The sequence below is a fragment of the Agelaius phoeniceus genome, chromosome 8, assembly GCF_051311805.1.
Source record: "Agelaius phoeniceus isolate bAgePho1 chromosome 8, bAgePho1.hap1, whole genome shotgun sequence".
Classification (NCBI taxonomy): Eukaryota; Metazoa; Chordata; class Aves; order Passeriformes; family Icteridae; genus Agelaius; species Agelaius phoeniceus.
The window spans coordinates 24,019,373-24,307,730 of NC_135272.1; the positions used below are offsets into that span (position 1 = coordinate 24,019,373).

The window sequence follows — 288,358 nt, forward strand, 5'->3', positions numbered from 1 at the left end:
CTAGTCCAAGCCCTGCAGAGAGCAGAGACACCTCCCACTTGGCCAGGTTGTCCAGACCCCCAAGTCCAATCTGACCTTGAATGTTTCCAGGGGTGGGGCATCTCCCACCTCTCTGGTTAATCTGTTCCAGGCTTTTACCACCTTTAGTGTAAAAAACTTCTTCCTTTCATCTCTAATCAACCCTCTCTTAGTTTAAGCTCATTCCCCTGGTCCTATTGCAACAGGCTCTGCTAAAATGCTGGTTTCCATCTTCCTCTTTTTGTTAGGAGTTTCCTTGGTGTTCTCGCTTTGAAGGCTCTTCCAGCCCCTCTGAGGTTACAAACCTCCTCTGGATTTTCACCTGCTGAACTCAGGTGCTGTTCTCCTGCTCTCAACAGGAGATCTCTCCACTCCTCCTGCCTCTACCCCAGCTACTTCTAATTCACCTGCTCTCGAGCACCAGTGACCGGACCTTCCAAGTCTCACTCTGGCGCTGTGGAATTAAGATTTCCTCATGTCAGTGGGAAATACCTGCCTAGCAGGGCCTGCAACAGTGTCTTTACCTGCAAGCTCCCGCAAAGGGCTCAGGTGTGACACCCATCAGTGCCCCGGTCATTGCCCGCCACAGGCAGGCACAGCACGGGCTCTGCCATTGCTCCCGCCGACAGGGAAGATGCTGTACCTGATGTCACCCCGTGCCCCACTTCACTGCTGCTCCCGGGCACTTCCTGCATGAACTCGGAGTAGAAAACTGATCCTCCAGGCTAAAGTCAACACTCAAACTGCTACTACGAACTAAGTAAGGAACATCATTCACTGCATCTCAAAATGACCCCCAAACTGGAAGCCAGTGGGTATTACCACCAAGACTCGCCACCTGGGTGTGAGAGCAGCCTCCAGCCTCCCCCGGCAGTCCGCACGATGAAAGTGCGAGGGCGGGGTTATTCCCGTGCCCGCGGGCGGGCCCGTCCCGGCACACGGAGCGGCCCCGGCTGCGCAGGCGCCGCGCTCCGGGCAGTTGTGGCCGCGCCGGAAAGTTGAGCTGGGAGTGCCGCGAGTGCCGAGCCGAGCCCGCCGCCGACCCCGCCATGTCGGGCTCCTCCAACGTGGCGGCCATGAAGAAGGTGGTGCAGCAGCTGCGCCTGGAGGCCAGTGTGACCCGCGTGAAGGTGAGCGCGGAGCCGCGACGGGACGGGACGGCGCGGACGCGCCGCCATTTCACCGCCCCGGGGCCGCGCCCGCCGCGCCGGGGCCGGGCCGGGGCCGCCGGCTCCCACCTGCCCTGCCCCGCCCCGCGGACCCGGCTGGGCGGCGGCCACCGGGCTTCTCCCGGGGCTCCGTCGGGGTTCCCCGGCCGAGGCGAGCCCGGATCGGCAGCGTAGTCGCGTCCGCTCCGCCGCCACCCCTGCCCGGGGCACGGCCGCTCGCTCCCCGCCGCCCCTCGGGGCCGCTCCCCAGCCGAAGCGCTCCCCGGGGCGAGGTACGCGGCCCGCCCTGCCCGTCCGTGCTCTCGGAGCGAGGAGCGCCCTTCCCTCGGGCTCTGCGGGGAGCCCGCCCGGGCGGGGCGCACAACAAGCTGGGCTGGCCCGGCACGGCAAGATGGAGATGTCGCTGCCAGGCACACCGAGTGCATTGAACTTGTGCCGCGCCGGGGCGAGACCGCGCCTGGCACGGCAGAGAAACCGGGCAAACTGCAGATACCGAGCGTCAGCGGAAGATGCAACTTTTTGAAACTTCGATCGCTTTATTGTATGAGTTCAGAGTTACGGCAAAGAAAAGCAAGACAAAGAATTTTTCACTGATCAGTTTTTAGCAAGGCACAGCATGCCAAAAACCCCTTATAAGGGTGCTCAGAACCCCATTATCTCATCATAAGGATGACTTTCCAAGGGAGCCTGAAATGCAAGTTCAGTGTTGTAGAACATGTTAAACCACAGACAGTATTTTTGAATTGTTTATGCCAGAACAAGGATCTTCATATATTTAATAAAGTAATCTCCAAGATCTTGCTCATCTGTCACCCTTCATACTTAAAAGTTTACTATGGTAATTAAAACTTCCAAATCAGTTCTCATTCTTACATTGTTCATCTTCTTGTCTTTAAGAAACAAAGAAGCTACAATGAAATTATTACATAAAATCTACATAAACTGTATTGTAGAATAATTTAGTAATATTCTTTGTACTTTTCAACATAAAAACCACATCCTCGGTAAAGCACATTCAGTGAATTCTAATGCCAGCTTTTATTATAACTAGGTTTCTCAAGCTGCAGCTGACTTGAAGCAATTCTGCCTGCAGAATGCCCAACATGATCCCCTACTGACGGGAGTATCATCAAGTACAAATCCATTCAGACCCCAGAAAGTTTGTTCCTTTTTGTAATTATGTGAACTACTTCAGTATCTTTCAGTGGTAAGTTCTTGAATTACAATTCATAAACTCTTTTGTCATTTAAATGAGACAGGCTCTATGAAAGGCACTCAGAAACATCTGACTTGTGCAGCTGGTGTTAGTCTCGATCCCCATTTTTGGTCCTTTCTCCCTTTTTCTGGTCACAGTTCTGTAGTGGACATGTGCTGGCCATTGGTATTATGAGCAGCACTTTGCTGGTGCAGAGCTTCCACCAGTTTGTGTAGCAGAATGGTGGGACCAGCTACTTACTGAGCTGCTCTTTGGACCAACAGTAATTGTACTGTATCTTCCTCTCTATAAGGGTATTATTTCCCTTTTCTCACTTAGAATTGATGTAGTGAATCCTAATTGTGGCAGATAAAACAGACTTTGGTTCTTAAATTTCTAATGAACAGTTCCAAAAACAGATTAGTGGTGGTGGTCCCCAAGAAGAGCATGGACCACTGGGGGGGGGAGATGCCCTCTCTGCCAAAAGAAAAAAGTATGATCTTTTTAAGAAGTAGTTACTTTTAAAAGCCCATATGCCACTCAAGTAAGCTACTACAGGGGTAGCAGTTTAAATAACTAGAAACAGTGGAATACTCATTTGGATTTTCATTCCAGAGCTTTCATAGGCTCATTAGCACTACTGCTATCACCAGGAAGACTACTCACTCATCTGCCATTTTGGTGACTAGATTTTAGGCTAACCTCTTTAGAAAGGTGAGTTTTAGATCCACGATAATTTTGCCAAAATTCAGAGAGTCACAATAACTCGGTTATTTTGACCACATTAAATGCATGATGATTTTACCGTGTTCTCTTTTACCATGTTCTCTTTTCCTGTTGCCCCTTGACGTGGATCTGTTGGAGATGAGAGCTCAGATGTGATTTCAAAGCACCTGATACACAGTTAACCATAGTTCACAATCCTTACAAATCTCATAGTGAGTCGTAACCTTGAAAAATTCTGGTTGTGTAGCTGACCTCTATCATCCAAAGAACTGTAGTTTGCTAGATTTAAATTGTGCTGTTAGTCAGCTTTATAGAAGGGTGACCGCAGTCAGATTGGATTGATAAAATTGTTCTCCCCACAAGCAGACTGTAGAAAAGTTGCAGATGTGTGTACTAGCAGAATAACCACGTTTAAAGGCTACAATAGTAACAACACAGAAGTTGATCTGTAACTATTTAACAAGCAAAACTACATCCCACATTGTTTTGAGCAGTGAATTACAACAGTATAACTGAAATGTGCTTTAGAGTTCTTGTAGCTTTTAAAGTTACTTCTGTTGTGAATTTTTGCCTATTACTGTTATTTTTAAAAAACCCTCAGATGTTACACTAGTGTAGCTTCAGCTGTAAGCATTAATCCAAGGAAGAAATCAAATCATCTGTAAGCATTATAGACTGAAAATTTACACAAAGCCAAATAAACTGTACTTAATCTGTGACATGTACAATTGCCCACCGAGGTTTGCCAAGGTTAAGAAATTCCTGGATTCCTGGGTGTGGATGTAGGAAGACAGTGTTTCCTCTGTCTCACACCACACCTGCATACACAGGGCTTAATATCTTCTTTCTCTGCTACAGCCTTTGGAATGGAACTAATTTCTGGTTTAGTTACACTACCTCTAGGTGAAATTATTTCACTTTGCAGTATCTGTTGCAGGCACTTCCTGAAAAGAGGTGATTCTTTGTGTTTTCTTGATGAGCCAGTAGCGTTTGTGTTTGCACAGTCAGCACCACCTCACCGAGGAGGAAGTGTAATTTGTTAGTTACACAACAAATTCCCTGCTTTTCAAAGGCAAAGTAGAAACCTGGTGTTTTGGTGAGCAGAAAGTGACTGGGAACAGCTCCTTCTTTCACTTTGCAGTTTGGTTTCAAGTAGACACTAAGCTTCAGTTCTTTTGTAAGAGCTTTGATTATCTTATTGTATCTTTGGGCATGACTTCATTTCAAGTTTATTTCTTAAACTACTAAAACAGCTGTGGAAAAAGAGGATCTTTTTTCCTTAACAGTTGTCCATGGCATAATCTGAAATATGTACTCTTTGATTTGCTGATACCTTTCTAACTAGATTTTGGTTTTGTTTTTCAGATCTTTTAGCATCTTTTCCTACCTGCAGATGTGTGTATGGGCAGAGTGCCTGAAGGAGCGGCCTGGTTAGAAGTCTGTAAAAAAGCTTAGCTTTAATGTGCCAAATCTAACTCTAAAAGTGCTACTGTCGTCAAACTTCTTACCATCTACCTCTCCAGATGAACTGTATGTTAGTTATGGATTTCTGTTTCATACGGGAATCAGTTTTATACGCCAAGCAAAAAATAAAAGTGTCTTGACTTAGTCTGGTCTTGAAATTACTGTAAGAATTAGATTAACTTCTGGGCATGGTGGCACCTCACAGACAGTGCATCACTCTGTAGCAGCTGGAGAGCAGAGAGAGGAGTGTAAATGTTCTCTGCTGCTGCAAGTCTGCCTGGGGTTAACAGTCCTTCAGAACAATGAGGCTCCAGCAGTACCATACTTAGAAGCATAACAGAAATAGAACAGAAAAAAAAATGGGACTGTTTATAATTCAGCTATACAGCTGGGCCATATCATAGACATCACATTAGGACAGAGTAAATTATTCTTAATCTTAATGAGGAATTCTGCCCTAGGAGATAACTTACTCTATGTGCCTTCTTATTCATTAGGTAAATATGAAAAAGCACTTACAGCTGTACATGAAAAGAAAGTAGCTCAAAGAAAACTTGACCTTTTAGCTGCCAGTGAATGTGCCAACTTCAGGCAAAACAGTAGTTTATGTGCAGATAATACAAACTTGAGTGTTGCTGTGAGGCTGAAGAAGCATTTTTAAAATTTTAATGGGGAAAACCCTGCTCAGAGACCTCACAGTCACTGAGCAGCATTTTTAAATGATAGCTTTATGAATGTCCTGTAAGGGGGTTTTACAAGTTTTTTCCCATCCTTTCAACTGCTTTGGGTATACAGACCTCTTGTCAATGTGATACTTACAGAAGAGATGCCTGTAGGAGTTATGCATATTGTTTTTGTAACTTCAGCAACATGCCTATTTTATGCAAAATGCTAATGAAATAAAATACCATGGATTTCATGGATTGCATACTGCCTTCTCTGTGTTCTCTGGATAGGAGAACCTTTTTGGAAAAACTCTACCCATACTGTCAGGAACAGCATTCTGTAAGTTAGAAATAAGTTTCAAATATTTATCTCTTACCTGAAGATGTCTGGGTTAACTGAAAAAATAAAACAGAACTGTAAAACTAGAAATATTTTATTTTGAAAATTTCTTTAACCAACATGTTTGCTGTCTTTGATGTTGTGAAGCATAATCTGTTTCTACAGCACAGCAGCACTTCTGGCAAATCCTTAGTGATGGCTAAATGACAAGTTGCTCAAATACAGCCATAGTTTTTCCTGCTAAACTGGAAAAAGTTGCTGTCCTTGTCATGTTGGCTACAAAAAGGAAGAGAGGCACATCCTGTTTGATCTGCTGCTGTAGAAAGTTTTAATGTTCAGTATCATTATCATTCATTAGTAGTCTAAGATCATCCATAGTTCAAAGCAGCTGCTGTATTCCTGGTCACCAGCAACTGGCAGATTTCACTTACAAATGGAATTTTCTTCTACTTGTGTCCATTTCTCGACGCTGAAATTTAAAAGAAAAGTTGTTTACCAGCAAGTTCATGCAACAGGATGAAACAAACAAGGATGGCCACTCCACTTTATAGCAGGGCAGAAAGTGAAATGTAGTTATTGTACAGTAGAGTTGCAAATAAGTAGTTATGGTATATTAACATTCATTGTCCTTGCTATTTTTATTTTTTATTTGAAATACAGCAGGATGCTTCTGCTTTGCATGACTTTTAAAATACACCTCTAAATAGTTAAGTTAAATACTTTGACACTGAGAACTGCATTTATACCACTTTTCTAGGGTAAGATTTTTAGTTACATTTCATGTCAGATTTAGTCTCCCCAAGCAGAACTATTATCATTACTAAGACATACCTTATGAATCCACTCATACTCTCCAAATTTGGAATCAAAGGTTCCTTTTTGAAGTGACCTCAGCTTCAATGTAAAACGTGGCCCAAGTTCTTGAATTCCCACTTTCTTTTCACTCTTGAAGATATATCTTGGGGAAGAAAAGAATTAAAATTAGGAATTAAGTTACAAGATTATTCTCTCTCACTTGTAAATGAGTATTGTGGAAAATGTCACCTGTGGAATCTGAAAAAGATGTAGTCTCTCTGGTTGTGAAATGTAGCTACTTGTCTCCCAATGAACTGAGGATCGTGTGGGAAGAGCGCAGCAAACATGCGGCCGATGGAATGGCCGAGGCGCGTTGTGAAATTATTCAGGATCACTTCAGGGACGTGTTCCGTGGGCTCCTTCCCTTTCCGCTGAAATCAGAGTAACAAGAATGCAAAGAACAGACTGAATGCAAAAGGATTTTAATGTATTACCAAAGAGGTGTTTGAAATAGAAGGACAGGGCCAAAACCACGCCCTAATCATTCTTTCAAACACAATCTAAGTTCATAAACATGTAAAGGAGCGGCTGGTAACATAAGGATCTTTGGTTCAACAATATAAATTCAATGAAAAAGCACAAATAATTTTACATTTTCTCCTGCACCATTTTTTACTCTTAGCAGAACCTGTTATAGTAGACAATGCACTCTACCCATCATAGAAGTATTCCCCCCATACCAACTAGGGATATATGGGACTGAGAGTATATGGGCTTCTTTATTAAAAACTAAGTAGAGATTACTTATTTCAAAGAAGAAAACCCATTTTACTGCAAATTACTTAGGGCTAAGTAAGCAATAGTAAGAAGAGGTGACAGGGCTATAGGAACAAGATGATCTCGGTTTTATTCAAGACAAACTACATCTAATGAAACCTTTACACTGCTGATTTCATATACCCTATTGTGTGTATGCTAGACATGTGGTATTTCCTACTGATGTAGGTTATCATCTGCTGTTTAATGATATGATTTTAAAAATACTTGTCAGATTATAAAATACTTGGCAGTTAAAGAAATACAGCAAATAAGCTTGAAAATGGAAATATGCTGCTTATGAAGTAGAATACACTAGTCCTTAGTCTCCTGTTAGCTTGCCAAAAAACACATTTACAAGATCAAGCTGAATCATATCAAAATGCAGTTTTGACAGTTGAAGTAGACTGGATATATTTATAATTAACAAAGAGATAACCCATTTTTCAAATTTTTTGAGTCTCACCTTTATTTCTTTACGCAAACGCACACTACTCATTCTAAAATGAGCAGTTGGACCATCAGGCAAGTGACTTAAAACAAGACCATCTGTGCACCAAGTTAAAGGCTGGTAAAATCAAGCATGTAATTTACAGAGGAATATTCAATGCAAAATGCAGTATTATGTTAAGAGGTTTAGATCCATAATCTATTCCCAAGGTTTTGTTGTATGTTCAAACATACATTCCCAAACTAGTTAAGTAGCTTTCTGAAGGATGTCCATTACATGCTAACAAGGGTTCTCCTTTACTGCTTTCTCATTTAACAAATTCGTAAATTTTCTGGCATGTTTTATCTAGCCAGAAAAAAAAAGATGGATCGTCCTGGTCAGAAAAACTTGTTAATTAATCAAACTGTTATATTTACTGAAATAATAACTGCTTAACCATGCATTACAAACAAGAAAAAAGTGCCAACACTTTCTTTAATCAATCCAAGTTCCATTAGCCATCAGACACTCAAGTTGGCACAGTGATTTTTAGCTCTGTAATTTGCACTGAAGAGAAAGAAAACAGAATAAAGTAGATCTCTGATGTGCATGACAGAATTGTTTCCTTTCCCTGATAAATACACAAAAGGATACTTGGTATTTTGCGATCTTCATTAATGACAATTAAATCTGTGAAGTCCCTTGCAATGCACTGTGGAATGATTCTTTTCAAAGCCAGCCCTCTTCGGTAGAAGACGTGTGAGTTGGGTATAACAGTAGCCAGCTGCTCACAGAATCTCACTGTTCTCTGCAAAACAGGGGAGTTAAATTGCAGGGTGCAGGATTCAGCTGTTAGGAGAACAGAAGGTTGGTCATTCCAACTACACTCCTTGAGCATTTATTACTTCCAGTATCTCTTTAAAGATAAGCTATTAAATTACTTCATTCAATTAGTGCAAAAAATTTGCAGTAAAGAATGCAGTACACCAGAGATTTTTTTAAGGACTTTTTTCCTCTTCCTCCATCACAGAAAAGCAGGAAAATGTAAAAAGCATACTCTCCACATTCATTATTTATAAAGGACACTACTTTATAAAAAGTTCACAGAATCTCAAAATACAATATAACTACTTCTTCATGAACTCATGTCTGAGTTTTCAGACCAACTGTTTGAGGTGTATTTTTTATTATTTTTAAACCAATTTCTTTTATGGCTTTCAAAAATGTCAGTAATCTCTTCAATCAGGCAATACTGATCATTTCAATACAAGAACACATGCACAAGTTTGGGTTTTTTTTTATGTAGGAAACAAACAGTGCTGGAGAAACCAATGGATTACATACACATACAAGGTTATTGTTGGGCACTAAATAAAATGACAGAAAAAATCCATGTGTATGCTATTATCTTCAGTTTTAATGTAACAATCACAGGATGAAAACCCTGGTATCTTATAACCATTTGGTTTCCAAGTAAAACATACGTACCCCACGAGGTCGGTCTGATGTTGTAATAAGAATTTTGGGAACAGTCTGTCTATTAAAGTATGGTGCAAATTCATCAGTTGCTTCATCAAAGGCAACCTGGAAGAACAGAAGTTTTGTTAAATCCACCATGTACAAAATACCTGAGGAACAATTGTTCAATGGGATCTAAATTTTAATTCACAAGATCTAGTCTGTAATTAATCACCTGAAGGTACATGGTTTTCACATTTTTAAGAATCTAATGTGATGAACATGGGCAGCTTTTACTACCAATATCAGTATGGCAATTATTAAATACAGATAGTGAAAGAATGACATCACCTCTTAGTAAACCCATCATGTGTAAAAAGTAATTAATCAACAGATTAACAGGAAAGTGGGGATTATTCAGTTTCATCAGTCAGTTTATGTCCCTTGTCAGAAAAACAATGATTAACTTATTAGCACATGCAGTTACCTCTTCATCATTGGGATCTACAGTGGTTTCATCATACACTCGTTGATTTTCAATAGTCTTTGGTACAGGTTTTGGAGGTGCCTAAAATACAGAAAATTGATTAACATAACATATTAATGTCATTAAATGCATTGCAAAATGCCACATTCTATCACACACTATGATAATACAGTCTGTATTTCTATAGAGAACTGTAAGTATTATTTATTTGATGCCACTTTTAAAAAGAAGTTACATAACTTTAATTAAAATATGCACAGCTATTGGGACACCAGAGAGCATCAGATGCAGAGAAGCACCACTGGAACAATGTCACTTTTCAAAACAAAACAAAACAAAAAAACAGGGGAACTTTCTTTCCATTTGTATTTCTTCTGTAGAAGAAAAGAATTCTGCTTTCAACTGCAACACATTTTAACCTTGATATCTAGAATTTAATGACTAATAGCCCTTAATGTTTACCCTGTTAACTTACACTACTCTAGTGAGACTATTTTAATACAGGAACTCACATCTGACTATATTCAATCAGTCCAGGAAGGAAGCAAAACCTTTCCTCACAGCTAGGCTTGGAATCCAGCAGATAACTGGTCTGGGGATGGTTTGGATAGCTCTGATTGTTTTAATCTACCCAGAAATTAAAATTGGAGTAGAATTCCTAATAATATCAACACAAGTGCCACAGCAATCACATCAGAGACAACTTTTCAGGAGTGGTGTTACGTCATTAAGTTTAAAACTCATCCTGCCTGTTTATAGCATCATTAAACACAGGAGCAACAAGGTTTCTGAAGTCAGCTGTTTGATATCTCTGCTAGACAGCAGTGTCTCTGAAGGCTACCACAGCCAGCGAGCACAGAGCGCATACAATCATAGAATGGTTTGGCTGGAAGGGACCTCTAAAGGCCATCTATTCCAGTGCAGTGAGCAGGGACATCTTGGACCAGACCAGGCTGCTCTGGGCCGCTCAAACTGCCTTGAGCGTTTCCAGGGATGGGGCGTCCACTCTGGGCATCCTGTTGCAGTGTTTTATCACCTTCACTGTATTCACTGCTTCACTTCCCTGAATTCTGTGGAGAAACCCCTTGGCTCAGGAAGCTGAGGAGCCCCAGCTCCGGGCAGAGCTGCAGGACCCTCACCCTGGCGAGCATCGCCCCGTTCGCGGCGGGGAAGGAGCGGCCTCGCCGCCACACCGGCTCCTGCGGCCGGAACCCTTACTTTGTCTCCGAGAGCCTCTCGCTCTTTCCTCCTCTTCTTCTTAAGGGCCAACTTCTCCTGCGGGCAGAGGAACAGCGCTCCGTTAGCCAGACTCGCCAGGCCCGGGCCTCCCCCGCCCCGCGGCAGCAGCCCACCCCACCTTCCTCTGCTGCTGCTTCCAGCGAAGGAACATGAAGTGCCGACGCTGCTTGTTCTTGATCTCGGACACGCTGAAGGTGGGCGGGAAGAGCACCCGCTCCGGGGCGGGCGGGCCGGCGCCATCCCCCGGCCCGGGCCCGCTGCCCTCACCCGCCATGGCGCTGCTGCCGCTACGGGGCGGGGCCGGCCCCTCACCCTTGGCCTCTGCCCCGCCGGGCGGTGCCGCGCATGCGCTGCACGGGGTTCGCGCGGCGGGCTCAGGGCGGGTTCGCTCAGGGCAGGGCGGGGCGGGGCGGAGCGGAGCGCGGGCATGGCGCGCACACCGTCACTGGGTGTTCCCAGGTGGAAGGGACCCAGGAGCGTCATCATTCCTGCTCTTGGCCCTGCACCGGACCCCAGGAGTCACACCATGTGCACATACCATGTGCCAAACGCTTCTTGACCTCTCAGGCTGGTGTGGTCACCACTGCCCTGGGGAGCTGTTCCAGTGCCCAAACACCCTCTGGGTGGAGAAACTTCTCCTGACATCCAACCTAAACCTGCCCTGACTCAGCTTCAGGCCGTTCCCTCGGGTCCTGTCAGTGTCACTGAGCAGAGATCAGTGCCTGCTGCTCCTCTTCCCCTCCCGAGGAAGCTGTGACTGCAGTGAGCTCTGCCCTCAGTCTCCTCCAGGCTGAACAGACCCAGTGCCCTCAGCTGCTCCTCACAGCTTACATCGTGGTGCCCAAAACTGTACACAATACTCGAGGCTGAGTGCAGAGCGCAGTCACCTCTCTCGACCCACGACATGTCAGGGCTCATTGCTCAGCAGACAGCGAACCTGGAGATAAAATCGGTGTATTTCATAGGGGTTATTGCTGCAGTGTTTTTTATAAACCAAGTTAGCTGCCAAAGTGGGAAGCTCTGAGCAAACGTGACACATTGATGGGCTTACATTACTGCAGGTAACATCATGGCCCAGCAGTGCCTGCACATGTGCACACTTTCAGACCTTTGCTCAAAGTGACTTAAGTTTTGGGGAGCACCTGTTTATTAGGAACCATAGGCGTTTTGATGATAATGTTCCCAAAAATTATTTTTATTCCATTAAAGTCTGTAAAAACTTGATGTTAAAATGAAACAAGAACTCCTACAGCAAATTAGAGATTCAATTTACATAAAGTCATTTCTATTCCTGAGCTGATTTTCATGCTTAGAGATGTGCAAATGCTTCTGCACAGCAAAGACTACACAGTGGTTTATAGAAATTGAGTACTCAGGGATTTGGGGGGACCTGTTCTAAATTGGAGACATTTTTAATTTTAGACTGCAAAATTCTGAGCCTCAATGGGACTGCTTAGTTCCATTTGTCCCAAGCATTTTTTCAAAGCTTGATGTCTACTAATTTTATATACAAGTACATTTTGTCTTTACTATGTCTTTCTCTCACTAGTAAAGGGAAAAAGAAATCTGTTAACATAAATGTAGGAAGATAATGAAAAAAACCCTAGAAATAACCAGAATAATAGAGAATGTCCTAAGCCTTGTTCTGTCCTATAAACAAATTTTGTTCTGCAACTCAACTTGCTTCACTGAGATTACTTCTGCTTAACACAGAAATGAAAGATCAAAGGCCTCATTATGCACAATCCCATATATTTCTGGCCTCGCTCTCATTTTTTGTCAAGAGAAAATATTTCAGCTATCCTTACTGCCTTAAGGATAAGTAGTTTCCATGGTAATTGAGGTTGAGAGGATTTTGTTGAGAATATGTTAACCAAGGACTGCCGTAACTTTATCTCTCTAGCTGATGCAGATGTCAGAGATTGCAAGGTTATTTCTCAAAGTCATTAGCAGAGATTTTCATCACTGCTATTAGCAGAGCATACAGGGAGTTCTATGTTGTTTGTAGTTCCAGTTTGCAATGCTGTTTTTGTTGGGATCACTGAGTGCATACAAGAGGAAAAAACATATTATCTTTCTCCCTCCTAGCAAGAGGGATGACAACCTCCTTCCTCTGAGTCCTTGGAAGAAAGGTATTATTCAAATACCTTTCTTCCAAGGACTCAGAGGAACAAAATAATGATACACAATGATACAAGAACTTCCTAGGGCAGGGGAGGGACAACGACAAGACACCAGAAACACACTCAGGATTTGGTAGAGATCACTGACAAGGTACAATTATAACTTCAATAGAAGGCCCAACAAATAAATGCATGCATAGTATTACTTTAATTTCTTCATAGAAGTTCCGAGGTCTTTCTCAGCTATGAACTCAGTTCTGTGCAAATAACATTTTTACCAGGATATTCTTATTTTACAACTTAGGTAGCATTGTAAAAAAACCTTTTGGAAGGTAAAAAATCTTTTGGAAGAAGCTGCTTGGTTAAAAACAAAACAACTGGGAAAAACCCACCAAAACTCAAACAATCCCCCACCCACCCACACAAAACCCCTTAACAAGCAAGTTCTCTATAGAAAAGTGATGAATGAAGACATTGCTTCCATGTCAGCACTTAGAAATTTTGGAGGAAAACTTCTGTAAATTAACCCAGCTCAATAGTGAAGCATCATTTTAAGTTGTATCAATGGAGCACTGTTTTGGTTTTTTCTGTTCTGTCATTTCAAAAAATTGAAAAAACACTTTGAGATTAAGTCAAAATGACAAAAAATTCATCTGGGGAAATTAAGTAAGAAAATGTAGAAAGAGGTGAGAAAAGAGGGTAAGGTACCTTTGGATTCAATAATTAAGAGAACTGTTTTAGAGGTGTGGGGTTTTCTTATTTGTCCTTTTTATTGTTTTGTTTGTTTGTTTTGGTTGGTTGGGTTGGGTTTTGTTTGTTTGTTTTTATGTAATAACCACTATTTTGCTATTTTCCTGTTTTGTTTTGTTTGGTTTTTTTAAATTTGTTTTCCTGAAGGTTGAGAGCACATACTACTTGTCTCTTTCCCTTCACAGTGCTGTGTAGATAAACACCTCAGCCTTGAGACTGCAGAGCAGCTTTGATCACATCTGAACCCTCAGCAGGCCCCTCATGCTCACAGCTTCTCTCTGGGAGGTGTTCCAGGGGCTGCTGGACACCATGGAATGTGTAGCAGAGTCAGTGATAGTGGCTTTGCTTAACTGGTAGTTGAAGAGTTGAAGAAGGATACAGAAGACAGGACTTTCCAGCCTCTGGAGATTATCATCTTACTTGTCAATGGAACACTGAAACCACAAGTCTGCAGGTTTTTCTGAGGTGAGAAGTATCTTCATTCTTCCAGCTGAAGGTACTGTGTGTCAAATAAGATCTAGAAAATGCTGAATCAAATAGCCAGGCTGGGCACTCTCCTTCTGAAGGGAAACAAGATTTGACTACTGGCCAGATCTCAGTATTCTCCCTGTAGTTTACTTTAAAAGTTACACAACAAAAAACAAGTTATAGAGAATGGGTTGTAACCAGCCTCAGTTTCTCTGTGTATGCTCTCATCTCTGAGCTGAACAATCTGGTTCCTCCTACGCTCCTGGCCTGGTGCTCTGCTGGGCTTTTAGCACAGTGAAGGATGGACAACGTGGCCTCACCAGGGTGGAACAGTCAGAGTGGTAGGAGATGCTCCTGTGGCAGGAGAACCTGTCTTTGAGCCCACTTCTCTTCTGCTGAGGAAAGAGTTGGGCATGGGCCCACCACGATATGCTGTCCCATGACAGGGGGACATCCACACCATCATTTTCTAGAGAAAGCCTGCAATTGTGTTTTGTTGAGAGCCTAAGCCGCTGGTGCTTGGTAAGTATTATTGTACCAAGCCATCTGGGGCCTCCACTGTAGAACAGTCTCTTGTTTACCCAGCTAGGCATAAGCACAAAATAAATGCTGAACTGCTTAGCTCTTTCCACATTGTTCCCAGACTCAGGCATACCCAGGGCTGTTTCTCCAGGAGTGAACTTCACTAAATTGCCAGGTGACTATGCAGGAAGTGTGTGGGTAGTTTTTCAGGATCATCTGTTTGAGACTTACAGGCTTGCATTCCTTAGTGGATCTTGTCTACCTACAATCTTTTTTAATTTCAGTGTTTTCAGTCACCCAGGGCAATCTCTCTAATGGATAAAATGGGTATCATGCACAATAAAGTTGGGTATTGTTTAATATTTCAGGATGAACACTAGATCTTACTATATGCTCTCAACGCCCTGTCCTCATCCCATAACACAACACCAAAAAAATTATTTTCGTATGCTTTTCTGGGTTGCTCTTCTTTACAGTACCTGAGCTGAGTACAAACATTAAGATGTTTATTGGAAAGAAGGCATGATGTCCATTATACAGATGGGAAAATTAAACTAGTCTGTCAAAACAAAATTTATCAAACACACTTAGAATGCCCAGTGTAAGACACCTAAAAGTTATTTTGCTAATATTTAGCATGACACATTCAAACCACAACTATATTCAATTAGATTCACAATTAATGTCTGCATGCTCAGGATCATTCTAGATACCAGATTTCAGGTACATCACTGAGCAAATGAGGAATGCAGACTGAGTGTTTAAAAAAGTTTGGTGTACTATGGGTCAATAAGGAGACCAAATGAATTTTTAAAATTTTCATTCTGTAGTGCTCTTGCTTTTTAAAGCTTCTTTACAATCTTCACACTTTTGTGTAAAAAGTCCTAGGTTTAAGAAAGAAAACAAAGGTAAAAAAGAACAAAGACCCCTCTGAATAGCAGCTTTATCTTCCTGAGTATTGACACCCCTGCTCACAAAAAGTATCAATCACATCTGAACATGCTGATAATGCCATTTAAAAGGACACTAAGAGTTTTAGCCCCTGTATGGGTCCCCGAGGAACACCATTAGTAACCAGCCTCCTTTTATGTGGAGTTAGCACTGCTGATCAACACCTGTTTCACTGCACAGCCCAGCTGATCATCCATCCACCTTGCACATTTTTCCACTCCCTATTTCACCCATTTGACTGCAGGGACACTGTGGGAGTCCATGCTGAAGGCTCCCTGAAGTCAGGGTAAACAGCACGCACTGCTCTTCCTCTTGAGCCAGTCTTCCCATCCAAGGTCTGCCCTTGGCAAGGCCACATTGCACCATCTGTTCTCAGCCACCTTTGTGTCCCTCAGGTGCTAGGAAATGTGTCCCAGCAGTGTTTGCTCCACACTCAGGCTGGGGACAGAGCTGAGGCTGACAGAGCTGTAGCTCCCTGGCTCTCCCCTCCTGCTCTTCTTGCAGCTGCAGCAGCTCCTGGTGCAACGTTCTGCTGAAACACTGTGCAAAGAGTAGGGATGTGTCCAAGTGCTCTGTGTCAAACGTCTCAGAGCGTGCCTGTGGTTATGTGCGTGTGAGAAAGCAAAAGAAGCAAAGCTTTTGGAAGCCTGACTGAGCAAGATTTGCACAATCTAAGGAAGAATTAAGCAAAGGAGAGGACTTTAAAAAGAAGGCATTTTATAAGGAATTAGTCCAAAAAACCCTTGCAAATGTATTATTTTAAAATTATGGGATTCCATATTCTGCTGCATATGAGTGTCCAGTTTTCAACTCACATGAGTTTAAAAAAAAAGACTTTATGTATGGATGTCAACACAGTAGTAAACATGTGGTTATAACCAACATAATAATTTTTTCCCACAAGACTTATCAAGATGGCATAGCTGGTCATTATCTTAATCTGGACAGATTGGCCTGGCTAGTACTGGGTGTTTGATTTACTACAAGTGTGTCAGCACTTCTGGTTAGTAGATTATAAATATTAGATAATGCATTAATTGTATATAAGCTGGAAAAAAAAAGATAATGGCGGTTGCTAGAGTTTCAAGTGTCCACTGTAGAAAACTGGAATACTTCCCCAAATAGAAATTCTATGGACAATAAAGTTGTGTTTTGACACAATTAGACTTTTGAGAAGTTTATCTAATAGTTACCTATGGCAAAGTACTGAAGAAGCATCTACTGTTTTCAACCTGGTATTTTGCTGAATTTATTGTACTGCTTCTGGAGATCCCTACCCTTTGCTAAAGAATTATCCTGTAAAAGAGAAGATAGCAATGGCAACATTTCATCAGCCTTGTGGGTATGTAGAAAAACTTGTGTTTCTTGGGAGGTGTGGTTCTCTTTGCAGAAAGTGATGCTTGTATCTTTCTGCTGGTGCAATTACACATAGCTTGGGCTGCCTTAATAAAACACTCCTTTATGTATGGAAAAAGAAGGAGTTAATCCAAGATTAGAGTATGACTTATTTCTAGGCAGGTATTTCTCAGAATATGCTACCTTGTGTTTTCATTTTATTTATTAAATTTCTGTTATTTTATATTAAGGCATATTTGTGCAGTAGTGGAATAATTTTGCTGAAAAAAAAAGAGTTGGTATAACCAATAATTTTGCTTCTTTTTCTGCATGCAGTTTGCCCACAGATAGAGAAGGATTTTCTCCTTGTTCAAAATTATTGCATCATAATTTGTAGGTGCTACTACAGAAATAAGGTGATTATTTTATTACAAAGTAAAAGGTGTCAACTGAAACCGTCATTCCCTTTCCCTTGCAGACTGCTCTTAACTCCATGGTATCAACACACATTTTATCGAGAATAAGCAAAATACTACGTAAATATTCCTCTGTTTCAATACATTTCAGTGTCTGGCTATATTACACTAGGCTCTTGGTATATACTTTGCATTTTAAATTGAGAAAAATAGTCAGGATCATTTTTTTACTTGGCATTATTAATAAGTGAGAAGTATTTATAAATAGCTAGTGACAGATACTAGTTATTTTACAAATTTTAAAATAATCTTTTGTAAGAAACAGAAGCTGTAAAGAGATACATGATAAGAAATTAATCCACATTGCTCCCAGAATCTAGGTGAGTTAACTTGAACAATGTGCATTTTAGGATAGTTAAGTGCAGGCTAATATTGCTAGAAAAGAAAAATGTAATTTATTTACCTGAGGGAGGGCTGCATCATGAAAAGCAGTGATGTAGAAATGCAGTTAGGGACACACAGAAATGCCATCCTTGTGAATAAATGTGGGGAGCACTGCAGCAATGGGGATTTTGTTGGTGGAACAGTAGGTCTTGCCCTGATACTGAGACAAAAACTGAGAAACTGGTTAAGCAGAACTATGTGGTTCCTTTGGGATCTAGAAACCCTTTTTACAAAAGAGACTTAAAAAGCTTCATCTCTTTGGCCCATCAATGAATCAAGGAAGAACTAGCTCACCTGAAATTACATAAATAAAGAGAATAATCATAGAAATCTTCAGTTTAACAGACAAATCTTTTAGAAGATGCAACGTTTAAAAACTGAGTCAAGAGATCTTTTTTGATTAAAACTAAAATCAAAACAAACAGAAAACCCCTTGGATTAACTAAACCCTGGGAAACAAATTGATACATAGGCCTGTGAAGTATTCTTTTTCACATGAAATCTATAAACCAAGGTGGTGGATTTTTTCCCAAAGGACACATCCCTCAATCTAATTATCACCTGTACCATGCAAAAGGTCAGGCTGGAGACTTGTGGTGCTTTCTTCTGGCCTGAAAACCCATGATGCTTGAAAACTCAAAATGAAGTAGAAAAAGACCTTTCAAATGTTTTATAAGAATTGTAGAATATCTTCCATAATATTCATATGGTAGGGGGTTAGACACTGCAATGAATGGACTTTAAAATAATTTAACAGGCTACATTTTAGCTACATTAAAGTCGGGCTTTTTTTCCTGTTTGTATTGCTATATTTTGATTAATAGTCATTAGAATTGCAGTATTTCTTTTATTTAAGCTACCAAGCCCCTTTCCCCTGATAAGATTTTCTTTCTTTATTGGTTTATCAAATCCTTTAAGACTGATATTTCAGTGTTGTGTGTTCACCTCAGTATAATTTTCTGGAAAGCATATTCTGTATTTGGCAGCGATCATAAAAAACATCAAAAGCAAAATTATTGAAGCTAATAAAAACAAATGCTAGTGCATATAGTAGTTCCAAAATATGAAGACAGACTGGTGGGCTAATATGAAGATTTACAAGATTTCTTTCTCTTTTATGTTACAAACTCTCAGTAACTGTATTTTTTATTTATGTGTTGATAAACTATGTGCATTCTTTTGGACATTTAAAAGTGCTAATCACAAAATAACAAAGATAAAAGCAATGTAAGACATTTATCTTGGAACGTATAATCCCAGTGTAAGATAAACTCTTTTTTTCCAGCATGCATATGTAGCTCTTATTACTGAAACTCAAGCTGCACATAATTATTGGTAACAGAAAAACACTGGCATTTACCTCCCACACACAAAGCCACACCTTGCCCTCCAGGAAATCCAGAGAGCTTCCTAAGAATTATTTCTAGCTGTGGCCTAGATTTCAGCCTCATTTGTATAATTTTACAGTGGAAGCTTGTGAGAGCCAATCCTGACTGGTGCACAGGGTTTGACTGAACAAAGAAATGAAACTCATAATGAGATTTGGTCTTACATTGGCCTTTTTATCACAGGATTTCTTCTGCTTGGTCTGCATGGTTCAACAAGTTTGATGCTTTACGCAGCACAGACTGATGCTGGAAACAATCTCTGTTCTCTGCAGTAAGAGACAGAGGACAGAATTAAAAGCACATTTCAGTAAAAGTTACATACAAATTGACAAGGAAGGATTAACTAAAATAATATTTCCTTTGTCTGTATTTCCAAATTAATAATTTTTTTCTCCTGTTTGGAAAAATACTTTATTTCCTAAGCTTGCATGGAATTATTTATGAAAGAGAAGGCATGGCAGGAGAGAGTTAAACTCAGTGGTTCAAACCCTGTTTTTTTATTTCATCAGGTGACTTTTAGATACATCTGGAAAGAAATGGCAGCATTCAATCTGATCCCAGGATTGTATCCATCAGCTGACAATGCATCTGGCCATGCTCTGTCCTTCAGCCTCACATGGAAATGTGCAGTACTGTAGTGCCAGTAAGAGATTCAGGAGATCTGTCCTGTCCTCAGAGTCTTTCTTCACAAATACTTTGTGGTAATCTCTGATATGTCCCTTTGAACCTTATTCTTCTACAAAATCACTGAGAGAGCATTTTTGCCCTATACAAATAAAGAAGCAGAATATATATTTCAGAAAGAACAAGGGCCCAGCAAATCTCCTAGGAAGTCCTCTGCTGGGAAGCAAAGTCACTGAAAAGGAATTTTATCAGATCACAATTGCTACTTTTCTGCCATGGTGATCAGAATATGGAAAGTAATTCTTGATTGCCCAAGAAAGTAAATATTGAGAAAGGATAAAGAGATTTATACTTCATCTTTATCTGGTACCAATGCAAGGAAAGGTGGAATGTTGTTCAGGATCTGGGTCCTAAATTCAAAAGAGTGATGAAAAATTAGAAGAATTTCATAGAGTAGAGATAAGACATGATTAAAAGATACTCTCCTTCGAATGTGGGGTTCAAGAAGTTCCACCTAGTTAGTTTATCAAAGAGAAAGTTAATGGGGGCACTTTATGTACCATTCTATCATGTAAATGTTCATTTAAAAATCCATGCCTTAGCTCAGGCAGACAAAGATCCAAGACCTGCAATCTTAATTTTTAGGTACCCATAATTAACCATTGAGAGGGTTACCAAGAATTATAGTAAATTTCCTGTTGATATTTATATCAAGATATACGTGCCCCCCTTAAGATGATACAATCTAGTTAGAACAGGATGAGTTCAGGAAAATCTGCTCTCCATTATGCCAGAAGTCAGACTAGAAGATCACTAGAAGGTCATATCAGGTTTTCTAATCTGTTAATTAGATAGTTTATATAAATTCAGTTTAGTTGGGTCTGTGTTTTTAATAAGCAGTGTCTTTAATGGTTCGTTTTTGATTGCAGCCTCACGTAATCTCAGTCGGTTCTTACTGTACGTGTGTGGTGGGGCTCTGTCATTCTACCAGCACCTCCACCTTCATCCTCAAGTGTTGCATCATTAGCTTGTTACACAGCCTGCAGGGCTGATACTGCTGATATGACACCAGCCTCAAAATCATTGAGAGATAGAGTGATGGCATTGCTGGAGATCCCAACAAAACTGCTCTAGATCTTGCACACAAGTTATTTATCGAGACCGAATTCTGTTGTACATTTTTTAAATCTTAAGTAGAATATACTGCTCCCATGATTGTAGTCTCTTTACAGGTCTTTGATGAGGATTTTTAGCATGTCATTCCAGATTTTTTTTTTAACAACTAAGTGTGTAATTTTTCAAGTTTTTATCCAGGCTGAAGCTAATATTTAATAAAAAGTTTTGTTCTCACTTGTTCTTTCAGCCATATTTTGCTCGGTAGTCCTGGGAAGAGCCTGCTTCCCTGACAAGGATTAAGCACACCTGTTTGACATGCTGTTGTTTCTCTGGGCACCCCTTCAGCTTTGCATGGAGAGCAGCACATCCTTAGGACCTTCTCATCAGGAAGCAGTCCATCCTTTATGGGACACTACAATTTCCTTTCCTTTGGGCTCAAGAGCTTTCATTCCTTCAAGTGTGTTGGCAGAAATTAAAAGGGACTTCTGTGAGATGTCAGTGCAATGCCCTCACCCACTGGGTGAGTTTCTAGGTATTATTCTGCCTTGGGAAGAAGCAGGCACTCTACAGCTCTGCAGTTCAAAACTCTTTGAAAAGTGCTGTTCCCTTCCTGTTTACATTAATAAATTGTTTCCATTTTTCTCATTTCAAAAAGCAAGCTGCAGAAGATAACCCTCTTCACTCTTTTTGTTGGGCCATGTTTTGAAGCCAGTTAAGCTCCTGCTAACTTCCTGAACCCTCTGACCTTTAAGTACTTCTTGCTTTTCCAAGAACTTTTAACAGCCACTACTTAAAATGTCAATGCTACTGGATGTTCCAGTGTAGTCTCAAAGCAGGCTTCCACCTGCTGTGATTTGGAAAAGACATTGCATTTGTCCATTACATATCCACTAGCAGAACACTGTGTGCAGAAACCAAGCTATGTACTGAGGGTGAAAAGCATTTCACCAGATTTTGAGAAAACCCTTGTAACTAAGCCTAGGTAAAAGATTAGCATGAAGATGGGATAATCTTGTGACTAATAACAGGTCAAACCCAGAAAAAATTGTTTAGCAGCAGAACTGCTGTAGTGTATTGGAAGGGCACCCGCAGAAGGAAGGAAATGAGCCATTTCAGTCTGTTAATATAAAATACTCTTTATCCCTCCACCCGTGGGCACACATCTTATCTGTACCACTCCTGCATATCCTAGATCAAATGGGAGAGCCACCATACTTCAGGGAGCTCAGCACTTTTGAATGCTGTATTTCACAATACCAGAGCTCTGCAGGTATAAATTTCTTTTTATATATAGTGTGTTCATACATCCATGTACAAGACTTACTGGAACCTTTTTCAGTATTAAGCTGTCTGGGACAGGGTGCTATAGGAATCTGAAGTACTCCTTCTGGGAGTATCCAAATCAGGAAATTCAAAGCACTAACAGATACAAACCTGTATCAGCAGGGAAAGAAATAGCAGGGGTGGTTTTCTTTAAGAACAAAAGCATGTATTCTAATTGAGAATATTGGCTAACTGTCTATGTGTGAAATACTTTAAAGGCTTGTGCCTTTGAATGTATTAGGTCCAATTTCCAAGGCTGTTGAGAATTTGCCAACTGCTTAATTTTCATCTGTAATTATGAAAGATTACTGTCAGAAAAGCTGACTTTCATTTTTGAAGGCAATTCCTGAGAAGATACTGAAAACACCAGACTCACCCTCAGTGATGAACCTTTCACAGATTCTTCTGACAAAGTAATGCTGGTAAGATAATAGCTTTGCTAGAGAGCTTTTGAAAACTGGTCTCTCAAGCTTAGAAAATCTGTGTGAAGAAAGTAATAGTTATCATTCAAACCTGACGCCAGACTCTAATTAATACTTCAAACACAACACAACAACAGGATTTTTTTTAATCTCCTTGGTACACTGCAGTAGCCACACCTACATCCTTTTAGAGGAAACATATTTTTCTTCTCCTGGCTACTTTGCACAAATATGTATTAATTTGTACATTGCACTCATAAATTTGTTTAGAGTTTGGCTCTTCTAATTTTTCCTCTGTTCATCTTATTGTAATACTTTATGCAGTACTACATTTAAATTAAACTGAACTTCAAATGCTGTGGGCCCTTGCAACTTCCCCTGCTTAGGAAAGACACTGACACCTTGTTTATGGTAGAAGTGGTAAGGGCCACAAAGCTGCTCAGTTTCACTTTGCCTTTACCACACTGGTCTAACTAAGCCAATCAGACCAGTGTGCTCAGCAGTGTTATGTTCAGGAGTGTCACTCGATCCCACAAAGCACTGGCCTCATATTCCCAGAGGAGACAGGGACCAGGAAATACAGACGAGTTTCTTATCTGAAATACAGTGTTTCACCTTTCCTGTACTATCTGTCTCACTGACAGTCATTTCAGTTGGACTACCAAGCTAAACCCACAGACTCAAATAGCATTGTTCTATGATTTTCAAAGCAGCCAAACCACATGCTCTGCTCCTCCTTTCTTAGACTGATTATATACGTGCTGGTAATGAACAATAAGGGCACTGAAAACCAGAGGAATTTAGCATTAAACAAATACTACATTTTAATATAAAAAGTATTGAAATCCCAAGTTCTCTGTACATACCCAGAGGAGGATATCCATATCTCTGTACATACCTGGAGGATCCTGAGGAGTGCTTGCTCTTTCAAAAAACCCCAGCTGTATATTTTGACATACAATATGGGTCTGACTTGTAAAAAGCACAGGTTTTGAAATATTATAGTTTTCTTATAGTTTTCCAAGATAGGCTTCAGATTCCTTAAGAAATTTAATGTATGGAAAACATGCATAAACGTGTATTTTGTAGTCATATTTGTGGCTTTAATAAAGGTTGTCCACAGAACTCTTTACACTCAGAAACACAAAATCACTGCTGTATAGAACACAGACAAGCAAACAAACTAAACACACCTCTTGTAGAGGGGCTTTTCTGAAAGTGCTTTCCATTGCTTTCCTGATATGGCTGCAGTGGTCTGGGGGTGCAGACACCATACAAAACATGAAATATAATTAGAAATCGATGGAGAGGCCTTAGTTAGGGGATACACTCCCATGGAACATTTTCCTACTGTTCTTTGGAATCTGGTTTATTTGGAAGAGTCTATATTGTCAGACTTACTTTGGTGACCAGTAAACAGTGAAGGACAGAGGGGGACTTTTTCTCACAGAGCTAAAATAGGACTATGAGGAGCAAATAAACTCATCAAGAGTGTAGCAACCTCCGCACGTTGTACATTATACACATTTTCATCCAGCAACTTGATACCATGTTATATTATGCATTCCCAGAAATGGAAGAAGCACTAGGAGTCATTCAAAGGAAGGACAGGAAAACTAGTTTTGTTTTTAGTACATCTGTTCTTTGAATTTTTACTTGCTATATGTTGTGAGTACCAAAACAAGACCTGCAGAGATGCCCAGGAAGGAGTTCCCTCATCCTGGCTTTCCCCCATTCCCAGCATTTAGCAGGCCATGTGCACTTAAATATGTTCTTAGTCTTCAGGGAAGATCTTAAATCTTCCTAGAGAAGAAACTATTCTTTATATCCACACCACTCATCTTCCTCAGTTCAAGCAACACAAATCAGGACTGAGGAGATAGAGCTTTCATTCTGCCAGAGACAGGCTTGATGATGTAAAAAAATGTACCAATAAAGGTGGGGATAACACTTCTTCCTGATTTGGGCACTGAAAGTACAGCCATGAGCAAAGAGAGAGAGGAGCTTCACCTGTGCCCAGCTCATGGGCCTCAGGGAGGTTCTTCTGTCAAGGAATGAGGCTCTCTGAGGTCTCTTACACCACCTGCCAGTGCCAGGAACAAGGTCACAGTCAGGCCAAGGTCATGCAACTTCTGCTGGGGGCATTTTCATGGTGTCAGGACTACCCCACCACCCTCAAACACAGCTTGTGTCAGAGACTATGGAACGTTCAGATTTTACCCTTCAGGTTGTATGGGTGATTCCCATGTCTTTGAAGTTCTGTTCCCACTGAAGATGAAGGCAAATTCCTGCTGATATTAATGGGGCTAGGATGTGTCCTTGTCTCTGTTTCTTGCTGTTGTTTCCTTTGTTGCAGTAGACCTATTCCTTTATTAAAGTTTTTGCCTGGGGGAAAAAGCAAAGCCACGTTGCTAAATAAATTATGAAATATTTACATTTGTGTAGCCAACCCCTTATGCCTAGCTCCTCCTCTGATATTAAGATGACACTTTTTATAGAGCTTCAGCTTCTATGCTGCCATTATTCCTCTGTGGGATCCGAGACCAGGAGGTGACAAAACAGCCACCATGAGCCAAGTGACAGTAAGTAATACCCAGGAATGATTGCTGATTTTGACTCAGTAGACCAGTGATGGTTTGTTTAGTGCAGGAGAGCAAAGTAGGATCAGAGATGAAACTGAAAAAAACATAAAACTGGGGGAGGTTTCTAAACAAAGCTTGATTTTTAACCTGGCAATAAAAGGTCATATTTTGTACAAAATACCCATAATAATACTGATCCCAGGAGCAAAGTCTTAAAGGCATCATTTTGCTACTCACTATGTATGTTCTTTTTACTTTCTTTTGTATTTGTATTTACCTCTTTTTGCCTGTGGTACTCTCAATGCTGCAAGAATGAATGCAGCTCACGTTAGTGTCATCAGCTGTAATGAAATGATCTGCAGTTACTCTTGTGAATGTTTTGCATCTCTTCTTTTTATTGTATTTGTACATTGGCTTTATACCTTAATAGTAGCTTCCTTCTTTTAAAAAAATGCTTTAGCATGTTGTTCAAATATGTATGGTTCAAACAGGTTAGCCTAGCTTACAAATTTCTCCCTCCTACTTTTACCTGTTTAACGCATTTGACTTTACCTTACCCCACCTCTTGCAGGTTTGGAAACAGAGAGGTAAAGACTTTCTCGGGTGTTGGTTTGCACTGTGGTTTTTCACCACTTGGCTAAGTCACTTCAGTTTATGCCTTTTGCTTTTATCTCTGTGGGGTAGCCTGCGGAGAGTGAATCTGTAAAGTGCTTAAATGTTAGGTAACTACCATAGCAAATGAAACATCCTGTTAACTGGATTTTTGCACAGCTAACTCCAAAAGTTTCTCTGTCCCAACACACAAGGTCTCTGACTGCCTTGGTGTTGACCATTATAATGTTCCTTCTGCTCTTCCCTTGCTTCCCTTTCTTGCTTGCCTCCAGTTGTTTTGTTCTCTCTTCTTCCTTTGTCCTGCAAACAATTTTTGCTGCCATTTCTCTCTGCCATCTTTTGGCAGGTTGGTGAGCAGCTGGGAATACAACTGCACAAATTGTCCCTATCTGCTCTGAAGTGTTTCTTTCTTTGCAAAATGTTCTGTGCAAAATTTTCAGTTCCTTCATTCTTACCTTGACCTTCCTGAAAAAAATATTTGGAGTAGTTAGAAAGCAAGAGATTAAAAGATGAGCTTTCCCTTGCACAGTGCCTAGGATTTACAAGGTCAGGATGTGAAATGGAGCAGCTTTCAGAGCAGGGAAGAGTTTCTGAAATTGTACTGAAGTAGAGGACAGTGGTGCTTACCTTGTTCCTATTAGTGAAAAGACACATTTTTAAACTGTTATAGCAAGAGAAATATTGATATTTGGCTGACAGAACATTAGCCCAACAAAGAACCCTGGAAAATGGCAGACACAAAAGTGCCCTGGAGCTAAATACTCTCACTCTTTAGAAAGTCATAAGCAAGCAACAAGAAGAAAACACTTTGTGACACAGCTTTTAGTGCTTTTGGCATGTTTTGGAGTGTAATGGAGAAACCATGCAGTGCTATAATGTGATAAATTTGTGGGCATTAATACATGTGAAGACAGATTTTTGGATTACTGTATTATGATGCACAACTCTCTGGCTAATTTGCATGCAACATTTCTATGATTAATAAATGAGGCAATGCTGGAAACTACTCAACTACAGTGAACACTTGTAGCAATTGCCAGCACTCCAGCATGCAACATTAAATACTATGCTCTGCTTCTGTAAGCTTTGAATATTTGAACATCAGTTTGCAGTTCCCAGGCTGCAAAGTGATCAAAGAAGGGGAAGAATGTTCCTTACTTTTATCCCTCTTACAGAGAACCAGAATAGTCAGCAGATACCTCGTGTAGAAATGTCAAGCAAACACAAATGGAAAAAAATAAAAGGACTTAGTAAAATAACTTGAGTAAAAGTGTAACACAGCTCTTTATAAAAAGCAATATATATTTTTCAAGTCCTAATGTTTTGTAGTTAACAGTTTTAGTAAAATGAACATGTCATATTTGCATAGAATAGCATACTCTCAATACTGGGATAAATCATTTAAAGACCATGAAGATAAGCATACAATGGGTCTGCATTAAAAATTTTAATTATGCTGTCTTAATCCAAGATCTGAAAGTGCTACAACTGATTTCTTGGTTCAAACACCACTTCTTTTACAGCATTCATGCCAAATTTGTGAGGATTATGTGAAAATTCAGAAGATTAGATCTAAAATCTGGTATCTTCAGTCTAAATAAAAAAGTGTCAGATATGTGACACATATGGCTAGCAACTCAGGGTGTCAGGATATCAAGAATACACCGATATTGCTATCCGAGCTTGGAATTTCAGATCAGGCTCTCTGCCTTTTTTCTATGAAGAATTTTTTCCCTGCTACAAAGGGTTTTTTCTGACACTAACAGAAATTTTTCTCAGCCTAACACAAATTTGTTCATCTCCATTCTCATTTTTTAGTTCCTGTATTTTTAAGAAACCTCTTGTGAAATTAAAGAGGTGCATCATATTCTTGCATCACTCCCTGAGCACAGTTAGGCTTTGGCTTCCTGAGCTTTCAGATGACGCTGCCAGCACCACTCTGTCTCCTGAACATTTTACTGCAGGCATGGGCAGCTTACATCTTCTGAAGCAATGACTATATTAAGTACTCAGTGATGTATCCTTCCCAGAAACTGAAAATAAAGGTATAAAAGAAATCTGCACAATAATTTATGGGCGTTAACATATGGGTGTAAGTTTCTCTGTGGGTAATTATGTGGCTATGCTAATAATGCCAAGGATGCTTTGATACATTAAAAAAAGTTCTCACAATGATGTTATTGAGCATTTCATTAGTCAGAAGTACGCCTGCAGACCCCTATGACAGGACAAAGTACCAGGCTACATTAGCATGCCTTGAAGAAGGTTCCCAGCTCACAGAAATTGCTCCCAAAGCTTCCTTTGACTTGCTGGCAGGCAGCTGGCATGAAGCCCCAGAGTCCTTGAGAAATTCTCCAATACATTGCTCATCACTCCCATCATGAGAGCTCAGGGTATGTTCAGTTGCTGTGGAGACACCAGAAGCAATTCCACCACAAAGGCTGCCCTGTGAAGTGGGCTCAAGCTGCCATGCCTCTGCCTGTTTTCCAGTATTGTCATTGCTCAGCTGGAATTAAACTTCACACAGTTTAAATTTTTAAGCCTTCAGGTTTTTTTTCTATTTTTAGCTTCTCTTCAATGTGTAATCCTTTGATCTCTTGCATTAACTTTGTGTAAAATTGCACTGTTCTAGCACAGCAAACCACTGCCCTACTGACACACAATTACCAGCATTGGGGAAGGATCCTCAGGGATGCAGGGGTTCATAGAAGAACCAGCCAGGTTTTTTGAGCAGTGTCAGGGAGGCAGAGTCCTGCCCTTGCTCTGGCTGTGGGGAGGGCAGGAGATGCCCTGGTGGGGGGGTTGGATCTGGGGAAGCTGTGTCTGCATTTCCTGCGCCCCGCCAGCGTGTCAGGCATGCTGGGACCGAGCCTCAGCTTGTGGAAATGATTGCAGGGCAATTTATAGCAAACAACCACCCCTACTGCTGTGTTTGTTACAAACTTGGCTGCAGTACAGTAATGTTTAGTGGATTAATAATGTTTGCTTTTGGCCTCTCCTACTCCCTCGGCAAACAATTTTCATGTATAATAAATGTTCTTATTTAGTCTAACTAGAACAGAGCCCAAGGGTCAGAATAGCCAAACCGGCACGCTGAGAAGAGACTCCAGGTTTCCACACCAGGCAGCAGCTTTCTCCTCTCTCCAAGCCAGGGTCCAGTGTTTGGGCACTTCTGCAGAGTCAGTTTTGCTGAGCAGGTCTCCCTGAAACTGCGGAGGGGCCATGCCACGTGTCCCCTTTGGCAGGAACCAGTCTGTCCAGTCAAAAGGGTTGCAGTGGGCAGCAGAGGCAGCTGGAACCAGCACAGAATCACTGGAACAGGCAGATATTTCTTGAGTGTTTGGCATCTTAAAATAGAACAGAATATTTTAAATTTAAAAACCTTATTAATATATATATATATATATAATAGGCAAAAAGTAAACACCTCACATAGGGCATGCTGTGAGGGTGAGTAAGTGGCTTATGGTCTTGCATTTTCGAAGAAAGCCCTAAGGCTTTTAGAGTTACAAACACTTTTAAAATCTATACTGTTTATTTTGTTGACTATTAGTGTCTTTTGGGAAACAAGGAGTCTGCCCATGTTTCATAACATGTAGCAGAAATACGCAGATATGCAAATACAGAAGTTACACAACGAAAGCAAAAGTGAACTAAAGCTGTTTACAGTCAAAAAATGAGAACCAGATCTGCAGCCTTTTTATTGCTACACCACTGAAATGAGTGTGTGCACAGCCAGGCTGCTGAGGCGCTTATAGTGCTGAATGGTACAGCTGCTTCTCTGCATCTTCCCACTGCTCTTTATGCCTCCTCAGTCACAGCTGAAATGAAGGCAACCAGTCTTGGGTATAATGAAAGATGAATGTTTAAGTAGTCCTGTAAAACTTTATGACAGCTATTAATTGACCAAGTAATTAAGAACAGCAATCAGCACTTATTTCAAGTGATGCACTGGTGACTTCCGGCCTGGGGAGCAGAAGGCTGGCAACACTGCTGTGACAACCAGTGGGACAGAGACTCTTGGCTATTGAACCCTGTGACCCAAGTGCTGTGGCTGAGTATTTGAAAATACTACAAGAAATACAGGTTGTTACACAGATCCAGGAGCTCTCTGACACACACATGGTGAGCTTGCCAGCACTGTCTCCAGCAGAGGATTCCTTGCCAGTCCTGTGCACTGAAGTTGTGCTTACACAAAGCTGTGGGTAAGATACAAGAGCTCAGACAGGCAGGTTAGGTCAGTGTCTGCCATGAAAAGATTGGCAAGATAAATTGATTTTGTCTTGGCTTATCTGAGCAATGCCCTACCATGCCACGGCGCAGTGTTCCGTGTCACTGGCAATTTTTGCTGCCACAAAAGGTGTTGCTTGACCACAGCTAGCAAAACAAGAAGTAATTATGTAAAATAATTTGACAGACATCAGAGAAAGAACATTATCAAACAAATTATTTATCTAATGTTGTTAGGTCATATGCAGGGAAAATAAAATAAAAAATTTCTTGCAGGATATCTAAGCAACAAAACTATTTTCACTGAGCCATGAGACTCAAGCTACGAGCTACCTTTGATCCAGACTGGCTAATTAGGAAACCTATTCCTGTACAGTTCCCTTCATTATACAGGCCACATAGATTATTTCTATCTCTTCAAGAAATATGCACAAGTGTTTTCTGAAATTAATTAGTTTGACACTTTTTACACTTCGTTGTTTGGCTGATTGTTCAGGGTGAAAAGGGAAAGAAATTTTGGCAATCTCTTGTGGTTGTGGGACATTTCTTTATACCTACTTCTGTGGAGGATCAGTAGTGGGGACTACAAACACAGCAAAACAGAAATATCAGTGGGACAGCCAGATCTTCAGAGTGGAGTTTATATTAGCAATTCAGGAAAAAAAAGATAGAAACATAGAAATATATGTAGGAACATATTAAACATGGATACACTTCTGAAATCTGAACACAAGAGTGTACTGGGAGTTTGCAAATCAGCTTTGTCTTTATAGCAAGACCATGCAAACTTCAGGTCCTAAGCCTGAGAGTGGAGATATTAAAAATTACAGCCATCTTTGTTGTAATGCAAAAATGTAGGTTAAATAACATCCTTCTTCAAACATATTTTTCTCTTTATATTTTTTTCCTAATTGTCTCCATGTTTCCTTTGGCAGCTATAAAAATTTTAACCAACCACAAATAACTATACAGATGAGAGAGGGAGAATGTAAACAGACCATTGTTACTCCTTGTTTTGCTTATTCATATTTTGAACATGTTTATTTGCTTATAAAATTGCTGTACAAGAATAGAAGCACTAGAAATATTTCCAAGCTATTGGTTACAGATAATTTAAAGATGATTTAAAGTTCATTAATTCTCTAAAAATGAATCATGTAAAAATGAGGCCTTCCTGTCCTCAGATCTACTCATCTCCCTGTCTGGATCTAATTTTCTCAGCTCTTTTAGAGATTCAGCCCAAGCTGAGCAGAAATGCTGTGATTTATCTCAACAGTGCCAGAAATCCAGGGCAGCTCTGAAGTACTTGGGGGTACTTATCCCTTGCTACCTGCCAGTGCTGACAGCCCAGTTCAAGGGAGAGGTTTCTGCTGTCCCTCCCATCCCAGGTGCCCAGGGATGCCCGTGCAGGGTGTGCACAGAGATGCGCTTTGGTGCAGCCTCGTGCAGCAGTGTCCCTGCCGTGCCATGCCATGCCATGGGGGATGGTGACAGGAGCCAGGGAGCAGAGCAGGGCCCAGCACACACCCCCTGAGGGCCCCACAGCACAGGAAAGCAGCTGCCCTTCACCTGCTCCTACAGCTAACAAGGGGATGGCCTAGCACATCTGGAAACTCACAGGGCTGCTTTTCAGAGTGAAAACACAGTTCAGAGAGAGAGAGAGGTTTCCTACACTTCCCATGTAACAAGGGCTGTGCTGGTTGGGAGGAATGTTTGTTACAGCTCTCTGGGAGCAGAAGTGCAGCTTTCATAGTGGATTATCAAATGCCTGAAGGCTTTGTAGATCTGTTCATTCTGGGTACAGATGAACCCACCACTTCTCCAAGCTTGCTCAGCAGCACGGTTCAAGTCCCCAATGCATGTCCACTGATCTTTGTATTTCCTTGAAACAGCCCATTTGGAATGATCATTAATGGAATGGAAGGTGGAGTTCAATGGCATCCCTATGATGTTTATGTTGTAGACGTGGTAGTCAAGAGAGCAATTCGAGTAAAGCTTTTCGCCAGAACGCTGCCAGGATTCAGCCAACAAATCAGTCTGCAGCTCCTGAGCCATCCAGGCCACATAGATATCTGTGGAATAACAGAGGGTGGGGGCAATCAGTGTTTCAGGTTCCTTCATTTAAGAACAGATTGAAAAGCATAATCTAAATTGTGCTAGTTTCATTGTAAAGCATGAAGCTGGCCAGAGTGAATTTTGCCCCCTCCCCTTATTTTGAGCTTTTTAGAAGTTCATTTCTACTTTTTCTCCTTCTAGAAAACCTGTTACAAACAAACAGCACGAAAAAAGGGAACAGACAGAAAAATTGCAAGTCTTCTTCATAACAAAATCTCCCAGATGATTCAATCCCTCTATTTCTTCTTCTTTATTACTGTTGAATAATGAAACATAATTTTCCTGAAAATCTGATTGTTCAATACTTTAGGATGGACCAGACAGTTTGTTGCTTTGTGAGGCTCTGAGAACATTAGGATAGGACAGCACACCTTGCCCTCTGTTACATTTATTGCTGAAGCTGAACTTCCTTTTTCCCCCTCAGAGAGAATATGAATTTTCAAATAATTTATTAATTCATATTTTAAGAATTAATTGAGAATGTATTATATAGAGAGCAAAAGGTTCTCTTACCATCTATGAACAAGTGTGACTTTGCAAAGTGGAGAAAGGTTTCCCCCTGAGCTGACTGGAGCTTGGAGAGGTGGTGCAAGGGGGGTGAGGGCAGCCTGGACTTTGCACAGAGTTTCTGGAGATTTGGGAGATCAGCTTGGAAGATGTCAGGGATGGAACAGCTGTAGATTCCTGGATTATAACTCAGCATCTGTTGGTCTGAGAAAAACCCACAAAAATGAACACATGCAGAATTAAAATGGGTTAAAGAAAAGCAATCAAGAGAGAAAAGTTCTGTCTTGGACAGAAAACCTAAATCCTTCTTAATCTTCACATCTTATCTCCTGGATGAATTAAGTGTCAAAGTATCTTATTTTAGCAACCAAGAACTTGTGTATTGCTTTGTATTCTGACTGGCCCTGCAGCACAAAGACTGGCTGGGAGAGCACACTCAGGCTTTCCACTTGCAGCCCATTATTTCTAGCAGAGCTGTTCACTGGTGGTTTTGGTCCCTGCCACTTCCACCCATGCCCATCTTCGAGCCTCTCTGCAGTCAGGGAGCACTCAGACATCACATGTAAATCCAAACCTGGCTGTATTTACAGGACTAGTCTCCAGCCAGTTACAGCTGCCAAGCCAAATGCAAACAGAGGAGCTGCCAAAGGGTCTACTTTGGTTTTAGGGAGAACAGAACTTGATTTTCAGCATCTGGATTGAATTTTCAGGAGAAATCTCCTCTTCTGAACAGTGCTCAACTGTAGAAGTCCTTGCCATGGATAGCATAAACAGCTAGGGAACAAATGGGCACATTAGGTGAGTTCATGGAAGACCAGTCCATCAGAAACAGTCCAGTCTTTCTGGCTCAGGAAATCCCTGAACCACAGATTAGCAGAAGCTGGGAGGATGAGCATTAGCATATGCATCTCATTTTTTGTCCTCTTGTGCTAAACACATGCATAGATGTGTTTCCACAAACAGGAACCTGGGTTAGAGAGCTCTGACGTGTGGCCAGCCTGGCAATTTGCACAGCATGTGCCGTTCATTAACTTGACTTGAGCTTTGTAAGTGAGAGAAGAGGGGAAAAACAGTGTGAAAAGAGTTGAGGAACATGCCAATATGACTTCTTGTGGTGTCTTTCACTAGTCCCTCTTCAGGATTCCAGTACCAGTTATCACTGCCAGATAGTTCTGAATCTTGCAGCTGTATTTTGTTGGGTTTTGGGGTTTTTATATATTTAGTATTGGCAATTTTTGTGGCAAAGAAATACCTGGGAAAATTCTAGGTGATATTTATTCCATACTTCATATTTCTGATGAGTCAAGGCTACCACTCCAACTCAAGGAGTGGTGGCCTTACATTTTTAGAACTGCAGATGACTATTGCTGACTGAGCTATTACTGTTAAAAGTGATTAATCATCCTACTTTGTATTTCCAAAGCATTTGTTTGCATGGACTGAGTTTACTCTTGAGATGCACTTGTGACTATTATTATTCTGATAGTCCCCACAGGGAGATGAAAACAGAGCAGAAGAGTGAATTTCCCACATTCACACAGGAAATCATTGGATAAACACAACTGAAGCCAAGAATGCTTTTTCCAGGCCCCACTTGGTTTCCCAATGTCACAAAAAAAAAGGTCAAGAACAAGGAATTTTTGAGGGGAAACCTCAAAGAAAGCAATCAGAGAGGTGTGGTGGGACTTTCTTAGGGAGAAGCTTTTCATACCTATTTCTGTGAACTGATCATATTTGAAGGTTATACAGATGGCTGTCTGTCCAAAGGACTCCCCACTAGATGGATATCCATAACCATCCTCAGGGCTGGGAGGGAACAGGGGCACACTGTGAATCACCCAGAAGCCTTGTGATTTATCCAAGAGCAGAAATCCTGTCAAAATAAAAGTTACTGCAAATGAATAAAGGAGGAAAAAACCCTGAGATGATAGAGCTGTGCCCTACTTTGGTTTTGCTGCTGCAGATCCCACATTTCAATGTGTTAATGTCTACAGTAAGCTGTTCTAGAGTAGATTATTAGGCCACAGGAGAAACTAATATTGTTTTAAAATTGCATCAATTTTTTTCCTGCATAGCTCAAACTGTCATCATGTTTTATTTGAATAAAATCCTTTCACACCCCCATCCTCTGCTCAAATTTTGCCTTCAAGAGTTCTGACAATTGAAGGTCACAGGTTGTGACCCTCTCTCCATTGCTCATCTTTCCTCACTTGAAATATTCACTGGACAAAGGGAAGCAGGTTCTGTGAACACCATGGCTTCTTTCCCAGACCAAACTGTCTCCCATGGGGAAGCAGCAGAGAGACAGGCTATGCTCCTCCCCTCCAGGGTGGATCATGCTCCTGAGCTGTGCCCATTGCTGCAGCCTGAAAATACAGCCCTGCAAAATGTGCTCATTTCCACCTAAGGCTGGGCAAACCCATCTGCTTCCTCAGGGGAGCATTTAAACTCCACTGAAGTTTACACTCATTTAAAGTCTTGATTTTCTGTAACTACATCCTACAGTGCTTCCATGATCTTGGCAGCAGTTTCTTGTCCCAGAAAGTTTGCAGAGGTTTCTGCTGAGGGAATATTTCCCTTCACATCTTGTACTGCTTTGCCATCAGGCACGGGATGGTGCTCAAAGGATTTGTATGAGTTTCAACTCTTGAAACAAAGAGTCCATAAGCCCCAGGATCCTTCACACAGCACAGGCATAGCAAAACCAACACAAGCTGCAGCATAGGTAACTATACAAAAACCACACACCATGCAAATCACTCTTCAGTTTTGCTTTAGGCAGGAATTTTAGATATGCAGATAGACAAACAGACAGACAAGTAGATGCTATCTGCAACTTTAGAAAGAAGAAAATAGTAGTTTGGGACTCTCCCTGTACCTTTGGTGTGTCCACATTTCGACCCTTTGGAGTCTGATTCAGGGATCTCATCGTTGTATATTGCATATGCAGTGGTGTTCCTCTGCAGGGAAACACACACATTTCTGAAACATGACATTTAGTAAGAGGAAAGCATTTAGCAAACATCTGCTGGGAACTGAAGAAAGAATTCAGGATTCCTCTGTGTGAACATCATGAGCCTAATCCTGCTCCCAGTTCAGCTGACACAGTCTCCACAGAGCTCACAGTACAATAAACCTGAAGACTCAGCATTAGGGCCTCAGCTGACATGAAGCTCTCTCAATCACTGCAGTTGCCTTTCCCAAGGGTTGAATATGCTTGCTAAGCCAGTTTACATGGGTTTAGCGGCCACTTGCTTGCAAAGAACTTCCACTGTCTGTTTTTTCGGCCTCTCACTGATTTAGCAAACAGATCTGGTAAAAATATTTGCTGAGTAAAACTAGACATGACAACTGTTGTTATTAAGGGCAAGCAATTAAAGTTTTTTTGCAAAAAATTTGCATACAGCCGTACCTTATTTCCCCTGAATAGAGAACTTCAAAGGAGTTGGGACATGCCTCCCCTCCTAGTGTACTATGAGTTTGTAAACAGTTTATTACAGCTGCAGCAAGACCTGGGATTTGACAGTTTTCTGGACTGACAATATTTGAGTGGCTTTTGGGAGTCTCTTCTAAATACAAACTAATTGTACCCTACCACAAACCCACAGGAGAAATGTGAGGGCACACCCAGACTCCCAACAATACTACACAGATGGGAAAAAAATAATAATAGGGAAATCTTGTGACATTTTACAATCACTTCACAGAAATGTACATGAGGTGTCTGAGGGTGGGAGCAAAAACAAAGGCCAACAAACAGCACACCAGTGCTGGAGCAGTCACAGTCATTTCAGGGGGATGATGAAAACCAAGGTTTGATTTGAGTCAGAGTATGAAACACATGCACATAGCAGGGCTTAGGACAAGTGTCCGTAACAATTGTACCACTGTACTACTGACCTTGGTCAGATATTGCTTCAGATATTGCTCAACATGAATTGCAGAAAAGAAGCCAAAGGGAGAATGTATGAACACTCTTTTTTTGATAGACAATACTCTAACTATATGAAAAGCTTGACTAGAAATTAGAAGTTTGAGGATTATACCTAATTGTAGCCAAAATTGCAAATAATCTGCCCAGCTGTCAAGGTGCTCCTCCCCTATGTGTTCTAGCAGATCCATTGGTCAGGCCTGGCCTTATATGCTTATTTTGGCTGCTTTCATGTCATCTGCACAAAATATCAAGTAACCACACTAACAAAACCAAAACGTCACTTGCCTTGGATTCATAGGTCTCATAGAGCTGCTGCAGTGTTTGTCCCAGAGCACCCTGGCTCATGTTGATGAGGTATTTACCAAGCTGCCACTGTGGAGTCAGAGCATCCATGTACAGGTATTCCAGTCCCAGCAGGGGAATCTGTCCTTTGGCATGCTTTGGCAGCTTGTAAAGAGCAAACCTGCAACAGTGAAGAGCAATTGGTTTTTCACCACCACCCTGTTTGAATGTGTAAATGAGCATCTCCTTCCCTGAGGAAAAGGAGAGTGAATCCAGGGATGCCTGGGCTGGAGGGGGAGCAGTGTGGCCATCTCAGCCTCAAAGCAATGACCCAGCCCGGGGACCAGCTGCAGTTTGGCAGCACAGTCCCTGCTGCAGACAAATTTGTGCTGCTTCTTAGCAAGCAAGGGAGGCTGACTCAGCACCAAACTCCTGTTGCTGCGGCCAGACTGCTGTTGGTACCCCTGAAGAATTTGAGGTAGCCTTGGTTGAGTCCATGAAATCCCTATTGCTCCTGGTTCTGGTAAAGAACCTCAGGTCCCAAACCCAGTCTAACATTCCCCCATGTCAAACAATTTCTATATTATATAAATACAGCTTTATGTTAAATAGATAAAAGGTATTGAAATAAAAAGTGCATTATATTATGTTTATATGTATCACAATCACAAAATAGGTATAAAGCAAAGTGATAAAGTGTAGTTCCAATCATACTTCCCATAATAGACTTGCACTCTGATGAACTGTTGCAGACTGGAAATTTTCAAACCATTAGCCAGGAATACAAATCTCTTCAAAATTGTAAAGTACTCAATATTGTCAGTAAACAGAGTAAATGGCTCAGTTCATGCAAAGGTTTCCTGATAAAGTAAACAAGTTTTCCCAGTGCACAAGTCCATGGGATTAATCACAATGTAATTAACTCAGCCACTTTCTCTGAGGGCTGTAATTGAGTAAATTGCTATTAATGTCAACAGTAAGGACTGAGTGGCATTATTTTCACTCTGTACTATTTAACAAAAATGCAGCCTGTGCGTAATCCCTCAAGTATATGAGGAGAAAACCTTGCCCAGTTGATTTAGAGGCTCAAGTTGGTCACAAAAGACATCTCCAAACACAGGTAAAAAGTGGCTGGAAAACATTTTACTAGAGAAGAACATTTAATCCATGGGAAATATACATGTACAGGCAGAAGAAAAACACACACCAGTGGTGGTCCTGGTAATCCACCTGATTTGCCACTGACTGAATGATCTCCTCAAAGTATCTCAGGAGAAATAATTTCTGATGACAGATCACAGAGAAGAAAGTGATTTATATAACTAGGCTGGGGAGAGTGGTCTGTGCCTATACATGCATCAGGAGTCACAACAATCCCTTTATTTGAAATAAAGATTTGAAATGAAGATTTGGAAAGGAGAGGAATAGCAGTAGTTACAGTAGTAAGAGCTGATCTAGGGATTAGTAGATGAAGCCTTTCCAAACTACTTTGAAACCTACTGAAAAGCTTATGCTCTGGAAGTGTTTACAGCCTTGCATCTGGCAAACCCACCTTAGCAGACATGCTTGTGAAATACTAGTCATTGAGCTATCAGGAAATTGCCTGCCAGTTCCCAGTGGATAAATGTTTTGGATCTTTTCAGGAAGCCAGCTGAGTATATTACCAATTAAAGTTGTATAAAATCTTTAGTGCTATTCGTGCACAGGAAATTTCTCAAGAACTTAGGCATTGGTGGGAGCAGAGTAAAAATTATTTCCTGAGAACCAAGAAAGAGCAAATCTGCTTAGACCAGATTAGCATTGTCACATTGTTTTCTTGTGACTGAACACAACTTACAAGCAAGAATCACATCTTTACTTCTTCCCTTCCTCCCCACCTCCTCAAAAGAAGCCCAAACAAACAATGTGCATGGCGGCTTCAGTCCTTGACTCAGCACTTCTCAGAAAGCATAGTTCTGGCTTTTATTTGCAGGGAAGGCTTCCCACAGAGAGCAGGGAGTTTAGATGAATAAAGGGAAGTCTCTGCCCTGCTCACACAGCCGGTCCTGCGGCCATGGGCTCTGGCAGCCCCTGCGGGAGCTGCAGCGAGGATTGTGGGATGAGAGCCCGAGTGAAGGGAAAACACAGGAGCGATTTCTGCCCGCCCAGGTACTGCGTGCGGGGAGGAGCTGCCAGCCCAGCTGGGGAGCACAGATGGGATCAGGTCAGATAAAGCAAGTGATCCCTCTGGTGCAGCGGCAAATGAAAGGGTGTGTGAGTACTGAGGAGTTACGGAATACTGCAGGATGAAACCACTGCATAGCAGGAACTCACACAAACCTGCTGCTAACTGAAAATAACGCAGTGTTGTTTGTTTAAAAGGACATTGACATATTTTAAGAGGAGGCTTTTCTCAGCAGTTTCAGTTCTGCTTCTCCTGTCAGCTTCATAGCAACCAAATCCAGAATCCAAAGGCTGACTCTTCTCAGTAAACTAGAATGACCCCAGCAGACAGGCAAGTTTCTCTTCTTTTGATCAGGGCATATTGAAAAGGTACCCCCCCTGTCCTAGCTGCTAAATTTGTGAAAGGGAACATGGATTTGCCCCTGCAGACCCCCAGGTTCCCTCCTGGAATAGGCCCCACGTCACTGGCATTGACATTGAGGCACAGGTGAATTACTCTTAATCCCAGCCTTCAAAGAATTTCTTAGAAAATTTTAATACAAAAACTGTCTTCATATAAGAAATTGAAATTTTGTATATATATTGGTCTGTGGTTTTATTTGTTTATTTTTGTTTGTTTGGGATTTTGTGTTCATTTGTTTTTCATGAAAAACCTCATTCTAACAAGGAAGAAATCCAGTTTAGGGAGAAATAAAATACTTCATACCTTTAAATTCCTGGGTAGCTGCACCAACTAAGAGTCTGATTCCTGAAAAAATTACAATATCCAGAAGTGCCTTGGCAAAGGTGACAAGTCATAGGGATGGATCAGACCCTCAGACATTTGATGCTATGCCAACAGAGAGCAAAGCCAGCTTTGTGCTCCTGCCTGTGGTGCAGGACCGCCTGCCTTCCCTGCAGTTAGCTCTGTGTGCAAGGAAAGGGATGGGCCTACTTCTTTAGCACTGGTATCCAAACTAATTGTTGTTCACAAGAAAAACAATTTTCTTTTGAAACTGGTTGATATTTATCTTCAGGAAGCTCTTTATAAAGAGCCCTCATTTCACTGTTAAAATCTGGGCTGGATATGATGCAATTTTACTTTGCATCTTTTCATCTTGAAAGCTCATTAATCCAATTAATCATTCAAGGCCCGAAGTTGGGCTCGCAGCTGGCACTGGGAGGGCATCGGCGGTGCCGTGACGGCAGCTCCGGGCAGGGAGCGACTCCTGCTCCAGTGAAGGGGCACAGGAGCCCCGCCAGCCCGGGGCGGCTCAGCCTCCGCTGCCCCTCAGTGCCCTCAGCAGGGGCCGAGAGCGCCGGGGCTGCTCAGGGCCAGCCGAGGGACACACGGGCGCCTTCCCCGCCCGGCGCTCCCGGGCCCGGCCGTGCCCCCGGAGCTGCCGCTGGCGGGCGCAGCCCTGGCACCGCAACACAGGTTATGCTCCCTTTGATCATGAGACATGAACGCTGTGTAAAACCGTGGTTATTGGATTGTTCTGCAGTTAGTCATGATGCTGCACGGTGGGTGGTTCAGGGAAATGAAATCCGATTTCAGTGACTTATCCCAGGTTTTTCAAACGCAGCACTCCGCCACTACTCTCGTGCCAACAGCGCTGAACCAGCGCTTGCCTTTGCATTGCTCCTCGGTGACCCAGCCACTTCCCGCGGTTTAATCTCAGTGTATTTATTTACTCTCCCAGCCTTTCTCCCCAGCACGGTATTCACTCACCAGTCCACCGTCTCCCCATCTTCATTCCTGCAGGAAATCTCAGCGGCCCACAGGGGCACGCAGGAGAGGAGTAAGAGCAGAGCAGGCTGGCACCAAGCAGATCCCGCCGGCATTTTGGTTTCCCGGCTGCGCAGGGCGAGCCCCGAGTGGCTCTGAAAGGAGAAGTTGCGCTGCCAGAGCTGTCAGCTCCTGCCCACGGAGCAGGGAGCGCACCCGGCACGGCGCAGCCCGCCTGGGAAACCGGGCTCCAGAGCAGGGCCGGCCATGGACAGCGGGACAGGGGCTCCTGGGAGCCGCCGGAAACTGCTCACGGTTTCTTTGGGCAACAAAATGACAGTGGACAAGTTAAGTTTTTGACAACAGAAAAAAAATTATTTTGACTATTTAGAATATTCATGGTATTCTGCTTTTAAAAAAGCTCCAGCCTGCAGATACCGAAACCCTTTTTGTTTTCCTTTCGGTTCTCCATGACTGACGTACAAATTTTTCACAACTATCTGAAAAAACCCCTGGTGTTCAGACAAGCAAAACAACACCACTCCAGCTCACTACTTCTCCACCCAGCCCTCTCTCTCCCCGTGCCTGCAGAACAGGTTCCCAGTGAGCGCCCGATGCCGGCTCCGGCGCTGGGCACCTCCAGTCACCCCTGGGGACTGAGCCCTTAGGGACTGAGCCGGAGAAACGCTCTGATCTCTGAACCAAATGAATTTACTTACAATTAGCTAATGCCTTTTTCAACTATTTTTTAAGTGCATTTAAGAACAAACATGTCTGAATGGAGCGATTTCACATCTGATAATCTTTTAGCAACTCACACATAAAAAGCTTCAATTTATATTTTGGTGTGGAAAGTGTTCTTTCTCCATTCTCATTATGCCTACATGAAAAGGGGCTGATTTACATCAAAAGTTGTTGATATGGAGTATGGGATATTTCAGCCTCATGGAAAGTCTAGTGCAATGAGCTCTGGGTATTTTAGCACAACAGAAACCCTCACAGCCATTGCAGAATTTTGTCACCTTGCTAGTACAGCCTCTCCAACACTGTAAGAGATGTGTAAATGGGGTGTGTTTGACAGAAGCAGGGTAAAACTTAATATAGAGCTTAATGCAAACAAAAACCAATGATCCCAGAGAAGAGACTCAGTGAAGGTCTATATAGGCAGGACTAATTACAGACAACAAATGAGAGATTAGTTCACTGTGACTCCTGTTCTATAATCTGTTCCCCAGAAAATTTTAAAATTTTATCACAGCTGTTACTAATACAATAATAGTCTCCTAAAGCATTTTTTCCTCCTGTCAGGACTCTGCAATTTATAATGAAAATATTCTCATTATCATGGGTAATTACAAAAACAAAGGCCATGAGCACTGTTTATGTTTTGCTGACATTGTTTCATGACAGCATAACTCAGGCTTCCACTGCATTTCTTTACTACTGCCATGTGTTTTCTTTACAGATCAAGGACCTTGAAGTCCTCAACTGTGAATATGGCAAGAATACAATTAAGTTCCTTCGCCTTCACAAAGAAGGAAAGAAGCAGTTTGTTAAAGAAGTGGAAGTGTGTGCGCATCTCCGGCTGACTTCTCCTCAGGAGTACCTGGAAGGAAACAATTCTCTTGTGATACCTACTGACACCATAAAGAATATTGTCCTTGTGCTGGCCAAAAAAAATGGGGTATTTTTTTTATTTTTTAACTAGCCTTGCTGTTTCTCACAACTTCATTTGGAAGTATTTGTTATACAAACTTTTTATTTTCAATTTGCATATCAGACCAGTACCAAAGTAATTTTCAGTGATTTTAGTTTTCCTCCTCCACTGCTTGTCCTGTGGATTCTTTCTTAGTTTTCCAATGCCTTTCTTCTCAAGATATAACACTGTTTTTTGTGGATTTATCATATAAAAGCCATCTTTTTTTTTTTATTTAATAGCCCAAAATACCACATTATTCCTATACAGTATTTTTAAACAGAAGTTCTCAAAGTATGAGACGCCTTCTGTGCTCTATGAGAAGTCTTCTGTGCTCTTACTGCCATCAATTGCATGTATCATAATGACAATCTGTGGCACTATATTTCTCCATAATGGACTCCCATCTTTACCCTGTAAAACTTAATTAGAGTATCACCATATCAATCAGAATAATTGTGATAAATTATTATTTCAAGATTATATCCACAAAGCATAACACTCCTGCAGCAGTTTCTCTTAGTCCAAGAACTGCAGCTCACTGTACCACAGAATGGAAGATTTTTAACACAACTATAGTTGCTATTTGCAGCATACACTGCAAGCTGGTCAAATGACTGGGAACAGTGAGCCAAGCTAGAAATAAGAGAAATGTGTTTTTAACCACACTGATTCTTACATACAACAACCAGAAAAATCTACTTTTGTACATGAAGTTATTGCTTCTTTCTAATAATACTGTTTGCTGCCTTAGATCTCAAGTTTAGAACAATTTGCTATAGATATCTGCAATCACTTCATGACAACATTTTGCCAAGTGGCGTACGTCAAAGCCTACGTTCAAGAAGTACCATGGCAACGTCTGCATGAGGTATCTAAAATACTAATACATTCCATTTGTTTATGCTGTAGTCATTCCTCACTCTCTTAGCTCCTGTTTTCAAATTAACATAATAATATTTATGGCACTTTTACTTACATGTCTGCTCTAAATTGCAGGATGGCGTTCCCCACATCCACTCATTCATATGTGTTCCTGATGGGATCCGCTTTTGTGAAGCTGAGCAGTGCCGGAATGGTGAGAAAAGAATTGGCAGCATCCCCTACTTCTCTGTAAATATTTCTGCCAATGAGAGATGAAGATGGCTTTAGAGATAGCTATGGGTGTTACAGGGCTTAGGGCACAGCCAAACTGCCCCAGAGGTCCAAACCAAAGAAGATTTTTATAGTGCAATTTTGACGTTCTTGATCTCTGAGACATGGCTGAGGAACTGACATAGCTCACATTTGTATGTATATCCCAAACATGGAATTGTTACAACAGCATATCCAGCAGAACTGTTACATCCTGCCACAGGATTTAACTGCCTTCTGAGAACAGGCTGCTTCCTTTTCTACCTTATACTACAACCTGTGGTCTCCTATGATCCTTACCTGATACCACACTGCTGCAGGCCAATTGCCTGCTTTGCAGTAATTTTCAAACTCCTGTCAGCATGCCCTGATTTTATTTCTAAGAAAGCAATTTCACTGCTGCAAGCCAGACTAGCTTGAACATTGTGAGCACTCTGGTCTACATGTGAACCATTTTTCACATGAAAATACTTCAGAGCGTGCTTACTATTTTTGCACACCATGCATAAACAAAGCAGTATTTGGCTTGACCAAGAGTTTTGTGATACTTAAAAGACAGGTTTTCAAGCTCAGCTGTCTGTCCATGAATTGGCATTCCAAAGAGAGTGTAAAAATTATCTCTACTTGCTGTAGCTTGCATCAAAAGCCCAAGTTCAGTCTGACTGTGATGGTGTTTTGTTTAATGCATCTCCTGGATTACTGGGAACCGAGCTGAGGCCACTCTATCATTTCACATCATGGCTTTAGAGGGCTTAGGCATTAGTTCAGTACCTTTCTATACTACATTAATGTAACTTAGAACTATTTCCCATCCTATCCAGAACCAGTGGCAAGACCAGTTTCACTTGCAGAAAGGACACAAATTTTGAAAGGTCCATCTGAGCATTTTTCCTGTGTTCCTGCTGAAAGAACACAGAAAGTCTCCAGTGCCTCTTGGCCTCATCTTTTTTAATGTCTCTAGTATTAACTACTGCTGTACTTTTGGCAGCCTCAACAGTATTGACTGTATTTTCTGGAAAATGTTAAAAAAGACACCTGAATTTAAAAAAAAAAAAGAAACAAACAAAAAGAGTCTATACATATTTGAAAAGCTGTTGCTCTTAATATAGACTGTATTAAATTTTTCATCATCATGAAAATTTAACAAGCAATTCTGCAACTTCAGATTCTACACAAATAGAAAGCTTTTACGGCTTACTGAAGAAACCACCTTTTCTTCTTAGACTTCCCTTCATGTAGCCCTTTAGTTATTTCTTTAGAATTCCCTGCTTAGGTGAACAATAACCAAAGTGATGATTTTCAAATCACTTTTATTTTTCTTCCAAGAGAATGTTCTCTATATTTAGCATCCTCCTATGCACCTATCAGCCAGACACGGGAGTTCATTTCTCAGTTAATCCTATTGTTTAATAATTATCTTATCATGAAAAAGAAAACCCTAGTGAGGTTTAATAGAATTATGTTTTGCCATTGTATCAGCTGATAAAAGGCTCAGAGTTTTTTGGAAACTCAAAACATTGTAAGTAACTTAAACGAATCAAAATTTGTCAACTGAAGACAGGATGAGCACAAAGCCTCCTGAAAGCACAGCATGAGCTGTTCACCTTGGAAACTCTCCCTGGGTGCTGTCCCCTTTGGAGCTAGTTTCAGGCTGATTGCTGTACAGTCAGCCAGCCTTTCAGTCAATCTTTTGTTGCAAGGAGCTCTTTCAAATAAGTCTAAGTATTTGAATAAAAGATAAATATTTCTCCAGGTTCACTGATAGTACCTGCACTACATTAATACCTGTGTGTCACAGTCTTATACCCAAGTGCTGAATTATTCAAGATCTGTACAAACCCCAAAATATCCTGTCCAAGGTCAGTCTCTTCTTTAGATTTTTTTACAGTTTTAGTAAATAACAGGGGGACATAGGCAAAATGATAGATACACCTCCTTAGACTAATTCAAAAACAATACTGCATGTAAACAAGAAAAGAAATATAGATAAGATACAGTGTCAGTAATATCCAGTCACAGAGCGGTTTAAAAACACCCAAACCTCTAAACAACCATGCAATATAGAAATGCCTACCACGGTGGAATTATTTCCAGTATAAATTCCTTCAAAGACATCATTTAAAGACAAAATTTGTGAGTCCTCCAAATCCAAGGCAGGATTACTATGCACTTGACACATTCAAGGATGAATTTTGAACTAGCTAGTGTGAGCACCAAGAGCAGCACAAAACCAGCAGCTTGGACTTCAGGCCCTGACTATCTGCACAGGCCCTGAATGAGCCTGCATGCCATGAAGTTTCTCTTTTCTGAATAAGCTCTTAGGCAGCTCTGGTCAGTGAAATTTTCAGTTACCATCTTGGTGTGCTCTAAATAACTGACTGCTTGAAATTGAAATAGCTGCCGTTCAAAAGGTGTCAGCAGAAAAAGTTCACAACTGCTCGGTGTTTAGAAGACAATGATCCACCCATGCAGCAGTGATCCTCGACAGCTCTTTTTATAAATAGTGGCTAAGAGCAAAGCCACTGTCAGTTTGAACCTGTGGGTGGCATCTGTATCAGTGCCAGTTCCTGCTCATTAGCTAAACTGCAGGGATTTGCATTGGCTCCTGGCTCTCATTCTCAGAGATGCAAAACTCCCAACAGGATGGGTATCTAAAGCAAATTACTGACTGAGGCTCTGTGTTTATACAGAGAATTTTTACATTGGTCTGTGTTCTTGGAAAAGGCACCATCACAGCACTGGTAGCCTATTTCATTTCCCTTTAGAGCCATTCCTAAATTGACATCAGCACAAGACAACCCAACATGTCTCAATTCCAAGCGAGATAAAAAAGTCTATCCTCAATTCTCCTTAACTGCATATCACTTGATGGGATTCTTCATTTTCTAGATTGAGCCTGACTTCAGTAGTTTCTGTCTTGTTTCTTACCTTTCTGCCAATATCAGTATGCAGAAAGTTATTGTCTGCTTTCTGGCTCTGGAGCTGTCAATGCAAGTATGCAGCCAAAAGATTTCTTTCTTTGTGTGAAAGGAAGCTCATATTTTCTTGTAATTTTCAATCACAGGTCCTCTGATTGTCTTTGCTGGAATTAAGGACCTGAAACTTATGAAGACAACACAGTCTGGATTTGAAGGCTTCTATAAGAATGAACACACCACACTTCCTGAAAGACATGACAGGATTCTATGTGGAGAGTTCTTCTGCAAATGGTCATACGGCGAATGCAAGGATTTTGACTTTAACTGCATATGGTATATGTTATATCAAGTAATAGTAATTTCCCAGTCTATACTCACAAAGTCCCTCTGTACAATACAGAAGGTGTAAGGGCCAGATCCACAGCTGCTGTGCACCAGCCACTCACAGCAATAAGCTCTTGTTATGAGGGGTGAGAGGCATATCTTAGGGGTACTTCCCTCTCTAAGGGTACATCATTGGACAGGATTCAAATGAACAGTTCAGTGTTCAGTACAGAAGACTTTAGGAAAATAAAATAACTACTTTGGTAAATAGTTTTAACAAAACCTTTTTGTGAATTATATATCTGGCGGGAGTGGGGGAGGAAACAGAATTTGGGTGAAAGTACAACTTGTTCTTCCATAAAATCCTATGGGCTATATATTTGTCAGAAAAGACATGCAAAATATAAACAAAAAACACCCCACAGCAGAGCATTACAGATCTAAGCAGAGACAGCTGATACAAGGTTTTGTAAGAACCTGTGTTACCTCTAGGAAAAAAATCCGTGAATGTATCCTTGAAGCCTTTGCTGGACCACCTGACTGTGGGGAATATTCACCCTCTTACCAGAAAACTGTCAACTGTATCCAGATGCTTGTCCTTTCCAGAGTGCCACAGGTATCTTCTTTCCTCCTAATGGTGTTTTACTTCAACAATAGTGAATGTTAATTGCACCACTGAGAAGACCAACATGAGACTGTTATTTTCTCTGTCAGTTCTAAGACTGGAAACTCACCAGCTGGAAACACAATGGGGGAGAACATCACTCAGTTCTTGGCAGCACTTGAATAAAAGTGAAAGGTGTGCCACACATGTTCACTAGATTGCATTTGATCAACTGTACTGAGGGGGTGGCATTGTTCTCATTGTTCTTTTTTACACAGAGTGAAAAGCCTGCCAGGCTGTTGACTGAAAAGGTGCCCTAATTCATTGTCTCATCCATTTTCATGGTTTCAGGTACAGGTCATAGAAGTCGTCTTGAACAACACCTTTTATAATGTTGTAGATATGAAGAACCTAGGCTTGACCAATGACAAAGAAGTAAGTAAATGCTTCAAATACAACTTGACTGCCCTCTTTAGAAATACTCAGCCTCAAAGCATAGCAGCAGTTCTACATAAAACAGAGTTAAAGTGAGCAAACTTTCTCCCAGTCCCAGTAAAAGCTCCACATTACCTCTAAAAGAGACTTAAACTGATTACAAAAGGAGGATAAATAATTGTCTTTTTGTGGTATTGATAAAACTTAAATGGCAAGTGGAATACTCTGGACATCAAAAGGATCTGTAACAGAGACTATCTCTGAAAAATGATTCCTGCTTTCTCCACTGAATTTGACTCTCAATTATAATGCCAACCTGTGCATTTTACCCAAGCAGAATGCACTGTGGCATCCCAGATTGGTCAAATAGTGGATAAGATACAAGCCTGGGATCAGGCAGAGAACAAGAGGTAGGGGGTGAGATGTATTTGCTCCTCCCTTCACAGCTGGTGTAGCTGCCAGCTAGGTCAGCTGAAAGTCTGTTACGTTACCCTCACATGAAAGAGAAAAATTGAACTATTCCATTGACATCAATGGTCTACAGTCTGTTTATGCTCTAGTCTCCCTCTAAAGTCTTGTGATTCTGCTACTGTGCTCTCCTATCCTTCCCCTCCTTCAGGTGGACATTATAGATCCACTCTTACTTGTGATAATGTCAGCATCCACCACTGATGTTCCGAAGAGGGAGAAAAGGTCTGGGCATGATTTTCTGCTGGTCTATCCCTGTCTCAAACATAACCTTGGTGTTTGTGCTCATCCCCCTCAGGTTTTGGTTCCAGTGGAAACTCCTTATGGCTCCTGCGCTTGCACACTTGGCCGGAAGACGTTTTTTGAAGCACAAAGCCAAATGCTGAGAGATGAGAGGAGATGTCAGTTTGGACTGGCAGCTGCCCAGGGAAACTAAACCTCTTGGCTCTACTCAAGCTTCCTGATAAACTTAACAGCATGGCTTTCCTATCAATGTTTACTCCTTACTGGCCTCTTCCATTGCTGACTACTTTTCCCTCTATGAACTCCTGAACATGGGATTTATGAAGGACCCTCAGGAAATTGGAAATCAAAGTCTGTCCCTGACTTCCAGTGTGATTTGCAGACTGAAGTGCCCTAAGCTCTTTGGAAAATCCCAGCTGGAAACATTAGGTAATTTAATTTTTAAACTAGCTATTCCTAGACCTTTTAATGAAACAAATAATTTGATGTCTGTAATATGTTTTTGACATGTAAAATCAGGAAATCTCTATATTCTCTTTATTAATATTTCTTCAGTAAGATGAATATACAGGCATAAGACCTGCTGTTTCATTGACATAACCTGTCATGACCCCTTGATACCACACTGATCTACAGAGCTGAGGTTCTGACCGAGTGACTGAACAGGGAATCAGTCAGAATCAGGATTTCTTTAAGCAGAAAATGAGAAAGAAAAAACCAAACATCTCTCATATCTCCTTTGTGTTGTAATAGTTACAGCTGTTGACTACTTTCTCTGCATGTAATCTGACTGCATGACCGCTGCTGCTACTCATCAGACTGTAGTTACTATAGTACTTTTACATTAATCACTGAGGTGATTTGAGGGTTTGGGCTATCTCTGTAGGTTTAGTTAAATAGTTTTCTTTATTCTAATAATCTTATCATGACTTCTGAGCAGGTAGGAGTCAACCTACGTAGCCCTATTACATTTGGGAGGGGTAGGGAGAAAACTAGACAGACAGATAATGCATATTTTACTTTAGTTACCCCAGGTGAAAGCTTTAAACATTAAGATAAAACAATACAGTCAATGATTCTCATCTCACAAACTGTGGCTATCACATTTGCAACAGGAATCATCCTGAGCTTCCAGCAGCTTCAAACCCTTTCTCTCGTTTTCTCCGAGAGTCATTTTCACAGACTCCATGTGACTGAGTACAAAACAAGTGGGAATTGCCCAAAGTAAAAAACTGCAGTTAAGTTGCCTTTGTGCCTCCTGAGTTTGCAGACATGCAGCACTGCTCTGGGTGCAATCATGAAATTCATAGGCACCAAAAATGGGGGAGATGTCCTGCTCTGTGTGATATTTTGAGGTGCTTTGAAAGATAGAAACTTGCCTTGATGAGCAGGGCATAACAGATGCAAGAGGAGAACACTCCACCAGCCTGAGCTATGCCCTGAACAGCAGGAAAAATGACACCACAGAGTGAGGCTGTCCCAGCTGTGATGTTCTCTGGTCACCAGCCAGTTCTGAAAGCTTTATTCACAACACTTCTAGCTTTTCCTGGGGATGTTCTTGCTTACCTTCTTAGACTGTGTTGTACTATACTTGCGGGCTTATGTCTTGCTACTTCTGTCATTTCTAGGTGCTTTTAATTTATTAATGTATCTTTTAAAGGCAAATAAAGAGCAACATCAAAAAACAAAGTAGCTTTTGACTATTTACTACCTACATATAAATGTGAACATTTTAAGTAAAAGAACTATTTTCATTCATCCAATTTCACCTCAAAAAGTGACCAATCTTCTTCCAAATGACACTTCACTACCAATAGATGAAAAAGAATCTTACTGAACATTTCAGCATTTGCTTCTCTCTGAAACAAGGCAGATCTGCACAACCAACTTCCCTTCTCCCTTATAAGAAATTTATTGCATTAGGCACAAGGTTTCTTTCATTACTTTTTGTGCTTCATTTGTGGCCCTGCAAGGTAGTGGTGGACTAACCTCTGTGGTAGAATGAGGACCCAAAGCAGTGAGCAGTTGTTTACTGAGCCAACAAACACACACATCACTCATTCAGTGTAGTTTGTATAAACCTCCACAGACAGGCAGACATTGACTGTCTTTGGAGCATCTCAGTGCAGCTCCATCCAGCACTGCAAACCTGAGTCACTTACGTGGGCAGATTGCTTTTCTAAAGAAAGTACTCAGGCAATCGGAAGCAGCCCCAGTTTCCCATATGGCAACAAGATTAGGGTAACAGTGGCATAAATCATTCTTGAAAATGTGAGTTAGCCAGACTCACTTGGGCCTGAAATCTGACCAAATTCCCACTGGCTTCATTAGATTCAGTCTCCACGATGGACTTGCATTAATTTCATTCAGACAGATGTTTTTTCAGTTCCTGTCCTAAGGAGCTGTTCAAGTTGCTTACTGTGTTTTACTCAGAAGCAGCTGTGATGCTTTGCTGATGCCATCACACTTGATGAAAATGAGCAGCAGCTAGCAGGTTGTAAAATTGCTGTTTAAAATACAACTTCTTGCTGATAACATGAACCTTGCTGGTCCTGGGCTACATCCCAGTAGTTCATAGGGGATGGAGTCTCCTACCAACAAACAGAGTATTGCAAGTGCACAAACATATTATCTCTTTAGTCTTTGATTCTTTCCCATCCTGCTTCTGTTCAATTCTGATAAATGCCCAGGACAGTCCAACACAGCCTGCCTCAGCTGCTCATCATGCTCCACACACAACCAATGTCACCCAGATAAAATGTACCAGCTAAACTCATCAGCCAGTACCTAAAACAGAGAACAGATGTCACTGTCAGGGTCAGGACAAGTCATCTGTCTTCCCTGACTGTATTATTCTATATATATTGTTATCTGCTTTCCAGTATACATTTAAACTATTACAGCTACTATTTTTTTTCCTTCCTTAGAGTTGTCTTCTTCCTTTCTTAATTTAACCTTGCTTTTATCAAGAGTACATAATCCTGACTCTAAGTTAAGCTGAGCTACTTAAAGTGACCAAAAAACTGTTTCTGGCTAAAAATCTCAAAATAAATACTTCTGAATTTAGAATTACACTATTTTTATATATACAGCAGCCAACTAGATCCCTCCTGGAAAGTGCACAGCTGTATCTAGAAAGGAAACATATGAAATATTTCCAGTTACTGGATCAAAAATATCAGCTCACATGTCAGGTACAATATAAAATGTTTTTTGAGAGCTTCACCATTCATAGCAGCCTGAGAAAGATACACACAAGTACCTGAGTGCATGCACACACACATGTATGTGTATAAAACATGAGTATAAATGACACTTACTGTGTCATTTATACAGATCAGCTGATGTATGTAGGACTAATCTATGTCAATCACATCAGAAAAAAATGATGATCTGGGGTTAGTTGTTGCTAAAACAAAAAAACAATCCAAACAGTACTGGAGGGATTCAAAATTAGATAAATGAGGGGGTAGAGCAACCTTTGATTCAGAGGGAAATACAACAGAAATTCAGAGTGCCTGAGTACAGTGGAGGGCTTCTGCCATTCTCAAGTGTGGCATTAGGAATGAATTTCTACATTACATCTGACTGAAAAAGACAAGAGTTCAAGTTTTAATGACCTTACACTCCTGCAATGTTTTCAAATCCTCTAGACACACATATTTCCAGGCAGGAAGGCCCAGGCAAACTGGGGTGTGTTATTTATGCAGAAGGGAGGAGGGAATTTGAAGAGCGTCCTTGTGAAACAGGGTTGCTGCATCCAGGCACACACCCATTTCCACATTTCTCTCCCCACAGTTTGGCCACCAGCTTGTGAACAAACTCACCCTTACTTTGACTTCCTTCTTACAAGTTCCTTACTTTGACTTCCTTCCTCCTTCCACAATCCACTAAGACAAGACAAAGCAATGTTACTCTTGAATCCAAAAGATCAGTGCAAATGATGAGCCTTCCCTCCCTTTTCTGATAAAATTTAGCTGCTAAAATCAGAGGCATCCTCAATATAGTAAGTACCAAAGAGTGTACTCTATAGAGGGGCAGCTGGATTATAGCAATCATCCAAAAAAGGGAAGAGAACATCCTGAGATGAATGCAAGTCTGCCAATGCCAAGACGTGTGCTGCTGCCTTATCAGCAGATCAGCTGATAGTAGAGCAGTTGTAACTGCTGACTGCTCCTTCAGCAAGGATGCTCACGAGAGCAGCATATAAATACAACACTGGTCTCCAGCACTCACCAGCAGCCCTCAGCAACAATGAAACCCTCACATGGAGACCAACAACCACTTACAGTCTTCAAGGGGCTCCCCTTAGCCTCTCCAGGTGCCTGAGGTTGCATTTCCCAAATTTATAGCAACTACAGACCAATGTTATTCTGGGAATTGAACACACACTGAAGATCCAACTGAACATCACTAAATCAACTCCCTAATTACAGGGGCTAAGCAAAAAGTAATTTGATGACCTTGTTACACTATTAAAAAGAAGACAGACTTTCCCAATAGGAATGAAAGTTACTTATTAAATCTACCCATTCTTCCAATGGAGACTGCCCCTGCCAATGGGCTAATGACAGCCACTGTCCTCAGCACTTCCCTTGGGGAAACTGCTGTCCAAACTGAGCAACACAGAGGTGATGGAATGGGACATGGCTGAGATCTCTTGGATCACATCTCCACGCACCAAGTCCTCTCATTTGATGAAGAAGCCAATCCATTGCCTGTGTAAATTGCCTGAGGTGAAGGAGAGAGTAAAGCAGACCCTCCTCTGCAGTGCTCCACTCACCCTGCTGCTTATGAGCCAGTGATTGTTACACCCTCCAACATGCACATTTACAGTCATTTCATTTCCCACATGACTTTTGGGCCAAAAGCCATTCCTAGAAGAGAAGGAACTGCTGTTCTGACTTGGAAGTAAAAAACCAGAATGAAGACAAAGTAAGGTAATATTTTTCTGGTCCCACTCAGACTCAGCGTTTGTACAATATTGCCATTTAAAAAATGAGAAATAAATGTGCAGCTGCTGTCAGACTCACAAAAAATAAGACCCTCTGATTTTAAAACAACTGCCACTGTAACTTAAGTGTGCCACTGGAAAGAGGATTGCTGAAGACAAAAGATCAATTAAATGCTGATTTTTTAAAAGAGGAAGAGGGAAAGGATTTGGCAGAATTTGAACACGCTGGAAAAGGCAGGGAGAAGAAGGAAGAGTTCATTTAGCAATTAATGCCTGACATTGACAGCCTAATGAGACATTTTGCCGGGGTCATTTCTAACCAGGAGTGATGCATGGGAGCCTCCCCCCCTTGTTATAGTTGTTGAATCTTGTCTTATTATTATATGGGCAAAGAATCTTCTGCAACCTGAACAAGTGCAGCACATTAGAACAAACTGGGACCAATAACATGTAGGCATGGGAGACAGCAGCAAGCAGTCAGAACCATTTTTTCTGGGCTGAGAAAGTGGTCCTGGTGGACAGGTACTGGCACAGATCCCATACTTTGCTGACAGGTGCCTTACACATGCTTTATTGTGTGGTACTTGGCTCTGTTTGGATGCAAAGAGAATGTGCCATGTTGTGTATTGACAGCTTTAGAGGAAAGTGACCAGAGCTGATGAATAATTCCTATACATTTCACACCCATTATACCAGAACAGACATATTGTAATGCTTTGAAATCATTTTAAAAGCATATAAAAGATTCTGATAGATTTGCACTTCTGATATTTGGAGAGAGGAAAGACAGGGAAGACCTTGGCTGCAGCATGACACTTCTTGTGCTGACTGACAGCAGGGCAGGGGAGCTCAGTGCTGCTTTATTCCTTAAAGCTGCCTCCAGGAGAAGGGCACTTTCTAAATTGTGATTCAGTGTGAAAGCCAAGACCTTCATCACACTCACCCCCTGGATCAGCTGAGCAGTCAGAGGCTGGCAGCTTAACCATCACCCAGGGCACAGGCAGGGCTTTTAAGGGAGAGGGACTCTCCCAGCTGCAGGCACATATAAGGGCATGATTTAAATTGGATTCCTGCATAGCTCTGCAACTCAGAGCTGCAGTACTGACATGGTATCCAGTAATGCCTATCAGTTGCTTCCTCATCTCAACAGCAGCTGTGTTTTCTGCAAGAGGAATGGTAGCTAAAAATAATCTGGCTTTGACTTCCTCTTTTAAACCCTTCAGTCTCTTTGAAAGATTTTTTGTTCTCCCAGAAACGGCAAAGAGAATATAAGAGACAAAACCAGAACAGTCAACTGCACAAAGACAAGAGCAGCATTAGAAAGCTCAGAGAACAGTAGGAAACTACAATAAAAATCAGAGACAGTAAAAAATTGTCACAGTTTTGACCAATATTTTCCAAATTCCTTTTTGCACTTGCAATGAGATTCCTGTTATGCTTTTACTTGTATGACTCAGTGGTGCTGAGGAAAGGGGAAATAAAATCTGGATGTTTCTGAATGCAATTCATTTGCTCATTAAACATATTAAAAGAAAGAACTTTGTTCAGTAGTCATCAAATGCACTCTCATGTCTGCACAGTGGAGATTTTTACTCCCGCTTGAAATAAGTACATTTTACTTCAAATTCTGTCTTCCATAGGACCACAAAATGTAAATCCCATACCAAACATGCAAATGGAGAAAAAAAAGAATATTCAATTAATCTGTCCATAACACAGCACTATGTATTCTCATCCAAAATAATTCTACACATACAGTGCAGGTTAGCATGTCCAGGCTACTTTCATGATCCTTTTCATAAACACACCTAATTCTATATTAAAATATTTAGGAGTTTCATGTATAATTTTTAAATTGCAATCCAAAATTTGCCAGATACAGACTATAGCTCAAAATTCCCCATGGCAGGGTTGATGATCTCTATTTGAATCTAGTCTTCCAGCAGAGCTCTACTCCCAGCAGGTATCTGTGGACATGACCAAACTATAAATAAAATCATAAACAGAATTCAGACCATGACTTACAAACCTGCTGCTAACAGACCAATGCCTGAAGTAAGGTCAGTACAATGGACAGTCAAAGAAATGATGAATACATCTCTGTCCTATTGTCTCAAATTCCAAATAAATACACTGTGCCATGTAAAGGTTAGGAAGAATCCAAGAAAGCATGCTGCTGTATATATTTATGTAATACAGCATATACCATGAGCTTCACCTATGGCATAGGTATTAGCATGGCTTTGCCCCTTCTCTCCCCTCTCTCCCTTTAACCACAAGCATGAACAGCCACCTCACACTTGGCCAAGTCAAAGTGAAGACAGGGCCACTATCCAGGCAGGAGATTGCAGGAGTTTCTCCTTCCTCTCCCTGAATCCTGTTCCCACTTCCACCACACTCTCATGCTTAATTCCTCCTTCCTTGTTCCTCTGCTCAGCATCACTGATGCAAGCCCATATTCCCCATTTCAGGGCTCATGGCAAAGCTCTCTGGGCCAGAGATGATGGTGAGCCCAGACAGGGTTTAGCAGCATCCTTGAGCTGTCTCCAGACATTCTGGGATAAATGGACCCACCCTGTGTACCAGGGCCAGCACAGCAGCTCCGCAGCACTGACAGCTCCATGCACGGGTAAGGGAAACACAGATGTTACTGGTGAACTGTGGCCAGGGCTTCTCCTTCAGCAGTAAGTAACACCAGAGAAGAAAGAACAAAAATAATTAAATCTTTAAATATTATGGTAGGTAATGTTACAAGTAATCACAAGAACATAGAATAGTAAGTAGATTTTGATACCTTTTTAATAGGAAAATGGAGGAAAGGAGCTCCAGTATACCACAACAGAGAAAGTAAAAGATCTGTAAAGTAAACTGAATCCAAACATAAGCAATGTTTTATTGGGATATAGCAAGCAACCTATCAAATAGGGAACCAGTACAAACAGATTGAACATGACTCTCTTTTAACAGAGATGTATGGTGACAAGACAGCTTCTTTCAGTTCTTAAAACAAGTATTCAAAGTGTTAAGTAAAGCATTAAAAAAAAATCAATCATTACAACACCAAAGACAGACAATATTAAAAATGTGCAGAATTTTACTTTTTACAAATTTCTGCATAATGTTAGAAAACAATCATAAATTAAAAAAGGAATAAAATGAAGCTTTTTTTGTTTGCAAAGCAACACAAACCCTTAAAAACCAACTATATTTTACATAGGACTACTATTAAAAACAGGTGAAAAGCTGAAAATTTAAAGGACAGCAAAAAATACACAACTCAGTTTCACCTGTCAGCAACACCTTCTGCTATCGAAGGAGTTATGTTAGTTCTATGTACAGCTTTAAACATTGCAGCATACCACAAGTAAACCTTAATAAGGTCAAAATAGGACCCTCTGCAAAAAAGGGTGACTTGGCAAGTGTCAGTCCCATCCTGAAATTATAAGTAGCAATTATTTTAGTAGGTCTTTAGTGTAAACCAAAACCTACTTTAATTGGTTCCTCTCTCTAAAGATGCATGTAAACTTCGGGGTTGTTTTTGTTTAATTTTTTGGTATCTTAATTAATGAAATCAAGAACATGTCTGGCTCAAAAATGAGAATGACATACCTCCCTTTTGTTCTGGATACAGTGATGTAGCTATCTCAACATGCTCATTGACACTTCCTAAAAGAGAAAATCATTATGTACTATGTAAAAAATACACACCACCTCTCTCAGTTCAGACTCAGCATACAGTATATTGCCAGCTCTATCCAATAGGATATATATTCTAATTTGGTTTAAACTCTTAATAGATATATTCTCTCTTTACAAAGTTCCATCACATGAAACCAAATTGCTTATTTTTCCCTTGAGGCACAGCATGACCCCAATTAGACAATTAGCTATAAAGAGTTGTTCTTTAGATGTTGTGTCTGTAGAGGTTTTACGTGATATTCATAGATTTTCAGCGCAGGCCCCAGTTTTAATGAAAGTCCAGTCAGTACATCATTTCTTGTCATCAACAGTAATGATTTCCCATCAATTTCCTATAAGAAGAATTAAAGAATTGATAAAGACAAATATACAAATCTAACAGAGGAGAACAGTCATGCAACAAATGGAATACTACTATAGAGGATCACTGAGGAAAATAGTAGCCTTGATTTTCCTGAAACCATCTTCACAGCTGCTAAATTCTGCTTGCTGTCTGTTTTTCAAGTGCTCACCTGTGCTGACTAAGGCATAAATACTATTTAGTCAAGCACAAAATCCAAATGAGCCTAATTTCAAAATTCTCTCCTTGTAAACCCTTTTCTAATTAATAGGTACAAGTGAAGAATGCCTAATTATCAGCCATTTAGGGAAGGATACTCCTAAGAATGCAGCTTATGAAGTGCATTTCAGAAGAATTACTATTGACAGCAATATGCAAGTTTAAACTAGTGAATATCTGCTAATAACTTCAGGTGCCTTCTTTAAAAGGCCAACCTTCCCATGCATCCTGTGGGGGGAAAAAAAGGAAAAGACTCTTGCAATCAGAAATATTGGAAGGGCCTAACTAGAGCTTGACACACTGAGAGAACTTCTCTTCCTCTACTTTTAAGGGAAAACGAGAAAAGCAGCAACTTGTCAGCTTAAGTTTCAATAGCCCCGACACTTTTCTGCTTAAAATACCTCTTGTAAATCACAGATATGGTGGGATTCTTTTTCCTCTCAGACCTTGACCTTCTGACCTGTTTAGGTTAGAAATCCTGAAGGCTTTGGATTTCTGTTTTCCATCTCAAAACCTTGACATATGCTTGAAAACTTCCTCCAAATAATTTTTAAACTCGAAATGGAAGAGAAAGAATCCACATCTCTCCACTCCCTTCAATTATCTTGGAAATATCAGAGATCCAATCCTTGATTACAATGCAACATGAAAAGAAGACTTCTATTAGAGCTCAGCAGGAATTTGTCAAGATGGATCTCTCTTAAAATTTGATAAATTTTATAAATGCAAAATACATGGACAAACCACAACATAGTCAAAGATCAGCTGAAAGTGGCATTTTAAAAAAATATCCCCAAGATGTATACAACTACTAATCCCTCAGGGGAGCATAAAGTAACAGTAATTCTAAAAGAAAAAAAAGTTTCCAATAACTTTTTACCCAATTATAGCAGGTGCCTCTTTCCAATTACTGTTGAGAATGTTAATGGAAAAAACCAGTTTCTATCCTCTCTTTTCCATTCGTCACAATTCTTTCTGTGGGAATTTTGACACCAGTGAGTGTTTTGCTCATTGCTATGACCGATCTGAAGTTGCCTTTTCTGCTGCTGTTCAACGATGCTATGGAGGAAGAACAGCCTCCAGCTTGGTAGGATCCAAATGGAGTAAATCCAGTACCTGGAATAGGAGAAACTCCAAGAATAGGAAAAAAGCATCTATTCCTTTCCCTTCTTCTTCCACAGGGTTCCCTGTGTTTTCTAGAAATGCTGGTAACTACTAAGACTTCCACTGAATAGAAAACTGATTCTTTAAACACATCTGTGTAGGAAGGAGTGATTACATATTCAGAGTTCAAGCGTTTTATATCTTTGTGTGAATTGTAAGCTTTACCTCTTTCACTTTCTGTAAGTTTTCCACATTTACCTGATCCTGCAGAATAGTCACACCTTTTTTTGCACCAGGTAAGATTTTGTATGCTCTGGTGACTTCTCTGATCTCTTCTCCGCTACTTCTCTATTTTCTGGATTTTTTCAGGGTGCAATTTCAATGCTAGCTCTCAGTATGTCTTTTAAATGTTAATTGCAGAGAAACTTCTCTACACAAGTCAAGCTAACAGTAATTCCCCAGGATGACCTCAGGTGCCAGGATGACCTCAACACCAATATGACACTGTCTTCAGCAAATAACCAAAGGACTGGTTAAGCTTCAAGTCCCCCCACGATCCCTTCTGCTCTAAATGACTGAGAAATGCAAAGCTTTACAGTAAGCCAGCACACTCACGTGCTCCTCCCTACTGTGGCTCTGCCAGAAAGCAGCAGAGGACACCAGCTGATGTCAAACCCCAGTTTCCCTTCTGGTAAGGCATTGCAGTGAGGGCAGCAAACCAGCACTGGGTCACCTGGGCATATCTGGCTATCACAACACAATGCTCAAGAAGCCACCTGGGCCATAACAAAGGTCAGAGCACAAGCACATCTTGAGACCTTATAAACAGCTTCAGTCTTGGACTGAGCCAGAGTGCCTTGTGCTTCCAGGGCTCCTACAGAAAGCTCAACCACAAAGTGGCAGGCTGTATTTTTCTGAAAGTGTCCACACCCTCATCCTGCAACTGCTACTCCTCCCTCTTCAGGTATCCTGTGTCCTCAACTTCTTGGCTTGTCTGATTTGCTTGCTGATGTTACGGATTTTTGTTATTAGGCAACATCCTTCAGCTGAATCTGTTTTCATCAGTGAGCTCTTTTGATTTGCTGACATCAGTGGAACTCCAAGAAGGAATAACAGATAATCATCATACAAGCATCACTTTTTACCAGCACTTACAATAGAGGTTAATAAAACATTCTGCAGCCCTTAAAATGTCTCCTAATTATCCTTAAAGTATTGTACAAAAAATTCAGGTCTTAAAGATCTTTTGAGCCATTTGTTTCAGGTGAGTCCAGATGTATTCAGATTCATCAAAGGAAAGTGTGGACCCAGTTATTGCTGTGTAAAAGCTCAGTGTAATAAAAGATGTCATGATTACATTCTGGGCTAAGGATATTTTGTAAGGAAACCATTGTGCTACCCCTACTGAAGCAGTTCAGTGGAAAACAATTTCCCAGTATTGTAGGTGAAACTGAATACTTTCCTTTACTGCTTACAATCTCATTCCTCTTCCAGTACATATTCAGGGCAGTAGATCAATGAAACTGGGTTTCTGGGGCCCAGGCAACTGCAAATGACAGAGGAAAATAGAGATGGCCAGAATTGCAGCTGCATGCCTGGTGCTCTACAGACAGAGGATGGCTAAGGGTTCAAAATGAACCTGTCTGCACTGCCATACCTGGGAGATCCTGACAAAAATACTGCAAGAACACAGGTAAAGTTAGTGGTAGCAGACAGTGTAGAAGAAACTGAACAGCACCACTGATAAGAAGTTAGGGAGAGGATTGTTTATGGGGCTGTTCTTGATGCAGACAGGGAATAGGCTGGCAAACCTGGCACGTAGAACCAGGTACTTGCTACTCCTCATGCTGCTAATGGAGAGGAAGAAGGAAGTGGCAATGACTTCTGCTGCAATTATCCATCCCTCAGCTCCTGGCCACATCCTGGTGGCAGCTGTCAGCCTCTCTTTCCAAGGTTTTAGCATTAGGTGAAGTTGGCAGTGGAATCACAGCCACACTTCTGCACATGGCTGTCCCAGCAGCGTCCTCAGTTACCCCACTGAAACCACTTATCTTCACTGCAAAATACTAATAAAGCCTATAAGGCTGCTGTTGCAGACTGATTTGCCAAAACTCAGAAATCAGCCTCACCTTTCTGCTGCAAAATCAGTAGTAATTATTTCAATATTATTGACAATAATTGTCAGCTGTGAGGCAAAGAGGTCAAAATATTTGATGGAAGCCAGAGGTATCTGTCAGTATAAGGAAAAGACTCACAGAGTCCACAATTACTTTGCCTGTATAGTTTTTAAGCCACATTTCCAGGGCTTTTGTGACATGGATGCTGGTATTAAGGAATGGACACACAAACATTTTCCTTTTTAGCCTGTTCACTCATCTTCAAATTCTGAAAAATTAGCAGCAGCTGCAGAAAGAACCTTCTCTGCAACCTACTAGAGAATCACCCAACACCAGGCTTTTCACCCTCAAGAAAAAAGAATTAAATTTAGATACTTTGTTATATGCATCAGTTACAATCAGATTGGATTCACAGACGTGGTGCTGAAGGTCAGCAACATTACCCTGACCAAGCACGATGTTGTTTCATGGGCAATGGACAGTCTCCCTGCCAAGCTGCCAGTAACTTGCACCAGCTCAGAACCTTGGAAGGTCGAGCCATCTATTTGGATAACTAATTACAAGTGGGGGTGACTAATTTCCTGGTAGTCACACACAAGCCTACAGACTTATCTGGGGAGGTGCTGAACAGCCAGTCTGATGTAAGTTACTTCTCTATGGAACAGGTGGGCTGCAGGCCAAGCAAGCTGACTTCCCAAGTCTGCCCCACTAACACACAGCCCCAGCTGCTGGCAGGTGAGTTACAACTGTTGAAGCTCTTTGCTGACCTAATCTACCAAAAGAAGCCTTCCATCAGTATCAGCAGTTACAAGGCCCAGAAACAAAGACCCAACCTTTTCTCAGACTGAGTCCTACAAACATGCTGTTCCTCTGCCAACTTAGTGCCAATCTGTCCTTTCCATATTCACTTGTACTGCCAAGTTCAGTGCAACAAAGCAGCCCCTTTGTCACCCTATGCCTTCACACTCACATTGTTGCTTAGAAGCCCCAGGTTTTATAAATACTCATGAGTGTAATTACACAATACACTAAGAAAAAAGGGAATTCACATTTTAAACACCATTCACATTTTAAATAACAAGACAGTGAAACGGAGTGAGTTGTATAGGGAGACTGAGTTCAAGCCAGAAAATTTATTTAGATTTCTCACTTTTCTGAATCCTATCTTAAACAAACTCCAACTCATTATCCACAGCTTGCAGAACAAGAGAGATTATTACATTACTCAGAGATCACAGTCCCATGCATTGTCACCCAATAACAGACTCAAATCCCACCATTAATGTGGGATTTTCTCTCTCATTTTACAGTATATAACCAGGCTCACAGCAAAAATTTGCAATGTGAGAAACTGGTGGCAGTCAAAAGGTGTTTGCTAACAGATTTACCTGTTCCTGAAAAGCATTGGCTTGTTCTTCAAATCCAGCTGTTCTGAAATAATTCACAACATCAGTAACAGCCCAGTCAGCAGGATCCAGAGGTCTCCCATTCTCTAGTGAACTGCAAAGTGCAAATGCAGACAAGTAATCACTAAAGGTGTGCAGAACATCTGCTGCTGCTTTGTGCACACCTCATGTATGTCCCCCTCCTTCCTTGTTTCTGCAGGAAAAGTGTTCTTTGATACATCTCCCCCACTCCAATACAGAACAGTGTCTCCTGTTCTTTCACATTCCACCTGATGCTGGGGAAAACTGAGACCCCTCTCCTTTCAGAAAAGAAGAAAGTATATGAATCTTCACATCAGCCAAAGTAATCAGTTAGGATCTTCATACAAGTGTGCTGTCTTTGCTGTTGGAGAATGAGAACTGCCATACCTGGGGTACCAAACTCCTGCCTTTCAAGCCTGCAGCGTGCTTTCAGCTACACCAAGTACTTAAAGAATTATATGTGGATTATTCTTTACACAGATGAGACTGTCCTTGTAATGTGGGTAGAAATTACTGGTAGGCATCTTTACCTTGCAAAACAATAACAAATCAATTACAAACAAACAGAACTTCTCAACCAAAACAGAGGCACCAAATGATTGAACTAATTCTCAATATAGAAAATTTCCCAAAACTGTTGTTAGACTCATCTTTGGACAAATCTATGGACTTTTTAAATAGCTGTGCATCTGAGAAAACATCTGTTAAACACAATCACAATTAATTCCTTCTGTGATTAACCTCAGGAATTGTTTTCCACAAAATATTCATATTATTATCATCCTTATCCTGCATTTCTTTTCCTCAAACTACAATCACCCTGTCACAAAGATAAGGTTGGTGTATCTGAAAATTTTTAGTAAAAAAAAACAACACAGTGAGCTTGACTGCCTTTTCTACTGCAATTTATGAGGATGAAGAGCAAGATATCAAAGAAAGAGCTTCTTTAACATGTTTCCTCAACCAGAAGTCCTGAAGTTCATGCCAAATATTTCCCATCATTATACTTGCTTAACCATAATGCTAATGAAGCAATATTGAAAATGTACAGATTAGGGCAGGTGTCAGAATCCTGTCCATTTTTTGGTCTGAAGCTTAGAGGCAGGACATTGATTTCAACAGCACCAGCTAGAAAAGAAACACAGATTATACTCTCCTGACAATATTTTGGTTCTGTCCTTCAATTTTTTCTTTTCCAACTATCAGCATCTCTGCCTTGCCTAGACTTGTATGTTTTTCAGCAAAATAACTGGGTGAAGCAAGGGCACACCATTTTTCAAAGCAGCCAAATGCAATCTATACATAGAGTGCTTCCCATCGCCATTTCTATAACATCCTTATTTCTACAACTATCTGAGTCCTGGGAAGGAGGACTCATGGAAAAAATGATTTTTGCATGTCCCCAAACTCTTGAAATGTGTCTGTCAATATGGCAACAAAATCTGACCACAAGGACCATCTGCAGCCTGTGTTACACTCGGCCTTCTAAAAGCGATTTCTTTCATTTATCACAGATCTCTGAGGAATGAGGAACAGTTTCTTACTTTTGCTCATCAGATGGTGACTTACTTCATGAATTGCTTCACTGATTGTGATTACACAGAAAGCAACACTCAGCAAAATTGAAAATGAGACTACATGGCCTTATCAGAACTGCACTTTTTTCTTGTGTTTTTTTTTTTAATCAAAGAATGCCTTTCAAATAAGATATTTTGGTGTTGTGCACATTCTGAGGCTTAAGAAGTAAAATGTGAAAACTGCCACACAAAATCTGCACGTATTTATAAAAGCAGCATTAGAGGAATTATATTTAAATCTTTGCATTTTCCTTAAGACACAGACTGTCACTTTCAATTACTCATTTTTACTAAAAAAAATAAACAAAATGCCAACCACTCAGTTAAAAAAAACAAACAAATTGAACTTAACCCTTCTTAAACAGCAAATAAAAGGTTCAGTGTGTAAAAATATCACCTAACTGTAATTTGCTTACTTCTCCAAACACTTTAATTTCAAATTAAATATGGCCCCAAACCCTCCTTCACAATTTTTTATCTCAGCTCAAGTGCTTTAGTTTTTCTTGTAGCTCCTCTTTTATCACTAGGGAGCTGCAGCTTGGTCCAGGTCCAGCCCCATCCAGGGCTCAACTGCAGCGACTTCAGGGGCTCTACCTCAGTCATTAATTAATCACAGGAATTAATTGCAAGTTCCTGCCTCAAGGAATAGCATCATGCTGGACCTCAAGTGGAGCCAATTTCCACAGCTACACTACAGCTGCAGAAGACTGGAAGGCATGTGGCAGACTGCTGGAGGCTGGCTGGATTTTAACCCATCTACCCACACAGATGTTCATTCTGCTTGTGGACTTTGTTAGTCTCCTCCTCACACTGCTGCTGACATGGCTCTATTCTTTAGTCAAGACAAGGGAATATATAATATCCATGGCTTAGCCATACACTGGCTTATGCCTCACATCCTGGATGCTTTCAAATCTTACGAGGACTGGCATTTTAGGCTTTGAAACTGGATACTAGATGCACTAACAATGAATAAAAATTAGGCTTGTCTGTTTTTCACCACTGTCCCTGAGCTTTTATTGCCATCATGTGGCAGAAGCAGCAAGGTCTGAAAGGATATAGCTGAGAACAAACAGATTTTATCCAGCTTATTTATAGGCACTTCAAGAAAGTGTCAAATACTTCCTTTGTAGATATGACCACATACATACAATATACATCCATCTAGAAACCACAGCCCCACAGTTTAAATACGATTTCCATCCACTCTAAAAGGCCACCTTAGCAATCAGTGGTTGAGTCTTTATCAGCCAAGCCTTGGGGAAAATGATTAAACATAAACTGTCCCTGCTTTGACTGTCTCCTTTCTCCTCCCACCCCAGAGTGCTCATTGTAGAAACCAGCCTGCCAAAGGGAAAGTGGTTTCTAAGGGACACACAATAATTATTCATAGTCACTGAATAGGAAAATGCTCTTTATGTTGGTGTGGTGTAGCCAGCATCTCAAGTGAAGGGGGAGGATGCTGATTTTAATGGCTGCCATCAGATCTTTTGATGCTTTTGATAATCAGGTGTTTTATCAGTAGCCTGAAGTGACCATTATTATTTACCTTACTCTAGTGCCTGGTAGCCTATGCATTGTCACGTTTTCTTGGACAGCTTATGTAAGAGAGATCTGAAAGAGAATAATGAGGTGCAGCTGCACAAAGTGTTGCAGCTTGACAGAACAGACTAAGAGCTTACTGTAGTATCTTTCCTTATGGTATTTTTTTTCCTTTAATATATACACATATGTGTACATCTCTCTCACCATGGCTTCTGTAATCCTAAAGCAGCAAGGCCAGATTTTTCCACACAGAATTTCACTTCTCAGACCATAATGTCATTCAGAATTGCTAGTCCTAATTAAAGAATTTCTGACCTTAAATAAACGCTTACAAAAAACTTCTATGCCTTAGCCTGTAGTTTACCACACAAAAGAAAGCGGTAGAGCAGTACACACCATGTCTGTGCCTTATTCCTCCTCTAGGTCTGAAATAACACCCCAGCAACTTCAGGCTTCTCCAATAAACAGCTTAAAGTATCTGTTTCAGAAGGGAACTGACACCTAAGTGATGTCCTGCTACTACTCAGCCCCAGAGAGGTGGGCTGTCAGCAGAGAAGGGCACAGAGAGGTAACTTCCACACAGGACACTTCTCCCATTAGGCACTGGTTCTGCAAAAGCTACTGACAGACAGGTGAGCAGAGACACAGTATTGGCTACAGTGCTACCACTTGCTTTAGTGTCTGGTTGAGAGGAAAAGAAAAAACGTACTCCTAACTTAAGTTACTATCCTCTACATCTCTTCATTGCTGTACAGTCCTACCACATATCACTTTTAATCAGCTCAGTGCCCTGGACTCTTCTATTTCAAAGCTGAAATACAACAGAAGTCATTAAGAATAGGGAGGATTTGAAATGCGCAAAGATGGAGATGGGCACTGTTGCCAACCACATTAGTTCAAAGGAAAACTACATTCAAAATCCATGTGCTGTTTATGTAAAAGAAACACTTACTTTTTGACATCCAGAGAGCCATTTTCCTTGTTTTCCATGTCAACAGTTAGCATGGGGAGGATAGAAGTTTTACTTCAGCAACTGATTGATAGGGAGGAAAAAAAAAGCTGTGTTTAATAACTGGTAGTATGACCAGTGCAGCGTAACGTAACGAAACAAGCATTCTACAGGGACACATGCATATTTCCACTTGAGAGCAACAGTGCTGTCAAAGACTGATTTCCCTGGAAGCCTGGCAAAGCTGATAGTAGCTAATGAACTAGAAAAGAAAGTTGATCTGTGCTTCAAACACAAGAAATAATTCTTGCCTGAAAATCAAGGAAAGTAATACTACATTTAATCCTTTTCACAAGTGTTAAAATTTTGATCAAACTGTATGTATTCAAATTCATGGAGATTGATGTGCATATATAGCTGTGTATCAAGAGCTTGATGGGTCTTCAGTCATCCTGTGATACAGAGGATCCAAACAGATGGAAGATCTTTAGAAAGATTTGGAAATCCATAGCCTTATTTTACAAATGTGGACTTGAATACAGATGAGCATGTCACTTATGCCCATTGTACAAATAAAGCTGGTAAGCAGAGCTACTAATTGAGCCCCAAACTCCTGAGGCCTAAATCAAGACCTCCCTTCCTGCACTAGAGCAGCTTCTCTATAGGTATGCTACACTGAACTCCAAAAGGAAAGGAGCACATGAAGGGCACAGGAGAAAATCCAATTTGTTTCCTTCCTTGCAGCACGCTGGAGTACTTTTCCATCACTCCACGGAACATGCAGAAATAACCCAAGCCTTTCCTTTCTGTCCTCAAGTAAGCCATTTCTATTTCAGAAAGCACCAGAGAACGGACCAAGGACTCAGGATGTTCTTGCTGTAGCATTAATGGATGCCAGTGAAATGTCTCAAAGCTCTGGGATACAGAATAGGGAAATCGTGCTCTTCAGCTAAAACTTTGCAAAAATACAGAAAAGCAATTAATATTGCTGTGGGGGAAAAAAAGGAAAAAAAGGAAAAAAAGAAGACGACCCTTTATTATACACGTAGAAGCGCGTAAAGCACCAAGAACACAGTAACAAACTAATCGAAAAGATGCTTCTTCCTGCACCGCTGACCAAACAACTCCACGAATTCCCTGAAATCACTTCTCGGTTCACCTGAGATGACTGCAGACGACACCCGCACCAGCCTACCTGCGGAACGCCCCGCGCCGCGGCCGCGCACGGCCCGCAGCCCCCGGGCTCAGGGCGGGCACTCCCGCGGAGCCCGCGGGCCCGGGCGGCGGGGGCTCCCGGGGCTCCGCTTCCCGCGGCTGCGCCGGGGCTGGCACACGCGTTCAGCATCTCTCGGGCACCCGCTCGCACTGCACCACATTGTCAGTCCTGGCTGGGGGCGAGGGAAGCAAGGCAGAAAAACCTACCTACGAGCAACTAAACCGGCGCATGACTACCGGCTGCTGCGGAGCGGCGGAGCCCGCGGCCCCCGCCCCCCGGCGGCAGCGGGCGCTCCGCGGCGGCTCCGAGTGACACCGGGAGCGGCCCCGCCCGGCCCCGTGACGCGCCCGCCACACACGGACCGCCCGCGTCATGGCCGCCGCGTTAAAGGCGCCGCGCCGCGGGACCCCCGCCCGGCGGGGAGGGCACCCGGGGCCCGTCGGGCTGGGGAGGGCAGCGGGGCGGGCACGGAGCGGCGCCTCCGCCGAGCGGCTGACCCCGACAGCGCTTACCTGCTGGGGAGCCGCGGGCAGCGCCGGGGCCGGTATGGGCGCGCACGGACCTGCCGGCGGCACACGGCCGGAGAGCAACGATCGGAGCTCGGTTCTTGACTTGAGGTTCTTGGGGCCTCCTTGTGGACATTTCTGCTCCTCCTAACAAGCGGGGTGTTACAGGTAACGGGAACAAATCCCTAGTTGTTGAAGGATGCAGTACCAAGCCGAAGAAATTTTATACAAGGTACGAAGTAGGAGTCGCCAGATGTTGGCAGATTGATAAAGTTACAAAAATTCATTCCTAGAATGAGTTCGTCAACACGTATGTGAGTAGCAAACACTTGGTTTTCTGTGGAACTCCTGCAGCTGCAGGCTCGGGGTGATGAGAAAGAGGAGTGACCAAGGGCAGCACAACCGAGTCACCCCCACCGTGCCACCGCCGGCACTGGGGAAAGAGAGGAGATGGAGGCACTGAGTCTGCAGACCTCACTCGTCTAAGCTCCAGACTTTATTTCACAAGGAGACCATACCCACGGGATTTATTGTACAGAAAGAATCAACTCAAAGAGCTTCCAAATTACTAAGTGTCCCACTGGCAATAAAATCTCACCCACAGAGTTTAATACAAAAGTTGTCAAGTTTTTCTGGCAACAACACTTCTTTTTTTTCTTTTTACACTATTTTTTTATCTCTTCAGTATTTCTTGATTGCTGATGTTTTCTAATGGCATATAGGCATTACCTAGATGCACTGTCAGTGCAAGGGAAATCAAGCAAGGACTATCAACACACCCTGTTTCCCCACACACGGGCTTTGTAGCCAGGGCTGCATCCCAGCCACTAATCAGGTGCCGTGACCTTTTGATTATCCATAACAGGCTGGGTTACTTCAAATTTATGGGATGTTTTACTTGAAAAATTTCCTTCTGAGTCAAGCCACTCGAATTACACGCCTGCTCTTTGCTGCAAGGCAAGGGGGGCATTACAAATTACCTGGGGATTTGCACAGAACCTACTGGTGACTTTGGCCTGATTTCTGCAGGGCTCTGACACGAGTGCCCAGCTGGCACAGACAGAGCTTGCTCAGCCACCAGAGTGGGCACCTGGGGCTGTCCCAGGCATTTTGCATCCATCTCACTCCCAGACAAAGCTTATTGCACCCTGACTGCGTGGAGACCCAGGTCACCTAACTGCTAACTGGGCACACTTACAAGCACTAAAATTACCAGCAAAGTGGGCTTTTGGGCAAAGGACTGTGGACACAACTTCCCAAACCACTTCATTTTGTCTTACTTATGTGCTGTCAGATAAATAACCAGAGCTTGCAGGAGCTTTGCAAGTAATGGCACTCAAATATCGACAGAAGCATTGAGAACAGAGGGCAGTAACAGTCCTCACAGCTTTGGGATTTAAATAAATGCAGATAAACAAAATAAATAGAGGATTAAGCGTACAGTGCCCTAAACAAAACCCTCTTTACTTCCCATCCCAAAGTGTACTGTAAAACATGGCATATTTGTGTTGGACAAGTTAGCCAAGCAAGGCAATTCTTTTCTGTCGCTAAAGAAATCAACATTCTAAATGAAGCCATAATGAGTTTTCTGCATCAGCTGGTTTCTAACTTTGGTAATGAACTGACATTTGAGGATACAAATATAAACGAGCTATTTTACTCACACTCTCCCTTTCATCATGTTCTTCAGTTAATCCTTTGAGTATTTGAAGTGAGGCTCACACGATTCATGCATTCCTTCTAGAGGACCTTGAACAGCAAAGAGAGGAATTTTAAGGAAATGAGTTATGGAAAAATTCAGCGTGGAATATGATCTGTGGCTTGTATTTTCATTCATTGGGGTAAGGTAATTTAATTATAATGAAATTATGTCTGGAGGGAGATAAAGCAGAGAAGTGAATTAGCCTTTTGTTTGACTATTTGCATCCCACTTATGGCCAAAAAGAAAAAGTATCCAAGCCATGCAGGGAACCAAGTGAGACCAGGGTTGGTAGATCCAGGTCAAGGGGTCAGTCCTGTGTGTGTGTCTGAACTTCTGCTATCACATGAGGGGAAACATGCAAAGGTCAGTGCAGGTATTGGACACCAGTGGACCCTGTTTTCGGGGTATTGAAAAATGTCAGTTTCCTACTGCAAATCCTTCCTATCCTTTTGTTTTGTCCCTGGCAATTAAAGAGTAGAAGACAAAATGCTCGGCACATGTGGCAAAAGGAGAGCGTAGCACCCTGCGAGCTGTGCAGAGGGTAATGAATTTCAGCTCCCTAGGGCTAAATAAAGCCCTCGGAACCTTCTTTTCAGTGCCCTGGGTAAAAAAACCATTGGGGAAGCTGAGTGAGAAAGTAACACAGGAAATCGAGGGGAAACCCCTCTCAATAAGGTGGCATTATGCAGAGTAGAATGGATCTAGCCCCGTGTAAAACACGTATTTCTTTGCCAACAACGACCGAATGATTCAGCGCCCTCGGGGCTCTCGGGGAGCCCTGCGCCCTCAGCAGCAGACGCCATGCAGGCCGCGAGCCGCCGGCGCCGCGGGGGCTGCTGGGAGTTGTAGTCCCGCGGGGGCCGCGCCTTCCCCTCACGGCCCCGGCTCTGGGAGCTGCTGCTGCCGCCGGGACCTGAACCGCAGCGTGGAACAAGCGCTGGAAGGTGCTTGCTTCTCCTCTGGGTTTTCAGGGAGACATTTCTGTGCTGGCCGCGATCATTTGTGGTTCCTGCTGCTCATTGTGAGCAGCAAGAGATTTCATCCATATAATGCCCAGCACTGGCAGCATGGGAATCCAATGGGGGCACAGACTGTTTCTAAGTAACTTTTGTCATTACTATGGAAGTGACATGGGTGTAATACGCCAGTTTGCTCAGCAAACTGAATAAATGTATAGCTATGTCCCGTCAATTACTAACAACAGTCTAAAAATCCCTTTTGCATAATTTCCCTCCTAGAAATACAAGACTGGAAAGGAACCATCCAGGGGCTTGATCTCCTGGCATCACAGCCAAGCCTTCACACAAGCACACCCAGCACTGCCTTGGGGCCCATGGGGAATCTCACCCCACTCTGCCCTGCAGAAAGGCTCTGTCCAGCTCCTCTTTGCAGAGGATTAAGAAATTTCAATCTACAATTTAAAAAATATAGAAACAGTTTATACCTGTTTGTTCCTGTAGTAATAATCTTTAGTTTAATATTGTTTAGTGTAATATTTGACTTCTCTGTTTCTCTGGTATTTACATTCTTATATAGACTCAAACATCTGAATGACCACAACCCTTTTGTGGTCTGCATTTTCTGATCTTGTTTCCATTTCTCCTTTCTGTACATTCACCTTCCAGGAGAGGACATTTGGAGCTGCACCCTGGGCTTGCAGTAGGGTCTTGGCAGTACCTTCTCCCGTTCCAGTGTGCTCTGAATGGCCCCTTACCCCACACTACGTTTTTACCACACCTAGATGGTACTGATGATTTGAGACATCCTTGCACTGTAAAGTAACTAAGGGTCTTCTCACAGTTTCTCCCAGCTCCTACCTATCTATCCAGAAAGAGGAAAAATCCCCATTACTGGTCCAGTTGCACCTTTTCAGCACTTTACTTTCAGAAAACTGTCATTCCTCACTGAAGGTCTTTTCCATCCCTGCCCTTAGTATTTCTAGTTTGCTTGAATGGAATTTTGCCACCTACCTTTCTCCACAGTATCAACAACTTAATACCTGTTGTCCTGCTGTCCCTTCCCTACTTCAGCACTCCACAGAGGAATGAGAGACAGTTCCCAGCCCATGGAGTCCAGCAATGAAGTGCTTCTCTTCAATTCCTGTCTTGGCCAGGAAGGTCCTCCAAAAACCATGCTGTGTCTTCTTCACAGTCCCCTTCTGGCCTGCAAGGTGTTCTGCATGGCTGGGTATTGTCATGTTGCTCTGAAGTTCTGCATAAAGCCTAGACAAAAGCATAAAGATCACAATGGTGTTAAGCAAGTGAAGAGGGAAGGGAGGCAGAAAACCCACGGCCAGAATGCAGCAGTGACTTGGTACCAGCCTGGCATTCATTTTGGAGGCAGTTGTGTTACAGTATGCATTAAACACAAAATCAGAGCACAGCAGGCAGGGGGCCTGAATTTACCTTCCCTGCAGTTCCCAGGGTGCTCTCCCACAAGGTAAAGAACAGGGTCTGTAGATGTGCACAACCTCCTGTGAAAGCTCTGGCTGCCAGGCTGGGGCTCTGCAGGTGCCCAGCGCTGGATCAGTGACAGCTCCTGGCTGCCAGTCTGAGGGAAGCAGCACTGCTCAGACTCACTGACCAGGCAGGGGCAAAGATCTGGCTTCTGTCCTGCTGGGGAGCCCCCGAAACCTTTGCTTTAGTATCCTAAGGTAATTTGGATACAATATGCATTACCTGACCTTTTTCTCATAATCATATGAATCTCCAGTAAGATGACTAAAGTTGCACTCTCTTCATACAGCCTAAAAATGAATGTGTACAGTAGCTAACTAGAATGCAAGGCCAGTGACACCTTTATGCTTTTGCTTCCTCTTTTTTTCCAAGACTGAATTGCTTAAATAAATCTTCCTGCACCTGAATTATATCCACTTCACTGAGAATTTCCTGCCCTACTTATTTTGTTATGCAACTCCTTATTGTAGTAGTTGCTCGTATTTAATAAAGCTTCTGTCTAGACTTAAACCTTTGTTATTTTAAAGCTTATACTTCATTTAAAAAAATCGCTGTATAAAACACAGCTCATTGTGCTCATACTAGTGGTAATACCTGCCACATATTTGCCCAGCTTGTAATAATGTAGCAAGAAGCTTATAAAAAGCATTAATATGAAATACCAACACTGTTAAAGGGAATCCAGCATGATAAAAACACTTTGTATAAACATGGCTCAGACATCTCAGTGAAATAGCTACTACTTCTCTGGGAAATCTAAAATGTAGCACTTGGTTGCAGGAAGTGAGGCAAATGAAAAAGCAGAACATGGTGATGCACTCAGAAAAACAGTTACAGACAGAAATGTGTCAACAAAACACAAGCAGAAATCTCAGCTATATTTCAAACAATACATTGAAAAATTAGTGCTAGTTTTTTTCCCCCACTTTGCTGGGAAGCTCTTCTCCTGGGAGTGAAGAACTGACTGTCAGAAATATCCAGATTTTTAAGATTTGTAAAGCGACCATGTCTCAGCAAATACTGGCATCTTCTCTCCACGTTGTTATTTTGGTGTAGCTGCCAGAAATGATGCCAGGTGTGGAAGGCCAGAGTCTGGCATTTCATCCTTTGCTCAGCCCTGCAGGATGCTGCTCCTCAGCCCTCTGAAAGCACCCCAGACCCAGGGAAGGGTCTCACTCACTGGCTCTGCTGGGGGGACTTACAGGTGCTCTGTCTGCTCTTAGGCACTGAACTGTGAGCAGACCAGAAGGAATGGCATCCCTATGATTTGTGCATCAATGTGCAAGCTCAAAGCATGCACACTTTGCTTTGGTAGGACAGTGGTTGCCAGAACAGACTGCAAGAAAGGAAGCTCTGCCACAGGGGGGCAAATGTTCCAGTCACACATTGGATGACCCTGTTTTCCCCTCTACTCTCTCCTTTGATATAAACCAAACCCAGATGCATCTGAACATGAGCAGACATGACATTCAACAGTTCTGGGTTAAGATTGTAACAGTTAAACTGATAATTTAAAAACTTACTCAGCTCTTAAATTGGTTGATGAGGCTCTGATCATGGGTGCTCTCAAGAGCACATTTGTTGTAACTTGTTCTCCAACTGCTCTGGTGATCACATAATTCAGAAAAATATAAACATTGTTCTTTTGCCTGTAAACATAATTAGTAGAGATATGTCTAAATTTGATTACCATCCAACTCAAAAGTTTATATCCACTCTACTATAAATACTATTTACTTAACAAATCAGCATAGGAATACTTTTCAATTTTTATTGGTGACCATCTTTGGTTAAGAACTGTCTATTTCTGAAATTTCAATTGCACATAAAATAGAAATGTGATTGTGGACTATTAGTACAGACACTCACCTCTGGTTCTAGCTTCAAATGGAAATAGGAACTATCAATTAGGGATTTTTAGTGAAATTTTTACATAGTTCATGCAATAATAAATATTACGAAAAAATAGTTTTGTTCAAATTAGTGTCAAAATCTCCTTTTTTGCTCAAGCAGATCTGAAAACCAGTAAAAAATATTGCAACTATTAACTCAAAAAGGATTTAAAGGCAAAATCTACTAATACACAAAGAACAAATAGTCATGGTTGGTATTGCATGTATTATTCCCTGACATATTATGTGACTGGTACAATCTAAATATTTCATTCCCTATTGCTCTTAAATACTTTCCAAGTCTCTTGCTCTTACTGTGCTCTGCAGCTGACATTTCTTACACAGCATTCCACACCATGTAAATGTGACATCTACTGGCAAATAAATGTAACTAGAGCAGCTGGTTATGGAAAACTGAAGATGCAATCATAGAATACTTTGGGTTGGAAGGGACCTTAAAGATCATCTCCTTTCATGGTTTGAGTTGACAGGATTTTGCAGTAACCTGAAACATTAAAAAAAACTTCAAGAAAAGTCAGAGTTGAGTTCTGTTAGTCAATATGTAGTAGCAGAATGAAGACGAGTTTAATAACTTCAGACACAATACTAGGTATGCCCTAAAGCAGAGGTTTGAGTTGTACAAATCCTAAGTGAGAAAGAATTTGTGCTGATATTTCAAGTTTCCTTGAGTGGCTTTAAGAAAGACTAAATAAGTTTATGAGACTTTAGGGAGTTATTTTCCTCCCAGCATTCCCTGCAATACTTATCTTGGCAGGAAACATCCCTTACAGCAAACTCAGTCCTGCTCGAAATTCCTTTCCAGAATCCATGAGCTGTGGGTGCTGTGGCCTTGGGAGGTGGCTCTCTGCAGTGGTTCTGTGGAAGCAGAACCACTCTGGAGATGAATTCATGTGCCTGCACTAACAAACTGTATCACCACATGCACGTTACATCACATGTTCTGCCACTGTAATCCTCTTTCTGCCCCAATGGGATTTTTTTACTAAGGCTGCCTGCTCAGTTCCTCTCTTAGTTTTTCCACTGGTAAGCAAGCCTGCCAGATGCACACTTCCCAATGCCAGAGAACGCCACTTCCCAATATGGCCAGAGAAAAAGGGAAATAAAGACAATGTATTAACTGAGGACACACAGTGCCTTTTTTTAGGGGGGCAGTTGAAAACAGATACTTGATAAACACTGGGCATTCATAAAAGGATTACATATTGGTTGCTTAACCTGAATTAACATGCCTAGAGATGGGTGAATCATGTTTTACTTATCCAGGGTGTTACCTCTCACTAACAGAGTCCTGACACTCAGATCCCCAGTTCATGCAAGCATCAAGTAGAAGGATGGCAAAGACAGGAGAAAGTGAAAGGACATCCCAATCAAGCATTCATTTTGTTGAACTGTAATTTAGATAACTACACACACATTCAAAGTAGCAATGTAGATACAAATTAAAGAGCAATACTTTTGTGATATTGCTGTGTAGACCGAGGCATAACTACACCACTAAACCAAAGAGAGGTCTTGGATATATTTTTTTTTTCTTCAATTGAATCAAATTACCTTGGTGGGGGAAGAATTTCAGTTAACCAAGCCTTTCCAGCACTCCAATTTTCTCTTTTTTGCCCTAGTCAGCAGTAATTTTTCCTGGAACTTACTGAACACACTCAGAATGTACCACACTGCTTGCCAGGCTGCTGAGACCTTGCTCCGTTTGTGTCAACATAGCTACAGCTGTGTCCTCTCTGATCATCCACAGCACCTTGGAAGCAAAGGCAAAGGAAGAAGTCTCTGATAACAACCTCCCAGCAAAGGAAAACACCTGTTACTGTCATTGCATACAGATGGAACAGATCACTGACCTCCTTCCTCAAACTCCAACCTTTCATCCTGAAGAGTTTTTGTGCTGCAGCCTTGCCATCAGACAACTGTGTTGCCACTGTGTTCCATCACAGGCCAGACCTGTGAGCTTAGCAGCAGTAAGAAATGTGGAAGTTTGTCTCTTGCTCTTCCATTCATGTTTCACTGACAGCAGCTCATATCAATGAACACCACAACTATGTTTCTTTAAAGCTTCAAAGCAAAGAGCCATACACACACAATTCTTAGGAATATGTTTTTGCAAAGACAGTGGTACTTGACCCTCCAAGGGAGAGAACAGCACAATGAAGCTGTAAGGATTCTAAAGAATTTTTACTGGCTTTGAAACACTGGTGGGAACTGATCCTAATGATGTCATAGAAACCTCAAGCTGCTTTTATCCCTCTGAGGGACTACACTCTTTGTACTAGTCAATTATAAAAATAAAATACATTTTCAGTATATGCAAAGTTCCTTCAGGCATCCCTTTTTGTCATACGATACCCCTTCCCAAATCCAAACAATAAAAAGAGGTAAAAATGTGACTAGATCTCAGATTTAATTCATACTTTTATTCATCATCAAATTCAGAAGTTAGAAAGGGAAAATATCATGAGATCCTGTCTTGCCTCTAGGTACCCATCTTACACTTCTAAAAAAATCCAAAACTTCATATAATCCCTATGTAAGATGACAAACATTTACTATCTATAAGGCATTTAGACATCCTTGTGAAGTTCTAACCCTTTTACTGCCCAGCTTGAAGCTAGGGGCTCATATTTTACCTTTCTGTTAAAGGACTTAAATCAGTCAATACCTCATGAAAATACCTTTCCATGAAAAACATTTTTAAAATGAATGCAAGACCCACACTTGTAAAACTGTGGTGGTCAAACTCTCTCTTTTTTTTTTTTAATATCATCAAATAGATCCAGATCAGCTATATGCACCTCAGCTAGAGAATGGAATTGGTTTTTTACCCATTTCTTATGGAATGGTTCTTCAATTCTGATCTGGGATAAGTCCTCCTTATGTAGGAAATCAGAACAGATTTGAATGACACCTTCAAATCTGTGGCTCAGCATGCTGTGCTTGTTAAGGAGCTGTAGTAAAAGCAGAAGACAGTATTTTCACAGGTTTTTTAGCTGAGCTTTAGAAAAAGTACAAAGGTCTTTAAAATGTAATGTAGCAGTGGTACCAGGAAACCAAGAACACAAGAGCGCAGGCGCACAGCAGCAGAAGCACAGAGGCCACAGCTCGGCTCAGACAGTGGGAAGGGGAGGAGCTGCATTACAGAGCAGGCACCAAAGCCTCTCCAAACACCACTTGCAGAAAAAGCCTTAAGACAGACAATGCCAAGACCATGAACAGTCTTTACTTCTATCAGTTGTTTCACAGCACAATGAGACACAGCACAAAGTTTTTACAGCGGGATCTGCAGACAGTTTAAAAACAGGCAATTATCTTTAATAAAAAGCATTGAGTCTGAATGAAAATAAAATGAAGACAAACAATACTGAAGCTAATGATCACCTTGCTTGCTTTTGATTGTCTAAGAAGTCCAAGACTTCTCATAGTGCCTTTAATGTTCTACACATCACCTTCTCCAGACACCCTAGTTAGTGTAAAGCTTACTGTGCCCCAACTCATATGTGAAGTAGGTTTCACAACCTTTTCCTCTTGCTCTCAAACCCTGCTCACATGCGGGGAGGTGCAACAACTGTCATCATACAACATTCTGATTCACAAAGAAGCAGCACAAGTGTTGTACATAATTTAATTTGCACTTCTGTATATAAATGTTTACTATTGCACACTATTGCAGCACTTAAAAACATCTAATTATTTGCAAAAATTAGTAAAATACTTTAAAGGATTTAAAAATAAGGGTTTTAATGCAACTGACAAGATAATAAAAAAAGCAATTTACTTAATGAGATACAATCCTTTATGTTGGAAATGAAAGTTACATACAACTAGAGTACAATTAAAATATACCATATAGTTCAACACTTAATTCCTCAAATGTGTAAAATTAACAAGCTTCTACTGTCATAGATATACAATTTTTCCATATTGTGAAAAGGATTTTTCAAATTAAATACAGGTAACATAATATTCTGTAGTTATATTTCATGACTGTGTTTAAATGAGAGGGTTGTATAATACTCACATTGTCAAATGTACTCACTAATGCCTTGGAAATTGCACACTTCCCCTCCTTTTCCAAAATAGAATCTCATTTCCATACTGAAGTCTATTATGCCATATTGGAAAAGTGTTTTACTTTCTAACAGGATTTTCATAAAATTAAAAAATAGCATAATATCATGGCATTATGATGACTTTTCCACTTATGCCCGTGTAGAATTTAATCTGGATATCAGACAGACACGTCAGAACCAATTTCCTAGACTTTTGTCTTATTGTACACGCAAGATGAATGATTACAGTATTTTACAGAACAGAAAAATCTTTGAACCTTCCTAGAACTACAAATGTAATGATTAAAAATTAAAATCATAACAGAATCAAATTGTGATCTTCAACATTTATTAAAATCTTTTAAAGTTCATAAACGACAACAAAGTTACTGTAGAATTTATCGCATACAGCTAGCATACAGCAGCATGTCCTTGGTCTAAATGAAATACAAAAGATTTTAACATTTTCATACAAAGGATTTCTTTAAATTTATTAATGTGACGATATATCTTTGTTACATAAAATTTGCTACAGCAAAGTATCTTATACTTTTCTTGCATGTATGTAAATATGGGTGGACAAAGACTGCATTCAGTGTCAGCCTCCTAATGACGTTGTGCAAAAATGCTCAACAACCTAAACAGACAGAACATTGGGTGGTATGTTTCATACTCTTTTGTAAAATGTCTACAAAGGCCTTTCTTTTAGGAGTGTCGTACAGATTAAAAGGAAGGAACGCCAGCTGTTTATTTGCACTGGCATTCAAACAAATCCAATGGCTATGTATCAATATAGCTCATTTTTTTAAAAAAAACAATTCATCCTTGTATGCATGTAAATTTATCATAAAACATGAGTCTAGTTTAAACTTTTAGATGTGCTGTTTTAAGACAGGTCACTGAGACAGCCAGAACCAAGTGTTCAAATAAAACTACTATGAATAAGTTTAAAAGCAACCCCGAAAAAAGTGCTGAGCCGCTGATTATTAACATTGAAATAAATGTGTAAAAGTGCCCAAAGCTAGCACATGGTAGCAATACCTTTTAAGTCAGTTGGTGAGAGTATACAAAACATAATTAAACCCAAATACTTGTATCTGTGTGACCATACATTCTGATTGATTGAAAGAAAGTAGGTTAGAAATGAAGACACAACGCAACTAAAATAAACTCAGCTGTTGCAGTTTTTATACTTGATCTCTTTTTCTTCATGAATGAAGTGCTGTAATTAAAAAGAAAATGATTGTAGCAGTACTCCATCCTCAGTTTACTAATATAGTATACCAGAATAAAAACTTGGCAATAACCTCTTATTCTTAACAGCTAACAAAAAATAACCGTGTTCATCCAGCGATGCATCTAGAACATTATTTTGCATTTGCTAAACCATTTGTTTTTTCATAGCTAATGGCAGAGCGCATTTTGCTTTCTGTGGCATGATGGTTTTTATTCTAATGGATGCCTTTTTTAATCAAAAAAGGCTTGAAGCAAGGAATACTTTGGGAGCCGAAATCTTGGCTACTTTAAAAAAAATAAGAAAAAAACAGAAGAAGAAAAAGTGAATCAAAATGAATTCTCTACAGTACTGACCAAAACTTCCTTTAAGAGTTTAGGGTTCTTGATCTTAAACAAGCCATTTCACACCTGCCAACTGAAATGCTGGTAAGTTGACTTGGTTTAATATGGTCCAAAGTCCAGACCAGATGGAATTACTCCCTCTAATGAGACTGCAAGCTTTCCATGGTACAGTCTGGTTATGGCAACTTGCCTACTGCCTAGGTGGGAAATACAAAGGAAGGAGGCAGTGACGAAAACTGCAGGGATGTAGAAAACCAAGGCACGGGGTCTAGCTACTGTCCCCTACTTAAGCCATCCAATTGATTCTACTGAATTTTGGTCAGCCTCCAGGAAGAAATGTTTTTAAGTTAATTTAGCAGACATTTATATGGCGATAAATACTACCTTCAAAAATGCTAAAAATGTTGGCTAGGTTTAGTCTGAGCTACTAAAAAATTATTATAAATTGTAGCATCAGACACAAGACAGACATGAATTATTGGCTGGCACAGACTAGAAGCAACATTTATCTTTCACTTCAGTCTAAATCACACTAGCCGCAACACCTTCCATTTCACTCACACAAATAATACATTATTCAAAATAAAATGGAGCATTCTTGGGTAAAAAACTACTTCATTTCAAAGGGGGAAAATGAACAATACACAGAAACAAAGAACGACAGAAACCAAAGTTAAGTAGGAAAGTGGTCTATTATTCTGTGTTACTGCACAAACAGTGCTTGCTTAATTGTGCCTAGTTAGAAGGGTTGGTGCAAACTGCACACATGGAAGATGGCAATAAAGACCTCAGTCAGCTTTGTGGAATGAAGTAACTAGGTAACTGTTTTGACATATGATGGTCTCAGCTCCACCTCATCTGTTAACAGAGTGCAAAGATCCCAATGTGAGCCCTGATGTCATCTTGTCCTCTTACTCCTACTAAAAATCAGCAAATTCTTTTGCACATTTTTCTGTTAGAGAAGCACGAATATCTTCTTCTTCATAGTCATCAAAGTTGCTGGTATCTCCAGGACCTCTGCACTTTGGTATGAATGGAGCTTCTACCTGTATTGGGAGGAAATAGAAAAAGGCAAATGAAATGTTACTGGCCGAATACCAATAGATTTAACATTGTAATAATGAGCACAGCAATACTCCCATTACTTCTCACATCCTGCCAAGAAATCAGGTACTACAGATTTAAGTCACGGCACAAACAAAACCAACCTGGGAAGGTAGAGGCCTAGATGTGTGAATCTAAATTGGAAAAGATTAATCTCTTGCTGACAGACTCAAAACAAAGATTAGTCCCCTCCTTGCAGAGGTGATCCTGCTCCTTCCAGCTCATTAGCACAGGACATGGAGTACGTTGATTGCCACCACCACTACACAAAAATCTTAGAAAAGTTTGGAATGCCTCTCCCTCCTACTTGAAAACAATCTTCTATTTCCAAATAAAAACTAACCTAATTCAAGTGGAAAAGAATTTGTTCTGCATATTTTATGAAGTTTCTCCTAGGAGCTAAGTGAGAAGTGAAAGCCTTCTAAAAACTAGGCCACAATGAGACACAAGCAATGACTTGAAGGAGTCACTCAAAGACTGCACCATAAGGTAAGCAAAATACAAAGTTATGCACGTGATGCAAATTTAAACCTGGAGAAACAAAGTAATCAGTATCTTTCTCCCAAACATCTCAAGGAGTAGGTGTGCCAGAGGCAGAATGGTGGGGACACAATGAAACGGGGCAGGCACATCTCCAGCTGAGGCAGAGGATCACACCACACTGTGCCCCCAGGTAGATTGCTGATGGTGGGGATGTGTTGCATGTGTAGATCAGTAAATTAAAGAGGTACAGCACAGACTAACAAAATTAAACTCCAGACTGTGGGCAATACCACTATACACTGCCAAGAAATAACAGTAACTTGTTCATTTCTGCGTGCAATTGTCACCTGTATATCCTCTTATTCTTAAAACAAGATCCATGTTTCAGTGATTTAGCCTGAGTGAACACACAGTCTGTGTACATACCTAGCCTACAAAGGCACACATTACCAGTATCTGAATTCTGTCTGTCTTCTTAAACTGATTTTCAGTTACTTTATTACAGCAAAACTCAGAGCACAGAAAATATCTCATTTACTGCTTGAACTTTAGAACACTTTCAAATGAGACACAGCATCACCAGCTGGGCAAGGGAGGGGATTGTCCCTCTCTGCTCTGCACTGGGGCGGCCTCACCTCGAGCGCTGGGGGTAGTTTTGGGTGCCTCAATGTAAGGAAGACACTGAACTATCAGAGAGTGCCCAGAGGAGGGCAACAAAGGTGGTGAAGGGCCTCGAGGGGAAGCTGTGAGGAGCAGCTGAGGGCACTGGGTCTGTTCAGCCTGGAGGAGACTGAGGGCAGAGCTCACTGCAGTCACAGCTTCCTCGGGACGGGAAGAGGAGCAGCAGGCACTGATCTCTGCTCAGTGACACTGACAGGACCCGAGGGAATGGCCTGAAGCTGAGTCAGGGCAGGTTTAGGTTGGATGTCAGGAGAAGTTTCTCCACCCAAAGGGTGTTTGGGCACTGGAACAGCTCCCCAGGGCAGTGGTGACCACACCAGCCTGAGAGGTTCAACAAATGTTTGGACAGTGCTCTCTGGTACATGGTGCGACTTCTGGGGTCCTGTGCAGGACCAGGAGTTGGACTTGATGATCTTTGTGGGTCCCTTCCAAATCAGCAAATTTTGTGATTCTGTATTCAAAATATTAAGTAATTGACTGGTTTACTTATGACCATAGCATTAAACAACACCTCAAAACAAAAAAAAAAAACCAAAAAACCCCCAAAACAAAAAAAAAAAAAAAAAAACAAAACCAAAACCCAAAAAACCCCAAAACCATTCACATGACATTAGATGCCAAGGAACACTAAGTTTATTCAGGAGAATACATGCTGTGGTAACAGCCACTGTGAAAAACTAGTATAAGTCTAAGGTTTATTGCTGTATTTCTGTGACTACTTGAATGACATTACAATCCATGCTGTTGATTCAGACCCTATTACAATATTTATTCTTTATAATTGGAAGCTTCAAACTTACTCGGTATCAGTTTTCACAACCTTTAAATTTAGTAATAGTTATTCTGACTCTACTACTTCTTAACATTTAAAAATATTTCTTATTTATGTGAAAGTAATTCACTATAGCAGTACACTAGCAATGCTAAGAGTATTTAGCACAGTATTAAAACACTGTTAATATTATGGGGCCTGGGTGTTCCCAAACAGCCTACTGGCAAATGAATCTTGGTGCATATAATGCCTCCTTGCAAAGAGCCATTAAGAAAGTGAAGAACAGATAATTAGAATTCCACAATGGGGAATATTTTCTTAAAAATATCTATACTTAATGCAAGGAATACAGGATGCATTAATTGTACCCTGTCTTCTAGTAATTAATACATTAGTGAATAATTCAACAACTGTACTGTCAGTTTGTGTAGCCAAACAACCAGTTTCTTTTTATAAACTATTGTTAATATTCAGGTTTGGCCCTTAAAATACTGCTGTTACAGCAGCAAGTTCATGCCTCTATAGCCAAGACTGTTAGCATTTCAAATCCAAACCAATTTCTTTAAATATTATCACTTATCGCTAGCTTTTTTTACAGAAGGAGCAGGTTGCTTTAGGAGGAAAAAAAAAAGCTCTAGCTTTGGCATGAGCTTCTCCACACTAAAGTACAGTCTGAGTGCTGGCTGGAAAGGAAAACAAATTCATTTCTGCTGTGGAGGAGTATTTATAGATGCCACTAAAGCAGGGGTTAAATAAAAAGTGAGAGAGGCAGGAGATGCCTTGTCCTGAGATAATCCAGAAATAGACTAACGCACAACATGTGTGTTAAAGAGAACGTGAATGTACACAGAGGTCCAGGCTAGAATACCCAGAAGAAACAAACATAATTCAATCTATACATATCCTTTGGAACCTTAAAAGATTAAACTACTTTCACCCTTTCTCAATTAAGAAGTCACAGATCTAGGGAATGGAAATTAAACACAACAATTAGAAATTTTACTTCAATCCTTTAAAGACCTGTAATACTTTTGATCAGGAAGGGTCTTACCTTTCTCTGATAAATGGCAATCCAATCTGTAGTTGCAAACCACTTGTGATTCTTTATGTCATTTACACCATTCTTGAGATTTCCATATCGTTTGGTCAAATCTACCTGGAGTAAATTTCTTAGAAGATCCTTTAGGTCTGAACTGAAGTGTGATGGGAACCTCACCTAAAATTATACACCCATAACATTAAAAAACATGATACAAATTTGATTCTTTCCCCTGTGAAGGGAAACAACACAAAGGGAAACAGTAGGGCAATTTTTTATCTTTCTTCTAAAACCAAATCAAGCAGGAATGCATGAAGAGAGAGATGATTATTGTTGCACATGCATTTCGGTTTCACAAAGCCTTCATCAGCAGCATTACATTGCCCATCTACAATTTCTTGAACTGGAAGTTTCTAGGGGGCAAGATATTAATTTAATGTAAGAGTGATCTAAAAGCTAAGTTGAACTTGGCGTTTTAACAACACATCATCTCAAGACAGTCTCAGCTATTTTCTAGGTATACATTTATAGATTTTATATATATATATATATATATGTATATATATATACACATACAGAGGAGACACAGTATATAGCATATATACAGCATATAAATACATAGATATGCTTTGAAATAACTGTACATTCAGCAATCATATATGAAAAGTCAATCTGGAACTTCATGCTGTACTGCAATCTGTTTCTCATAACTAAATGCACCAACATCAGAAGCCTTACATAACAGCACTATTTGAAGACAGCACACTAGTGACTTGCAATTCATTCAAACCTGGCTAAAGGATATTTGAAGATGATTCGTGGGATGTAATTACAAAGGGTTTTTCTAACAAATGATCTACTGACACCATTTGAGTTGGCAGAGAGAAGGAAGGGGAAAAGAACAGGCAGAAAGCTGTATTTATCATCCTCATAGTCTCAGTGTTTGACACTCCCGATATTGAGCTGATCAGTTATGATGTAAATATAGATCATGGAATTACTTAACATAAAAACATTTTAAAAAATCAAGAAGTCCAGTTATTAAGAACCCTGCTTCAGTTTACCTACCAATATAGTTCTATTGTAGATTACGAGAAATTCACAGGTTTAATGACTATAATATCTAGACCACTGAGAAGTAAGGAAATATTAACTCAAATTTTTATGTAGAGAACTATGCAAATGAGGTAGAATAAATGAAAGACCCCAGGTTGCAAACAACTGATAGCTGAGGACTGAATTACAGTCTCCAGAGCTGATGTCCAGTACTATTTCTGCTGTAGTCCATCCATAGACTCAGTAAAAAAGGTAGATAACCTTTTAAAGATGTCAAGCCAATTAGATAAGACTACAAAAACTGCCTAACATTTTGTTTTTAGTTTAGAAGAAAAAGATTTCTTTAAAAATATGTCCTTGTAAATTAATTCCCATATATTCACGGACACAGCTGAAGGTTCACAACATCAAACCTTTCAAAGAGCAACCACCAATCACCTTCTTTATTAAACAAGATCAGTGCAGGGCACCACAGGCCTACTGAGGTACTGCCCTTGATTGGAATTACAGAGGCACCTGAGATGCAGCACAGCATGTGTCTGTGTAGGGGCAAGGAAGAGAACAACTGTAACAAATCAAGTGAGCACAAAGAATCAACACTGGCTGGCAGGGGAAACAACAGAATGACTACATTCTGCTGCTATCCAGCACACTAAGAGATATTAATGAAAAATAAATGTGAAACATTGGATACACTTTTCAAAACTTTTATATAACAATGAAAGCCAAACAACATTAGACATGTCTACCTATAAGACTGTGGAAGTAAAGAGACCTAGGAGTGATGGAAACTATTCAGGGCTTCTCAAAAATTGCAAAAAAAAAAATTATAGAAAATAGCTAGGCAAATTAGGCACACAGCTAAGTAGTTGTTAACAGTCATTGGATCATTTTAATCCAAGCATAAAAGGATATAATACCACAGTGTCTGTAAATTTAGTAACTTGCATTTTAAATTTGAAGGCAGGGAACAGATTTTTATAACTTTGGTTTTCCAGTAACAATGTCTGTACTTATGAAACGTACATTACAAACTTCTCCTAGGTCCTTTTCAAACTGCTCACTGTTTGGAGACCAGTGAATTCTGTATCTCCTCCACCAAACCCCAGGTTCTATAAAAACAACTGTGTTTGTGGAAACACCCAGAGCCTTAACTCACCTTGCCAGACACAATCTTCTCGTAAATTTGAATGGGCTGATCTGCAAAGAATGGGGGATATCCAGCTGCCATTTCATAGATTAACACTCCTAGTGCCCACCAATCCACTGCCTTGTTGTAACCCTGAATGAAATGAAACATGCCACTGTTAGTACAGGTTCTAACACAGGTTAGGATTTTCAGTATAGATCTATGTACTTATGCAATACAAAGAAAGCAAATACATTATTGTTCATTTAATGCAGAACTTACAACCTGACACCAACCAAACTGGCATTCACAGATTCCAACAGCAATACACTTAAAACCTAATACAGCAATGACAGTGAAATAGTGATGGAAATAAAGCATTTTGCACACATTCCTCTGATGAGTGTCAGTGATTTCTTTACACTCCTGGGTAAATGGGCACAACTTATTTATTTAAAATCAAAACAATTTTTTTACAGACTGATAATTCTTCAAAGCTTAAGGAAATTTCATTACAACAACATACATAACAACATTTCTTATATTGTACACTGACACCATTTTTCTTGATTATCCACAGTTTGGAACATTCCGTTTCATATGCAGTTAACCAGCTACAAGAGCTTAAAAGTTTAGTTAATTAGCTGTTAGAGTAATTTATGATCTGATCTTAAAAGCCTGAGCCTTAAACCATTAGTAGGTCCAATTCAATGTTAAGAGAGACAAAGAAACCACCAAACCCATCCACTTCATATATGTTCTCTGAGATTTTTTACAAAGCTCAGGGCTCAGACTCAGTCTTTAAGGAAAATCTATTGTGAAGACATTGTAGTAGATGCACTGTAATTTTTTCTGCTGTTTTAGCTGCACAGGGGGAAAACATGCAAACAACAAACATTTTCCTCCAAACAAAGTATTTTTTTTCACTTTTGATGATCTGTAAAGGGTATTTAATTAAAGCACATGTTAAATATGTACTTTAACATTATGCACTATGACTGTTTTATAGCATAAGCAGTTCTATATTTTCCATTTGCAAAACATACAGTGCTGCAGTTAAACAGCTATAGGATAAATAATTTTTTTTAAATGTTGGAAAACTTAATGCAAGTAATGGACACACAGATCTACAGTCAGCTAAGACTGCATGTGCTTTACATGTAAAACCAGTGGATTGTCATGTTTGATTTGATGTCAAATGCCTTAAACCTGAAACTCTGCAACTAGTTATGTAATGACAACTGATTCATCCCATACACAGTTCTTGTTCTAGTGTGTTAACACTCCAGAATGTAATCACTCAGATCTGCTCTTCTGATAAGGATGTTAGTTAAATAACCTAATCACAGGTTCTTTAAATCTCTTTGCTCCTCACAAGTTACATGGCAAGCAGATGTAGGAAGTTTGGTACAGTTATGTGAAAATTCCTTATCTCGCATAAGTTTTGGCATACTAGACAAGTATTTACAATGCAATGACTGCATTTTGTGTCATTTGTCAATCGACTAATCAAGATTTAATTTTTGGAAGTATCAGCAACTGTTTATCCCTCAGAGCTTGAAAACTGGGTGAGAAGCTTTAACTGCATCAAATGCATGGCTGAGTAACAAGATAAAGTACCTTGCTGAGAATTATTTCAGGTGCCAGGTATTCTGGAGTCCCACATAACGTCCAAGTTCTGCCTTTTACTCTTTTTGCAAAGCCGAAGTCCGTGACCTGTCACCAGAAGAAATAAATTGATTGTAAGTGCATTGCTACAAACAAATTTAAAATGAAGTACTTTAGAAATATTTTGAAAAGCCATTTTTTTACAGGGGAAAAATTTATTTCTCAAAGCACATAGTAGCATATAGTCAGATGTATCTTTATTAGTCAGTCTTCCTGGTACTTCTAAGTCAGATAAATAAGGCTCATGATAAAATTAATAAAGAACACAAAATATGTATTATCACCCTGACATCAGCTTCTATTTATAATTTAAAAGATAAGTAAACTATGGTTTACTAATCTTCCACATGTACTGCAATTACATTATTATTTTTTGTTACATTTTAACATCAGACTGTTTGTAATGCTGAAAATTTGAAGAATATAAATATTTATCTTTTCCTTTAGTTAAGAAATAAATGAATCACAAAAAGGATCAATATATCCCCCAGTCTTGTAAATTTTGAATTTTATTGCATAAGTGTATAAAGTTCATATGTAAAATTAGTGTGGGAATAAGACAACATAGAAGAGGTCTTCCAGTAACTTCTGATTCTGAGTATCTTTGAAAGCATCATCTGAGTCAAGTTTGTTTATTTGAGGCCTGAGGGGGGGAAATGTAGCAATAACTGTATTCACAAATGGCAAGTACTTGGACATTATACATTCCTCATTTCACTTGTCATGTTTTCTACAGTAAGTTTTCAGAACTCTGTATGCAATATCACACTGTCTGTGGTTTTGCCTGGACCATATTGTGGAATACATACAGAACCTAGGTAATGACATGTGGAATTCTGGGATCAGTTTCAAGCTATTAAGTCTGTGCTTGTTTCTTTTGTTTCCTCCTTCTTGGTTTCAATGTCAACCCATTCCTTGAGAAAACATACTGTACCAAATGAGAATCACTGCTAATTATACAATAACCTGTGCTGATGTTGCTGTACATTAATGTCACAACTGAAGAAGCCAAACTATCAAGGCAGCTTTTTTTCATTTTTGGTAGAAACAACAGCATCAGCAGCTGGAACTGAATGGAGTGGGTGACATGCTGACTGGAGAGACCTGCTTCAGTCAGCAAAGAATAATTTCTGTGTTTGGGAATGCACATCAGTCTATGTATGAAGAATACACTGCAGACATGGGACAAACAGTAATGGCTTTAAAATACAAAAAGAAAATTTGGAACTGCAGCATCAACATATGAACACAAGCCTCCCTCTGCCACCATCACAGAAACATGCTGCTGCACAGAGAGAGCTGCCAGTGCTGGAGTAAAGCAGTCACAGTAAATGGAGTAAACCAGTCATACATTAATGGTGCTCCCCAGCTACATTAAACTTGTATTCATCTTCTCCCTACAGTATTATCTTAGACTCCATGCAAAATTATCTTGCAGTTATAAACAACATAAGATATGAATCCTTTACACTTCTCTCAAACATTTTTATTATGTATTTTCTTGTTTAGATACTGCTGTGGCAAAAGGTGACACAATGAAGGAAGAAGAACTTCGTTTTAAGTTTAAGGACTGCACAGCATTGCAGAGTGCTTGTTGCTGCACTCTGCCTTCCCATTTGCCATTTAGCTAAAAACATAAGAGATAAGAGGAAGATGAGAAGGTGCCATGAGAGGCTGTTGTAAAACAAAAGCTGTTATTTGAGCACTGCAGTGCAGACCTCAACTCAGCTCCCACCCCAGCTGTGCTGGGAAGGCTCAGACTCTCCAAGGGTGGGATTCATCTGATGGACATTAAGTACTATCATGCCAGGGCTAATATCTAAGGTGGTTTTCCTACACTCCTTATACAGACAGTGCAGAGAAACAGACATTTTAGGGCATCTTTCATCTTGTTCTAGGGCAGACGTATAAAATAGGTCAGATGAACAGAGCCATGTAATCACCTACTTCTCACCACAGACCCCAAGGGAAATCCTGACAACTGGCTCAACTGCAGACAGCTCTACTGTGCATACTTAATTTTAGTCAGAGGAAGTACAACCCAAGGGTTTTAACCATTACTAGACTGTATGGCATTTGAATGCTCCACACAAACATGCTAACAGACCATTTATTCTAAACACATTTTCTCAAATTACCTAAATCTACACTGCAAGACAAAACTTCATCCCTAAATATACAAAGAGTATCATACCTGGATGTATCCTTGCTGATCAATTAAAAGATTTTCAGGCTTTAGATCTCTGTAGATGAGGTCTAATGAATGGAGGTACTCAAATGTTAGCACTATCTGAGCTGCATAAAACCGTGCATGTGGTTCACTGTGAAGAATTAAAAGAATATTAAGTATCCCAATGCTATGCTAAGGTACCAAAACAACCACCTAACTGTCAGGGATAGACAAAGTAAGTATCTTTTAACTGGTTCTTTTACTGTGCAACAAGAAAGAGCAAAACCAAACATTTTCAGAATTGATACATACATTCCCTAAATTAAAGTCTTGCAGCTAAAATACACATGCAAATCAAGATAAACGTATCCCACAGTGCAGAGCTTTGACTTCAAATTTTACTTTCAGAAACTACCATGAATTTCAGTGACAATATGCATAGGAATTCCAAGATTCTATCATGCCCAGATCACAAATGCCTGTATTAACTAAATGAAAAATAAACAGGAGTTCTTCACGGCCTAATTTAAGTCCACTGAACAAGGGGTAAACGCACTTAACCCTTCAGAATTTTTTCCTCAATGCTAACAAATTTTACAAACCCCTCTTCCCAAATCAGTAAATTAGGATTTTTAAAAGGAATAGTGTCATTAATACTCTTACCTGAACCTTCCGATTCTTCTTAGATGTGAAAACATTTCTCCACCAGGAACATACTCCATTACCATGTATAAATTAGAATTGTCCTAAGGAAATTAGGGGGACAAGTAAACACACACAAATGCACATTAGGTATGCTAGAGTCTCTACAAGTCCCATGTGGAGCACATTTTATTAATGAATGAAAATGAAAAATTGTAGCCATCCAATGACATTGACAAATGTAATGCAACATAGGTAGAAATTCTTCAAAAACTGCAAAAGAAGCATCATGTATCTCAAGAAATATATTTTAAAGCAAATCTGATAAAGATAATTAGCGAGGTCCAGACGCAGACTGGTGTGTAAGAGACCTGACGGAAGAGAGGGTAAGATGCCCACTGCAAGACAAGACCTTGAACTCTTCAGTACTTATAACTGACAACCTGAGGTATTCTTGTCTCCACAGCTCCTGCCCCAAACCTCAAACCTCTACAGATTAAGGTAGAACATGTGTGCTCATTTAAAATTAAAAAAAAGAAAAAATAAAAAAAGAAGGCACACATCACTCCATAAACTAGAAAGCTTCTCAATTTCTTTACAGGCTGACTAGTATGTACTGTCATTAAATTAGAAGCTTCATGTTAAAACTGTCCTTCATGGTTAAAACTGTCATTAAGACCTGCCTCAGGTATAAATCTCAAGCAAAAAGATCTGCAGAACAATTACAAATTTACCATTCTATATAGTGGTACAGAAGACATGCTTTGATATCTCTCAAAGGTAAAATGATGCCTTAAAGCTCCTTTGCTGTACAATCCAGCTGCCCTCCAAGAGAAGAGAAAACTCTGAGGAGTTGAACTTAATTTAATTTTTATTTTTTTATTTGGAGATATCCTTTCAAACATTACCTGATGAACGGGAGTATATGAAGTGTACACGAGTGCACTCCACTCCTACTCAAGCCCTGGCAACAGTGCCAAAAGAAGCATCTTTGAAAACAGAAATACTTGAACTATTGTACAGTAAAAGTTATATATTTTAATATCTAAAGTGTAAGCATGCACTTCCCTGAAACCCAACAATTACTTTGAAAGTAATGAATACCTTAAAAGAATACTCCAGTTTAACAAGGAAAGGAAAGTTCACCGCTTGTAATATCCTCTTCTCATTCAGTGTGTGTTCTATCTGCTTCAGTTTGACGACCTAGGAGAGAAAAAACAATCTTCAGCTTAAGTGTGATATTTTATAGCTCTTGATAAACTTTTCAACGTTAAACAATTAGTTGAAAGCAAATTTGTAACTTTACAGAAAATGAAAAACCTTATGGATTCCTAGTACAGTAACAGCACCAAGACAGGATAATTACTTTTTAAAGAGTAACACTTGTGTAATATGGTTGGCAGACAACTCTACAAATAGTGTTTCTTCCTATTTGCTGAGTGTAAGAGTCAGTAAGGAAAACCTGTCTGTATTTTCTATGAAAGGTTTAAGTTTATTATGGCCATACTTTCTCAGCACTTCACTAAAATCCACTTGATCTTTGGACCCTTTGCTTTGAAAGGCAGGAAACTGTAGGACACACTTAATTATGAATTTTGTTACCTGTGAACAGAAGTAAACAGGCTTATGTTATACAGCTCACACATTAGTGACAAAACTAGGGAGAATACAAATTCAAAATCTCCATTTTTATGAACAAGTTACTTCTTATAATCCATTAAAATATTAGGGTGCTAACAAGGCAGCAAGTGGCAGGTTTCTGATCATTCCTTCTCAGCAATTAATAATCAGTTTTCTTGTGTTAGACCCCCACAGTGCATAATGAATTACATCCATTTTATTTAATACCAATTGCACAATTTATCTATAACCCATTTTCAGAATGGCATGATTTCCAAGTAAAGTTAAGGTTTTTTTCCTCACTCCACAGGAAAAGAGAAGAAAATGTACATGAGTGATCAAAACAAGTCTTCGTTTATGTTTGGAAATCAAATCTAACTGCTATAAATAAAAGATAATCAAGATACTCCAACCCTGAATGAAATAATATTTAAATTTAATTTTAGAAGCAAAAAGTAGTACATATAAAAAACTCACTACTGTTTTGAAATAAACATCATACAAAGGAAATAATGATTTAAGGAAATGAAACCTATTTTGAATTCCAGATCTTCAGGGTACAAATAAAGTTTTGCTCAAATAAACTCATTTGTAGGAAATATCTCCTTCATCCCTAAAAAGCTACAGTGCTGGAAAGATCTTGTCCATCCAAGCAAGAAAGCCAAGGCTCTTGTCTGTGAGGTATTCAGCTGCAACGCCAGGCCAGACTTCAGTCCTGCTCCTGCATCTCCTCCCAGTGAGGGACTGCAGGGGGGTGGAGCAACACCACAGGCTGAGGCTGCTGTTTAACACTTCAGAAGGTCCAGCTGGGGCTTCAGACCCAGCTTGTTCACACTTCAGCACAGGGCAAGGCCAGTGTCAGCTTCCCATATACCAAATGGTATAATGGCAGATTCTCCAACAGCTTGTTTGTGCCCAGGCTCTTGTTCAGGATTTTTTTCTTTCCAAAAACAATTACCTAATTAAACTAGCCAAGCAGTGGCATGTTACAGCCTTCCTAACTCAAGGCAGACAAAGGAAGAAAATCCTTACACAGAAAACTCCAGGCTGCATCAACATCCATTACATTTTTTTCATGTTCTATGAATCAAGCATGAGATTGGATAACAAAGACATACACTTGATGCTTTCCCTTTTTTTCAAGCAAAATGGAAATGAAAAATTATAAGCAGCCTGCCCATTGCCTAAGTTCAGACATCTGTATGTTTTCTGTCATAAACAAAGAGACAGAAACATATCCTCTATTTTTCTAACAATTAATGGAAGCTACTAATATATTTCTAATAGAATACATAAAAAAATAATTATGCTAAGTTAAGCTGAAAAACCAGGTATTTCATAAAGGAACACATCAAGATTTCTTATTATATACAAAATCATCTAATTTATGAAAGAAGACTGATGTCTGGATGCAAACATCTTTATAATCCTGGGAATCATTTACTGCAATCATTCCACTGCAGTTGTTAAAAATGTGACCTTTTTGCTTTTTCCAGATAACTTTCCAATTTTGAGAGGTAGTAATGAATTTAATTAACTTTAAAAAAAACCCCAAAACTCTAAGTATTTTTATGGCAGCTTTCTGAAGTAAGATGTTATTTCCTAAACTCCTCCAGTAATCACAAGTCAGCCATTCACAAAAAAAGGGTTCAAAGTAAAAAAACAGCTGAGACTCTGAAGTTTGGTGGTGGACTCTTTGTGCAGCACTGGGATTCTCTGCTGCAGGATGCCACCAGCCATGCTGAGTAATGCTGAGGCACATTTCCACACAGGTGGAAATGGCTGGGCTGCCTTTACTTGTACTATGCTGGAACATCATTTTAACTTCATTAGATTTTTTAAAAATACAAGTTAGACACCATTATAACGGGAGAATACTTTAGATGCAAAAGTGGGGTTTTCTATGCAAAAAAAAAAAAAAAAAAATCACTCTTCTGTAGCACAAAACCCCCAATGAATTATACCAACCTTCTGTTTGTCCAGTATCTTCATAGCATAATACTGTTCTGTGGATTTATGTTTCACCATCATTACTCTCCCAAATGATCCTGTTCCGAGGGTTTTTTGCCGCTCAAAATCATCTAGGCCAGCAGTATTCTATATGTAGGATATAATCACATTGTTTACAATAATACCAAAGAGAATTTTAACTGTATGAATTCAGTTATGGAAAAGAGTTGGGAAATACTACATTTAACAAAGATAACTATAGCCAACTACACTGTTATAATTTGATATCGGTCAGATTTTAAAAAAGAGATTTTACATGCCACTCATTAAAACAGAAGAATCAACATTTCTGTAATTTGTCCATACAGCTGTCCATACATGCTTAGTAAGGAACATCTAGCAGTAAACAGATCATGAATATAACATGCAGATAAATAATCCCTTCATGCTTCATGATCAAGAATATTAGAACATGCAAAAGACCCCAACATCAAGAGGCAGTTCTACATGAGAGTTGTCTGAAGAGCACATCCCCAACTACATTTTCTCAGACATTCATTTCCATAGCATCTCAAATATTGCATTAGAACAAGAATCTTACCCAAAATCCCAAATTTTACAAGACTTCACTCTAACAAGCTCCTTAACCAGCTCCCAAGCACTATGCAGTAGTCTTAATACACTTAATTCCACTTACTAGCATGGCAGAAATTATTAACATGGTAAATTACAGATGTGCCAATGCTTCTGGTATGAAAAAAAAGGAAACTAAAAACATGCCAATAGGCCTTGAGTCTTGTCATGTTCATTGTGAACATCATTTTCATAAGAGAAAATGTTGTTCAGTGGGAGCATTTTATCAGCTCAAATCTGGAGAAGACTTGAGAATCTTTGTTGATAAACTTTGATGAAAGTGACAAAGCTGGCATTAAAACAACCTGAAACTCCTTTACAAATTGCACTAAAATTATTTCTGCACTACTCATTACAGACTGATAACATATTGATAACATTATCCAAAAAATGCAATACAGAAAATTACTGAATGCTTAAATGACTGATACCTGAGGGGGGCTTTCCCATTTTCTTAAAAAGTCTTCTTTGGCTTTGGCTAGGAACTCTTTCACTGAAAACACACAAAAAAGGTACATTTCAATTAATATAATTCATCATGAGTGCAATGGAGATGGTTTGTTAATAAAATATATAAACTTCATTATCAACTTCTTTCTTCAACTGATAATATGCTATTTTCACCATGGATGAAAGCAAGCATCAATGCCTCTAGAATTTCTACTGTATCTCCAGGTGATATCTAAGCTTTCTGTAGTAACTACATCATTCTACACAAATTACTTAAACTTTACCAGCTCTAATAGCTCAAATACTCTATAGGCAAGCAGGCTTTAAGGTGATGTCAGACATTCTTAATTCAGCTGGGAAAAAACCAAACACCTGACATTTATAAATAGCCATTCCACAAAGATTGACTTCTTATCTCTTTAAATGTTGCATTTTCTTTCAGCTGCCTGAGTGTAATGTCAATCTCATTGCTTTTTCCCCTCATCACCTTTATTTAAAGGCTGTTTGCAAGCTCAAGGACCAAATGGACAGCATTACTGCAAGCAAAGACAAAGCACAGGGCTACAACAACACTGCACATTAGGCATGCCCACAGTCAGAGAATATGCAGTTTTAATATTGATTTTCCATTGAAATTGAAGGAATGTACAATGGCAAAATTCTGGATGACTGTTTAAAATGTGCACCAAAATATTTTGTTCAGATCATCTCTCATCTGTTCTCTTTTTTTTGAATATCAATGCTCAGCCAGATCAATGAGGATTACTTCATGCACAGTCACTAATGGAGGTGTTTCAGACATTGCTGTGGTTCTGAAAGAGTCACAGAATCAAGAAAATATCATACTGGTTGTGTGTTCTCTGAATCATTTCACATAACACAACTTTAATAACAGTGTTTTTTCTGTACTGTGACGTTCTGCCACAAGCAATTGCTAAAAATACACCGCAATATGCCAAGATTATTCTGGTCAATATCTAGCACTCTGTGTTTTAGCAACTGTATTTTACATTCTGACAGTCAAAAAATTAGGTTTATAACAGGTTGTAAACAAATCACTTGATGAATCAGAACTTCCTTGTACTTTTCAGTGAATACTAATGTTGACAAAGAAAACTTCAAAAATACTCTTCTTATACTGGTACATTTCCAGCAACAGTAAAAACAGCAGCAGCCCTGGAGAAGGCTGGTTGTAAATTATTTTTTTTCCTTTTTCCCCCCCTTCTTGGGTGTGCTATGGGACTTGATTATCACAAAACACTCTAAGGAGGTTTATAGCTCCCACTACCACTGGCTCTGATGGAGCACTAAATAAAATGGTAATTTCATAGAAGTTGTCAACAGTTCTGGCTGACCTCAACATTAAAAAAGTGTTTAAAGCATGATATCCACTCAGCAATGTTATTTGAAGACAAACAAGCAACATCATAGAGGAGGAACATATTCAGTACTCTAAACTTATGGTTAAGAAGAGCAATAAAAACACAGTTTGTATCAAAGAAACTGGTAAAACAGTATTAAAACTAACTGAGAGTTAAAAATATTTTAGTGGCTAATCAGCAAAAAATGTTAACCTGTGTGTCGAAAATATTTCCTTTGTTTATAAGTTATAGAGGTTATTCATGTAATGACTTTTAATTATCCTAATCTGAAGATAGGACAGGATTTCCTGTGGCATGAAATAATTTTCAACACAAAAACCGGAAACTAGCAATGTCCAAATTGATGTTTGATGATCCTTTTTCCATTAGGAGAACAGAGATGACTTGATCAAGTGAGGAATACTGATACAGTTATTCAAACATCAATTTATGTCAAAGTAGCACAAATATTTTCTCTTAATGACAAGAGAAAAACCCCAAGAGAATCATTAAGATTACCAAAAAGCTGAGCCTTCAAACTTTAGCGGCTGTAGCTTAGAAGTGAACATTAACACTACATAGCATAACCACAACACAAAGTAATTGCCTTTTTTTTTAAATGTCATTACAGTACATATGTTTAAATATCCCTCATGCCATCTCTGTTCATATAAATAAATATTTTAAGTTGCCAGTTATTTCACATTGAAGTATGACTATTCAGTATTTATAAAAATATACAATGACATTTACAGTCATTTTTATCTCTGTTCTACTTATGGAATAAAGAATGCTGTTTATGAACTAAATGTGATCCAGCTGGAAATATTCAAATTGTGGATTCATGAGAAAAATCTCTCATTTCTAGAATACCATTAAGCCACAAGCTCTCCTGCAACAAAACTCCTACATTGTTCTACTTTACTTTGGCCCTCTTTTCATAGAAAGCAGCATTGAATATAAATTTTCAAAATAAAGCTACCCAAGGGTAATAACTTATCTGAAAATCACTGTCTTTTAAAAACAGTTTAATGTTTTGTGCTCAGTTTTATTAAAATCAGTTTCTTCCTAATGACAGAGTACATTGAATTATGCCTGGTTCTCACTTTCAGAGGTCACCTGGGCTCCTACACCTCAACACAATTCCGCAGGTGCTTTCAAATAGAACTTAGGCAATTTAAGCGCATGCACTTCAGTCACTTCTCAAAACACGACTTGGAATTTGAACTTTTGAAAATTATCTCTCAAGCACAAAACAGCAGCTCTTGCTAGAGGAGAACACATTTAATTTCTACTTTCAAGTGCAGAATTAAAATTTACGCCAACTGGGTAGCAGTGGCTATTGGTATTACTGTGATGATGCAAACAAATAGGTGTAATAGATGATGACTTAGAGGTTTTCCTCAAGTGCACATTTTTAGCCACCTTACATTGTGATGATGTGGCTCTTGTTTGCTTTTCTAGTCTAAACTGTACCTAGCATCTGTGACTTTGGGCACTAATGAAGGAATGAGCATACCAAACGTCTCTATAGGTTCCCCAAGGGTTTGCAGGAACATTCACCCACACAGATGAGATGATGAAGAGAGGAAAGAAAGAGAAGAAGAAAAAAAAGTTTTATGCATTTCCACAACAAACACATAGAAAACACAAATACATTCCACCCTTTCCCCTCCCCACTCAAGAACAGACCCTGTAATAAACCAGCCCTTTCCCACACAGACAGAATGACTCATGTTAAATCACAGAATGTTTGAGCAAAGAAAGAAAAAAAATCACCAAAGGCAGCTAAAATCAGTATGAAAAAAAGATGATGCATCACAGAAATAAGCACAGCTTAGAAAACTTCAGGAGATCAAGTTGGCATCTTTAATTATTAAGCTATTCCAAGACATACACATCCACGGAACTGTTGCTAACAATAGTGTATCTATCTTCATCACAGCATGCTGGATCACAATAAAACCTGTAATCGGGTGATCTTCCCACTACTTAGCACTTTGTTCCAGAAGACAGCATGTGTGAATTGCATGGCATGTGGTAGATAGCAAAGAAATGGCAAGCAGTCTCAAAAAAAAAAAGAAATCTCCATCAGATTTTAGTCCTATTACCCAATAACAGCAATTTGAGAAGTCTAATCTGCACAGCTGAAGTTACTGTATGCAAAGTGGAATGTACACAGGGATCTGGTATGGACACCATATGAGCATGATTTAATTTGGTAAGGCTGTTGGAAAAAAGGAGCTAAGGATGTGGATATAGAGGTTCCCATAAACACTGAAGAGCAAGGATCACTTGTCTGTGGCTGAGCAAAGTGAAGATGAGAGTGGGGCAAGGAGTGTATGCACAGACCAGCAACAAACACTGCTCAGACTGGGTTTGCTGGTACGGCGGAAGCTGGAGCGCAGGAGGCTGAAAGCAAAGCAGGAGAGCTGCTGCTCAAGAAAGGAAGGTACTAGAAGGAGACAGCAAAGCACAGGTAACAGCACCAGCACAACAAGGACCACAGCAGAAACAACTGAACATGGCAGGAAGAACACCAGCTGGAAGCAGAGAGGATGCATCACCAGCTGTCCAGGGATCAGGCAAGCACAAACACACAGCACAAACCCAGCCCTTTGTGACCAGCACGAGCAAGCCTTGGCACTAGAGGCAGGTTCTCTGCAGTGCAAACACCCAAAGCAGGACATTTGGTGAGATTCAGAAGAAGGTGGGAAGAAATGCAATAATGGCCAAGGACCACAAATGAATGGCTTGAAGCAGTCTGACAACTTCTGCCTGCTCTGGTTCACCTTGGTCAGAAGCAGTGCTACAACCACTACAACACAAGGCCTCAGCTACTCCCTTGCATATCACAGGGGGCTTGTGGAGAGCTGTACTTGGAACCAAGGCAACAGGAGGATAAGCAGGAAAGTCTGCTGGAACAGTGTTCTAAGGCAAGAGGAACCCAACATCCAGAGGTTCCTAGATAATGCCAGCATAGGAGGAATTAAAGAAAACCCCAAGCATACAAACCAACAACACCCGGACAAATGAAAAAACTCTGCTACATGCAAAACAGAAACACTTCTGAGCCCACCCCCAAACAAGAGGAGATTGGTCCCTTTTCGTATATTCACACAGTTCACAATATGTTTGCTTGTTTTATTGATCAACTTTTCTATGAAAAGTTAACATGCTTATAAAAAAACTGTTAACTAAGGGTATGAGTACTGTAATGAGTACTTTGACCTAAAACACAGTTTAAGGGCAAGTGAATCAGAAGCAAGTTCCTGAAAAAAAATCAAGAGGGCGAGGACCTCTTGGTTGCAGGATTGCAATGACAGCAGAGGGAAAGGGGTCACAGATGGAGCAGTCCTGAGAGTTACCATGAGTTACTCTGCCTTTCTCCCACCTCCCACATGCACAGTATTTGTTATTCTCAATCACATCTCCCACAAGAGCCAGCAAGCCAGGATTTTTTTTTTTTTTGTAAGGGGAAAAAAAAGTATTTGGCTAGGATTCACGGCAAGAAAGCAAGAACTAAACTGATTAAGACTAAACACTGGGCACCACTACAAACCCCCATCTGCTGTGCTAAATGCCAATCTCTGTCTGGTATTTAAAATGCCCTTTATCAAAATACAATTCAAATTTTCTTCCAAAACTGTAATATAATCATTTGAAGTCTGGAGTTAAATGGGCTATTTAATTAAATCATTTAATGGAAAAATGAATATGTATGAAGAAATTCTGGTAAATGTATATGTATATTTCATTTTTATAAAAAGTGTATTTATAGCCTTAAACTTTATCAAGATGTATATAGATATCTCAGTGAATCCTGTGGTTATGGTACCATATTTCAGATGCAAGTGAGAAGCTTCTGATTCCGGTTCTAAGTCCCATTCTTACACTATTAACCTGTTGTCTAAATTTTTAAATATTTCTCTTTTGATTAGCAGGAGTAATAAAAAAGGCTCAACACAAGGTTTCTCTGCCCTGGCAAGTGTTTCAAAATGAACACAGCTAAGCGTTAAGTATTATTATACACTCAGATGAAGCAGTGTGAGCACCAGTTAACAATTTAATATCTGGAAAACACTTCAAAGCACAAACTAAAATGGTATCATTGATACAGACTGTCAACAAAACCAAAACACTTTGCTTCTCACAATATGAAAACGGTGGGTGAAAAAAGTCCAGGTGATACAAGCCTGGTTGAGGGCAAGTTCCCCTTGTTTGAACACTGCAGAGAGCACAGCCACCAGCCCTCTTGTGAAGAGCTGACCAGCAAGGGGTCTGCCTTGTTTCTGCCAAGGCTAGATCAATGAAGTGCATCAACTGAATATCTCATTTATCAAGGTTTTGACTTCAAGAGCAAGGTTTCGACTTCATATTTCTCTATAAACACTAATTATGGTAAACACAGGTGTCCAGAGCAAACCAACTTACCAGCTGAAATGGGTAAGACCCTTTCTTCAATTAAAAAAACAAACTAAACCAAATCACTCCAATTCAAACCAAACCAAACAACCAAAATCCAACAATCCCAGGAAACAAAGAGCCAAACACACAGAGCAGTTCTGAAAGAGCCCAATTGCAGAAATACAAAACCAGAAAGTTCTTAGTAGCTACATGATCATGTAAGAATTATGTATCTACTAATTAGTAAATTAACTGAATTAAGCTTGCTGTTCACTGAATATAAGCTTACTATTAAAATGGAAGCATTAATTATCAACTGTACACTGTAAACTTTTCTATAGAATAGTGGAAAGAAAGGGGAAGAAATGGGAAAAGAGAGAGGCGTGGAAAAAAGGGAGACAAACAGGAAGAAACAGTAAATTAAGACCAATTACAGCTGTTGTGCCTAAAAACTAGAAGAAGGCACTAGAATCTGATCTTCGTAGGAGCACATTCAGGAGTTAATTTAAAGTGTGCAGAAATTGTAAAATACAATTGATCTTATCCTTTACAACTCAATTTTCAAACACAGGCAAAAATCTTACTTTAATCCTGTGCATGATTTTCATATTTTGAGCTCAACAGTATTTTGTGAATTTCAGAAAAGCAAAGTTAAAAGAGTTAAGAGCTCTGTAAAGAACCCAGTTCACCACTTTACTTGGCTGGCTACACAGCAACAGCCTGTACAAGAGATGTGACAGATTAAGACACATCAGAACAGGAGCCAGGTTTTCAGCCATCAGAGATAACAATGATCTTTGTTGAATTCTGAGCAGTAGATACTCCACTGCACACAACTGCCACAGTCAGACTGACTTAATTCTATTTTTATTATAGACAATATAATTAATTTCATTTTCAAATCCAATGCTCAGTCTTTCTCCCTTGATCTTTTCTTAAATACCAAAGTACTGCTTCAGAGGTGGCAAACCCTGCTAATGGCAAAACATATAATATAATGGGGGCACTCTGGGGAGACAGAATCAAACCCAAATAACAGAGTCACTTAGGACATAAATCCCTGAAATTTTGTTTAACTCCCCCCCAAAATGTATAATGTAAATCAGTAAAGTCAAATGTATAATGCAAAGCAGTAGTTTTTCAGTCACAAACACAATCAAATCTTGTACTAGCACTGCTCAGCAGAATTGTACATGCATCCATGCCCCAGTTGAACCATTTTCCACAAAAAAATATACATATGAGATAAAGCTCTACTTTCTTAATCTATAAGATGAAGCTCCTCCAGACCCAATGTTCATCAACATTTACAAACATGAACTTTAATAAGCGACTTCTCCCTCAACAGAAGATAAATGCCAAAAGCACCATAGCAGTTAACTTTATGATCCAACCTAGGATCTATTATTCAAATCCTAAAGTAATAATGACATGCAAGACTTCCTCAATGCTGACAAGTAGAATATTTTCATCTGAGCATCCACGTATAGGATGTAACAAAGCCTCCTGCAGATTCCTGGTGGCTGAGAGCTGTTCAACCCCACCTTTAGGTATTTTGGTCCTTCAGGCTGCCACCCCTCTTTATTACCCAAGCTTCCCTTTCAAATTAAAGGGCTATTAGCAGCTTTTGCTGATGGATTAGAGTTGAGGTTTTTGTTTCAATTCTCTAAATGGATCAGTTAGAACTAGCATTCAATTAGTTCTGGAATATATTAAAACTAGGCTTTGGCTTAATGAAAGGAGTCTCACTCATACCTTCTTCCTGCCCTTGAAGCATAAATTGAAGGAGATGACACATTTGTAAATCTGCTTCTTCTCTTGCAACAATCCATGTGATTTGAGGCTTTAAAGTGCAAGAAATAGCAGTTTGGTTTGTTAGGCTACAGTTCAGTGTTCAGTATGGGCTGAAAAAGCCCCCACATCAGTGTCAGTCCTGTCCTCCCACAGTCATTCACTCCTGCATTTCTCTAATGACCTTCCTTGAAAGAGCAAAAGCATTCTCGTGTCTGACTGCAGGCCAGGTCAGGGAACCAGCCCAGACTAAAAAGGAATGGGCAGAAGACTGGGAATGAGCAGAGAAGCAGCTCCCTCTTCTCTTCTCTTCTCATGAATGCTCCTCCTGAGGTGAGTGGGCAAATATGGGGGACAGAACTGCTCCTTTTCTGGAAGTTATCAGCTTGGGCTACCATGACAGAACCATGAACACATCACCCTGGACTCTGAAAAGGCTTCTGAGAAATAATTCTAAATTCAAGTTGTTGGTTTTCAATTATTGTATTGAATAATTCCATTATCTTAAAATTTAAAATTAATGAATTATGTGTTTAACACAATTACTTTCAAATGCAGTACATAACACTCCCCATTTAAAAAATTTGCTCATACAGAAAAAAATCTATGTGAAGAATCTTAACGTGTAACTGAAGAATCTTAAGATGTAATATACTCAATTGTCATACACTGAGGTACTTAGTAGGCAATTAGAAATTGCCTAAATAATCTAAAATGTTACAACTATCACAGGACCTGTAGTGTAAAAGACCACATTCCTGTGTGAAATATAACAGGTATTAACAATACAACAAAGAAAGCTGAAAACTATGTGACAATTGTCAAAATTCAAACATCTTTTGTTCCTGCAGTGCATATATTTCCATGGTTACCATGTGGGGAGGAAAAAAAAGAATACAGTTTAAGAATGAGTTCCAAGAACAACATCTTCTAGGGCACTACTATAAAGTTATTTTGTAAATGTATCACATTTTTGAGTAAAGGTTTTTAACAAATTCTAGTAGTTGATACAAATACATAAATTAATCAGATTTTCCTATTACAGTCAAAACCACTTACCAAGAAAAATGGTTTCAGCACCTGCTGCAGATTCCCTCTAGTTAAGTTCTCTGCACCACTGAGATTCTGGCCAATTGGTCAGCACCCACCTCTCTCTCCATATCACTGCCCCACATTTCCTCTCTGCAGCAGTGCAGGGACTAGCAAGGATAACATGCAGCTATCCCTAAGACCAGGCTTTATGGCTAGATTATTAGCAGCAGTAAATATAAGTCATAACAGTAAGCAGGTAGTTGATCATATCTGCATATTGACTAAAGAACTCCCTGCAAGCAGGGAATAATACCACACACACTCATGCACATAACCCCTTCCTTTTAGAAGAAACCTCTGGAAGTTTTACTAAACTAACTTCTTCCTTATACTCCAAACTAAACAACTGCAGGGGCTGTTCACTGTATGGATGCATTTAAAAAGTTACTTGAGAAGAGAAACTATTTTGTTGCTTTTTCTTTTTTTCAAATATTTAGTACAAGGCATAAAAATAAAGTCAATGCAACAATCTTGGTCTGTGGGCACTCATGTCTAAGCCCACTTCACATAAGCTATCTTGTTCCAGCCCTTGCATTATTAAAACTCCACAAAAATTCTCATATAGATACTTTGGGATCAGCAAGACATCTTCACAGCTGTCAGGGTAAATCAGCAAAATAGTTTTTCATCTCCTCAAAAAATCTGAGCTTCTGACACATTGCTGCACTGACATGTCTCCTGCAGAACATGCTTTCAATATTTACAGGAAAGGGTTGCCTGCAGTAACCAGCCAAGCAGGAGAAGTTCATTTATACCCTTAAATAGCAGAGACTGGCTTCCTGAATAAGGAAGTCTTATGTAAATAAACACATTTCACAATTCAACACACTGGGTGAACAGCAAGTTTTTGTTTGTCTCAGGATTAAGGCAAGCAAAAAGTAGGTAAGAATGTTTATTATCCATTCTGATAAAGAATGAGATTTTAGAGAGAAACTGGGTAAATTCAGCACTTATTTGGCATAGAGGCATGCATAAAACCTGCATAGAACTGAACTGCAAACCTTGAAAAAAAAAAGCTGAAGAAATTAAACCTATTAAACCTAAGAAATTAATTCTTAATGGGCTGGGGTATCTGTCAGCAGCTAAAGATGAATAAAGAAAAACAGCAAAACCTTGGGCAAGTTACAAAACTACCTGTAAGAACCTCCACAATTAAAGCTGGGAAACTTCTGTGAACTTTGGCCTACAACAGCAGGACTAGCAGAAACTCTCCGAGTAACCAGCAACAAATATATAAACAATTTGAGATGTTAGCTAAAAACGAGGGCAAAAACCAAATCTTTCTGATAAAAAATATGTAATGATAAAAAGTAATGTAATGGTGACTAGAGTAAGTCAGAGTTCAAGATTACAACATACCAAATACCCTTTCTTTTGGAAGAAATCTCAATTCTGTTACTCTCATTTTTTGCTTCTACCCCAAACCAAGCACTGTGTTCACTTTGTGGATATATTTTATGAATTATGTAAATGCAGCAGCCTTTGTCTTGTCTTTTTCAAATATTTTGTACAAGAACTAGAATAAAACACAAACCCAAGTTAACACCCAAGAAACTGCTGTAGTTTGCTGTCAGAGGGTAATGAGTAACAGCAGGGAATTTTTGAAAAGAAGAAAGCATTAGTCCCATGAGACATACATAGGAAGATATATGATTCTGGCACCCAGAAATTCCATGGCATTCTTCCATTTTTTACTGCTTTTGAGCAGTGGGAATAATCAGTTGCTGCTTATTGCCCCTTGCTGTTAGAATTGTTCTCAGTGCACATAACTGATGTATTTATACTACCTCCCTTCACCCATCACTCCTTACACATGCCTAGCTATAGTGTGCACAAAACTGGGCAATATTTCAGCAGAGTCCATCAGCGTGGCTCACGCCCTTCCCATGTACTGCTCCATCTGTCTCCATACTCATCTGGTGACTGTCTTTTGAGTGCAAATGTCTGTATCACCAATTACCTCTATTTGCAGTATTGGAAAGTAGTAGCCCAATCATGTAATTAGTGACACTTCAGAATTTTAAGCCTATTCTTAGCGAAACAGAAGATTTAGCAGACTATACCTTTCACCCCTGGGAGCTGGGGCTATTACTTACAGTTTTATCTGTTCAAAACAAAAGTCCAACTTCAAAGAAATAGAAAACCACCTTTTCCTTTGAGTCTTTCGAGAAAACAAAATATCTAAGCATATAACCAGATCTTTTCTGGGGAAGGAAAAAAAGGAAGAAATAAAAGGGGAAAAAATGAGCCACTTGTACTTGCAATTGAAGAAAATAGATAATTTTTTTCATCAAGGTTTCACTTGCATCTTGGCCGTCTTTCACAAGGAAAGCATCTGATTTTATCCGCTGACAGGGTGTAATGTAACACTGCTGCATTGAAGCCAGCCACAAAAATGCATTGAAAAGCATAAGCGGTTTAAATAGGGAAATGTTTACAGCAAAGACTTAATCTTGATGGAGCAGGAGATAGCTGCCATTCCCTTGTCAAAATCAGACTAATTTATAGGTATTTTTGATTGGGAATCGACACCTGTTAAAAGTTGTTCCTATTTATTTCTGTATTTTAATGGAACTGGGAGCCTGCATGTCAAGATGAGTAAAATCTACAGATGCAAATTGCAGAATAAACCCTCAGGGGAAAGAAAAAATCCCCAACCCTAAGAAGAACCACCATCCCCCAAAAAACCCACACCACTAAACAAACAAAAAACCAAGATAATTGTTGAGGTTATAAACAACTATAACCTCTTTCTCACCTAGCTTGTGTGAAATTTATTCCTTTATGACTCATAAATCATAAGAGAATATTCAAACAAAAACCCAAAACTCAGAATTCACAGAGCTGACTTCCACAAATCTCAATTCCTATGGAGGCTATGACCTGACTGTAAGAGAAACAGAGGAAAATGTGATAGAAAAACCAGTCTGGTGCCAGCTGGTGCAAAGTCGAGACTTTCTGACCCCAGGAGAGACCTCTCCATGAGCAGAGGAGGTGACTGTGACATGGAGGAAATGCAGAGGCTGTCGCTTCCCCCCTCCCCCGAGGCTGAGCAGGGGCAGGTGGTGCGGGGATGCCGGGACGCCATCGTGTCCCTGCGGGGCAATGTGGCCCCAGCAGCTCCATGCTGTGCTCCCACCTGCCAGCATCCCTGCAGGGATGTGGGGAGCACACACCCAGGCTGGGACAGCACTCTCAGGGACAGGCTGCATTTAGGTTTATTCAAACGGCCATGAATGATGCTGTGCCACAAATCTCCATCGTGCAGGTACAAAGTACTGAAACACTGCCCTGATAACTGCATCGGTTTTGACATCTGTACTTTGTACACCGAGGAAATGACAGCCACACTTTCCATTCTGGGGAAGATGACCTCAACACATTTGTATGAGATAAGTATAGATAAGCTGATATTAGATAAGGCAGTGGGATAACTCCTCCCTGCCATGCACACAAATGAAATCTTTGTAAAAATGGTCCTTTAAATTTGTAGTATTAAGCAAAACCACACAGACACACATGCACACAAACACCCCACATATATGATTAACTGCTCTTTCTTTTCAAAAAAATGTTTCAAGCGATTTTCCAAAGCTCTAGACTATCTGTTTGAAACAAAAAGGCATCATTTCCATAACTAGCATATTTGGGCTTTTTGAAAACAATTTTCAAAGGATATATTTTTCTAAGAAAACAGATTTACAGTCTATATATTGAGAAAAATAACTTTCAATAATATTACAAGTAAGACTATAGCACTTCATAACTCCATTATATTCAAAGTACCTTATAATAACTAGTCACAGTGGTTTTGGAAAGTAAATACCTGCCTGATAAGTTTACTAGATCTATTACAGTATCTCATTTCAAATGAGACTCCCCTCCCTTACTTCCATGAATGACCTCAACTATTCTGCCATCCCAGCATTTGGAAGACTAAAAATAATAGCAGAATAAGCTGGTTCAGATGAAAAACAAAAGCCTGTTTAGATTTTTCAGGTGATGATTACAATAATTTCAGAAGGCCTCTCTGATTTGTAAAAATTCACAGAATATAATTTATTATGAGTGACACAGAAAATTAGGTGAACAGACATGTATATATTCAATTACAAAATTGTCCAAATCCGGTATTTCCAAAAGAAACCTTTAAAATAATATTTAAAATACTAAACACCAGTCATGCAAAGCAAGCTGTTTAATAAAAAACTGCAAATCTTTAAGACTAATAATTTTACAGAGAAACCCACAGCGAGTCGATTACAAAAACAAAGAAATCAGCAGTCGATGCAGCCCTGCAGACAAGAAAGGGAAACCTGGTAGATTTTCCCTGATTGTGAAGACGGAACAAAAAACGTGTCAAAAGGGAATAGAAAAGACTTACCATTCATGCTGAAGAGCTAGTTTTCAGAAACATATTGCTCCAAATATTAATCCAACAGTTGATGAAATATGTTAATCTCTACCAAATCAGTGCTTCAATCTCTAAATACACTTATACACTAACCAGGAAAGAGAGCACACAGAATCCAGAGAGCTGCTCTTCCTTATGAGCTCCTTGTGATGCAAAAAACTACGAAGCACAAGATACCAGTAGGATATCAAAATCAATATTCAGGACACAGGTATTTGGTTTTGCTCATTAACTACTACTGTTCTGACCAATGCTACCTATTCATGTCTACAGCAACTCAAAATGGCAGGGGAAAAAAGCATGCAAACACCAGGAGGGTTTAAGATGTTCTCAATTATATCAAGCACTGGTTGTTTCCATGGCAACCTTAGACCAGAATTATCTGTTGACTTGTACCCAACTAGTAGTTATTCTAAAGCTTTAAGCAATTCATACAGTATGCTCTGTACATTATTTCATATTTAACATGCGTTTTTCTCTCTCTACACACACATATACAAGTAACTATTCAGCTAAATCTCTATAAATCATTCTACTGTATTTGGAAGTATACTGGTATTATTTTGAATCAGAGATCAAATGATATTCTTTTGATTGTTTATCGCCCATCCACTTTCAATTTAGAGACTATGAAGATGGCAGATGCACTAGTGGTGACCCTTCTGACCATTTCAGGTATCCAAGTTGTTGATATTCTTATGCAGATTTGGAAAACACTTTTATTGGTTCAAGAATATAAGATACACTGATCTTACTGTCTCTACATTCAAAATCAAGCAACCTCGTTCTCCTTTCCTTTCGCAATTCAGTTTTTGAAAGAGCAACAAGCAACTAAGAAAACAAAGCAAAAACCAAAATGTAGGTTCCATATAGTTGCAAGTGGCCACAGTCAAGACTGCTAAACAAAGAATGAAATGCATCATTCTGATGGCTCCCATCACGTCCCTTTCACCCTTGGGCGGTGCAGCACAACTGACCTGGTCACCAGATCAGGCTGTACCATCACATGTGTGCTCAGTCAACTTTTTAAAACAGATTTCAAGGCCTGTGGTGCCAAGTCACCTCTGCCCTACTGGACTCTGAGGACATTACAAAACACATTAATTTCATGCATCAACCAAGTATCCAAGGCAAGTTGGAGAAATTGTATGCTTTATACATCAAAATAACAAAGCAAAGATGCTAAGTTTCAAATCCAACCACTGAAAATCCCCAAAGGCCGTAGACCACATGGTAATTTATTCAAATCATAACACTGACAACAGCAACTAACAACCAAAGTCCACCCAAACAAGCAGCAGCTCCTTCCCCTTCAGCAACCCCAGAGCTTCTGCAGAAACCACTTGTAAAAGAAACAGAGCTGCTATTGGATTGGATTACACCAGAAGATACAAATACATCCACTTTCTTTTCAGATGGTTTCTACCTGAAGCCTAAAACAACAAAAACTCTCAGAAGTCGCTTTGCAATTTTTTTTCAGGAACGAGAGTGTTTTTGCCTTGAACTTCAATAGTAATTTGTGCTGTCTGCTAAGTAGCTTCACCTAAAACTTTACACTAACATTTCTAAGTTGCAGTGATATTGACAGAATAGTTGAGAATATTCAAATATCCTTCCAAGACAAACCACCAGCATGTTTCTAAAACACTGCTTATTAATTAAACTTTCTGGGAAATTAATCTACAAGCTGAATTCAGTGACTCTAGGCAATTCTATGACATTGCACTCTTGGATATAAAAACCCCTCACAACAAAACAAAATTAACCCCAAACAAACAAACCAACCAAAATGAAATTAACAAAAAACCCCAAACACCTTGTTTCTCTTTCATGTTTTACAAACTATTTTCAGTGATTATGTATTTTTCTGAAGATCTAATTAGAAGTCAGGAGTAGACAGAAATACTTCCTCCACTGTACTCCCTTTTCTTCTCTATCAGTCTGACTTCAGTGGTAGCAAAATGAGAACCTTTAAATGTGAACTCAGTTCATGGGTACCTACAGTAATTTATATTATTACTTTTAAAAAATAATCTAGAGATTGAAGTAGAGTTTCAGGATGAAGGTTCAGAATTTCATCCCAAAACCAAAGCTACATAGTCACCCACCATTCAGTTACCAGCTCAGCAACTTCAGCTCAGAAAACTGCATGCAACTGCTCTGCTTAATTACGACTTAAAATAGCACAGAACAGCCATTTTCACCATGTTTATCAAGAGACACGACAGTCCATTTCCTCATCAAACATGTCACACTAGGAAGCCTGCCTTATGAAGAGGGGAAGAAAGTAGAGGCTTGTACAAAACAGGTCGCAATTTGTGAGTGTCAGTAGGTCATTACCATGTTTTTTTCTTCATGTTATATAAACAAAAATGCTTCACAGTTATTTTTTTCAAACAGCTATTTACATAAAAAAGAGCTTCTTTATAAACACAAGTATGTGCTTATTTTTACCAAGCTGAAAATATTATGGAGAAGTGAAAGCTCAGAATTTATGCCCTTTCATCATTTATCTTCCCAACAAAACGAGTCAATTCTTTCCTGTCTCATTTGGGAGACCTAGATTTAATCTATTTTAGATCACTGCATTAACACCTTTTTGTTTCCATGTTTACGGCTTATCCTCTGAGAATAGATTCACTCCCTACTCATAAAATATTTTAAATTTCAAGTAAGAAGTATAAATGCTGATTTTTTTCATGGCAATACTGTGATGCTGAGAATTTCCAACATGGCCTATCTTCAACTGAAATAATTGTGCTATCTCAAATCCATCAATGAATCTGAAATTTGGAACAAAATTATCATAAATTACCATATTGTAACATTTTAAAATGAGTATTTAACCAGAGACAAGAATTGCTTTGCAAAATACTACACAGCTTTAAAGTTAAAAGGAAAATCAAACGTCAATTTATTTAGATTGTGATTTTTGAAATCTCTTTCATTACTCAAAATACAACCATGAAAAATATTAATTCATACAAATAATACTGTAAACTGTTCACTAATTAAGAAATTAAAACTAATCAGTATTCCTACACTAAGCTAATATGTAATAGTTAAAATCAAATTCAATTTTATATTGTTTACCACTATATAGAACATTTCTGATGTATATATCCCTTAAAATACAACTGTGAATGATGAAAATCCCTTTAATTAGAATTTTAATCTGCACAGCAATGTCTGCCTATTTTGAAGTTTAAACATTCTAGTCTTTAGTTAGAGTCTTCTACTTCTGCTGAACTCACTGATTTAATTTGAAAATAAGTAATTTAGAAGTAAGAACTGGGGTGGGTGCTTGCCAAAACAAGTCAACTGTGCTTTGAAAGAAAAAGGAATGCACGATAAATTCTCCTGCCAGCCACCAGTCCATGAACCAGCCCCCATCTTCCCCTGCCTGATGCAATATGCTCTTCTTCCCATTAATACCTTTAGGTAACGAATTACAAAACTGCCCCAGAACCTATCACACATCAGTGTTCACACTTCATTCACCAGGCAAACTGAAGAGCAACCACCTATAAAAGAAACAAACCCCTCCCCACACTTACTTGATGCATCCCACTGGACAGTGTACTCAGAGCACTGCTGGCTCTCATTTTCCAGAGCCGCTCTCTGCTCATGCGCACCATTCTTGGAGTGCCTATGGAAGAGGCGGTTAGCAAACCCTTCCAGTCTCTGCAGCGCCGTGGCCGTGCCCTGGCTGCAAGGGACCTCCTTGTGCCCTGCCATCTACACACACCAGGGACTCACAAAAGCAAAAGAGAAGACATCTAAAGGGAGCTGGACGCCCCAGCGCCACTAAGAGCTATGCATGTGCCGAGCTTCCTGCCTGCAGTGTTTGCTAACCACGACTCTCTTCTACTTCCTGTTAAGGAGAGCTCTGTGATGTACTGAGCTCTATGATGTACTGGTTTGTACAGTGAAAAGTTTCTTTTCATGTAAATTGGAAACTGTTTTGTTTTTTAAAAAACAAACAAACAATAATTTTGCTAGTATGTGTTCTCATAGCTTTTTAATGCATTACACTTTGTACTTAAGTATACATTCTATGTTAGAGTACTACAAACAATTCGTTTAGAAGTAAAGATCAGAAAGTAGATAGGTATTTTTTTCATTTACCACAACCACACGTGTAAAAAACCAAAAGTAACTATTCTGCAGTTCCTCCCCTGTTATTAAGATGGAGTACCACATCTGCACAGCAAACATATCCAGCTGGAATCTAATGTTTAGTAATCTTATGCTTTCAACTAATCAACTTCCTAAGCAAGGAAGTTACTGGCAAACACTACTGAACAAACTTATTTTATTACTGGAGGAAGAAAAACCGTATTATTTTCCTCCTTTGTGGATAAAATCAGTGAAGAAGTTGAATTCTATTGCACATTTAAACACAACTGCATTGTACTTTTTCAAACTGGGTTCTACTTATTCCGTGAATGAACCAAACACATTTAAATTTTGCTCATAAGATTTCATTCTTTCACAAGAAATCTTAGTATTTTCAACTGTGGAGTAAGTCTAAAAAGTGTAACTTTTAATGGCACAAAATATAAGGAAAAGAAACGGAAAGCTGTATTTAACACTATAATTATTTGCAAATTATGTAATTTTGCATGCTTACAATGGGTAATACTAAATATTCGTTTTTGTGAAAATGGAAACACATCTATTTCTGCACATCTACAATGTGGCTTTTTAAAACTTTAGGCTATTCTTAAGAAAGATTGAAATATGTTTTCCACAATCTGTCTCCTGTCTTACAGTCAACACGTGTTAAAGACATACCTCTCATTTTCACCACCATACTTCTCACTGCATAGTTTTCAAATGTCAGCAGATACCCACCCTTGGACATTATATAACCATTTCATAACAGCCCTGTGCCTCAGAAAAAAGCCCTCATGCTGACAAACTGCCCATGACAGTGATAAAACAATAAAAATGCCAACAGACAGATTTTACAAATTTGGCTACATTCTTCCTCATGGGCACTGCTACACTTGTGATTTCCCTCAGCCAGCACAACCCATTACATTTCTAGACTCTACACAATGCCCAGGAATGCCCTGTGCTTGCAGGCTCCAGATACTCTGGAAATGTAACTTCTTTCTCCAGCGCCTGGTCAAAATTTGGAACCAACTGTGGAAATGCCTACATTCTGCACAGCCATCTGCTAATTCGGGTAACCATCAGCTAGCGCAGCGGTGCCCAGGCTGCTCCTCCATCAGGGTCTGGTGCTGCAGCCTTCCCTGGATGCCACCTCATGCCTTCCAGCCTTTCACCTGCTCTGTTCCAAGACCAATTATGACATCCAGAACATCCCATTGGTTCAAGGCTCTCTGCCAGAAACAAGAGGTGGTGAAGATCACGAGGATCTGTTTGCCTTAGCAGGGGTCACAAATAGGCAGAGGGGATATATTCCATTCCATATATAACCCAACACTTTAGAACTGAGTAAGGCCATGCTATTCCCACACAACAATATAAAAATTATTTAAGACAACATCAAGATGCTTATTCAATGCATGGTGATCTTTCTGGAACTGAAGAGCCTCTCTGGAATTGTACAGATGTGCTACCCCTGTAGCTCACCACAAGTCCTTAGGCACTGAGAGATTCTTTCCAAGAGTCTCATATTCTCTCTAACCTTGGCTGTTTTCTCCAGTAAACAAAGCTACCTGGTATGATGGTGTGCTTATCTTGTCTCTCAGCTCTCCCATGGTTCTGAGCCATTACACTACTGTTGTCTTATCTTTCACACAGCTCTTCAACTAAACCATTTTGTTTCCCTGATCTGAAAGATGGTAATTGACAAAATTCACATTACTTAAGTTCCAGTCTGCCAGCCACATCTAGTCCATGGAGAGATGTGGAAAGTGCCACAGAGAACTCTGCCCATCAAAATTCAGGGCTCTTCATGCACCCAAATGTCTAGCCTGGACACTTGAGGCAGGGGCCAAAATAAGAATCATCAATACTCACACTCTGACATCACGGAAGTAAGTGGTTTAAGTGAAAACATGTTACCAAAAAGGAATTCTTAGAAGAAATCCTAAGAGAAAGCCCGAATTTGCCAGAATTTTATGAACTACTGCCAGTGTACGGTTACAGAAGTTTCTGCACACATAAAACATGAAAAGAAAGTGCTGGTCACATTTTCACAGATAGTAATACACTTTCCTTAATCTAGGAAATTCTTGGCATTGATTGGCACTGCCCAATGGCAGTACAAAAAGCTGCCATACAGACCCACATCTCATATGGCTTGCAATGTCTTCAAATGAAGTCCATGATTTTTAAAGATGGAACTTCCTATTTCCGTTTACTTAATCTTTCATCTTATTGACACACTGATCTCCCAATTAATTATTACATCAAGTAAATTATATGCTATATAGGAAGAACAGAATGCATGAGAGAATCTGAAATTTCTGTTCTGTAAGAGATAAACTTCTAATTTCTTGCAGCCAAAGTCAACACCCAAATGTTGATTTTCTTTAAAAATTTTATTTTTGCCATCTTCTGACCACCAAATCTTGGCAAAATTTTAAAACACATTCAAAAACTCAGAGCAGTAACATTCAACAAGTAACATAAAACTGAGACATTTAACTCTGAATTTGAACATTGCATGTGCAAATTCTGGTATTTTGATAAACAGTATTTCAGCAAAAATGCTCCCCAAATTTTATAAAAAGCAACATCATGATGTGTTAGCCCAAGGACAAGGGCTAACACAGTGGTCCTCTAAGCTGATAAAGGCAACAAAGCCATTTACACTTTTCCTGATGGCAACCTATTGGTTGGGCAGATTTCCCAGGGGCTGATGCCCTGTGGCATGTTACAACACCCAGCACTATAACCCAGCCACAGATCTTCCAGCTCCTTGCTGAAAAGAATCTACCAGGTAGCTACATGGACAATTTATTTTTAATAATCTCTGCTAAAACAATATTTCTCAATTTCTAAGAAGAAACTCTACTGTACCAGTCAAGCCTTAAAAATGAAGGATTAAGAATGAGAGAAGACTCCTCTCCTGAAAGGACCCAGATGGTTGAGTAACAGCATGTTACCATGTGCTGTAACTTTACTTGGAAATCGTTTGAAATATTTTTAAAGGATAATGTGTGCATTTCTCTATATTCAGGCAAAGCAGGACTGTACAAATAACACCATTCTCTAGTGTTTAATGAAGGCTAACCCTCAGAATTTTGCAATCAAGAACAAGAGTTTTTAAGACAATTAAATCTATTCCTTAACAGGACCTAGAAAAATGGGTTTACAAAACAAATAAAATTTCAGATCACCTACAGCTAAATAAAATTTAGCTTTATATAAAAAATACTTGAAATAGTATTTTTCTGGTTCTATGTTCTAGTTCTCTAAAAAAATACTATTTTCTATATTCTTTTAAATATGAAACATATTATTTTAAACTGAAATATTTTTTTTCACACGAGGCCTCTATCTGTATTAAACAGACATACTGCAACAGTTTCTGCATTTTTTTGTAATCAATAGAAAAAATAACTTAAACCTTATAAATGACTAATAAAGAACTCATTTTTCCTAGAGGTTAAAGAAAGTTTGTTTATTTGCTTTAAAAATTGATGACTTGATGAAACACATTTTCTCCTTTATGCATCATTTATTTCAAGAATGAAAGATGAAAATCCAATTTCAGCATTTATTATTTATTACAAAAGGAACGAGCAATAACTTGATACAAAGTATTAGTGATGGATCCTCCATTTTTAAGAGCCTGAGGATCTTGCCAAATTTTGCTGGTCTCTGACCAATAAAGTATTTGTAAGTTGAAAGACACAGCCAACACATTTCATAAAAAAAAATAATTTAAGTGATGAATTTTGAATTTGAAAATAAAAAAAGTTTCTAAGTATTTAATGACTCTCAAAATTTTTACATGATATATACAAAAAAACCAGGAGTGTCTGTGCTATAAGCCTTAGGCAATATGTGTGGTATTTTTCTAGTTGTTAGATAAACCTTGAGAGAAAATGATGTAAAACAAAGTATACAGATAGCCCTTTTGTAACTTAAAAACCCCCTTCATTTTCATCCGAAATTATGTAATTGAACACAATCCATTTTGAGTCTTGCCAGGCATGCATATTTCAGAAGGAATTATGGGTAGAGAGACAAAAAAAGGCTCTTGAAAAAGCAGATGTGTTTTGATTTTCACTGTACATCCAGCACTATTCCACTGGGTTGCATTTCTTCTTAAACACACGGAAGGAGGAGCAGTATTTGCTCACAGCTTACAGCTTTAATGGCTCTCCATTTTGAAACAAAGATTTTTCAAAACATACATAAAGAAAATAAACACAATCAGTAACCTCATTGTTTAATAAAACACAAGAAAGCAAATCCATCCAGGTTCAGTGTGCCTTTATGCCTACATTTTTTCTACCAAGGTTAACCCTTCCGAGAGAGTCCCTGCGAGAGCTGCACTGAGGCTGGGACTGCAGCACTGCTATAAATAGGACGGCCAGGAGGAAGTTGTTGCTATGGAAACACTAGTCATATTTCTATTTTGACTCCATAGGTCTCTACTGGCATCTACTGTACACCAGTTTAACTGCAGCACACATTTAATACCTTCTCATCAGGAAGCATTAATTTTAGCTCACGTGGTCAAACAGCATTGTTTGCTTGTTAACCATGATGATACAAAATGAATAAAAAAGATAAGGGAGAACTTGGAGTAAAAAAAGAAATAAAAATGTCAAATTCAGCATCTAATTTTTCATATGTAGGCTAAAAGTTCTTACTCTTCCCATCAGTTTTCTTGTCATAATTTGACAAATTCATCATCTAAGATGTTGTGATTCATGTATGTGCTGTGGACACATACCATGGCAGCAGATCAAGTTTCCTCATTTCTACCAACACATTATCTGGTTTTTTTGAAATCAAATACCTTGTAGTCACAGTCCCACATGTAGCACTGACAAGAAGGGGACAGAGAACTCTCTCAGTACAAAAGGCAATCTTCAACAAAACTGTCCAATTTGCCAAAGACAACTGGATTTCTCCCCTAAGACATCACCTTGTTCCATGCCTGTCTCACAGCTTCCTTCAAGGTGCTGTGCTCACTGATGCTGGCCAGTACAACCGTGGAGACTGCAAGATGGATGTTGGCAGAATGTGAATAAAAATCACACAATTGTTCCACAGTAAAACAAAGGTTAGCTAGGAACTACGCTTGAAACAGCTGCTTTCACATAAGTACAGGAGATCTGAAAGTACTGGTGAGATCCTCTTAGTGTCCATGCCCTTCCAAATCACACACATTGCTCAAATAACCTTCTGTAGTTACTTGCTAGCACAACTTATGATAGCCTGACAGCCAATCAGAAGTTTTGTACTCTTACTTTGCAGCAAAAGAGAAAGTATCTATGTAAGTGGTTTTTATTGTGTTTACACAAAATAGTCATCTACCAGGAGAAAGCTGTTTCTGCTTTTGAACCAATGAGGTCTAGGAAAAACATATAAGTATATGGACTTCTAAAATTAAAATCCAAGGTTAAATTGTGAAGCAATTTCAGTTGCCTCACAAGCAATTGTGAAGCAATCAGTTGCTCTGCCTCTCTGAAAAACCTAACACTAAATAAAGGTTTTAGTCCTCCTAATTTACATCAAACTAAGTACTACTGTTGATTAACGTTGAGCATTAATGGGTTATTGATCCAAAATGAGTAAGATGAAGTTCTTGAATTAGAAGAACCATGCAGACAGTTTGCTCAGTATCTGACTGGGCCCAAGGAGAAGCTCCCTGCTTCCATCCTGGCCATTCTCCATCAGAACAAGGATGCTGAAGATCTGCCTTTCACAGATAAAGGCTCCTGCAGGTGCAGAGCTGCTGTGGAGAGGATCTTGGCTACAGGAAGCTATGGGTAGAGGAGCTCTCCTTTTTCCAAAATCTACAGGTTTGGTCTATCCTTCCTTGGTTTAGCTACTGAGCTAAAGGAACTTGTGAAAAATTGCCTCATATGAGAGACACTTAGGTTCAAAAACTCCTTCCTAGGACACATTAAGCATTATGTGTCCTGAATCAGAGTGCCACACATCATAAATTATTATTAACTCTGAGAGATCTGGAGTCATATTTACAGATTTTTTTGATGCAGGATTATGGGAGGAAGTAAGAGAAAGAACAGCAGCAGAATGTTCACCTAAACTGAAGTTTTGTAGGTGAAAATTATTCACAATATTAGCAGCTAGACTTCACTATCAGATCTTTACTGCACAGTAAAAGACCAGAATGCTAAATACTAGAGTAACCAGAGACATTTTAGTAACACTTTCAGGAAGCCAATCTGCATTTTAAATCACCAGCACACTTCCTAGGGGAAAAAAATAACCCAAACCAAATGACTCCACCTTGAGCTAAGTATTTTAAATTCATACCTTTGTTTTCCTCCAAAACTGGAGCATTCCTTGATTATATGACATTTAGGTTCAATTAGAAAAATATCCAAATAAGAAAGAAAGCAAACTCAAAGTAACTCTATTAAAAGGGATAGTGCTTTTTCATAGACTGATGGAGTAGAGAGTGCAAATTAGAATACAGTAGTGGCTTTCATAAAGTACAGTCTGAAGCACAAAACATTTGGCCAAGTGCTGCAGAGATGCACTCACCACTGCACAGCCCATGCATTGCAGTGCCCACCAGACTGCAGGCTGCCCTAGAGGGTCCTGCTCCCTCCTCTCTTACCAGGCTACTCTGATTCAGATACCCCACAGCACAGAGGAACAAGTGAAGCACTCAGTGTCCCCCAGAGCAGCTAGAGTGGAACACGGGCATTAAACCCTGAAAAGTACAGGGGATGCTGCTGGCCACAGGACAAGAGGCTGCAGAACGCCCAAGAGAACATTTCAGAGCTCACCAAACACACTTTGTACTAAGTGAGTGGGATCTCAACTACAGGAACTTGCAGGACTGCAGAAGCATCAGAAGCACAGCTCAGAAAACAAGATTTCTCTATATACTGAGGTTAATTACACTGTGTTTACAAAATATACATTAGTCTGCACTTAAATGGAGTAACAAATGCCATCTGCTGGTTTAAGACCAAACAAAGCATGAGGTAAAAAAAACTATAATACTGAACAGAAAATTTTAGAAGTACTCAGTCATTCATTTGTAATGTGTTGCATAAACACAACTGAATATCTCATATTTTTTAGAGGGGAAATAATTCACACACCAACTTTCTAATTACTAGCTATTTTTCTTAGTGAGGCAGCAATGAAGTTCACAGATTGTACTTTTTTTCCCTATTTGTGATGGGTTTTAATTTAAATACTAATTTATATCGAGTTTATTTCACATAAGGTGAATTTGTTTATTATTAGTCTGAATATATTCTTAAATAGTATTTACATTTGAACATAACAGAAATAATTCACCAAGTTAAAAAAAAATTTAAAATTAAACATTTGCAGTTAGCTATTTATGAAATGTCTTTACTAGTAAGCAACAGGCACTTTGCTTCTCAGTCCACATTACCTTGTGGCATTCCAAAGTTTTACTTTACAACAAATGCCGAAACAACTAAAGCTTGGACAGGTAGAATGGTCAAAAGATATCTTTCACTCTTCTATTTACAAAGAATGAGATAAATATCATGACTACAAGTATATTTAATTCGGTTTTATGTTTGTTTTAAAGCATAGGAAAGCAGGAAGCACTTTCCAGGAAAGAAACACTACAAGATTAAATGCAGTGTTTCTTTTCTTTTCTGTGGATAAATTACACCAATCTTTGTAATTCTCTGAACAACTGTTTGAACAAAGTCAAACAATTCACATGGCATGCTAGCTCCACATGCAATATGAATGTCAGGAAAGATATAATTCCTTAATACTCTATCCTCAACCTTTCAATTGTATTTTCCCTTTCAAAGCATCATGATCAAAGATTTTTTTTTAAAAAGATCAAAATGAACTAGTGGCTCCTTCACCAGCTTATAGAGAATAAGTTACATGCTGTGCTGAACAAAACATTTTTTCTTATTTTTAGTGGAAAACAAGTGCTTGATAATAAATAACATTTTTATTCTGAGTAGTTTAACAATTCTGCATTTTGTTTAAAAAGCAAATATTTTCTTTCTAAGAAACAGGTTTTTGTTATGCTGGCTACTTGCAATTGAGCTCACTCCATTAGATTTCACAAAGAATAAACTTTTCCATAGTAACACTATTTAAATAAAATAAAGAAATAATTTTAAATTAAGTGTAATATAAACTTTTAACTGACAGGTTAACCACAGTAAATCACCTTGAAGTTACTTTTTAATTAGATACAAGAACATCCATTAGTTGAAATTGTATTTACCTTTAATTTTCTCTAAAGAGAAATAAGAGCAAAGAGTAATTAAAAATGCATTCTGAAAATCACTGTATTTCATACCGTGAATTGCCACTAAAAGCATCTTCTCAAATCAGTGCCAATCAACCCCATACCCTCCCGAACAAGGATACTGTGACCCTTCTGTACCACCGTGTGCTTCCGTGCCCACCTCCACTGCAGACTCCAGAGCAGATCCTTTCCCAAACAGGCTTCACCATCTAGGGCCTCCTGCTAATAACTGGGAATGTCATCCTTCATCTGGCAGTGAGCACATCATAGGATAGGCCATCCTAATCATGATTACTCCAAAATAAAGAAAATGTTTTGACTATTCCTATTTTGAATGGGTTAAGTCTATCTCATGATAGCATTGTACAGGCCCTTCTTATTTCTGGGAAATAAAAATCTCTCTAGGTTAGCAGAGCTGGAAGACATCTCTTGAGTTTTTATCTTAATTTACCTGAACCATTTTGAGAAAAAATGCTTAAAAGTTTCTAACTAGCCAGAGGCTTCATTTCTTCCTCCTGGAAGAACAAACATGTTTCACTGGGAGCCAGTCTCAGATGCTCATAGCTCTTCCTAACAAGCTCAATACAGAATTGTTATTTCTGGGAGTCACATGGCATGTGGGAAGGTTCTGGTTTTCTTCCAATTCCTCTCAAGTTAAAATCTACCCAAGAAAGCTGCCAACTGCCAAAATGAGGTAACAGTTGCACTACATTGGGCAATTTTTCTAAACTTATTTCCACTATAAGATCCACCTTCCTCCACTCTAGGGAGGGTGGGTGGAAGGAAACACATGGCATCCCATTTAAGTGAAGTATCAAAATAATGAACTTCGTAATTGCAGTAACTGAGCCCTCTTCTCACCTTTCTTATACAATAAAAATAAAGCCCAGCACTTAAACTACAAGAAACAAAAGCCTAAATGAATACTTATCTGAAGTGAAAATGAGTGCTTACATTTTATTATTAGGTAACAGATGACATTTGCATTCCTTTGTCTCTGTGAAGTTGACACTTCCAAAAGAAAATATCAGCTTAATTTATGAGCCAAATAAGGTAAAGTATTATTGCAATTTTTGAAAACACTGCTGATACATGATTTTTCTGTAAAGTTGTGCAAGGCTAACAATGCATTTATGCATTGCTGGAAAACTTGCAGCCTCATTGCCATTCAGGCTGAAACACCAAGTTTATCTTCCTTCCTTGCTCTGAGGAAATACGGGTACATATATACTCACTCTAAGAAACAGGAAAGAAAGGCTGATATTCTGGGTACAAGTTTTGTTCTACTTAAAGCAACCAGTTTAAGGAATATAGATAAGAAAAGCATACTTTCAGAAGAACTGCAAACAAAACCATAACTAACTACCCTAATAACAAAATGCTTGCACTCACCTAGAATAGGTATGAAAATAGCAGGGCAGGAAACTCAGCATGAACCTTTAACTCTTCTCCTTTTCTACAAAGACAAATTCTTCTCAATACTATTAAAAATGCAATTCATGTCTCTAGGTAAATATTTTAATGCTGAAAATCATCTATGAACATCATTACAGGAGTATATATACTACACAGTATTTTAAAACACTTCCCTTCCTCCTTCCTCTAATTTGGAGAGTTTTTGTTGAAATTACTGGTTTCACTCCCTTGAAGGAGTGAACACACATCTAGAGATACAATTACCAGACACACGACTGGACACAGCCACCTGCAAGAGAAGAGGCCACTCACATGTCCTGGGCAGTGTGCTGTGGAGCCTGAGCTCAGATGTTCTCTCTGCCTTTCTTCACAGAATTCTTTTGCACCTCTGGTTTTGCAAATACCTCTTTGATATGATTCTGTTCCACATATTATACATTCAAGTATTTTTCAGTTCAGCCTGACTGCTCAATATGCCAAAATTTCTAATCATACATTCCATCTGTTCTCATTAATTTATGTAGTCTAAAAATAATTGGTAGCCTGAAATTCAACAGAAAACTCAGCCATACACATGGAAACAATTTCAAATAAAATTGACTGGGTTTTTTTAAAATTAAAAATAAGACTTATTTTGATGTTTCATGCTTAAATTGGCATCCTCAAGTTCAAACACTTGCTTTTAAGGTTTTTTTGCATCAGACAAGAAGATGAATTAATATCACACTTTTGACAGTAAACAACATAAATTGGCTGACATATTAAAAATTAAGAGAATTATAAGTACACATAAAAAAGACACATTTAATAAACTCTGATTTTTGTCCTAAATCAAATAAACCCCAAATTAAGACCTCCTAAGAAAACATGTTGAGTGAAATAGATATTTTCAAGACATTTTTACAGCAGCAACTTTAATTATTGCTAAAACAGGTTAAAATACGTGAGATAAAGGAAATTACACTTGTTTCTTTGCTTACAAATAATTAGTGAGCCATTAAAATAGTTTAAAATTAAAATACTCTTTTCCCTGCCAGTAAGTGTCCACTTCAGGAACAAGTATGACACAAGCATGGGGAACATAACAATATTAGAACACACCAGAACGTCACCAACACTTGGTCAAAAATTAGAATTTCACAACAGAACTGGGGGAAGGAAAGGCAAAAAAAAAAAAAAAATCAGAGGAAGGGCTAATAGGCAAAGAATTGAGAACTGATGCAAGACTGCATTAGGGAGCTGGCACAAGGCAGAGGTAAAACTGAAACAAGGAGCTAAGGAAGGACAGAGTGAGGGCTCTGTGTCTGAAACCACTCCAGTGAGTGAAGACAAAACCTGAGCTCGAGGGTACGTTAAAGAGCAGGAAAAGGCATCTTCATCTGTAGTCTCAAACAATTAGAAGGGTTTTATTCTCTCATATTATTAAAAAATAAAGCCGTACAATGCAAGCCTCCAAGAGTGCAGTGTAGCCAAAACTTTTCTAGATAAAAAGGTCTGCCTATCACTGTACATGAAGAAGAAAAATAACCTAACCCCTTGCTGCCAATTTTTCAGCCATTTAAATTTAAAGGACAATACTTCATGTCTCTATACAACTTCACCCTTAATTCTCTTTTAGACATTCATTTTAGAAGGTCAAAGGCCAAAAACTGATTTAACACAATCTTATTATCTCAACTCTTTTCAGTTCTCAAACTGAAATGGAAGCTTAATTTAGTTACTGAGGGCCAACTGGGCATAAAGGAAAGATGAAACACCCACTTCTTCAATATTCTTTAGTATTTTAGCAACTTATAATTTGGCTATAACTGACTTAGGAAATGAATACCAAACTACAGATACACTTTGGGCATGCTAAAAAAAAAAATGAACTCCTCAAACATTAGTTTGCCAGATCTTGTTTTGCTAGCCTTCATTTTTATCTGATGGTGCTACAGATACTGATTGAAACATTTAAGCTGTAAAACTTAGTGACTGCAATATCATTAATATGTTGATGTCTTCATATAAAATAATAAAAAAAAAAAAATCTGACCTTGGGGTGCGATCTCCTCAGCCAGAGCCAAGACTGCAGCATTGAAAAGAGACTTCAGAAAAGCACTTCTGCTCCTTGGCTCACAGGCTAAGCAATCAAAATATCCAAAGTTTATCATGGATAACATGGATCACTTAAGGGTACTCCCCTGGACCCTAAATTATGATGCAGCTCAGATTGCAAAAATAATTAATATTCCTTTATGATGAGGTTAAATATTGGCATCTGTGGTGCTGCTTGCCATTGGCATTTTTGTCTTTGTAACTTTCAGACTGAATTACTACAAGTGGTGATTACACACATTTATGCTCAAAAGCCCAACTACAATCAGTGTACAGCACCACTGCATGCTCTGACAGAGCCATGGAATCAACAGTTTAGTAACATTTTACCTGCTCTCCTAAGACTCATCTGCTGCATTCTACAGCTGTCTTCAACCTAGAAATGACTAGAATTCTTTATTGCCTTGGCAACTCTCCCTTTATCCATTTTCATGATTGTGATGGTTTAGTGAGGTGAGATCTAACATTTAACTTGGACCATGTGCAGTGGGGATAAAGAGATCCCCATTGGCCATTACAAAATAAATATTAACCTAACCATAACTTCTGAGCCATGACTGCATGACTGAAGAGTAAGAATGGTAAAGACTCTTTGCTTTCCAATAGTTAGCATATTTTTAATATGAGACTTATTTTTAATAAGAGATTAATAAGTTTTGGAAAGCCTGTCACTTACAGGGAAACAAACATTTTTTCTTTGCTGTTGAATGTAAGTTCACAGAGAAAATGATTTCAAAACAAAACACTATTAATATGATTCTGAGCTCATGACTTCCAGCATACATTTCATTTTCCCTTGCAGTATCTGAACATTTTCAGGACTGAAATGGAGAAGATGAAGTTTCCCCAGCTTGCTTATTTTGAAGAAGAATTTATGCAGTTCACCTGACTTTATTTCAGGGTTTTTTAATTAACAAACAAAGCTTGAAACACGGCCAGAAAACGAACGGCTATTCCAGGACCCCATTAGGAGGCACTTACTCAGGAACACATGGGAAACCTGCTCTGCAATAGAAGCCAAAAGTTTGCAAAGTACTTTCCCAGAGTCCATTTAGGTTTAAAAATAGAAATGTAGTATTATGATACAGCAGTCACATGTGGTACATTTGATCTATTTTGAGCTAAAATTAATAAGCACTTTGAGAACGTGAAGTAAATTGATATACTAATTGCCATAAAATAAGGTATAGTTTTCTCTCTGTAACAGACTGCAAATTTAGATGTATGGCTGTCAAAAAATGAAGATACACGTTATTTTAAGTTACTAGAAGTGTTACTACAAGCCTAGGGTAATTATAAGAAGTCACTTTACTGTATTGCTGTATGCCTAGGTCTTCTAAAGTGTTAATTGTTAAATTAACATTTGCAGTTATTTGCCAGTTTACAGATGAAAGGTGCTTAATAGTGCCAACTAATTTTAAAAGCTAATTATTTTCCCCAAACAATTTCCCTGTTATTTTCCCTATACTTTCCCTAACATAAATACAGAAATGGTTAAAAGCAATAGGACTGTTAAGCCTGATTGCATTGCCTCTGCCTTGTTTTTCTGGAACATCACGAATGAGAAGTGAGGATTTAGACAATCATATGACTCCCAAGTTTAACAGCCCAGATTTTCAGTGCATCAAGCCTAAGTAGGAAGGTCAACAAATACTGCAGTTTGACCTCGGATAAGAGCTGAATAGTATCTACAAACAATTTTCATACCGTGATACCAGAGCATAACACATTTCTGCTATTTGTACAAAACACTGATGGGTGGGCTTCTAATGAGATTTTTAGCAGTACTTCTGAGTTTAGAAAAAAGAACTCCCTAAGAGTTCCAGACAGCAAAGGCTTATCAAAATACCTGTTCCTGTCTTATGATCCCAAATTGTCTGTCTTAATCTTGATATAATATATATACAGATTGATTTTTTTCCCAAACTTTTTAATGAATTCCTCTAACTTGAACATAAAAATATGTAAACTACAAACTATGCCACTGAAAAAGCTCCCGTATTACCTCTTAGCTTTATTGTGCATTCTAAAAATAATAACCAGGAATTCCAGTGATACTGGATAAAGTCAACTAAACCACTGCCAACCTATTGTCATACTAATTATGAATATTTATGAATAAAGACAATAACTGATTAGGAAAACTTATTGCCTTTTCACAGGGAGACATTTACAAATTAAACCATATAAACAAGTACTTGTCTACATAACTTAAACAGAAAACTGTGTCTTAAAGACATGCTTTATATTTAACATTTTGGCATCCAAAGGCATAAAAAAAGTCAGAATTAGTATTCTTTTTACAATCTCTGCATGGCCCTTGTTTACACATTCTTTGTAACAACAGATACAGGCATGTATTCGATTTTCCAGAGACTGGTACTTCCTGCAGAACAATGTATGGAACTATCCTGGCACTCAGTCAGGATCAGGCAGTGAAGGAAATGTATCAGTTGAGCTCCTTTGGAAAGACCAACAGAACTCTGGAAGAAGGATGAAGGAGCCTTTAGCAGCATCAGGACAAGCTGCTGCCAAAGGCTAATAAATACCATCCTTGAAGAGTAGACACTATCCTTGTTCTGTGACAAGTTATTTCAACTATATGATTTTCAGCTGTAGGTACTGCTGTTTTTTTATCCCCAGGATGATGAAATGTTATTTGAGTGCCTATTTCACAAAGAAGAAATAAAAACTATTAGAACAGGAAGAAAACAAACAGGGAGCAAAATGAGGCTTTATTTTATTCTCTACCCACTGCATTGGTTAACTTTTAGTAACAAATGAAATAACTTTCATATAGACCTTCAACAGAAACCAGTGTGTGCATGCATGATTGTAAAAACACCAATTTGAACAAAACCATAATGGAGACATAAAGCTAATCTGTCTGAAACAGATCTATGTGTAATGAAAAAACAGAGGGGCTCTGTGTGTATGTTAATTACAGCTGAAAGAAGTTCTCTATAGGACTCATAAGAAGTATACATAAAAATGAAGGAAATAAGTTTAACTCCTTAATAAAACCCCTTCCCTCTGCTCCCACCATGAGACTGATTTTAATTTGCCTGAGCAAGGAATCCTTTAATTGTTATAAGAGCTATATAAACATCAAGATTCATTCTAAGATGACTCTTTATTATGGACAATAGAGGCCTGACAGAACTGGAATTGTTCCACCAGAGTTTTTTTAAAGCTTATAGATTTACACAAGAATTGCAAACTTTCTTAGCAGCAAGAGAGCATCAGTTTTGCAAAATAAAGTGGCACATTTTACGTCTGGTGGTGTGTGATCACAAACTCTGAGAAGCTGTTTCTATAGAGAAAACATATACTGATTTTTAACAACCCAGGAAAGGAAAATTATGTGTCACCTGAAAAGTCACATCTCGGCCTGTTGATAGAAACACTAAACCATAAAATGAAGGCAAAGAACTAGGTGATACAGCAAAAGAACCTTTGGACAGTACATATCATTACAGCTCTGCCAGTCAAGAAAAAAACAACCAAACCCAGGCTCCTCACACAAATGCACATTGTCACCTACTTCACCTGAGCAGGTTACCTGCTTCCATCACCCACTCATCACTTGAACAGAAATAAGTGAAATGCTGCTCTCTGCAGATTGTCTTGATTCAATCCTGGGTATTTATAAAGAATGTATAAAAATCTACTTATACATAGAAAAAAGGTGAGAAGTCCATAACAAGTTTTCTTTAGCCATGCTCAGTCAAAAAATGCCATGCTGTGCTTTTCACGGGCCATCTTCCACTATTTGCTCAAACCCTTTGTGTGGTATTCTTGCTGTGTCTTTGACTCCCCTCAGAAACAACACACACTCATCTTCCCCAAATGATATAGAGATAATAAAGATATTCTTCTTCCTGAAATATTCCACTGGTGAGCTGCCCAGTTTTGTATTTTGAAAACATCAATTTGGCTGGTTTGAGTTTTGGTGGATTTCCATTTTATTTACCAAGAATAGGAAAGTTGCATTTCCAGGCTTCACTTTCTCTAGAAATCTACCCAGCCCATAATATCACAAATGTGATAAGAATGGACAGCATAAGAAGTGTTTGAATAATTCTGCTCTTATCAAGCAAAGTAAGATACTGAAAATGACCTGAATATACTGATACTGAAAATATAGATACTGAAATAATGTAACCTTTACTTCTAAGTAAAGGTTAATGTAACCTTTACTACTAAGCAAAGTAAAATTAAACTAATACCAAATAGTTAAAAAAATTAAAATGCGTAGTTTTTAATACGCCATAGTCATCAGTGTTTCCTATTTAAAACAACACTATTAATTATCCTGTAAGATGAAATTAAATATATTCTTGAAATACAAGGTGTTAAAAAACACCCCATGGCACCTTGTTTCAACAAGGTGTACATGTCCTCTCTCTTTTTTAAATATTACCTGAACAGGTGCAGGATTTGAGAGGTAAAGTTCATTAACAATGACAATCTCACTAGCCTCACAATTTCCTTTTATTTAAATGAATCAAATACATTTGCTTAAAAAAGCTCCCCACAACATATTAAAAGACCTTCTCTTGAAACAGGCTTCTTATTCTCTTCTTTTGGCTACTATATCAAAATTGGTGACTAAGATGGGAATGGAACAAAAACTGGCCATCATCTCCACTCTTTTGTGCCTTTACCAGTAAAAAGATGAATTGATACCTGCTCTTCTGTAGTATGTCACATACAATGTCCACAGAATATTAATATGTTTTACAGAACTTTAAACTACTATCACATGAATGCTTTAAGATGCAACTGTCAATATATTAACTACTGTTTATTCCCATTTTCCTAACTTCAATTCCAATGTATCTCTCACCAACATCATCACTGTCAAAATACAACAAAATGTTTACAAACAATGCATTTGCCTAGAGCATAATTATATTTGTTGTAATAAAACTGTTATCCTTCTCTTCACTTTCTCCAACCTGAAAAATCATTAAGTGGTAATGGTAGGAAAATTTTTTCTTGCCCTTGTTTAGAGCTTTTCTTCCTTCAGTTAAATGAATTCCATCAATACAGCAAGTATGCATACTTCAGTATAAAGCATCTATAAATGATAGGCTATCATTAGGACTATATTTTTGCCTTCTTAAATTGTAAAAATTTCAAGGACCAGATTTATATCTGCTTGTAGGTCATCTTTCAAAACTGTTCTAATTTTTCCATCCTTTCTTAAACACTATCACCAGTGAAGAAGCACTTGAACAGAATGATGAGCTGGAAGTACTTTTTAAACAGCAATGATGTCTAAGCATAGCATTTTGGTACTTCACATTGCAGTCCTCTAAGTTCAGTTCTAAATTATCCAATCTGTGACAATTACTCTGTGTTTGGACCACAAAACCACCTCAGTAAGTACATCTATAAAAATGAAATACTGGTTTTGTTGTGGTTACATATTGTCTCATAAAATACTGCAAGGTTGATGCTGCTGCAGCAGGAAAGTAATTCTGATTCAGATAACCCTCCTGCAACTACACAAAGAAATGAGAACCTCCCAAACAATAACAGATGTCAGCAGCATCTGCAGTTTAATAGTTCATGAGAGAATACACTCTGCCATGTGATGAAACGCCAGAAAAAATTTAATGCTACCTTTCATTGAGTAGTTCTTGATGCAATTACAAATAGGGAGATCTAGTGTTTCATCATATCCTTGGAGTGCAATAAAGGTCTCCTGAGCTCCTTGCAGCAGGGAAAGAAGTGTCCCAAAGAGGAGTAACATCAACAGACATGTCAACAATTCTTTTTTTTTAAATGCACAATACTAATATACTTCTATATTTTGGAAGAGGAAAATACTCTTCATGCTATAATGCTATAACTGATACCTGTATCATAAGCAAATAATAAGGGACTATTAATACTATTTCTTAATTTTGTCACATCTTCCCTCTTCCGTATTTACTATTACTTTAACTCAGAAAGTTGCCAATATTGTGGCTTACACCCATATACTGAATATATTCCATCTTTCACATCTGAAGCATACATTTTCTCCAAATGCATTTCCCTCACTGCCTCCTTGTCACTATTAAATGTGCATTCAACAAGAAATCAAAAGCGTTTTTCATATAACTCTTGCCTTCTTGAGACTATCCCACTGTGTTCACACCATTTAAGAGGAATCAAAATTCTCATCCTAGCTTTATTTCTTAAAAATGTACCTATCTATTGTCTCCTTCCCAGCTTGTAGTCACTTTCTACAAACCCCTCTCTAGTGCTGCACAAGTATCAAACAATCTCAAGCTCAACAAACATGCTTTGCTACTCAGCTTCTCTGTAGCATGTCAGAGAATCACAGAACATCAGGATGGAAGGGATCTCAAAGCTCATCTGGCCCAACCTTTCTTGACAAAAGCATGCCCTAGACAAGATGCCCAGCACTTTATCCAGCTGAACCTTAAGTGTCCTGCTGTTGGTGAGTCCACCACTTCCCTGGGGAGATCATTCCAGTGGCTGGCAGCTCTCCTGGTGAAAAATTTGTGTCCAAGTCTGAAGGGACTGCATTTGAAAGGACTGCACTTTGATGCTTTCCATACTGAACATCTCTGCCAATGTGTCTTGGGCTAGTCCTCTTAACAACTAGACTGGCAGCAGAACAAGTAAAGTTTGTATGTATTAGTGGAAATGAATGAGTCAATTTAGTTGGTGGAGAAAATTATAGTGTTGTGAATAGAACTGTGTAAAACCAGCCAACTACTATTTTCTGTTTGGAATTATTTTCACACAAAGAAAGGCAGAACTACCAGAAGTTATTTTTGAACAAAGGGACAGTAAGGCTATGAACTTTATTTTTACTTTAAATGAAAAATACATCCCGCAGAAAATCAGTTTCTTCACCACTAAGCAAGAATTCAGTTCAACTGCAGGAAAGATAAATGCAAGAGATGCCTTCATTTTTTTGGCCAAAGATCATACTAAATTTCCAATGCTTACACCTCTGGCTTTACCATACCATTTAGGTTAACTTTGGTATTGGATTCCTTCACGTCTCATTGTGCTGCTGCACAATTCTGTACATCTCTTCTTCCTCCTGCTACTCCCTACTCACACGCTCTATCTAAAAGGAATGTGCAGGTTTTAGTCATCTTCCAGTTTTATTATCCTAACAAATACTTGAGTGCATTCTGGAGCAATTGAAATATGAAGAGGAAGGCTCGTGATCTTTTTGATACCTTTGACAAAATAAATTGTGCTGACAACCATGAGGGTAATCACATTTAACAGAACTAAAATGATACAAACACTATTTTAGTCTCAGTTGTAAGCAAAACATGGGGCAACTCTTGCAGATAGTATTTGAGAATGGCATGGTGATGCACAGCACAACAAAGTCAGTCAGCAGCACCTCTGGATCAAGAGAAAGCTCCAAGGAGTCCCTCAAATTAAAAACCATCTCACGTTAACATATCCAAAAGGTGATATTGACACCATGCAACAGTAGCATTTTCTCCTCCCCTTCAGTGAAACCTGTGTTTTCTTCAATGGCAAAAGGCACTTTCAACACCATTTCCCCATTTTGGATCTCTCCTTTGTATCAGCCCAACACAAGGTGGGGTGGTGTTTTAAGATAGGTCCATGAAATAAAGGGTTAAAACAGCAGCACCAGGTGGAAGCAAGGGTCTTAAGCATTGTGGTGAGACACAGAGCAGTCCTTGAACAGCTGTATCAGCACAGGAGGAGCAGTGAATTGTAGCTATGAGCAGAGCAGCAGGGGTGATAAGGGCAGGCATTTTTCAAGTGAGCTTTACTGCCAAGGAAAATTGGTCATGTAAGTACTGCATAAGCAGCAAGTTGAAGAATGGTTCATATAATTAGAGCCTCAAACCTCAAGCTGAAGACAGTAGAAACATGTTTTGTTTTTTTTTTCAAAAATATCATACCAGCAAAAATCAGGTTCTACTTTGAAGACTCTTGCCCAGCAGACACTATAAAATTGCTTCTAAAATAGGTCCTGAAAAAAACCACTCTAAAGTAACAGTGACAAGTAATGGGGGCTATAACTGGTTTGAAAATTCAACCAGATCATCATACATCACTGTCTTATAGTTGAGCAAGTTATTTGACCAAACTATGTTCTATATTTCTGCTGTCAATTACTTAGCAGATGTTTTTCTTTAATAAACTGCATAGTTTGAAGCATCTACTTTGAGGCAGAAAGCACAAAACAAAACACAAAAACCATCACCAAAAAAATCCAAACTCTTCTGAAGTGAATAACTAATACCATTTTAGCTCCTGAAAGTACCAAGCTTCCAGAGACACCTTCCATTAAAAAAACAACCATCCAAAAAAACCCCCACAAAACAGCAACCAAACAAACCCCTAACAAAAACCAACCAAACAAAACAAACAAACAAAAACAAAACAAAAAAACCCCCCAAAAACAAACACCAAAACCAAACTAAAAAACCAACAATCCCCAAAAATCCCATAAGACCTGGCTGAAACTATACAATGTGCCAAGTACACATGGCACCTCTGGCAGAACAAAACCCCAGAATGTCTCCTCAGGCATCTGGCATGAAGGTAGTCAGGGGTGTCCTCTGCCTCTGTAGCAAGAGTTGAACTCACCTACAAGACTGTAGGTGTAACTGTGGGGTTACACCTACAAGGAGTAACCCCAGCAGAAGGTTGTTGTCCCATGAGACACATGCTTTTCCCATGCAGTATTTCAGCAGGCACCATGGCATCCTGTTCATCTTCACACCTCATCTTGGAAAATTCCATTATGCCCTCATACATCACTTTCTCACCATTTGCCCTGCCTAGACAGCAGGGGATGGGATCTCCTACCATCAGGAGAGGCACCATGCCAGGTGGATCAGCTTGTACTTTGGGCTAAATCCAGAGCCCAGTCAGGAAAAATGCATTAAAGATATGAGCACATCCATAATGCTCTGCCTGGGGTCCTGAAAGCTAGCTCCCTCTGGGATGAGGTGGAATACATGCATGCCATGGCCCAAGTGGGATTAATGGCAACCTAGACTTCAGCTTCTCCAAAACTTCTCATTAAGATGCTCTTGGTTCATCTTTACATTTATACATTTCCTCTGGAAGTCTCCACACAATGCAGGATCTCTTCATCAGAGACTCTACTGCTCTGACCAAGCTGCAACCAGGTGGAAGAAGCTTTCCAGGATGTCCTGACACCTGTGGTACTTTGACCTCCTCAGGCAGAGCATCTCTGGCCAGCATGTATCAGCTCCCTTTTCTGGGATGGGAGTATGTGGACAAGACCCAAACCATATTCTGCTCAGAGCTCCCTTCGTCTCCCTGTTTTTACATTTCTCTACTCACTTTCCTTCTTTTACCAGCTGTTGCCTGTTTTTTGCTCCATCCCCATTTTCTGTAGTTTCTCATTCTCAAGGAGAGCTCTAATGTTTTGTAAGGAATAAATTGATATCTGTTCCTAAAGAAAAAGCCAATAGAAGCAATGACTCAAAGCAGTTACTTTAAAAAAAGCAAGAAAAAAGCAAGCATAGGACATTCCTCACTCCCCATGCCATGCAGTTGTCCAGATCATGCCTTCAAGCTATTCTAGATAAGAGATGTCACTTACATAGCAATTACATGGTAATTCTTCACATGAACATCATTCCATCCTTGCCAACCTTTTCCTGAGTGTTCACCTGAGATGCAAGGTGTTTGATGTTCATCACCAACACATGCTAGTAAGTATTGCTTAAAAACAAAAATTGCTAATTGAAATTGAAGAACCCCAAACTCTGAACACATTATCTAAAGTTCAACAATGTCCTACCTTGGAGTTCAATATAAAAACCCAAAGTTAATATGCAAATGAAATAACTTCTGCATTTGAATATTAAACAGTTGGATTATGAGGTAGGTAGTATCAAAAGCGCAATCTTTTTGGAAGAAAGCAGGTCATAACAATAGACCAAATTTAGATAGAAACTGAACTTTATTAGGTATTAGTGCCATCTGTATGAAAAGCAGGCTAATTTTTTAGTGTCAGTTTTGAATCTGATCATTCATCCTCAAGAAATTCAAGGGAAAAAGAAATTGCTAATTTGCAAAAGAACCAGGAAACACCCTAAGAACCACTACAAAGCACTACACACCCTCAATCTCCAGGCAATTCCACATCCCATGAAGCTGCTGTACACTTAAACAAATTTCAAAACTTGCTTGTTTTGCTATTTGTTATTCATACAAGCCATTATACTAAGCTAAAAATCTAGCACCTAATTTCTCTCTGAAGTTCAGTTCACTACACAAATACCACTGCAATGTAGATTTTGCAGCCAATGGAGAGAATCCAGCTTGAACACACGATGCACTGTTGCACTGTACTGCTTTAGAATGCTTAACCCACAGTTCCCAAAGCAGAGGACCAGTGCTGGGAATTGCAGGGTGTGCTCCTCACTACACAAGTCTTCACAAGGAACAAACATACAACTGGGGCATTGAATTTTTCAAAGCTGCCCAATATAAAATAGTCCTCAACAAGTTAATGAAAACATATCTTCATTCATCATAGCTGTTAGAGGGAAATACCATGATCTTTCAAATGGGCTTGGCATGATTTTAGCTATGCTCTTTCTCTCTCTCACCACCTATCCTGTTTCTCAATGAGAAACCCTGATCAAAACCTCCATCCTCCACAATAATCTATGGAGTAATTAATAAAATGCTTGAATGTAGATATAATTTGCATTAAAAACTTTATCTAATGATAGAATTTGGTGCCGTTAAATCACAATTTTGCCCTGTGCAAAGTAAGGCTAGATTATCATATGCTTAACAATCAGAATTTACATACACAATAAAACTGTTACTGCTGCTTGCTACAAGACAAAGAATTTCAAACTGACTAATGTTATAGTAATCAAAACTAACCTTAATCACTATAACAATGCAACTACTGAAGTAGCAGAGTACATACACCCTTAATTATGTCATTTTGTGAGAGGGAAAAGCAAACTGTTTCTGGGCACAGGCAAAGTAACAGTCTTTTCTATCTTTCAAGTTTCCACCTTCTTGCCAAAAATGCACTTTCCTTTGTTTTAATTTCTTGAGCCACATGGCAGCTGTGGATGTCTGTGGGTTTACAGACAAGTGCTAGCAGCAAGTGCAGTATGTTAATGAGCACATACTTCCTGGAAGCAGCTTAACCTGAGTGAAACAAAAGAAACAAAAAGTTCCTGAGGTCCTCTGTTTAAATATTACTGTATTTTAGCAAAAGGATACAAGTTAACAAGAGGCAGAGGAACAACAAACTAACAATAACATTTAAAAAGCACCAAGCAGTTTATATATTCACTCAGCTAGCAACATTTTAAAGGACACACAGGTAAGATATCTTGCTACTTTACAGTTAGTCTATCACAGAAATACTGAATCTCTCTAAAGAAAAAAGGTCAGTGCAAGTACAACAGCACCTCTCCAAGCCCTTCCTAAGGGGAAGATTTGGCTCAAAATGCTCATCAGGCTTTCTCTGGTAAAGATCAGCTATGCCATAGAAAAGATTTTTGCTTTCTCAGAATCTGGACACCCATTTAGCTCTTATATGCAGAGTGTATTTATATGCCTCCTTGATTTACTGAGAAGTATTTCTAAAACCACAATTATTGCTCAAAACTACAGACACATGGCATGTCAGTGTAGAGAAACTGGTTGTTTATTCAGAAGTCACAAAAACTGTGGCTTTAAAAACCCAGACAAAACAAACACCAAGGTGTTTCCACACCTTTACTGCATAACATAATGCTAAGAAGTTAGCCTAACCCTTACTACACCTCTAACAAGGAATACATACCAGAACTCATTCTACCAGAAGCCAGCAAACACCTTTTCCCTCTGGTCAGGGAAAAGCAGAAGGTAATTTAATGGAAAAAATAAAAACTTCATTACGTTTCTTCCTCTGAATAGCAAATTGGAAAAAAAACAAAAAACAACCAAACAAAACAAACAAATAGATACAAAATGAAAATCTTAAACAGAAAAATAAAGAATCCTCTTCTAAAATACTATTGTCTTAAAGATCCATATGACAAGCGTAGAGATAAAAGCAAGCAATGTTTTGCTCTATTTTTCTCTACCTCCATATAGCTCTAGATGTCCAACTGATAGGTGCTAACATCTCTCACCAAAAAACTTGAAGTCTTGAATTTCTTATAAACAAATGCAGATGATAAAGTGGTAGTTTGGAGTAATATTTTTTTCAAGAAGTTGGCAGAGTGAGATCTTAAAGAGCTCAATGCTAAAAAATAAAGACTCCTTTTGCTTGCCACCTGAGCATTTTATCGCCAATGGTGCTTTCAGTGCTTCCTCTGAATCTGCCTTTTGCCATCTTGACACCTCAGTGAATTGATTTGGTGTGCAAAAATAATTATGGATAACCCAAAGAGATAAAACCTGCATTGTTTTCTGACTATGTAAAATACCTTAACAATGGATTGGAGTAACACTTGAGTCCTGACTTGTGTAGGGTCTAGGAATAAAACCTGACTTTTCAACAGTGCAAGTCACCAGATGGGCTCAGCTGTTTTGTGAAACCTTACTCTGAGCGGATGTGATTCTGCTGAGATGTGGAAGAAAGAGCAGGGGAGATGCCAAAGAGAGGCTCAAATGAGCCCTGAAGAGACTCCTGCTCACTGCTGCTGATCCCAACACCACAGGCAGGGCAGGAGCTCCCTTTAGCTCTCTGCAGAGCAGACCCTCTGAACTGCTGCATGCCAATTCTCCTGCCACACAAACTAACAGTCTCACCTTCACTTCCTGTCAGCATTTACCTCATTTCCCAAAAGAGTTTCAGAGAAGAAGGTATGTTTGCACAAACAAAATGAGGTACTTGCTCATGACTAGCCCTCCTGAACACCAGGATAACAAAAAGAAATAAAACGTGTCTAAATCCTTTCCAACCATTGAAGGGGAAGGTTAAAAAAAATAAATCGGAAACAAAGTGATTTTATCTTCTAGTTTTGCAACTCTAAGACAACATACTCCTCACTTCAATTACCTCCTCAGAGCTCCACTGCTACTTTGTTCTCTTTCCCATTTCCCAGGAAGCACTTCTACCTCACAGCGGAGAAACTGCTTATGGTAGGGAAATACTCACAGTACAGCCTGAAACCACAGCTCTCTTCTTGGCAGCAGCAGTAGGTCAGGCAGCTCCTATTTAGTGCCTGCTATCCACTCTCTTCTCTGTGCCACATCCCACCTGCACTGGTACAACTGCTTGAGTGGCTGCAGTGAACTGCATCAGGAAGCTAAATACAGGTAACTAAAGTCCCTTCTGCTTTCCCTTTTCTGTAGGGTTATTTTTAAGCTAGATCAAGCTCAAATTCAGTTCACCTTGTTGTCTCATAAATAGTTACTCCAGCACACTTGAGGGCACAGTGGCAGAAAAGCAAGTAGCAGGGGACAGAAAAGCAGAATTGCAAATGAAAGAAATGATTATGAAATAGCACCTTGCACCTGAAACGAAGACAAAGCTTGAGAGCAGCAGTGCAGGGTAGACTTTTTACCAAGTTCTAGCCCTAAATTCCACAAGTTTATAAGGAAAATCCCCACTGACTCAAGGTTCCTAACACTGAAAACTTTGCAAGTTTCAATGCTAGAAGCACTGATTAAATAAAACAAAACGAACCAGTTTAGATCCAGTTCTAGATCAGATGTGATCTGGAACTCACCTGCTGTATAGCAGAAACAATATTCTTTATTAAACCAACTGCTGTAGTTTAGAAAAAAAAAAAAAAAGCATCTGGACAAACAAGTCCTTTATGATGTCTAGAAAGGATGCAGGCAAACCACAAAACCTGACAGCTGTCCAAAAGCCTTTCCAAAAAAGCTTTGTCCAAAGGAGGGATGTGTCAGCTCCAGGAGAACTTTCACTGTCTGGAGAGGACTCCCTGCCAGCCTGGTGTGGAACAGAGCAGTGCCCTCCACTCCATACCATAACCTGCACTGCTGCATCCCTACATTCTGCTCTCTCTACCAATGAGAGGCTTCATTTTTGCAGCACAGCACAGCCCTAATTAGGCTAAGGAACAAAGTGACTTGAAAGAATATGAGCACTCCCAGCATTATTCAAGATATTATTTTTGATTATGTCACTTCTACAAATGTGGATGGGTAGATGAACAAACACTAAACAAACCCAGCAAGGAGGGAATGCCAAGTAATTTAAAAATACTCTTTCTCTAAAGTAGTCTGAGCCTGTAATAGAGGCCTAACCACAACAGCTAAATACAAATCAATTTATCACTTGGAGGCCCTTCTGACCTTTTGTTATGCTACCACGTGGCTATCTTTAATGAGTGATAACCTCTCTCTTTGCTAGTCCAAGCTGTAAATAAGCATTTTGTTTTTAATTAAAGCAGAATTTTCAGATGGTACCTCTCTTCACACGATGCATACTGGTAGTCTTACATTGGTGATTACAGCAGAGGGATTTTCAGGTATTTCTTCAGCAAGTAATTACAACTATTTCTTATTTTCTTATTGCTGAAACCTACCTGATTAACAGATGATACAGCCCCAACATAGTGGGAAAGAAGCATTACATACATTGTTCAAAGATGTTATTCATGCAGACCATTCCAGCATCACTCCAATATACATTTTTAATTACTCTTTATACAATACATATTTTAGCTGATATTCTGATCCAAGAACAAGGCTCCAAAAGATACCCATTTCAAAACTGGAGTGCTAAACATAATGAGCAAAAGAAAAAAGACAATCTCTGATCAAAAACACTCAAGCAAGAGCCTCTGGAAAAGTGACAAAGAATCAGCTACCTTGGGATAGCAATGGATACAGAGCTTTTCACCTTTACTTCACCAATTTTAATTTAACCAAGGTCAGCAGTGATAAATAAAGCCTTGCCTCATCTAGTCTTAACAAGAAATACAATTGTGGTCTCTTTTGGTCTTCAGCAAGAAAATGCAACAGAATGACCCAGCAGTGAATACACATGAAAAATATGAAAAAAACCCACCCTCAGTTTTTAAGAAATGTACCCAGAGGAGGTTAAAATCTACTGGAAAAAGAAAGGTAGAAGGCTGCATCTTCCTGTCAAGCACACTTCAAAGGAGCACTACTTAAACTTTCTACAAATTATAAGAGTTCAAAAGCAAAGAATTGAGTATAATGGGAAGTCTGTCATACTGAAGATACAGTAGGGAACACTTCGAGGAAAAGTGGGAGTGAATGAACACAAAACTCACATGCAGAATACACATCACACATGCTGTACTTGGCTATTTAAAGACCACAGAAGTCAAAGTTAGTAAAATCATGCTGGATTAATAGAACCAGAGGTCTGACTACCAGGTAAGAAGATACATGTGCAGAATTATGCTTTAAAAATCATGTATAGTTTCCCTTTAAAATACATTTTAAGAGCAATTTGCTACCACATACTGCCACAAAAAAAGTAGCAAAGACCATCTGAATCCCAGCAAATAAAATGCAGAAGCCAAGCCCATGCCATCAAGATCTATTGGAAGAAGAGAAAATTTGCAAATCTTTCAGTCCCTAAGAGTGTATTGTAATCACCTGGTCTCTCAGCCAGTCTGGTGGTTACATAGAAACAGACAATATCACACCTAACTACTCCTGAATCTGTGGGGGGAAAAGGGGAATGGGCAATGGGGGAAACAAAATAACCCAACAAAAACCACAAACAAAACTAAAAGTGGGATTACTATTAATTTATAGCCAAATCTCTTGCTATCATATATGACATTCTGTTGCATATTTAATAGGTCAAATCATTCAGAGCTGTACATCATAATTACTTTAAAAAAAATCTGTATTATTGTGTTATCTGAAGTAAAACACACACAAAACTATCTACAAAGTATATAGTTTTCCAGAACTGACATACATTCTAGTTTAGAAAGCAGTTCTAGTACAGTTAAAACCTTCCTGTTTTGTTGAAAATGAATAATGATTTTGAAAGCAACAGATTCACTTGCTGAACTAAAAAGTTATGTGACCTTATTTAAACCTCAGATGTGTTGTAGTTATGTTTCATGCTACTTCCACAAATTATTCCAAGATAATGAATAATAATAAAGCTAATATTTTCCCACGTTAATTGCAACAAGTTAAGGAGGACTCCCTGTGGCCTTTTCTAAAAAATGAAATTTACTACATATTGATATTTTTAACTTCTAGGTTGCAAAAGTTCTCAACTACTGTAAATGGAGCAGCTGAAAAAAACTAACAAATAACGAAGAGAATAATTAAATGAATATTAGGATGAGGAATCAGAGTAAATTTTATGGCAACTCATAATTGTCTTTCTGTAGATTTCAAACGAAAGACACTTATATTACTATTCTAAAAGGCCCTCAGAATTTGTAGGTTGCTGTGGAAAACCATGAAAACATCTAAAACAAAGTTAAAAATAGAGCCAGAACCCTGACGCTTCTCGTTACCAAAGGACAACTTTTAGTTTTGGTCCTCCAAGTCAAAACCCAATGTATGTTATGAGAACGTGGAACAGCAGAAATAACAGCAGAAATAACCCCCTAACAGATTCCATTGAAGCTTTCCTTTCCAGCTTCTGTGCACACAATGTATCTTGTCCTCTCTGCTACACAAGCCCCATTCACTCTGGTGGTGACCAAGCTTAAGAAACCACCACCACTCAGATTTCATTCACCTGCAACTTCAGCCCAGGAATACTCCAAAACATTTCCTCTCATCTGCTGCTGGTGTTCACATAACTCATGGTTTTATTCCACTTCATTGCCTAAGTGAAGTAACAAGTACTAAAGACATTTGACTATAAATGGAAAGCTACAATAAATGAGAGGGATGTAAGGGCCATAGCTGGGTGAACAGCATTTACCGTGCTGGCCACAGACACTGCAAGAGGTCTCAAATTACACTTCATGAACTAGTAAGTGTAGTTATCAGGGGAAGCTGCGTTACCCTTCATTGTTCTTCCAGGGACCTTAGCATGCCCTTGATCCACACAATTCCATAAGCTCTATGCATGAATCAAGGCATAACATCACCTTTAGAATTCTAAGCTGGATATTCTTCTGTTGGCCCTTCAAACAGCTTCATTTTCAGTGTCCTGTAGTCTGGAATACATGCTTTTGAGGACACTTAATGTGCAAAACTAGAAAACTGGTTCAACAATGCAAATAAATAATTCAGAAATATTAACGCTCCATCTCATTTTATATTTCTTTAGTTTTTGGTTGCCACGTATCATATGAATAGATGACAATCAACATTCACTGATAGTAAACCAAATGTTGTCTCTAATAATTAATTAATTGTATAATAGTCATATCTTATCAATCTTCCATGGTAAGTGAATCCTGGTCTTTCCCAGCAATATGTCAATGATGACCAATTTTTTCTCCTAGTTACAGGAGTTGTATCATTACAGAATTTTGCTGCTAAATATACTGAGTAATTAAACATCTGAGCTTGATGGCTCTAGCAGCATTTCATTTTTAAACACTAACAAAGGGAGAGAGAGGTTCTGAAGGAAACTCCTGCAACCGAAAAAATTACGATATATCTATTTTGTAATATGAGAATTCATTAAAATGAAAGTAAACACTGTGTGTTGTAGTGTTATTTAATTGCACAAACTAATAGCAGTACAGTTACCATGAAGTACAAAATGCAGTGTTTTGTCATCTGAAGTACTTCAAACAATCCACTCTCTCCATACTTATCTTTATAGTTAGGCTAAAATACTTCCCATCAAAATTAATGCACTCAAGTAAAAAAATAAAACCACTAAACAATAGCGGTCAAATACTCATAAAGGATTTGGATTGTGAAGTCTACAGTAAAAGTGAGCTGAGACACAAGAACTGCAAGGTGAAACCAACAATCAGAACTGGGTAGGTCAGCCAGAGCCCCTGCTTCCACAGCTGGAAGCACCCACTGCAGATCCCTGGGAAGCCAGAGGAATGCTGTGTGGGCAGGGCCCGGCCTATGCAAATCGGGTTACCTGCTTCTACCCCAGACCTCAATAGTAAATACACAAAAAGTACACACACTAAGAAAACCCTAAAAAACAACAACAACAATCCCAAACTAACAAAAAAAACCCCACCACAACTAAAAAAAAACAAAACCAAACAAACAACCCCCCAACTTCGACGTTTAAAGTTATTTCCATTTCAATGCCCTAGGATTTTCCAGTAACAAAGGGTATTGTTGTCACAACACTGAGCTTGCACAACTGCCTGCTCGCTACATCTTCTCTTTACTCTTATCCATCACAAACATACCCAAAGTTTTTCAGAAGAAACAAAGTAAGTCAACATGCAAAAAAATAAAGTCTAGGGTTTTCTCCCCAACAAATGAATCGGCTTTATATTGTTGAAAGTTATGCTGAAATACTCAGAGGAAAAAAAAAACCCCAACAAAATAACAAAAACAAAGCAAACAAACGAACAGAAACACCAGCAGAAAGCTCCCTGCCATGACGAGTTCAGATCAATGCTTTTGTCTTCCATTTTACTCAGGGCTCAGGAAAGCAACGCGGTACCGAGGGCTCTCCCAGCGCGCTCCCGAGCGATGTAAACACGCCGCGGGGCTGGGGCTGCGCCGCGGGGCGCGGGCACGGCCGCGGGGTCACCGGGGCTGCACGATCCGGGCGAGCACGGGAGTTTCTGACCTACATTCCCCGCAGCGGGATAAAAACCCTCCCGCCGCAGACGGAGCGCGGCGGGCGGGAGGCCTCCCCCGCCGGCAGGGTGTGTTCGGGGGTGGGGAAAGCGAGCGGGCCGGGGCGAGGATGAAGGCTGGCGGAGGCGCCGACACCTGCCCGCCGACACCGCGGCCCCGCCGCCAGCTCCTCCTCCACCGGGGACGGACACCTGCTGCGGGACAGCCGCACGCGCGGCCCGGCGGCGGCCTCGGCCCGGCGGCCGCGGGCGGGTTTGCCCCGCTGCTTTCCCGAGAGCCCGCTGAGCCCCGCGGCGGGGCTGGGGTCGGGCGAACTCCCCGCGACGCCGCGCAGGCCGCGGCCGGGCCTGTAGGGGCGGAGGGCTCGGCCCGAGGCCTGCGGCGGCGGCGACGCGGGGCGGGCGCGCCAGGCCCGGCCCCGAGCCCTCCTCCGGGAGCGGAGCCGGGCGGAGGCGGCGGCGGCGGCGCGTCCCCCTCACTCACCGCTCTCGATCTCGTTGCCCTTCTTGGCGGTGGCTGCGTTCCCCATGGCCGGGCCGGGGCGGGGGGCGGGAGGGATGCCGGGCGGGGGCCGGGCCGGGCTCGGCTGGCGGGGCGGCGCGGCCCGCGGGCGCGGCGGCGGCAGCGGCGGCGGAGCTGCCCTGGCCCCGCTCTGGGTCTCTGTGTCTCCGGCCGCCGCGGAGGAGGAGGCGAGCGCTCTGCCCCCTCCCCCGCCCCGCACTCGGCGGAAATGACGGCCGGGGCGGCGCCTCCTCCCGCTGCGCCGCCCGCGGGGGCGCAGCCGACCACGGCCGGGCCGCTGCCGCCGCCTCGGGCGGGGGCTGGCCCGGGGCAGGGACTGGGGGAGCCCCGGGCGGCGCCCCCCGCCCGGCAGCGGCTCGGGCAGGCGGGGGCGGCGGGTGCCCGCGACCGTCGCCCGCGGGGTCTCGGCACTCTCTGCAGCCCCGGGCTGGCGGGCCGCGGCCCCGGAGCGCCCCCGCTGCTGGAGGGCAGGCCCGGCCCGGCCCGCCCGCGGGGCCGCGGCCGAAGCGGGGGCGAGGCCGCTCAGCCCAAGGTGACCCCGGGAGGCCGCGCGGGCCGCGGCCCTGCGGCTGCGCCCGCCCCGCGCCCCTGAGCATCCCCGAGGACACCCGCCAGGGCCTGCACCCCGGCGGCCGACGGGAGGAAACTCGCACTTGCCGCCTGTTCAGTGACTGTTTTTACACGGCTCACCAGACTATAGGAAAAAAAAAAAAACGTAGAAAGTAAGCGGGCTGCCAGGAAAGAGTTTTTTTTTTTTTTTTCCTCCCCCCCTTTTGCTGCCACCCATCATAAATAGCTACAGCTACACATTTTCTAGCGGTATTGTGACTTTCAAGTTGATGATAGCTCTCTTTATATATTTATCATGTGAAACACTTTGAGTGTTTTAGCTCTGGAAGGAAATGCTTATCAAAAAAAGGCTCTATTTTACATGCTTTAAAGTGGAGACAGTGGAGAGCAGAAGTGCTAATCTTACAGATCACAAGCTACATATATTTTGCCAGGACAATGTATGTGATACCCAGCCTCTCCTGGCAGCATTCTTTCCCCAAGGCTGCAGGAATTGTTCTGGCTACCATCCTTCTCTGGGGTTATCAAAATCCTCTCCCAGCACTGTGGGGTACCTGCTGGTAAAGCACATGCTGTCACAGCCTAATACTGAATTACCTTACTACAAGACAGGATTTTATACACATACACTAATGCACATTAAAGTAGACACTTCTAGGAAATTCCCAGTTTCCTAGGCCTGTGCAGTGGATACAGTGTATGGGAGCACTGGGCAGATCCAGCCATTGTGTGGTCTACCTTGACAGCTGTACAAGCTGCCTGGGTTATATGGTTGCAAAGTTTTGAGAACACTTACCTGAATTATCTTGATGTTTTGTAAGTTGAGGTTTGATCAATGAACTTTTTGGTTTAAGGGACTTTCTCCTGATTTTCTTCACCTTTTCCCTTGCATTATCCTGATGTGTATAGTACTGCTTACTTCAGGGGAGTACCTGTGTTTCTATGATTAAAGAAGCTGCCTCTGAGGAAACCAGGTCTCTATTGCTTTGAAGATAGAAACAAGACTCAAACATCATGAGGAAATAACCTGCAAACCACTGAGAGCAGTGAAGCAGCTACTATTGAAGAGGGCTGTCTCATTTTGCCAAATATTCTTTATGCACTTAAAAAGAGGTTCAGCAAGTTATCAGTAACTCCCTTTGCTGAGGAATGGCATGTAGATTGCAATGGCTGGATCTGCACCAGGAGAACTTAGGCATGGGAAAAGGAGAGGGTACTTTTGCCATCTGTCCTCTCGATCATTCATACAATGACAAAAAATAGAACTCTGAGGTGCTGTAGTATTTAAATAAATATCTGAAAATTATATCTCAGGTAAAGACCTTATCCCAGTTTTAAATATTTTCCTTGCACCAGCCACCATAATTTTCATTTTGGCCAGATTGAGTCTGAGTCAGCTGATTTTCATCCAGGTGCTGACAGGCATTTTGATATCCTTGAGAAGACAGCAGTGGCATCACTAACAAATGAGGTTTGCTGCAGCATCTTTAGCATATTCCTGACATTACAGCTCATCCCTTTGCTAGCAAATTATGCTGCAAAGGCTGCATATGTGGGAATCCACCAAGGTCCAATAGACATTACTGCCCTTTGGGTCTTGGTGAACAAGGATCAGCTGGTCTTTGCATGTACTCCAGCAAAATCCTACATATACATGTCCAGACCATATATATGTATATATATGTGTGCGTGTGTGTGTGCACCAACTCAATGACACTGGTTCTCAAATAACTACATGCTCTTAATGCACATGCAGCACTGATGGATTTGCATAAATGTTTTTACCCAAATACCCTCTTTATCAGAAACCTAACAAATATAATTCAACAGTGCTGTGAAATATTAAATTAACTATATCCATGGTTGTAGCATTACATGTGTAAGCAAAGATAACAGAAATAAAGAGTTAGAGATGGATGTTTGTATTCACATTCACACTACTCACACATCTTATGCTGTATTAACAAGTTAATAGCCATTGACTAATTGCAAAACATACCAATGATTATAGATATTATGTGTATACAATCAGCATTCAGACTGTCAACTCTTATTCCAGTCCTAATCTTTAGTTTCCTTAATTTTCTTGTATAAAATCCTTTTATGCTGAAATACCTCATATCACTGCTTATTTACAAGTAGTTTGCCTTCTTTCTGTCCACACAATTGGTTAAAAAATAAAGTAATGCAAATATGAAAAATGTTCTGTTTGTGTACGTTAATGTATTTCACTAAAGGCCCAATCTGAAAATTCAAATTTCATTTGTTTTGCTGATCTATATGAGATTTTAAAAAATATACTCTAAGAAAGTCAAGTCAGCAGTTTTAGCAGTATGGATTTGATGATGTTGTTTCAGTGACTCTCAGCAGGTTTTCATCCATTTTTTAACATATTTCTTGGGAACTATCAGCTAGGAATATCCTAGCAAGACCAATCCTTCACTCTGATAAAGTCTAAAGCTCTGTATCAGATGTATAGTTCCCTCATGAAACTCACATATTTTTCCCTACATAGACTTAGAGCTAAAATGAGAGGGTCATTTCAGGACAAAAAAAAAAAATTTTTTCTAGATTAAAGACTCTCAGGTGTTTTTAGCAGAAATCACCTGTTCATATGGTAATTACTTCTGGAGCCACATATCCTTTCACTTCATTATCATTCTGATTTCTAGGTGAGATAGTGGCATTGCTGTAGCAACTACAGCAGTTGTTTTCAATACACATTTGAAACAAGTCACTAAATTTAAATCATTACACATCTTCATTTTCTTCTCTCAGATTTGAGGTGTGCCTGCATTGCAAGGGGTTGGCATAGACAGATTGATGGTTCAGCCCATGCATACTGATCATCCTTAGCCTGAGGGTGTAGGCTCTGCTTGAGCTGTGACCATGTACCTGCCTTAGTTGGGGTTCTCTTTCTGTGGCCAGCTGGCCTTACAATTGCAGCAGTGCCTGTAAACTTCGGGCTTTGAATACCAAATTAGACTGCTTTTCCCAAAATCCCACATTCCAGCATCTATGAATACCTCTGGCAGCCTCCTTCTCTCTCCTAAACAGAATGATATATTTGGCATTTAACTCTTTGTTTTCCTTTTGGGTTGTTCCAGGCTACTGGCACATTTCCTGCTCTCAGCTAACCCCTGTTCTGCCAGTGTGGGATGCTTTTCTAGCAGGTTGCTAACGTGCTAAGAAGCATATGTATTTCTTTGTGAATATGGAAGATATTTTCCAAATTTTACAGCTTCTGACCCAGAAACAGGAATATTCATCACTGCAGCATAATTTCAGACCTGCCAAGAATATATCAATTATGTGATGTAGATGTGCTAAGGGAAAGGATGAAAGCAGGAGTACAGCAATTTCCCCTGCTCCCTGTACTAGCTATAAAGACAGCAATAAACTACATCCTTCTGCAGGGAAGGCTTAATCCACTGATGCCAAATTCATTCCAGTTGAGGACCCACCCACTCAGAGAGAAGTGAAAGGACTTACATCATATTTCTATAATATCTGAGATTGCCAGGCCCTGAATCCACTATGAAACTAAAGCAACTTGGCCAAGAACTTGCTCTGCCAGTTTCAGATGTCCTGAAAAATATTCTTTGATGCTTTTCAACTGTGAATCCAAAAGGAATCTGGAGCCTCAGGAAGGTGTTTGTCACACCATGGATGTTACAATTTTGAGGGACATTTTATTTTGGAAGGGGTCTTAACTAAGGGCAACTTGGGCTTCCTTCAGTGTGACTAGGTAGACTTAAAGCAAAAAGCTCCAAAGGAAGTTTACACCAGCAGCTAATACTTCACCACTGCCACCCTTTCCTTCTTGGCATTAGATGTTTCTCAAATATTTCCCAAGATAGCCACTGGTCAAAAAACCCCCATGTAAACAGAAGAGTTTATATATTCCCTTACTGATTTTTAACTATGGTTCATCACAAGCCTCTCAACAGCCATAAAGCTGCAAGGTGAGGGGTTTTTTTTTGATGTTTTAGACCTAATTTAACAAAAAAGGTTCTATATTTTTGCTGTCAGTATTACCCCCTAGAAGAGAGCATTTGATCAAATTTTCTATGGATATTGGCTACATAATAATTCACCACAGGAGATGACAGGTGCTGTGTTGAGGTCAATGTCCTGCACAACAGACATGTTTTTTTAAGAGATAAGCTACAGACTGCCTTAATGGGCAAGTCCAGCTGCTCAGTTCTTGGCCTTTATCTCTTATGATCATTTGGCAGTGGGTGTAGTTTCTTGCTATCAGCCAAGCAGCACTTTTTTCCAGTTGCTTATAATTGTTCTGCAGATTATTCCATATAAGTTGATTATGTACATATTGAGTAGAGGAAGGTAAACAAAAAAAATCACATTTTTTCTTGTATTTTTAGTAGTTTAGCAACATATTTTTACTGTTGCACGTGAACTATAGCAGGAATGAAACAAAAGTCAGAGCTGATGGTATACTTGTCTGATATTTGATTCTAGTTTACTCCTACAGATTTGAATAGAAATATTACTTGTGTAGTCAAAGTTATTAAAAAATGCAAAGCTGTTTAAAAAACTATATAGTAAGCCACTTTCAGGATAGCATCCTTAATTACTTATGTTTACCATAATTGAGAGGTGATCAATATTATACTGTTTGTTCTTACTGTATGTTAAGACTCTGAATCATCTTCTACAGAATTGAGAAGATTAAAAACAAAAAACAAAAACAGTGGTGTTTTTCATTTATCTTTTTAGGTTTTTTCTACAGAGATCTCTAAGTTAATTACAACTGTTAGTTTAAAGTAGACTAAGCTATATTAAATGCCTCAGTATCTATTTTTCCTCAGAATTAAAAATGACCTTAATTCAGTTTAGCATAACTCACTTTGGAAGTGAAATATGCTAGGTTACCTGAAGGTCATTTAAATTCCAGCTGGGAAAGTTCAAACAGTTTAGCAAGCTTTCCTACATACTCTGCACCCAAAAGTGAGGAATGATGAGGAGCTAGTAGTCTCACATCTAAATCTAGGTTTCACTGTATTCTGCTCAAATGTATGTCCTGTAAATTGTGTCCCTCTGTCACATATTACTGTATTGGCTAAAGAAGTCTAGCTGGAAAAGTTCTTAATGCATAATCAGCTTTTCTGCTGTAATATCTTTAGTAGTGCCATCCAAAAATAGGAAAACTGTCCAAGATGGTTTTCCTGTTTTTTTGTTTGTTTTTTGTTTGTTTGTATTTGTTTTTGGTTTTTTGTTTTTTTTTTTAATTTCTAGAAGCACATTTTTAAATAGAAAAAATCACTTTCATAAACCTGTATTTTTACCCCTTTATATTTCTACAACTTGCTGTTTTTATTTCAGAGTTACAGCACAGTTCCTAGAAATACTAGGAGCTGTGCATATATGCCTAATGAAGGTAATATGTCCTATTTGCTCTTATGTTTCTTATTTCTTCAGCAGACATAATCTTCTGCTGCAAGTGTTTTTATTCTACAGAAAACCATCACCCAAGGTAGCAACATGCAGTTTCTTCATGGTTCAGACCCCTGGCACCTGGAAGACAAATACAAGGTTTTGCTTAATGTTCAGAGTCTTCCATCTGCTTTATTTGTGTTGTTATTCCTTGCTCAGGAATTCCAGCTCAGGGTGTTTTTCTGCCTCTGATATCTCTGTCTTATGGTATTTTCAGCTCTTGGTAATATCTAAAGTTCCAAAGTACAGTCCAGTCCAACACTTGAATATTCAAGTACTATTTTCTTGGCAGATTCTAAATTGCCTCAGCTGGAGCCTGCTTCTCCCAAGAGTCTATTTCTGTATTATTTGCTCCACTTTCTGTTGAAAACCAGTGGCTTTTTAAAGTTGGAAGGGCTTTAGATTTTTTTTTTAAATCTAAAAATCTTCAATAGATCTTAGCCTATGGCAAGGTAATGCCACACTTTATCATACACTTCTAGCACCCCAATCTTATATAGTAAATATAATCTTATAATCCTGTCATCCCAATATTATAAAGTAAAATACACTTCTAAACATCCAGGACCAAAGCATATCACTTTAATATGCTTCATTTTTATTTAGAATGCAATACTTCTCATTTTTTGTACCAGCTTCATGAATATCCTCCTTTTCTTAGATTGCAGAGAAGTGTTAAATATGCCAAATGCATCAGCACTTGCTATTTTCAGACGGAAAACCTGCTTCTGATAGACTTGCTTTTAAATAACACTTACTGTTTCCAGATGTACACTGAAGGGTTCTTGCCTTCTTTTCCAGTAGTTTCTGCTATTTCCAGAGTTTGAGCCTTTAAATGCTTTAATTTCTTCTCAGTGTCTTTTATTTTTTTTAATATTTTTTTATATTGCTAGTGCCACGAATGAGTGGTTATTCCAGGCTCAGAGGGTTTCAGCAGATGTTCTTCAGTCAGGTGCCTGCAGTGTCTTTTCCTTACACTTACAAGCCAGGAAGCTAAATTGCTAAAAGAATATTTAGACCATTAGGAGAAGTACTAAACAAAACCAATAATAATATCATATTCATAGGGGTGAATCTATTGAAAAAAAAATCCATGCAAGAAAAAAAGAGTAAAATTTAGCCACTTTCCATATAGAAAAAAGCAGCCAAAACTGGATTAAAAGTTTATTTACTATTTTTGGATTTCTTTTTGTTTGTCTTTGACTCACAAAGCTAAAAGGAGAAATATCTACAGTGCATGCCAAGAAGAACTTATTAATTCTCATTAGCACAAAGAAGAAGTGGTTGTTTCAAGTGGTTGTAATGCAAATGTCAATGTAAAAGTTTTTTCCCCTCAACTCCAGAGCCTGAGAAGCCATTGTCAGACTATACTTTGATATCAGAAGATGTTCTGTATATTTGATAGATGTATGGCTGATTCACCAAGAAAGAGAAGTTGAGTGTTTTCAAGCATTGTTTTAATCACATGAAACAGAGAACTTTAACTTCTATTTGCATTTAGCCCAAGCCAGATTTTCTCTAAACTCAGTTTCACATCTGAAACATAGAGGTAATTTGTTGAAATAAATGTAATGCTTCCAGTGAAGCTTTTATTTTTCAAATTGATTTTAAAAGATGGCAACCATGTGCAGTACAGTTTTTGCACAGGAATGTGACAGACAGGGCTTTTAAATTGGTATTATGATTTTAACCATCACATTTACAGGAAAGAACTCCATTCTTTTTGTGCAAAGAGTAGATGCATCCCCAAGTAATATATTAGCCAATAAATGTCTACATATAAAAATTATCCTCAAGCATTTCTCATTTCCAATGCTGTAATTCCTTTCAAATAACTTCAGGTAAAATGAATCAGTCAAGGTCTCTAACAGAGGATGTACAGAAATCTGTCTTGGGGATAACATCTGCATTTATTTCTTATGCTCAGGTGCAACATTTTAACTCAGAGGTGATGGTATTATATGTGTGCATCACTTGAAGCAGCTAGATATCAAAGCTTGCCCTTTGATATTTCTCCTCAGAAATCTTCCCTTCCATCTACTTTATCACAGTAAAAGTTAGTCTGATTTAATCAGATATTCTTTGTCCCTCCTAGTTTTAATTTTTTATACTGCTAAAATAAATTATATTTCCATTCCTCCCAAAAAATGTTCTTTTCTGTCCTCCAAAGACTTTATATGCCTCTGTTTTCACACTCTGCTTTTCCTTCTTTCCAATCCATTTTGGCCTCTGTTCGTTTTGTTTGCCACCCTATTCCATTTACTTGGTCTTTCCCTTCACTGTACTGCAGATTTACTACCAGAACTGTTATTTTGTAAGAGTTCACAAAACCAATGGAATTCAGCAGCACAGTTTGGTGGTGTTTGGCATCCCTTGCCTCCTCCAAATATTTGGTACGTTATATCTTAATTTTTACTGACAGTGTTGAACAAAAATGAAGACATGTTTAAATCAGTCAGGGCCTTTCCTCATCATTACTGAGAAGACAAACTAGATTTCTGATCCCCTGGGCACACACAAGCAGGAGCAAAGGCCATAGAAGCCATTACTGATGAGAAACTATTTCTGTGAAGTCTCAAATGAAATCTTGATTTCTTCATAGTCAAATGAAGTTTTGCCATCGGTGACATCAGGATGTTACCTGCAACACTGGGCCTGGCTGTGTTTTCTAGTTTTGTGCCTGTTACTAAGCTATCTCAAGGATTGCATCCTCTTTTTCATTTCTGCAATAACATTGCACCAATTTACTGAAGAGACAAGAGCATAATTGGCCATGTCCATTCCTCAAAGTTAGCACAGGACAGTATATTGAATAGGCACAAAAGACATGTTAGAAATGGTCCTTGGGTAAATAACTGATTCCTACAATTTCTTAGAAATGTTAAATCCAGGTTTAAAGTTAATTTTCCCTCTGGATGACAAGGGAGGAATATTTTTTTCAATTTATTGTCTGTTTGAAGGGGGAGCTAAATGGTTTGTATATGAATCCTTTAATATGCAAATATTAATAACACAATCAATATCAATACTTACCAGTTAGAGAGGGCTTTTTCATCCACAAATTTTAGGGTTATACAGTTAGAAGTAAAAGGCTTCTGAGAGTTCCAGTGGTGTTGGAGAGAAGGATTTCCATGGCAGCTGGGATTTCAAGGAAGGAGGGAAGAGAAAGGCTGGGCTGCATGACAGAAGAGAATGTTTGAAAATGGCAGAGAGAAGAAAATGAAGGCAGGACAACTGGAGCACCAGATAAAATAATTATAGAAGAATTGTAGAACTTGCCTCATGCAACAGGAAAATATGCAATATAGTCTTTTAAGAAAGATAATAGGAGATGGTAGCCTATCTCATTTGGAGAGAAAAAGTGTTGCTTTAATTAGGAGAAACTGTGATTTTGTTACAATCTTGGCAATACACACACAGTCCAGGTTCATCCCTGCCTCTATGTGTTCCATGTGTGCTGCTGTCTTTTCCCTGATGACTCCAAGTGCAGTAATTTGCAGACTTCTGGTCCAGACACAGTCTTTTAATAAATGTTTGTACAGCTGCATCACAATGGGGGACTAATTTTGAATGGGGTCTCTGTTTTCTACCATAATTGAAATAATTAATCATAGTCACTCAATAATGTTGCCACTGTCACTTCTTGGACATAAAAATCCAATGAGATCATAAGGAAATGCACATTATGTTAATATTATCTATTATAGTAAAAAAAAATTACAATCCATAGTCTGAATCAAAACTCACCATGTCTGTGTAAGTCTAATTGTAGTAGTCTTTTGTTTCTTTGCTACAGCAAGCAGTTGTAGGAAAGGATTGGCTAAAATTTGGAGGATTCTCCTGGCCCAGGCTGTGTTTCTCCACAAGCAGGGCTCCTTTCCTTGATGTGAGTTTGGAGCCTACAGCACAGACAGGGCAGGCCCCTTTAAATTTCTGTTTTATCTGGTTGCCTGGACAACCCCTGTAAACATCAGTGGAACAACGTGTGGTCTTCAGAAAGCTGGGGACCTTGAGGAAAAACGAGGTCATCTGGGGACAGACATAGCCAGTGTAGCCTTACCTATATGAGCAGACATAGATTTTTGCACAGACTTTTTTTGAATGTTTCTTTTTGAATGCTTCATGCTTTTATAGTCTGTTTTAATTTGTGATATATGGAAAAAATAAACATGTTTTCTGGCAGCAGCTTTTTTTCTTGTTTTCTATATTGCTTTCTGTTGTGATATAAATATATACTGTTTAAATATTTATATGTAATGAAAGAAGTATATGAGAAAGAGTACTTTGACTATACAAAAATGACAACTCCACTTACCTTTTTTGATATGACTTTTTTGATGATATGATTTTAAAAAATTTTAAAAATTTTAAAAATTTTCATTTTAGAAAGCAATTAAAAGTACTAGTGAAATTCAAATAATGGTGAAAAAGTTACCATTTGCAATATGTTTTGCCATTAAAAATGATAAACAGAGGGGTTAAATATTTGTTAGCTGTTACATGAAAGTAATGAGCCAATCACTTCAGACTTATGTCAACAAACTTATATAGAATTTCCACTTATATCTGGCAAGGTATGGATTGAACAGATACTGAGAACTTTTACACTGTGAAAGGACATGCATTGGAAAAAGCACAACTTTGCTGGGGTGGAAGTCCCATGCCAACTTTCCTCATATTTGACCATATTGCTTAAAAAAAATATTTCATTACTATGTCCAACTGCAAAGGAGGAGCAGCTCACACCCCTCTTTCTACTTGGGCCTGCATGCCAGCAATAGCATAAGTATTTAGTAACATTATATGAACTTGCCCCAGTTTGTAAATATTTACAAAAACTGGTTTTATTTCCTGGATGACCATAGTAACTTAGTTGACCAACAGATATACGTTTCCATTTTCCTTCAACTTATGCCTCATTTCATCTTACAGTCTTCATACAGGAGAATAATTTCTTTCTCTATGGCTGCTCAACAAAAGGAAATGTTTCTCCAAAATCCTGAAATTCTGGGACTTCCTTTCTTAAACAGAGGCAAAGAGCAGATGGAAACTTGAAGATATTTGAAAAAGAACCTCCAAGCTCTGATTACCAAACAGATACAGATGCTCCAAAATGATATTTTGTGTGGCTAAAAATAGAAGTGTTCCTATCTTAAAGCTGTTCAAAATCATGTCTGAACCAGAGGAACCTCATTATGCTTGAGGATAATTGACTGTAGTCTGTGGATAGCCTTGGTGTTGTGGTATCTGCTTACATCAGTACTGAGTTTCACCCAGAGCATGTTTGGAGTGTTGAGGACTATAAAAAGTTATTGTATATGAAATGCTACATTATGTCAATAACATACTGCTACAGCTTGTAAATTCACATTGATCTGTATAATAAAAGATGTTTACAGCACTAATGAACTCAATCAAGTGCATGTTTGCTGATACATAAAAAAGTAACAAGCCATCTTGCTGGGCATTTGATTTCCAGGAGATAATCCCAGACAGTGCTCTGAAGATTAGAGAGAGAGGAGATAAGAAGCTGTGACAGGCTGGCAATATCTGCCTGAAACACCATCCCCTGTTAGCAGGTGTTGGTGCTGCTGGGAAGCTGGTGCATGGATTTTGCTAACACGCTGAGCAGATGGCTTATAAAAGGAATGGGTGCTGCTTTTTGAAGCAAAAATTATGTATGGCCTGAGAAGTATTGCAGCAAGAATCCTAAGGGAATATAAAGTGGAGGGATGGAAGTTGAGTTGAACCTTGTTTCTTCACTGGTAATGTTTTCTAGGCTGACACTAGGAAATTGATGGTTTATGACAGCACAGATTATGTTTGGACATGGCTTTCTAGCAAGTGGGAAAATGAACCTGTTTAGAAAAGTGTAATCTACTCAGTAAATATATTCTGAGTGTTGTGCAAACAGAAGAAAACACACTATAGCTATTAGCTAATAGGAATAGATATTATTCCTGTTACAAATTTATATGCTGATTCTGTTTCAAAGCTTTTGAACTTCAGGATTGTCACATTTAATATTTTGAAGATCTTTTTGGCATTTGTGAGTACTAACAGTTGCACGAGGATAGAGCCTGTTTCAACAGCAGGGGTAAAATGCAACTTCAAGTTTTCCAGACCACACCAGACTGTGCATCCTACTGCAGCTCTGTAAGCTGGCAGTTGAGTGAGTAAGAGAAATAGGTCTGCATTTCCAGGTCTATTTTGTGACTTTGTTCAAATACCAGTGTTCTTTAGAGAATTTAATTATCTCTTTGTAATTTGAGGACATTGTATTTACTGACTTGGAGATGGATTACATATACATCAGTACAGTGCTCATAATTATTCAGGGAATATGTCTGTAGTAATAGGAAGGGTGAAATAGGAACTGTGTTCAAATAAATAATAATTCTTTCTCTTGAAGATAGAACTGATCTGATTGCCCTCACCATTTTTCAACTGTAACTATTAAAATTCATTAAGGAATCCAGAACTTCTGTATGGAAAAATTGGAAAAACCTAAGAAAAATCTTAGAAAAATGTAGATTTCTGAGAAAGGACTTTCTTCATGATCTGTTTTTCCATCTTTCCTGTTTGTTCATTTATGAAATTCATAAGATAATCTTCAAGCTATGTAAAAGGTATTTTTATTACTATTTCTATATGCAATAATTATCTAGGCACATCTGTTCTCAAGTGCATCAATATACAATATTTAAACTAGCTCAATATTAAAAATATAACTCTATTTAATGCTCCTAATTAAGCATCTGTGTATTTAATACCCCGCTTTGGTTCCTTACTACATTTTGTAAGCTCTAATGTTGTAAGCTCTAATGTTGTAAGCTCTAACATGGAGGTAGTGAGTACCATTTACTCTCAGAGTGATTCAGAGTGCAGATCGCATTAAAAAGAGTAAATCTGATCTGCTTCTGGGAAACAACAACTAAAAGCACATTCAGGAAGAGATTAATGCCTCCTGCCTCCCAGGAATGGAGAGGACAAAAAGCATTTCTGCTGTGAGGCTCTGGCCTTTGCTGGGAAGATGTGTTCCCAGCTGAGAACAGCACCCATTGGTACCAGCCCTCTGAAAAGAGGAAGCATTAGCTGCACATGGAAGGGGAGGCTTATCCTAAAATCCTCCTAGGAGCCAAGCAGGCTGACAACTCCATCCCAAACTTCAGGTTTGCCTGTGAATCATAAAGCAACAGCTGGGTGCAATCTCTCATCACAAACTCCCTTGTGGTTTGCTGCTCTTCCCAAGCTCCAATGTACTTTGCTCAGCAGAGGTGTGCACACGCACAGAGGTGTATGTGCACACCTCTGCTGAGCAAAGCGGGGTGGAGAGGCCTGGTTGGGGCTGTGGAATGTGGACACACCACTAAAACAAAGCAGGCAGGGGCTGCTGCACGCCCAACCCAAGCTCTGACCCAGAGATACCGTGCAGTGCATGGCAGCCTTGGAAATGGTTTCATCTGCAGTCAGTGGCAGCATTCCAAATGACTAACGGAAAGAGAATCAAACCTGTCCTCAGGAGCATCCTGGAACACAGCTTTGGCACAGCTTGACAATGCTGACTGTTTACATGGGGACTAGCTTAGATCCTGCTGCTTTAGCATGGGTTTTCTATCACTAAGATTCAGACCTGTTCCTACAAACACACAAACAAGCATAGGAGCTTCTATCAGATTACATGCTTGTGGCTAGAAATTATAACTCTGCTTTTTTTTTTTTTTTTTTTTTGACAAGCCCAACAAAGGTTTTACCAGCAAATAAATCATAATTTTGGCATATCAGTAGAAATCACAACATAGCTTGTCATCCAACCCAATGAAAAATACTATGTCTCTAGAAAGTAAATTCTTCAACTTTACAAGCTACAAATTGATACCACACATGAGAAAACATTCTGATATCTCTCTAGGATTTCCTAAAGGATTTTTAATGTGTTTTTCTGTCCTTAGCAATAATTTTAGCATTTGCAAGAAGCCCACAATCTGTTCCTATTAAAGTATCAGCTTACCTCAAAAGATGTTAAAAGAGTAAAAAAGAAACTTAATGCTGATCAAGTTGCAATTAAATTTTCATTTTCATTTAACATTATCAATTTTTTTTCAGTTCTTTCTGACCAAGAAATAGAAAACCTGAAACTAAGCCTACTAAAGAGATTTATTTCTAACTGCCTTGAAGAGGTAGTGTAGACATTCTCAAGGAAGACCTTATTTTAGCCAAGAGATAATGCAAAAAATACTAGACTGGAATTGATTTTAAAGGTATGTAGTAGTGAGTAATGTGTGACGTAAGAATGTAAAAGGATGAACAACGTAAGCTCATTAATTAATAAACCAGACGTTGATAAAAGATTATCACTAGTTCCATGGCAAACATAATGCAGATGAAATCAAATGCCATGGTCACTTCCACTGCTTGTGAATTGGGCTCCTAACCTTGACAAATACAGAGGACACTACATAATCTACTGAGATACTTGACTAAATTCCAGTTGAGGTTTTATGATTTATTCTGTAAGTATTCTTTTTTTGTCAAACTTTTTATTCTTCTGAAAAATTCCTAAAAATTTTTGTTTGGCAAGCGATTCTCTATTTTTTCAATCTTTATTGCATTTATCTGATTAGGTCACGTGCCTTTATGCGAGGATGCAAAGTATTTCAGGAAAAGCCCGAAATGGCTCTTTCAGAGAGGCAAACAGCGATTGTGCGCACGGGAGGAAAACATTTGGCTACGGTTCCAAAGGGGAAGAGGAAAAAACCTGTCCGGAGCCGCGGGCAGGGGGCACGGCACTGTGGATCGGGCAGGTGCCGGGCCGTGCGCGGGCAGCCGCCGGCGGCTCCGGGCCCGCGGGCGCCTCCACCCGCCCCGGCCCCACGCGCCGCGGGCCCCGCGGGCGCTCGGGAGCCTCCCCGCGCCTCACGGCGGGGCGCGCTCGGGGCTCAGCGGCCGGGGAGCGCTCCGCATGATTCCTAAGGCGCTTCCCGGCAGCCGGAGCCGGCCATGGGTCCCGCGTCTCGGCGGGGCCGAAGGGAGACGGCCGCAGCCAGCCCTGAGGGCGGCGCGGCCCGCCTCGCTCCTCCCGGCGGCCGCGGGCCGCCCCGGGAGCTGCCCGCGTGGCCGCCGGGTCCGCTCGCGTCCCCGGGCAGCGAGACAGCGCGGGCCGCTCCACCGCGAGCGGGGGGGGCACCGGCGGACCGGCAGCGCTGCCCGCGCCCGCCGCGCCGCTCGCGCCGCTCCGCGGACGCCGCCCGACGCCCCTCGGGGGCGAACCTCGCACGTACCTGTGTGGGAGGGCCCGCGCTCCCCGCCCCGCCCGGCCGCCCGGCCGCCGGCAGTGCCCCCTCACAGGGAATGGTTTGTCCCGGCTCGCCGCCGTAACCTCCCGCTCCTCCTCCCGCCCGTGCCCGGCGCGGATGCTGCCGCCGGGGCTCGCCCCGCCCGGCATCGCCCCGCCCGGCATCGCGCCGCCCGTGAGGCGCAGCACGCGCCGCCCGCGAGCACCGGAGCGCTGCAGGACCGCCCGCCCGCGCCCCGGCAGGTGAGGGCAGGGTGAGGGGCCGGCGGGGCGCGACACCTCCTCCTCCTCCTCCTCCTCCTCCTGCGGCGGCGGGGGACAGGCTGCCACCCCCGCGGGGAGGCGGCGGAGCGGCGGCCCGCCGTGATTCAGCATCGCCGGCGGGGAAGGGAAGCCGTGTCCGGCCGGGGGGCTGCGGGGGTGCCGGGTGACCGGCGGCTGCCGGAGCGGGATCTGCCGCCGGCTCGGGGCGATGCTGCGGGGCGGGAGCGCGGGGAAGTGCCGGCAGCCCCGCCGCTCCGCCGGTGCCCCGGGGCAGACGGGGCAGCGCTGTCCGCCCGGGGCCGCGGGCAGGTGCGGCGGGAGCGCGGGCAGCGGCCCCTCGGGAAGTTTCCTCAATGCAGCGGGCAGCCCTCGCGCAGGGAGGGAGGATGACTGCGCGTGTTGTCGCAGTGTGAGGAATAGGGAAGCAGGAGGCATTCCAGGATTAAAGGTATTAATTTTCTCTTCTCGCCCCCCTCCCCCCAATTTTTGCATGCGAAGCCCATCGTCTGTGCGGGTAGTATCGCATGTACGGCCAGGTCTCTTCAGAACCCGTTAAGGTTAAAATGGGATCGTCTTTTGGCAGTGGTACCCAGTGGAGTCTGAAATGTAGAACAAGTTAAATCTCTGGAGATGCAAGTCAAATATCTTCCTGTGCTTTCTGTGCTTAGCTGGAAGCCCGTAATCTGTGGGATCTTTTTGAATTTCTGCTGCTGAAACCACACATAGTTGTAAGCAAAAGGGAAAAGCAATTGATGCTGGAATTTGAACGCACTGCTCAATTCTGTGAAACTGACTTAAGGTCTCAGTATTGATCGCTTTTGTGCCTTTCTTATGTATTTGCAGTTTGAGTACCAAAATTAGACTTTATTCCTTCTTAAACCCCCTCTAAACCAACGAAACACACACATCCCACCCACCCCTAGTTCAGGATACTCTTCTGTCTAAATCTCTCATTAATTAACCAGAGTGTTAGTCCCTATCTAAACAATATTCAGAGAAATCCTGCTGGCTTTTTTCACACAGGAATGATTAGAAGTACGTTGCTCTGTGGGAATTGGTTGTCCCCCAAATACTGCAGAGTATCTCAAAATATACAGTGACTTGGCATCTGTAGCAGCTTTTACCCCTGTTTTAAGTGCTGCGATGGGGGTTTTAGTAGAAATAAGACATGTTATTGTTTGAACTAATGATAGTTCAAACAAATAAACAAAATAGAGAAGCAGGTATTATGCGATTGGATTTCCTGTGTGGTGAGTAAATATAATGCCTGTGATGACATATGGAGCTATTACTTCTGAAGCATGATTCTCTGGAGAAAAATGTTCCAAAGCTTCAGAAAACTACATGAGGTATTTATTACAGACTATGTGACTTCTTTTATAATGACAATATATGTTTTTACCTGCAGGTATTCACGATATTATGCAAGAAAGTATGGAAAAATATTTGTCAGGTTTATTTATTTATTTATTTATTAATTTTTTTTTTTTTTTAGAAAAATGCCCCTATTCTAGATTTCTGATGGTTTGGATACATTCCACATATTTCCAAAGGGATCTACCCAGCACTTTGGGAGTGTTAGAAGAGGCCAGGAGATCAAGCCTGTCAGCAGTTACTAGGTAATTATTCCAGTAATCTAGCAGTCATTTTAGTAATCTGAATCTTAGGTTTGCAATCAAAATAAAATTTGTTCCCATGTTCTTCCAAAGCTGATAGTGGTAAATTGGCATCATAGATTTAGTTGTGGACAATTCTGAAGAACTGGGAGATTAATTGACCAAGAAGCAGTTAGACACAAAGCCATCTTGCAGTTTTTTTGTATAGTTAGGATTTTTCTTTAAGATGTTTCTAATGCTGTATATTGGTAATGAAGGCCATAAATAGAATTTTGAAGGTGAAATGTGGCACACTGATGCTGACTGCTGAATGTGCTCACTCTGAATTGTCAACATCAAGAATGACTGAAGTATGAGTTTTTGATTTTGAATCTCCATCCATGGATATTTGTTATAAATTTTAAAAGTCTCTGTAGGATACATATGGCAAATTTCTTGTACATCCACATTTTCTAATGTTCTGTGCTTTTTTTTCCCCATTTTTTTCCTTGCCTATATTTTAATGTTGTGTTAAGGAGTATTTTTGCATTTACTAGCTACTTGCAGATGTCTCATACTAATTGAGAACACATTAATCCAAGTATGTAAATCCTTATGCAACAAGAAATTGAAATGAAACCTTAATGTCTGAAATAGAGAAATGGATAACATCTTCCAAGCTACCCTGCATCTACTTTTGCAAAGCACATTAAAAAATGCACATGGCAGCATGTTGCAAGATATTTTTTTTATATGAGTTACTAATGTTTTTTAAATTTTGTGCTACGATTTATCAGTGCGAAGATATCTTGTAGAAACTGACAATGCTAATTTCTCACTTTTATATGTTTCCACAAATCTTCAGAAAATTCCAAGTGTTATTACTGCCTTGAAGTGCTGTGGCTTTTGGGGCAATCCTAAACCATGATGACACTGAATTTTTTTGATAGGCCTTGTATCAATCCCTGACAAAAACGATGAATGTGATCCAGTCTTTTTCTTTTTGATGAGGTATTTCCATCATCCATAGCTGACAGTGACTCTACAATGATCTGAGTGGGGAAGGAATAGTTTGGATTTGCTTGAAAGAGGGAGTTCATTTTATTTGGAAAGGTGCATACAAACTGTCAAAGCTAAGAATCTCACTGTAAGTACCACAGCATTCATATTGGAGCATATTAGCTGGATTTTGTTTTTCCCTTGTGAACTTCAGAACACTTAGCCCTCGATTAATTTTTATTTTCTACATACCTAGAAGTTAATTGGGGCCATTTGAATCCTACTGATGGAAGTCAAATGGCCCTTATTAAGCACAGGAACTCTTTAGAGCTCCATAATTGCTTACCTAAAGTCCTGCCAGAATGATACTTTGCAACTACTCCTTTTGCAAACATTATGAGCTTCCTGGAAAGTTTACCAGAACCAGTGAGCCTTTTAAACATTAATATTTAAAATACTAATGTATTTTTAAATTTAGAATGGAATTTGTTGATGTCTACTACACTGATGGGTAAAAGAATAATTTGATATTGTATGGATATGTGAGAAAAAAGGTGACATTTTGAAGGAGTCAGCCTTGGAACCTGGTGGGCATTAGAGCAAATGTTCCTTTTCCAGGGTTGCAACCCCTTGGAGCCAGAATCTTTGACACCAGGAGATTCCATAGTGCCCCAGTCTACTGAATCCTCTTGTTCATGGCAGTGAAGGCAAGAACCTACATGTTCTGTAGGGGTTAAATAAGAGCTTTTTGCTAAGAGCATTTCCCAGTTTCCCTCCCTGCCTTCTCACTGAAGAGTTCATACAACTGTACAATATGGTTTCATAATTCTACCTCATTAGTTTATACTCATTTACCAACATTGAATTCCAAAACAGCCTCTAATGTATTAGAATAAATTTTTGGCTTTGTGTTTTGAAAGGTTAAGTAAAGCAGACATAATGGTTCTTGCTTTCAATATCAGTTTTAATCAGAATACAGGATCTCCAAAATGAAGACCACTGTATATATAAATTGTACTATTTGTTTTCCCAGTGTTAAATATTAAAGTTCAGATAATTGAAAATGTTAAAATACAGATCCATATTGTTTCAATGGCAGTATTAAAAAGTATGATCACATGGGATTTTTATGAACATTCATTTCTGGGGACAGAGGAACAGTACTGCTTTACAGAGAGCCCAAATTAACAATAATGAAAGAAAGACACAAGAAAACATTCTGATTTAGGGATCACTTTTTACTTTCTGGAGTGGAGTGAGTGTCATGCCACTTCCCATTTATGCTTGTATTTGGTTTTGGAAGGATTCCAGATTGAAGTTTAATATGCACTACTGCCCAAATGCACCTTAGATGGCTACATTACTGTTAATTGATAGAAAAACTGACTGCCTAAAAGGATGGAAGTGCTTTACACTGTGGTTCAGGAGCCCTTTGTGGCCAGGAGTAGTAACAGTCACTCTTCAGAATAAAGAAATGAAGACTAAATCCACTTTTCATGTATAATAAATGCTGCAGAAAGAGTTGAGTAGGGTGTGGGTTTCACAGTTAGACACAGCAATGTGTTGACATGTTTATTTTCATCCTTGCTTAGTAGCAAAATGCTAAATATATTCTTCTTTGGTTACATTAAAGTATGTTTCCTTTCAACTTTGTCCTTGGGTTGACATGTGTTTGTTTTATTTTTAGCACTTGAAAACCAGCACAGTTATATCCCTATAGGGTGCAGTGGAAGCACTGGAATATAGCATGAGAAAATGAAATCAGATGCTTAATACTGAATTGTTGCAGGTGAAGGGGCAAAGATCTTGATACTGATTATGACCACAAAAAACAAGTGGACTGACATGACAGAATATTGTGTGATTTGTTGATGAAATCATTCTTATCTGCTTGCTCAGAGTGAACTTCTCTTGAAAAATATAGAATAGAGCTATGTGATAGAAGACTGTGCTTTCTGTGCTTTTGTGGGTGGTTGTCAAGTGTTTAGTGTTCATTGAACATGAAATTTCTGTGAATTTGTAATAGTGTTTTATCCTTCCAAGCTTATCTTGGTTTTGAGGAAGGTGGGAGAAACATGCAAAAACACTTCATGTGAATTCCTGGTGAAAGAAATCTCAAAGATGTGCAATTTACACACCCAGAAAAAACTGCCCTTTGAATTACATTTTATTCATGGGGCTTTTTAGAGGGATATAATATTATCCTAACTTTTTATGTCAACTTGAAGTCTTTGAAAGACTATAAAGTACTAGTGAGCATTAACAATTAGGCATTAATTTGAATACAAAGATTTTTTTTTTCTAAAAATGAGCAAGAATGATCTGAGAACATGAGTTTGGTACATTTTGTGCCACTTAAGAAATGGGAGCATTTACTGAAAATAATGTTTCTGAGGATGGAAAGGAGATATCCAGTGAATAAAATAAAGTATGGAGTTACAGGAATCAGTGCTGTTTCAAGACAAACTTGTTTCACATTCATAGAGTTGGGAGTCTTGTAGGATACTGTGCCGGTTTTGGCTGGGAAACTGTTAATTTTCTTCACAGTACATAGTTTGGGGCAACATTTTGCATTTGTGCTGAAAACTGTTGATAAGAGATGTTTTTGTTATTGCTGAGCAGGGCTGACATTGAGCCAAGGCCTTTTCTGCTTCTTGTACTGCCATGGAGACTGGGGATGCTTGGGAAATTGAGAGGGGACACAGCTGGGACAGCAGATCCCAGCCCACCAAACGGGTATCCCAGAGCATATGACAGTCATGCTTGGCAGATAAAGAGGGGTGAAGAAGGAGGAAGGGGGGGATGTTTGGAGTGGTGTCTTTTGTCTTCCCAAAGAACTGTTACTCGTGATGCAGCCTTGGTTTCCTGGGGATGGTTCAATGCCTGCTGCCCATGGGAAGTGGTTCATGAATTCCTTGTTTACTTTTCCTGTGCATGCAGTTCTTGCTTTCCCCATAAAACTGTCTTTGTCTCAACCCATGACTTTTCTTACTTTGATTCTGATTCTCTCACCCATGCTGGGAGATTGAGGTGGTGGGGAAGGGAGCGAGTGGCAGCGTGGTGCTTAGTTGGCAACTCAGCTTAGACAGTGGCAAATATTGACCCAGAGCAGCATCCACAAGTGCAGAAATAGAAGACAAGTAAGGGAACAATACAGAGTTAGATTTGAAAGTCTGGACACCAGTTGAGAAATTATGCAGTTAATGACCTCGAGCAGTCAATTTAAAAAGCCTATATATTACTTTGTTCTGTTGCCTCTAGGTATGAAGAGAAAATGAAAGGACATTGTGGCCTTTTTGCCAAAAGCAACACTCAGGAATACAAGCACATACAAGAAGCAAGTCTTTGATATTTTATGGGAAAATGAAATAAAATTTATTAGAAATGAAAATAAAAAAGAAGATCTATTCTTGTGAATGTGTGTTTGGGAAGGTCTTAAACAGATAGTCAACACACCATTTAGTTTCATTGATAAATAAAAAGTCTCAGTCATGGGATATGCATACATAATACAGTTCCAGTTGTTTGAGGATAACAGATTAATAGTACAGTTGAAGCTGAGTTTCTGCAACAGCTGGATGTATGACACCTGTAACCAAGACAGTATGAGGAGCCATAGGGAAAAGTCATCTGTGGGAAGAGACTTCAGGAAAGATGTCCAGATTTCACTCCCTGTTCTATTCTTCCACATGAAATTGCATCTCAGTTGGCTGCACTAAGTTTTCTCCTATAATTCCCTATTGTTTTGAAGTCCTTGAGTAATTTCTTCAATTTTGGAAGATATACCTGGCCAATCATGACTGAAGTAGGGGCCTTCATCCTTCTCTAGGATGGGCAAGCAAGAGACATTCTCTATTGTTCAGAGAGAGCTTGTGCTCCTATAATTTACAAATTAGGAGAGTCGGAAGTAAGGGGAAATGTCTTTTACATACACTGCAACCTTTGCACACTCTGCTCCCCAGCTGTATTCTACCTGCATTTGATTTCCAAAGGCTGGCATTTGGCTAGTTTATGTGAATATATCCCTTCCCATCTCACTAGACTCTATCCATAATACTTCATCTGATGCCTTGGGAGGCTACCTAGAGCAGAGGCTAGACAGTGTTAAAGGAATAAAGTAGGCATTTATTAAAAAAGCCTTGAAAGGATACACCTTGGGCAGTACAAGAGCCTGGCCAAGGCTACACCCAAGAGAGACAATGGGTCACACATTTTCACACTTTTATAAGTTTTGGTCCATTTATATATTGGGGCTAATTGTCCAATTATAGCTTTAGATTATGAAGTCTTATCCTCCCAGATTGTTCTTCTCAATTTGCTGGTTTTTATACCTTTTGGGCTGGAAAGGGATTGTTTTATTTAACTAAACTGTGAGAAGAACTTGCTAACTCTTTATATGAAGTTCAGAGTTATATACCAATGCAGCACAGAGTCTGGATAATATGAAAGCTAAAACTTAAGGCATCACATCCTTGTAGGATAGGTATGGCACTAGTGGTGCAGTCAGTCTTGTCTGGCACATCCCATGGGCCTGACTCCTATAAAACTAATGCAAAACATTAGTTTTGATACCTCCAGTTTTCTTCCATGGTTGTTCTTTTTGGTGGCTGTTATTTATTTTTTTCTGTGGGGGGAAGAGTAATCCATTTGAACAAAGGAACTTTTTCAAACCTTTTATTGTCAGATGTCCTTTGTGGCCCACTGTCCATTAAAGTGTACTGAGCTGTCAAATCAGAGCAATCTTTTCTTAATGTAAAAGAATAATATGACAAAGAAAAGCCATCTTTTGAAGTGATATCAGAAAACAATTTCTTATTGGTATAAACTGACATTGTAAAAGAAAGCAACCTCATTTGAGGAGTGTGAATTGTTTCAGAATACTACCGAAACAGCTATTCCAGTAAAGGATGTACCTTTTCTCTTTCCATTACTACACTTAATATTTCAATTTGGTTTAAAAATTGATCTATAAGGTTGTAATGCTAGCTTCACTGAAACCGGGTAGGTTTGATTTCAAAGCTCAGATCTCATTGGTCCAAGCCTGGAAGAGAATGAGAATCTTTTTTCTTATTGCAAATTATTAACTTCTTTAGCCTTCTATACCAGTGCCTTGTGTTATTGTAGTCTTGACCTCTTAATTCTACGTTTGGAGAAACCATTGTCCTGGTTACAGTAGCTCATATCCCTGTTATATCTCTTTCCAGTCACTGAGTCATGTTCTGTTTTTAGATTGTATCTCTTTTTAGCTTATTGTTATGACTAAATCTTACTGACTTTCTTCCCACAACTCTTGTCACTAAGTAAAGTGGGAAATAATGCATTCTTTTCTTATAGCATATATCGTGCCTTTGTCTTGCCACCCAAAACACAGGGAGAAAATACCTAGAAAGGGTTAAGAAAGAGATCTAAAAAGTGCTAGAGATAGGCTAAATGGGAAGGAGCTGCTGCTGCAGCCGGTCGTTCCCTGGTGTTTTACTGCCTGAAACTGTATCAGCTGTCAATTATTGATAGAAAAACCTGTTTCCGGAGAGCTGACTCCTCAGATAGTTCCAGCAATGCAATGCTAACCGTAAGTGATTGCATTTTGCTACTTCTACTGCAGAATTATTTAAAATCTGTTTCAATATCAGTGGGAGGTCTTGGTATGACTGTGTATTCTGCAGTATGTAATCTTGTCAGCAAAATCCATGATAAATAAATGTTTTGCTCTATCAGTAATTGTATGCAGAAGAATTTGGTATATCAACCTGCCACATGCTGCTGCAAAGGTTCAGTTTCTTTGTGGGTTTTTTTCACTATGACTCTATTGCAGACTATGTTAATTGAAATCTGTTGCCTTCAGTTTGAATGCTCATGCATTCTGTCCACCACATATATTTTGCAATGAATTCTTTTCCCAGGATTCTTGTTCCTTTTCTATATTTTTTTATGCTTTTTCTCATGCAGTTTATCTTTGCTTATAACAGAGAACTGTATTCAGGAGCATCTATTGAATGCAGTAAATTGTGAGCTGCTAGTTGGACAAAAGGTACTTGTGGAGAGCAGCATGAAGCATTTTCTGTGGCAGTGTATCTGTATATCACCTGCACAGTAATCGTAGTTTCTAAACATGTGAATCCTGCATGAGCTGTGGAATATGAAGTCCTACCTCTAGACAGCCAAGCAATTCTGAAAGTGATACTTGAATCTTGTAATCTTTGCCAAGAAAGAGAGAAATTTGGAGGCAACTCAGTAAGTTTGAGTTGTAATTTCTACTGTGATGAAAGTTTGATTTAAGTGGACTCTAGTTTTGATGTGGATGAGACCAGAGTCTTAATTATAATTCTGAATTGTGTCATCAGCAGGTCTGTCCTGGAACTGAAGCATCATGATATAAAGTCCACAAAAGTCAATAGAAATATCTGTATTTACTTCACTAGGTTACAGAGAAAATCCTGTGTGCTTGATCTCATTTACATTATGGACTTGTGAAAAATTTTGTCATTTTTGTATGTATCTTCAGAATGATGGAACTAGGAAATTTCCCAAAGAAAGCTTTTTCTTCCTTTGAGCAATCAAAGGAGCTAAAAAAATTGGGAAGAAGTTTCATATTTGTGAAGTAATATTCAGAGTTCTGCGTCAATGGCCAACTATGAATGCCAGTTTATTATCCTTTTTTTTCCTATTTGGATGTCAGTTGTGATTGTCTCCATTCTCATCTGTATTGACACTTTGCATGAAACTTTTTCTGGAAGACTTATTGTTTTAGTTATTAGGTGTGTTGTACTTTTTCCATACCTTTAGATTTAAAAATACCTTTGACTCAGTTTGGTGCATTTCCTTTTTCCTTATCTGGTTACAAGGCAAATATGCTACTCTCTGGCCACATTCTTCTGTAGTGTGAAGGGTATGATATGTCTGAGAGAGTCAGAAGTACAAAAGAATAAACTTCATAATTTTCTGCCTAGGATAATATGATAAAAAAAAAGTATGTGGCTCAGTTCCCAGTCATGTTTTATTTTGGCTGGCAGTGATGTATGTTGCTATAACATAATAAGAAATTAATGTATTTGTTTCTTTGAATATTTGAAAAGCAATTATCTTTGCAGCCAGCATGCATTTGACAATGTAAGTTTATGCATTTCTTTTTCATTATGAATGTGCCTTTAAGAAATATAAGATTAAAGCAATGGAAAATAAAATTGAGCCTTGCTAAATGAATAGAATATCTCACTGCTCCAGCCTCTAGTTGAAGACTTTTATTTCAGAATACTTTTCAAGTGTAACTCTTAGCTCTTAATCTTAACCAACACTTTTTTAAAATTAAAAAAAAAAAAGAAAAAAGGGAAGAAAAAAAGTAATAGACACATGCCAGAACCTCTTACTTTTAAGTGTAGCTTTTGGGACTTGACCAAGATGGATGAGGACAGGACTAACTGTGATATTGTTCCAAACTTGCAACACGGCTTCTGCTGTGATTAAAGCAATGGAAGCAGTAGTCATGCTTAGGGCAGTTTTCTCCTCAGGTTTTGGAACTATTTTAAACTACCTTAAAAAGCTCTGGTGCTATTGTCAGTATGGGCTCTGCAGCTCAGAGGTGGTGCATGATTACTCAATAAATAAACTACTGAATACTACAGGGTTACTTCAGTAATGCTGTACTTACTCAGAAAGTACATTATCCTGATCCCATGAGTTCAAGCAAATCCCAGGAAATTGCTTTTTTGTAGGCTATTCTCATGATTTAAGTAAAAATTAAAGCTAGCGTGTATAAGGTCTGGTACACTTCACTTTTCTGTCCTATTTTGGGTATTCAAAGTATTACATTTAGGATCAATATTTAAGATGTAATTTTTCTAGGCTTTGTGACTACATGCTGTATTTCTCTACAGGTGAGCAGTATCTGCACAAAATATTCCTATAGTAGAATAATGGAGCCTCATCACTGCCAATGAGGATAGATACTCTATTTAGATCCCCTACAATGGATAAAATTGTGTGACACAGAGGGTTTGGAGCCAATCCAGCCTTTTAAGGGAATTTCTGTAAATCAGGTCAATTCATTTAAAGAAGCTTCTGAGGGCTCGCATCCTTTTGAAACTGCTTGATGTTCTCCTGTTTTTATGTGTAAAAATATTTTAAAATCAGTGGTACCCCACTGAGCCCCAAGTACTAAGCTGTGGGGAGGAAAGCATGTTTTTGTGAAACGTTTTATAGCTGCTGGTGTTTCTGGTTCATTTATCAGCTGTTTGCAAACTCTTACTAGCACTGAGTGTTGGCTGCAGCAGCCTCAGTGATACTGTAGGCCAGCTGTGAGTATTTCTGACTGTCACTTGTTCTTTATAGGGTAGAAGTATATGACAGACAACAAAATGTTAGAGATCTACCAACAGTCATACAGGTATTGCCAGTGGAGCTGAGCAAATGATTTCAGAGTTGAAAATGTCAAGATAATGTGATAAAGAACTTGGTGATCATATAAGAACATCTTTCTTGTACTTTCATGGTCAAGAAGCCTTTGAATAAATGTTTCTTGTGATTGCAAGAAACTTTTTTTTGTGATTTATTCAAGACCTGATTATTGTCTTAACATTTGCATATCTGATGCTGAAACTACAGGCTAATGTCTGCCAATTTAAATTTCAGACTGCTGTGGGAGTGTCACCCTTGTTGTTAAACTAGAAAACAATGTTATGTGGCAGCATGTGAATTAGGATGATGTAATCTTCAATCAGAGTTGTCGTGGGCCGTGTGTGAAGGCTGCAGCCCATGTCTAGTGATGCTGAAATGAATCTATGAATTGCAGGCTTGTAAAATATGAGATGAAATTATGCAGACCAGCACAGGGCTTAAGTGTGGCTCTTGTCATACACAGAACTATGTAGAAATGAATTTAACCATATTTGTGTTCTTTGTTCCTGAGCTTGAGGTTGTTTTCACACTAAGTCAATGCTGCCAGCTTGAAGCAAGGGAGGGAGAATTTGATGTGTGAGGGGGAACGGTCTAAAGATATCTTTTTCTCTTTTTTTTTTCTTCCCCAAGATCCTTAGCAAATCTCTCCCCAAGGTCTATTTATAATATAATGAATCACTGCAAATATATCAGCTTCATTAAAGGATCAGTGCTTTTTATGCTAAGACAGCTCTGCTGATATATGTGAAATGTTAAATTTCCTATCTTGTAGATCCCTAAGGCCTCTAGCTCTTACTAGAGAAATAAATCTTTTGAGAAGTGGAAGATAGAAAAAGAAAGGAGTAGTATAATTCCAGCAGTGATTAGTGTATGGTGTACACAATTTGAAGCCCTGTGTGGTAGCTGTTGGTGTGTGTTGACGTGCTGTAATGAAGAGCATGGATGGCACACTGCAAAGTCAAAAGAAGAGCAGAGATGCTCCCACAGATGCCACAATTCAAATTCCTCATCTAACTCTCTCTTGTTTACCTTTTCCCCTACCAAACCCACAATGTTGATGTCACACCTCAATATTACTCCCACACAGGATCATTATGGGATGTTGTCATCTCTGTTTCACTCATTTGAGGCCATGGCTGTCTCACCACAGAGTGTGTGAGTCCATCAGTGAGTGTGGCTTCCTGGCCTCAGTCCTCAACACAAAGCAAACCAATGTCCTTGTGCTGTTTGCTTCAGGGGAGTGCTTCATTTGAGGTGACAGGGCTCCAGCCCTCCTGTGGCCATGGATATCTGGCCACTCAGCTGGGGCTTGCACAGCTGATGTGGCTGAGGCTCTAATGGTGTGTGCATTTCTAGGCTGGAAATGCCTACAGCACACCAATGGTGGTTTAAATGAAGGTGGAATGGTTGTGTATAATATATTTATATAAAACCATTTCATATATATATATATATATATATATCTATATGAAATATTAAAAAATGGTTGTACATAATGGTTCTATAATAAATAGAGATTGGCTTCCATTCAGCAGTGTTCAGTGGAACTTACTGTGATCAGGGGGTAGGAATGCTTTATGTTCCAGAGTTAGTGAAATGTTCTGCTGTCAGATTTATGGTGTTATTGACACTTAGTGAAGTGGTGAACAGTAATACAAGATCTATGCATTGTCTCTGCTTTTTGCTGGCAGAGAGTAGAACATGAAAGCTGATTTTTTTTAGCAGCAAGTGACAGAGATATGTATTTTCTGAAATTTAGATTTTGCTGTATAAAAGCATTGTTACACTTGCTTGTTTGAGCTATTTTGTCAATATTTTTCCTTGCCATTATGAATGCTAAATAAGGTTGATTTAAAGTTCACAGCATTTTATTTTTGCATGATTGATTTTTAAGTCATGTAGATTCTTTTCTCTTGCCTTGTCAATGAATATATTTTCAATGTTTTACTGAACAAGTAAAAGATTCAAACCTTGACCTTTCTGTACTTTTCTAATTTGGTCTCACTTTCTTTGATAGTCCTTGTTCAGTATACAAACCATAACTATGAAACTCTATAGTACTCAATTTGCTAACAGTCTGAAATATGTTATCACATTAGAAAGGGCTTTTGAAGGGTGAGAATGAGCTAACAGATAGTCACATTATGTGCTCTGCTATGAAAGTCACTTTGGAGGTCATTTTTTAAACAGAAAATCAATCTTCAGATTTGAAAGATTTGACATTGATTTAAATTTGGCCAGTGTTTTGAAGTTTCATTTTGGAAAATGGATGAATGAAAAAAGAAGCAATATTATTTCAAGACAACACTGAAATTAGAAAAATGGCTTCTATGCTCAGTCGTGATCTCTGCATTTTGTGAGCAGGAAGTGATTAATGCCTGTGAAACTTTGATGTGAAACTTCCACATTTTAACATCTTCTAATTAATTTCCTGTTTTCTGAATCAGGCACTCTATACTTATAATTTCATAGATGTTTTGAGATATTAAACAATAAAAAAACAATCCAAAGCTGTGAAGTGCTAAGTCAGGGGAAGACCAAAGTAAAATCTGTGAACTAACGCTGCAAAGCTCCTGGGGCTCTGTGCCACTGCATGTTGCAGCCTTGGGGCTGGCACTGAAGGGTCTTTTCCTGGCTGGACCCCAGCCATTTAAAATAATGCACTGTAGCTTGGCTTGGTCATTTGGTTTTCCAAATGGGAAATGGAAATGCTGGCCATTCGGATAAACTAGTTCAGACAGTTGTTTTACAGGACTGCATGATTCAAAAAAAGTGGTGTAAATCATGCTGTTCAGATTCCTTTGTAGCTTGTACCTGTCCATTTAGCAAATCAAACACCTGAGAACTCTGTACACTCTCTTTATCTGAAAGAGCTGCTGAATAAATGTCTCATCTCTTTGGTGGTAGGAATGAAGGATATTTAAATTAATAGACTTCATTTGACTTCAGAATATTTTGGACAAGCCCTAATTACACACAATTTTAAGCCAGCTGACAGATAGCCTTTTAAAAACAATCTTGTCACTTTGACATATCAAACCTCAAAATGAAGACTATTTGCATATAGAATTTCTCTGTAAGAGATAACTTGCCACCAAATTGTTCTTTGAACATGTAACAATAAAACTGGTTGCTATGCTTGTTTGTAGCAGGAACACTAAAACATACATTTTATTAAGACCGTATATTAAAAAATCATGGAAGGGTAGGAGGCTTTTAGTTCTGCAGTTTCATTACTGAAAATTGTTATTATCTTGCTGAGCAGGGTCCTGAAAAAGGCATTTTGCTCTATTAATCTCATTTAGAAATCTGAATTTTATATCTTAATTCCAGATCAACACTAGATTATAGGTTTGCATAACTGTAATAAATAGCACACCCCTCACTACGGTGTGTCCAGGCTTCCATGCTCTAAGATCTAAGGGTAATTGATTTAAATATTAGATTGAGAAATCCCAGAGCTCAGATGTTTGCTAGGTCAATGCTCTGAAGACTATTTTCACATCTTTCTTTTACCTATTTCTGTGAAATTTTTGTTAATTTGATTTTCCAGCTAAGTGAAGAGTGGGGATTGCAGCACTGTGATGCTGACTTTCCGTCCCTGTGGTCACCTGCCCAGTCCTGTCACTGTATCTCCACTGTGTCTCCATTTCACTGTGAAAGCTCCTTATGTCAGGAGCTTTGTGGGTTTCCTTCCAGCTCCTCTGCATTTGCAGACACTTGTGACAGCACTGAGTAAATTGCACTAATGGGCTCAGAGGAAAGCAGTCTGCTAGTTTGAAAATCTGTTCTAAAATATTCCAGCTCACTGTTGATGAGTGAGTACTTATCTGTACCCAAAGAATTCAGGAAATTACCCTGACAATCCATTTTTGTAGCCTTTCACCTAGGTATGTAGGATGTTAGCTGTCTTTGAGAGGTCTTGTCATATGTACCATGGCTTAAGATCTGAAGTCTTGTTTTCTGTTCATGTATGTGAAGTTAAACACATGTATAACCCATGGAGCTTTTCAAACTGGGCACCAGTAGTATCACAATTGCTGAGAAGGAAGCAAGTTCTCATTGCAAACAGTACACTGAGTGATGTGTGGAACACAGAGTACTTTGTAGCAGGTGATTCTACCATTCTGAGAGACTAAATATATCAGATTAAATAATTTTAAATGTGCATATGCGATTGCATATGCACATTTAAAATTATTTAATCTGATATATTTAGTCTCTTTAAAGTTTAGTCTCTTTAAAATTTAGTCTCTTTAAAATTATTTAATCTGATATATTTAGTCTCTTTTTCTTAGGGTGCACAGTTGTGGTTTCAAAGTTACTGGTATGATCCAAACTAGGTTGAGGACTCTCATTGACTTGTTTGGAATAGATTCTCAAATTGCACTACCTTACTTGCAGTTTGAATTTGATTCTCCTTGCTCTTTTTTGATCTGATTAATCCAACCTTTTTCTGTGATACTTACTGTTTGGGGGGGGAAAAAGGGGGTGGGGTCTAATGGCATACAATTACTATTTAGAGATTAAAAACTTTCCAGATTGCATCAAGACATGAAGTGAAGGTTCGTGAAAGGCAGAGGTCACTTGTGAGTAGTCTGGAGAGAAAAAACCAGGGAAATTAGAGAGGGATTTGTTAAAAAATACCTGCATATAATCTAGGCCAGAAGAGTATCTTTCAGGGCAATTTACTAACTTATTATGATACACTTAATTTGTGTAACAGCATGAAATACTATTAATTTCTGACTTTCTAGAATATACAGTACACAATATGCAATTTGTCAAAGAATCATTGTATTAACTATGAAACCACTTCTTTCCACTGTCCCCTGCTCTTTACCAAGGCACTGTTCCTTTAAATGGACTTGAGCATCTGCTATGTTCTCTGATGTGCAACACTTCCCTCTCCAGCAAGAATATCCTGCCTCTCCTGTCCCTGGAGGAAAAAAGATCCTTTTTTCTTCTTTTTTTTTGTTTTCTTCCCTTTTTCTTGTTTGTCTTCTGTACCTTTCTAGAACAGAAATGTATCTTTCCTACTGTCACTCTCATACCTTTGCTAGGCAGCTGTAAAGATAACATCTCATCTTTTTTTTTTCTCTGTCGAGCACATTTAGTCCAAGTGCTTGTTTATATAAGAGTGTACTAACCTGATGAAGATGCTTTCATTTCTTCTTCACAAGTCTTTGTCCCTTTATATGTTAACCATTTTTGTTCAGCTGCCCTTCAATCTGTATGGTTGAGCAACAAACCTTCACTAATTTATGTGTATCAGGATTTCAGGAGGGAAATGGCATATGCAGCAGGAACTGCAATCCCTTTCTGCCTGAGTGTGAATTCAGAGATTTCTGACAGCTGACTTGCTCCAAAAGTCCCAGTTTGAAAATAGAATGCTTTCTCCTATGTTATTTAAAGCAATCTCTTGGAAACAGGTCTTTCAGGTAGATTACAAGCGAGATATGCCTCTGCATTTTTGTAGCTGAACATGGGTTATAGGTTATGCTTATTTTATAAGCAAAAACTTGTCACAGGTATGAGAACTGACTCAGAATTTGATGCAGTCATTACCTGACAATGCTGCTGCTGTTACTGTGCATGATCTGGGTGAGTCCTGCAATCAGCTTTGGCCTGTAACTGGCAAAGGCTGCCTGCAGAGCAATCTGTGCTGCTGTTCCTTCAGCTCTGCTCTGACCTGGGAGTAGGGCTTGGCAATAACAACAAATCAGAAGATGTGAGCTAGAAGAAGATGCCTGGGGAGGACCTGGCTCAGAGAACGAAATAACTTTGGGATGATTTCTGCTGTATAGAATTTAAAAAGAGCTGTAGGAGCTTGTGGCTGCCAGGGCCTGTCTGAGTGAGCTCTCCTCCTTCCAGCTCCCTCCCCTCAGCAGCTGCCCTTCATGTATTGCTCTGAGAGGTGTATTCCTGTCTCTCCCAAGTGATCCATTCCTCTGCTTAGAGAGTTGGTCATCTAAGGGCAGTTAGAGGAGCAGTTGCATTTTACCTGGGAAGGCTGCAGCTTCCTCAGCAGGGTGGTGCTAGGTTTTCTTGCTGCAGAATTGGAGCATCTCATGCTACTGCACTGGGGATGCACAAACAGGGAGGTCTAAACAGGGGCAATTCTACTGCTCCCATGGCTTAGCCTACAATTCACAGCAGCAATTCACTGCTCTGGGTAATGTATCCCCCCAGATGAGATGCAGTGTCTCTTGACATGTCATGTCATGACTCTTGATCTGTCACTTGACGTGGTGGGAAAAAAAATGCTGAGACTGTCCCATTTCACTGGACCTTATTTGGCTTTTGGAAAGGAACAAAGGGAAGGACTGCATCCTGTGTAAAATACTTTGGAAAACTAATGGTATAGAACTGCTGGTGCTTTGGTATTCAGTGAAACACTTGGTTGAAGATGGACTACTGAAGAGAAGGAGTTGTAAAATAATTTTTAATTATTACATACAAGCTTAGGTCAGAATACGAATATTTATTGATATGGAATGTTGCTTTTGAAAAGTTAAAATCCTAAAGTAAGTTGGAGTGCAGAGTACAGTCCCGTTACTTTGTTTTCCATATGGCTGAACTACTAATTGTCCTTAGAATACTCTGAAGGTAGCCATAAATCTTTACCATCCACTCCTGTATGTGTGCTTAAAACTTGAGTGGTCACAGACCTTGACCCTAAAGAGTATTCTTTTGAGAAGACAGGAATAGTGTCTATGTAAAGAAAAGCAGTAATTCAGCAGTGTGGTGCAGTTTGGAATTTTATGGTCCACCTTCAGAACACAGTGTGTTACAGTAACTTTGGGCAGATAATTTTCTGTGATTCTAAGATGAATGAAAGTTCTATGAGCTGCTTGCTTTTTATTAGCATATCATAGCTTGTAAATCATGCTGTGTTAGTAAAGGGCTGACATTTCTCACAGGGCACTTGTTAGTCCTCTTAACATTCTTCCAAATTTATTACAAGTTTTTAGTCAGTACAGCAAAGAAACAACTGCCATGCATTTTTGTACATTCATAGAAGTCCTTAATTGGCTAACAGATGTACTTCAGTATTATTCCCAGGAACTAAACATGTCTTGTACTCTGGTGGTATTCTTAGCCTGAGAAGCAGATAACATGCAATAGCCAGTGAGTCACTGTGCCCAGCACTGCTTTTCCTTCACTGTGGTTTTAAGGAGGACAAATGCTTTGCTTTCCCAACTCTGTGTCTAATTTTAGTATGCCAGTGGGCCCAAGGACTTTCAGGCCACCTTCTCAGATAATGTCATCCAAAACATTCAAACTTCAAAATGGCTGGGTGTTACTGCTGTGCTGTCTGACATTGTATCTGTGTATAAAACATCTCCTGTTCTTTGTGGATAAATACTCAGGGGCACTAAATGGTCATGAGGGAGATATTTGTCTTGTTACAAAGCAGAATTTGACTCCTGGTATATTTGTGACAGTCATAAAAGAACCATAATCTGTTCTTTTTATGCTTTTGCATTACTGGGCTATTAAGGGTAAATGTCTTGAAAGGAAGTTAGATCTTGGAGCTCAAAATATCTGCTTTTGTAGGGTGGCTGACTTGTCCAGAAAATACATCTCTCTCTCCTCTGTTGTGTGCACACACACAGAGAAAAAGAAAAAATGTGGACTTGTAAGTAATGTTTTAGTAATTTCCTTAATGCACATCTTGTCCAGTCTAATGACCACATATATTTTGCATCATAAGTAATGGCTGAATTTGACTTTGCTGTAATTTTCTGCTATTTATAGTAGAAGAAATCCCTTGTGCTCTCTATAAGCTATTTTAAATAAGTCTTGCAATCACCAAAAGCAGCAATATAAACTGATCTAAAGCTAGTGTGAGGAACTTTAGCTACACATATAACTGCAGAAAAGAAATGAAAGCTTTTAAAGATCAGTAACATATTAAATATGTTTTGAAAACATGTAGATTTGTTTGAGGCAGCCTGCCAAAGACAGCAGGCTGTATTTCCTTACAGACTGTGGTATAATAGTGCTGCATGTCCAGAGTCATGGAGCAGTGTGTTTAGAAGTGATGTATTCCCAAGGTTTTTCCCCTACTATTTTAACCCATTGTTCTTATGGTGCTTAAGCTGGACCTAAAAACTTTAATATGAGTGATTTTTCATGTAGTGCTGTATTCATGAGGGGAAAAAAGGAAAAGGGAATTTTATGTGACTGTAGATGTAAAAAATAGCATTTTATGCAAATAAATGTTTGCTTTAAAAACTGAAAATTTAAATGTTTGTCAACCCAAAATGTCTTCAAATCATATCTGTTGTGTCATGAAGTAGTCATGAAACTGCACCCACATTACCACATGGTTATTGGGAAATTGCTTTAAAAAATATTGAAAAATAAAAAAGAGGAAACAGATTATTACTGTGATTTCAGTTATTTCCCATTTGGTACTGAAAACCTATCACACAGTGTGTCTGATTTTAATTTTTTACTTAAAATATGGTTTAAAGTATAAAACACTAAATTCATTGAGCTTTATGGAGATAGAAAGTGGGGTTATTGATTGAATTCAGTGTTACCTATTTTCATGTCCAAAATGTCCCATACCCAAATGAAGATCAGAAAAAGAGGTAATATAATTTCATTTTGAAAATTATCACTGCAAAATGATTTTTCCAGAAAGAAAATAATTGAACTGCAATGAATAAAGTTTTGTATTTACAATAGCTTGATCAATCTTCTAAAATAAGCAGTTCTTTATACATGCAATTAAAAGTGTTTTCATATTTAGTTTCCTGCTATTTACTTCTTTTTTTCAGGACTTGTCTATGACAAAGTCTCTCTTATATTTTTTTTAACACAGGTATCTGTCCATTCCAGAACGAATATTCTCTACAACCAGAGACTGAAATGGCATGACTGGAGTTTTAAGTAATTTGGCTTTGACAGTTTCACCCTTCACTGAGGAGTTGGAACAGAATTTGAACTCTATTTCTGCACTATCCTAGGTTATAATGCCATCCTTTCCTAATGAGGGAGGTATGCTAGTCTTGGATTTTTAATATACCCTATGAATTACTCAGTATGCTTGTACCTATAAATTGTGATGGAGTACTGTTTGTATTTTTAGTTAATTTGTATATGTTATTTGAGATATAAAAATGTTAATAGTTACAACATTATTTTTCAAAGATAACCATGGAACTGCTCCTCTGACTTTGAGTTCAGAACTTCCCTATCAGAGCACAATTAAAAGAAAAGTCAGAAAGAAGAAGAAGAAGAATGGAGTCATCACTGCGAATATTGCTGGCACGAAATATGAAATTGGTAGGAAGCTGCATATTTTGTTTTCATTCTAATAGCCTTTGGTGTGAGAGAGTTACTGATTAATGGACTGAATTAATGGACTCTGTATCAAGCTGACAGTGAGACATTTCTGAAGGAGTTCCTTTTATAAGAAACCTGGGGTTTTCTTGTAACGTTTAATTCATAGCTTTGGATACTGTGCATCTATTAATCCCCATTTTTTACTCATATTGATTCCCACTTGTTACTTTGAAATGTAAAAACTTAAGTAATCAAGACGGCTGTGGAAGAGCCTTCTAAATACTTATGTGTTTGGAAGTTTATTAAAGCCTTGAAAGATAAGCAGTGTAAATTCAATGTTAAATACTCTAATTACTATACAGAGGCATTTCAGTAGTGTCTGTTAAGGTTTTGTATTTTCATGTTTAGTGCTAAAATATTTTTTTCCTAGAATCAGATTTATGCATGACATGTAATCAGATTTTTTTTTAAATTAAAATAATGCATGCATTTGCTTTTGCAACACTGTACCTTCTCTAAGGAGGTATTTTTGTCCCTATCTGCAGTGACACTTATAGTCATCACTGCTTTAAAATTAACTTATGGCATAACCAAGATTAAATCTAACTGCTGTACAAGACGATTTGTGCTGGATGGTTGGGGAATACCTTGAAGCTCTTTGCAGTTCCCATCAGGGGTTGTGCTGATTCCTGCCTCACTTTAAGGTGCTGCTGCCATTGTAATGGCAGGTTTGCAATAGACGGATGGAAATACTGCAAGATAAATAGCTTGCCATGCTAACATTGTTCTCTGACGAAGGGGTCTATATTGGAAGTATTTAAAATCTTAATTGTTTTTTTAAGTGTTGAAAATGAATCTATTTTAGAGATTCAAAATAGTGCCTAAGAGTGTGATTTCTCCACAGTGCGTATAGTAATACAAGAGATGGGATTTGTGAAAACACGTGATGAGGATGAAACAGCAAATCTGATCTGGAGTGATTGTGCTGTGCAGCAAGAGAAGATTGCTGAGCTGCAGAACTATCAGGTGCAGTGGTTTTCAAGATTTCTGTCATGTTTCCATAATCTGCTTTCCTCTGAAACGTTCAGTAATTGTCAGTAACTGCTCAGTTCCGTTTGTGTGGAGGGGAAAAGAAACCCACACAAACCACAACCAAACAGGCTGCCTTAAGGCTGTACCACTGCATAGCTTAAAATCCTATTCTCTTTTCCAGAGTTATTTGTTCTTACCACTTGGAATCTGGTGTATAAATATTTGGGGCTGCTCTTTCATGCTTTTTTCTGCCAGTTGGGTGTTGTGAAATGATCAATTTAAAGAAGATACAAAACATCATTTATAAGTTTCTCATAAGCTTTGAAGCAGTAAGTTAGGAAACAGAGCTCTCTCTCCACAGTCCTGTGAATCAATATTTTGGTTTTTTTACCATTATCTTGTGTTTGCATTCTTTGTTTCTAGATAGCTTTGTGAATAAAAGTATGATAGTCTCATGTATGAAATTAAATCAGTGGGCACTTATATGGATGGAAGAGAATACAACCTGCAGCATCTTCAGCATTGTTAAGAATAGGTAGTATAGTGTAAGATATTATCTTAAATAATTTAGATTTAACAGTACTTGTGTTTGCCTGAGCATGCAGGTGAATCAGTTGAATGTTTTAAATGACTGTAATTAAATATGCCAGAAAAACTAAAAAGTTTCAATTAATTTTCCTTTTTTTTTTCTACTTCCTCAGAGAATCAACCATTTTCCAGGAATGGGAGAAATATGCAGAAAGGATTTTCTGGCAAGAAACATGACTAAGTAATATTTCTTTTAATATTAAGAAGTTTTCCAGCTGTGGTATTTAATGCAATAATATACAGAACTATTGCTTTTGAGGCTTGTTTATTTTTACTAAGAAATTAGGAGAGGACCAAGAATAATTTTCAAAGTTCTTTAATAACTTTAGCTTTGGTCCTGGATCTGTAGCATTGGAGCAGGCTACTTTGTTTCTCCAACTGACTTCAGTGGAGTGTTATGTGGGTTCACTTCTCTGTCTAAACACTGCAGAATGTAGGTGAGTCTTGAATTATTGTACAATAAACCTAATACATAATCCACCCACGTATGTATCCCATAATAGTAGAACAGAATAAAAGAACTGTATGTGGCTGGATACTGCATCTGGACTACCCTGTGCAATGTGCTGTAGGATTGCCCTGCTTCATCTGGGACACTGGACCTGAGCACCCACTGAAGTCCCTTCCAACCTGACCAATTCTGTGATAGTACTTGTTTAAAATAATTAATGGCTATATTTTTGTGTATATCAAATTTAAAAAATGTGAAACATCTTACTGTTTACATAAGAAATTAGTCAGTGAGGCTCATTTGTCTAATTACAAATTCTCCTCACTCTAGTGGAATAACTGGGTTCTGAGGAATTATCCTAGCTGAGAATCTGTGAGTAAGACTTGTAAGAAAACAATACTAAGTAATGATCTGATAGCCTAGTAAGGAAAGGTTTGAGGGTAAATATATGTCAATATTTTATTCTAATCTAAATTAGTTTGTAGAGCAATTATTAATAGAGCTAATCTTTTGGCCCTCAACCTGACTTACACAACTTAACTGCTAACAGAACAGAATTTGTTTTCATATGAATGTAATTGATGTGATACCTTCTCTCTCTCTCTCTCTCTCTCTCTCTCTCTATCAATTTTTCCCCTCCCTCTATCAATTTCTTTCTCTTTCCTTTTCTCTTCTGTAATGAGAACACATAACATGTAGAATGTATGCAACTATTATGATGCAAATACTGTGTGCATTGCTGTGGTGTCTCCATGTCCTACGTGTGGACTAGAGCTCCCCGTGTCAGTGGTGCTGTAAAAGCACTTTTCACTGCCCCTCTCAGACTGAAAGTGAAAACAGAGATGGCACATGGAGGCAAACAGCCGTTAGGAGAGGTCTTGGAAACAGTCAGTCAGCTTGGTACACAGTGTGTACCCTGTGTATTGCTGCAGTTCTGTGATCTTTTTTAAAAAATATGGAAAATGGACAAAAGGCTCTTGTTATCATGCGCTTGTTCTTTCAAATACACTCAGATGATACCTCTCTCAACCTACTGAATTCTGAATTCAAAACTGACTCTACTGATTACTATCATTGAGAGATAATGAAACTAACTTTTTATTGAGAATTGGTATAGAGTAGACTTCTTTTTCTTTTACTTCCATGTTTGTTGTTCTACTGATTTCACCCTTCCATTTTATGCAAGTTGTTGGGAATAAAGTGAAAGAACAAATCTACCTTACTTTGAGAGGGAAATACTATTCAGGAGGTAATGCACTTCAGGAGTTAATTTTTCAGGCAAGATCCAGGCACTCTGGATCACAGGACCATGTGGTTTTCACATACAGAAAGGTGGAAGGGAGCAGTGTAATACATAACATATGTAATATGAAAGAAGACAACTCAGCAAAGGAAGTATAGGAACAGAGAATAATGGAACAGATGGAAAGAGGAATGTAATTGAGAAAAAAAGGCAGGCATGAACATCATTTTCAAGAATAATAACAAGAACACAGAAAAGAAAAAAAGTAACAATAGGAGTGCCATCATAGGGCCAAGTAGATCTTAAGAGACCGTTGTGAAGGGTCTCTTAGATGAGAGCTCCTTGTGTGAAGGATAAGTGTGGTTACAAATTGAATGCAGTAAATGGGGGAGAAGGTGCATGGGATGAGTGGGAAGGGGCACGGGTCCATCTGTGCAATATTGTCTTTTCCAACACCTTTGTTGATTGTATTTAAAAGGTTCATGAACTGATCATGGGCCAAGAATCATTCTCATCCATATATATCCACTATCATTTCATATGTGAAAAGTCAGAGGATTTTGAAATTTAGGCAGTGGTATCTGTGTTATTAGACTGAAGGTTGTGCCTTTAGTGAACTATATTTTGTTCAACACATTGATTCTTTTGTACAGAAAGCACTCTGAGAAATCAAGAGCACAGTCTGACCACATTTGTGAGCTAAAATAGTACTCAGAAGAAAAATAATTGGCTGTTTATTTCTCAGACCTCCTGATAAGGACAGCAAAAGCTAAAGGATAGAGCAGCACAGTGAAAAAGTGGTTACTCATGATAGTGGACAGCCCATGTGCTGAAAAATAGGGCTATTGTAATGGAATAGGCCTTGATTCCACAGGCTACTTAATGATGTTCCTAAGCCCTTTCTGAATAGGGCCTTGCAGGGAAAGAACAGAGCTGAATTCTTTTTTTGAAAGTTTGTGAGCCCCAGAACCTACAAACAATGCTGAAGTATTCCACTTCATAGTATTAAGTGCTTATAATCCCCCAGTTATGCATTAAAAAGATAAGGCATATAGAACTGATATATTGATATTATTTTTTGACTGAAAGTCAAAAAATAATATCAATTTATCAGGAATAGCTTGAAGCTAGAGTAGGCAGTGTGTATATTGAAACCCTTGAGTAAGTTAAATGACAAGTCTCTAGCATGGAACAGGAGGCATATGATAAATAATCTGGAGAGGAATTTAAACTAACACAGAAATTGCTTTTTGCCTAAAAATAGCATAATTTCTGCCTAGATAAGATACTCAGTTGGCAAAGTAATAATATTCATAAAGATAGAGCAGATGGAGAGTAGTTTAACTATATGAATCAATCAGGAATTCAAATATCTACTTCTGTTTTCAAAAAGCTTTCCTGAATATTTAGTGGCTTTCTTTGAACTAGATGTCTTAGAACAATAGTTACAATGAAGCTGCAGAAGCACTGAACCCCGTGCAGTAGTGCTGCAGCCATTGTGGTTTCTGCAGAGTGTTTGTTGGGTACTTGGCTGCACACAGTTTGGTGACAGTGTATCCATTATACCAGTAGGGCTTGGCTACAGTCCTAGCCCTACGCATGTGGCTCAAAAAAGCTCTGGTTTTTTCTATTAGTATTTTAGCCACTTAAAGAAAAAGTATCTGCCCAAGAGTATTACGTAAGCTCATAGTAGAAATGAAAAATAAAAATGATATTTCCTTTTTTACACATTATTATGCTGATGCTATTAGTTTTCAATACAAAAGGAGAAATATACCTAAATCTGTATTTAATTTAAAAATATTAAACTTCACCATAGTGGCATTTAAAAAAAATAAATCTAAGTTGGGGAACTTCCTGTATCACTTAATTTCTTTTTAAACTTCCAATTCCTTTCTGTTGGTCTGGGCATATTTGTATTTTAGATGTGTCTACTCTATGCTACAGAGTAATTGTGAGTTACCTGAACTAATTTCATATGAGGTTCTGTATGAAGGAAGTTTCAGGTACTCTGAGTACCTGAAACAAGCTAGCTACCCCAGTGTGTAACTCAGCAAAGACTAAATTTATCCTGTTGGGAGCTATGGTGCCAGTGTGCATTGTACCACCAAGTCCCCATTGCTCCTACACCTTGGCTGCTAAGCAGTGTTAAAGGAACTGTGTGTACCTCAGCCATTCTGACAGGTGGGGTGGGTGTAGCTCCTGTCTGCCACATACACAGCTCTGGGTGATGGACACTTCTGGTACCTGAGTTCTTTACCATTCTTCTTCTTCCATTTCTGTTCACAGAGCTATAGAATTTTTCTTCACAGAGGTACAGAACGAGATACACTCACTACCTCAGCTGCCACAGCTATTAAAGCAGGGAGATCAGGACCTTGCTGCATCCTTTCCTCAGATTCAGAGTTTGATTCCCTATTTTTATATTAGTTCTTTTGCTCCACCCCTTCATCCTACTCCCTTCCTGCTTGATCTTGCTTTGAATATCTTTGCTTTCTTTTGATTAAATTAGGTGCTCTTGGAATCTTAATCCAAATATACTGGGACCAAAGACTAATCAAAGCTTGTGTGATTTGTCCTATATAGGAAATGAATGAATTGCTTGGCCTGTGTCAAAGTCTATTTACTACAATTCCTGATTTTTAAAATTCTTTCAAAAGGAACAAAAAACTCTTCCTTAATTGCTTCCAATTGCTTTTTAATTTTAAATTCAGTCTTTTCTGCACCCAAGAAGAAACTCCAAATGTCCCAACTCCTCTTTTTTGAGTCCGTTGATCCTCATAGCTCCCCAGACAACTACCAATATGAAAATTAAAATACTTCCCAAATACCACCTCCCCCCCACCAAAAAAAAAATCCATGGTTTTTTAGGAGTTCAATATTTCTAAGAATAGGAATAGCATTAAGTCATTTGAGTAAATGGCCAAAAATTGCAACAGGAGTGAGATGGATGCCAAGAAATGAGATGGATACCAGTAACATAATAAGCACATAAGCAAAAATGCTCAAGATAGTCTGCTTTTGAATATAACACATTCACACTCATATGAATATGTAATAGAATGCTAACTATTCTTAAAGAAATGCAAAAGTTTGCTTTCATATTACAGAATTTTGCTGAAAAAGCTCCCTTGTCAAATTGTCATTGCTTTTTCATCTTGAGGATTGAAACATCAAAGTAGTCAAAAGATTTTAACTCAATTACCCTTTTTGTGCAGAATGATCAAGAGTCAGCCTCAGGAGTACAGTTTCATTCCTCGAACGTGGATCTTTCCTGCAGAATACACACAATTTCAGAACTATGTAAAAGAATTGAAGAAGAAACGTAGACAGAAAACTTTCATAGTCAAACCAGCTAATGGTGCAATGGGACATGGGTGAGTTGTGAGTTAACTTCAGTCTTCTTACCTGTTAAAGGTGAAATCCAGTGCTACTTACAACATTAACAGAAGCTGTGTATTAATAAGAAGATTGTATTTTGAGTTGAGTGAAAGTCAGTGTATTGGGTGAAGGCTTCACAAGCCTTAAATAAACTCAAATAATTATTATGAACACAGTTATTTTATTATGAATTTTTCTGCTGTGCTTAGATTTATAGGGTGAGATTGTATTGGGCATAAATGGCAGGGTTTTGGTGGCTGGAGGTGGCAGGGATGTGTGGTGGAAAGTCAGGATCTTTCACAGCTTTAAAACCAGCTCAAACACTCCATTGTGTTCCCAAACTGCAGCCAGTCAGAGATGCAGAAACGTGTTTAGGGGCAGCAGCCACAAGGTTTAGGAGAGACAGAGGAGATGCTGTTGGGGATGTGGCTGGATGTGCACTCTTGAAAGCAGGGTACACCCCTGAAGAGACTGCAACCTGCAGTTGAGTTGAAGAAGTTTTGTTTGTGACAGGGCCACGCAGTAAAAATCCAATGAGATAAATATTGCAATTGTATTTTTAGTTCTTTTTTTTTTTTTAGATATTTTGGTTTTAGCTTTTATCGCTTTTAATATCAATTTGAATTATACTATATTGTAAAACTCTTAGTTTTTCAGCATATGTCAGAATTACTATAAAAGTAAGGCTCCTGAACTTTCAATTTCTTTATTTTTCAGTCTTCTTGATAAGGGCTAAGATAAGCTAAAGGGAAAGGTGCTAGCATAGTTCAGAGAAATTTCTGCAAAGTACTTCACTCTATTAGGACTATTCAGTACTAAACCTCTGAAATGTATAATGAATAATAGGGAATAAGGTTAAGGTAGCCTTAAGGTTCTGGGAATTTTAGGTTAATAATTGTATACTGAAAATATTAGCTTTTACAGTTATTTAAAATTCTCTGTTGTTAGAGATTGGAAGTTCAAAGTTCATATGTAAACCTTTTTTCATTCTGGTGTGAGGGAACTGGAAATACAGAAATACTGAGCTTAATCTGTGCCATCCTCAGTCATACAGATCAGTGTCCTGCTTGCAAACTTCATCACCTACGGTTAGCACTGAAAGTTCTTTGCAGTCTGTGCCTCAGGCAGAAGTTGTGACAAAGACTGGAAGTCTATTTTTAGAGATGGATGAGGAATAATCACAGAAGCTGGAGACTGGTCGTTCTGCCAAACAATTTCTAAGTGTAGAGCAAACCCATTATTACAAATTGTTGAATCAAAGCAAGCAGAAAGTTACTTTGAAATGGCTCGTTGCCTTTTTCCATCTAGTGAACCACAATAAAGGACAGGAAACCAAAAGCCTTGTAAGGGAATGGAACTTTGTCTCTGCTCTAAAAATCAGATATCTAAGTCTCTTTCTCTAGGTAGACCTTAGCCTCCTTACTTGGCTGGGTGACCATGATAATCTATTTCAAAGAGTAATGTCCAAGTTTTAAAATAACTTTTGTTTTTACCAGGATCTCTTTAATAAGAAATGGAGAAAAGTTACAAGCTCAGGATCACTTAATTGTTCAGGAATATCTTGACAAACCATTTCTCATGGAAGGCTACAAGTTCGATTTACGTGTGTATATTCTTGTGACCTCCTGTGATCCATTAAAAATATTTTTATATCATGATGGACTGGTGAGAATGGGCACAGAAAAGTATCACCCCCCCAGTGACTCAAATTTGGTAAGTTGGAGTGAATTCCAATTTATTGCTTATGGTATAGACTTTAACCTGTGTAGTGGTTGCAGGTGGTAAAATTAAACAAACTGGGAGTTGAGTTCATCTGGGTAAACTTCTGCATTGTCATTGAAGAGAAAAAATTTTATGTGAAAGACACTTAACACATGGTTTTCTATCAAAATCACAAATATAGCCACATTATTGCTTATCTATAAAATTTTATATGACTTTGCATGTATGTACACTAAAGAATTTAAATATATTCTAGAGGAAAGCAAAAGATAATAACCCAAAAAAATAAAATCAAATCACTGCAAGAATGGGCACATTGCTTTTATATTCATCAGACTGGGGTTGGCAGGTGGTAATAAGCTTTATCTCCTGCTAGATCATTGCTTAGCATCCATGAAGTTTGGAGCCTTTGCTGAGGGTCCTGCCAGGTTTCAGCCATTTGGTTGGGAAGTGAGGCAGAAAGGAGAGAACCAGCACTGCAGGGGCCCAGTGCTCACTGCAGTCCCTGAACATGAGGAATCTCCTGCTGCTCCTGCTGTTGGTGACTGCTTCAGCAGGGACAGGAGAATGTACTTGGCAGCTTTAGGGTGATTCAGTAGAGCTGCCTGAAAACACAGAGAAAAGCAAGAAATGCCAAGGGTAATGCTAAAGATTTTGCACAATTTCCTCCTCTTGGGGGGGTGTAAACCCTTCTCTTTTGGCTCAGACCAAATTGCAGATGTCTAAGAAAGAAGTATTGGAAGCAGCATTGGAAGCTATTAGTAGATTAGGTTTGTTATACTCTCTCTGTACTCCATTGCTTTTAGAGCAGCTTCCATGTAATTATGTAACAGAAAACACCATGGAGCCTTTTTGCCTATGTGAAACTTAAAATTCTGACTGTCTCTTGGTGTGCCTTTGAAAAACGCAGGTACAATTTGAGGCCCAGTACAAATGCTATATTTGGAAGTGTTCCAGTACTATATTTGGAATGGCTTGCTTTTACAATTTGTGTATTGCTGCTAATCTCGGCATTAGCAGCACTGAAATATGCTCTGAGAGGATAAACAGAGCAGGCAGTTGTTTCTGTGTTCTCAGAACTGTTCATGCTGGAAGTTGTCTATTGTGTGAAATAACGTGCTTGTCACTAATGACATTGTTCTTTGGATGACATATTTCCACAGTGACATTGTTCCAAATAACTTTGGACTATCAGTTCAGATGCCCAAACACTTTTATTTTTTTTGGTAGTCTAACACATAATTACTTTTGTCTGAAATAATTTGAATTTCATGGAATGATGACTCAAAACCAATAGATTTCAGAATGATTCTTAAAGGAGTAATGAAGCCATGGGAGAAATTCATTGCTTCTAGTGCTACTACAATATACTGTTAACTCGTTTGCAATTAAATTGATTGGTTTTGGTAATTTCATTAAGTTTTTTAAAGATAAGGAAGTGTAGTAAGATAAATGGCAGCAGAAGGCTTGTGTTATCTATTAAAGATGAATTGGAACAGAAGGCTTATGGTCACCTTAGAATATCATCTACTCTCATGTATGTAATCAAACATGACAGAGAACTGTCACTGTGATGAGGACAGGCATCACCATAGTGTAAGTGAAAAGCTGAATTAATCCCTGTGAGATAATGTAAATGCACAGATCATGATTTATAAATTGAGCTGGGAAAAGGAATGCTTTCTTTAAATTCAACTGATAACTTGAGTCTATTGCTGCTGACATTTTGCTCCATAAAGGAACTCAGTCATTTATGTAACGTATGTTTTGAAATTTACCTCCCTCTGATGTATGGCTACCAGCCAGTTAAAAATGAGCAATTTTGGCAGATATCAGCATGGCAGATGAGTTTATATGTAAAAGATATTTTAAAGTATCACTATCATGAGAACACTTCTCATAAATAAGCTACAGTGAAAACTGAAATGTGGGATTGTCTATGAAGCAGATGCCAGAGTGTCTTTTAGCACTTTAAAAGTAGCACTTTAAAATACTGACTTTATTGTTTGCTTCTTGTGGAATGTAATAATTCTCTAAGTTATGATAATTGCTCTTTACTTTTTTAGGTAGTTGTTTATATAGACACCTGTAAAAATGGCAGATATAGTATCTAACCAGATGTGGAGTGGTGGATCAGTTCACTGCAACAGGCTTAAGTAGAAGCCCAGGTTTTGTTGTAAGAAGGCTATGGAGCATTCAGTCATGCAAACTCCCAGAATCAGAAACACTAAATCTGCACGTAGTGTATTTCCAAATATGAGCTGTTTGATTATGTCTTTATTGATTTAATATTCGTTTTTCTTTACATGATTTTGAATTGACTATTTTAGAATTGTTTTTAAAGTTTTTAAAATGTCTTTTCTTCCTTTTTTTAGAGTCAATTGTATATGCATCTGACTAACTACTCTGTCAATAAACATAATGAACACTTTGAACGGGATGAAACAGAAGACAAAGGAAGCAAACGCTCCATAAAATGGTTTACTGAGTTTCTAGAAACAAATAATCTTGATGTCTCCAAATTCTGGAGTGATATTTCAGTAAGATAGACTAAAGCACTTTATTTTTTTTTTTGTGTATTTTTAGAAAATTAATTGCTTCTGCCATCTGCTTTACTGCAATTCAGAATGATTTTTGAAACTTTATTAACCCAAATTCTCAGCAATGGATGTCACAAAGGACATACTATAAACTATTATTATGTTTTTTAAAATACTAAATTCATAGTCTGATTACAAATTAAATGTTAACGTTTTTTCTAAGGATCAAAAGTCCTTTCAAGCAGTTATTCACATAAGGAATATGCCATTTAAAGGTACAAAGGAATCATGCCATTTAAAATCTTGGAGACTTTATTTTAGTGTATAAAGTGAATTTTATGTGTAAATATTTACAAAATTGTAGTCAGTGTTGCATATATCTTTGTACTTACTCAAGCACCATTGAAGTGGTTATGTTAGAGGTGTCTTTAGATGAGGAATAGGCTTAGATTGTTAGAGCTTAAAGCTGTTTGTATGATTCTGAGAACACTTATCAAAAATTATACTGCAAAATGAAATGGATGAAGATTGGCTATACTATTCAATGTTACCAATTTGCTTTTATTCTTTAACTTATTGCAAGTCTCAAAGTTTGTATGTAGCATGGAAAGTACAGCAATAGTCTAGAACTATAGCAAGTTATATATGGTACTACATAGGAATAGTTTGTTTACTATACACTATTTATTTGGGATTTTAAATTTTTTTTTCTAGTAGATATGTAAATGAAATTTGAGATATTAAAGCATGGAACACTGTAGTTCAGTATGTGCTGGTGTTTTCTCTGCTGATGAATTTTTCTGCACTGAATCCCTGCAGGAGCTGGTGGTGAAGACTCTGATAGTGGCAGAGCCGCACGTGCTCCATGCCTATCGCATGTGCAGGCCGGGGCAAGCACCAGGAAGTGACAGCGTCTGCTTTGAAGTCCTGGGATTTGATATTCTGCTGGACAGAAAACTAAAACCATGGCTCCTAGAGGTAAACCTCTTTATATAGATGTAAAGTAAATTTTTAGGCATAAAGTTAACTAAGCCCCAGCTGAATCCATATCTATGTAAGAAAACCTGCCAAGAAAATCTGTGCACTGTTGTTGGGTACATGAATGGTGCTTTTCTGCAGCATCCATACAGAAGTGCAGTATCACCTTGCAGTGATTTTTGATACTGAAAAAAAGGTAATTGTTTTCCTAGACTGATGTTGCATTTCAGATGTTTTTGAAAGTTTTAATGGGAAATGTAACATTAATGTAGTTATTGTAGCTAGAGGACCTTGATTATAGCAAGTGGGTGCTATATAGATTTCCTTCATGAGTATGGCTATGTAATATGGCTCTGGTAACTTTTGTGAATGTGTGCCCTTAATCGTTTCCTTTTCGTGGATATGTGTTCTTTTCCTCTCCTGTGCTTTTAAAAGCATGGCCATAAACAGAGAAAATGAATTTGATATACAGGAAATTCTGCAGACAATTGGTATGATGGGATTGGAAGAAACATTTATTCTCTGATATGTTTGTTAGTGGTACAGTTAAATTACATGGTGCTCACACACATTTTCAACCAGACATGTTTGAACTTTGTCTGTTGTGTCTCTTATATTGCTCTATTAATAACATACAGATGATGTTCACTTGTCTTTTTTCAGATTGTCTTATTTCATTCTGTTAACTGCTTGGGGGGCTGTGCAGCTTGGGGAAAAAAAAAGCAAAATGTATTCAAAAACCCTCTATTGACAGCAAGTCATGAATATGATTTAGCTACTGATGAACAAAATATACACAATTAACTTACTGAATTATAACGTCATTTGCAGGCCATTAATACTGTCAACAGTTGTTTTGTTGTACTTATTTCTCTCAGGGATTCATTATAATTTTAATTAGAAAAATAAAATTCCTCCACTGTTGCCATGCAGACATAGCATATTTGGTGGCTTTGATGTTCTCGCCAACAGCAGCGCATGACATGAACTTAGTCTGTACTACATCAACATCTTCTGTTTTTGTCCAGTGAAGCTTGCTGCCCCTTTGATTTGGCACTGCACTTCCAGATTATCATCTGTAGGTTGCCTGTAGCTGGCATATAACTGTGTGTAGTTATTTGAGTGCAGACTGAAGGGTCTGTGTAACATTTCATTCAGCCTGGTAGCAAATGCTGACAGACCAGTTCTGTGAGAGGTGGTGAGTCAGCCAGCACAGGGAGTCCATTCTGAAGGACCCCTCTCTGTCTGCTCTGATGTTTCCATGAGCTATGGAGATTTTGGGGGGTTTGAGTAACTGCATATGGGTCTCAGAGGAGAATCATATTGTCCCAAACTCCTTGTTTAGGAGGGAGTAAAGTAGTAAATGGTCCTGGTATTTTGAGTTGCTGGAGAATACTTCACAACTTTGAATTGTGTACCTAGTCATTACTTTTTTTAAAAGCAAAAGTCCAAGTATTTCCTTTTCTGCTTTTGGTAATACATGTATCCTTCAGCTTGCTTTGCCAGACATTTACCAAAACTAACAGAAATTTCAAATCTTGAAACTTGCTAATTTTGCATACTTATTTACTATTTTTTACCTTGCTTGTTCATGCTTTTTTGCAGCAATTCTAACAGAGTGTGTAGATGTATGCACACTGTATGTATGCTGTGTGTAGTGTAGTAAAGGTCAAATCTGCAGTTTATATACATAGACTATACATAATATATATAGTTGGTGTGTATATATATATATGTACATATATAGATAATTTGTTATTTTCTAAAACACTTGTGCTACTTCCACAGATTTCCACTCTTATCTCTTTCCACCATTTCCCTCTTGCCAAAACCCCCTTAGGGGAGTGAATCATTCTTTCTAACAGTGGTAACGAGTCCTAATCACAAGGCCCTGAATGTTCCCAGTGTTATGGGAAAATTTCCAAAATAGGATTAGGATGATTAGTTTCATGTTTCCATGCCTCATGTAGCTTTTCTGTTATAAAGATAGCTTAACAAACTATTAAAAGAAATAAATTGTGCAACTTATTATAATGTCTCCGCTTTCCTTTTCAACAAAAGCTGACTTTTGTTTATATTGCCTTGATGCATTGTAGCTCCCCTGCTCCTTGATGCTACTGAACTTCCGGAACCTTCCACCGTAGCGAGGGTTGTGGGAAATGCAGGATTGCCATCTTGTGGCACCAAGTGTTTCTGGCAAGGATCTGTGCAGCCTCCATCCTTTCTGAGTAGCAGCAATGACCTAGGCCTCCCTTCCATTCCCAGGAAATCCAGCTTTACTTTTTGACCAAAATTTCCAAGTTAGTTTATTTTATGTAAAAGAAAACCATACAGTTGAAGCTCTTGGATGGACTCCAGCCTTGTTCACCCTCATTATATTCAGCTAGGATCACACAGTTATGATCATAGGAGAAAAAGATAACTTGCATTTTAATAACTTACTCAAGTGTAGGGTACCTAACTTCCTTTATGTGGGGCAAGGCAAAGGAAACCTTACATATACATTCAGAAATTTATTATTTACTGTCACTGAGCTAGCAAAATCTGTTCAAAACTTTTTCAATCCAGGTAAAATGAATGTGAACATCTTAAACCAATCAATTATTGCTAATTCCTAATAATGAAGCAGTTAAAGTTCACATACACAAACTTTCTGGCATCTACTTGTTTCTCTTGTGTTATGCTTGCTCTGTTTGTACCCCTGGAGGTCCAAAGGCCACCACAGGGGTAGGAGAAGTCTACTTCTCCAAAAAGAGATGGTAGGTGGTTATACCAAGTTTTTAGTGTCTTATGTTCTTCACCAGGAAGAACACACTCTTGATGGTGAAGTTTTCTTCATCTTGCTCTTAATTTCATTTTTCTTTGTTTGCTGCTATGATCTACTTACTAGCGGTTCATTTACTGGCCAGCAATTCCACATTGTCTCCAAGTTTTAGCACAAGTCTTTTACATCTCCTGGAATCATGCCATGTGCTTTCTTTGTTACCTCTAGACCCAGTATTATCTAGTTTACAAGACTGTATTCCTGTAGTAAACACAATTTAGCCACTGGCATCAGTGTCTAGATTTTCAAGACCTTTGCGGTCATCATTTGCTTGTACTTTTGGGGTCCCTCATACAATCCTGTTTTTGACAACAATCTTCAAGATGTGCCTTGCTGATAAAATTACTGATGTAATATTAACACAACCTAGCTGTGCATGTCCTGGTTCTCGGGTCACTGAACTCCAAATAGCCATCTCCCAGCTGGTAGATGCCAGACAATGGTTTGCTAAGCTGTTATTGTGAATAGCTATTGTGGCATATCACTAGTATGTTATCAAGATTACAATGCCACAGTCATACAGATTAGTCAGCAACCCTATTTATTGTCTTTGTGATATGATAGTGGATGAACAGGTCAGTCTAAAGAGGTTGGTCAATGAAATATTTGGATAAAAGTCTTCCAAAAAAGAATATGTATAAATCTTTTCACTATTTCTGCTGAATTTTCAAGATTTTTCTTTCAACATCAGATCTCACTGCTCACTTTGCCAGTCTGTCTGCAAAAGTAGCAAAGGGGCTGACTCCCAAAGCTGAAAGGTACCTGTCAATTATGAGCATAAGTGATGGGGCAGCTGGGACTCAGCAACAGGACACTGGGTGGCACAGCAGCCACGACAGTTCTGTCCCACAAGTGTAGAGGCTCTAAGATGCTCTGATATATTTAGAGTGCTTAAACAAAATAAACTGCTTTTGCCATCTACTTTGGACATGCAAGCTGTCTCCCACTTCTGATTTGTGTAGGCACAAGGCATTAGTTTTCACTTCTGAAGCTCTTTTTTATCTTGCCTTCTGTAACCAGCACTGCTCATGCACTATCAAAGTGAGATTCCTGCTTGTCATTAGTTCCCATTACCCAAGTATAAATTTTTATACCAGCCTGGAAAGAGTTCCTAGAATAAATCAGTATTCCTCCTCAAATCTTCCTGAAAACTGAGTTTCTGCAGGGAGTCCAAAACTTGTCAGGGTTATATAGGATGTGAAGTTTATGATTTAGTCTCACTATTCCCAGTGCATTTTCCTTGCTTCTCTATATTTATGGTACAGTTTTTAATCTCTAATCTTGTACTTAGCTTATAAGCTTTTTGTTGTGGAGACTGTTAATTATCTTACGTTTTCACACTGTGTACTGATTTAATAGCTTAGATCTCTATGTGTTGCTGTCAAGTGTATCTGAAAAGTTATTTAAATATGCTTAAAAATACCTTGGATTAGAGCCTCTTTCTGTCCTTGTATAGTTGCATTTTGAAGTAGTATTTAAAGTCTCTTTCAGATTGGGAACTAGAAAAGAGTTTGACTCTTCCTGTGCCGGACCACCATAGCATGGCACATCATCTGTTATGATGTGTTTAACAGCACTTTGTGTGGTAAATTTTCTGGTGTGAGCAACCAAGAGTAGACAAGATTGGATTCATAGTGGCAGGACTTGAATGGTGTTCACTGTAAATGTCTGGATACCCTGGTGACTGAAAGGGTACATTTCCCAGCTCCCAGGGTCTGTGATACTCAGTACTCTATTTAAAAAATATACAAATGGAAAAGAACTTCTCAACATGCATTCTCTTAAACTCTGTTGTATTTGAAAGAGCCATTTCTACAAAGCCTGTTACAATAGGTGTGTTCCCAATGAACCTGAACATCCCTGAGTCTTCTGTGTCTCGTTTTTTTCAGATTAATCGTGCCCCAAGCTTTGGAACGGATCAAAAAATAGACTATGTTGTAAAAAAAGGTGTTCTGCTAAATGCATTGAAGCTTCTCAACATACGGTACCTTGTCCTCTTTTCTTCAGTCTGGCTCTATTTCTGTTGCTTTGATTTTTTTTTTTTTTTCTTTAATTTGAATTGGACTTAGAGGAAATGAAAAACTTTTGTTCCCACCTTCACATTTTCAAAATGTAAATGTTTCCCTTGCTGTCAGTTTTGCTATAAAAATTAACCTAAATTTTATTTTTCTTCATGCATATGTGCTTGCAAAAAATGAATGGTAATAGTAATCTTTGTACTTCTTTTTAAAAATTTTTCAAACGCATCTTGAAGTTGGCATATGTGTGCAGTCATGGGTACATGGCCATAAAGGAAATTTGCTTGAGTGATAGCAAAATCACAAAATCACATTCAGTCAAAATCCTCCCTCTCTAGAGGAAAACTTTGTAGCTGAGATATGTTGAAAAAAGTCTACAACTCAGGAAAATAGATACAACTATGTTTGTACATTACATTATAGCACAGAGTAAATACAGCATCCCTTAAAGTGTTAAAATTTCGTAGCCATGAATGTTAATATTAAAAAAAAAATCTTAATGTTTCAATTCTAATTTTGTGTGATAAAGACATGACTGACTGGAAAATACAGATTATTTACTTGATACGAAAGTTCATCTCATTTTGGCTGCATTGACTTGACATTTCTTATTATCATCTGTGCTTCAGGACAAGTGATAAAAGGAAGAATTTAGCCCAACAGAAGGCTGAGGCTCAAAAAAGATTGTATGGTCAAGGGTCAGTGAAAAAACTGCTGCCAGGTTCCTCAGACTGGGAGAAGCAGCGCCACACACTGGAAAGGAGAAAACAAGAACTGGTAGGAAGGGGGAAAAAGTGCTGTTTCTTGCTCATGGTTTATATTCTCTTTTGTTTTAATTGTCTTACTTTCTTGATTTGTAGAAGGAAAGACTTGCACAAGTACGTAAACAGATTTCCAAAGAGGAGCATGAAAATAGACACATGGGGAATTACAGGTGAATGTTTTTGACTGTATTAGTAGGAAATATTCAGTATATTCTTTAGGAGCAGTGGAAACAAGTATTTGTGGTAGATGATAATTTTCTGCCAAAAATGTGTAGGCATTTAGAGAAAATATATACATATACATCAGTTATCTTTTTTTCAGATGGTTCTTTTCTTGATTCCTATTTTTTCCATGCACTGAGGAATTTATATGGCATCAGTCACCCCTATTGTTTGTGCAAGACATTTGCTTCAAAGACATGATTGCTCACATTCAGTGTACATTCAGTCCATGATTGTTGTTATGGACCTGTTCTCTAATCACATATGATCATTCTTATCATGGTGGAAGGGGGTGCAGTGTAATATTCCCCTGTAAAAAGATCATATTTGAATTGTATCTCTGAGGCTTGCCAAAAATTTGGAAACTTTATGGGTGCTTCCATCATTTTGAATAGAGTGACATATTCAATACTTTACTTTTATTTTTGCACTTGAACTTTGGATCTTGGCAGGTTGAAATGTAAGTACCTTCAGATTCCTTCATAAAAGATGTTCAAAAGAAAGCTTTACATTGTCAGTTACAACAGGAAAACAAAAATTTTGTTTTGTGATGTTTTTGTTGTTATTTCTTGTTATGAGAAGTGAAAGCATGGCCTAGGAATATTGGTGAAAGGGAGCAGAGTATGGCTAGCAATATATGGTGGGAATGTTTGTCCACTCTTTATAATATTCATCCAGAATGTGAGAGGTCTGAGTTCACGTATTTTATTGTGAACTACCCAGAATACCTTTATTGCTGTTCTTCATTGCTACCTTTTTTGAGCAGATGTTCTATATTTCCCAGTAAAATTCTATTTTAACAGATAGATCTTTCTGTGAAATTCGCAGTTTTGATGACTTAACATTTTGCTTACAAAGAGTCTTTCTTTGTAACTTTTAATTACATATTTTCTTGATGTGTAGAGCTGAACTAGTAAGTAAAAAAAAACCTCTAGATGTACAATGAAGTGACAAAGTGGTTATTTTCATGCTACTAAAAGAAAGAAAAGCACTATGATGCTTTAACACATTTGGTTTTTTTGCTAACTTAAATATTATTAACTTAATCAGCTTATTAACTGATCACATTTTAAGTTGCTTATTCAGTTCTTGACTGAAAATCAGACACATGTTCTCTTTATTTAGCTTTTGGGTTAATGTAAATCAGTAAAACCACAAAACTTTCTTTTCCTCAGGAAAAAGTAAAGTGTCACTTCTTGAGGAATCTGCACTTTTAAAAAGGCAGAATAGCTTTGTGTTTTCTTATTACCATGTCTTTGAGAAAAGGCTGAAGGATCAGCAGACCATGAGAAGGAAAGTAATTTTGGCTAGAGAAGAAGAGGAATTTTATCTGAGAGTTATGCAGTATTTTTTTCATGTGATATTCATCTGTAGAGCAGGACTAGCTTGTGTCAGGCATTGACATAGAATCATGGAAATTTTGGATGCTAGTATTGCTGAATAGATTAATATTGCACTCTAAATAAAAATCCAGAGAAACCTCAGTCAAACTGAGGAGGTTTGGATTTAATCTGTGGATATCAGCTCAGCAATTGGCTTAGTCCATGTCTGTGCAAGCACAGCAGGCTCCAGCAGGAGTCTTGGGGCAGCTGAAGTAGGAGCCACACTTCTGAGCTCTTGTGAAATCATGAGGAATTGGAAAGGAAGTACATGGCTTTGAAATGGCCTTTAGCTGCAGTCTGTTTCTAAATACATTAAGAATATTACCCTTTCTTTAAAGCATTCTTGTATGGCACTTTCTCTGCAGTAGAATCAGCACCATTAAAAGGTGTTGACTGAAACGAAATTAGAACCTAAATCTCCTTTAGGTGTTTAATGCAAACTGGAAGCATCTTCATTTGATTCTACAACTGCCCTGAGACTAATGGTATCAAATCATCCTTTTTTTCCATTGCAACAAAATCCTCATGATAGATAGGTTTTCAGGGAGAAAATGTCTAAAAAGGAAGAACAAGAAAAAAAAAGAAACTTGTAAAAAGTTTCTCACAAAACAAACTCACAAAACAAAGAAGTCACAAACTGTCATGCACTGTATAAATGATGTCCATGCCTTGCACAGTGCAGGGAAAATTAACTTATGGGTTACTCCTACATTAAAAATTAGTCTTCCATCTTAGCCATATTTCTGGCTGTGTTTCGGGTATTCATGACAGATGGATTGAAGTGGTTTTCTTCAAAGCCCATTGTTGCTTGATGAACATGAATAAATCACCAAGTCCTGCTTCTGATATTGTCATAATCTCCTTACCTGTGATTTTAGAGAATAATGGCATAGCTGCTCTAATGGAAAATCAGTCACTGTTTATATCCATGTACCAGGGTTTTTTCTTTCTTTCTTATAGCACCTATTTCTTCCTGTTGATTTTTTGGATGACTTAGCATTCAACTGCACTACATACTCAATCTTTCATTCATATCCAGCCCATGGGATCAAAGCTATTGTTCAGATTTTCACTGTTTTGTGTCCTTTGATTGCTAATATAAATTGTTTTGTGTCCTTTTATTGCTAATACAAATTATCTTGTGGCTTTGAATTTGACATACAATATTTTGTTAATATTTCATGAATCATTCACACCTGTATGCATCACTCACACCCACTGAAATTTCTGATCACTGCAAAACCGGGTTTGGGTGTACCCCTGGAATGACCTACATGGTATTTCTTTTGACTGGCTAATTGCTGGTTTAAACATGAACGTGTTCACTGAATTAAAAGTAGATTTAGAGAGCAATGGTCAGAGTATATGTTGTATAATTTGATATTATATAATTATTATAGATGGGATACATACATGTTAAAAAAGAGACTGTGTATTGTGTGATGAATACCTCAGCTTCTATCTTAAATTGTTCTCTTTTTCCTTTTTCAGGCGAATTTACCCTCCTGATGATAAGACATTACTTGAAAAGTATGAGAGTTTGTTAGCCACTGCTTTCCAGACGTTTCTTGCTGGAAGAGCAGCTTCACTTCAGCGGGAAATGAATAACCCCTTAAAAAGAATGAAGGTACTGAAATACACCGAGTTCTGGCTTTAGGAGTTACTTTGAACTAATGACCTCATGGATTAGTTTCACTAAAATCATGTGTGACGGCTGCTAAATAGCATTTGATAATGTTCTATGATCTTATTATTATTCTTTGTGCAGCTTGTGGGCCAGATCCTTGAATCTGGATGAACTGCAGTGGACCCAGGGTGGAGACAGGCTAGATGGCTTTAAGCTACTTTACCATATCCCTGATCCTCAGCCTTACCCCTGGCCAAACCAGAGGTTGGCAGAAACTGCTTTTGAGCTGGTAATTGCCTCCTTCTTCCTCCAGTAATGTTCCCAGCCTATTCATCCACTTGTATGGACTGGAACAAGAGGTACCCTAAAACCAGCTCCACTAGTTTAACGATTGAAGTCATCCAAAAATTTCACCTGATTTGCCTACTTATTTAGTCAGAGACAGTAGGAAAACAGCTATATTAATAACCAGCTAACATGATGTAATTTGAAATCTGAGAAATAGATTTCTAGTTGGCATCATCCAACACTTTTACAGGAATCTTTGTTCAATCCTTCAGACTTTTCTTTTAAATATATGTTAAGACTTGATTTTAACCCTCAATTTCATGTTGCTTGCAAGGAGAGATGCATGTATGAGAAGGAATATTTCTATTTCCTCCTGTGGAGGAATACATATTCCTATTTCAGGAATTAGTAATCAGAGTAATTTCAAATTTCTACTACTTTCTGCTTGAATTTTTGAAGGACGGGATATGTCCTGCTTTGAATTAATAGTAATGAAATTCCCATTTCTAGGAGGAGGACATTTTGGATCTTCTGGAGCAGTGTGAAATAGATGATGAAAAGCTAACAGGAAAATGTCCCAAGCAGCGAGGACCTAAGGTATTTGACTTCTAGATACTGATTTTTTATTTCACTCTATAGACAGGTTTTCTGAGAATTTTAAGTGGGGAATTTAGTTAGCTGATCCAGCTGGAAGTTTTCTTCCTCTGACTGCCATTAACCTTCTTTTATTTTTTTAAAAGTATAAATAGAGGTATGACTACCATTTGTCCAACTAAATCCCATTAAATTTTTAAGAGGATATGCAATCCTTCTTTCCCTCTCTAAACATTTGGAGGAATTGCCATGCATGGCAACAACTGTCGCACGAGAGATTGATTTCAGTGTGTGAAAGGATTTTTATATCAATGGTGGATCTCAAAAGAAAGCTTTCATCTCTAATTAATTAGTGCCAAAATTAGGATTTTGAGATCATGGGATAAAAGGCAGTATGGAAAGTCAAAGAATTAATTATAATTTTGATATATTTGGAGCTTGCTCCCTTGCTAAGACTGTTGTACAGTATATCTTGGAACGCATTTTGTATCCAAAATCTGCTTTTAATGTGAATGTATATTATTTTTAGCTTAATGCTTTCTGCTTGTTTGCATAGTTCATGTGATTCTTTGCCTTAAATAAACTGCATATCTCTAAGCCAGTAAAGATAAATAGTTTGGGCTTGACTAGAATAAGTATGTTTTTTATATCCTGTAAACATTTTAGGTCAAGTCTGCTTAGAAGAGCCTACATCTCTGCTCTGAGCTTTGATGGATTTGTTTATGGATGCATGTAAATTTTTTTACAGTGTTTTATGTTTCTCATGACATGGTGTACAAATCTGTGGATATCTGTACAAAATGAATGCTGACAATTGTTCTGAGCTTGAAGAGGTACTTTAAATATGTGCAAGAATCCAAAGAGCTGCATCTTATTACAGGCGTGTATTCTGGAAAGAGGATCTACATGCCCAATCTGGTATTAAGATAGATTTGCAGGGACCTCATTAAAATATGGGGATTTTGTGAGCTCGTGCTTTAACAGCAGTGGATTCATTTAAACAAGAGAAAAAAACCTCAGTCCACCCTAGCAGTACACTCAATCCTCATTCTTACAGGGATTCTTTGCCTTGAAATTTTGTTTTCAGTTCTTTAACATGGGGTCAGTTATTCAAGTTTAACATCTCAGTCACATTTTTCCCTTTTTCCAGAACCCTGTATTTTCCCAGCAACCCTAGAGAGCAGCTATCTGGTTGACTGAATGCACACTGACTTGTTCTATTCTACCTCTACACTCTTTGCTCACAAGGCTTTCCCAGGCTGGAGACTGTAACATTTAATTAAACATTAATAGGGTACTAAGCCCATAAGCCCAAATTGAGAAACCTCTCTCAATTAGTTTTAAGATGAATTTTGACTAATTTATGAGTAAGACTTGGTCTTCTTTTATAGCAGGCAAATGGATTGTGTAGCTTATAGCTGCCTTACTGGTACAATATTGTTTGCACTTAGGTGAGAAAGAAAAAATTGCTTATGACCAAAATTTCATTTTTCCCCCCTAAAACTGATGAAATCAAACCAGAAAACAATGAAACTAGCTTATCCAGGGAGAGTGGTTATTTTTCTTGCACTGTGCACACTTCATGCTATGCAGGATTCTTATTCCTGCATCTTTTTTGTGGCCCTGATATATTTCCCAATCATTTAAACCTTGCCTACCGTGAAGCCATGTAAGCAGAGATTTCCCTGGTTGTATAATGTCCTGTGTGCTCCCTTTCAAATACAGATGACCATGCAGATGGTCCTGGTATCTTTTTCCAAAAGAGCATCACCTCCTCCTGTGAGGGTTAAGGTGCATATGGCCAATCATATGCATTTAAAGGGCCACCTCTTTGTAAAGAGCCTGCTATGAGATATGTAATGTCTAAATATATGTCTATACAGAAATTTGGTGAGTGAGGCAGGCAGTAGAAAGTACTATTGCCTGTCAATCTGTCAGGTAAGAGAATAATCCAGCTGTAAACCTCATCTTGTAACCATAAAATCCTACAAATAAAGAACTATTTGCACATACAGGATCTAGAAATAGAAAAAAACAACCACAGGACTGGTACTTTTCATGTCATGTAATCCAACATGAAAGGTTCTTTGAGAAGGTCATGGAGTCTGTCCCCCCTTAAATTCAGTGGCTGCCCTGCTGACTGAAGATACTTTTAATTCAGATGCTCTGCCTTGGGTTGTACTCTTCCTTGAAAAAAAAACATCAGTCAGGACTCAGAAAACTAACAGGACAACTGGAATAGTTAGGAGAGAGAGATGTGCTCTCCACACATAGAAACATATAAACATCTACATTTCCACATACATATCTCTGCAGAGGAGAGGTTGAGGGCAGTGCACGTACAAATAAATACAAGCTTTGCATCTAACAATTATTCTGTATTTGCTAGGAATTTCAGCCTTATTTTTTCAGCCTTATTTTTATTTGAATATGATTATGATTTCAGTGTAGGAAAAAAGAAGTCAAGAAGTTCACAGAATGAAGGAATCTTTTCCTGCTCTTAAAACATCACTGAATTTTGCATAGATGGAGAAGGGCATTCTGGAAATGTCCAGTTTATTTACAGCCTCTAGAGGGCTCCTGACACCTACACACTGTCAGGGTTACCTGTGTTTGCAGGACATTGGGCTAAGGAACTAAAATAACAGATATTGTAGAGGAAATGAGAAATTAATTGTAATTCTTTTGGTATAAGATCAGATGAGTTTAGTCACAGAAAAATTGGGTTAGCATAAGGGTAAGATCAAGGTGATGAGCTAGGCAAGATGTGCTAGGCAATCATATGTCTCCTGAGATCAGCTATTATTTGTTATTATTGAATCTCCAGATTCAGCTATTATTCGTTATTATTGCTTTTTGTAATTTCTTTGATCTTTCTTTTTATTCTTCTTTGTTAATTGATATTGTTTGCTGTAGAATGTGTGAGGAACATGTATATGATAAGTGGAAAAGATCTATCTTAAAGCCCCTGTGAGCTATGATTGAAAATGTTTTTTATACCTTGTGTAACTCCTCAGGAATGCCTGATCAATATGTCTACATCATACACAGCATTTCATGATAAGAACAGCTATTTTTAATAAAGTGCTATGTGTTGAGGCACCTTACTTTTATTCCTTTGGCAGACAGATACATATCAATCTTGTATACATTCTTTGTGTAACAACAATTGTCAGGGCCCTCCTATATGCAATATTCTTCTCTAACTTCTCCTTATCTGGTCTAACAGCTTGGGATGGCATAAACATGCTATTAGTGACAGAAATCCCTTCCCTTCCTTGTCTGGAATAAGAAGTTTAGGTAACATCTATTTAGTTATAAAGTGTATCTTGCAGCAACAGGAGGTTTTGGGGCTTTTTCCTGTTACTCTCAGAATAAATATAGGTGCATTAAATTATGCTAAGATGTTAGAAAAATTTAAATTCTTCCTGGGAGTTCTTTTTCACTTTGACTCAAAGTATGTCCAGAAATTATGATTTTAATTTTTTTAAAATCTGATGTTTAATTGGAATCCATTCTGTAGATGAGGCTATCAGCATAGCTTCTTATAGCTGAGAGTTACTGGAAAGAAAGTGTGTAGGAAAAAAAGGTCACCACATAAGCTTACATAGGAGAACAGATGTGATGGAAGATACTGCATTGTTTGTGTCTCACTAATGGTAGATGGAAGATGAAAAATTTTCACTTGTAGCTTCTGTTCTTGGATCAGTTTCTCTGTCTCCACCTTTTTGGTTTTGTCTTGCAGTATCCTTGGTAAAAGCACAGGATTAAAATTAGCTAATGGCACTGAATCCCATGTGCCTATAAGGCACCAAGAACCCCCAGCACAGCTTGCTATAAATTCTTTGGTTTCTGCTCTCTGTGGGATGTAGATTAATCACTTTCTTTTTGAAAGTAAAACAAAGTTCCCTGATGTATTTTTCTACTTATGTTGATCACTGTTATGCTATAGTTTCAGTTATTGCAAATATCAGTGAGGAACCTGAACTGATTGTAAATGGTATTCTGAATAAATTGATTTATGATTTCAAACCATAATTCAATATGTCTGCTAGTGCAATTCATACTTCAAATAATTCCTCCCCCCCCCCCCCCCCCCCCACTATATTATGCTGCTCTTCATGTGACAAAGATTAGAATTACAGTGGAATGAATTTAATGAAATATTTAAGCAATTATTCTAAAATTTAGGACAAACTTCCAACTAATTTGGGAGGGTTTATAGCTGTGCAAATACTGCCTGAACCTGCCTGAATCAGGGATCTAGTGTGATAGCTGGATGTTTCTTTGGGATTCAATTCAATTTCTTGGGTTTTTTTTCTTTTTTTTTTTTTTTTTAGCCCTTGTGTTCAATGCCAGAAAGTGCACATTCCTTAAGGAAACCTCAGAACCACAGCAGTGACAGTAGCTGTGATAGTGACAGCAGTGTGTCAGAGTCAGGAGAAGAAACTGAAAAGGAAGATCACAATGAAAAAAAAGAGAAAAAAGTTTCATATGATGTTGAAGAAAATAAATACAAATCTTTGGAACGATCAGGTAAGTTAAATAATCACTTTTCCAAGGAAGTCTGGCATTGATGATGAATTATATTAAATTCCTCAGTCTTTTAGAATGTGTCAACTTTGTATCTCAGGGTTAAACTCTGGTTTGCTTGTTTTAGTTTCTTTAAAATGTTTTCTAAATTAATAAATATATACCATGTTATTTTTTGTTTTAGTGATGTATTGTCTCAAAGAATTTTATAATGTAGTTGCATATGTATAATGGTGCTTCTAAAATTTTATTTTTCATAGCAGCATTTATTTAGCTGAAAACTGAATTAAGAAATGGTGTAACTATGCCTTAACAAATGAGAGATACTGAATCTTAAAATATGAGATCCATTGAGCAAATTTTCTCTCCTGTTTCAATATCTTTATGGTCAGGAAACCTTACACAGGAGTCACATACATTTTGACCTAAAGAGCACATGCCCTCTCTCATAAATCTCATGTGTGTTATAGTGGATTGGAGTCTGGTTAAAGCTGAATATGAGGAAGAAATAAATGTTCCTATAAGTATGTAAATTCTGTACTATTAGGGGATCTGACATGACTGACTTCTACATGGATAGTTGTTAGTCAACACACATTGTAGTACAACATCTGTGCACACACTGATCATATGTGTTGTTAGTTACAAAGACTGAAAAATGGGTGTTAAGAAAATAATAAGTAATAACATCATTCATTTGATCTGTCTGCAGGTAGAATGAACTGCAAACCTTCAAATAAAAGTGTAAAGTCTCCATCATATTCGTCCCCCACATCATCCACAGGTCCAATCCGGCGTTCTGTGAGCTGCCCTCGCTCCATATCAATCCTCACTATGCAGTCGCAGGCAGCTGAGCCGCGCCCCTTTTCAGCCAAAGCAGCTCTCCAAATGCAGCGAACAGCCTCTGTGAACAGGTCTCACTCTTTAAGTCGTAGCCCATCTTCAGCCAGATTCTCTCAGACAGCCACCTCGGGAACTATTCACTCTTCAGGGGTGAGTTAACACTGTGGTTGCATTCAAATGTGTTCCATTCTTCTCTAAAACTCAATAAATACACCAGTAATTTTTGCAACATAGAAAACTTGAGGTACTGTAGTCAAGATTGTTTTGACAGACACTTGAACATGTAAGATCTCTCATCTGTGTGTGAAATGGGATGAGTGCCAGCTGTGATGTCTTAGTGTTCATGGTGCAGCAATACAGATGTTACATTTTGTAGAAATAGGTTTCTTAAGAGAATGGGAAACCTTCACTTTGTGAATGGTGAACCTTCACTCCTAAACAGCCTTTTGAAGATAGAAAGGATCATTACCTCTCTTAAAAATCTTCTGTGATTTGTTTGGGGGTTCCTGGTTCTGAAGTAAGGCTGTACCTACCTTTAAAATCTTTACAGTAACAAAAATACATCCAGATTTCAAACCCAGTGTATAATCCAAGGGCAAATACATTGTGCCAGAATAAAACTAGGAAGGTTTTGTATGGCTATCCATTGTAGAAGATGGTGAGACTAATTTTCAACCTATTAGACCTCTTTTGCATATGCTATACCACTGCAGTAGAGCTCTACTTCCAAAGTGAACAGCTGGAAATTTATACAGTGCTTGTGGTCTTCGGGATTTCCACTGCAGTAACTGACTCAGAAGCCATTCTCTTTTGTAAAAAAGAAGATAAACTATCTTTCATTTGCACCCTCTCCTTGAGACAGACAAGCAACTGGCCCAAATAATTAATAGATCAGATTAAACTCTTTTAATTGTTTAGAATTTGTGTGGTTTGTTATACTTTTCACAATGTACTTCTGAACCATGTATATTTTTTCATTTTGTTAGCAGATTGTCATCCTCTTTGATATCTCCTTCACAGCCCAGGCATTTCTTCTTTTGTGTTGGGGTGATGGAGCCCATATTCACTTATCCCTAGGCAGTGTTTGCAGGGATCAGTCCCCAGCCTCACTCAGGATTGCACTGCCTGCTGGTGCCAGAGCATTTCCATTCATGCTTTGATGCCTGACCTATATATTTCATCACCCAAATAATTTGTGTGGAGATGGGGCAAAACAAATTGGCACTTTTAACCCATATTTGCTGCCTCTCTGTATTATGGTGAGCTTTGATTGTGAGCAGTCCTTTTGTAATGCTAATTAACTTGCTTCATAGTATTTACTACCTCTAATCATCATTTTTATCCAGTAGAACGCTCATTGTCTGTTTTGCCTGTGAGGCTTTATCTAAATGATGAAAAAGGGTCCTTTTAAAATTGTGTGCTGACATCTTGTGAAATACTCCTTAACATGGTTTTCCATCTTTAAAGTCAGCTAATAGAATTGGAAAGACATTAAGATTGTGTCTTCACAACAACGTGTTAAAGGTATTTTTTATTGCATTAGCTATCTCAAGTTTAAAAAGTACCCTTTTATCATCACCATGTACCCTGAGAGTTTAATGAGACAGTGCTAATATGGATTTTTCTATTCACATTAACTTTATATCAAATACAAATTACTGAAAGATTAAAAGCAGTCTTTCACCATCTGATGTTAAAAATGGGCTACTCGCTTAAATTAACATTAGTTAGAAGCACACCCTCTTTTTCATTGAGAAAGCTCCACCACAGAAATGATCTTGATCTTGATGTCTAGAACAATTACTTTGGGTGATAGAGCTTAGGTCATGCTTCCTAAAAATGATGTGAATAAAATTACTTACAGAATGGATAAGAATTACTTATAATTTAGCACTGTATTCTGAATGGAACTCTGTTCATAATTATTTTTGCAACTAAGAATAATATATTATATATTACTGCTAGAATAACATTAAAATTGATAAACTGTGACTTACTAAGAAGAAATCATTTGTGCATGATAAAGTGGTAGTTTATCTGTTCTTTGGGCAAGAAAAGAGCAGTACACTGCCATTTTTGGAGTCTGCTGAGATCCAAATGTTCTAAACGTAGGGAAACTAAATTTATAATAAATCATTTACAGTTGGGAATTACAGACATATTCTTATAGGAGTTAGAAGCATAAGTGGATTTCAAATTATTTGCTATCTTATTATTTCAGCCATATTAACATGTATCAAATACCAGAGTATTTTTTTTTTGTGCTTGAAAATATTTATCACTCACTTAATTAAAGATATCCTTAAGTATTGTAGTTGTTACAGAATACAAAGATTAAAAGTGCCTAAAAATTTTGAATTTTACTCTTGAAAAATCCTAAAATTAGACTGACTTGGTTTTGCAAATGTGAAAATGCAAAAAGTATGTGAAAGAAAGAGGATCAGAAACACTTCTAACTAGTGTGTCATGTTTTTAAGTAGAGCCCCAAATCCTCCAGAGATGGTCTTCTGCCAACCCTGCAGGGGTTCAGATCAGTGTTGGTGTAAAAACCATTGGTACTTTAAACAAAACTCTGGACAACTGGAGGCCCTGTCAGACCCCTTACTGACTAAAGCAGGAGAGAAGTGGCCTTTTTAATGCTTCCTGAAATGTTGGCCCTGTGATATATTGCCTGTTTATGTTAAATTGTTAAGTGACGCACTGAAAGGATGCTTTTTATGACTAATATTTTTATTATGTTGAATTTAAATTCAAAGTCTGTTATCTCAATTTCAAATTTATACTTTAAATTGTGGCACCATAAATATGGAATATATGTTTGTTTATTCTGTTTTAAACAAACAAACATTTTAACTGTTTTTCTTGGATTTCTTGACAACTCTCAGTAATGGTGATGCATTAATGTATGTGATATATATTAGTTCTGTATTAGATAATACGTCTATGCACTTTAATAATATATTTTATGTCACTCTAGAATTTTTTTTGTTGAGCAAACATCTTTGTAATGTGATTTAATGGCACGCTTAAAATGTTTTCCTCTGCTTTGTGTTGGCTTTTAGAGTGAGTCTTTGCTGCAACAGAAAACAAAAGAGCAAGAAGTTGCTTTGACAAAAGAGACTCTTCTCCGTATCAATGACTTGAAAGTAAGGTTCCCAGGAAAAACAAATGAAGAATCTGAATTAATTATAGAAGATGTAAGTATCTATAAATAAGAAAGAAGAACAGGCTAGACATTGTTTAGGCTACTGAAATGAAGGAAAGTAAAAAGCTCAATCTATGATTCATTAGCTCCTGTGGCCTTAAAACTTCCAGAACTCAGGATAACTCAAAAGAATTTGAAAGCTTGGAGCTTTGCATCCTTTCTGACCTTAAAAGCACAGCACTGAAAACATTCCTGTGTCCTTATAAAATATGTGAGAAATAATCAGGAGGGTTAGGAAAATTCAGTTTTTCATTGTAGAGAGAGTTCAAACTTTTAAGTAAGCCAAGAAGAATGTTACAATTCATATTTCATCTGATATTGTTAAAACAGACCCCGACCTGTTTAATTTGCTCTCAAGCAGGCATACTAGAGAACTCAGAATGGTATGCTGCAGGCAGAATGGAGGTTGGGGGTCATAAAGAACACCAGTCTCATGTGCTTTTTTGGCTCTTGTAGTCTACCAAATTCACCTTTCTCACATCTAATGTTGTCCTGAGCCTTGGAGTTTGGTATCAAAGACAAGTGAAACAACGCCAAAATAAAGGTCAATTAAATCCCAATACTTGATATATAAGCAGAAATTGCATGGTGTCTAAATACTTTGTAAATATTTAATGCAAAGAAGCTGACAGGATGGAAAAGAAAAAAATAAAGATGGATCTTCTCTTGTCATTTTAAAAGGAAAATTGAAAGGATTCAAACTAACCTGTGCTCTGATGTAGTGAGCACCGTCCTTGATCTGTTAAAATTCATCTGATTTATTATCTGGCCAGAAAGGTCCTGAGCTCTGTGAGCTTCCAGGATGCTGATTATGTTCTAGCAATCTCTGCTGCTACATTGGCGTGGGAAGGAATTCTTCTGTAGTGATGGTTGGTTTGGTGCTGGTGGAAGATAGTACTCACCAGCAGCAGGTTGGGTTTCTCAGCAGCAGAGCTGGAACGCTCCATGAGACGCCGTCCCTGATGCCCGAGCGCGTGGTTCTGCGCGAGCCGGCTGCGAGCGCTAATGTGGCGCTGCTTCCTTGCACAGCGCCAGCCTGGGGAGCCCCACACCTTCCTGGGGCACAGCTCGTGTAAAATTCATCTGGCCATAACCAGTTCCTGATGGGAAAGAGTTCATCATGAAGGAAAACGAGTGCTGGCGAGACAGAACTTGTTGAAGGTCCGGAGTAGAGTAGAAAGATAAAATAATAAAACAAGAATAAAAATGTATGTTTGCAGCTTGAGCAATTTGGGAGCACTTAGATTTTGTGAGAGTGTTGCAGTTCATATATGATTATTTATAGAAAGGATGATTTCCAGGTATGTCCAATGTCCCATTTGCAGCAAAACCCCTCACTATTTAAATAGATCAGCAGTTATGCATTCTTGAACTTACTACTCTCAAAAAATCTGAGCCGAGTCAGTCAAGACAACTTTCTAACTGCTTTGTAGTGTATGATTGTCAGAATCAGGTAGAAAAGAGGGTGGTATTAAACTGAAGCATCACACAGATCTTTGCAAATGTTGCCCCACATAAATTTCCAAATATTTTGCTATTTCTTTTAGAGAAAATTTCTCAGCAGTCTTTTAGATGCTCACATTTTTAATGGTTAGGAGTGCTTGTGATTGAAAGACCAGCTTTCAGTTGTTTTCATGTGTATTTTTTAACTTGTGTTTTACAATGACCACAGATTATGGATAATTGGAAGTATCATAAAACAAAAGTGTCATCCTATTGGTTGGTAAAACTGGATTCAGCAAAGCAACGAAAAGTAAGTGACATTTCATTTTCAGAAGGTCATCTAAAGTAAGTAGATGCATAGCTGTGTTTCTACTGGTGTTTAGCAGTAGCTGGGAGGGACTTGAGATGCTAAAATATAGGCTAGTGGTACTAACATAGATATGCATTAATTCAATTAAAGGACATTATGCTCCATATTTGGAGAAACATGATTGGTCTGGATTATAATTTAAAAATCAATTTCTCAAAAAATTAGTCTTCTAAAAAAAAGCAAACGAATGATTAGTGCTTGCATACCTAAGTTCTAGCTAATGTTCTTAGAAGGGTATTCACTTGGCAGATTTGATTGATAAGGACTACACCAGTCAGCAGTTTCAGACCAGGCATATTAAAACTGCATTAGAGGTAGTGATACTGCACTTGTCTGTTGAAGTATTTGACCCACAGTATTAGAAGAGATCATGCTGAATAAAAAATGGACCTACCAAGCAAAGAATTTTCTCCTTTAAGCGTTATTTCAGAAAGTCTCCAACAGAGGGTGGTTCTGCCCTTTATTTGACTGGCAGTCATGTTAAACCAAGGGCACATGTACAAAGTCAGGATGACAGAGATTGATGTGCCAGGTTGTTACTTGCAAGAACTGCACAATCAGAAATGTGGACTTTTTGCTCTTCTTGTGAGGACATCTTTTACAACTTTAGGAGACTTATAATTCCTGAAGCACTAGTGAGCCCTTCATCTTTGCTTGCACTGGAAATGATTTGCCTTTTTTTTAAACTGCTTTTAACCTCAATCCCTTCAAGCAATCAGATAGTTATTCTTAGAAGGGTAGTTTATAAAAACGGATTAACTTTGACAATGACATTGCAGCTGAGGACTGCCAAATGTCTTTTGTTGATTTGAAAGAAGTATGTTTTATATTCCAATGAGGTGGGTGAAGGAGAAATGAGCAAGGTGGAGAATATTTATGCAAGTAAGAAATCTGTCTCAAAGGTACCTTTTGCAACTTTGTGAAATACAAAACGGAATCTCAGTCCCCTTCACTCTTACTTACTGGGAAATTCTAACACACAAGAAGAAAATACCTGGGCAATGTACTAGATTGCACAATGTTCATACCTGGCAGCTGTATTTGCTTAACAATTATTCAACATGATATAGGAAAATTAAACTTAAACTTATATTCTTAGTGTGTAATGTTCTGTATTACAGCATGGGTACAGGAGGCATTCAGAAGTAAGCTGAGAATAAACCAATTAAATCAATTCATGTTAAAAAAAATTTAACATCTAAGACTTTCAATAAAAAGAGATTTTGGTATGGGAGGAGTTATGACTGCTTCATGTTGCATCACTTTACATAATTTCTTTAAAAGTGTTTTGATGGTTACCAGAGGGTTTTGAATATGCCCTTTCATAACATCTTGTTCTGTTATACCTAGATAATTTGTTTTGTTAAAGTAAATGATGTAAATTAAAGAGAAAAATGAAGGCAAGCTAGGGAAATTAAGTTAGAAAAATGAAGATGTAGGTTTCATGAAGTTCCAGCCCTTGTGCAATGCCTTGTCTCTTTTCTTAAATGGATGATTTTTTTTTGCCATGTTTGCGCATTAAGGACAATTAACCAGCACATTTCCTGCACTGGCATATTGGCAATATCAGCACAGTAAAAACAGCAAAAAAGATTTTTTTTTCCAGACTACTTGGCAGCCTGTGGCTTGCTCTAAGATGTTCAGTTTTTAGTTTTCTTCAACTCCAGGTACTACAGTAAAAGAAAAAGCTCTACACTGGCATCGTTGTTTTTAGCCTGTGTCTTTTGGACTAGTGAGAGAGTCTATACAGGGTGGTATTGTTCTTTTTCACACGAGGAGATACTATTTGTCAGTGTAAAACCACAAAGAAATGCAGGGCTGATTCTTATGTGCTTTAGGGACTGAGTTGTTTCAGATGTGTGTTTGGCCACAGATACCAGCCTGTGTGAGGGAATGCCTTGGACAGGTGAGACACAAGGAAAAGGGCTTGGGAAGCATGAAGGCTGATGCTGCTAAGGAAGTGTCTGAAAGTCTGAGCCTGTCCCACAGGCATGGGACAGTCCAAAACCTGGGCTTAGCTCCTGCTATCACTAAAAAAGATCAGCACCCTTAGATTTTAATATCTTACTCCCTCTATCTCGCTCTTTAGGGGGAGTAGGCCATGGGTGTGAGTTTTAGTGCAACTGACACCTGCATTCATAATGATTCCCAACAGAGAGGACAGTATTGTATTTACTTTGGGCTATTATGTACCTGGAATTACTGCAAGACCTGTGCATGCAGACTAATCCCAGGTCTTCAAAAAGAGTTTAAATAACATGGGAAAAAACATATTTCATCAAGGCTCTCATTATTAGGTATCTATAGATTTTCTGCCCATTAGGGGTACTAAAGAGCTTCCTTGTGCTATTGCAAGCATGTTGTATATTTAAGCTTTATTTCCTTCATTGTCACACAATTTATAAACAACATTTTTTTTTATCGGATCTAAAAATTGCAATTCCACACCATTCTTCCATAATTTACTGTTCTACTAAATCTCTTTAACCTTTTGAGAACCATGATTCACTACGTGAATCGGTTTGTCTTACGTATCTGAAAGTTTCCAGGGAAAGCATTGTACCTTCTATTTTATAAAATCTTATACCAAATTAGCAAGTACCTCCATCTGTTTAACACCCACTTGAGTGTGATTGTTTTTTTGGAAGATGCTGTTATGCAAAAGAGGAAGAGAGGGTGTTTCCTTTAAAGGAAATTTCATGGATTTAACTCGCTTTTTTGTTGATAGTTTACGTGCACTGTAGGCTTTTTTTATAGGACAGATTTTACACTGTTCAGAGTGTCAGTATGTGGTCCAAATACTACTTTGGTCACAAAAATATTCCCTGACTTATTGATAGTATCTAAGTAGACAGAATCCAAGACACTCTGGAGTCTGATTCTCTCCAGGGATTATGAAGGGAACATAGAGGACTCAGTTAAGAGAATGTCCAGATATTTAAAAGCAGGCACTATGAATCCCACCTTCTTTCCCTGCCCCAGTTCAGTGGGATGTGCAAAGGTGTATCCAGGACTCTGGTAAGTTGGATGTGCAGCTGTCTAGCACTATACTGAATGCAGCTCAGCTTTTATGCTCTTGCATTTAAATGTAGTCCATATGTAATAAATCCATGGCGTGCTGATAAATGTTTCTATTTTAAATATCTTGCTGATTATTTTCTTAGTGATTTCACCACTGTCTCTTGCCAGGTACACTAATATGGTTTTATATAGGGTAACACTGAGCTTAAAAAGACATTAAACCAAAGGCAGTTTGTAGTTTTCCAGGACATTTTAGTTCTTTATAAAATAGATTTTACAAGGGAGTGGGAAAAGAAGACATACAGTGCTTGGGTTGATTAAGTTGCTTCTAGTCTTTAATTGTGTCAATTTTGTTTCTTTTACCCTTTCTGTGATTTAAACTAGCTAGTATTGAACAGACTGAAAAAACAGAAATAAACTTTTCAGTAGTAAGAATAAAATGCTTTGATCTGGCTTTGCAAAATGTTACTAACAGAAAGAACATATAATAAAAGTTAGCTGATGACTGCACAGAAACGAACCCCAGACCTCTGTAGGAATGTACAGGTATGCAGTCATATGTACAGGGATAGCTGTCTGTATGCATGATGGGCATCAGCCATCAGCTGGGTTTGGACATTTTGCAAAATGTCTTTGATTTACTTGGAATGCTCTCTCCTAGGTTTTGGATATAGTCAGGACAAGTGTCCGTGCAGTTCTACAGCATGTCTGGAAAGCTCCAGACATTGAAAATCTCCATCTCTACCGTCTTTTTAACCGTCTATTTAATCGCTTACTTTGGAGCCACGGCCAAGGCCTATGGAACTGTTTCTGTAATTCAGGGTAAGCCAATTTTTCTTTTCTTCTTCTTCATAACTTCACACTTACAATCAATGCTGGTGTACTTTGTTGCTCATTTTCATTCACAAGAATGATGTAATACATTGAACTTGTTTTAAAAGCACGTTAAGATACATAGTAGAATTAAATCTAGCAATCAAAGCCAACCTTTTCAGAAATGGAATCAAACATTAAGTAATGTATTTAAAATTTAATAATCTAAGGAAAAAAAATATAATCAAAATATTTTAGCCTTAAGTCAACTCTTGCTGGATGGTGCATGATTTTTAAACCAGACCACTGTGTCAAACATGGACTTGCCATCAACAGAAATCACAGTACCTATTTGTGCTCCAGATCAGATGTGTTGTTCACATATAGTCATTTATCATATGTGGAGAATTCACACATTACCCTTGTTAATTGTTTCCCAAGAAAATGGATCACAAGAAGAAGAGGGATCTGAGGGATCCAAATGATCAACAGGTCTTTTATCATCATATCATTGCTGAAGGCTTGTTGTTGTGCAAGCTGTTAGGGTTCTTTACAATTTTTCTATCCTTCATGCTAGCAGAGGTGTGTAAAGTCTTGAGTACAAGCTCAATTATTTTGTTGTCATATAATATTATAAGTGGAGTATATTTTATATATACTCCAGTATATAAGTGGAGAATCTTTGTCAATATTCTTTGACAAAGATCCAGTTCCTTGTAAGAGGAGTTGTTATATATAAGATTCTAAAAATACTGTAGAATATATAAATATCCAGTATGTATAACTATCACTCTGCATGTAAAACACTTGTTACAGATAATACAGAATTCATGGAAGAAAACAAAAAGGCTGTTTGCACCTCGCCAGTATGTTGTTTATTCAGTTACAAGCATCCTTCTTACCCCATAACACAAAACTGAGAACTCATGACAGTACTTCTGTAGCAGAGTAGGCAACTTTTCATCACTCTTTTCCAAGAGTTCATTGTGCCATTTTAAAGAATTGGAATAAACGGATTGGAATAAACATAGGGTGTGTGTAGAATTTTTGAGAAACATGTTGGGAAAGAGGTATTAATATGCTGATTCAGGAACAATATTACTATATGAAAATCCATTAAGGAGTGTAGTGTGTTCACTATTCATAAGATAGATGTCTTGGGAGAAGAGTGGAGCTAATGGCCTTTAGGTTTCCTCTTGCTGGTTAGATCTCTGCTAGGTATGTGCTATTTTAATGAAAAGAAAGAACAAAGAAAATCTCTGTGAAAAGAAGGTCATGTAATGGGTTTCATAAAGGTTGATTTGTTTTGCTGTATAATAAACAATTAAAACTAATAGAAGAAAACTAGAAGAACCAGTTGACTTCAGATGATTATACAAAGAATAACACATGATTGACCACATTGCACAATCCAGTATAATACTCTTTTTTTGTATCTGGTGAGGAGTCTGTGATTTCTTACTAATGCATAGAAGATAAGGTTACAGCATAACCAATTAAATTTAGGAAACAGAATTCTGATACCTGTTGATTGCAGTATAATGGAGAATAAACTGGATCTGTCTAACACATGAAGGAAGTTGCACAGGCACATTTATATGAAAGTTCATTAAAATTCATGTGTATGTTTCCAAATCTCAGCTTTTGTTATGAGGGTAGCTATCTAGTATTAGTTCATAATCAGTCACAGTTGCAGCAGGCCATATATTATTTGTCACTGAAAAAATGCCACTTAACTGTAGAAAAGTTATCACAAAGTCCAGAACCTAAGGAATTTATCAGGAAAGTTTCTTCTACAGGATTTCTGAGTGAATGGAGTGAATTATAATATCATTACGTGTAGCAATGTGAATCTGTTGAAGGAATGTAATACTTGGACTGTCATCTTGCTACTTCCTACCAACATGACTTCATGAGGAAAGACTGAAGACAAGAGATTAATTTCTATATAAAAATACATGTGGACAGTTCCCAGACAGAAAACAATTGAGAAAAATATATTAAAGAAAAATAGTAGTATTACTTAATGATCTTAAGAGCTCATTTCCAACCTAAATGATTCTATGATTATTCAGTTTGTGAAATTAAAGTTTTGATGTATACAAACAATACTTAAACAATTGTATGAATAATAATTAAAGAAAAATGCTTGCATCATTGACATCTATGTTTGCAATGAAAATTCTGTAGGACTGAATGTTTTCAGCTGGGACATACATCTAGACAGAGGAGCCAGGCTGACAAATCAGTTAGCTATACATACAGCTCCTTTTAGTCATAAATGGTCTTAATTCCATCCTAATCATAGAATCATTGACTCATACAATATTAAGGGGTTGGAGTGGACCTTATAGATTATCTAGTCCCAGCCCCCAGCCATGGACAGAGACACCTCCCACTAGACCAGGTTGCTCAAGGCATTTTCCAACCTGGCTTTGAACACTGTCAGGGTTGAGGCATCCACAGCCTCCCTGGGAAACCTGTGCCAGTGTCTCACCACCCTCACAGTGAAATGCAGCTCAGTTTAAAAAAATCTTACTAGGCAGGAGTGAGCTTGCTGGTTCTGTGATGTTGTTTGAAGGATGAACTTTCTACATGGGCATTGTGAAATCTACTGCTGCTCTCTGTGGGCAAGGCTAAATCAGCCTGGATGCTATGTTGAAGCCAGATGCAGCAAATTTTCCTCACTCTGTGAAGTGCTTCTTTCATACACAAACAAAAAAGCTCAAGCTTACAAACCATCTGTGCTACTGGATAATAATTGGATAATAATTTTGTCCAAAAAAAGTCTTCACAAGCACCACGTTGCCTTTTAAAGCAGATTGAATGATGTATAATGTGGTCAGAATTTTGCACAAACAAGATGTATGAGATGTATGCAAAGAACTATTTATTGTAGTCTTCTGTGCTGAAACACACCTGGTTTATATGGATGTGGTAGGCCTTGGTGGCTTTTTTTTCTCAAAGAAAAATGGCTTCATAAGAAAACAAAAGGATTATTTCTATAGATGTACTCTGCAAGTTGCACTTAAGTGTAAATAACCAACCCATGTGACCAGAGGAAATAATAAGCAGTATTTGGATCACTAAACTGAGAGACTCTCTTCATATGATTTTTTGGATAAGGAAGCAGAACACATACTAATCTCCTGTAAATTAATTTCATACTTGTTTCTTAGTATCATGTACTTAAAATAAAAGTATTATTATGCTGTGTGGACATTTAGAAATAATTTCTTACTTTTATTAATTCCTTTAATATCATAATTTCATTCAGGAGGTAGCCAGTTAAAAAGAATAAGTGTTTTGTGTTACTCCTGTTGTAAGACAAATATACAATTTTGTGACCATAACTCTTTACGTGCTACACTGAAGTAATGGCTCTGTAAACACTTCAGGGAACAAACCAAATGAAAAATGGCAGTGGACATTTCCCATATAAAGATTAATTTCTTACCTTGTGTTTTGGACTCAGCATCTGCCAGTATTTGTGTTAAATAGTATAAACCTTTCCTGTACCTCTCCTGCAAGGTCGTGCTTTTTCTCTTGTTCCTCAGTTGTTAAATCTGATAAAAAGCAATAATGCTCTTAGATTGCAATTTGTGACAGAGACCATGAATTTGTTTCTTTTTCCATAATAGGAGCTCTTGGGAAACCACATTTAGTAAAGGCTCAGAGGCTCTGACTCCGGAGCAGCTCCAGTGTTGCCAGCGAATAGTACAGCTTTGTAAACACTGCCTGCTGGTAGTTTACAAACATTCATCAGATGCAAGAGGATCCCCAACTGGGATGAGCCACCACTGGGATGATGCAAGGTATAAATTTGAATATTTTCCTCCTAAGTTGTATCTATAAAGGATAGTACTGGAACAGGTTTTATTCCATATTGCTACCACTAAATTTTTGCCTAAGTCTGGTTCCCTCTGTATTTAAGAAAAAACCCTACCAAACTCCCCAGAATATCCCTTGATCCTGACTTTCAGTCATTCTAATCTCACTACCCCAGTCATGAAGCACTACCAAAAGAAAACTTGACATACACATCTTGTATGTCTTATTAAACTTCTGTAAACTTGTGTACATCTTGTACACTTATTAAACTCTTGATTGCCTACTGCCTAATTAGCTGCAGCAAAGGCTTTCCAGAAAGTGAACTGAAAATCTCCTTTCTTCCCATTCTCAGATCCCTCAAAGTCAGTGTTTCCAGATTTGCATTCCTAGAGGTATCCTAACATGTCAGATACTTCTGGCTTCACATTCGCAGTGGGCTGCTATAGGGGCACAGCTCCAGCCAAGGGTCAGGTAAGTGCCATCTGATTTACTGTATTGCACAGTTTTGCAAAGTTGATTTCCAAAATCTATAGACCAAAAGTTTTATTATTCCATTTTACAGAGCATAAATATATTTTCAAACCTTGCAAAACAGCATCATATAGTAAAATAATTATTTGGCACTTACCTGATTCTCCATTGGCTGGTTTAGTTCCCCAACTGGATACAATAGGGGTTATAATATTATCAGTGTAGGGATTACTGAGAATGCTCCAACTATGGCAGTCAATAATTTGCAATTAAACAGTCATAGACAGAGAATTAAATGTCAGTTTTAAATTACTTAGGATCCAAATTCTATCCCATTTTAATTATTTTATATATAAAAATTACAAATGCTTTGTTTATAAAAAAAATATCTTGCATGTATTGTTTCATAGAAGGGCTTTGTGATTTAAGCATTATGTGAAAAACAAATTTTTGATATATTATCTATTAAACTTATTTTATTACTTAATTGCTTACTTGATATAGGTCAGATTAGTTATTTGATACACTGGACCCATGCATTATTGACATGTGGATCTTAAGACACTCTAACATAATTTAAAGCCAACCAGAAACTAAATTTGTTTGATCACAGCAAAAGTAGAAGTATGTTAGCCACAAACCAATCATATTCAATATTAACAGCTACTGAGTTATAGCAGGAGTACGGTAAAGTCATTTGGATTAGCTAAGACTAGAAAATCTCAACGTTTTTATTGCCTTTATAGTTAATACTGCAGAAAATTCTATATCATGACCAACCACAAGCTATTCAAACAGATCAGATTACTCTAATGTACTCAACTAACAGGCTTGCCTTTGGAATGCAATGAAAGGGATGGTCCAAGAGAACTTTCTCATCTCCAGTTTCTGTATTTCTTTGGATGCTGAATGGAAGTTATTCATGAATTTCATAGGCTGGAGGAATCTAAGCCCTCTATATCCTAAATATCAGTAATGGAGTGTCAAGACAACTCTGATTAAAGTTACAGTTAAATGTTTCATCTAGACATGAATACAGCAATATGCCAGTTAACCATGATATTCTGAATTTGTGAAATAAATTCTCTTGTCTGTTACAGCCCACAATTGTAATGAACTACTTTTCTAGAAGTGGGAGAACCACAATACCAATTCACTTTTCACATAGGTTTCTGTTTTTAGTGAATCTCCACTACTAATAATAGTTTTCCTGATTCTCCATAAAATTGTGTGGTGCAAGAAAATATTACAGTATAATGTAAAAAATGTATGGAAAGTCATTTTTTTCAAGACTTTATAAAATCTAATTTGAAGAACTTTGTTTTTTCTGAGCACAAACATTTTTTTTGTTTGTGTTTAAGAAACAAATGTTTGTGAAACTAAAGGTCTCACAGTTTACAAATAGATAGCTCTTTAGCTGGGAAAATTTATTTGTATGGGGATAGATAAAAAGATAATGAAAACTGCCACAGAATTCTTTAATAACTTCTCAAATTTCTTTTCAATTCTAGCTCTTAACTCTAAATCCACTAAGTAAATGAAACAATAGGATTGCTCAAAAACTATACCAAAGTCTCTTAAAAAATTAGCTAAAATCAATCTGTGTAAAAAGTCATAAATTAACCTGTGTTACGAAAAAAAAAAAAATCTCCCACTAGGTCCTTACAGCTTGCTAAATGACCTTATCTATTACCTGGCATATTCTCTGGGAGTACTGGAGTTTTTTACTGTATCATCAAGCAAAGGTAGGACTTGGTCTGGTGATACAGTGAACTGTCAAGCTCACCAACAACCCATTCCAAATCAGACTTTATTTTTTCACAAATTCTTTAAAAAATATGTTGGTGAGATGGTTTTTCTCAACCTTAAACAAAGCACATGTGTACACTTTCTCATATAGATTGTTCCTCTTGACACAGTGCTGCTGTTTCTATCCATGGGATCAGTCTGACCAGTCTTTTAACTTATTTGTCATTAATCTATATAATTCGCTAGAATTGCACAAGAATTTTTAAGCAATAATTTATACAATGTGTTGTGTTAATCCATCCTAACATTGACATAATTAATTGTGAAACTCTGATTTAGTATGGATGTTATTTTTGCATACTTTATTGACTTCTATAATTAACTTTTAGTTAATTACGGCATGAAAATATTTAAGAATTTGTGTTAGGTATATGATAAACTGCTGTTTGTATTTTTAGATTAAATACAAACTATAGAGTTGCCTGAATTTAAAAGGTAAATAGTCACTGATGTGAATTGAATTACTAGGTTGTAGGATCATTTCTTCCTTTACTACAGTAGTGATAACATGTCTTAGAACATTAGAGATGGAAATCTTGGTGTTTAATCAGTTTGATTTTTTTTACGATCCAACTTTTTATAAGATGGTTTTTTGCCCAGTTTAAATTAAACAGAATTCTGTTGTTTACACAGGATTCCATTGTTTATTTATTTAATGGCTTGAAACATAAAACTGGAAAGATGTTTGATCCTCATACAAGAGAGTTTAGATTCCTTTTCTGAGTTAGTTTGTGCCTATTGCCCTCTGTGTTTCATAAATAGCATTTACTGTACTGAGTTTCCTGCACACACCAATTATAAAGTCTGGCACATTAACAACTAGTTCTTTTGCTGTTCAATGTTGCTTTGTCTGTAAACTTTGCTGTATTTTTCATATCCTTTCTAGGTGTTTATTGCCAAGACCTTCACTGTTCATCCTGAAACCATCCTCATCCAAACTTAGCTGCAGTCCATCTGGATCGCCTCGCCCTAACATTTTGTTCACACACAGATACAGTCACTTGTGAAGTAAAAGGAAATTGCTGTTGTAAATAATAGCACTCAATTTCTTTTTTTCTTTTTTTAACTTGTGATGGAGCTAAACATAAGCACTGTTATATATTCTTTACCATCATATTATAATAAAATTTAGCTGAAAACCTACTGTAAAAGCATAGCTTTTCTGGGAACATAATAAACTTTGTTAAGTTGTTTACACACACATGTGAATGTGTAGATCTTACTAGGTTTATAAGTAACTCCTTCCTACTAGAAATGTTATTTTTGCTGCAGAATATATAAAATGGAATTGTTCTTGAAGATTCTATTACAGTATTATATTATTTTGTAAGTACAATACTTTGACTTGAAAATTATTTATTGTAAACTATATTATTTATTGTCTCAAATGTCCTTTAACAAAGCAGATAATTAGAAAACTCTTGCAGAACAGTAAAACTGTAACAGTTATCAAAAATAATCTGATCAGTTCTTGGATATGTTTAAAATAAACCCCAAAACTCTGTAAGCCAAACCTAAAGCAGACATATTTTTATTTCTCCTCTGAAATGACAAGATCTATTTAATATTGCTATTTTTCTTAAGGGACATGATATAGTATCTTTTAGCCAAAGCGAAGGCATCTAGTACACAAACAGTAAAATATCAGTTTAGGCATTCACTTCCTAATTGGATTCTTGTAATGAAATGGAAGCCAATGTTTGTTTCCAGGTTTTCATTCACATTACCTGTGTCCTGTGCCTTTAGGTTTCCTTTGGGAGCAAGCAGTCATCCTCAGCTCCACACGCATGCATAGTGCATAGTTTTTCTGTTACACTGCCTAAGTGGTAAAGCAGACATTTTTAGGAAATACTGCAGCTGTAATGTATTATTTAAAACTTAAACTAATTGGTTTGTTGTAGTTTTTAGCATGCAATCCAGTACCTACTGTAGAATGTATCTTTGCAATGGACAGTATTTTCTAGATTGCTGACACTTTTAAATGTTGGAAATCTAATTCACTAGAAAGCTCTCATTCAGATCTAGATTCCTGAGGCTGGCTGAACAGCACAAAACCAAAATGAGCCAGAGCAGGAACCTAGTATTTACAGGATTTATAGCCTGAAAACATCATTTGGGTTTTGATACATACAGCCATTCATCCCACTCAGCATTGTGCCATGTGAGCCTTATTCATTAGAGAAATAATTATTAAAGGAATCAGTTACTCTAGATTTAAAAATAATTAAGTTTTTTATTTGAGTGAAGAACAGAGTAGTTATTATTTACCAAAGACTCGTGTACTTATGAATCATTTAATCCTGAAGCGTGTTTGTAAATTATCAATGTATTTCAGGTATACTTAAAAAAATAATTTGGGGGCTAATTATCCTCAGGAGCAAATATGTTAGTGTTTTTGATATCCAGTGATTTAAGACAAATTTAAAAGACATAAGAGATTTGAGACTGAAGTTGTATGGAAATTATTTTTTAAGAAGTTTTAGTCATAGGATATATAAAAACTGGGAATTTGGTTGAGATTTTTGATGCCTGTGCTGTAGTGCCTCAGCTCTAGAATTGCAGAATATATAACAAGAACATTTGTAAACAAATTAAAAAACCCTCTTGCAATTACCAGATCAAATCAGTCATTTGGTCTGGTAAAGTCTTTTTAATTTTTGTGGTAATACTAGTTCAGTAATATAGTATGTTCACATTAATTGTATATCTCTTTTGCTCCATACAGTGACTATTAAAGCATACTCTGGTTATCTGTAACACCTAATAAAAGCTGTAAATTTTCTCTTCTTGGAGGAGGCTTCCATTGCATTCTACTTTTGGCCATAAGGATAAGATCAGCTTCCAGCTTAGCTTGCCAGACTCTAACAGAGCTTTAGGATAGGAGGTTCACATGTCTTTTTCTTTCCTTTTTTTTTTCTAAACTTCACTATATGATTTCTATTTTCGAATGCCAGTGCTGGGCCAGGTCAGTCTGTACAGAATACTCTGCCAAAAGAAAGAGGGCTACTAACCGTACCTATGGACAAATCTAGAAAAAAATTTCATTTAGCATGTACAAAAGCGCACCAGATGGTGGTTTACATCTGACATGACTTAATATATTTGTATTTCTGATAACCTTTCCTAAAGTGGTCATGTGTTCCTAATATATATAATGTGTGAATCAATACCTTCAATAAACATCATGCTACACTTGGCTGCAGCTCCTCAGAACCAGCGCGTGTGCTCTGCGGGTGAATTACGGGCTGCACCTGTAGCCCAGCTCCAGGGAGTGCCGTAGGTGGAAGCAGTTACCCCTTTCCTCTGCAAAACAGCAGCAATTTGCTTTGTGATCACACCAGTGGTTCTAATAAATCTTAATTAGTGGCCGAGAGCTCCTGTAGCCTTTTGACCAGCAGGTCTGCCTGTCCCTCACCCTGGCCCAGCCACCCGGGCTCTGCTCAGGGAGCAGCGAGCTCATGGAGCCCGGCCGTGAGGGCAGCCTCGCAATGTCCGCGCTAGCGCAGCGAGATCCCGGCTCTGTTTCCAGGTGCCGTGTGATGCCAAGCAAAGGAACACAGAGATGTCACCAGCGCTGATCTTTAGCCGGTTCCGACACGACTGGAACGAGGTATTTAATGGTTTCTATGCGGTGTGTCGCAGCACCCGGGACGCGCCGGTGCGTGCCCAGCTCTCGGCGCCGGAGGCCGCAGCCCCGGCCCGCCCGGCCCTGGCAGAGGAGCGGGGAGCGCTGAGCTCCTCGTTTATCAATAACGGCACCTCTGGAAGCCCCGCTGGCGGTTAGTCACGAATATCGCCCTTTTTAAAAATTATTCCTCGCGGTTATTAGAGCTACACGGTTAATTAGTCGGGAGCGGGGCCGGGCACAGGCAAAGGAGGCCGGCGAGGAGCGGCCCCGGGCGGGGCTGGGCGGCAGCAGCAGCGCTCACCCGGCCCCGGGGCTGCGCGAACCGCGCCCGGCGCTCCTACTGTCCCAGCGTAGAGACGGGCTCGGAAATGCTGGTTATTAAAATTTACAAAGACTTCACGCGTTATTTGAGGACCAGAGTAAGGAAATTACCTTTTTGGAACCATTGCTTAAATGATGTTGGAGGGAATGTTATTTGAAGTACATCATAAGGACACCTATTTGTAGACGTTGGCCTTGTAGACCTTGTCCTGCCTCGAAAGACTCTTGTACTCATTATAGAAGAATTAGTCTCTAAGTGCTGACTCTCTGTACTGAAAAGTAAACAAATTACTCAGTGTTTAAAATTACATCTAAAAGGTTTCTTATCTGGTCTAGGAGCTCTAGAACAAATTCACTTTTATATATAAAACTTTAAGTTTATGGTTATGACTTTCCCTGTCATATTCAAGTGAAAATATAAAAAATATGCCCAGAGGGATCTGGATAAGCTGGATTGATCAGCAGAGACCAAGAGTATGAGATTCAACAAAGAGAAATGGACTGCCCAGGGAGGTGGGTGGAGTCACCATCCTAGGAGATGTTTAAGAAAAGGCTGGACATTGCACTTGGTACTGTGCTCTAGGTGACATAGTGGTGTTTGGTCATGGGCTGGACTTGATCTCGGAGGTTTTTTCCAACCTAATTGATTCTGTGAAAAGGCTGAATTGCGTTGATAGTTATAGCATCTAATTTAGGTGTTAGCAAATATGAGTATTTGCAAGTTAGCTTTGCATGCCTTGTTAAACAGTTAACTTGAAGCTGTTGCAATGGGAATCCATTTTCAGGAGGAAATAATTTGCTGTTAAATGGCATTGTTACTGGCAAATCTTTCACTTCAGCATTTGCTAAAAACATTTGTAATTTTTTCTGTATGTGGTAAAATTCCCATGTGTTAGATTGTTATTCTGCATCTGTGTTCTTTGTTCTCTGCCAGCCACCTCTGTGCAGCTCCCTACATTATTGAAATCTCTTGTTAACATATAGGAGTCTTTGTTAGTGTGTAAATACCTGTAGCACTTTAGGACTCTTAAGGAAATGGGGGCAATTTTACCTTTTATGTATATGGAACAAAAGACTCTGCTTGTGGGGAATCAAGGCAGGTGCATTCTTGATATTTTTAACATATCCTCATTTCTTCTTTAAAACAAAAGGCAACATTTTGCAGAGAGGAAGTCTGTTTATACTGAACTGAGCACTGCCCTCCTTTCAACACAGATGCTACAGCTTATGCTATAAAATAATGCAGTGAAGGCCCCAGGTACCCACTGTGTGGGTCAGCCTGCTTTTAGCACCCCAGAGTGAAGTGCAGCCCCTGCCTGGCTGCAGGGGTGTCTGACACGGGTGCCCAGCGTGCCGTGCAGGCTCAGGTGGCTGCACAGCAGTCGGTCCCCTCTGTGCCGGCCCCTGTCAGGACTGATCAGCAGCGTTGTGCAGGGGAGGGCAGCGCAGGGCAGTCACCGCTATCCGCCCTTCCCGTGTGCCCTCTCAACAGCGCTGCTCCCGGCTCCGCAGCACCAGCACGCAGTGCCGCGGGAGGGATGTGCCAGCACGGGCAAAGCGCTGCCTTTCAAGGCTGAGGGGGGCAGCCACGAGGTGGATTGGAGCCCAAAAAGAGTATAAAATGTAAGGGGATATAGTGAGAAAAAACCATTATCCTGGAGATGGTTTCTCATGAAAAGTTTTCCTTGTGCCCACCTTTGTGGAAATTATTTGCTGTTATGGCAAATAATTCTGCCATGGCAGAACAGATGGTTTCACTTAATGCTATATATCATTTTTAACTAAGTGGTGCAATGTCATCTGACTATCCTATATCATTAATGCACAGTCAGTTGTTTCTTAAAAAATTCCCCACAATCCACTGTCTTTTTTGGAAGCTTATCAGAAGGACATAAATGACCTTATTTTCTAAATAGCAGCTTTCAATTTCAAGATTAAAAAAAAAAAGTCATTCAATACTTTTATTTCAAACTTCTATGTACTGCACAGATTTCTTGATCTGACCCAGGTATCAGATTATCACTCTGGTTGTCCTTGCACAAGAGGGATGGGATTAATTTACTTTGCAAAGAGAAATACAGCTCTGAGTGATGCAAGTGGACTCAGCAAAGGTGCATCTGGCAGAAGAATAGACAAATATGAAAAGTCAAAATGTGTTTCTAGGAGAATGCACCTGTGCCCTGAGCAGTCCTTTTGTGCAAGCACCTCTCTGCTGAATGGTTTTGCTCATAGCTGAAGTTGCTCTTACAGCTCTGATGTTGCTTGCTTGTCCAGGAACTTGTGGGTCACATACAGCTACAAGTTTCATTAGTTCTAGTGTTTGTTTGGTAAAATAACTGATTTACCATGTCCCTTACAAAGACATTAAACTCGTCAAACAACTAAACATAGACAATGAGAAGTAGTACAAATAGTCCTGTGCAGAAATCTGGACTTTTTCTGTTAACTAATGAACTGGGACACTGTGCAGTCTAGACACGTTTTTGAAACTGACCGTGTTGTTAAATAGCTGGCAATTTCAGAGATACCTAAGTGTTGTGAGAGTTGGACTTTATTCCATCCCACCTGTCCTTTCCCATTCAGCCCTATTAGGTGATTGCAGGTGTTCTGCTGAGTCAGGCCTCTTCCCTCCCCATGCAGGGTTTGTACTCTCTATGGGTGTGATGTGCTTTTTCACAATTGTGTGGGATTCAAGCCATCTGATTTCTTTTATTCTGATTCAGAGGCTGAACAAAGTAGCTGCAGCAAAATGGCACAGTAGTAGACAAGTGTGCTGTGGGGCAGTTTAACTTCAGTCACGCTGTTGGTTGCTTTGATGTTTGCTCTGGTCTGCATTATGCAGCCAGAAGCAGCTGAGAAATCTTAAAGGCATGGTGAAAAATATGTTCCTCTGGCACTTAAAATAACTTCTGCAAGTATTGGTAAAATGGACCTGACAGGATCTTTCCAAACTTTAATTCAGTTAGTCTCTGGGATGGTTTGCCAGATTATTTATAATGACTGCCTGAAGCTGTGTGGTTGGGTTATACTCACTAAACTTTACTTTATGGCACATCAGACAGAATTGGTGCTTTCCTCTATTTCTATCTGCAGTCGATTCAGCCTGTATGTTCCTCTCCTGTCACCATGGCCTCTGCTTTTGTTTTTGAAACAGAGGAACCCCTAACTCCCTTCAGCTGTGATGTCCTTTTGACCAGCTGAGAGAGAAGCCAAATGCTTTGCTCCACAGGTGTGCTGCTGAGTATGACAGCACTGCTCACAAGTGGTGAATAATGGGAACGCAGGTAGCAAGGGAATTTTTTTGAAAAGCAGGGTAAGTGCAGTAGTTCTGTGCTTGCCCTCCAAGCTGTTGGTGCCTCTTGCATGGGTTACTGCAGCTGTCAGAGTAGGGTGGCTGTTTGCTGTGGTATAGGAAGTTTTTGCTAACTCAGACTCTTCTTCCTAAACTTTGCAGTTTTTCTTCCCTTCCTTCCTTCCCCCAGCTCACTCAAATGGAGGAAAGAGTAAGTTTTGTATATCTTATAGCTTCCAAATGCTAACAAATTGGAGTTTGAGGAAAAAGCTTTAATAGAAATATGAATCATCATCTGATGTGAAACGGTGTTCAAACAATCCAAGTATATGTGCTTATCTGTGTTTGAATACACCTCTTTTACAGAAAATGTGTTTCAGTTGCCCAAATGGTATCCAATTAGTATACTCTGCAACACCTCTGCCTGTTGTATATTTTCTTTCAAGTACACCAATTCAGGTATTATTAATGATAACAAAAAACCTACTTAGGATTAGAATGCTAAAGTAGTTGGATGTCTACTCTTACTTGAAAAACACCTATGTTGTGAAGAGGCTTGGCTCTCAGTCAAGCTTTCACAGTGATTACATCTATTTCACAGTAATTTTTTTCTCCTGTGCAGGCTGGAATAACATGGTGAGGATAGCTTTACTGGTTATTCTAGTCAATTCAAGTAAATAAAGTTGGTATACACATTTCTGTGAATTGGCAACCATATAACTTGTTTTATAATTCTAGGAGGCCAATTGTGTGTGTATATATATATTTTTTTTTTTTGTATGAACGATAACATCCAGTAGCTCTAATATGCATACTGTCATGTCAGCATTTTTGTTATTTAGGAATTTGTGCCTCACCTGAGTTGCAGCTTAGTTTGCAGACCCTCAGCAGGAAGTATAACACTTTAATGATTTAATCAACACTAAATTGTACTTTCCCATGTAGTGCTATTGCATTTTATTATTTTAAAATAAAATGTCATGTTTATCAGAAGCAATTTCCTTTCGTTGCACACCTACTAGCGAGCCTCCTCTGTCTAGTAACTGTAATCCAGCAATGATCCTTTCTTGTGCCTGTACACCCATAAAATTCAATATCAAGGTTTGCTATTCTGTGCGGAGAAAGGATTTCATGTTTTGGTCATGTTGGTCTTAAGCTACTGAGTGTTGAGATAATTTCTAGTTCAGGAACTTGATGTGGCAATCTGGCAGCACTGGAGCCACGTGGCACTGCAGCTGTGTTCTCACACTGCCAGTGCTGTGCTCTGCCTCCGGCCTCTGCAGGTGTCAGCAGCATCACCTGTGCCACTGCAACCAGCGCTGCCAACAGCGAGCGAGGGTGCTGACAGCAGGGCCTGTGTTCCCTTCCTCCCATTCCTCTAACATTCCTCTCTTTGTATTTTAGTTTTGTAAGTCTGCATGAGAAAACTTGTAAAAAAAACAGTGATCCTCTCTGAGCAGGGAGGGCTCTCTCAACCTGCAGATTTCGCTTCTTCAAAACATGGGTGAAATAATCCAGTTCCAGCTGCAAGCCCATCAGAACAGAAGACTAAGGTTTTCTGGTGCAATGGCAGTAAAGGAATTACTTTAGCACTACCAGTGATGATTTTTCTTGAGTATTATTATTTTATTTGTTTTCTTCAAAGTTGTTGGGAGAGATTTTTTTCCCAAATCAATGTTTTCTTGTTCCCAAGGCCAAGTGGGAGAGCAGTCTAGTAATAATTACCCTGGCCTTTTTGTACTGGTAGTTATTGTTTCTGGGAAAATTTTCTCCTGGAAGATTTAGTTCCTGTTAACACTCTTTCATCAAATAATGCAGATAACCCTATCCCTATGTAGCTGAGAAGCAATTCTTAAGGTAGCAGTAGTTGTCTACAAATCAGTGTCAAGTGGTTTGATGTTTATTTTGGTTTTTCAAACTTATGGTCTTGTGTGATTTTATCAGGTGGAATGTGAGGGCCAGCAGCATTTGTGCAATGAGATGTTGTCAGAAATACCTACAAAAATGCAATTTAAAGGTGGTTTCCTTAAGTTTTCTCCTTTTTAAAAGCAGTTTGCCATTCGTATATTTTTTGTTATGTGAAAATTTGCATTTTTAGTATCTTATAATGCAGCATAAAAATATTAGTGTTATTCAGGAGTCTGAAATATCCCTATAGTGAGACTTGTATGAACTAAGTATGTCACATGTAATCTGGGAATTAATTTACAAACGTAGTTCATGTCATCATAGTGATATGGGAACCTTGCAGTTGTTTGTAAGAGAAAAAGGTAGATTATCAGAGGTATAGAAAAGCCAAGTATTTTCTAATTACTTCTCTAGTTAAGGAAGAAAAAACCCTTCTTGAGGTGCCCCCAAAGGAGTTCTCTAGTTTAAGCCAGTAATTGCAATTAAGAACATCAACTAAAAGAATGATATAATGCTACTCCATTTTACTATTAAAAGCTTAAACTTTTGCTCCATTAAAATTGAAAGAGAGGGAGAAAATCTAAAAAGGATTTAATTAACTAGTAAACTTGAGTGTTTATCAGCTGTAAAAATGATTTGATTTTTGTAGCAATAGGATACAAATCAACTTGGAGATTTTAAAGATCAAAGTAAGAATAATTGCAAAAACACTGATTGGCTATTTATTTCTATTTTTAATTGAACTTTTAAAGCTCAGTATTTCAGGATATTTTTCTCCACTTACTATGAGTTATTGGGATTTGGTGTTTAACTTTGCATTTATTCCATAAACTGTAAATTAAAAGGCAAAATAATATTTGTGACCCTTAATAAAGCCTCAGTGGTAGAAAGTTGCTCTTGGATATATCAGCTGTGTCAAGGGACTGTAACCAGCAGATTTCTGCCTTCTGTTCATGTTTGGGCTCAACTGTAACTGAAATAATTCCAATTAAGGAGTTATTAAATCAGCAACAGTGAATTGACTGGTGTGAACTGTGAAGGGTCATGGTGTAACAGGCTGCATCCCACCAGCTGCAGAGAGCTCCAGCCTAAAGAGTGCACAGAGACTTTCTTTTCCCTTCCCCTTGGTCTCCAGGCTGGGACAGCTTCCCTTCTGCTCTCTACAGCTGGCTTGCAGGATGGCAGAAAAGGAAGACATGCAGGGTGGTGAGCTGTATGGGGTGGAGATCAAGGGACAATTAATGGAATTGTGCAGAAAATTGCCTTGCAGTTTGTTGGGGCTGGTTTTCAGAGAGATACAGCAGTGGGTGGCATTCAGTGGAGCAAGGGATTTGACAAACTCAGGGCAGGATGAGCAGACATCACTGAGCCTCTGCCCATGTTAGCAAGCATTAGACTGAAACTTGTGTCAGGTGTTTGAAAATGAGTCCTTACACATCGCAGTGTGGTTTTAAAATGTTCTTCCTTGTTTTGGAATTTAGCTCACAAGTGGCAAGTCACTCTCTGAGGGAAGCAGAATGCAAAAAAAAAAAAATTGTTCTGTGTTAGATTGTGGGAATTCATGCACTTTTCCTTTTGAAGAGCAATGTCTTCTGCCTAGCTTCAAGTGATTGCATCGAGGTGCTGACAAGCACTGTTCAAGTGAGAAACAAAGAATTATGGCTGTATAACAAATTGCAAGGGCACCCTGGGAAAACATATGACCAGGGAGTGTAGGTATCAAACACTTATCCACAGGGTTTGTTGTGCTGAGCCCAGGTGTCTCCTCCTTGGTTTTGCCCTGAGGTACTATGAGGTAGCAGCAGTCTGGTGCTAGGGTTGAGTAGGATGGAGAGGACTGGGAAATGCTGTAGCAGATAATCTCTCAGGGTTCTCTCAGCTCTTCACATCTATTGTTTTGGGGGTGTTTAGCCTGGAGAAAAAGAGGCTCAGGAGGGAACTTAGTGCACTCTCTAATTACCTGAAAGGACAAGTAATTAGAGAGAGCAGTAGGTCAGTCTCTTCTCCCAGGTGACAAGAGGAGACAGCCTCAAATTGCTCCGGGAGACATTTAGAATGGATATTACTTAAGATTCCTTCACTGAAAGGGTTGAACAGCATTATGACAGGCTGCCCAGGAAAGTGGTGGAATCATCATCCCTGGAAGTATTAAAAAAAAGTAGATGTGGCCCTTAGAAATATGGTTTAGGGGTGGATTTGGCAGTGCTTGGACATCATCATAGAGGTCTTTTCCAGCCTTGATGATTCTATGATCTTACAGTCATTCTGTTTCTCTTGAGACCAGCTTCTATTATTACAGCTTATCTGATATCCTGTCCCTTGAATTACACTATTGTCTTGATTCTGTTGTATGTTGCAAACATACATGTTTGGGCCATTAGTTAAAACAGCTACTACAATTTCTGCTCCAGAGGTGTGTTGCTGTTTATGAATTATTCAGTTTCTCTTCTTACCATTCATGACTTTGGCGGAATCATTTGACTGAAGTATGGCTCCATTAATCTCTCTCTTTACTATTTATATGTAATAATTAGTTTAAAAAATCACTCATTATGATATCTGCATTAGTTATAACTTCTAGTTACTCCTGGGGCAGCAGCTGTAGAGGGAATACTAATCAAAAGACATGGTCACAACAGTTCTGCTGCTATTACTGTGTTCTGTGTATGGATGCAGCAATTTAACTACACAGGCTTCTTCACAGATTTTTAGGGAAGTATTAAAGAGGTTCAGAAACTTTCATTGATTTAACTCTCACACTTCCATGTGTGATTTCTTTGATTTACAGATTAGGTGAGTGCATCTGGATCAAGTGGGATGCATAGCTTTTTGAAATATGTTAAAAGATGAGATTTTTCTAAATATCACTAAGTCCTTGAGTAGCTATTCTTTTTATACTTATGCAAAATCTCTGTGTTCCTTTATTTGTTGTTCACAGAAGAAGAAGAAGAACAAAGCTTCCAAACTGTGGTGGCTAAAATTATATGTCACCACAGTTAATACAGCTCAGTAAAAGAAAGAGGATTTAAAGATGCTGAGCACTTCATTTTGTGCCACTGAAATCCAGGAGAGCCAATAAGTTTTCTCTCATGTTAATGAGGAATGATTTTTGCTTATTTTTATGCATATAGGTTTGAAAGCTTCATTTTAGGTGCTTAAATTAAGAAGACTGTCCTTTGATGATTAGACTTTTTCACAAAAATAAATGGAGCAAAGTATTTGCCCTCCTTTAGTACCTTAAATCCATGTGTACCCTAAGGATTAATCTCTTTAATTTAGATTATTTGTCCTGAATGAGAAATAGCCTGAAGGTTACTGGGCTCTGTATAACTACCACACAGAATTGGTTATAAACGTTATTACTGCAGTTCTGTGCAGCCCAGGTGGAAAGGACAGGGATTACTATTAAACATTTTTATAGTGCAACATATGTACAAGCAAACAAGTGAACAGAGAGGAGACAAAATAGGACAAAAGATGAGGAAAACAAGCATCTAAAGATATCACTGGTGAGAAGGTGTTGGCTAAGGAAGAGTTTAATCCAGGAGGATGGGGAGGGCAGGAAGGCCCACAGAGGGCAAGTTGCAGGAGAGTATAGGAAGTGGGAAGGACAGTGTTTTGATGCTAGGTCTCTGCTCTATGAACTGTGATAGGGGTCTCTCAACAAACATGAAGTGAACAAATTAATTTGCTTTAATTTTCATATCCTGTTTATTCTGCCACTACACAGAAACAACTGTATTTACACTGAATTTTTCAGTGAATGCTTTACTCTTTGCTGGCCTTTGCTTCTCCTTCCTTAACCTTCAGTGCAGTAAAGTACAGCTGCCATTGCCATGTTAAAAAACCAAAACAACTGATCATAATATTTTTTCCAAAACTATTCTTCCCTTTCAACATACATATTTTTGATTAATATTTTTGTGCATGTAGATAAGGTATTATGAAGTATTTGAGCCACTTCGGTAAAGTAGCTTGTGGCATGCAAGCCTGGTGAAGAGGTAAGGACAAGAGCAGCTAACTTTTTACATCATTAGCCTTTTCTGAGATGTCATAACAATGAAAAAATAATCAGCATTTTAACAGGATTAAAATCAGAAGCTAAAGTTCATTTGTAAGACTAGTTTTGGAATCAGAGTTTACTAAGTATTTTTAAGGCTAGAATTGTTGCACAGAGAAATTTGCGTCAGTACTGCACATTCACCAAAAGAGAGCAACAAAGGCACACTGTATGTGCTGCAGGCAAGGGGCCATTTTACACTGCAAGCAGGAACATATTGTCCTCTGGTTTAGTCTGTTTTACCTGCCTCTGAATGAGATGAATGTGGTGCAATTATTATTTAGGTTTATAGTTATTGATGATGTATGCTTTATGGATCATATTTTTGTCTTTCAAATGTTTATGTACAATATGTTTCCTCATTCATTATGACTGCATTTAGGATACATGCTTAGACATTTACTGAAACATTGCTGCTTTTCTTTCCTGCTAGAAACTTTTTTCAACAACACAAATTGTATTAATGAATTTTTTTTGGCTAAAGTCATTAAAATGTGCTTAACATTTTTAGTTTTATTAAATGCTTTGGCATGGGATCAGCTATGTGTTTGATTGAATTGGAAAAAAAGCACTTTTAGGCCTTTTGCATTAGTGTTTGTCACCATCCTGAGTATGTAGACTACTTTATTTAATATTCAGATTCATCTTGCTAAATAATCCTTCTCGCCCCAAAGCTAATAAATTCCCTCAGAAATACTTATTTAAGTAAGCTTTTGGAAGTTCCTTCAAGTCCCTTTCCTACTATTTTGTCCATCTTGAGTTAGCAGCTGTGAATTTTTTAAAGCAAAACTAAAGATAAATGATCCTCAAAATAAAAGAACAAGGACGTTGTAATGCACAAGGTTGTTTTTGGAAGCACTTGCCTAGAGTGTCCAAAACCTACCTGTGTAATTTCTCATAACTTGGATTTGAGGGTTGGTTATGATCAAGTTGGTTGTTTACATTGTCTATATATTTGTGCACCCTGTGGCCCTTGGCTGGCATCAAGGTGTTGGGGTGTGACCTTGTTTAGAGCAGTGCTAGATCTGGTGATCTTTGTAGGCTGAAACAAGGGGAGATCTTACTGCAGTGGGAAAGGGATACATGAGCAACACATCTGTCCTGTGCCAGGCTGAAAAGGAAAGTTTTCTCCTCCTTCTTTCTTGTGTGCAGGAGAGAAAGAATCATTTGACTTCTTTTTCCCTTTTAGTTCAGAGTTGAGTTAAAAGAGATCCAAGTTAGTTTCAGCTATATTCCTGCTAAGCCACTAGAAACTAAGATCTGTAAACTTTCTGGTCACTTCCAATGTCCCAGCAATAGACACTTCTATGGACACTGGCTGCACACAGTAGACCCATGTTTGGGAGGGTGTTCTGTAACCTGGGGTCCTCAGGCAGGGATGGGGCCAGAGTTCCAAAGTGCTGCTTGTGCCCGTGGCCATCCATGACTCAACGGCACATCCTGAGCTCTGCAAGGACTCTTCAACAGATCCTGTACTCAAAATGGCTTCACTAGGATCCACTTAAGAGGGTCCAGAAAAAAGTCAGCTGAACAACATCTTCAGGCTTGTGGCAGGATGGAGAGAGTCAGAGTACAGGAAAAGAGGAAAAGAAAATCCTGAAATATTGCTGTAACAAACCATCATCCCATCAAGGTCATTAGGAATGTGGATGATGCATAGTAACAGAAATGAAATATGAGATGTATGTAAAATAGGAGTGTGTTTGAATTTAAATGTGGCCAGAGGCAAAGCAAATGATGGTGTTTTTAGTAGAAACCTTGCATGAAAGCCTTGCTGGAGCCAGGAAGTGCTAGGTATGGGTGTCACTGGAAAGGAAATTGTAGTCTACTATAGCCTGGATTTTTGAATGTATGTGCCCCTATTTACTTTTGTTTAAAGAAATAAATAGTTAATTTCAGATTTCAGTATTCTGTGGAAGCTCCCTATGAAGAACAAAAGGAAAGCCCTGAGAGATGCTCATTGTGGGAGTGAGAGAACATTGGGCTCTGGAGAGCTGAGCAAAGATGCAGCAAGATTTGGCTGTGCTGGAGGCTTTGAGCCCCTGTTTGTTTGTTGTGGTGTGTCTGCTGGAATGAGTAACTCTTCATCTGAGACCTCTGTGCACAGAGAGTGACCCTGTGTGTGCCAGGCAGACTCTGCCCCTGAAGAGCCATGCTCACATCTCTTTGCCATCTGCTTATAAACATTGGATTGAACCTGTTTTTTGATCCCGCTAGAAAAGATGTCTGCATAAGCTGCCCAAAGTCTAAATGTAAGGACTGCATGTAAATATGACAAAATGTATATATCTCTACAGATCTGCATGCATGTACACATGAATTTTGCTCAAAATAATTAAATCCAGATTTCTGGAAGACTAGAGTGTTCAATAAAGACTGTTTTTCTGACTATGAGCCAAGGCATCATCCTTTTTCCAAATATTTTCAGACTAAATAATCATTTGAAAGAAGCATAGATTAGTAATTCTGGGGCTGCTGAAGCTTTCAAGCCTTAGGACTCTGGATGTTTCACATCTCAGATTGAAACAGAGCATTTTTGAGACTGCTGTTGCAACAGTATGGGGTCTTGCAACAAAATTTTGGCTAGTTTTCTACAGTTGGGGTACGGTGATTCTGTCCAAATGAGAAGTGTTGGCATAGTTTAAAAAGCTGAATTTAGGAACGCTGCTGTGTGACCTTATGGATTACTTGGTTTTATAGACTGAACTCACTTTCCTAATTCTGACTTACAATATGAGGAAAGAGTATTCCCCCTTTCCTGATTAATGAGATTTATCAAGGTTTATAAAGTCAGGCTAGGGAACCCAGCTGAGGGAAGAGCATTTGCACAAGAGACATCTAAACGAGAGACCCTCATGGATTGCTGAATCCACATTTTGGCACATAGTCTCCTAGAAACTATTTTTTTGTGAAGAATGTTGTTAGTGAACTGACTGTTTTTTGAACTCACTATAGTAGCTGTGTATGTACAGCATCAGCCATGAATGGTATTTTAAGTATTTAACTGTGTTAAATTATCAGTGTGAATTAAACTGACTTCAGTATGAATGCCAGTGGTACACACGGAGACCAAACATGACCCAATGTTTCCAGACTAAGTTTGTACAATTTCTGTGAACAAAAGGTGCTTATCTTTTACTAGCAAGTTATATATTCATCAAAATAATCTGTCATGTTGTGACTGAACCATTCTTATTTAGAATGAAATGTGTATTTTCATGGCTCTTGTTGCTCTGCTCTTTGGTCCTTGTAAGCCTTCTGCTCTGGTTTACAGAAATGCCAAGAGTGAAAACATGGGACTGCCAGCTGTAGAGTATAAATTCAGGGAAATTTTGGTGAAATGAGTTTGTGTGGGCAAGAACACCCCTCCTAGACATTCCAACTCACAGAAGGTGAGGAAAAGAGGAAGAAACAAGGGCCCCACTGTAAGTGGGATGATGTTTTTGAAATGTTAAGCAAATGAGTGTGTCAGTGCTGAGAAGTTCCTGTGCTCAGGAAGTGCCCTATTACTCTCTGGGCAGTTGCACAGGAGTTTCTTGCTTTGGCCTGCACCCTTTGAGAGTAATGGGTTAGTGATTGAGACTGGAACCCTGTAGCTCCAAATTGTGATAATGTCAGTAAAAAAAAACCCAGTTAGGATTGATCCTTGAGCAGGGATTACTTTTCAGGGTCATACTGTGCTCCTGTGAAGGTCAAGTTTGGGAGAAACTTTATGTATCTATATCTATGCACATGTCTATTAAAAAAAAAACAAACCAACAAACAACCCTTTCTGTTCCCCGATCATAACCTGTAGTGGGACTCCAGGTTTTTCATTATTTTTAGTTTTCCTCTTTCTAGCTTCTATCCATTGACAACTATTTTCTGTTCATGGCTATGCAAAGCAGAATTTAAAATGCTTTGTGCAGTTGGTAATGGAATTCCTGGCAAAGGTAGATTTCAGGTGCTAGGAGAGAGAAAATTTATTGGAACAGGAGAAACATCCAATTCAGCTCTTGCTGTGTTTGCCTCTGTGACTTGTTTGTGTAGCACAGCACTGTAGCTCTTACCACCTAAACAGCCCTGCATCATCTGGTCTCCTGCTGTAAGGGCGAGATGTCTAAAAGAACTCAGCAGGGGCATGGCAATTGCAGAACTTGAAGATCAGAATGGACCAATACAGAACTTACAATAATTGTTCAAATCTGTAGTATCCAACTGGCGGTGGATGATGGTTTCAGACTTCTGCTTCTCATAATAATTTTAATGAAGCTGCATCTTTCCAGCCATGTGTGATGTGAATTTGGAGATTGGTTGTTGCTGTGCAGTGCCCTCAGCAGCAGGATGTGGTCACTGCTGCCACACCACCGCCAAGATGTAACTGTGTTACCCAAACAAAGCGTGTGAGTGGTGGGATGATATTGAGTATTTTTCATAAAATTATTTTGGCTTTTATTTTAGACAGAAAAGCTTCCTAAGTTTAGCAGTCATTTAAAGAGCTTTTAAGCATGTAACTGGAATGTAACATGAATTATCATTTCACATTTCATTGCAATTCTGTGCATGCTGTCAGTGATTCCTGGCTCTGTAAATTATTGCTAAGTTAGGCCAACCTACAAATCCCGATATCTTTGCATAATCTCTGTTGTGAACAGTAAAAGCATGTGCATTCTGCTAATCCATATTCAGATAGAAGCCTGCAGTCAGAGTGCTAAATATAATTTGGTTTTAGGCCAGGAAAAATAAGTTATCTTTTTTTTTCCTCATGAAAAAAAAACCAAGCCCAACTATGAAGCAAATATTGCCTTTTTTGTGTCTTTTTGTTTTTAATTTTTTAAAACATATTCCACAGCAGATATTCTCCCCACAGAAAACAGCAGGAGGGTTTTCTTACATAATAATCTGACAGATGTGTCATGGTATCTAATCCCTTAAACCTCCAAAGCCCTCTGATAGTGGATGTTTTAAAAGGCCAGATTGAAAAGCATGCTGCTCTTTTATTGAGTCTTTGCCTTCACTGCCCATTCCACACTTGATTGCTTCATTTTGCTAAAGCACAGTATGTGATAACTTGAAGTCAAGAGCAAAATATATCTTAGACAGCAGAATTAAAAACACCATTAAAACAATTAATGCCAAATGAAAATACCATTTAAAACCTACATTTACACCTGGAATTTTTTTTTGTGCTTTCTCTGAGATTGAGTCAAGAAGTAAATCAATAATAATTACACACACAAAATGACCAGCAGAATTGCAACTGAACCATCAGGATTTTCACATTCCTGAACCGTGCAGCCGTGTAATCACATTACTGTAACTCTTGTACCTCGTGTCTCGGGCTGTGCTGTGCCCTCCAGCATCCTGTCCGAGTGCACCGCAGGCCACTCCAAATGGGGGACTCGGGCTCCTTCTTGCCTGGGTAATCACCTGGCATTCTTTTTAAAATAACAAAGTCATTAGAAAAGTCTTTGCCTCTTAGCTCATTTTAGCCTTTTCTTTTTCAGAGCCGTTATAGCTTTAATAATCCAAATGTCAGAGGGAATATGAATTCAGAGGATCAGGGTTTCAGTTAATCATGTTAAATAAGTTCCCCTGATAGTTAGGTACAGCAGCATACGACCTTATTTCAGCCACCAGGAATTTTAGATAACTGGGGCTTGGTAATAAACATTAGAATACCTGTGCCTAATGCACCATTTGCCATAAATTTGTGTTCTACATAATTAAAAAAAAATTGTATCGTGTGCTATTACATGGGTGTTGGATTTGAGCTTGTACTGAAGCTTAAAGGAAGCAAATACTTAGAAAAGCTGACTTGTTTGGGATTTTGACATCTGCAAAATTGCAATGTGGTCTTAAATGTATAGGTAAGAAATGATGCTTTAGAATATGTAAGAACTCCTAGAATTTATTTCAAAAATATTTTTCATATTTGTTTTGATAAAATTGGAGCTTTCTGGTGTTCATAATCCTCATTACTTTTGCTAAGGCAATTATTTAGGGCTTTATCTTTGAAATGTGAACTGACTTACCTCACCTGATGAGGTTATCAATGATTTGTGAAATGACACTCTGGGACTGAGAAACTAATCATCATGTTTGATGACACAAACCTGTCTGTCTTTTTAATGAATTCAGCAGCTAACCTTGACTAACCTTGACACATGGCCTGTTTCTACATTTTTTAGCAGGTTTAAAAAAAATAAAGTTTTTCAACAGTGTAATCCTATAATGCAGTGATTTCTTTTTACTGTGAGGATTTCTAAGTGATTTTTAGTTTTCATGCTAAAGATCTTTATATACCAGCTGTATACACACAGAATGTAAGATAAAAACAGAAGACAGACAAGAAATGAAGATTATACACAAAGACTTCTAGGTTAAAGTGGTTCTGCCAGTCTAGCAAATGTGAAATACAAGGTTAAAAAAAGAAGTCTTTATTATTTAAGTGCCATATGTTGCATTATGGACAAGAGCTTTTTTTTTTCATGTAGATTACAGTGCGGTCTAAAGATGGTCTCTAGGCATTGCTCATCCGTTCTTGTGGGGTCAGGCTTCCTCTGCTTTTCTTGCAGAGAATTGACCATTGTCAAATTATCACCTCTCTGGGATTTTTTTTTGTTTGTTGTTAATTGCTGTGTGTATATTGAGGAAATCTTGATGATTCAAATGAACACTTTCATCTACAGCACGGTACAGCACGTGTGTTTCTCCTGTACTCATGAGATAGGATTGTGGATTTCAGACCCTTGTCTCAGTGTTGACAGGCACTCTTTGGGAAATCAGTGATACAGCATAAATGTCTAGGCAAATCTGACAGCAACTTGCTTGGTTTCACTGTTCAGGTCTGTAAAGAATGGGGAATATGAAAGAAGAGAAATGGTGTTTTTTTCCTTTCTGGCCAACTGAAGGAAGGGAAATATCTGTTGGTAGATTTGATGTTAATTTTACTGTCTGTTGAATAGGAAGGGTTTTCAGGAGCAAGGATTTACCTTTTCATGGAACCACTTCATTTCAGAAATGGTTATTTATTCTGTAATTCCTGTCCTTTTGGTAGTGTCCTAATCCCTCTGAAACAAACTAGGTGATACTGGGGAGTAGAGAGCCAGCCTGGAGAGCTCTTATAAAACCACTGCTGTCTGTTCTTAGCAGCTGTTTTGCTCAGTTTGACCTGGTGGGTGTGTCTCCAAGGCTAATACTTTTTTCAATTGCTGGGAACTCTCTATCAGTTAACCAGTTAAGGGACATTGTAGACTTCAGTCCTAGATAACAACGTGAGGGGTCTGCTCAATTTTGTTGTCTTGCTAGAGTAACAGACATGACTTCTGCTCGTGTATGGAATATGCTAAAATAACAGGTTGTGATTAAAATGCTTTGATTTTTGGAGGCTCAGACTTTCTTTGTGACTTTTGACTGATAATTTTGGCTCAGAATCTTACATATACTTAACAACTATGTAAGCTGTTAGGCATTTGATCTTCCTTTTAAGTGGCAATGACTGTTTTAAAATCATCCTGCCCTTGCTACCTCAACCTGTTATTGATACCTCATAGCCAATCGTTTGAAACCAGAGCTCTGCAGCAAGATCAGCAAAGTTGAATTGCTGAGGCACTTTTTGAGCAGGCAGCAGCTGAATGGTGTTCGTGCACAAAGCTGCTGAAACCAAAAGCAGAGGAACTATGGTGTGCTGAGATATGACCAGAATACTTGCATAGTGAGAATTTTTTTCTTTTATTATTATTAAAAATTTAATTTTTTTTTTACCTTGCAGGACAAATCAAAATTTAGGTCTCTGGTATCTCAGGATAATATCCTAGATACTGAACTGTAGATGAGATCTCTTTTTTCATTATAAATTTTACTTATATCAAGCAGAGGAGTTTGAACAAGATAGAAACACCTCCTACTTAGCAATATTTTGATAGAGTGGAATTTTAATTCATGCTTCACCTTGATGGTTTGAATACCCAAGCTTATGAGGTATTTCAGATTTGTTGGTGTTTCCCTCCCCCCAGTTAAGCAAAGGTGGGCTCTTGGAGGTGCTGGTGTTGGCCTGAGGGCCCTGTGCCTGGAGCTGTGCAGCCTGGGATTAGCTGTGCCAATTGTTCTTGTGGATCAAGCCCTTCCTTTCTGGGCACCTCTCCTCTCCCCGTAGGTCAGAGGGCGCCACCCGCCTGTGGCACGGCAGGGGAAGATTCAGGAGGTGTTTGGGTGCTGCCTTGTGCTGGTGGGGTCCATGCAGGCATTGCAGCCAAGGGAAAAATGGCTTTGCAAGGGCAGCTGCAGAGGGGCACTAGGGTGTCAGATTTCCACATAATTTAGTTCTAGTTTAATCTGCTGTTTCTGTTTGGATCTTTATTCAAAACCAGCTGGTTTTGCTTGATGAACGCCCAACTTTTGCAACTGGCCTGAGTTTCATGACTGTGTACAAGGTCAGACTGTTTCTGTCTAAAATACATCATTTCTAGAGAAAGATATTATTAAATAAATAATTGCATTTTATTTTCTGTGTAGCTACCACACAATAATTTCTAATATTCTGTCCTCTTAATTTTGATATATAGTTTGATATCATTTATGAACCACATAAATTCTTACTTCTCTGGCTAAGTTTCCATTTTGCAAAAAAAAAAATCATGACATCATTAAAAAAATTTTTTTTGGGGTTCTGGTTCCTGATGTTTTGAGTCTGCTAGTGATATTTACACTAAATGCATTCTGCTTGCAAATAGGAGAGAATTAGTGTAAATGAGTGCTGGGTTTTTTTGTGAAGTGTTTGCTACATTTTTAAAGCCCTACTTTTTTAAAACCTTAAAAAATAAACCTGTTCCCTGATTTTGGAATCATGTTACAGCACTTCCAGATGTTGTCATATACAGTTTTTTAGTGAAGGAGCCTTCAAGAAGGATACATAAACCAGGGAATCTAACTAGATGACTTGAAAATTATTTCACATGATATATCATTCTGTTCCTTTAAAAATGGGGCAAGAAACTCACTGGTCCTGCCTAAACATTTAAGGAAATTACAGGCAAGAGGTACATAGGGTTTGTCTCTGCCTCAAGTCTGTATTTCAATGGATATTTAACCATTTCTATTTAAAGAACTTTCCCAGGTTTACGGCATTTATTTATTAGGAGAAAGGTTCCAGTCACTGAGAAACTGTTGAAATGTGCCATGGTCCATCTGTCACCAATTAGATTCACTGTTATCTTTCTATGTCCAAAACTTGGATGCCCAGAAATCATGAAGTCAGCTGTCTGGCCATGAAATGTTGCAGGATAGAATACATAAAATTTCTTACACTGAAACTCTCTACTTTTTTACTAGTGAACTAATTGTTCCTGTGGCCAAAGTGATACACTTGAGACCAGACATTAGAGCACCTATCTAGAACTGCTCTAATTACAGCTTCTTTAGAAGAGAGTATGTTACCCTAACTGGATGGAAAAAGAAAAGTAGCATTCCTAATCTAGAGCTATGGATTCCTTCAGGTACCTAGAGTTATGTGGAGAGTTAGTAGGAAGGGTGTGCAGCAGGAAAGGCCTGGCTTCAGGGGTGGGGAGCTGTGGTATTCCCTTCTGAACTGGTGATTCTGCACAATTTCTGTGGGGTGCTCTTTATGTGCCATCACAGCAGATCAGGCCAAATTCTGATATTGCTGCTTCTATGAAGAGCACGTGGGCTTGTGCAGGTGTAATGGGTTGGAAATTAGCAAAATTAGACAATAATTCTGCTGGCACTTCAGAGGGAGGAGTAAAAGTCACAGTCCTATGCAGCTGGCTGAGGCGATTACCTACAAAGGGCTAGCAGGAAAATTATCTGTTTGAAAAGACACTTTTGCAAATGAAAGTGGAGGTTAAAACTGATATTATCTCAAGACCCCCTCTAATGAACTATTAATCAGAAAATCTAGAGATCCTAGGTTCAGTTTTGCTATGTGACTCTCTTTGTCACCTAATTTCCATGTTCTTTGCTCTGTTCACTGGAAAGGCACATGATGTGACAGGTATCAGTGGTACCACTGTTAAAAAACCCTGAAAAATCCATGACATCTTATCTGCAATGTGGGACTTATGACATTTTGGGAGGTGCTGCTCAAAGTGGTGCTGTGGTTTGAAATCAGAAGTATCAGAAGAGAGGTAGCAGGGAAACGTCCATACCATGGATGAGTAACAGAGGTTTCTGACTTTGTGGAGAGGGGGTTTGTTGCTGCTGTTCTGCTGGGGGACTGAAGCAGTGGGTACCACTGTTATAACAGTTGCTGCAGAATCAGAGAGCAATTGGGGTAGACTGGATCCTGAAGTGCAACCCTCCTGCTCAGAACAGGGTCAGCTGGAACAGGCTGCTCATAGCTGCAGCCAGCTGGGTTTTGAACATCCTCAAGGATGGAAACACTGCAGTCTGTCCAAGCAATGTGTTCCAGTGTTCAAATGCCCTTACAGGATAAAAAATAGGTTGCTCATATGATTAAATGAAATTTCTTGACTTTTTTAGGGACAAGTCCTGTACATTCTGGGTAAATAAACCCCGTGGTTACAACACTGACAGTCTTTTACAAGAGTCTTTAAGGCTTCCTCTCTCCCCTGTTGGTCTATTGCAATGATTGCAATTAGTACAGGAAGATTTCAAGATAGTATTTTGTTGTGAAAAAGGCATCACTAAGAAGAACTGGACTTGATTCCAATACTGAAAACCAATATTGACAAGTGTGTACAAGGCTTAGTACTGCTGCAACTCTTTGCTGGCAACCTCTTATATGGTGAAGGTCAGAAAGAACACAGCTTTGTGCCTAGGCAGAGCTGAAGTTTGACTGTTATTAATTTAATTATGTAAGAATAAAATGGCTGTAGTCGCCATTAGGAGATGTTTAATGTGATAGATATAAATCACTTCAGCACTGTAATGTCACTGAAATGAGTGGAGCAGCTATAGATTGTGACATTTCCTGTCCCATCAATTGCAGTCAGAGTTGTTTTCAAATTTCAAATTATGCTAAAGTTGCTTCTAGTGTTTGGATGCTTAAATTTATGCTTAAATTATTAAATCTGGATGCTTAAATAAATTAATGCTATTAATTTTGGAAGGTGGCTGGGGAGGTCTCCATGTATGTTTTTCACTGTGGTCCAGCAGGCATATTCTTGCAGCTGCTGCTTTACAGTTTATTCCAAGAATTTTGGTTTTTTTCTTTTTCCTTCCGAAGCTGCATTCTGATGGTGCTCCTCTCTCAGTTCACATGGAGAAAACTTGTCTCAGGATCAGCAACTGAATTGAGACCAGTGGTCTGTGCTTATTAACAAAAATGCTTAGGGGGTGTAGATAGGTTAATTGAAGTTAGTTGTGTGTGACCAGGTAGGTTTGTCTTTAATCTCCTATGTTTAAATTTCATATGCATGAAGACAATTAATCCTCTTAACTGCTGTAGACTTTGAATGCTTAGTAAATAAGTGGCCTTTTTTAGTTGATGCTATGGTGTTTGCCTGTTTAAACCAAAATAAAAGTAAAGAGCTACACTGGGCCTTGAGGGAATCTTCCTCAGTGCAGTGAGAGGTTCTATTATGTAAAAGGCTTAAGAGTCTTCCCAGCTCGTTATTTTTATAGTACTGTCTGCTTTGCTCTTTTAAGACAATGGTCTTTTTTTATAGCATCAACAATTTTGAGATCAGAGAGCACTTCCTAAGTCAAGGCAAATTGAGCAAGATATTTCAGCACCTGGCAATCAAAGATACACTTCTCATGCATGCAAGTTAACACTGTTTTCTTTCTCTCTTTTTTTTTTTTAACTGAAATCCAAAAAAAGTTCCTCTCAAGTGAAGGGATTGTTATTTTTGCAGTGTGAACTTATTTCTTCACAGTGAATCATGAACTGCTTTATAGAGTGTATCCCTAGGGATGAATTGCTGGCCAACTGACCAAATTACTGGTATTCTGTACCAATAAATCTGTATAATAGTTTTAATGAGATGTGAAGAATATGTTTGTCATTCTTAATTGAGTTTGGAATTTTGCTCAGGTAGGATGTTAACACTTATTCCATTGAATGCCATGTTAGTGACACTTAATAAGCACATCCTTTTTTATACCAGATTTCAGATCATAGCTGTGTTTCTTAAATCATTGTTCCAATGTTGTTTTACTATGGCCTGTGTGATGAATAGATTAGGTGTAATAAGATGGAAGGAAGGAATCTGATGTTTAGAGATAATTTTTCATACATGAGCTATGATAGAGAAAGGGATTGTTGTCTGATTTGCAATGAAATCTAAATTCAGATGAGTTTCGCAATAAATATTTTGCCAGTATTTTCACAATAAATATTTGCTGCAGATGTCCTCAGTATTGTCCCAGTCAGAAGCAGAGCACGGATGAGAATTGTTAGTGCCTCAGAGAGGCTTTTTCCATACGTGCCATGCTCACTCACTGCCTCAGCCTGATGCTGCATAGCTGTGCTCTGAAGTTCTCAGATCTGATCACACTTACTTATGCATGTAATTGTGTTCATACATAATTTTTAATTTTTTATTAAATTCACTCAGATTTAATAATTTTGGGGAAAAAATAATCTATTGTGAAGTGTAATCTGTATTTTTGAATAGCTTTTTTTTGAGGTTCTTAATTTTTTAACATAAACTTTTAAGGTCAGTGGTCTGACTGCGTAAATTATTAAATATTTCTGAATTTTTTATAAACTTTCCTAGCGATGCAGACTGGATTTTTCCACCTCTTCATAATTCCTGGATCTGTGCAATATGGAGGGTGATACTGTACATTCTTTGATTTCTTTCAGAACATAGTTGGTAATGTGAAATCTAAGTGCTCATTTTACACATTGTAGTAGTAACATTTGCTCCCTCCAAATAGAATTGACCTGTGTCTAGTCTTTGAGTCTGAACAGCACGTGTCACATTCATCCCATTGTTTGGGCTTCCTCTCTAGTGGACCCCAGGTACTTCTGTGTATCAGTTCTCAAGGCAAAGCCTGGCACTACCCCAGAACAGAACTGTTGCAGCAGAATTTGACAGTCTGCACTTCTACTGACTCTAAACCTGAAGATTCTGCCCTAGGTCAGACATTGCTCCTCTGAAATTGTGGAGCAACAGGATAGTTCTCGTTTTAGTAGGGTGACAGTACAGGGAAACATTTTTCAAGGCAGTAACATGTCAAGTTGAAGTCCATTTGAAGAATTATTCCAAAGAAGGATGCAGCCATAAGTAGGGAGACACATTTGTAGGGTATCTCTCAGACTGCTGTACATTTCTGTAGGGATCACGTTTGTTTTTATCTGTTTGAGATTGCTGACTGCAGATCCTTTTTTTTTCTCTATGTGACCCTGATTGTTTTACTTCAACATCTATGTGACTGTGCTAAGGCAGCCCTTTGGAATGGGTGCCCTCTCTATTCTCTTGCTCTCTAAGCAAGAATCAACCTATAACAAATAGTTGGCAACTCATGAGAAAATCCATTATGGTTGGGCAGGCATGTTTATAAAGTATCTGTTTAATATGGGGAATGAAATGCCAAATGCCTTGGGACTGTGAGTTCCATGAACAAGTCATCCCCCTCATCTTGACCCTCCTCTCCAAGATTCCTGCAGGCTGTAAAGAAGTCACACCATGACCACATCAGTGGTATGGAGTGACACTGAACCGAGCTTCCTGGGCTGCCAGCACAATTTACAGACCATATTACTTTCCTCTTCATAATTCTCGAGTGGAAGAGATTAACACCTCTGTGTGCTGGCAGCTTATTTTTTTTCAAATTTATTTATTGGAGAAGGGATTGCTGCTTATGCTTCCTGAGCCCCTTCTAGAGGGAGTAAAAGGGCTTACCTGGTAACAGCATATTGCAGCGGGCACACAGGATATTAATAATTTGTGGAGCGGATAAGCACACTGCCAGTCACTTGCTGTAGCAATGAAACCTGTTAATCACAATGAGCTAAAATTTTCCCTGTGCAAAATTTTCAACTGGACTAGTTTATGCTCAAGGGAATTGAGAGCTATCCCTTCTGATATTTCAGTGTCCACATCCTTCCATAGATTGAAAATGTTTGTCTGTAAAGCAATAACTCTGCTAGATAAGCAATAGCTTTAGAAACATTTATCTGAATTTTGAAGCTTGTTTCATTTCCCCTAGAGCACATATCTGAAACAGTTCAAATAGTTCTCAGTTGGAGACCACCAACTGAGGGTTTGGTGTCTGCAGCCACATCAGTTGGTGTATTTTATCATTGTCCCCATGTCACCTTGTAGGCAAAAAGTAAAAATGTGTTTCAGTAATTGAAAGCATTTAAATTCAAATGTGAATTCAAAGCTTTGCAAACATGACATTTTTGTTTAGGTCAGCCTTTAGACCCTTGTTGCCCTTAATAAAAATCAGTGTGCTATCTTCCTATCAATGACAGTCACATCAGATACGTAACCAGCAGCTGTAAAAGAAGCTGTAAAACAAACATACCATTCATTAGATTTTCCAAACCCAAATATTATTCTCTCACCAGGAAGAAGTTGCCCACTCTTTAAACCAAAACTTTCTTGTCGGACTCTTCTAAATTTTGAAATTTTGGTGGAATAAATATTCTGTGTGTTGTGTGACACTCTGATTTCTTGAGTTTCATTCTTGCTGCAAGGAATACGTTCAAGTAGTTCCTGGATGTACCTTATATTTGCAAAATCACAGTTCTATACAAAAGCTGAGCCAAAGATGTAGAAATTAAGAACAACTTAAAATATAGAGGCTACACACCAAGATAAGTGAGTCTGTATATGAGATGCTGCTTATGCTTAACTCGACAACAGATGTCACAGTCTTCAAAACAGCAATTCAAATACAAACCAGAGCTTTTTAATTTTGCTTGTCTGTTAAAAAAGAAGCTTAATTTTATGCTGATGGAATCAGGCAACATGTGATGTCTTCTGTTGCTTCTGGGTGTGTGTTCAGACTGAAGTGACCACCCATCCTGTGTCTTGTAATGTCTGGTCTTGGGAAGGATCTCTGCCCTTCAGGCAAGATACCTTGTGCTGTTTCTGATCCAACATGAGCTATGAATGTTCAGCATCTCTGGAAATCAGACACAAATTGTCTCAAGTTGGGTGCCCCAAATCTTCAGAAAATGCTGCTAATTAGGCATTTTGCTGGAGGGTGCTCTCTGAAACCACCATGAGATAGGGTTACTGTGATTGAAGTCCTTTCTACTTTGGCATCTGATTTTAAAATGAGTGACAATAAACACAGTGCCTGATCAAAAGACATGCAAAGCATGGGGTCCCCTCCTGCTGCATATTTATATCTTGCAATGTGTTATAAATACATTTAACTCAGTAGAAACCGTTGTAGTTTATATAAATCAGCTGTTATTGAAGAGCTTCCCAGTTTGTTAGTGTATGTGCTTTTGCTGCTAGAGGCAGAGGGTTTCTAGAGTGTCAGACCTGTGATGGTCCTCTTGCATCCTTCCATTCAAAGCATCAGCAGTTAGTTGCTGAAAACTGCAATAGCTTTTGTAAATAAAATATCCAAATCTTTATGTTTTTAAAAACACCTTTAAATCAGTTACAGCAAAAGCACAGAAACAATTATGAGACGTGTTTGACTTGTGAAAAACATTTCTGTCTTTCAGAAAAAGATGATCTGTCCTTTTAATGTCTTTTTGGAATATTTTGTGTCAAGGTTGTGGCTTTATCTAAATTTATGTGTCAGGTGAAAGTAAGGCTCAGTGATTCAGATGTGGTTTTTACCTCACAGATAAATATTATTGCATAGTGAAAGGAGGACCATGAGCCTTACTTGTCCTCCCTGACATTAGGACCAGTGCCATGATGTGGAACAAAAGTTATCCATGGCCTCAGTAAAATATTTATATATGACACAGTTTTATTTGAGCTGTGTCAGAGGCAGAATTGTGCTGCTGGAACTAGCTACACATTTTAGTTCTTTTCCTTCCTGGACATCTGCGAGAACAAAATTGGAAAAGCCAAGAAATACATAAACCAATGAGAGATATAAAAAATAATTTCATTTGTCATCATTTCATTTATTTTTCTACAGAAGCGTGTTACCATCCAACTGAAGCACTGACCAAATATGTCTCTAATGTTTACAAGCTTCCTGAAAGGACCAAAAAAAAAGGGCCAAAAATAGATATATAATTTTTCAAATATAGAAAATCCCTTTTGTTTGAATGTGTTAGTTTCTCCTGGGTATAGCTGTTTATTTGCCCAAGACATGCCAATACTTTTTTCTTTTTGTGAAGTTAAATGTTAATTGTGGGAAACTACCTGTCAAAATAGAGAAGTTACTTCTTTGCAGGGATGGTGGTAAGGGGAAAGAAGGCTCTTTCTTACCATCTGTTTTCCCTAGGAGGTGGCCCTTGTGGAAAATTGCATGTATAACTGTAAAGTCAACTGCTAATGAGCCACTGGGGGTGGTCTTGAAGTAGCATTAGTAAGTCTTCTCAGTCCCCTGCTCATTGTGCTCTATGGATATTAATGTTTGCAATATTCCACAAGTTGGTGAAATGTTGTGCAAGTATTATCTGCTGATTATATATCAGTAACAGAGCCTAGAAACAAAATAATTTTCTTACAGATCGCTACTGAAACTTGGCACAACTTTTAGGGAAACAAATCTGCCTGTCCTGTACTCACAGACGCATCAGGAGAATCCTTCTGTTTCCTCAGCATATCTGCAGTGTGCAGCTCACTGCATGTGAGCTGCAGGAGCCCATGTGCAGCTCCCCCTGCAGGAGCCCGTGTGCAGCTCCCTCTGCAGGAGCCCATGTGCAGCTTCCCCTGCAGGAGCCCATGTGCAGCTTCCCCTGCAGGAGCCCATGTGCAGCTCCCCCTGCAGGAGCCCATGTGCAGCCTCCCCTGCAGGAGCCCATGTGCAGCCTCCCCTGCACCCCTGCAGGAGCCCATGTGCAGCCTCCCCTGCAGGAGCCCATGTGCAGCCTCCCCTGCACCCCTGCAGGAGCCCATGTGCAGCCTCCCCTGCAGGAGCCCATGTGCAGCTCCCCCTGCACCCTTGCAGGAGCCCATGTGCAGCCTCCCCTGCACCCTTGCAGGAGCCCATGTGCAGCCTCCCCTGCACCCCTGCAGGAGCTGCTCTGGCATGCCGAGCACTGTCAGGAGGAGCAGCCACCGAGCAAGGCCTCGAGCACAGCTTTAACTTCAAGGCCCTGTGATCTTTGTTTCTGGTGAGACTGTTGTCCTGTTGAAAACAGCATCAGATCTGAGCACCTTGTTGAAGCAAGGTATAGTCATAAGCAAGAATCTAAAAATCCAGCTTTAACAAAGCTGTCATCAAGTGGTTTGCATCTCCACAGAAGTACAGAGCCAGAGGGCAGCTGCTGCCTCTGTGTTTTGTTATCAGGAGTTGTCTGTTGGCTCTGGAGGTAACAAAATCCACCAAACCAGAGAATCTGTAGACATACATAATTATCAGCTTCCATTGAGTCCTGATTTGGACACCTGGTTCCCTTTCTAGCTGGAGAATTCACATGTTGATAATTGCTGCTCATTTTACAGAAGAGAAGCAAAGTCTGGGGGAGAAAAAAATCATTCTTAATGGTGATGTTTACCAAAATCTGGTTAAATGCAGCCAAGAGTTTTGGTGGTCACAGACAATGGGAAGGGATATTATTTGTGGGAAAATGTGAGCAGCTCACATTTTTTGTTGGTTTACTGGCTCAGATAAATTAGATTAGTCTGATGGAATAGGCAGATTAGTGCAGTTCAAAGTATTTATGGAATTGTTTACTCCATACTTATTTTGTTTTGTTACATTCACTAGATGATAACCAGGTTGACCTAAACTAATATATATACATACACACACACATATATATATCTCACAATTCTCAACTTGTTTATTTAATGTTCTTGCTGCACCGTTCTTAATAATTTCATGTATGCTATAATCTCAAAAAAAAAGATTAATGGACTCTTTGTTGATATAGTAAAGTGAATAGTAAGACACACTGTGCAGAGAATATTTTCACATGTTAGGCAGCTGCCTAGTGGATTAAATTCTGTAGCAGAGCCTTGATCAGATGTTTTTGGTGTCAACCTAAAAGGCTGGTGGCATCACTGCTGACTAAATAAGTGCATCCTGATGTGTTTAATGCAACCCCAAAATAACAGTTTGGGATGGTGGTAGTTTAAATGCAGGTAGGACTGGGAAATGGACCCTGGGCAGGAGCAAGTTTTGACAGCAAAATCTGTACCAGGGAGCAGTGTGCTTTGTTTATATATTCTCTTTTTTTACAGATTGCTCAGCCTCACCAGATGAAAGGAGGTTGTGTTTTTTCTGTTTTAAACATAGTGATACTATATGAAGAAACTTCTTACCCACACACTGATTTAATGAATCTGTAATTTTAGGCTTGTCTATTTGGAGAGAAGGGATTTTCTGATGTTTCCTGAGGAGACTTTCTGAAAAGCAATAACTATAATATTAAAAACCTCTAAGTCACCCTTTTTTCCTCACAGGAAATAACACATCTTTCCTTGCATCTCTAGCAGTATTTAATTATACCCAAATTCTTACAGAATGGCAAATGGCAGGTTGTCTTTGTCATAGAAGATTTGAATTTTTAGATGTGAAATGCAGATTTTCTGGGTCCTGGATTATCTGGGCTTTGCCTGTGTATTGGAGCTCTGACAAAATTTTCCACTTACCTTTATATGGTAGAAGACACTGAAAGAAATGCTGCTTATAAATGTGAACTTAACAGTGTGTCTAATATTTGCTGTGTGCTCCTGGCCTGAGGATACCTCAGCCTGATTTATTGCCTGACCCTGGACAACCCCAGACCTCCATGGGGTACATGTGCTTGCTGGAAAGTGGTGGTAGATGCAGATTTGTTTACACAAAGCTTCCTTATGCTTTCTGTGTGGTTTTTTCTGCCTTGGTAATTGCATGCAGAACCTTTTTTAAGATAGAAAGATGCTTGCACCTTGGTCTGGGGCTCTTTTTGGACATTCAGTGGTTAACAGTGCTTTTGGTGAATAGTTGTCAAAGAAAGAAGATGTTCTGACCACTAGAGCATTCTTGGTAGGAGAGTTAGGAAGCTTATTGCTGCAGGAGAAAGCTGTTTGCAACTTGGGTTCCCAATTCTGACATTTGTAGGTATTGTTTCAGCATGGCAGAAAAAACTGCAAGTCATCACCTCTGTGGGGAGTTAACGGTTGGGATGTGACAATTCCAACCGTTTTATTCCCCCCAGCATTCCCTTTTGAGCAGTGCTGGAGCTCCAGCTCCTGCCCTGTGTGCTGCCAAAGTCCTGGAGGCTCAGAGTGGTGCCAGAGCTTACTGTGCCACTGGGGACACCCCTTCACAGGGCCCACAGTGCAAGGCAAACCAGGCCATTCTGCAGGAGCAAAGCCACCTCTGTGCTGGGTCCGTTTGTGCTTGAGGCTCTGTGTGTTGCACACACATCAGGGGCTGCAGGCACTTTTTAGTCAGAATTGGAAGGGAAAAATTTAAAAAAAATATATGGGGAAAAAAAATCACCACCCCATTAATGCACTTCTTTTTGTTATAACTGCTGAGAAATGTGAATGTCTGCACAGATTGGGGCTGACTGAAACTCTAATCATTATACTGTAAGAATATTTTTGATGGATTTTCAACAGCTCCAGAGTTCCTGTCAGCATCACTATGTGGCTTTTGAAAGTTCTTTCCTTTAATGGGTCCCAGGACCCGTGAAAACATTCAGGTCATTTTAGTACCTGAGTCTTCCCAAGTAATTAGCAGGTAGAATTACCTGGTAGCAGTCAGTGTTTTCTGCTGTAATCTGTCCACAGAAGCTGCAGCAGAGTAATTGCTGTCTCAGGCGGCCCTGCAAACATGTCTGATTTAATGTGTCAATAGGGATTTTTCTCTCAGTTTTTTTTCATCCCCAATGCCAGGCTGTGAATTTTCTTTTCAGAAGGCCAGACTCAAAGTGAGATGGATATATTGAACATGTGGATTTAAAGGCAAATGTTTTTCCCAGCAACTGTAAATGTGTAAAAGCATTCAGAGCTCATTCTCTTCTCCACATGACTTTTCAACAGGTTAAATAAATGTATGTAGCAGACGTAGTCAACTATGTGTTCCACAGTTACTGGAGCAGATAAATGCTAAACTGACCATGGTGTCTCCTTGCAAGCAGTGCAGTGTTTCAGTCCTCCTGATTTTGGGGTTGTTCTGGTACTCTCTGATGCTGAGTCAATGATACCAACTACTGGGGAGACACATGTAGCCTTTTAGTCCTTCCTTGGTAAAAATTTGCCACTAGTGTAGGGAACAGATGGGCTCGGATCTGCTCTGAGTTCATACCCTCAGTGGAGTGAGGGTATTTACAGGGTACTCCACAGGTGGGTTTTGCACCAGCAGGTTCTGTGTCAGGGCTGCTGTTATCTTTACTCCTCCATTTACCTAAATGCCACCCTCTTTTGTGTCATGTTTCAGGGGCTCTGAGCTTTTGTACTGTATTGAGAAATCCCAGGGTCTTATTTTGCATGAGGGAAAGCATGTATTCTAATGATAAAAAGGGTTATTCCCAAAAGAAAGATCTATGTGTTATAAATTCTCTACAGATCGGTAAATAGTCCTTTGAGTCCAGTCACATCATGCTGTGAGTCACTGATGTTACCTCTTTAGTTTTCAGTGAAGGTCTTAGCATCTCAGTTGTAAAGGAAAAATAAAAATAAAATAAATTTATCTTGACCAAACCCACTGGGCATGTTTGTGAACAGTCCTGGATGCACAACGCACAATATTATTAGATATTAAAGGAGAGGATCCCTGAGAATTGGAGCCACATTCTCTCAGGGATCCCAAGCATACAGAGTAAAACTATCCTTCCTGGCAGCATCAGCAAGACCTGGGTGATCTAACTGGCACTGCTAAACTGAAGTCAGGAGACCCTTATTGCATTAGCCACTTGAATGGTAGTATGGTCCTCTTTTTATGCTAGAAAAATTCCCTTTTGAAGGAGTATTTAGTGTAGATTTGAAATGCTAGAGGACCGTGGTGTGCTGCTCAAGGTCTCGTTGCTTTCCTTTTTTAATCTGAATTTCCCAACTTTAAAATGGACCCTTTGAAATTTGAAATACTGGTTCCAGTGGCTAGCACTCATGTATATAAATGCAGCAATTATGTTGTAAATGGATATCAGGATTAAATAACTGTGGCAGGATCTATAGTGAACATGAGCAACACAACTTTATTAATGAATTAAGACTATAATTCATACAAAACAAAACTGGATCCTATGTCAATTGAAAGATTCAACTGCTTAAATAAAACCAAAATTGCTTGCTATAAATTGTGACATTTTTAATACAAAAAAAAATTATTTTGAGCCTTAAATCTATGCAATATAATAATGCTTGAATGTAGCCCTTTTCAGAAGGAAGACCTAGAAGTTTTACAGGGAACTCATTCAAAGCTGCCTTTCTGCTCAGCAGAATAAAAACTGAAGTTCCCTCTCTGGTTTAAATGGCAGGCAGAAAATCCAAGGTAATCCCTGTAACTTTTTATATAAATTTGATAACAAAAGAAAGGTGTGCTACCGGTATCTCTATAACATAAGTAAGCGTCATTGCATAACTCAAACCATGATGGAGATTTTGACATGCTTACTGGCAGCCTGACAGATGTGTCACAGTGTCTAATCCCCAAAAGCCCCAAAGCTCTTTGAAAATGGGTGTTTCTGAAAGACTGGATTGGAAAACATGCTACTTTTTTATTAAGCTTTTTTTTATCAGTGCCTGCATTACTTTCAATGTCATCTTGTTGCCAGGCTGATTTAAAGATCTGCACTAACCAGGCTGGTAACTCTACTTTGTTAGCAAAGAGGTAAAATATCTATAATTACATCCACTTAAACAATATATTTTATATAGATTATGAAAAAGCATCATTTTTATTTCTTGCAGGATGAAAATACTGATTTTGGAATTTATGACTTTTTTAATGTCAGATTTTCCTGTTCTGTGGAGATGTACCTCTGGTGTGTTCCAGCCTCAGTATTTCTGGCAAGTAAGACCAAAATAAAGTCAACATTAATATGGATTTGTAATAAGTTCAGAGAGTATTCTGGAGCAATGAAATGCCAGTTGTAGGGAGGAAAATAAGCTATGTGCTTAAAAGTGTGCTTGACAAAACAACCCCTCAATCTAAATGCAGACAGCATCTCTAGTGGGGGATTTGCCAGCATATCTCTAGGCCAGACTCTTGGGAGACTGAAAGCAGGTTTCATGCAACACCACTGTGTCCTACATATTGTGTTTAGTGGCGTTTCCATTATTTGGATGACATCCACCATTTTTAAAAAGAGGGAATTGGGCCAGTTTGCATTCTCTTACAGAGCAGCTTCCTGAATGACAGAATAATTTCCAATAAAGGTACCCTGGATTACTCCCTGCTGTGAACTAATAGGGTGCTAATTAGCATATTTCATTTATTTACTTAACTGGGATAAAAACAGTTGGGCACAGGTCCCATTTCCAATGGTTTCCTGGGGAAGCTGCAAACTGCTGTAAGTGTGACTGTGCTGCATTAAAAAGATGTAAGCTCACATAAACATAATCTGCAGATTGAACACTAACTGGCATGGCTGTCCAATCTCCTCATACACAGAGAGCAGTTTAGAACATTAAATAAAGCTGTAGTTCTGTTTCCTCCAAATCTTTAAGTGGGCCAAATGAAATCACAGCAGTATTTTTCCAGTCTTTGCAGGTCTGCTGGTGGCAGTGCTGAGCAAGTGCTGTGCTGTGGACAGCATCATGCTTTGCCTTCTGCTCTCCTTTGTGCTCACTCTTGCCTTAATGTCTCTTGACTATTAACAGTGCTGACACCTTCTGCAAGTACAGTGTTACCCATGAAATGTGGCTTGGAAACTGTCCTGCAACTTTTTTCCTCCCATGTATTTCCATGTTAGGGCTCACCTGCCCAGCCCACTGTGCCATTCTTGGAGATGTTTCTAGTTGCACAAATGTTGAAAGTGCCCATTGATTTATGCTTCACACCCCCAGATTTCCCATGCTGCCGGCTTCTTGCATCTTCCATAATTTATAAAATTTCAAGTACCCAAATTGGTACCTCATCTTGAATGTATATACTGAGATTGTAGAGGGTGAGGCAGGAAGGAAAACCCCTCTCCTTTGCTAAACAAAGGATTTTTCCAAACTGTGTGACGTTTAAAATAACGTTTTTGCATTTTTATATCTTAAATAAGATTTTTTACTGAGGAAGCAATTCCTTATACATTTGGATCCACATTCTGCTTAGTTATGAAAATCTGGATTTGGCCAAAGGCAGTATAATATCTCTCTGCATCTGGGAGTCAAGATCATTAAATGAAAATGAGAGATTTTGTGATCAAGAGAACTGGAGTCTGCTTCTTTACATCTGCTTGTGTGAAGCTGTGTAAGCTGACTTATGTTCTTCAGTTTCCATGTTCATAAACTGGAGAGAATAATGCTTTATTGCTCTACATAAAATATTATAAAATTCTGAATTAGAAAATGCTGTAATCCTAACCCTAGGCAAAACCCTAACCCTAGTTGAGACAGAAAAAGGCGCATGGGGATGAGGCAGGTGCCAAGAAGAAAAGTGGGGAGAGAGCCTGGGGTTAGGTTTCTGAAAACCACAAAGCCCAGAGCCCCAAGCACACTGCAGCTGTGAAAGGCATGAGGGGAAAACAGAACTGCCACAATGTGGCTTCCTCCACAGCTTTCTCCTTTCAACCAGCCTTAGCCCAGTGCTGCTTTTACTACCTAGGGTTAGGGTTCTGCCTAGGGTTAGGGTTAGGGTTCTGCCTAGGGTTAGGGTTCCCAAAACCACAAAGCTCAGAGCAGCCTTCAATTAAACTGGAAAGGAAAAAGTCCTTCCCATCATGTGTCATTGTTGGTATGTGCATGTATCTGTATGGTGTTACAGCAATCACTAAATAATCTAGGAGGTTCTTTCCAGTGTATTTCCTATACTCAAGGTGTTCCTAAAGAGCTGTGTTCATTTCTTTTTCTTGGATTGCCTGAAATGTCAGAGTAACATGTTGAGATCTCAGTTTTCAATGAGTGAGCATGTGAATTGAAATACATGTGTAATTTAAAACAAGCTTTAGGATTAGGAATATTTGAATAGCTGGTTTTGGTTAACTTTCATCTTGATCTGTAAACATCAGAGTTACTGAGCCTACTATAAAAAGAGTTGCATGAAATTCTGGAAAAAATAGTCCTATGTAAATTACTGTCATCACTTAATCACTACTTCTTTTATTTAGTTGAGAAGTTAGAAACATCTATCTTAGAACTATCTATAGTTCTAAGCAAGTGATACTGGTAAATTTGAATTTTTCTAATATACCGTTTTAAACCATTATTGTTATATTAGTTTTTGGAATGTAGCTAGATTTTAAATTTACATTATTTTTTGTGTTTGATGTGGGATCTGAACTGAAATGAGCTCCACACAGAACTGGGGGAAGTGTGGCACTTTCCTCCTCTATGTTAGAGAGGTTCTCTGTCTAACTGGGATGTCTCTGGCTTGGAGACCTTCCAAGATGACCATCATTTATCATTTGTGGTATGGTGTTCTCTTATGGCTTTCTCACAACCCTTCCTGATAGAGCTGTTTATTTAATTATGCACTGAAATGAGAGATAAAAATGTCTTGGATATCTAGGAAGAGGGTCTGTGGCTCTGACAATGGCTGGGCATTGTCCTTGCCTGTGTCTTGCTCCTGGCTCTGAGTGGAAGGGTGTCCCTCCAGAAGGACAGGGCAGGAGCCTGCTGAGGCAATAAATGCTGTGGCTGTTTGGAGCATGGATTGAATGTGGGAGTACCCTCTGTCTCTGCTTTTCTCTCTTTATGCTTCAGCAACACAGCACATATTGAGTAGAAGTAGAGGGAGACTGAGCAAAGAGTGTCTATTTCTGTCCATTTCCTCAAATATTTCTAGTATAATGATTTTGCATGCCTGTCTTTGTTGCCCACTCTCTCTGCACATCCAGACACAGGGATGTGTAGCTGGGAGGAACTGAGTAGTTCTTGCTGGCTCTAGGTAATTTATAATCTGAATATTTATGTAGAAAAATTGGGGAAGGGGGGGATATTGTGGCAGCAGAGTGCTCAGAGGAGAAAACTGGACATTCACAAAAAAATGAAGTTTGTTTCTGCTTCCATGCACACAAGAGATGTTCTCAAGTATATTTACTTAATTTTTGCTGTTGTCTTATTTTCTATGTTCTTTTGTTCCCCGATCAATTGTTTTGTTATTTGAACTTGTTCTTTTTCTTCTTCTGAAACTGATATGTTCATAAGCTGTAGCAGAAATAGCTGAATATTGGAGATTTTGTGTCTGGGAGTCATTCTACTGTGAACTGAATACATTATTTTTTTAGACTCTTTACCCTTTACAAAAGAATTGCTAAATATATGCATATATAATATATCAAATGAACAAACCCCACATCTGGTTAAAGAATGTTTGATTAAAAAAAAACCCCTGCAGCTAATTTTTTACATTTCAAAATTCAGTAATTGCAAGGAATTAGGGGTGGATACTTTTCCTGCAGACATCCTCATAAAAAATCAAAACAGGAACACCAGTTGATCTACTCCATAGCAATTTATTTCCTTTAAATGTTAATAGAGAAAGAACAATCAAAGAAAAAAAAAGTTAAGATATAAATCTTCCAAACTAAAGTTCTGAGTTGGAAAAAATATTCTCAATCTGTGTATGCAATGCAATGTCAATGCATTTTGCATTGCCCACGTGGCTGCTTCTTTTCCTCCATCAGATGAGCCCTGTGTTACTTTTTGTGGGCTCAAGAAGAAGCTGTGTGACCTACAGGGGAACCAGGAACCCCTTCCCTGCCACTGAGCTGGAGCAGATCTGGGTTGCTCTGCTTTCTGCTCCTTGCTTGCTTCTTGTTCTACATTGAGGTGTTCAAAGGAGGTGGTCTGGAGAGGACCTCTCCCCGTGCAGTCCAGGTCTCTATCAAGACTCCAGTTTGTTGCTGCCAAACAAATGGAACTTTTGTTTTAGTTGTGAATGTTATTAACTTGGAATACTTGAGGAACGAAATGTCATGTCAGTATTGACAACAGGTGAATTGTGCAGTGTGTGCTACTTGTAAGCAGTTCATAACATTTCTTATTCAGCTTTGTGGATACCAACTTTTACTTTCACAATATTACTTGGAAAGCTAAACGCTGCTTTCTTGATGCAGAATGAGGTTTGTATTTTTCCTTATTGAAATAAATGACCATGACTTATAAAATGCTAGCAGCTGACATTGTCATGACTTTAATGTGCAGAGAGATTTTTATAACTTATTCTTTCTATTAATGCAGTTTTCCTCAATTCTCTACAAGCATGTATAGTGATAGTTTTTTTAATACTTTACCAGAAGTTTTTGTGTATCCATCCTTTGTAAATATACAAAGCTGTAGACAGAAAAGCAAAGCCACAAAGAGAATTGTTAAATCAGACTTGATGTTCTTTGCCAAACAAAGGAAAAGTTCAAACTGCATTGTAGATATAGTGCAAATGAATTTCTTTGCAGCTATAGACACTGATCTGTGGTCTAATAAAGACCATTCTAATTCTGTTCTCTCTTCAAGGCTTTACAGCCGTGTCTGTCTGTCTGGGAATTCTTATCAGTACCGTAGCAGATGGGGTGAAAACCTGCATCACCTTGGAAAGTTGGTCAGGATCTGAATGGCGCCCAAAACCAGCACAACCACAGATCATTTTAAATATATAACAAAAAAATGGTACTGGATTGAATAATTATTTTAAAGAAAAACTGCCATGTTCCTCTTTATGTGAAGTCTTCTTTTGAAAATCATCAAAAAATTAAGTCAGTTACAATATGTTTGAAAGTGCTGGGGGAGGAAGAAAACAAGACAGTGTTCACAAAGACTAATTGAAGCACAGAGATAGGTATCTCTCTGTATGTTCCATTTATTGTTTTTCACCACTTGTTTTATTAACATGCATCTAGAGTTACATGTTGCTTTAATCTCCTTGATTAAGACTTGGTGAAAGGATCTGTCATTATTTATTGTCTGAGAGCCTCAGGTCCCACTTTTTTGTTTTACATTAGCCTTGCCAGCTACTCCTGACTTGAAAAGGGAATACTGTAGTTCTGGTAAAGTTTAGCATTACTGAGTTTATTTAAAAAAAAAAATCAAACAACAAACCAGAAAACTAAATCAATTATGTGATTGTATGATTAAGGCAGAAGAACCCACTTGCCTACAATTGATTCATAAATTCTTTTGAATAGGTTTCCAGAGCTGCTTTCTATGCTGTTATCTAAACATAAGTTTGCTATGACCACTTTGTTTTTGCTGATTAAATACTTGTGGGTTTTTTTTCCTTTAGTAAGTACGTGTCTTCAAAGCTGAGGTAAATTCTTTTTAGCCAGAAAGAGTTAAGTCAGCTTGCTAGTGCTTTGCTGCTGAGCCATATTTAAGTAGTTCATTGGGGCAAGTTCCTAGAAAGGAATTCACAAGAGTTTACTATGATTTCAGCTCAAGAGGAGAAAATATGTTTTTAATGTAGGATTTTTTTTTTCCCTGTTATTGAGTTCAGGAAGATGCTTAGTGGGAGAATGAAATAAAGGCCCATTGTAAAGGTACTGAGCTCATCATTCCCACATGCAGGCTGTACATTTCTGCTGCACTGTTGTCTTTGATATCATAAACTGATGTTGATTTTTTAAATCCTAAATTGGTTTTTATGTTCAGGAACACATACAGAAAAATATAATTTAAGAAATATTTCTAACATATGGTAGAAGTATTTGTATGCATGAAAATACCACCCTGGCTCCCAAAACTAGACATACATTCTGTATTTTGATTTTTCTTTGTTTGTGAGTGTATTGGAGAGAGGTTCCAGTTATGAAAGACTCTAGTTATAATAACTATTGGTTAGGGAGCAATGGATCTGCTTGGAGAATTGGCAGCTAAAAATGCCATTTACATATTCTGCTTTCTAAATACTTCAGGTTAGTAAGAACTGCTGTAAGAAAATATTTTAGGATGTAGATATTTAGAACAGTTGGATTACTTTTGACAACAGTGCAAGGAATCCATTCAAAGCTGATTTCCCTCTTTTGTTCACTGAGGACCTGCAGAATCTAAGATAAAAATGGCAGTTGTCCTGAGGGCACCCTGAGGCATGTCATTAAAATTGGAATTTGATCCTCTTTTCATGGTTACTTGGGACAATCAACCACAGCAAACCTGAAAACTCATCAGTTTTCAAAAATATGACATGCCCTTGACTTTGTCAGTTTGGATTCTGTGTGCAGGATTTGAGTATTTCAGAATCCCTTTAGATGTCACTCTGTCTTCAAGAATACAAATATTGTGCCTTGTACAATACAAAAGACACAGTACTTCTAAACATTTCTGAGCACTTACCTTATTTATGGCAAGGGAAAAGCTAAATTATAGTCATCAAAATGAAATGCTTTTTTAATTGAGATTTTTAACTGCTAATTGTAAGAAATACAATTGTATGGAGTCCAGTTTTTTAACTATTAAAATGTTTTAAAATGAAAATTTGACTGTTGGAACTGATATGGACCTTTCTAAAACTTGATGAAACTACCCATTCTACCTGGCTGTGTATTTCTATCTGATAACTGAATTTTTCAAAAATACCTGGAAAATGGATGCAAAACAACATTTTTCTGTTTATCTCTCTGTAACTGGCCTCTTACTGCTTTCAAGCCCCTTGCCGTCCCTGCTTCCAGGGTGTCAGGTTTTTAAAATTTGCACACATTTTCATATGTATTATTTTTTATCAATAGAAAAAATAATCACTTTTCTGTTCCTGCAGCTGGGCTGCCAGAAAATTGTATTTTGTCTCTGTGGCAGAGAACCCATGAGCTGGCCACTTTGCCATCCCTGCAGCTTGCCATCGGGAGCTCCCTGATGCTTGATGTGCTGGGAGCCATATGGCCACTTCTTGCAGCTCTTCCTCTTGCTGCTCCCCTGAAAGCTGCAAGAGGAGAAGAACCTGGCACCAAGGACAAACAGGGACTTTGTTCATGAGAGGGATGGTGATGGTGACAGACCTCTGACTGTGCCTCAGATTCCCCTCGAGACATTTTCCTCCCAGCCACCTCTTGCCCTTAGATTTTATGTAATAAGCATATGCTCCTCCTTTTGATTTTTTTTGGTACTTCTTTTATTACTTAGTCTGTACTAAAGTTCCTAGTTAATATGCAGATTATTTGTAACTGAAAATCCATTCATTTGATAATTGGCATAAAAGTGTTACACATGGAGCAGCACAAAACTTGGCAGCAGTAGGCAGGAGGAGGTTTCGGTGCCTAATCCCCACCAGGCACATGGGTTAAGGTGTTTACTTGCACCATTTGTGTGGGAAGGAGCAGCCTTGCCTGTTCATGTGGAAATTCCTAATTGCTTTCTTTGTTTTGACAGATTTATGGGTTACAACAAAACATAATTGCAAGTAACATAACAAAGTAACACTCTCCTGAGCACCTGTAGTGTTGTTATTATAAATAGAACTACTAATGTACAATGCTGGTTATTGTAAAAGTACATTCAGTTGAAGCTCTCAATTTTTCTTGCCATGTGTGCTGTGCTCTTGGTCTTCTGCTTTAAGTTGCAGGAGAATTTCTTCAGTCTTCAGCCCAAACATGCAACATCTGTTGTCTCACTTTTCTCATCTCTTGTTCAACACTGAAACGGTTAATTATGTGCTGGAGGCAAGTTAGTACCTGGTAACCTGTTACTTGTCCTGAATTTCCACTCTCATGGTTGAAATGAATCCCTGGGTTTTTAGAGAATTCTCTGCTTTGTGCAGTAGTCCTCTACAAAGACGTGTTGCACTGTAAGACAGAATAAAGTAAAATTGTGCCTGTGGCAGCTGAGGAAGTTACATGTCTGTGTGCTCTGCAACACTCACAGAGATCCTTGGATCTGCTGAGATGCTCACTTAGCTGGTGTGACTGTTGAGGGGTGTCAGGTGGATAAATGAGGGAAGGAACCCTGACCTGAGGTTGGAAGAGGTCATGGATGTTGGTATTTAGGACACTTCTGCTGTCTGCCTGCTTCATGTACTGACTTTTCTTTTGCAACAGTTGACAAATTATCCTATTTCTTTGAGCCTTGGTGTCCTTCTCTACAAATTGAAAATATTTCTGCATTTAAAAAAAGATGTTTCAGTGGCAGAATGCTGTAGGAATGAATACTTGTGCAGGCACTATAAAGTCCTCATATCAGTTATGGTGATGATTTAGCAAATACATATTACATTTGTTCTAAAATCATATAAGACTATAGCACTTCAAGTAACTGATGAATAGCTGTGCTTATTGAAAAAATAAAGAAAAAGAAAATGAGCCTGTTGAAGAGAGCAAGTAGCTCTCTGATTTACAGCTGTTCAGATCTCTGTCTTCACTGTACGCTGCTCCAGGAAGGCTTTGCAAACCTGGCTTCTTCCTGAACCATTCTGCACACCTGAGCTGTGGAGGTGTCTGTGCACTCCCACCACCCCCATCCCTGCCTAGCCCCAGCTGGGAGACAGGTAGGGGGGATGTGAAACAGGATTCAAGCTTTATTGGAGGTGAGGTAGCATTCCTGTGAAAAGAACTGGATAGTGTCTGTGCTTGCATTTATAGCATGCTACAGGATTATTTTCCAGAGGCCTGTTTTCAAGACTCCTGTGTTTATGGAGAATGAGAGAAATTTTGATAAGTCTGAGGCTGGATGTGTTCCCCCCTTATACTGTTTTGCAGAACCATTTCCCCCCTTTTTTTAACTCTTAATTCTCATAGCTCTGTGCCATTGTGCTTAATATCTCCTAAGAGCTAGGAAAGATATGTGCATGTTAGTATGATGAAAGCTACATGTTTTATAAACACATTAAAAATTGAATTATGCTGGTATTGAAAATTGTCTGTTGAAAATACTATGCAAACTCTGAATAAATTCTGCTGTTGCAAGTCATATATTTGGATTATAGTTGCTGTGAGGCTGAGCCCTTACAGATTCTTAAACTTTTCTCAGGATAATTTTAAAGCTTCACTCAGCCTGGGATTTTTAGCTTAAATCTGTTAAACAGAAAGGTCTTAAGATTGTCTGTCAGTTTTCTGTCAACAGTAACACAAATACTGGGCTTACTCAAATGCTGGCCTCTCTGGAATCTGAGTACCTTGAGCAAGGTGCTTCAGAGCAAGACCTAAATCTAATATTAGAGATAAAATATTGATTATTTTTATTTCTTGCTGAGAAAATAAATTAGCATTTTATTATCAGTGCACATGTTTTTTCTTATGACATTCATTTATGTTTGGTGAATATGAAAAAAAACCTTCTTCAGAGTCTCAGAAATTCCTGTCCTTAATTTTAAAAAGACACTATCTCAGTTCTGTGACCTTTATCATAGCAACAGTGAAGAGTAAATCTTATTCGAGGCATTTAAATGAGATCAAACATAACCTGCAGAGTAGGTAGAATGGAAGGTCATCTCTTTTTGTAATGCTTCTGATAGCAAACCCTTGCCTTTGGCCCTTGGTTATTAAAGCATGGCACAAATGTCTTCTAATGGTACCTAAACTGGTATTGGTGCAGGTGGATGTGCTCTGAAGTCGCTGCAAATGAAATCCAAACCCAATGCATAAAAACTGCTCCCTTTAAATTCTAGAGGAAGCATTTCCTTCACATCCTGATAGTGGAAGCTTTTCACTGCTGCAGTGATGGGAGTAGGCACTAAAGACAGTGTTGGTAAAACATATGTAAAACTTGTTACATATGGAATTCTTTTGGTGTTTTTATCGTGCTAAGCCTCACTGTGAGGCATCTCAACAAATAGCACCTATTAATCATTGCTGGTATGCCTCAGTTTTGGTCCATTTACTTTTCTGACACCAAAAAATGTTGGCTTGAAGACATTTAATTATAAATTTATGCTGAGAGAGTTTATTATTAACATTGAAAGAGACCTTTTTATACAATAGAATATATGTGAATTTAGAAGTCTTAGATGATTTTTATCTGTTGTATTTCCACCTTATTTAGGGATTTTTTCTTGAATGGGAAATAGCTTGGTATCTTAGTTAAAAGTGGTGCTGTAGAACACATTTTTTGACTGGCAATCAGGTAATGAGGGGCTTGTAAACTTCATAAAGTATTTCTCCTCCTAGATTTTATCTGTCCAGATTTTTTTATGTCTCTAAGTACTTCATGATCAGTAAATAATAAATTTAATTTACTGAATAGAAGTTTCATTACTTAGAAATACTTGGAATATATATTTTTAATTGGCATCAATGGCACATTTCCCAGGGAGCATAACAAAATGGATCATTTAATAAATGCCCAATCTCTCCATCCATCTATCTATCAGCACAGCACATGATGTTTTGACTTTAACATGGTAATTATCTCAGGCTGACTTCAGAGAAGAAGCTGCCACCCACACAGCAGTGCTTAATTACTTCAGACTTCAGTTTGCCAAGAGAAAAATTGACTTTTTTTTTTTTTGCACATTGCATGGAAATGAAATGATTTCATTGTCATTTTATTTGAAATGCAGCCTGACATCACCATGGCATCATGGGAAAGAGAATGCAAAATTTCTCTGAAATTCTTAAAATAGGCTGAAAGCTGCCTTATATTTTAATGGTTTTCTATGAAGCCTGTGTTCACGTTCCTTGAATGTTAATGATGAGCTGCCTCAGCGTATGGGAGGAATTTTTTTCATATGAATACATTTCATTTGCAAGCCAATGAATGCATTTTTTTTAAAGTTGCCAGAATTAATACAAACTTTGGCGTTTTAAGGGTAGGTTACTGTTCAAATTAGTGTTTGTGTGCTGTAGAGTTTGAGAACATAACTAATAAAATGAAAGAGATAATGAATTAATAGTAGTGTACAGGCAGTTTAGGAATCAAATAACTAATTTTTTTTGTCATCGAAAATTACAGCTATTATCCTGAAATGAGATAAGAAAGTTGCATATGTGTGTTTTCAGCATCTGAAAGCTAAATTTAATATCTATGAAAATTAGTACAAGGTTTTGTATATATGTTGTTAAACATGCTGCTAATTGATTTGCCACACAAATACTTGAGGCAACCTGCTTGAATTAGGCACTGTAGACAGACTTTTGTGCTCAAAAGAGGAGAGAATTTGATTCCTAGATGTCTAACCCTATGTTTTCTGAGCACAAAGAGCCATTTTGGGATCTATTTCAAAGACTTTAGTGGGTCTCTTGCAACCACTAATGCCAGTGGCACTAAACTCCTGGAAGCCTGTGGGACAGGAAAGGAGCCTGAGCACATTGGTAGCCTGGATCCCATAGGAAAAGGCTCTTTGTTGCCAGGATAGAAAGCAAAAACTTGGGTCTTGGCTGTGATGCCTTCCACTGCTTCTCTGGTAGAGGCTTTCGTAGGGCTGCAAGTAAAGCTGATGAGGCCTGAAAAAATGCTTAAAGCAATTGTTCTTTAAACTGCCTGGCCTGCTGCTGGCTGGGAACAATTGTGGGTCCTGGCTGTGCTTGGACACCGCATCCTTTGCACATTTCACCTGGCTGCGCGTGCAGCACCAAGGCAGGACAAAGCATAGGTATTTATCTGTATCAAAATTGGTAATAAATCTTCACACAGTGAGCTCTGACAGTCTTCCTGTTAAAATTTTACCCTTAACAAGAAAATTCAATATACCATCTTCCCAAATGGCAAATAAATAATATTCAAAGTGTCCTTTTTAAGGTGAGATGCATTTTCTTCTTCAGTTTATACATCTGTATAGTAAAGACCCACTGAAATTATTTCATTGTCACACACACTTCTCACAAAAGAATAATGTGGAGAAGCCTCTTGAAATAAATCTGGTGACACTAGAGAGTTTACAAATACTAGCATATTAATATACAGCTAAAATAATAATAAAAACCAGCATGCTGCTAAAGATGTTTAGTATTATCTGCTCGCTGCGGGAGTTTATTAGAAACTCCAGCTTTCTTTTATTAAAATTTCAATTGGCTTGGTGAATGAGATCCTATGTTAGTGTCATAAAGTGAGAAGCCAGAAGGAGAGGATATTGGCATTTAAGTGCAGATTTCATTTTGAAATAGTGTATGTTATTATACCAGAATATTGCATATCACAAATATTACATACTGCTGGTGTTAGAAATAGTTGCATTGATTTCTATATTCATCAAATTGTCATTGTTTTCTGTGCCATCTGGTAGTTTATACATGTCATTTTAAAATATATCCTAAGAAGTTTTTAATATATCTATAAATAGAAAGCAAATACCGCACAGTTCTTTGGAGATTTTAAAAGATGGTTGGCACAGATGATCTCCCACAATTGGCTTCAGCGTCAAGGGATGCACTTAAATCAAAAGACCAAGCCTTTCTGAATCATTGTAGGGAGGTCATGGATTTAGCTTTGACAATTGTATCTTTTTAGCTATGTGGTTTAATAGTGATTTTTATTTAAGACTCCTTGGCGTATTTTTGACAACGTTCTCACTTAGTAAAACAACATTGTGGCTGTGATAGCTTTTCTCAGCTGAAAACTAACTCTTAATTCATAACTCTTCCTAGTGCACTGAGCTTTGCTAGGTGGTGTGGTACAATGATGCTAAAAGCAACAGCAAAGGCTTTTGCTGCATATTGGTCTCTATTTCCTGGCATCTTCAAAAAAGATGAGCTGGAAAAGATAAGCAGTTAGTGTGCAGTAAAATGGTGGGGTGTGCTTACCACTCCTCTCCACTCTTCCTAGAATTGTCCTTTGTGTCTAATTACAGCAACGGGTGGTGCTGTCCTGTCCAACATGCTGGGCATGGCAGAGGCTTCATTGTGGGGAAGGGAGGCTTTACTCTCCCATTTCTCTGCAGTGGTGAAAGCACTTGGGTGAAAAGGTGCTCAGAGTTTTATTTCACCTAAGATCCCACAGAAGGACTGTAAAGTCAATGTCATTTTGTGGCTGAGTGGGATTGTGTGTATATATTCTATATAACCTCACAGATCCATGTTTGTATGTATCCTCATACTCAGTATGAATATATAGTATATCCATATAGTTCAAATCTCAGGTTTGTACCTTTTGCTTTTCAATAGCATGTCTGGATTGCTCTTTAATTCTGAATTGGTATTTTTCCTTACTTTTTTTTTTTGGTTTTGGTTTCATGTAATGTAACTTTGGTGGTCTCAGCACAGTGACATCTGGACATGTTGCAAAACGGTCATAAATTAACCCACAGTTTTTCACATACTGGTGTAATTAGCTTCAGATTTTTTTCTATTTTATTTTTAAAGAGATTCCTCTGTTCTGTTGTTTGTGATTGGATAATCAGTGTTTCATTATTTGGTGAAGTGTTGCTCTAAAAATTGATGGCACCAACAACTCAATCCAGCTGGAACCCTCCATGGTGGAAAAAAAAAATCTCTCACATCTCCCCATCTGGATTCTTCAAGATGCAGTGAGAAGTTTGCACTTCTGCAGCTGCAGTTCTTTCATGACAGGTTCTGTAAATTTTACACATGGCTGCTTGCTTGGAAAATATTTTCCAGATTTACATGTTTACAGCATTGACATGTGAAGCTGAAGAGCCTTCCTTCTCCATTATGGCACAACTACTCACAGATTGCACACTAACTTTATAAAATCTGGAAATGGATCATTTACAACTTTCAAACAAATCAAAGTGCCCTTTGATCTTGGCTCCAAGTTTCCTTAAGAGCAACAAATAAAAATAACTTTCTGGTGGGTTTTTTCCTCTAAATATGGTCAATATTAATGGAACTGTTATATCTCTCTGAAAAATCAAGAAACACATTTAATAAATTTTTATCTCAATGTTTATATGTTTGGAAGAGAAATAGAATTCAGCAAATGTAGGCATCATTAAGATCATTGTATCATTAGTAAGTGCATCTGTAGAGGCTATATGAGCTCAGCAAGAGATAGTCTGGTTCATCCTTTGTTCCCTCCTACGTGTGTGGTTTTATTCTCAGTAATGTTATCAAAAATTTAAAATAGTGTTGTTGGAAAAAACCTGACAATGCAAAATCTATTGAAATTTGTAGTTACTGTGATGCAAATTAACTTATCCCATAACCTTCAATTATATTTTTCCGATTCCTACAGAATCGCTAAACACATTAAAAATATATGCTGTTAAAGTGTGAAAAATATGCAACAGTTGCTGAACACTTGAATTTGAAAATATTGCATTTAGGCAGTCATCATTGTGATGAACTTCAAGTCACCATATTGCCTATAGTCATTATTTTCCTTGGCTCATCATTTATTCTAACTTGAGTTACATTTTAGATATCCTTTTGGATATTATAAAAGTTTAAAAGGAGAAAATACAACTTGCTGACAGAGGAAATATGCATCATTTATTAACACTGGTTGAAAAGATATTTTTATTTCTGTTAGACATTGCTGATTTTTGCAAACATGTTCTGTCTCTTGAAAGCTAGCCAGACTGGAATCCATGGTGTATACACTCAGTATTTTCTTAATGTTAGTCATGGTGCTGCCTGAAATACTTTACCTTTATAACACCTGGCAAAAAATACATTAAAAACCCCCTTTAGTAAAGACAGACTTTAAGAGGAAAAGGCTGAGCATCTCAAAACTAAAACCAGCTCTGTAGAAATGTGAAATCACATGGGTTGACAGGGTAGGTGCCAAATAGCTCATCTGCAAGGGAGGAGTGAGGCATCAGTGGGCACTTGGATCATTTGCTGAGCTGCTTTCAGAGAGCTCAGATGGTTGGAAGCAGCTTTTCATTCAGTGATGTTTATGAAGATGGATAGGGCCTTCAGGAGGGTTTGTGTGTTTGGTGGGGAAGGGGATGGCGTGGCTGTGGCTGTGGCTGTGGCTGCCTGAGAGGTGAAGCTGGGCTCTCCAGTCTGACTCTGCTGGCAGCTGCCCCTCTGAGAGGTTTGGAAGGCCCCAGAGGCCAGCAAGGGTCAGAGCATGGAGCTCACCCTTTTCAGGGCTAACACAGACCACAGAAATAGGTTTCAGATGGAAGTACAACATCTATCACTTCAGATAATTTTTAACTTCTTGTTAATTTTCTAACTTGTATACAAGTACCTTAAAATGTTTGATGATTCCCTTACATGGTAAGAAGAGTGAAAGATTTAGTTAGAGCCAGAACTAAGCCCATGTCTTCCCTCTCCTTCTGCTCCCTTAATAGTTAAAAGAAGAGCCTCACATGTTTTGTGGTGGAAGCTGGGAAGGTATGAGAAGATAGAAAATCAGATGACTTTAGGACTATTTCTGCATGCAATTCAGGGTGATGGATGGCTAGGGTAACCTGGAGGAGCAAGATGTGCTAATGAAAGAGTGATGTAAAGTGCAAGTCAACTGTTTTTTAAAAAGTGGCATCGTCACTGTAAACAAGAGAAATGAGAGCTATCACTTTGTATTTAATCAAACAGTACCCTCATGATGGGCTGAAAGACTATAAAAAATGAACAAAGCAACCTGCTCAGAAGGAAAATGTGTGTCTGTTTTTCTTAAAGAAAAAAAATCAGCTTTTTAGCCAACTTGTCATGCTCATAAAACTAAATGATGATCTCAAAATACAGAGCCACACTATATACATGCACTGTACTGGACTGTACTCAAGCAAGGCCATGCTTCTGTGACTTGCTTCCAGCCTGAATTTCTGTCCAGCACTATTTGCCGTGCTTTCTGATACATGGAAAATTAAAAATGAGCCTCACCATCTTCTCTGTGTCTGAACTAAAATTCTTGCTGTAATGCTTTAATCCAAAATTCAACAGTGTACACTTCATAAAGGCTTGGATTACTATATCAAAGTAAAATAAAAAAATCTGTTGAATTTCTGCAAATGATGGTTATTTGAAACAGGTGCCATACAGCTTTTAAATCCTTTCCCCTGCTGATTAAATGTAGAATTTCTTTACCATTTTTCCACAAAACAACTTTTAAAAACAAAATATTCTGTTGCATTGTATTCTTTTCCTGTAAAGTGTGAAAAAAAGAGCTGTTAAGAAATCCCATAGTCTTTAGGCTTGTTTGTTGGTTGGTTTTTTTTGGTTTTTTTTTTTTTGGTTTTTTTTTTGTTTATTTCTGTTTCTTTTTTTTTTTGAGAAAAGAGAATGGACTCTTTTGAGCTAGTAGGCATTAATATGGTAAAATTCCTTTTTCAGATTATGACTTTGTTTGCTCATAATTAGGATTAAATCTAAGTCTAGCAGGTAGTGCTTATGTGAGTGGCATTGCTGAGTGGAGAAAAAGAGAAAAGGGTATTTTATTTCTATCTCTTGTATTCCATATCCCAGCAGTCTCAGAGAGGGGAAGTTGACTGAGTGATCAGGGTTATCCCAGGGTTGGGATGGTGGAGGAAAGGTGGTGTCAGCTGTGGCATTTGGCATTCCTGGGCAGCCCCTGTGGCTCCCAGCTTCTGATTAGCACATGTGTATTGATTTCTTTTTTTCCACTTGCTGAAGCAGTGACCAGTGTTTGGTCTATTAAATGGTTGTAAGAGTAAAGATGTGCTTTTCTAGGTTTTCATGCCTAATGTGGGAGCGTTTTATTAGTTTTCATTAATTGTTAGCTATGTAATGCATTTTATCAAAAAGAGGTTGGAAATCTTTGTGTGCCCATATTGAAAATTTTATATAAACAGAATTCCTTGCCCTTTGTTGTTTGTGTTCCCTGATAACTAAATCTTCAGGCATTAGGAACAGTCCTGAAATTCTTCAGTGTTTTACTAACATAATAAAAACAACAAAAAATTATTTATTTTTTTATGTAGAGCTTATAATGTGGCTTAGCTTTGTGCATGTGGGTAGTTGCTTTTACATATGAGCAGTATTTGTGTGTGCTGTCACACAGAGGTGGTTGCAGATCTGAAGGTACCCTGGCTGTCTTTGGTAGTACTTACAAAAAAAAAAGACAAAAGCTTAGTGTAATTTATAAGGATCTTCTCAGTGGGAAGATTTTCTGGTTGTTGAAACCAGTACAGATCATGCAGCCTTTATATAATTAGTGGTGGCGGGTCTAGTACTTGTGTGACTGGGAAGAGAACAAGGGATGGCAGGAGTAACTCTGCATGTATCATTTTGTAGCTGGGGAGGACAACTTCAAATACCTTTTTGTTTCATTCAGATAAAGCTGAGGGAGACCTGAGGGAGAGTGTGGTGGGATGCCTGAGAGAATAGAAACTGTTGATTTCATTCTGCTTTTTTTTTTTCTTGACATTATTGTTTCCTTTTTTTTTTTTAAGAGACTTGAGACAGAAAAAATATCTCTGTATCCCAGTTTACCTCTCAGTAAAATGACTGTTATAATACATAAAGTCCAGGGATGAACTTTATGGTAGATTTCAAAGGCCCTGAGATTAATGGATAGAAAACAGTGGATAAACTTAATTGTTATCCAGATGTTTTCCCTTTCTGCTAATTCATCACAGTATAAAAATTTTAATGAGATTTTTAACGCAACTGGTTGTTGTTGTTGTTTCATCGTTCACAAAATTAATTTTTTCCTTGCTAAATGTCTTGCCTCAGAGTGGTGAAGAATGTTAACTGTGTAATCTGATAAAAATATTTGTGTTTGAAGTAAACTGTTTGTGAAATATAGGCAGTGTTTTGAATTCTATGGTATATTTTAGAGAGAAATTGATTTTACCAGATACTTTAAAATTTCCTACATGTAACAGGGGGTGTGTAATGTTATCAATTTAGCCCCAGCGTGAGCCAAGGTGCTCTGGTTTTGTCATGAGGAACATATTTTCATCACTCCTCCTGAGTATTTTAAGGGTGACTTTTGACTTCCTGCTCCTGTTTGTGTGGAAGCAGCTGAGTTAAGTGTGGTGCTCTGAGCTGAGTCCTGTGTGCCACGGACCAGGGAATGTGCTGAGCAAAGGGGAATATTCTCCTTGCCAGTCATGCTGTGCTTCTATGTTGTGGCTGCTGCCAGAAGCTTCTCCAAAGAGGCCTTTTTGTTATGTAGCAGTTTTTAAAACATGAGCCAGACCCTGCTATGTTCCTTAGTTTCTGGTTCTCTCTTCCCTTTTAATCTCTTCACAGTGGTCTGGATCCTGGCATCCTGAATTAAACCTTCACCAAGGTAGTGGCTACAGGTGGTGCAGACGGACAACAAGCTTGACTGACAGTTTGCTGGAAATCTCCCTTGTTCTCATATTTTTCCAAATATTAAGGCGGAAAAAATTCATAAATTGTCGTTACAAGGTAAAATTAGGATAGATTTACTCTCCACCCCAAAAAACATTCTCCATGTTGAGTGACTGAGAGATTGTTTCCAAGCATTTCTCAGAAGATTTTAACTTGATTACACTGGGGATCGATCCTTTGTGTTTTTGGGGAAATACTTGAAGAGAACTGGGAGACAGAGCACAGAGATGTCAATAAGCAATTATGTCACAGAAAGCAGTCCCAAGGCCTCCAAATCTTGTAAAGTGTGGCATCTATTTAATACATTTTTGACCAAGTAAAAAAGTAGATGTTAGGGGTTTCCTCCTGCCTTTTTAGTTTTCTCCAAACAGAAACCTCTAGCATAGTGTTCCTGACTGGGAAATGCTCTGGGAATTTCCAGAGATCACATTTAGCAAAGAGCTGAGAGATTCAGCTTCTGTTGGCTGTTGTTCATGAGGCAGAAGATGACCTAGCTCGACTCTCAGATTTGATATTGTATTTGCATGTTGCCAAGCAGAAAAGTAAACAACACTTAACTTGTAAACTTAAAACTTAATTAATGGTATTAAAATAATTGAAAGAATGTGAATATAAAATGCCAAGATGTTGTTTTTATTGCACCCTATACAAAGCAGAACTGTAGTAAAAGTAAGTTATTCTGTAGTGTAGAGGAGTATGCATTATAAGTACATGAATATTCGTTTTTATTGGAGCTTTTAATGGTTTATTTGGCAGTTGAAACATAAAAAAAATTAAAATCCTGGAGATGGCCAAGAATCACAAAGGGCAACAAATATATTAGGCTATAAAGTATAATGTGCTGTGTTTCTAGAATATCCTGAAGAAAAGGTGAAAGCCATTTTGGTCTGGATGTGACATTCTGCCACGTAGTTTCTGTGAAAAAGCCCCCAGAACTACAAGGCAAACTGAGGCACGACTGTCTGGGTCAGCTTTTGCTTACACAGCTTTTACTTTGCACTGCTGCAGAGGCCGTGTGAGGCTCAGGGGTGGGTGCTGGCCACGCTGCGCCCCAGCAGCCATGGGGAGCTGCACCTGGAGCCCTTGTGACAGCGGGAGCAGCAGGGGCTGCAGGTGACTCACCCAGACCTGGGCTGGGGCCGTCCTGACACTGTGCACTGGCCGGACTGAACTGGAGGGATCAGGGCCAGTTTGATTGCAGTTCTGCTGCTGATGTTTGGGATCAAGGGCCAGTGAAAAGAGAGAATTAAATTTTCTGTGTTTATTTATGGGGGCATGGGGGTGCACAGGAATATAATTATCATGGGAATGAATGGTTAATGCTGTGTAATTAAATAACCTCCAACACTTTCCAATGTAACATTTCTGAGAGTCATAATGCAATGGCAGTGCTATTAATTAAGTGGGTATATAGATAAGTATGGGCAGATTATCCTGAAGGGTAATTGAGTCAGGTAAAGATGAAATAAGAAATTTGAATATTAAAGTGAAGGAGATTGAGAGAAAGGAGCAACATGAAACATCTGGATTGGAGATTTACATAACTGCAAGCCACACAGTTGGACTGATATTTGTTAGGTAACTGAATTTTTGTGTAACTATTACATATTCCTGGACATAAGATAGCAAGTCAGCTCTTAAAAAAATCCTCAAACAAAACTTCCCTTAAATGATTGATTCTGAAAATAAGTTAGGGTTTACAATATGATTTATATAATGTATTTTTAATGTATTAATTTCTTTAGGTGTTTTCTAGAAGACCTTTATAAAAATGCTGTAGAAAAATTCTACAGAAGTGAATGCATTTTTTCTAGAAAAAACATGGTATAATCTCTAAGCAGTTTTTAAAGTCTGGAGGATTTATTGAAGAATGTATCACAATATTCCTTGGGATCAGTAACCCAGTAAGTGTTTAGGCATGCATGTATACACATGTGCAAAAGGATATTCTTTGGTTTTGAGAAGAAACTGAAAATACTGACATTGTGCATATATTACTCCATTAAAATAGCAAATTCATCAAGGATCTTTTCTAGATTTTTAAATTCTTGGTTTTTATAGATGTGTATTGTCAACATGGTGTGACATAGAGAAATAACTTGTGGAAAAAGTAGTTCTACTTTTTGTTTCTAATTAGTGATGTTACTAAGAAATCTTCCTGAAATTAAACTCTATTTCACTTTCAGACATACTCTTCTCTTTTAGTAGTGTGCAACAGAGTTTGACCCTGGCTGATGTTTTTCTCCAGTTGTAGTGCCTGAGAGAGAAAATATGTTTGCTAGCTTTCTACCCTACAACTAAATTAATAGACTGAGGGACCAATTCATTAAAATTTTATATCTGATTTGTTTGGGTCATAGCTCTGTTATAACTTGTTATAAATATCTTATATTCCTTAATATTGCATACTCTATTAACATAACAGACATTAACAACTATAGCCCATCTGGAGCTAGAGGGAAAAAGCCATAATCATTTACCTTGCCAGCTGAAAAATGGTATAAAAAAATCATGTGTTACAAAAGTGATTTGACCCCTCTCACTAGTAATCAAGGAGATTATAAATAATTAAATAGCCTTGGGTGGTTCAATAGAAACTGTCCTTATTCCTCCCCTAATGATCTGATCTTCTTATTTACTCATTCAGATATTCACTAAATGGTAAATGAGGCTAAGGCCTCTTTTTCTTGGCTCTGTTGTAGAAGGTATTGAACAATCCATCCTGCTTTATGATAAGATTAAGGTTACACTAAGTCTCCAGCTTTTCTGTAGAAATTCTTTTGTGTATCATCCTCTTTAAGTATCAGCTTTGACTCAGGACCTGTGAAAATGTTCAGCTGGGGAGCTCTGCTCTATTCCCTCAATTTTGTTTGGCAGGGAAGGAGGGCAGAAATGTGACTCAAACACCTACACATCATGTTATTCTCCATGGTTAATTACTGTACATCTTGCACTTTTCAATGTTTTTCTTCATTTGTTCCAATGAATGGTTTTCTCCCCATAGTGGATCTCTTGTCCCTGCTGTCTGGTGATAGGACACGTGGGAATGGTTCAGAGCTGCACAAAGAAAGATTTAGATGGGACATTAGGAAGCTTTCCTTTACTAAGAGAGTAGACAAACTCTGGAACAGGCTTTCTAGAGAGGTGATGGATGGCCTAAGCCTGTCAGTGTTTAAGAGACAATTGAACAATGCCCTTACTACCATACTTTAATTTTTGGTCAGCCTTGAATTGATCAGGCACTGGGATTAGATCATCGCTGTAGGTCCCTTTAAGTGGAAATATTCTATTCTATTTCCTCTTTGTTAAAGAGAGGAAAAGCAGTCACACTAGCAATACAGAGACAATATTTGCATAAAGCAAGAGAAGAAGTCCTTGTGAAAAAAAAGGATCAAAGTTGAGCTGATGTTATTAGAAAAGCTGTCAAACAGTGATCCTGAACATAACTCTGGATAGATTTGATGGATGTCAGGGGAGAGTGTCGCAGATGTCTCTTTGTGAAAATCTTTTCTTTAGGATTTTTTCCCTTCTGAGAAGCTGAGGCCTCAGAAACAAAATGTAAACAATGGTTATCTGCTGCTGTGGGATGCAACAGGTGTGTCTGTGTTTGGGCCATCTTGAATGTTTACAATTAATGGCCAACCACAGATAGCTTGGACTCTCTGTCCAAACCACAGACTTTTGTTATTCATTCTTTGGTATTAGTTAGCTTCTGAGGAAACCTTTCCTTCTATTTCTTTTTAGTATAGTTAAAATGTAATATATATATATATATCAAAACAATAAATCAAGCCTTCTGAACATGGAGTCAATATTCTCATCTCTTGCCTCATGCAAGAACCCCTGTGAACACAGTCACAGGAGAGCTACTGATGGGTTCTCTGAACCAGAAGGGGCCATTGTTATGGAAAGTTTATACATTATAGGGAAGTAAAGAGAAAAGTCTTGTCCTTGTGGTACAGTAATTCCTCTTGTTCACATTTGAATTGCTAGGTTTTAAATCTGTGTGCTAAGTGACATTAGAGGATGGCACTGATTAGCTCCTTCTCTCTGTTCAAAGTGAGCTTCCCTATGTTTGGAGAGCAAGTCTTTCTCTACCTGATGTGGGTCCAGATATTCCTGCCTCCATATGATAGAGCAATCCATGAATATTGTTTTATACACAGAGTAGTAATTAAATAAAGGCTAAAGTAAAGAAACAAGCAAACACTGGAATATCATGTTGATTGACTGTGGTTCTTCAAAATTTCATAGTGTATAATTTATTGCTTATGCCACAACTTGTGGATAACTCTGCTGGAATGGGTGGAAATGACATAGCACTAATTTTCTCTCTCCTATCCTCTGAATCTAATTCAGATCTCATATTCCCACGGGTAAAACCAGAAGTGGGATGTATATGGTTGTTGACTAAGACAGTGTGCATGTGCTCGTAAAAAGGAGGGCTGCTTTTGATCTTTGCATTTGCACGCTAAACTAGGCTTATTGTAGCCCTCACATTTTGGACTTTGATCAGCAAGCCAAACATAGGAGAGAAAAGCTGAACAGAATTGAAGAACAAAGGCTGGTGAAGGTTTCCAAAACACTACACTTCACTTATCTGCAACTAAATATCTGATTTGGTTTTTGAGTTCTTCCTGATGGCTGTAGATTAGAGAGATGATAGGATTCTGCCCATCTCAGGCAGCCCCCAGTTAATAGTGTCAATAGTTGTCAAGATGTCAGAAATGCATTTCAAGATTTATAGCTTCCTAAGGGAATGGGCTGAAAAAAAAAGGTAAGTGCCTATTTTGTTCCTGAAGTAACCTGAGAAAATTGTGTGGGGGGTATGGGGGGAGAGGGGAGGAGCTCTCTCTGTACTCAGCAGAATAAGTATTAGTTCAGAATCCAGGAGACCAGATTGTCTTTGCCTATACACAGTGACTTTCACCAGATTCTTACAACTCTTTAAAGAACACTGAGTTGCAGATTCCTACTTTCATTATCTATTTTTGTGTCAGCACAGTGGCAATGTCAACCTTGGCTCATCAAGTGGCTGAACAGCACTGAATAAACTTTTGTGCATTAAAGCAGGTTTAGGACATTCTTTATTAGTAATAGTAGCATTAGGAAAGAGCAAGAACCTTTTCAATGTGTTAACAGATTTGTGTCATCAGAAGTTTCTAAGTTTTGAGTAGATTAATTCTATGAAATCATAAATGAGTGTTGCTTTGCATTCAGGGAAAACTGGGGGAAAGAGCCCTGCTTAATTTATTTTTGTATAGGTGAGTAGTCTGGTGGCACAGTGCATTCCATTCTACCTCCTTAAGTAAGAATTAAATTTTCTTTCCTCTAAAAGTACATTGAAATTAATCATTCAGGGAAACTGGGATGTAACCTTCACTTTTACTAGAGCATTGTAACATTAAACACGTGAAATGGAAAACCTGTTAAATATGAGACATAGAGCTTTTGGAACATTGCAATGCAGACAAAAGATTGCAAAAGCTTCCATGCAATACAGTAATTTCAGGATGGGTTTTCTGATGTTTTTTAAAACACATCTCAAACCTTTGTGAAATGCATTTAGAAAGTAATGAATTGTTTCTCTGGAATAACATGTTTCTTGATTTTTTCAAGGTTTTGTCACTTTTGTTATTAATCACAGTGACAATCTTTTGTCTTTAGGCCAAGGGCAAGAGTTGTTGATCTAGTCAGAAAGTACTCAAAGTTTGTAGTGCATGTCATTAATATTTACACTGCACAGGTAATAGAGTAAATATTAAGGCTATGAATTATTGAAAGTGAAAGAAAAGTGATGAAATACTGTTTGTTAGTTTGGTTCTTATGTAGTTTTGCATGTTTTTGGAAAAAGAGGACCCGTGAAAGAGACCATCACTTTCAGTAGAGCTTGTGACTTCTGCATTAATGGGAATTTTCTTTGTCAAATGATATGAATGTTTAAAAAGATTTCCAAATCCAATTCTTATGATGAGCTGTAGGAAAAAAAAAATTACAATAGTTGAATGCAGCTGCCTTTGAGAGGGTTGAAGGCGTGTCCTCTACAAATGGCTACCCTTGCAAGGAAGTGTGATTCTCAGAGTATTCTCAGTCTCTACTGTGATAGTGCTTTAGTTCTGCTTTTCTCTACTCATCATCCCTGAACTTCTGTTTATGGATCTGGTCTGTGGACAAAAGCCTTTGATAGGCTTTAAGTAAGTTTCCTGCTTAACTTTGGGGCAGGAGTGTAAGAAAATTATGTACATATAAGCTGGGGAGCAGTGCAAGTGGCTTTTATGTCTGCTTGAGTGTAAAACAGGGTAATGAAGAAGGGGTTTCTTGAGTGTGTGTGTGGGAGGAGTTCTACAGTTTGCAGCAGTTCACAGCTAGTACTGGATGTAGCACAGCAAGCAAGGAAAGTCAGCAAGGTCAGTGTGTAAGCAGAAAGTGAGTAAGACAAAAACTTGTATCTGCTATTGGACTTCTGACCTGTACATGCACCCACAAAGTAACATTATTAACCAAGAGATGAAGCATTGCAGAGCAGGCTGGTCCTAATGCCAGAAAGGATCTTGTGGTCCTGGGTCACTTTAAGACAAGCTAGTGGTACTGTAGTTTGAATTAGCCAACAGTGAAGTAATTTCTTGTTGATAAAACCCATTCTGTGCCCTGATTATTGTTTTTATACAAATGGTTTCAAAGTTTCTTGGTTGTATGGTGTGCAGATCCTTCCCCAGAAGCCAGTATTCACCCCAAATCTGGCCATGATTTTTATTCTGCTCTGTCAGCTCCTTCTCCCCTTTAGCCTAGCAGCTCTGTGGGGCAGCATGAGGGCTGATAACCATCCCTTCCTCAGAGAGTTATAGCCTATTTTCAACAAGCCTGTGCCCTACTGTTGCAGAGGCAGCTTGGAGGAGACCTGTGCTTCTGTGGGAGCAATGAGGGTTTCTCATTTGAGCTTCTAACTATTGCCTGTACTAGCCTGCTGCTCTAGGCAGATTTTCATGCTTGTGCTCTGTCTTGGTGTGTTGATTACTGTTTTTCTCTCTCTACTAAGACAGATCATATGAATACAGAGAGCTAGGTTAATGGAATCTACTTAAGTATCCACTGATACTATTGCAAGATCAGCCAGGGAAATTGTTTAATGGTAAAACCAGGCACTTCTGTAGTGATCAATGCAAAAAGTCACCCAATTGTATCCAAAATTACTGCTAAAGCCACAGCACTGGCCAGCAGCTTGGAGGAGGATGTGGTGATCAGAGCTGCTTTCAGTGTTATGCATATCTGTTTTTATCATGCTTCTTTGTTCACCTTCTGTGGTACTTATTAGTAAAACATGACCACACATGACCGAGCACTCTCCAGAAGACCGAGTTAAACCCAATCAAGTTGACTTCTCTGCTAAAGCTGGCTAAGAGTAGGGATGCAGAAACCCCTGTGCTGTACTGACTTCTAGAGGAGTTCAAAGAAATTCTGAACTGAAGAACCACACCCTGCCTCATCTGGATGAGATGGCTGTGCTTCTGAGATAGAACAGGCTGATGACAGACTCAGAAATCAATCCTGGAGTCATAACTGAGCACCCACAGTAATTAAATAATGGGTCATTTCAGGGTTGAAGGATTAGTTTTGGTCCGAGACAGACTGCCAAAGACTCCAGGCAGCAAGGCAGTGCCAGTGGGCAGAGCTGGATTTGGCCAAGCAGGCCAGCCAGGGACAAGCTGTAGCACAGGGAGGACAGGATAAAGAACCACAGTTCAGAAGGTGGGAAGCAGGATCAAGAACTAGAGCCAGGAATCAAGGTGTGAATTATGATACTGAGGCAGACTATGAATTCCCTCAAGGTTGCTTGTACAGACAGCTCTTTGCCTCCTGTCATTAAGAAGAGGCATTGAATATGGTCTTTGTTTTCTGTTACCTCTGTCACTATTGACCAATACCAGAGATGCCTCACTCCAGCTGGGCAGTGGGTTCATTATATGCTTTTATTTTTAACACTGGCTTTAGTGGCAGGATCTGTATTCCCCCTTGTCCCAGCAGTTTTGTGCTTCCTACTGAGTTTGCAGTTCTTTATCAGACACGCAGTGAAATTGTTTACCAGAGATTTACATTCTGACCAGCCAGGCTGCCTGGACTGAGCAGAGCAAGGGCCATATTCCTCCTTGGCCTATTAGGCTGGTGTCTGTCTCACCTTTGCTCCTTTGCATCGAGTCTCTCTGATTGCTTGCGAACGGAGAGGCTGTGATTTTGCTGACTGTGCTGCTTTGGTTCAGCTGTGAAGCAGTTGCTTATAATTGGTGCCAAGAAGTAGCAATCAACTGGAAAAAAAAAGCTCTGGGAAAAGTTGATTTTTTTTTTCCCCCTGCAAAATGTTTTTGTGAGCTGATGCTTGAAATGAAAATGTGGCTAGAAGAGAAGAAGACATTGTGGAGTTTGGTTTTCAGTGATTTACAGCAAAAATCTGCTTCTGGATGGTGAAGGGGTAGAAATAATGATGATTAACCCATATGCTGTTTGGGCCTGGTTCTCAACATTGCTTTTTTGATGTCTCGGGGGTATTTGGTAAACAAAGGAACAACACCCAATTTCAAAAGGTGAGCATGAGCAGTTCAGGTTAAAGGAAGACTTCATTACAAAAAAAAAAAAAAAAACAACAAAAAAACAAAAAAAAAAACACTGACAATGACCAAAAATCAAAAATTAAGTTAGTTCAGTGTTTTTGATGTCTGTGGGGAAAAAGTCACTTCCAAATGCTAACAAAAATAAGAATTTAATTACTCTCCATAATTATATATTCCTCATTGGTGGATCTCAGGGTCATTTTCACAGTACAGTATGGTTGGGGTTTTTTTGATCACAAACTGTTTACTAGTACTGTTTTGTGCTTTTAAACAGATGCTGACTGTTCTACCCTTAAGATAAGCGAAGTAAATTCTGATGTCAGCTACTTCCAAATATTCAGGAGGCAAGACAGAATGCTATGTATCTACTGTTAGGCTGTGATCGATAAAGGTCATTATTTGTATTTGCCAACAAACTTCCTAATTTTTTTAAGCAAACCTTACTCTGATACATGGATTTTGAAAGTACATCACACCACAGCTTTGCAGCACAGCAGGCTTGTTTAATTTAACCAAGGGTCATCTCTTGGTTATGGTCATTTTTAATTATTATTTTCCATGCTTTTAGTTCAATAACATCTTACTATCCAATTTCACCTCTCTTGCTACTTGAGTTATTAAGGTCATCCAGTTCTCACTAAATTTTAATGTCTCTTTTCTTTAAGGTCTTGCATATTTTTGCTCTGATTGCCCTAATCAAATTCAATGATATCTTATTTTTTAATCACTAAAATAAATTCTAGTATTTTCAAGTCTTTGATCCTGTTTTGTCTAAAAGGCTCAATTATTATCAAAATTTTTAGTTCAACATACTTAACAGAACAAGTCTTGCAATTTCAGCTGTGACAATTTAAATAAGAATTACAGTGTTGAGAATATGCCAAGGTCTCCCCCTGACTTTCACACTTTATCTGGTCTGGTTACTGCTTCTGTGTAAATTCTTCCCTTCCTAAGGAGAAATTTCCACTTTCATTAATTTTTTTTTATATATAAGTTGCTTCCGCTACTGCTGTTATTTTATACCTTTGGTCATGTAAGTGCCATAGAAAACAGATTTATATATATTAAAGACTGATGAAGCTCAGTAATTAAAGATTAATGAAGCTCTAGTTCCCCCCAGATACCTTGTGTATCCAATTTTTTTTTCCGTCAGAATGTGTGGATCTGGAACTTGCATACCTTTAAACGTTTTTGGATGTTAAGTTGCTCCTACTGCATGTGGGATCAAGAGAGTGGAGAGTATATGTTATAGTTAAACACTTTTAGATAGAGTTATTAGCAAAAGACTTAACAAAACAAACAAACCAGCATTTCCTAACTCACTGCCTTGGATTTACTGTAGACTTGAGACATGAATGCAGCAGTGGTTCAGCCATTTTAGGATTACTTAATGTTTCAAATTTGAATCTCTATTCTAGTAGCTTGTTTTTTAAGAAAGCCCAGGTAAGGAGTTAACACTGATTCACTTCCTTCTCCCTGGGTACACAAATAGGTAGTGAAACTTTATGTGGAAGCTAGCAGAGATTTGTAACACCATAATATCTTTGCCAGAGGGACCAAAGCTGAGAGCTTTCCCTCGGAAGCAGGGGCCACAGGAGTGATGTGCTCGCCGAGAGCAGCAGTGGGGGAGCTCCTCTGTGGGCCACTCACAGCAGGAGGCAGCAACTCAACCAGCTAGTGTTTTAAAAAGTTTCTTTCAGAATTCTTACTTTGGAATTCAGAATTATGTAAGTCAGGCACAGAGAGGCTCTCTGCTTAGCTGTAGCAGGTTTCATGTTAGTCACATGGAGCCAATTAGCCTTCCAGAAGTCTAACCATGAAACTTATACCTGTGGCTTTGTGTAACAGTCACAGCATTCATCCTGCAAGGGGGAGAAGGGGAGGAAAGAGAAATAATTAGCTTCCAGAAATGTGTACAATTCCAGATAGTGACCAAAATTACATTTCTGATTTTAATGAAAGGTTTTCTGGCTCAATAAAATTTAGAGCAAAGCCCTGCTGGTTCAAATTATTAGTGCACTCCTTAGACCTGGTGAGTTTTATATAGTTTCATGTGGCTCTTTGTACATTTTGCACAGCTTTAGTTCAACTCTATTGCCCTCCTTGTAAGAACCCTTTTATAGACTTACATAGTGATGAAATTACTCCTAAGGAACAGTATTAATGGAATGATATTACTCATAATCTTCTTGGAGACTGGGATGTTTTCCAAAACAGCAGTATGCTTTTGAGTGGAAGAAAAATTACAGATCTGGGATCATTCTGGCTGAATTTAGGAACATTGATAGTTTAATAAAATGAAACGCTACCAGGTCAAGACTGTAGCTGTGCATGTCAGTCACAGTGGAGTGCATTGGGGAAGGTAGTTCTGGCTGTCCAGGTGGCAGTTAGCTTCCCCCCACTTACAGGGCTCTCTTTTTGGAATTTTACTTTGTATTGCTCTTGTCTAAGTAATACATTCTGTGATTCTGCATCCCTCTGTAGCATCCTGAATACAGCTGCAGTAATCACATGGAGCAGTTTGAGCTGGCAGGAGGGATGCAGGTGGCTTCTTCACTTCTAGGTCATGGGATCCAACAGGTGGGAGGAGGGAGTGTGGCAGAACTGCAGCTCATTTAACCATCTCATTTTAAAGCCTGTTCAGGACTGCTTTGATGACACATCAGAAGGGAGAGTTTCAAAGCAGTGCAGAAGTGGCGTGAGTTTATTTCATTTCTGTCATTTGAGAAGAAGATGGAAGACTTGTTATCTGCAAGGTTAATGGCAATAAGTTAGGTAAGAACAAGATGAAGGAAAAAACCCTTCCTTCACTTCCATTAATAAAAAAGTCCACATTTAGTTCTCTGCAGGCAACTATAAAGAACTGCATTGGGCCCACACAATATTTTTTCCTGCAGGGAATCCAAACATTGATTTGAGGGAAAAATACATTTTTTGATACTTCCTAAGTATGAAATAAAGGAATTTTTTACCATTCAGCTATCACTGCTCTGATAAGCAAAAGGGATCTTCACCAGGGATCTTCACCACTTCAACTATTTTATAGGCAAGGTTCTTCTGTTGTACTAGTTCCATTAATTATTTCTAGAAAAAAATAGGTCTTTTAAAATACTAATTTTGATGTGATTGTATGTTACAGTGTATATCCTGAAATTTACTCAGCGTAGTCTAAATAAGTAATGTGTGTGAAGAGGGAAGACACTGGTCATCCTAGAGACCAGTCATGGGTGAATGCACTATGGTGAAAGTCCTGGCCAGGTAGAAATGATGTAGAAATTTGATCATGTAAAGCAGAGTTTTCTACTGCTGTCTCCAGAAATTCTGCTGTTTACAGTGCTTAGAGGAGCAAACCCTTGCAGAGGCGCAGAGTGTGCAAGAGAATTTTCAGGAAGGGCCAAGACCTCCACCAAAATATTAACAACTCTCATCTTGAGCTAGTCATTAACCACTATTTATATTGACTCCTGCATTTTGTAGAGTGTTTATAACCACTCATCTCTTGGTAGTAGTAACTTGCAAAATGCACACAGTGGACAAATGTATCAAGATGACAAGACTCATTTCACGCAGTACATGGGAGTAGTTGATGTGATGTTTTCATCTTTTAGAGGTACCAGCTGTCTGGCCTTGAGCCACCAGAGTTTCCTGTGGCCACGGCAGGGACATCACTGAGTGATTGCAGCTCCTGCGGTGTGCGCTCCTTGCACCACGTCCTTTGAACTGTGACACGGTGCTGATGGCTTGAAGAAACAAGGAAGCCCATTTGAGTGGCCTGAACTGTTCTGTTCAGCTCTGACAAAAGAGGCAAAACTGGCAGGTGAAGTTAGATGTCCCCTTACTTCTGAAAATGACAAAAATACACTTTTCTGCCTGATTTTCCACATACTGAATGTGTTAGTATTCTCTTAGTCAGAAGTCTCTTCATTATATGCTGCTCAACAGAGTTAGTAAATATATTACAGAAGACAGAAGGAAAATTTGTATTTCCAGTAGTTTTCTTGTATGGATGTGACACATAACTGCTGGCTGACAGTAGTTCTAAAACCTTATGAAATACACAATCACTTCTATGTCCATCTGACTGATGGCACTGTTCAAATTATAAGCTTGTGCAGACTGAGAAATGTGACTTTTGGAAAGTTATTCTTTTTTTTGTCTCTGGTTGTCAGGGTGCTCTTTGTAAGGATGGCATTTCAAAAAAGAAGCATATCTAACAATAATTCTGGAGATACTTCATTATTGCAGCAAAGGTGGGTAAGAAACAAAAAATAATTTCCTATCTAGAGGTGGACAGAGGCTGTATTATTTTCAAAGTAAATGAGATATTGATGAAAATGTAATAACAATTATATGACTGTGAAACTGAAGGAGGGTGACAGGACTAAATTGAATATAGTCAGCACATAGCCATAGTAATGAAAAAAACTGCCATTACATGTATATATACCTTGTGAAAGAGACGTTTGATTTGCTTTTATATGTATGTATTTTTTTCTTTTTGAAACAAAGACCTGCTATTTCAATATAGAAAGCTTAGCTTGAAGTTCCAAATTGTAGAACCGATGAGTAGGCAAATGTGAGATGATTGTGAAATTATTCCTGTTGCTGGCATTATTCTGCCAATGTCTTGTATTTTATTCTTGTTATCACACTTACCCATCTTGAAACGTGTCATTAGGGGGTGTCATTACTTCTTTTTGTTCCTTGAGAGAGAGGAGACAGACAAAAAGAGAGAAGTGTGTTTCTAAATAAGATATGAGAGTTAAAACAGTTTTTCTGTATTTGGGGCATTATATTAAAATCAGTACACTTGAGTGTATCTTAATTGTAAAACTGTTCTTGTCCTTTTAATCTGTTTGCCTACTATAGACCTTTGGCCTCTAAATCTTGGAGGGCTCAAAAGGTGAGTGTTTTATTTCTTTTCAAATCAAGCTGGTTTAGGAGAT

The 288,358-nt window shown here is 38.8% G+C and overlaps 8 protein-coding genes across 24 annotated transcripts; 3 read left to right on the plus strand and 5 right to left on the minus strand.

Annotated features, from left to right (window-relative positions):
• The first annotated feature begins 961 nt into the window (after positions 1-961).
• GNG5 (G protein subunit gamma 5) lies at positions 962-5,500 on the plus strand. Its single transcript, XM_054638309.2, has 3 exons — positions 962-1,148; positions 2,239-2,394; positions 4,474-5,500. The coding sequence occupies exons 1-2, from the start codon at positions 1,068-1,070 to the stop codon at positions 2,362-2,364; spliced, it is 207 nt and encodes a 68-aa protein (XP_054494284.1). The 5' UTR covers positions 962-1,067; the 3' UTR covers positions 2,365-2,394; positions 4,474-5,500.
• Positions 5,501-5,653: 153 nt separating this feature from the next.
• Positions 5,654-11,136, minus strand: RPF1 (ribosome production factor 1 homolog). The gene is made up of 9 exons (XM_054638308.2): positions 10,921-11,136; positions 10,782-10,838; positions 9,564-9,644; positions 9,107-9,202; positions 8,273-8,426; positions 7,655-7,737; positions 6,622-6,803; positions 6,409-6,535; positions 5,654-6,046 (listed from the first exon to the last, which is right to left on the minus strand). Exons 1-9 carry the CDS (start codon positions 11,074-11,076, stop codon positions 6,005-6,007), a joined length of 978 nt encoding a protein of 325 aa, XP_054494283.2. The 5' UTR covers positions 11,077-11,136; the 3' UTR covers positions 5,654-6,004.
• A 19,172-nt stretch (positions 11,137-30,308) lies between these two features.
• Positions 30,309-62,572, minus strand: DNASE2B (deoxyribonuclease 2 beta). Of its 6 annotated transcripts, XM_077182303.1 has the most exons (10): positions 57,203-57,339; positions 56,388-56,461; positions 56,168-56,269; positions 43,493-43,636; positions 40,821-41,136; positions 36,950-37,127; positions 35,609-35,690; positions 34,442-34,603; positions 32,737-32,934; positions 30,309-32,180 (listed from the first exon to the last, which is right to left on the minus strand). In XM_077182303.1, exons 5-10 carry the CDS (start codon positions 40,931-40,933, stop codon positions 31,825-31,827), a joined length of 1,089 nt encoding a protein of 362 aa, XP_077038418.1. In that variant the 5' UTR covers positions 40,934-41,136; positions 43,493-43,636; positions 56,168-56,269; positions 56,388-56,461; positions 57,203-57,339; the 3' UTR covers positions 30,309-31,824. The 6 variants fall into 6 exon arrangements, with proteins under 6 accessions (XP_077038418.1, XP_077038419.1, XP_077038420.1 ...); XM_077182304.1 differs by lacking the exon at positions 56,388-56,461 and having other exon boundaries at positions 57,203-57,340; XM_077182305.1 differs by lacking the exons at positions 56,168-56,269; positions 56,388-56,461; positions 57,203-57,339 and adding an exon at positions 62,461-62,572.
• On the plus strand, positions 42,187-48,832 carry LOC129124065 (uricase-like). The gene is made up of 7 exons (XM_054638789.2): positions 42,187-42,501; positions 43,268-43,384; positions 43,513-43,591; positions 46,712-46,898; positions 47,382-47,505; positions 47,845-47,928; positions 48,695-48,832. Exons 1-7 carry the CDS (start codon positions 42,187-42,189, stop codon positions 48,830-48,832), a joined length of 1,044 nt encoding a protein of 347 aa, XP_054494764.1.
• SAMD13 (sterile alpha motif domain containing 13) lies at positions 56,463-68,434 on the minus strand. 3 transcript variants are annotated; one of them, XM_054638481.2, is made up of 4 exons: positions 68,299-68,434; positions 66,574-66,654; positions 62,461-62,572; positions 56,463-57,624 (listed from the first exon to the last, which is right to left on the minus strand). In XM_054638481.2, exons 2-4 carry the CDS (start codon positions 66,624-66,626, stop codon positions 57,481-57,483), a joined length of 309 nt encoding a protein of 102 aa, XP_054494456.2. In that variant the 5' UTR covers positions 66,627-66,654; positions 68,299-68,434; the 3' UTR covers positions 56,463-57,480. The 3 variants fall into 3 exon arrangements, with proteins under 3 accessions (XP_054494456.2, XP_054494455.2, XP_077038422.1); XM_054638480.2 differs by lacking the exon at positions 68,299-68,434 and adding an exon at positions 67,993-68,130; XM_077182307.1 differs by lacking the exon at positions 68,299-68,434 and adding an exon at positions 67,766-67,905.
• A 9,540-nt stretch (positions 68,435-77,974) lies between these two features.
• Positions 77,975-159,014, minus strand: PRKACB (protein kinase cAMP-activated catalytic subunit beta). Of its 5 annotated transcripts, XM_054637934.2 has the most exons (12): positions 158,877-159,014; positions 152,629-152,770; positions 150,354-150,596; positions 95,372-95,433; positions 94,326-94,454; positions 91,842-91,940; positions 90,759-90,841; positions 90,120-90,246; positions 87,878-87,973; positions 86,288-86,410; positions 84,085-84,249; positions 77,975-81,039 (listed from the first exon to the last, which is right to left on the minus strand). In XM_054637934.2, coding segments are annotated over exons 3-12 (1,011 nt in total). In that variant the 5' UTR covers positions 150,355-150,596; positions 152,629-152,770; positions 158,877-159,014; the 3' UTR covers positions 77,975-80,913. The 5 variants fall into 5 exon arrangements, with proteins under 5 accessions (XP_054493909.1, XP_054493907.1, XP_054493906.2 ...); XM_054637932.2 differs by lacking the exons at positions 150,354-150,596; positions 152,629-152,770; positions 158,877-159,014 and adding an exon at positions 143,530-144,187; XM_054637931.2 differs by lacking the exons at positions 150,354-150,596; positions 152,629-152,770; positions 158,877-159,014 and adding an exon at positions 112,013-112,208.
• On the minus strand, positions 156,440-159,055 carry LOC143694706 (uncharacterized). The gene has a single exon (XM_077182707.1). The coding sequence runs from the start codon at positions 159,053-159,055 to the stop codon at positions 158,324-158,326; it is 732 nt and encodes a 243-aa protein (XP_077038822.1). The 3' UTR covers positions 156,440-158,323.
• TTLL7 (tubulin tyrosine ligase like 7) lies at positions 158,994-224,624 on the plus strand. 6 transcript variants are annotated; one of them, XR_013183294.1, is made up of 23 exons: positions 158,994-159,133; positions 160,650-160,773; positions 178,976-179,151; positions 179,305-179,439; positions 180,344-180,465; positions 181,173-181,240; positions 185,972-186,130; positions 187,631-187,847; positions 190,232-190,396; positions 191,216-191,374; positions 196,088-196,182; positions 196,846-196,993; positions 197,077-197,150; positions 200,076-200,211; positions 201,010-201,096; positions 205,434-205,629; positions 206,339-206,619; positions 209,532-209,666; positions 211,347-211,427; positions 215,170-215,330; positions 218,963-219,136; positions 219,505-219,623; positions 222,319-224,624. XR_013183294.1 is itself a non-coding variant. In XM_077182309.1 (23 exons), exons 4-23 carry the CDS (start codon positions 179,127-179,129, stop codon positions 222,437-222,439), a joined length of 2,739 nt encoding a protein of 912 aa, XP_077038424.1. In that variant the 5' UTR covers positions 158,994-159,133; positions 160,650-160,773; positions 161,761-161,896; positions 178,976-179,126; the 3' UTR covers positions 222,440-224,624. The 6 variants fall into 6 exon arrangements, 5 of the variants coding, with proteins under 5 accessions (XP_077038424.1, XP_077038426.1, XP_077038423.1 ...); XM_077182309.1 differs by lacking the exon at positions 219,505-219,623 and adding an exon at positions 161,761-161,896; XM_077182311.1 differs by having other exon boundaries at positions 219,505-219,544.
• The last annotated feature ends 63,734 nt before the right edge of the window (positions 224,625-288,358 follow it).

What these genes read in the sequence shown, in the direction of transcription:
- GNG5 (XM_054638309.2), top strand. Translation starts at nt 1,068, where the DNA reads ATGTCGGGCTCCTCCAACGTGGCGGCCATGAAGAAGGTGGTGCAGCAG. An exon ending in CCAGTGTGACCCGCGTGAAG is followed by an intron (nt 1,149 to 2,238) that starts GTGAGCGCGGAG and finishes TATTATAACTAG; the next exon opens with GTTTCTCAAGCTGCAGCTGA.
- RPF1 (XM_054638308.2), bottom strand. Translation starts at nt 11,076, where the DNA reads ATGGCGGGTGAGGGCAGCGGGCCCGGGCCGGGGGATGGCGCCGGCCCG. An exon ending in GAGAGGCTCTCGGAGACAAA is followed by an intron (nt 9,645 to 10,781) that starts GTAAGGGTTCCG and finishes TCTGTATTTTAG; the next exon opens with GCACCTCCAAAACCTGTACC. An exon ending in AGTATGAGTGGATTCATAAG is followed by an intron (nt 6,047 to 6,408) that starts GTATGTCTTAGT and finishes TTTAAATTTCAG; the next exon opens with CGTCGAGAAATGGACACAAG.
- DNASE2B (XM_077182305.1), bottom strand. Translation starts at nt 40,933, where the DNA reads ATGCCGGCGGGATCTGCTTGGTGCCAGCCTGCTCTGCTCTTACTCCTC. An exon ending in GATGGGGAGACGGTGGACTG is followed by an intron (nt 37,128 to 40,820) that starts GTGAGTGAATAC and finishes TCACTGTTGCAG; the next exon opens with GTTTGCTCTTTACAAGCTGC. An exon ending in TGATCAGTTCACAGAAATAG is followed by an intron (nt 32,935 to 34,441) that starts GTATGAAAAGCT and finishes GGTTTTTCTCAG; the next exon opens with ACCAACAGATGCTGAGTTAT.
- LOC129124065 (XM_054638789.2), top strand. Translation starts at nt 42,187, where the DNA reads ATGAGCACTGTTTATGTTTTGCTGACATTGTTTCATGACAGCATAACT. An exon ending in TTTGACTTTAACTGCATATG is followed by an intron (nt 46,899 to 47,381) that starts GTATATGTTATA and finishes TGTTACCTCTAG; the next exon opens with GAAAAAAATCCGTGAATGTA. An exon ending in TCCTTTCCAGAGTGCCACAG is followed by an intron (nt 47,506 to 47,844) that starts GTATCTTCTTTC and finishes TCATGGTTTCAG; the next exon opens with GTACAGGTCATAGAAGTCGT.
- SAMD13 (XM_054638481.2), bottom strand. Translation starts at nt 66,626, where the DNA reads ATGCTAACTGTTGACATGGAAAACAAGGAAAATGGCTCTCTGGATGTC. An exon ending in GGCTCTCTGGATGTCAAAAA is followed by an intron (nt 62,573 to 66,573) that starts GTAAGTGTTTCT and finishes TGCACTTTGCAG; the next exon opens with TTCACTAGAGAATGGGAGAC. An exon ending in CCAATGCTTTTCAGGAACAG is followed by an intron (nt 57,625 to 62,460) that starts GTAAATCTGTTA and finishes TTCTTCTTATAG; the next exon opens with GAAATTGATGGGAAATCATT.
- PRKACB (XM_054637931.2), bottom strand. Translation starts at nt 112,193, where the DNA reads ATGGCAGGGCACAAGGAGGTCCCTTGCAGCCAGGGCACGGCCACGGCG. An exon ending in AATGGGAAAGCCCCCCTCAG is followed by an intron (nt 94,455 to 95,371) that starts GTATCAGTCATT and finishes TCCTACATATAG; the next exon opens with AATACTGCTGGCCTAGATGA. An exon ending in CTGAAATAATTCTCAGCAAG is followed by an intron (nt 86,411 to 87,877) that starts GTACTTTATCTT and finishes CATTTCATTCAG; the next exon opens with GGTTACAACAAGGCAGTGGA.
- LOC143694706 (XM_077182707.1), bottom strand. Translation starts at nt 159,055, where the DNA reads ATGCCGGGCGGGGCGATGCCGGGCGGGGCGAGCCCCGGCGGCAGCATC.
- TTLL7 (XM_077182309.1), top strand. Translation starts at nt 179,127, where the DNA reads ATGCCATCCTTTCCTAATGAGGGAG. An exon ending in ATCCTTTCCTAATGAGGGAG is followed by an intron (nt 179,152 to 179,304) that starts GTATGCTAGTCT and finishes TATTTTTCAAAG; the next exon opens with ATAACCATGGAACTGCTCCT. An exon ending in AATGGTGCAATGGGACATGG is followed by an intron (nt 186,131 to 187,630) that starts GTGAGTTGTGAG and finishes TGTTTTTACCAG; the next exon opens with GATCTCTTTAATAAGAAATG.